General features: G+C 37.3%; 1 protein-coding gene across 4 annotated transcripts; it reads right to left on the reverse strand.

The window, feature by feature from the left end:
* Window positions 1–28568: 28568 nt before the first annotated feature.
* On the reverse strand, window positions 28569–174351 carry ADGRG6 (adhesion G protein-coupled receptor G6). Of its 4 annotated transcripts, none has more exons than XM_068550805.1 (25): window positions 173694–174351; window positions 165892–165992; window positions 106169–106513; window positions 96984–97607; window positions 88585–88653; window positions 80216–80301; window positions 76940–76992; window positions 75864–75926; window positions 72040–72182; window positions 69180–69291; window positions 67777–67841; window positions 66971–67181; window positions 65727–65898; window positions 64217–64357; window positions 61820–61939; window positions 60119–60164; window positions 58417–58523; window positions 53683–53810; window positions 52709–52977; window positions 51427–51523; window positions 49010–49293; window positions 37904–38005; window positions 37111–37263; window positions 33883–33928; window positions 31350–31501 (listed from the first exon to the last, which is right to left on the reverse strand). In XM_068550805.1, coding segments are annotated over exons 1-24 (3507 nt in total). In that variant the 5' UTR covers window positions 173696–174351; the 3' UTR covers window positions 31350–31501; window positions 33883–33914. The 4 variants fall into 4 exon arrangements, with proteins under 4 accessions (XP_068406908.1, XP_068406906.1, XP_068406905.1 ...); XM_068550804.1 differs by having other exon boundaries at window positions 106169–106510; window positions 173308–174351; XM_068550803.1 differs by having other exon boundaries at window positions 173308–174351.
* Window positions 174352–242610: the final 68259 nt, after the last annotated feature.

The raw sequence follows: 242610 nt of genomic DNA on the forward strand, positions 1-242610 counted from the left end.
GGAATATGGATTAGTTTGCCCCGTGAAGGATGGCTATAGCATAAAGTCAGTGGTAATGTTCTTGCAGAATACATTATTAAACTTGTTCTTCTGCCGTAGCTGATACATCATGGTTTTATAGTAAGGCAAGCATAAGTGACATAGTGAATTTTTTCAAGGAAGAAGCTTATAGAATGAAATTGATAAAACAACATGAGGGAAGATATTAGACAAGTTTATAAATCTTCTCTTTTATGAAATGTACTTTCAACACATCATATATCACCTAATTTTAATAATACTTTTGAGTTGTAGGACTCAAGGGTACCATTCCCAGCTTTTGGTTGGGAAAATTTAGGCAATACAGGCAGTTCCAAATTTACAATGGTTTGACTTACGATTTTTCAAATTTACAGTGGTACAAAAGTGATATGCATTCAATAGAAACTGTACTTCAAATTTTGGCTTTTGATCTTTTCCCGGGGTAGTGGTATGTGGTGTTATACTCTCTTGTGACGCTGAGCAGCTTTATGGAACTTGCAGCTCCTGGTCAGCCGCGTGATCCCCAGGGTAAATAACCAGTACACTTACAGTTATTCTGGACACGTACAACCATTCTGTTTTTCACTTTCAGTACAGTATTCAATAAATTACATAAGATACTCAACACTTCATTATTAAACAGGCTTTATGTCAGATGACTTTGCCCAACTGTGGGCTGATGTAAGTGTTCTGGGCATGTTTAAGGTAGGCTGGGCTAAGCTACGATGTTCGGTAGGGTAGGTGTATTAAATGCATTTTCCACTTAGGATATTTTCAACTTACAACTGATTTATTAGGATGTAACCCCATCATAAGTCAAGGAAGATCTGTATGATCAAGTTATTTAGCCAAAGTTTACATGGTTTGCGGCAGAAACACAGGTGTCCCAACCCCATGTGCTGTCAGTTACTGGTTAAACTTCGTATGTTCCCCTCCTGCCAGGAAAGACTATGCACTCTGATGTGGTTTCTAGAGCTTGGCTAACCTGAACTAAAATGTCATCATTGTTTTGAATTATCGCCATCATGAAAAAATAGGCAGATCCTAAAAGTAATGATGATATACCAAAAAGAACAAAATTTTTAAATTGTCTTTAAGAAGATAAGCATCCATGAATTAGGCTCAAGCAGCACCACTTCTGATCTTGACGTTGATTTTTCTTGTCAACTACAGGGTTCTTTGAATATTTACGAATTAAATGACTATGAAGGAGGAACTAGGGGTCCACCAATGGCTTCCTTACTAGGAAATAATAGTTTTTACACTTCGAGTTCCATGTCTATCTTATCAGCCTCTCATTGGAAGGAGGAAAAATATTTTTTTTTTCCTGTTCAGTCATTTAGATCAGAAATAGTCCTTTGGATTAACTTGTTTGACCACAATGCCGAATATAGGCCCTCAAAACAAAAAAAAGCTCTGATGAGAATTGCTTTGGATTTTGAATTGACAGAAGTTGACGTGTGCAGACTGCCCTGTGTGCTGGCCAATGTCTCGTTGCCCAGTGGAAAAACTGAAAGAGGACTTAACACCTAAACAAGAGAAGATTTTTTTTTTAATTCCTCATTTCTTGAATTTTGAAACTACAGAGGAATGTTAATTATTCCAGTCTTTCCCTCCCTCTAAGAAAAGAGAAAATATTTTAATCATCATAGAATATGATTCGTCACCTCTCTCAGATTCAGGTACCTTTTACTTATTTGCCTTTTGAAATTTAAATGAAATGATTCTGTAGTGATTGATTTGCAGCCTGACCCAGCTTCCTGGGCTGAAGTGGAACACAGTTTGTTGGGTTCCGCAGAGATGTGGGATTTGAAGTGATTTGAATTCAGGCGTTGGAGTTGGACAGACTTGGATTCAGTCCTCATCTCTACCATGCACTGGCTTTTGCACACTGGACCGTTACGTAACCATAAGTGTCTGAGGACAGTTTTCCTAATCCGTGAAATTTGTATTACAATAGGAGACAGCCCATATTTATTTTTCCTAAGTATTATCTGATACAATGCCTGAAAGTAGCTAGCCAAAAAAAAACAACAACAAAAAACCCCCACTCACTGTAAATGTTAGCTATTATTATTAGCATTACTCGTGCTGGAAGAATTGATACGGTTTCTAAGCCCGATCACTAAAGATGGAAGGGATCATCCAACTGTAAAAGGATCATAACATGTCTTAACTGATGTAGTTAGAGCTGGGATGGATGAGGTGCAAGTAAGGTCAAGATAACCACTGGAATGGATTTTGGAGTAAACTGGTCAAACCAGGAGTTAGAACTGGGAACTAGTCATGTTATTGGGAGCAAGAGGCAGAATATGACTCTGGTTAATGTAGCTCATGGAACTGATGGAGATACAGGCTCGGGAGCAAGCAGGGACGTAGATAGCCTAAGCAGAATGTTCCAAAATCACTGCCCAGAACCCTCCTGGAGACGCCATCAGACACAGCCCGGGCACCCCTGCCTTTGCCGACCCTTCAAAGTGCCTGGTGTTGCCACTGCACCAAGAAGGCATAAATTCTCACTTTGCCTCCTTCTTTTCATCACAATCTCCAAATTCAGAGCTCTGGAGAGGTGGGTCTGATGAGCAAAAGGGCCGAATAGAGCAAGCCTAACTTTCTACTTTCTTAATGGGAGTCAGTTCCACCCACCACGACTCAGAGGGCAGAAGATCCCCAAATAAAGAAGGACAAAGAGATGCTGACCAGCCAAAAATCTTTGTCCCCTGTTATGAGGACAGGATCAGTGTCAAGTGTATTATCAGAACCAAGGGTGTGAGACAGTCTGCAGTGGGATTCATGCTTAGGATGTAGTAGGGAAGGTCAGTAGTTAGAGCCACTGAGTTATCTGGCGCCTGGGGCCCATCACTGGTCATTTTTTTCTGGGAGGCATCTGGCCTACTCCCATGGCAGCCCCTCAGCTATCCCTGTTTGCTCTCAGAATGCTTATGGAAAAAGCTGTAGATTGACCTGTTTGGGAATTAAAGCAGTTTCCCTCATCTTGGTGGATTCAACAATTCTTTCCAGGCCTGAATGGGAGAAGACAGTATAGGGCTTTGATTTGGAAAAGGGGGACACCCATAATACAGGGTGGGTATCAATGCCCTGTCCTCCCAAGTCCAGCCTTAGCCCAGACTCCTGAGTTCTCATGTTTGGGGTCAGGGAAGGGGGAAGTCTTTGAATCTCTTCCTTAAAAGGGAATTAGTTGACTCAAATTTAGTCTAAATAGAGAACATAAAAATAATTCTACCAATTACTGATGCTTTAAAAAATAAGCACATGGTTTTATATAAAAGTAATAGAATTTTATTATTTATTTTATTTTATTTTTTTAACATCTTTATTGGAGTATAATTGCTTTACAATGGTGTGTTAGTTTCTGCTTTATAACAAAGTGAATCAGTTATACATATACATATGTCCCCATATCTCTTCCCTCTTGAATCTCCCTCCCTCCCACCCTCCCCATCCCACCCCTCTAGGTGGTCACAAAGCACCAAGTTGATCTCCCTGTGCTATGCGGCTGCTTCCCACTAGCTATCGATTTTACATTTGGTAGTGTATACATGTCCATGCCACTCTCTCACTTTGTCCCAGCTTACCCTTCCCCCTCCCCAGTAATATAATTTTATAAAAGGGAATATTTAAAAACTAAAGAAAGGAGAAAAGTTCATTATCCCAGCATTCTACAAAACCACTTTGGGCCTTTGGGACTGTTTTCTGTCACAGATCCTCTGCTGTTAAAAGCCATCTAATTGATCCCCAAAATCGTTCTTATAAAATAGAAGTAGAGGATCAGCTGCAGGTGTATGTGTGCATCTCTGGAGGTTGCGGGGAGGGGAGAGGGAACCAGCCCTGGGTGCTGGCAACAGGAACGTGAATCCCATCTCTGCCCTTTACAGCTAGTGACAACGCCGACCACACACATAGTTGATATGAGAATTAATGGAGAGGAATAAAGCAGCAGGTGGAACAGTGGAGAAAACACACGCACACAGAGAAAAGAAATCGTAAAAATCGCCACTTATTTCCTTTTTTCTCCTTGGACTAGGCAACTTACGCGGAACATCCAAACTCTAATTCTGTTTATTAGTGGCTGTTATCTAACCAGCATTTAAATACAGCACTTCTGTATGTCAGGCCCTGCTATAAGGGTTTTATAAATGAACTCATTTGCCCTGTTAACAACCTGTAGGATGGTATTATTCCAGAGATAAGACGACTGGGTGCAGACAGTGTCATCACTTACAGACCTCAGGTGGCACAGCTGGTAAATTGCAGGGCTGGGATCCAAGTACAGTGGCCTGGACCCAAATCCGTACTCTTCACCTTCACAGTACACTGCCATTGGCTGAGCTTGGCAATACTGAAAATGGAAAACAATCACCCTGTTCCAGCCCAGTGGTCTCTTTGGAGTGGCCAGAGTGTTTCTTTTTAGGAGCTAGTGTTGGCTATTGTTCTCCTGAAATCACCTGAAAAAAACAATTCTGAAAGTGGCGTCTTTCCTACGGATTTTTTCAAAGGCTGGCACCTTGGGGCTGCAGACCAGAAGGAAGACACATCTGTACAGAAATGTGGACCTGTCTTGGGATTATTCACTCTTTGAAGCCATATCTCAGACTTTGTTTAAAAATAGACAGGCACTAAAATAATCTAAATGTTTCCCAATTAGGAAGATGAGATAAAAGAGTAAAATTTCACCAGCCAAAACAAAACCCCAAGAGCACAAAACCACCACAAGTCCCTTTGAATAACATTTTTAAAATATCTCAAAACAAAGAGATAAGTGTTGAGTGGATGCAGGCTCAATGCAAGGAGTGCTTCTTATCAGGAGGCTGGGGGTGAGGGCTTCCAGAGGGTAGGATTCTCAGTTGGAAATTCCCTGTGGGAGAAACCTCACCCTGAGAAATAAGCCCCTTCAGGTGAATTGTGCAGTTTCCACTGCGGATGGAGAGAGGAGGGAGGTGCTGACCTTTTGGCCCATAGGGACAATATACACTTTTCCTCAAGTAGACACCCAGAAACTGCTCCCTCCCAAGCCTCATCCCTCAACAACAGATGACCTCATTTTTGAAAATAAGAAAATTGACTGCCCAAGGGGCTATGTCTAAATTTCCACTGGTAACAGACCTGAGGTCTCCAAAATATCCTAATAAGCTATTCCCTAAGTACTTGTACTTACCTGCCCTTTCTCTTCCCCCCATCCCTTCCTCCCTTCCTTCCTTCCTTCTTTCCTTCCTTCCTTCCTTCCTTCCTTCCTTCCTTCCTTCCTTCCTTCCTTCCTTCCTTCTTTCCTTCCTTCCTTTCTCTCTCTCTTTCCTTCTCTTCTCAACTCTGCCTTATTCCTTAAATACTTGCTCTCTCTTTCTCTGTCTTTTTCGCTGTCTCTCCCTCTCTAACATTTCCTCTCAACTCTTTTTGCCAGTTGGATTAGAGAATGTTAAAAAAGCTCTTTGCTTAAGAATTGTCAAAGAGTTATAAGTGCATTCTCATGTTACATGAGTAATAACAATAGATACTGTCCTGTTAAGCACCTAGTGTGTGCAAGGTACTTTCGACACACTGTTTCTGATCCTATTAAAAATATTCTAACAAGTACTTGTTGTTAATCCCATTTTACAGGCAAAGAGAGTGAGGCTCTCAGAAGTAAGCAGCTTGTTCACGGTCACACAGTGACCTTGTATTAGAGCTGGGATGGGAAGTGAGGTGCACATGAGGCAAAATTCACGTTCCTTTCTCAGGTAGCCTGTCCTGGAAACTCAGAAGACTGTCATGCTTGGTGTAGATTTGGTGTTTAAAATGGAGTGCTTGTAGATAGGACTATTTAATTTGAGATCAAATGGTTATATCCCAGAAACATTTGGCTTAACTGAATCTAAGGAGGTATTGCATGCTGCTTCTTTGTCAATCTGTGAGCCATGATGGGACATAATTTTTATGACGTGTGTGGTCCTGAAGCAATGGCTCCAAATGGCCAATGAATGAATGAGTGAAGTGTGGCTTGAAGGAAAGTGGAAATAGGAAGCAGTGTGGTCTCTCAGAAATGATGTCATATCCCTCCCCCACCGCCCCCTACAGTCTATAAAACATCTTCAGAACAGGAGTCCTATAGAATGGCAAGACTCAGAGAATCAGCGCTTAATAAGTCCAGGCATTTCTCACCCATACATCATGAAGCTCCCTTCAGACCAGAGTACTCTGAGTTATTCCCCCTACCAGGTAAACTCTGTGACATTCCTTCTCCCACACTCACTCCCACCCTCACACGTGGCTTTGTTAGGGAACATGTGGCACCGTGAAGTGTTTAGCGCTGCCAGGTGTGGAGTGTATGTCTCTCTACAGGAGTAGGAGACAGGCGTGGAGGGAGAAACCTCTTTATGTGCCTTTGAGTAACTCCTTCTGGAAGAGAGAAGTCAAATAGCTAGTGCATAAAAGGCTTTTAGCTTGTCATTGGTGCAATTTAATAAACAAATTGTCCCTAGCAAAGGAAATTGTGAACTTTGTGGTCCTTGATACCCTTCCAGAGTTTTAAAACTGAACAAGTTTGCACAAATTCATCTGTCCAGCACTGTGTCAGCATCAGTTCTTCACACATACTTCATTGTTTTATGCTCCAACTGGCAGTGCAATCTTTGTCTTTGCATGTTGATCTTACTCTGCTGATGCCTTTGGAGCTGAGGTTCTCTCTTTAGGGTGGTGTGAGGACGAGAGGAATGAAACCTGAGTTTAGCCACCCGACTAGATCTTCAATTACCCCTGAGTTGTCAAGCCTGGAGAGTTGAACAGCTGCATTCCCTTCCAGCAGCCAGATCATACTAGGGCTGCAGGTAACAGTTTGTGAGCATTAGCTGACACCATGCAACCTTGGGGATTTTCCCATCCAGGTACGTTCAGTGGCTCCCAGGCAGCCAGGAAGGTATCAGGTATCTCTCTGCCTCTCTCTTTCTCTCTCTCTCTCTCCCCTCTTCCCTTTCTTTTCTGGGACTGAGGAAAATATGAAGAAATTCAAGGATTCTATAATATAAATGGCTTGAGGAAATATACAGTTTACAGACAAACACTGTTAATACATTTTTATATAGCCTTCCAGCTCATTTCTACTATGTTCGGAAGGGGGAAGAAGGTATGAAAGTATTAAGCCCTTCTAAGAACGTATTGTGCTTCATCTTGCAAAAGTAAATATAATTTACCATAAAATACTGTTGAAGTGTGAGGACCGAATTATAATATTTCCCATGGGCCACCCTGAAACCTATATTCTTCATATTTTAGCATAATATTTCATAACAATTTTAGATTTATAAACAAGTTGAAAAGATACTATAAAGTATTTCTGTACATCCCTTAACCCAGATTCCCAAACATCACCATCTTCCCACATTTGCTTTATCATTCAATCTGTCTTACTTTCTCTTCTATAAATAATAGATCATAAATAGGTAATTTTTTGCTAAACCATTTGAGAGTTAAGTTGTAAGTTGCAGACATTGTACCCATTTATTGATGAATACTTCAGTGGATATTACCTAAGAATAAGAGCATTCTTTTCACAACCACAATTTGACTATCAAAACTAAGAAATTAACAGTGATACAGAAACATTTGTTTCTGTATCTAAATCTACAGACCTTTGGCAGAGACCTCTGTTTGGTTCATGGGTCAAAATTTTCCAATGTCTGTGTAATGGAATAAAGCACACTTTATTCTTGATACTTGAGACAGAGCGGTCAGAGAAGACCTCTCTGTGGAGAAATGTTTTAACTGAGACTTTAGGGGAAGCCAGTGTGTTCTGGGAAAAGAAGCAGTAAGCCTGAGAGCTCTAGGGCATGGCAAAGGCTTGGGCTGTTCCGGGAACTGTCAGGAGGCAAGTGTGGCCGGAGTGTGGTTGGCGAGTGGCAAATAAAGGTTGGAGGGTGGACACGGAAGGCCGTGCAGGGCTTGCGAGTCAGCGTGGGAAATTTAGTTGTTCTCTCAAGTGCAAGGGAGAGTCACCGAAGGGTTTTAAAAATGGAGTGATGTGACCTGACAGACAATTAAAGGTCATGCAGCCTGTGGAGAAGGATTAGAAGGTGACAAGAGTGAGGAACCCAGCCTGGAGGCATTTGCAAGAATCCTGTGAGAGACCACTGAAACATTTACTCGGTATTTACTTACTGCTATTATTTGTCCTATGAGGTCTCATCATTCCTAGGAAGTAGTTACTGTTATTATCCAAAATTACAATTTAGGAACCAAAGTAACTTGTCCAAAGTGATGAAGCAGGGATGGAAACCCAGGGAGATGAATTCTCAGGTCTGTGGCAGCCAGCCTCCCCTAGTCCTTTGCCCTTAAGTCGCCCTTCCCACCACTGTTTGTGGCTTTGTGTTTGAGTGGTTTCCAGAAGCCTTTGGCTCCATTCACCATGATTCAGCAGTAAGCCGTACCACCTTAGGATTTGGGCACTTACCACAGCCAAAAGCCTGTGTATTTGATGCCTAAATGCAGGGAAGCCAGTGTTCTCCATGGGCAAACTTTTCACCTCTGAGATTCTGTGCCAGAGGATGTTCGCAGCTGAGACCTGGCTGAGCGTGTGTCAAGCGTGAAGATAATGTCCTTATTCAAAAGAAATTGTGCTGCAGATATTGCGAATGCTTTAAATATCACTTTCTCTTTGTTCTTGACTGATTGCACCGGTTTGTCATAATCTTCAGGATTTAGGGTTGGTTTTTTTTTAACCAAGCAGCAAGCACACTTTGAGATTATTACTCTCTCACACTTGATTCTATGCATTTGGGGAATGATGGATATTTAGAGCTGGAAAGTCTTTGCAAGATCCCTCAGGGTGGTAGTTTTCAAACTGTGCTCTGGGGAAGCTGAAGATTCCAGAGGAGGAAGACAGAAGCTCAAGGGGAACAAATCTCTTTCAATTCAAGCATTTTGCTTTATTTTACTTACTGAACTCTTGGATAAGATAAAAAAAAAAAAAAAATACTCCATTGGTAAAAATGTTTGAACCTACTTGCCTCATCCAATGCCTTACTTTTTATAGAAAAGTAAATTAAGGCCCACTTTGAATGATTTGCTTAAGAACCCACAAAGAGTCAGTGGCAGGACAGGGACCAGAAGCTCTTCATCCCTGAATGTGTCACTTGAAGAATCATTGTAGTGACATGCTGGAGAAAATGTTGGGTCAACTGACCTGCATCTACTACTAGCTGTGTGTTTAGGCAAATCATTTTACCTTCCTTAAGTCTCCTTGTTTATAAAAGAGTTATAGTTGTCTTTTGTTTTTCTTCTTTTCACTATAACACTTTCTCTCAGAAATGTGACTTTCAAGGAGCTGAGAAAGGGTGAAGAAGGAGAAGAAATTTTAAAAAGACAAGCTGGAGCATTGTGCATCTTGCTTGTGCAACTTACTCCACTAGAATATTCTTCATCAGAGCAGAGTTTGTGTCTGTTTGTTTACCAGTGTAACCCGGAGTCTGAAGAAGAACCTTGCACACAGTAAGAGACCCATAAGCACTTGTTTAGTCTATAGATCTCCGAAGAATTGAACAGCTACCTTGTTCTAATGGTTTGCTCAACCATTACTAATGATGCAATGCCACCTGCTGGCAATGTGCATAATTACAGCTACATCCCTGGGAATGGAATCTAGAGGAACACTTTCCTTTTTTTTGCTTTTATATTGCTTTAACAGTGTTTAGAGAAAATATTGTGTGAACACTTTCTGTCTTTTATAATAAAATAAAAAATTATGACCTACTTAGACCAGAAAATCTCTTCATTTTCCCTGCAAAATGATAAACTATGTACCCTCACCTATACTGAGAAATCTACGCAAGCCTGGGAAAAGAAAGGCTGGATATAAACAGATGCACCTGAGAGAGAAGGAGTCAAACAATGGTGAGGGGCGCCGCCCTGGACATTCAGAGCCTTACCTAGAATGAAGGGATGAAGGTTCTACCGGTAAGACCCTTTCTTAGAGAATTTAATAATGGTGAGATTCCTGAACCCCTAGAAAAATCCAAAGTCTCATTGATTATTGGGCCTGGTTCTTTACAAATAAAATCTCCCTGAGCATGTATAAGTTCTTCCCACCACGTTTTAACACAAACCCTTGTGAGCACAATTTGTTTATTAGAAGCCAGGATAAGTTGCTGCCATGTGGGATTTCTCTGGGCCTCAAGTTTGTCCTATGAAATATGGATTGCTCTAGAGAAACTGTAAGGTAATTATAGCTCTGAAAGCCATTGAATATGATAAGCAATTCAGCTTTTCTGTTCTCCCCATCCCTTCCCTCTCTGGGATGTAGTACCTGTGAATATGAGAATTTACATGGCAAATGGGACTTTACAGATATAATTAAATTAAAAATCTTCAGATGGGGGGGATTATCCTGAATTATCCGGGTCATCCCAATGTAATCACAAGGATCCTCATAAGAGGGGGAAGGAGAGCCAAAGTCAGAGAAGGCAATGTGACAACGGAAGCAGAGACTGGAGTGATACAGCCACCAGCCAAATGTGGGCATCCTCTAGAAGCTGGAAGGGGCAAAGAATGGATTCTCTCTGGAATCTCCAGAAGGATCCAGCCATGCCGACACCTTGATTTTAGTCCCAGAAGACTCAGTTCAGACTTCTGACCTCCAGAACTTTAAGAAAACAAATTTGTTTTTTAAGAGAACAAATATGTTGTTTTAAGTCACCAAATTTGTGGTAATCTGTTACTACAGCAAGAGGGAACTGATACTGTACTTATCTTTTTTTTTTAAAATAAATTTATTTATTTATTTTTAGCTGTGTTGGGTCTTCGTTTCTGTGCGAGGGCTTTCTCTAGTTGCGGCGAGCGGGGGCCACTCTTCATCGCGGTGCGCGGGCCCCTCACTATCGCGGCCTCTCGTTGCGGAGCACAGGCTCCAGATGCGCAGGCTCAGTAGTTGTGGCTCACGGGCCCAGTTGCTCCACGGCATGTGGGATCTTCCCAGACCAGGGCTCGAACCCGTGTGCCCTGCATTGGCAGGCAGATTCTCAACCACTGCGCCACCAGGGAAGCCCTGTACTTATCTTTAAGAAACAAGAATTTTTAATATAATCATCATGCTGTCACACTTCACAAAATTAATCATTCCTTCATATCAAACACCATATTCAAATTTCCTTGATTTTGTAGCTCTAATCAAGGTGTATGTCATCACCTGTTTGATACCTACTTTCCCCAACAGACCAGGAGCTTATTAAGAAGAAGTGTTGATTGCATTCGGTAATGTATCTCCTACAATGCCCAGGTCCTAGCATATCATAGATGCTTAATAAGAGCAGGCTGAATTGAAATAGATCACATCAATAATAGCTTTGATGTGAAATTGCTGAAAATTCAACTTCACTATTGTAACTATATACACCAAGTCAGAAAGATATCACACTATAATGACGAAGTCACCATTTATTGATTGGCCACTCTGTGACAATTCTTTTTATGTACAGTTTTAAATTTAATTGTTATAACAGCTCTGAGAAATAGGTAGTATTATCTTATCATATAGTTGGTCACACTGAAATTTAGAGATCGGTAACTTGGTAAATATCATCCAACAGGTGATTAACAGAGACAAGATTCAAATCTTGGAAACATCTGCTGTTGAAACCACCATATATTCTTCATGAATAGCTGCTGCTTAGAGAGCTGAAGTGTGCAACAAATGTACGATGGGGTGGAGGGCAAAGCATGAGTGCTTAGGCAAGAACACCGCTTGCTCTAGTTCCCGTGGCAGAAGTGTAGGTGAGAGACTAACAGTCTAACAGAGAGAGTACCTGAAAGCCAGGCAAATTGGAATGTGATGATTAATATCATTTAGTTCCTGAGTTGAGACTGAGTAAGAATGTCATCCCGGCCCCGCCCACACAAAATATCAGCTGCGGTAAAAGCAAAATGAAACCATTCAAAGGCTATGGTGTGATATGGTTCCTGGATATCGCCTGGATTTTTCACTCCTTGACTTGCTCACTGTGGGAGGCTGAATTCTGCCTCCTAGAGATATCCAGAGATGTACCTGGAATCTGTGAATGTTATCTTGTACGGCAATATGGACTTTGCAGATGTGATTAAATGAAGGCTCTTGAGATGGGAAGATTATTCTTGGTTAATTTCACAGGACTTAAATGGAATCACACGTGTCCTTAAAAGAGGGAAGCAGAAGGAATTACACACACAGAGAAGAAGGTGCTGTGACTGAAGTAAAAAGAGATTTCACTTTAGAGGTAAAGGAAGGGCTCACAAGGCAAAATTACCTAGAGCCTCCTCAAGAGCAGAGCCTGGCTGACGCCTTGATATTAGCCCAGTGTAACTGATTTCAGACTTCTGGCTTCCAGAATCACAAGAGAATAAACTTGTATTGTTTTAAGCCACTGAGATTGTGGTAATTTGTTACAGCAGCCATAGAAAACTAATACAGTCACACAAAGGGATTACCTCCAAGTGCAGCTATACTTTAGCTTATGGAATAGGCATGCATCAGAAAGGACTCCTAAAAAAGTATATAGGTGTCTCAAATCAATTTTTCCACTGCTTTTCATTATGAAATTGCAGGTGTTATTTTTATAGCACCCCAAGGACAGCTGTCACAGTTGCTTCTCTAACAACCATCACACTGTTTTATTTTTAAAAATACATACATAAAGAGAAGCTCACAAATCATAAGTGCAACTTGATGAATTTTGAAAAAGTGAATGTTTCCATGTTATCACCATCCGTCAAGAAATAGAACATTCCCAGCACCACAGGAAGCCTTCCCGTAGTGCCTCTTCATAGTCACTTCATATCACTACCAGCTTTCTCCCGAAATTTACCTCTATCTGACTTTTTCCTGTTTTGAACCTTATAACAAATGAAATCAACAGCATATAATCTTTTCATTCTAGCTTCTTTTACTTGACATTGTGTTGTTGAGTTTTGTAGCTGGATTGTCTTCATTTTCCCAACTGAATACTATTTTGTTATGTGATTATAAAGCAGTTTATTTATCTATGGCACTGTTTATGGACAGTAACACTGGGGTTACTGCACGCAGTAACATTATGGACATCATCGTGCATATTTTTCTTTTTTTTTTCTTTTTTTTCTTTAAAAGAAACCTACGTATTTCTTTTTTTTTTTTTAAATTAATTAATTTATTTATTTATGGCTGCATTGGGTCTTCGTTTCTGTGCGAGGGCTTTCTCTTGTTGCGGCAAGTGGGGGCCACTCTTCATCGCGGTGCGCGGGCCTCTTACTATCATGGCCTCTCTTGTTGTGGAGCACAGGCTCCAGACGAGCAGGCTCAGTAATTGTGGCTCACGGGCCTAGTTGCTCCGCGGCATGTGGGATCTTCCCAGACCAGGGCTCGAACCCGTGTCCCCTGCATTGGCAGGCAGATTCTCAACCGCTGCGCCACCAGGGAAGCCCGTGCATATTTTTCAATACACACAACTTGTCGTTCCATTAGTCACATAGCTAACAATGGACTAGCTGGGCATAGAGCATGTGTCTGTTCAACCTTAGGAGTTATTACTACCAAACAGGTTTCCAGACTGTTCTATCAGTTTATATTTCCACCAAGAATGTATGAGTGCTACGTTCTTTTGTTATTGACGGTTTGTAAATGTTAGCCATTATGAGGTGTATATGATATCTTACTGTGAGTTTAATTTTAATTTTTTGAAGTTCCTGTTCAAGTCTTTTGGCCCCTTCTCTATTAGACTACCTAACCTTTTTTTTTTTTCTTTCCAAATGTAGGATTTAAAAAATATTTTAGATGTGAGTTTTTGCAGGATATATGTATTTCAATATTTTAATAGTGTGCATTGTCAGTCTCTTAAATGGTGTTTTTTGATAAACAGAGGTTCTCAATTCAAAACTGAAGGACAAAAATTCACAATATTTTTGTGTTGTCTCTTTAAGAAATATGTACCTACTCCAAGGTCACAGACATTGTCTCCTATGTTACTGGATAGAAGCTGTACTGTTTTACTTTTCACATTCAGATTTACCAGTCACCTAGATTTGATTTTTTTGTGTGGGCAGTAGGAGTCAAATCCTATTTTTTCCATATGGGTATTCAACTGACTCCACGTTACTTATTGAAAAAATTATCTATACTCTACTCCATAAGCTGTTAGTTTTGTCAGAAGTCAAGATACCATAATAAACCTGTGGGTTTATTTGTGGACTCTCTATTCTATTTGTGTATTTGTCAAATCTCCATGACCATATCACATTGTCTCAATTATTGTAGCTTTATAGTAAGTCTTGATACATGGCAATGTAATTTTCCACTATGAATCTTTAAGATTGCCTTAGTTATTATCGACCCTTCATTTTTCTATAAAAATTTGGGGGGACCTTCAAGATGGTGGAGGAGTGAGATGTGGAGATCACCTTCCTCCCCACAAATGCATTAGAAATACATCTACATGCAGAATAACTCCTACAGAACACTTACTGAACGCTGGCAGAAGACGTCAGACTTCCCAAAAGGCAAGAAACTTCTTTTGCCCTGGGTAGGGCAAAAGAAAAAGAAAAAACAGAGACAAAAGAATAGGGACGGGACCTGCACCAGTGGGAGGGAGCTGTGAAGGAGGAAAGGTTTCCACACACTAGGAAGCCCCTTCGCGGGCGGAGACTGCGGGGGGTGGAGGGGGGAAGCTTCGGGGTCATGGAGGAGAGCGCAGCCACAGGGGTGCGGAGGGCAAAGCGGAGAGATTCCCGCACAGAGGCTCGGCGCCGAGCAGCACTCACCAGACCAAGAGGCTTGTCTGCTCAGCCGCCGGGGCGGGCGGGGGCTGGGAGCTGAGGCTCGGGCTTCGGAGGTCGGATCCCAGGCAGAGGACTGGGGTTGGCTGCGTGAACACAGCCTGAAGGGGGCTAGTGCGCCACAGCTGGCCGGGAGGGAGTCCGGGAAAAAGTCTGGACCTGCCTCAGAAGCAAGAGGCCATTGTTTCCTGGTGTGCTAGGAGAGGGGATTCAGAGCGCCACCTAAACGAGCTCCAGAGACAGGCATGAGACGCTAAGGCTGGTGCTGCCGCCACCAAGAAGCCTGTGTGCGAGCACAGGTCACTATCCAAACCTCCCCTCCCGGGAGCCTGTGCAGCCGGCCACCGACAGGGTCCCGTGATCCAGGGACAACTTCCCCGGGAGAACGCACGGCGCACCTCAGGCTGGTGCAACGTCACGCCGGCCTCTGCCACTGCAGGCTCGCCCCGCATCCGTACCCCCCCCTCTCCCCGGCCTGAGTGAGCCAGAGCCCCCGAAGCAGCTGCTCCTTTAACCCTGTCCTCTCTGGGTGGGAACTGACGCCCTCAGGTGACCTACATGCAGAGGCAGGGCCAAATCCAAAACTGGGAGCTGTGTGAACAAAGAAGAGAAAGGGAAATCTCTCCCAGCAGCCTCAGGAGCAGCAGATTAAATCTCCACAATCAACTTGATGTACCCTGCATCTGTGGAATACCTGAATGGACAACGAATCATCGCAAAATTGAGGCGGTGGACTTTGGGAGCAACTGTAGACTTGGGTTTGCTGTATGCGATTGACTGCTTTCTGGTTTTATGTTTATCTTAGTTTAGGATTTAGACTTTATTATCATTGGTAGATTTGTTTATTGATTTGGTTGCTCTCTTCCTTTATATATATAGATATAGATATAGATATAGATATATTTTTCCTTTTTCTCTTTTCATGAGTATGTATGTGTATGCTTCTTTGTGTGATTTTGTCTGTATAGCTTTGCATTTACCATTTGTCCTAGGGTTCTGTCTGTCTGTTTTTTTTGTTTTTTGTTTTAGTATAGTTTTTAGCGCTTGTTATCACTGGTGGATTTGTTTTATGGTTTGGTTGCTCTCTCTTTCTTTCTTCTTTTTTTAATTACTTTTTAATTTTTTAATTTTTAATAATTTTTTTATTTTAATAACTTTATTTCTTTTTATTTTATTTTTTTCTTTCTTTTTTTCTCCCTTTTCTTCTGAGCTGTGTGGTTGACAGGGTCTTGGTGCTCTGGCTGGGTGTCAGGCCTGAACCTCTGAGGTGGGAGAGCCAAGTTCAGGACAGTGGTCCACCAGAGACCTTCTTGCTCCATGTAATATCAAATGGCAAAAGCTCTCTCAGAGATCTCCATCTCAACATTAAGACCCAGCTCCACTCAACAACCAGCTAGCTACAGTGCTGGACACCCTATGCCAAACAACTAGCAAGACAGGAACACAACCCCACCTATCATCAGAGAGGCTGTCTAAGATCATAATAAGGTCACAGACACCCCGAAACACACCACCAGATGTGGTTCTGCCCACCACAAAGACCAGAACACAGGCACTAGTCCCCTCCACCAGGAAGCCTACACAACCCACTGAACCAACCTTAGCTACTGGGGGCAGACACCAAAAACAGTGGGAACTATGAACTTGCAGCCTGCAAAAAGGAGACCCCAAACACAGTAAGTGAAGCAAAATAAGAAGACAGAGAAACACATAGCAGATGAAGGAGCAAGGTAAAAACCCACCAGACCAAACAAATGAAGAGGAAATAGGCAGTATACCTGAAAAAGAATTCAAAGTAATGATCGTAAAGATGATCCAAAATCTTGGAAATAGAATGGAGAAAATAAAAGAAACGTTTAACAAGGAACTAGAAGAACTAAAGAGCAAAAAAACAATGATGAACAACACAATAAGTGAAATTTAAAATTCTCTAGAAGGAATCAATAGCAGAATAACTGAGGCAGAAGAACGGATAAGTGACCTGGAAGATAAAATAGTGGAAATAACTACTGCAGGGCAGAATAAAGAAAAAAGAATGAAAAGAATTGAGGAGAGTCTCAGAGACCTCTGGGAAAACATTAAATGCACCAAAATTCGAATTATAGGGGTCCCAGAAGAAGAGAAAAAGAAAGAGGCTAAGAAAATATTTGAAGAGATTATAGTTGAAAACTTCCCTAATATGGGAAAGGAAATAGTTAATCAAGTCCTGGAAGCACAGAGAGTCCCATACAGGATAAATCCAAGGAGAAACACACCAAGACACATATTAATCAAACTATCAAAAATTAAATACAAAGAAAACATATTAAAACCAGCAAGGGAAAATCAACAAATAACATACAAGGGAATCCCTATAAGGTTAACAGTTGATCTTTCAGCAGAAACTCTGCAAGTCACAAGGGAGTGGCAAGACATACTTAAAGTGATGAAAGGGGAAAACCTACAACCAAGATTACTCTACCCAGCAAGAATCTCATTCAGATTTGACGGAGAAATTAAAAGCTTTACAGACAAGCAAAAGCTAGGAGAATTCAGCACCACCAAACCAGTTTTACAACAAATGCTAAAGGAACTTCTCTAGGCAGGAAACACAAGTGAAGGAAAAGACCTACAATAACAAACCCAAAACATTTAAGAAAATGGGAATAGGAACATACATATCGATAATTACCTTAAGTGTATATGGATTAAATGATCCAACCAAAAGACATAGACTGGATGAATGGATACAAAAATAAGACCCGTATATATGCTGTCTACAAGAGACCCACTTCAGACCTACAGACACATACAGACTGACACACATGTGGTCACCCTATTTTTGATAAAGGAGGCAAAAATATACAATGGAGAAAAGACAGTCTCTTCAATAAGTGGTGCTGGGAAAACTGGACAGCTACATGTAAAAGAATGAAATTAGAACACTCCCTAACACCATACACAGTAATAAACTCAAAATGGAATAAAGACCTAAATGTAAGGCCAGACACTACCAAACTCTTAGAGGAAAACATAGGCAGAACACTCTATGATATAAATCACAGCAAGATCCTTTTTGACCCACCTCCTAGAGAAATGGAAATAGAAACAAAAATAAAGTAATGGGACCTAATGGAACTTAGAAGCTTTTGCACAGCAAAGGAAACCATAAACAAGACGAAAAGACAACCTTCAGAATGGGAGAAAATATTTTCAAATTAAGCAACTAACAAAGGATTAATCTCCAAAGTTTACAAGCAGCTCAATATCAAAAAAGCAAACAACCCAATCCAAAAATGGGCAGAAGACCTAAATAGACATTTCTCCAAAGAAGGTATACAGATTGCCAACAAACACATGAAAGGATGCTCAACATCACTAATCATTAGAGAAATGCAAATCAAAACTGCAATGAGGTATCACCTCACACCAGTCAGAATGGCCATCATTAAAAAATCTATAAACAATAAATGCTGGAGAGGGTGGGGAGAAAAGGGAACCCTCTTGCACTGTTGGTAGAATGTAAATTGATACAGCCACTATGGAGAACAGTATGGAGGTGCCTTAAAAAACTAAAAATAGAACTACCATACTACCCAGGAATCCCACTACTGGGCATATACCCTGAGAAAACCATAATTCAAAAAGAGTCATGTACCACAATGTTCATTGCAGCTCTATTTACAATAGCCAGGACATGGAAGCAACCTAACTGTCCATAGACAGATGAATGGACAAAGAAGATGTGGCACATATATACAATGGAATATTACTCAGCCATAAAAAGAAACGAAATTGAGTTATTTGTAGCGAGGTGGATGGACCTAGAGACTGTCATGCAGAGTGAAGTAAGTCCGAAAGAGAAAAACAAATACCATATGCTAACATATATATATGGAATCTAAAAAAAAAAAAAAACGTTATGAAGAACCTAGGGGCAGGACAGGAATAAAGACGCAGACGTAGAGAATGGACTTGAGGACACGGGGAGGGGGACGGTTAAGCTGGGACGAAGTGAGAGAGTGGCATGGACATATATATACTACCAAATGTAAAATAGATAGATAGTGGGAAGCAGCCACATAGCACAGGGAGATCAGCTCAGTTCTTTGTGACCACCTATAGGGGTGGGATAGGGAGGGTTGGAGAGAGATGCAAGAGGGAGGAGATAAGGGGATATATGTATATGTCTAGCTGATTCACTTTGTTATGGAGCAGAAACTAACACACCATTGTAAAGCAGTTATAGTACAGTAAAGATGTTAAAAATAAAATAAAATAAAATAAAATACAAGGTTTGTACTAAAAAAAAAAAAAAATTAGTTTTAGCTTGCCAATTTATACACACAGAAAGAAAGCCCACTGGGATTTTTAATAGGATTGAATTGAATGTATAGATTAATTTGAAGAGAAGTGATATTTTTATATTATTAACTTTCAAAATCTATGAACATGGTATATATCTCCATTTTATTCAGGTCATCTTTCATTTTTGTCAAAAATGCTTTACATTTGTCAATGTAGAGACCTTGCACATTTTTCTCTATATTTATTATGTTTATGCAATTGCAAATGGTATTTTATATAATTTTATTTTCATATAACTTATTGATATAAATAAATAAATAAAATGAATGCCAAAAAAAGAAATAGATAGTAGAGTTTTGACATATAGAAATACAAAAGTACATCTGATTTTTTATTTGACATTTTATCCAGTAACCTATTAAATTTATTTACTAATTCTAATAATTTATTTATGACTCGTAGATTTTCTGGGTACAGAATCACATTATCTATCTACACACAAATAAACTTTTATTTTTTCCTTCTTAATCCTCATAATTTCCTTTTTTTTCTTGCCTTGTTGTTCTGCTAAGACCTACTGAATAGATGTGATATTGGCATGCATCCTTTCTTGTTCCAAAATGCAGGGGAAACTTCTAATATTTTAATATTAAATCTGATATTTACTGTAGTTTTATTTTGTAGATAACATTTCCTTGTAGTTTGCTAACAGGTGTTCATGATAAAGAGGACTTTTCTATATCTATTGAGATGATAATAGGGTTTTTCTACCTTATTCTTTTACATCACAGTGATTGTCTAAAATGAAACCCGTCTTGGTTATTACTCCTATTCAACATTGAACTGGTGGTTTTATCCAGTGAAGTAAAATAAAAAGAAATAAAAGTCATCCAGACTGGAAAGAAAGAATTAAAATTGTCTTTATTCCTGGACGACACAATTGTATATATAGAACATCCAATGGAATCTATAAAATAGCTACTAGAACTCAGATAAAATCAAATAAAGTCTATAAACTCTCCCCTGAAAAATGATGACACAAAAACATGTTAAAATAGCTTTGGGGAATTAGCAGACCCCTGAGAGCTCATGCATGGAACATGGTTTTAAAACAGTGTCCTGCACATGCACCCCAATGTTCATTGCAGCACTATTTACAATAGCCAGGTCATGGAAGCAACCTAAATGCTCATTGACAGATGAATGGATAAAGAAGTTGTGGTACATATATACAATGGAATATTACTCAGCCATAAAAAGGAACGAAATTGAGTCATTTGTTGAGACGTGGATGGATCTAGACACTATCATACAGAGTGAAGTAAGTCAGAAAGAGAAAAACAAATATTGTATATTAACGTATGTATGTGGAGCCTAGAAAAATGGTACAGATGAGCCGGTTTGCAGGGCAGAAGTTGAGACACAGATGTAGAGAACAGACATATGGACACCAAGGGGGGGAAACTGCGGTGGGGTGGGGATGGTGGTGTGCTGAACTGGGCGATTGGGATTGACATGTATACACTGATGGGTATAAAACTGATGACTAATAAGAACCTGCAGTATAAAAAGACAAACAAAATAACTAATACTAAACTTTCATTGGGTTATTTGTATGGAAATATGTTAATATAAATGTTTCAGACATTACATGAAATTTCTAAAAATCTTATATGTTCTGGTATAATGTTAGAAGTCATAATTCTAGTTATTACTTTAAAATGTATATCTCAGAAAAAAAAAAAAAAGAAACAGGCATGAGCAATTAAATTATGGGCACATAAATTTGGGAAAGCAGGGGAAAAAAGCTAATTTTTTAATAGCCTGGTTTCCTAGGAATGGTTTAATTAGGTTTATCGTCAGCATTTTCACTATAAAATGTTAATAAAGTATCAGATATTTGAAAGATTTTAATATGACACACAAAAAAAAAACATAAAAAAATAAAACAGTATCCTGGGGAGTGCTGTCCACCCACACATGGGCAAATGAAAGATCATCACAATTTCAGGGACTGTGTGCATGTCAGGAAGGAGGAGGTAAGGGCTTCAGTGGAAGATATGCTAGGAAATGAGGCTAGAGATGCAGGCAGGAGTGAGGTGAACCCACAGAGCACTGGTCTGACTTGATCAGGTTTATGTTTTAGGAAAAAAAAATCATTCCTGTGTTACAGGAGATAGACTGCCAGGTGGGTAGACAGAGGAAGAAAGTAGTTAGAAGGCTAATGTGGAAATCCAGGGCAAAAATAATAAAAACCACTATGGAAATTTCCTTATGGAGGCTTGAACCTCATATTGCCTGGTTTCATATTTTCATTGATCCTTTTTTTATAGGAAAAAAGAATGTTGATAACTTTTATGACCATTTCCCGTGTAAGATCTGCCAATGGTCAGTAGATGACTTTTCTGTTACTTTTTCGCCTAATGAAGGATGAAAAATAAATTGAAAGTTCTTCTACTCAAAGTTTCTTTTTGTTGTTACTGATGATGTTGTTGAGGGATTCTGCTGGCTTACTCTGCAGATCCCTCATCTATTTAGAAAAATTTGTTCCTTTGTTTAAGGACTAGACAAGTGCCTGGACACGGGTTTTTGCCCGACAAGGAATTATGGGAGTAAGAAAGACCAAGAAACCTGCGCACATTTCACCTGCCTTCACAGACCCAGGAAAAAGTATAATGGATAGGGAGGGGAGGGTCAGGACTCCTTTCAGTTGCTGTAGCACCTGCAGTGCAGCCACAGACACACCTGTCCTGCCCTCTGCCTTCAGTAGGAGCAGGTGTCACCAGCTTAGACCCCGGGGTCCAGCTGGACACGGGGTGTTTTCTGTCTTTGGGAGGCTGACTGAGAGCGTGCTAGTAATATCTAAGCAGAGCTTGCTCTTCGCATTTAATAGAAATTAAATGCATGGAATTTGACGTATTCTGTCTGTAGTTTCCCTCTCATTTGTGAAGAAGATTTGCGGGACAGTGTCGTCTGGCACAAAAAGAAAACCCAAGATTGTTTTATTTTATAAATCCATGATTTCCATGAATTCATTTCTCATGGGAAATGTCAACTTATTGATTTGACTTCTTTCCCATTAGATCATGCTATCATCCTTGAAAAGCTATTTCGTTGGTTTTAAGAATAGGGAACTAAATGTGGTAAGGACTTGCCGACATATTTGAAATCAGGAGAATAAGCAACTCTGAGTACATTTAACTTTGCTTTCTTTTAGCATATATTATAAAGATTGCAAAAGACCATATTGATATTTGCTCAAAGTAAGAAACAATTTAGTGGAGTACCTCTGCAAGAATTGTGGAGACAAATAGATGCACTGGGCATGAAAATGGAAAAGTAAATTATCTTCATATATTTGGAACAACTGTTATTAATCTACCTACACAGGGGAAGACCTTGCCTCTTTCCACAAAACATCAGTAAGTTAACTCTACATATAAAAGAGACAGGAAGGAAAATTAGACAATAATGTAGGAATAAAATGCACAAAATATGTTAAATTTGAGATCTACTGAGTGGGAAGGGGAACCTTAAATCAGGTCTCTTAAGACTCTTTAAATAATTTCAGTGCCTTAGAAATGAAGGACTGTTTCAAGGTCATTTTTCAACCTAATCCCCACAACTGTATGAGGTGTTATAAGATATAAATGAAGAAAATAAAATCCCCATAATTATATAAGTTATTATAAAGCATAGACGATGAAAAAATTAATAAACAACAAGAATACTTTGCCTCAGATTCCTCAGACTTGTGCCTCTGTGCCCAGACAGTTCTAAAGAGAATTTTGATGCTGAAAAAGCCCTGACTCCACATGCCCTTCAAGCCCAGGGCAGGTGTTTCTGGGGAAGGAGATGCAAAGTTAGGGGAGACAGAGCTTTCCACTCTCCTGGAGAATCTTTGGAATCTGAAGGTAAAACTGTTTCAGTGTTTGGTTTCTATTAATGAAATTTCCATGAACAAAACTACTTGATTTTGGACTTGCCAAGCCTCCACAATCTTACAATCCAATTCCTTGAAATAAAACTCTCTTTATATATACACATATCCTGTTGGTTTGGTTTCTCTGGAGAAGCCTGAATAATCAAGAATGTTAGATCTGTTATATAGTACATAACAATATATGTACACACACACAATGCAACCACTGAAATGAATGAGCTCTACTGCCCCCCACATCAAGTTAAAACTAGCCTGCTGACCAAGTGAACAGAACATCCTCTTAGGAGGATGCCAGCCATGCCCTGGTTGTCTCTAGGTTTGAGGTTCAGGGTTCAAGAGAGAAGACAATAATCTCAGCTAAATGCTTGAGTTGCTTTCTTCTTGGTGAAGGAAGCAAACAGAACTCCACTTTGCATTCTTGGACCATTTTCATTTGCCTGAACAACATGGAACAATTTTTAAGGGAAGAACTATTTCATGAAACCTCACGGTTCATTTTCATGAGTTTTAGGAAATAGCACTACCATCATTTAGGAAACAGATTCTGGGTCCCTGCCCACCCCAACGCGAGCCTTTTAGAGGTTTGTGCTAACAAAAATTTAGAAGGAAAGAGGGATTAGGGTCCAGTAGATTTGCCCTGCTATTTTGTTGTGACTGAAGAAAGCAAGACTTTGCACATCCTAATTCTACCCAGAAGCACTTGGAAGCCCTGAAAGCCCCTCACACTGGTGAGAGTAATGGACAGAAAAGGGGTGATTGAAAACAAGGAGAGGCCATGAAATACAGCTTCCTCCCCATGACTCTGGGCTCATCACAGCCCCCTTCACCCCACATACATGCTAAGTGAGATATGGGGAAAATTAACTTGAGGATTAGGGAGAGAATGTCTAAACTTCAAGTGCTCTTTTTGAGTAAACAGGGATCATGTAAAACAGCAGAACCAAAGTTAGGAAAAAGATCCTGTGAAGGAAAAAAAGTTAGAAGTGAACTGGGAATTATTTGGAAGAATGAAAGCCACAACTATGTTAGCAATCCCTTATAGCTTTTGCGGATAAGGAAAAAAAAAACAACCAACCCACACTTTGTAACTACAAACTGAGTTTTCTATAACTGTGGCAAAGACCTAGTAAAACATTGTCTAACCCTTGTTTGGAATCCTTGCTTGGAATCGTTCTTGAGAAAATGTCCTTTTTACAATTCTTTATTTAGAAAACATTCTGTGTATATAGTTTTCTACCAAAGTTTTTGAAGAAATAATTTTCTATTACCTTCAGATTAAAATGTTAACTGGAAGTGGGCTAATCAAATAGTGACAACTTCTACTTGCAGAAATAGATCTGTTACTTTAAAAACAAATATTAAGATACTACTCTGGTAGCTGTATTGACCTCTAAGCTGTTCAAGCATCCCTCTCACCTTGCTCCACATCTTTGTATTGCCATAGATGATTTCCCATTGTAATGGGAAATCTGTAAACTGGTGTTTAATACAAATTAGGAGACTCTCAGGGTCCTTGAAAAGGAATCACATGAAATATTATGTCTTTAAAATGCTTCTTGGATCTTTGGCAATGAGTTGTGCACTAGGAACTGCCCTCCATAACTTACGTGCACACAGCTGTCTCTAATTTGAACGCAAACCTGGCCGAGGCATCCAGAGCAAAGGTAAATAAGCTCCTCTGCACCGTGGGGCACGTCCATGTGCGTTTATTACATGACACCTACTGGTTTTGTCTTTCTCACTTACCCAGCAAGAGACCCTGAATTGCCCATCTGAGGCACATTCTTGGCAACTGTCGAATCTGTTTTGCTTGCTGTCTTCATATTTCCTGCTGATCTGTTTTCTTCTTTCCCTCTGTGGACCATGCACAGCGTTGTAACACAGCTGGGGAGGAGAAATGGGACTTTTGTACCTATGCTGGGAGGATCATTAATTCCACAGATTTGCCGAAAGAAAACCGGGATTTTAATTCTGATTTTCACAATGAGTAAGTACTGCCTTACTGCTGGGGCATTTTCTCTTTTGTATTTGAGAGTGAATCTTCCTATTAATTTTATCTGCAAAAGATTTAATTAGTGCCCTGAAAATACTAAAGTGTTTGTATAGAAAAGGCGTTTATTTTGGAAATAAAAAAGACATAAAGATGTTAAAAAAAAAAAAAAAAGACACAGAATGCATGCATTCCCTTGAAAAATTCAGATTGAACAAGATCAAATGATTTGCTTGACATTTAGTTTTTGGGCCTTTGGATTCTGTGTTTAAATAAAAATGACTAGAATTTTTCTATTTAAAGAAGTTAACGGGAACTACAAAATGCTAGTGCTGAAAACATTTTAGCTCGTAAGCAGCTTCTTTTATTTACCAGATAAATAAACTGAGGCCCACAGCAGAGAGGTGACGTACTAAAGTCACAGAGCACAGACCATTACCAGCGACCTTTCTTCTACATCCTGTGATTCCTTCAGAGTGAAGGAACTGTTGGCTTCAGCAAAATGGGGTCAATCTACCTTTGTAAGCCTTAAACAACAGTAATTCTATATGACTGCTTTCTCTAGTTCTTCTCATCCTTACTAGTTAACAGTATCACAGCTCACCATCCTTCCTGCAGGTTGTACCATGGCTTTCTCACTGGTGGAAACTGCTAGACAGATAGTAATAGAACCCAGGCTAGTAAGCTGGTTGGTATCTCAGTTTATTCTTTATATGCAATGAGTTAGCCAGAGCAAAAACATATTTATCAGAAGTTCATACAAAGCAAGTCTAGCAAATATTGGATTTTCGTTAACCAATTACCACTGTTCTCTCAGCAACCTAACAGCCATTCAAGGAAACTGATGAATTTATCAAATGGGGATGAAAAGAAATAATTTTCAAATGATCAGTTCAGCTTGGTTTCTAAGACATCTCTTGACTTTACGTAGTAAAAGTAGATAGAGAAAAATATCCCTTGGTCCCAGATTCTTCAAAGTCTGGTCACAGGGCTCCACAAGGACCCTTTGTGCTCGTACATTAAATTCCCTATTGAAGCCAGTTTGAGCCAGAAAACAGTTCCCAAGACAATTGCTCAAAAGCAGGTTTGTGTACTTATTCATCTCAGACTTCGGTTGAACCTAGTTCCTTTCCCAAAACTGTTAAAAAAAGATTTAGAGTGAACATCAAACTTGGTATCGTCTTGCTCTTATCTTACTTGCCTGCATCATATAAGGTGACATTTAGCAATGTGGGTAAAGTATCTTGAACTGTGTGATGCTAATATGTTTTTTCCTCTTTACTTTGTATTTCTAGTCCATATTCTTACAAACTCACACAAATCCGAGGTACTCTGAGATCTACTTTTCCAAAATATAAAATGCAAATGGACCAGGTAAACTCCATATAAATTCAACGAACATGAACAAAGCACTGGTTATGTAGCCAGCAGTATGCTATCACCTATGAAAATGATGAGAATAAACATAACCCAGTGCATCAGACTTTAATATTAATGTCATTCAGTAGAAGAGCCACACATATGAAAATTAAAAAAACCAAAAATACAGTATAATGTGTCACGTTTAAGTGCTCTAGACATTGCAGGCACTTACTATTTATTGCTGTTAACAGTATTATGGGAGACAATGTATTAACTCTAACTTGGCAGTAATGATTACATTTCAGATCTTTACAGATAAACTGATTTTTTTTTAGTTAAAATAGTTTCAAATGTGTCAGATCTGTCAGTTCAGGCCAGTGAACTCCTTGTAGGAAGGTTACAGGGTTGTCGTCACTTAATATCCTTGATTGATTGATTGAACTTTAGGACGATGAAGCAGGAAAATACTGTAGTGCTCTGGAGTTCTTTCCTTTGTTCCTAGAGTACTTAAACTCTTTATTTTGTTATTATTGTGTTATTTTCTCACACGGTGTGACTGTATATATCAATATTAAATTATATTTAATGTGAATATCAAATGTTCTATTCTCACTGATATCCTGAATTTATAAAAATCATATAAATTAATTCATGATGAAAATAAGCCAACCAGAAGATGTAACTTAAAAGATTAAAAAGATTGTGGGGTAAGTGTGCAATCATTTGTCATCCAATTATTCACAAATGTTTAAGATACATCAATAAGGTTTGAGACTTTAGAATATTAAATGTTTGGTTATGAACTTGAAATAAACTAGTTTTTCAAAACACACCAAATAAAAAATTTTAATAAAATGATTTGGAGAATGTACTTGCAAAAGCTACTCTAAGGGCAAACACCATTTACCAGCTTATTTGACTTAATTTAGCCAAGGATTTGCATTCCCCATAAGGTTGTTTCAAATTTTAATTTTACTCATATCCCCATCCTGATACTACCGCCCTTACAATACCCAACTTGTGAAATGAGCCTCTAATTATTTTAATTGATAAAAATCAGGAAACTCAACACTGCCTCACTATCAGCCCCTCTATACCTCCTTGCTCATCTAATAACCTGTTCTTCAAACTCAGGAGGAAGCTATGCCTCTTCTCTTTGCCAGGGCTAACCCTGTCCCTGTAATTCTCATCATCCTCACCCTTGCACCTTCACATTTATTCTTATTTTTTCTCTAGGGAAGCATAAAAAGAAAACGGGTAAGTATTCTTCCTCGAGATGAAGAGGGAGGGAGGGAAGGAAGAGAGAAAGAGGGAAGAAGTGAGAAAAGCAGGAAAGTTGGGGGGAGGTAGACAGAGAAAGGGAGGGAGGGGGACAGAAAGAGGGAGAGAGAGATTTAGTGCTTCTACCCAAGAAAAATAGAATGTTACCCGACTGGAAACACGGGCATTCTTCCAAAACACGGTATTTACAAAGCCCAATTCCTTCAGATTTCAAACTACTACAAATACAGGTCAGCCTGCAAACCAAATAAGTGTTTCCCACCTACTTCTCACTGCTGCTCCCTCGGCTTTAACCTGCTGTATGTAACTGCAAATGAAGCTTCAGCAAATGTTTGCCTGTTTCCCTAATACGGCTTGGCCAGGAGTTGTGAATGTTGGCTCAGAAGACCTGAGCGAGCAGTGACCAGCCAACAAGCCTCACAGCTTAGCACTGAGTAGGGCCGTGAGCCAGAGTGGGCCTTGGCTCTCTGCAGAAGAGAGCTATCCTAAATAATCACAGCAAAAGGAAGTAAGGAGGTTCTGTTCTACTCATGCAAGTCAAGTTGGCTAAATTCTGTCATTTTCTAAGCCTCCTATAAATGTGAAAAAAACATCCCATGACCTAACTTCTATGTAGTATTATTGATTTGTTTCCCTTTAAGGATGCTGAAGACTTCCCAAAAAGGAAACCTACATTACTTCTAATTTGCCACAGAGCTTGGCTTTGCATCAGTCATCTTAAGAAAATCTAAGAACTTCAAAATGCATTAATCCCCAGTGAACTGAATCTTTCTAAAATATTCATTTTTAGTGTTTTGGCAAAGTAGCCCCATGTCACTAGCTTAATTGCTGCCAGGTTATTTTCCAGTTGTCAAATAATCTTTTCCTATTTAAGAGTCAGAAATAAAAACATTCACTCAAAAAGGAATTGAATAATTTGGATCACAAACAACATAAGTATTTATTTGAAAAACATTTTCTATTTAAGTAAAATGGCAAATCAGGTATAGTAGCTTCTTACTACTAATTCTAATTTGCACTCACAGTCACTTTTTATTCATCAAATTCAGAGATACTGCTACAGAAAACTATTTCACAAAGTATTTAGAAAAAAATATATACAGTCTCTCTGATAGAAAGTTAATTACAATAACAAAGCCAGGCAATATAAATGTAAGATATAAAACAAGCTCACATTTATAAACACAAATAAATAAATATATACAAAAGAATCTATGCCAACATTGAACAAATAAAAGCTTTACAATGCAAGTCATCGTGACAACAATGGAAAATATCTCAGGATCTTAGACTGACTCTAACATAATGTTAAAAAAAAGGAAAAAGAAGAAAATAAAAAACAACCCAAAATACCCCAGAGAGTCTAAATTGATATTATTCTCAAAGTTAAGCTAAACTAAATTTTGGCTCCACAGCTAAATTCCTGTATTTCTGTTCTGAGGGGGGGCCAAATGAAGGTGAGCTCTACATGTGCAGAACTGAGGGTAGAATCTGACTCAGTTTTTTAAGTCCACTTGCAAATGTTTCTATTCAGCTGTTTATCCTTTTTTTTTTTTTTTTTCCTTACCTGATTACTGGAAATTTATAAAGTGGAGCTGATACTGTTGTCAAATTTGAAAAAAAAAAAAAGTTTTCCCAGATCTGCATGAATACGAGTAGAAATCAAAGCTATTTTTAAAGCTATCTCTTAATTACTTTTAACTCAATAAGCACTTTGAGTAGAAATCTCACAGTCGAAAGCTAATTAGATTCTACCATCTCTAAGGTTTGGGGGAAAGTATATGAAGATTCAGTGACTATTTAAGGTTAATTTTCATCTAGATGTAACCTCTGCCAAAATAAGCAGCCTGTTAATATATATGCCTAGAGAAAAGGACAAGGCTCTACTGTAGGGTCTTAGTGACCTTAGATTTACTATCCTTTCCTACTATCTACACCCCTCCCCTGTGAAGGCCAAGCTGGGCAATGCTCCTGTCTTCCAGATCAGTGTTCCAGGATGCTACAAAATGGAACAGTATGAAAACCCATTAGCACATTATGATCCATTTAAGTCTGGCCAAAATCTTCATGATCGAAGATCAGCAAAAGCTGAGAGGCCCCTTGTTTGCTGCATAGCCTAAAAGCTTTCCTATGTCTCAGACTGAGAGCTACCTGCTTCCTGCACAGAGAGAAAGGTCCCCAGGTGCTTAGTCTGGCTTCTGCCTTTAAGCAGTTTGGTTCTGCCAGAATGTCTCATCTTCTCATCACTTAGGCTGCCACCTCCCAGAACCTGAAATGTCTCAGATAACCCAGAGCAAATGTAAAGGTACAGCATGTACTGAGACCGATTTCTGAGAAACTGGGTATGAGTCCGTCATTTAAGAACAATTAAAATGTGGTCTCTTACACGTTCACTGGCAAGCATATTACTCAGGATAGTTTGACAGTTAGGTTAAGCTGCTTAATATTATGCATGGCTTATATGCAGAAACCTAATCCATAAATAACACCCCATCTGTCTTGCCAGACCTCCTCTGGCTCTTATAATCAGAGGACTTATGTACAAATAGTTTGCAGACTGGCAAGTGTAGACCCACACATTTATAAATTATTTTGATTATGATAAGTCACCCACCTAAGTCTCAGTTTATATTCTTTGGAACAAAACTCTGGAAAGAGGAAGTAAGAGGCTTTTCATTTGTGCAAATGGAAATGTCTTACAAAGTCTCTGGAGCAAAGACAAGACCATAGAGTCTCAATGGTTGTTTTTCCCGAAAGGGAGAGACTACTGTACACAGCATGCCTAGTGGAAATCCACATTCCTCCCATGAGCCCGCAGCTCAATGTACAGCAGAGCAGCAAAAGCAGAGGTGTAAGAGGGTCATTCTTCAGCTCCTGGGAGCTCCACTCTAATGCAACATCAACACTAAACTTGACTCAAATGTATAGGACTAAATTATAATTAATGACGACGTTTAAGCCTTGTGTCTTGAATAGGATAAGTGAAATAACATGGCCTCATATTAACTGGGTCAACATTTTGGGAATTCTTTCTTTCTTAAGCATGTTGTGGTCTTCAGGGTTAAACATCTGAGATAATAAGAAAATACTCCTTTCTAAACTTTGAGTCAGATATTAAATATTCTTTTGTATCTGTGGTTGAAATTTCATTAAAAAAGAGGAAATGCTAATGCATTCATAGAAACTAGCACTGAGATGGGACTTGTGGGCATCCAAGATAGTTATAAATATTAGTATGCTTTTGATTGCAGAGAAAGATGATGGAGCAAATGGCCATATCCAAATCTAATTATTATGTGGGGTGTGAATGAGCTCTAAACTAGGGCTTGGCCCAAGCTCGGTCTGTCCCTTGCCCTCTAATTTTAATATTCCACCCCACAGCCCAAGTTCTGATTGATCCATTCAATCATATATTTTAAAAATCCTATCCCCTGTGGCTACTGAGTCATGCTGCTCTTAGTACTGAAGTTTAGTGATGGTGGAAACTCCCCCATGGAAGAAATACACTGAAAAGACAGATTTTGAATTTCACAGAAGCCTTCCTCACAAAACACATTCTTCATATATATGCAGTTACCTAGGTAATACCACGTTTACATCTGCTAGTCAGAGTTTTCACAGCTTGCACATCTTCACGTTGCTGCAGACTGATGTCTCTTTCTTATGTTAAAGATATTAAAACTTTGTGCTGTGGCTGAAGGTGTCTGACATGATAATATTTTTATAGAAATTATCTGAATGAGCATTGCAATAACCCTTGACCTTATCAATGACCTGATGGACAGGGATGATTGATGGTTGTTCTCCATCAGCATGGGTCAGTTTTGATGAGGACTTGTCCATGGAAGCATTGTCTGCAAGAAATGATACAAGAAATTAGGCTGCAAGATGAGCTGGTGACACGCCTAAGGGCTACCGTTCTGGACGCTCTATTTTGCACATTAAAGAAGATCACAAAGGAAATGAAGCTCTGGTTCTTTCTTAGTTTAGGTAATAGGCGGCACTAAAATTTCATGTTTTTCATCTTCAAAGTGCATCCTTGCATATGAAAGAATGTTAACGTGCCTTCTAGTAATTTGTGTTGGGAGTTGTTTTAAGAAATATTCTTGTAAGTGGTATTTTTCAAAGAGCCAGTGAATAGAATAATCAGAAAATTGCTGCAAAAATATATGTGGCAAATCAATCAAACAAGGTAGTAACAGATTATATAACAAATGAATTAAAAGGTGCTGAAATATCTGTGGAAGAAATGATATGATGCCTATGATATGTTTTCAAAGTAATACAGGGAGGGGAAAATGGGTAGGTGGCTATGAGTTGATATGAACAAGGAGATTCATTATATTATCCTATTTTTCATATGTTTGACACTTTTCATAATACAATTTTTAATAAAATATAATTTAAAGAATTTTGGAAAAGACAAGTGAATAAAAAAACATAAAGGCTATTCTGAACACATTTTCTCATGGAAAAAACCTGTGAAATGATTGCAATATAGAAAAAAGGTATCCTTTATTAATTATTTTTAAATTATAAAAATCAAAATTATCTTTATCAGAAATATTTTAAGTATATATTTTCTTTAACTATGCTACAGTCTCAGAATGATGTTATTGCTGGCAGCACTAATATCAGAGCAATTGACAGCAATAAAGGACTGCTAAATATATTTCTGTTCTGAATTTCCCAATATCACATATTTAAACATTATTTTCCTAGACCCAAAGCTTTCTAAAAGTGGTACAGCTAGTGCCCTGAAGCTCAGCTAAGCACTATTATCTACAAATACATATGGCTGTCTTCATGTATCTTATAGGTATCTGCTTTACACATGTTGGAGAGAAATGCTGTCTTAAAATTAACTACAGAGATTTCACATCAATGAAAGAGCAAATGACCTTCTACAAAGTACTCAGTTCCCTACAGTTGTATCTTTTCTAGTCACTGTGGAAGAGGCAAAAACTCTATCATGAAAACCTGCTTCTAGGAATCATGGCTGAAAAATTGGAATGTTCACTCTAGGTGTTTTATATTTTGAGTAAGTTTGACCCAGTAAGTGACATAACATTAAAAATCCTCAATAATTGGTAAAAGCCATCATCATTTTATCTGTTGTCTTTGGAAACGGCTCAAATTGTTCAACTGTGGTCTTGGTGTTGGAGCAGACACTAAATAAAATGAAGGCTAAAATAGAAAATGGAGTGTCCATCCCACTAAAGGAAGCAAGAGAGAACAGACGGCCTTTGCGAAGAGTGGGCAGACCGAAGCATGGTGGAATGATTATGTCCCAGGACTGGTGAGAAAAAAGCTCCGGGAGTCATTTTATAAGGGCCCCTCCCCATTCGGCTCTCAGCAAGCTGACTGATTCTGTGCTTTCCTTTAGTTCATACGTTCACTAGCCATTGGTTTTCTGTTGGGAATTTTTCTACTGACTTAAATCTCAATAATGAACAATTTGTACTTGATGTTTTTAGAAAGCCACACATCCTCAAAGAAACTTCAAGGATACAGTCATTCTGCTTCACTGACAACTTCCAGGGTCACATACTTTTTAGAGATTTTGACCAGTTCCATTCCAAATACGTGACCCAGTTTTCTGGGTCTTCACAGTCTAAGAAGGTAAAATTCTGAGCAAGGTTTGTATTTCAATATATATGCTATTCCCAGTCCTCTGGGTAGCTATTATATTGTGGATAATATAGATTTTGATTATGGCCGCAAGTTTGAAAACCAGGGGCTAGGGAAATGAACTATTATTTGACCTATGCTTAAATTTCAAGCAGACAAAAGTCCTCAAAAAGCAGGCTTGGAATCGACAATTTCTCTTTTTGACTTCTGTGAATGTACGGTGACATATCCAGTAATGCATAAGAGCAGTGAAAAAGTAAAGAATTTCACTCTGTTCTATAACAAACCTCTCAAGAACTGCTTTTTTTTTTTTTTTTTCATTATTTTACCTGATAATGTGACCCACTAACTCCAGAGCATGGTACATTTCCTAGAAGGAGCGGCTTGCAGACACCCCCATGCAGAGAAGAGCCAGCACAGCACATGACCATTTGAAATTTCAGAAATTCCAGCTCAATGCAGGAATTTCCTTGTGCTAGCTGAGAAGTATTGTAAAGAACAAGCAATTTTGCTGGTGCGGCAAGAGTCTTAGTTTAATCCATGCAAATATTGTCTTATTACCTTGCAAAAAATTCATGCATTCAAAGAAGTAATAAAAGTTTACCTGAATGATCCACTTTTGTTGAAGGAATGCTCTTAGAAGACATTATCTACACCATAAACATATGAATCAATGCCAAGAAATAAACCATCTAGATATCCATGATGCTATGCAGTGACTTTTTGCATACCCTGAGTGACCCAAGTACATCAGCAGTTTCACTGAGAACTGGCTAGGTCGCAGAAGACCGTTTGTACGTCTGCTGATTGGAAACTAGAATTTATTATACCATGGAAGTAATGTCATACAGCTGACTACGTCCTTATACTTGTTGACAAAAACCCATTTAAGCACAAGGATTTTAAAAGAAACAGAAAAACATTAATGAATTCTTAAAAAAAAAAAAACCACAAGATTTTGAAAGAGTTAAGTTTTCCTTAGGTACCCCCATTTCTGAAATTCATTTTATCTTCTAGTCAGTTTTCCCCATGATGCTTACTATTTCCAAATATTTTAATACTTCCAAAATGTCCTCTGTTCCAAATTATGTACTTTGTTATCTTCTTTCGTCTTTTAAAAGTGGTTCTTTAAGCCAACTATTAGCTGTGTTAAGAGGAAAACAGTTCAATTGGTCTAATTCCTATTCATTCACAACTGACTTACAATGCATTAAGTATTTGCGTTTTAGAAGGGGAAAGAAAATGAGTATCTGATTTTAAGGCTGATTAAATAAAGTAAAAAATTCACTCATTGTAAGTACAGTTGAGCCTTGAACAATGGCAAGGGTTAGGGGCACTGACCCTCCTGCACAGTTGAAAATCTGAGTATAATTTACAGTTGACCCTCTGTGTCTGAGGTTCCTCTGTAGCTGCAGTTCTGTATCCACGTATTCAGCCAACTGCGGATCATGTACTACTATTTGTTGTTTTTACTACTGAAAAAAATCTGTGTTTAAGTGGACCTGTACAGTTCAAACCTGTGTTGTTCAAGAGTCAACTGTACAAGATGTTTTGTGCCAGGGAACTACCAATTAGGTAGAATTATCTATCTCAGGCTATATACCTGTTATTAACTTTCTTACACAGGTGTTTCGAGCAGGAGTGCACAGACCTCTTAATTTTAGGCAAAACTGTTTGTGTGCAGGACTCAAAGGCTGCACTCAAAGGCTGGAAGAGAGTCCATAGCTTTTATTCAATTCCCCAAAATGTCCCTGACTCCAAGAAACTTTAAAAACTGCTGTACTAAGCTGTTCCAAGTTTTCAGATCTTTCTTTAATTAACCTTGGAATTAAAAAACTCAGTAAACATTCATACTGTTTTCCCACAGTGCTATCTTGAATCCCAGGCAGTGGGGACCCTAGTGGTGCAAGCAAGGACATGTGGAAGGATTCAAATGTGCATACGGGTCATTTGAAATTCAAGTGTTTGCAATGTGAACATTTATAGACACATACACAAATCACTCCCTACTTGCAAAAAGCCAAATATGAATCTTTTTGGTGCCATTCGCCTTTGCCTACATTAATTAGCTAAACAAATACCAAATTTAAAAGTTATTTCCATTATCCTTTTAGAAGCATCTTTAATTAGGAAAGTGCTGGATGCTGAGTGTTGAGAGCTGATTGCTCGAGGTTTAATTAGTATTTAAAAGTAGCATTTCTGCTATTTTCAATTGAAATTATTAAAGGATTACACCTTTTCACACTGCTCACTGGCTATCAAGGACTGCAAAATAGTCTTCACAGGCATATGTCATTTTATTTCACTTCACTTTGTTGTCCTTCATAGAGATTACAGTTTTTATTTGTTTTTTTGCTTCCTTCTTTCATAAAGTATTTTTTTTAACATCTGTGTTGGAGTATAATTGCTTTACAATGGTGTGTTAGTTTCTGCTGTATAACAAAGTGAATCCGCTATATGTATACATATATCCCTATATCCCCTCCCTCTTGCGTCTCCCTCCTGCCCTCCCTATTCCACCCCTCTAGGTGGTCACAAAGCACCGAGCTGATCTCCCTGTGTATGCAGCTGCTTCCCACTAGCTAGCTATTTTACATTTGGTAGTGTATATATGTCAGTGCTACTCTCTCACTTCGTCCCAGCTTACCCTTCCCCCTCCCCGTGTCCTTAAGTCCATTCTCTACGTCTGCGTCTTTATTCCTGTCCTGCCCCTAGGTTCATCAGAATCTTTTTTTTCTTTTTTTAGATTCCATATATATGTGTTAGCATACGGTATCTGTTTTTCTCTTTCTGACTTAATCTCTCTGTATGACAGACTCTAAGTCCATCCACCTCACTACAAATAATTCAATTTCGTTTTTTTTTTTTTAATGGCTGAGTAATACTACATTGTATATATGTGCCACATCTTCTTTATATTTGTTATAAATTATAGTTTTTATAAATTGAAGTTTTGTGGCAACCCTGTGTGGTCAGATGACGGATAAGCATTTTTTTTAGCAATAAAGTACTTTTTAAAATTAAGGTGTGTACATTTTTTGACATAATTGTATTGTACACTTAATAGACTGTAGTATAGTGTAAACATAATTTTTATAGGCACTGGGAAACCAAAAACCTTGTGTGACTCTATTGCAATACTCGCTTTATTATAGTGGTCTGAAACCAAATTCACAGTATGTCCAAGGTCTGCCTGTATTTGCACACTGTCTTCAGGATTGTTCATACACATGCTCAGTGTCAGAAAGTGTGATCATTGTAAATATCATGAAGATTCAGTAGATGAACAAAGACCCGGTGTTTCTCACCATCCTGTATCACTTTCCAAGTATGATGCTCCCTATTTCATACTTAATCAGTGATTTGAAGAGCAATTGCCAATAACTCTTCCAACGGTTAAGGACTTAGGTATTTTTTTCTTTTTTGACTGAGGAATAATTGACATATATCATTATATTAGTTTTAGGTGTACAACATTATGATTTTATATTTGTATATATTTCAAAGGACTTAAGTCTTAACTGTAACATGTAAACTGGATGGTATTTCTTTCTGTTCCCATGCCAACTTGCCAAGTAACTTTCCTACTATGCTGAAATAATCTACAACTCAATTTCTGTATTTTTTAAATAAAAACACGTAACTTTTTAAAACAAGATACCATACCTTTTAAGGAAAATTAAGTTTTAAAGCAAATGAAGTTACAAAAATATTCAGAGTTAATGATATTCTGGCAATATAGATTCAATTTTGGTTGTAATATTTTTAAAAAACACAAAATATTCACAAAGATGTCCCAGAGAACATCTTTACCATGGCCAGAATGACTCACCGGTGTGGCTATTCCTTTTGAAGTAGGTGGTAGAGCTGTATTTAGACTTGGATGTAAGGTAGGTTGAGTTAGAGCCAATGGAGCTTGAGGACAAAGATTTTCCTAGATTATCAGAACTTTTCTTGATGATATTGGTAGCTGTCTTACTCCAGTCTGAAAGAAATGACATCTCTCCATGAGTCTTCTTTAGGGGGAATATACTCTGCCCTGAAGAATCATCACCACATTATTTAAGTAACTGATCCAGAGCATTAGACGTTCTGACACCGTGGCAGTGACTCACACAAGAGACTGACATGTCAACAATAACAACCCGAAGAAACAGAAAAGTTTCTTACTTTGACCCTATGTTTAAAATTATACTTTAATATCTTAAGGGGGAGAAGTAACCACTGGTGGTTAAAAAAAAAGTAATATTCTTCTTCAGGGATTTTTTTATATTGAGAAAGATCTCTTTGCTTAATAATGTAATTAAAGACTTCAAAAATATGGAAAGGTATGTTTGGTATAGTGGATATATGAGTTGTTAAATTAGACATGAAACCTTGGGCAACTCACTTAACCTGTCTGGAATTCATGCTCCTCCTTTGCAAAATAGGAAGGGCAGGCCTAGAGTCCTCAGATCTCTTGCAGTCCTAATAATCTAAGACTCCAACTAAGCACCTTTATATACTCTGCCTTTACAACTTGCTACCACTGGGACTGTGTTGCTCAGACCACAGAAAATCAAAATGACAAAGGTTTCTAACTACTCTCCGATGTAAGAAAAACGATCACCAACATGCTCCTTTACCTGAGTTGTCTGCTAATCGAAATCGACCACAGCAGAGATGCCGTCTCCACTGCTTCTGAACATTCTCCTTCATAGCACAGTGGAAGATAAATATAAATAAGCCTGGGAAGAAAGAAAATATAAACAATTAGGCCAAAGGACACATTTTTAAAGATAAATCTTACAAAACATATGGATTTATTTTAATTTAAACTTTTTTACATCCGAATCACTAAGAAACAGATCCTAAGGAATCTTTAGGTAGGCAGTAGATGTTTTAATCCTTTAGAACAGAACACGGAGGCTCAGATAAAACTAGAACAATTACATGGATCTAATTCTGTCTTTGTTTTGTTCGGTATTCGTTATGACTTAACCTAAAGACTAAGCTGAAATAGGCAATATTCAATGTAAGAGGCATTTATATTTCCCTTATATCTGTTTTAAAATTATGTGAAAACATTTCACAAAATTTAGAAAGAAAGAGAAAACTGAAAACATCCATGAGCTCATCATCTACTTCAACTTGTATATTCTCAGCTATTTTATGTAAGCATATTATTGTAAGTTTGGGCCACAGAAAAGCGGTATTTTTACAAGTCAAAAATGGGCCCAAATCAGCAAATTCATGTGGCTCCACCTGGCCTGCTTTAGTTTCTCAATACTTTAATGCAGAAATATTTCTGTATTGTCAAGTAGTCTTCATATTTAGTCACTCCCTGCATCTATCAAAAACTAATTGTATCATTTGTGCTTTGGGAGCCAACCCTTTTTAACTTTTCAAGGAATTTGCTTCTGCCTTTTTACTCTCCCTTTGCTGCCTCAGTTTCTCCCTCTATTCCTCCATACTTGGGTTATTCCCGTTACTTACAAGCATGTTCTAGTAACTCTCTTTTAAGTAATCAAACAAAAAATTTCTCCTTTGATGCCCAATCTTCTTCCAGCTTCCACTTCTTCATTCCCTTTCTCAATAAAACTTGAAATGGTTAACTTTCGCCATCTCTACCTTTTCTCATTTCTTTTCTTCTCAACCTGCTCCAAATAGGTTACTATCCGCATCTACAAGGCCACTACAACTGCTCTTGTGAAGGTCACAGGGACTCCCCTATTACTAACTCAGTTTTCATTCCTGTTTTACTAGATCTCTCAACAGTATTCAACACAATTGACCATTCTCTCATTTTTGAAATACATTCTTGGTACCACTTTCTCCTAGGCGTCTTTTTAATTTGCTTCCTGGTCTCTGTAGCAGATCCCTCGGCTTTACTTTTAAAGGTTGACACGTCCATGACTCAGCCCTGGATTTCCATCTTTTCTATGGCTACACTGTTCCAGTAGGTACTAATCATGCTGTATAAGTACCATACACTACTTTTTATATGTGCCCCCATTGCCTTCTCTCCCCACCACCAACACCAGGATTCCAACCCACACTGCTCGCAGGACATCTTCATTTGGCTGTATCTCCATTTTGTTGCATCTCACACCTCTGATATTCTAAATGGAAGTCTTCTTCATCATTACCCTCAAACAAACACATCAAACTCATTTCTGCCCAATAATTTGAAGGCTCTTCCTTCAAAGCTTTCCCTAACAGGTTCTTACCTGTCATTCAGGCTTCAGATCAATTGTTAACTCCTCAAAAAGGCCATCATCAACTGTTTATTTTTATTTTTTATGTTTTAGATCACACCCTTGCACACACCTATTTTCGCTATAGCACGGATCATTACCTGATATTCTTGTATTCCTAATTTATTCATTTATTTCTTTGCTTAACTGTCTCTTGCTAGTAAATAATAAGTTCCAAGAGCACAGGGATGTTTGTCTATCCAATGCTGTACTAGCCATTCCCAGAATGATGCCAGGAACTAAGCGGGAACTCCATAAATGTTTGTTGAATGAATGAATAGTAACCATGATTAATCGTTCATCTATTCTACATGAGTTAAATGAATACTTACATGTACATCTGAATGCCTTAAATGTATTTAGGGGTAGGGGTTTAAAAAATAGGAGTGAGCAGAACACAAATTAAGGAGTCACAGGAATACAATGAAAATATATTTAAGGCAAAAGTTTCTGAAAGGTACACAAATTAGTTGCCAAGGTATTGCCTTAATGACACACCATATTAAGCAGGATGTCTACATAAGGGAGGGTGCAAGGGCTTAAACTGAACCTGAAGAAACCTTTTGGTAGGGAGGTGAGGGAAGTTTCCAAGAGGATAATCCACTCAGTGACTACTAAGCACTGCTAAGCAGGAGGCACCTTGATTTAGAAGCTGCAAGTTCAGAGGGGAACAAGGTAGATGATCATTGTGTTCAAGGGGCAAAGGGTCTAGCATGGAACAGCATAAAAGTAAAAATGATTATAGTACCTTTAGGGGACATTAAGACTTATCTGTTCTTTTTGAGTATGGAGTATTCATCCAGAAAAATGTAAATTACACTGTAGCATATATAGCTGGAAAAGTGGGGGGAAAGTATTGAAAGTACTCTTTTTTTTATGTGTATAGCTAAATTTGCAAAATAGATCTAAGGTTATGTTTGTATGTTTTATTTTTCAATATCTTAGCTGAAAGTGGCCCAAAATTTTATTCCAGAATGAATTACATTATTACGAACTATTAGAAAAAGGAGCGTGCTGGATTTCTACCGGCTGGGCCCTGACTGCAGTGAAATGACCGTGGCTGATTCTCCTCCTCTGAGTTTGGCTTGTTCGGTCATCACTGAGTACCTGACACTTACTTAGAAGGTGCTCTATAAATTCCTAATGAAGTTACTGGTTGAAAATCATTACATATGTTGACTCACAGAGGAATGCCATTATGAAAATACTGACTAAATTTTGGTCACTGCTTTCGAATAGACAACTAGCCTATTAAAACATTCCTGAGAAATTCAAACACATTTTCCTCTGAGAAGTATAAATCAGGCATTCAATGACCTAAGTAATATTAGTAATCAGTAATAGTACCAGTTTATTTATTATTATTACTATATCATTTTATACATATTTATTAAGTAAAACACTTATTTTATTATTATATTACTTATTAATAATACTTTATTAGTAATAAAATAATTAGTGAAGAAAATATATCCTAGTGACCTAGTTATTTGTCTAAGATGATATCAGATAGGATAGGGGAGTTCTAATTTTAAAAGAAAGCTCTAATAAATATGAATCAAATTTCATTCATTCAGAACATACACACCCACACACACCCCTCCTGAAAGCCCCTGTGCTGTGGACAAGGAGGGAAGCTGGGTTGGGGAGGGAGAGCTGGAGACAAGAAATCGACTTGCAGCCTGGCCTGGAGCTCGGACATGACAAGTCTCAGAGTGGGAGAAAGACTTTGCTCCACACTCAAAACCCCTCAGAATCAGGACCTGCAGGTGGATCTACCTTCCCAGGGAGTACAGAATAGACACTGGGTTTGGACCTCATCTGCACACTCCGACTAAATCTGATTGCCTTTCAAAGCCTTCCTCACCGACAAACCCCCAAGTCCCTAACCTGCTTGCTAACACAGAAAATCCCTTTAATAAGCACACATGTTTTGTAACATGGGTAGTGTGAATAACCAAAGAATATAAAAAATGTGGATTGGTTTCCCTTTGAGAATCTTTCAAGTCTTTAAGAGGTGGTGGCAGTTTCAGAGTAAAGAGAGCAGGAGGCATGGAAGCTTGAGGTAAGGTCATCACAGGTCACAGATGAAGGAGCCTGTGGTTGGAGAAGGAAGCCTTTGCCTTGGGTTGACTCTATTTTTGTGAACTGGGGCAGAATTTGCAGAATTTGTTGTTGGAGGTATTTTTGTCCTACAGCTGAAAATATAGCTAACCACGTGTTTCTTAAGCAATTGTTTAACAAACTCATGTATCAGAGCTGTAAAAGATTATGAACTCCAATTAAGGACTTTGGTTCTCAGGCATTAATCCTGGCATTACTCACTCTTGGGTCCCACACTGAGCAAATGATTTTCTTTTAGTTGAGGCAGAAGTTGAAATTTTCTAGATGTTGTTTCCCTTAACACTCAGAAGTTTTTATAAATGTCATATATATCGGAGGAAAAACTTCCGAGCATATGTCTGGTGTTTTGAGGACACTGGAAGAGACCTAGTTCTTGGATTTGTTCCTTTGGCCTTGCTGGGATATTAAGATGTGAATTATTTTGAGGCTCTGATGTTGACCACTGTCACATGGGAGCAGGTGAAAGCTAAGAAAAACTGACTTAATAAAACAATCTTTTAGATTGTGCAGTGCTTCTCTGTATCATAATTACATAGCATTAGATGACACTGCCTACTTTTAAGCAACCTGTAAATATACAGGCATCCACTAAGTTTAAGAGACACGTATATAAATTAGATTTAAAATCTGATACATCGCCTCTAAAATTATTTGATCGAAGTCATTTACATGCTCTGTCTCCCACTATGAATTGTGATGCTATGGGACAAAAGCAGATAATTGTGGTTGAGAATCTGCCTACCAATGCAGGGGACACGGGTTCGAGCCGTGGTCTGGGAAGATCCCACATGCCGCGGAGCAACTGGGCCCGTGAGCCACAACTGCTGAGCCTGCGCGTCTGGAGCCTGTGCCCCGCAACAAGATAGGCGAGAGGTTCGCGCACCGCGATGAAGAGTGGCCCCCGCTCGCCGCAACTAGAGAAAGCCCTCGCACAGAAACGAAGACCCAACACAGCCACAAAAGAAAAAAAAAAAAAAAAAAAAAAGCAGATAATAGGCATGAGAAATTAGAATTCTCTGGAATAAATATATTTTAAAATTCCAAGGTATTATGCAGATTCTTTAGCCGTGAGATATGTTTCCATTTTAAATTAGAATAGGATTCTCATAATAGGTTATTTTACTATTTGTAGTAACTAGCCCTTTTCACATGAATTTAAATCAGTCTGGCAATAAATATTATCCCAAGATTATTTTAGGACAAAATATCCCGCTTAGAGTTCAGCTGTGGGAAATGTGGAAGGTATCCACATCTGGAAGAGCACACATGCAGTATGGAAAGAAATTCTGAACACTGCAAGGAGGAGGCGTAGAAAATGCAGCAGGAGAGCCAAGGGCACTTGGAGGCCAAAGTGAAAAAACAGAGGGCTAGTCCCTCTTCAGTCTTGAGGGTTTTTTTTTTTTTTCCATCTACTTAACAGATTTTGGTGCCAGAAGCAGCACTTAAAATCACAAAACTTTACAGAGTTTTACATTGGCATCCAAGGGAATCTGTTTGATTCTAATCCCCATCTCTGCTCTCTTTCAATGCTCATTTCAATCAAATGTTTCCCCTTTGAGAATCTTCATATAAACCCACGCACCTCACAGAGGCTCTTCATACCACCTGGAAAAATATGCTCATCTAGTTTTCTGGAAAGGGCTTTAAGCTGTGACCAGGGACCAGAATAATTGGTTTTTACTCCTCATAGTGCCTTACAGCTTTATTTAACTGACCAAGGAGTAGGGAACATTGCCCATAAAAGCTGGATGCTAAAATGACTGAAAAGATAGAAAGCAGAGGCAAAGTCACTGCTTCATCTTGACAGGCCTGTGCTAGTTTCATGATGGCCCTTTTGGGGTGAATTTTAGCCCAGAAAATGACCACTCTGATGAATCTAAGCCAGTTCCTTAGCAATAGTTTCTTCAGCTTGATAACTGCTTTGCTTCTTTATCTTACCCATACAAACCCAGATTTCATGCTAAAACAAGAAAAAAAAGTTAAACTTTCTTTACATGAACAGATCCTAACCAGTTCTCTACCTGCTCGTCCCTTGCCTTCCTTTTACCTCCATCTTTCACTAACCAGAGGTTTCTGCTCACTTTTAAAAATAACTTAGACCAATATATGAATTCAAGATACCTTAATTCTCAGCAAATCTTGCAATTTTCTCAATTAAAATAAATGACCTTTTCCATTGTGATGGAGGAAGGGCGTTACAGGCGTGTGGGAAAGAGGGGCTGTCTCTGAGTCCTGGTAGGAAGGAAAACATAAAGAATTCCACCTCGCCAAGCCCTCCTAGAGAAGCACACCAGGGGCCAAGGCTGGCTCAGAAAACAAGGAGAAGGGACACCCAAGAGGGTGCTCTAAACCTCTAAATGTGGAGTGAGAAACACTGAGAAATCTCACCAAGTAGCAGGTTTGAAAAAAAAAAAAAAAAAAAAAAGCTTCCTTGTAAAGTATTGGCTTTATATCCAGACTGTAGGGGCTTGTGTTTAATCTTGGCCTTTATAAGAGCTATTTAACTATTTATTTAGGAAAAAAAAGATATCCTTAGCATCAATATTTTGGCTAGGAACTTGGCTCCCAAATAGAATTCATTCTCTTTGGTTGAGTTTTGGCAAAAATATGTGCAGCAAATGTAAAATAAGTAGCCAAAAGGATGTTCTCAGATCTCTAGCCTCATTTTCAAAAGTTTTTAAAAAAACTGCCCAGGAACAGCTTCCCTTGGATTTGAAAATAAATGCCATACTGTAAAATTCAGGGAAACATGTATTGTCATCCCTTTACTGGTCTAAAAAATCACTTTCAAGAAGTCTGGTGAAGGAAAACAAAACAAAACAAACGCCTTAGGTGCTCATTTCCTAATGAGTTCTTTACCAGCTAAGGGCCATTGACACTTTCAGCAAGGCTCATCATCAGTACATTCTGACAAAGGACCTAAGTTGATTTTTCTTACCCTGGATAATAAAGATCCGGAAACACAATGAAGGGGAAGACTGCAGATATAGATAACTTCAAGACTGTGAGATGGAATCAATCAAGAATTAATCAAACCAGGTGCTTGGGCAAAAAAGGATACATGGTCTCGATAACTGATCTTTGACAAAAACGACCTAGATAACTTCTGAGCTTCCCGGCAAGCCTAAGTCCAAATCTTCCAGCAGCTCATCTGTTTTGTTGTCACACAGACGTAGCCAGCTGGCTGTTGGGCTGGGGAATCTCTAGAGTTTATGACTCTCTTTGGGAACCTCTTGAATCCTCCTTTCATTCGACAAGGTGCCCTTTAGAAAATTATTTCTCTGCGGCACAAAATGCTCTGCCAAAAGATGAGTAATTTATTTCCTTGCAGTGTGTAATGTCTCGGCCAACATGATGCCGTTTCAGATGCTAACGGGTTTAAAGGTGGTTCATCTCTTTACCTTGGCGCCGATTCACCGTGTGTGTTATACATGTGATTATGGCCCAGCTTAACCGTCAGGAGGCTCCTAACCCATAATTTTATTTAATTTTCTTAGTTTACCAATAGGATTAAAATAATAATGATAAATATATTTCTATAAATGGTTTTTGCTGAATAAGGGTAAGAGTAAATTTCCATTTATTCATTAAATGTACATTTACTAACAGTTTTTTTAAAAGGACATAGAGACTCACTTCCTAGAAACTTTGAAATAAAAAATTGAAAGGCCAGTAATTTGTTTTATTTTTTTTGCTCATGCTTTGTCACCTAATAATGTGCTTTTCTATTTTCATATATGCTATGTTATAAATCACTGATCTTAGGATTACACTGATCTTAGGAAAGTCATTAACTCTTCTAAGCCTGTTTCTTCATCTGTAAAATGGAGCAAATACCCTTTTTCTTGGGTACCTACTTTTCAGATTTGCTACAAGAATTATATGAGATCACAGATGTTATGTGAAAGGCTTTGTAAACCACAATGCACTATGCAAATATAAGTTATTTCTGCTGCTCTGGGTATCTTAATGTTACTGAACGAATTAATGGCATACATGACCTTTGAGTAGACTGATGATACCCTTCTGTGTTCGCCATTGCAGCTTCTATTTGCACAACCATATGCTGCATGGTATTATGCTGTCATATATACATACAGAAGATGGGCTGATTACCCCCAAAACAATCAATATTGTTTCACGTGCATGGAAAACTAAAGTTGAAGATTAAGCTCTCATTATGGGGCTAGACTTTAGATCCTGATGAACTTGTCAAGAGAGTTAAACCTCGCTATAATCACCAACTACAGCAAATTATTTGCACACGAAGTGCCCTCTACCTGAAATAGTTTTCCCTCACTCCTACTCCCGCCTTTCACCTAGTTAATTCCTATTGATCCTTCACATTTCAGCTTAGACATCATGTCTTCTGTCATGTGCACTCTCAACACCACCATGTACACTTTATACAGTGATGTATTTGATTAACCTTAGTCTCTCCTACTACAATATAAGCTCCATGAGACAAAGGGGTCAAGTCATGTTTTTTTGTTGGAATAAAGAATGTTAGAAAGAAGTCGACACAATGTAGTTCGCCTAAGTTCAACATGCATTCACTGAATTGTTTCTTTAAACTGTCTAAATTCTACATGCTTCTCTTAATAAAGCATATACTTTTAACAACGACCAAGTCTCTCATGGAAGGTTCTGAAAATGATGCAAATAAAAACCATTAAATGACTTTCCATAGTGTCCTCAGAAGCTTTTGTACAAGCCTGGCCAGTAAGGAGTTGTTAGACTCTTCTAACAACTGCTCTGTATCACAAGTGCTCTGTATCACTGTCTTTTAATTTAAATTTCCTTTTTAGGAGGTGTTTTTGATATCACTGGATGTGCAGAAATCTGCTCTGAATTTATATCATTTAAAATCAGCCTTAAAAGTCAGTGATTTATGAAGAACACTTACTCGATGATGGTTTACAACATTTTTCCCTCCTGAGAGAAGACCTATGCTGGGAAGAATAAAACATCCCAATTCTCATTAATGGAAACAGAGCTGAACAGACAACTGTAACTGTTGAAGGTTGCTGAAACTGCCAGGAAATTCTAAAAGCAAAAACAAGGTTGGGCTGGCAGATTAATGTGCCTTTCATATACAATCCTGAAATATAAAACCATGGAATTTTCTAATGTTAATGGACATTTTTGTCAATATTTGTCTAGGCACTTTTATGTTGTATATGATAGTAGAGATTAAAAAGAAGAAAACTCACTTTACAAAGCTGGATCCCAGTGCAGGTATTCATATGTTACCTCTTCAGTTTCCAACTTGTGGAGGTGCACTTGAGGCTTATTATTTTATTCACTAAAGATAATGAGCCCACATAGTTCCTCTGTTATGGGAGAATGAATCTGAATAAAATTTGCTCAACTAATTAATGCATATTTATGCCGGAGGAGTCTCAGATTGAATTTAGGCCATCCCCAAAGCCCCTCCCTTCTTCATCCACCAATCCAGTTATTGATTTAACAAATAATTATTGAGCACCTTCTAAGTGACAGGTTTCTCTACAGGAGCTCATGAGCTAGTGGGAAACCTAGGAGGAGAAGCAAAACAGATACGTATGATACAAAGCAGTAAACACTCTCCTGCAGGTAAATACAGACTTTTCTTAGAACACACCTGTTGGGAGCTCCTACCTAGGCATCTCACCTGGTGAGAAGCACAAACCTGATTTCCACACTTTCCATCCCAGCTCAGATTTGTTCAGCTTTAGTCAGCTCTTCCTTCCCCAGACACCTTCAAGTGTGTGACCAGTAGCTTCAGGTAAGCCAGTAATACTGCCCTGCTAAAAAAGGTTCCAAACTTTGTCACCTCATTCCTACTGGAGTGTGGGCTTCATGGTGCTTCCAACATTAAGGAGTTTCATCAACAACACAGGGTATATCCAATGTCTTATTGAATGTTATTGAATTTTCAAAAAAATACTTTATGTTCACTTAAGCTGAAAAGTTAAATTCATCCTAAAAGGGAACCCTCCTACACTGTTGGTGGGAATGTAAGTTGGTGCAGCCACTATGGAAAACAGTATGGAGGTTCCTCAGAAAACTGAAAATAGAATTACCATATGATCCAGCAATCCCACTCCTGGGCATATACCCAGACAAAACTATAATTCAAAAAGATATATGCACTCCTATGTTCATAGCAGCGCTATTCACAATAGCCAAAACACGGAAACAACCTAAATGTCCATCAACAGAGGAATGGATAAAGAAGATGTGGTACATATACACAATGGAATACTACTCAGCCATAAAAAAGAACGAAATAATGCCATTTGCAGTAACATGAATGCAACTAGAGATTATCATACTATGTGAAATAAGTCAGAAGGAGAAAGACAAAAACCATATGATATCACCTATACGTGGAATTTAAAACACGACACAAATGAACCTATCTACAAAACAGAAACTGACTTACAGACATAGGGATCAGACTTGTGGTTGCCAAAGGGGAGAGTGGGGAGGGAGAGGGATGGACTGGGAATTTGGGGTTGGTAGATGCAAACTATAACATTTAGAATGGATAAACAACAAGGTCCTACTGTATAGCACAGGGAACTATATCCAGTCTCTTGGGATAAATCATAATGGAAAAGAATATTAAAAAAAGAATGTCTGTATGTGGATAACTGAGTCACTTTGCTGTGCAGCAGAGATTGGCACAACATTGTAAATCAATTATACTTCAATCAAAAAAATTTTTTTTAAAGTTGAATTCATCCTACAGTACACTAGGGTAAGTGTCACGGAATCTGAAGCATGACAGTAAGCTCCTTGAAGGAAGCCTTGTATTTCTAAACAGAGCAAGCCATTTGATAGATTGTTGAATTGACTGCCATATCGTACGAAAAAATAAGCATTTCTGAACTAGATTGTTGGTATTTTTTTCTGAAATCCAAGGAACCAAGGAATCAAAGTGAATTGCTCTGTCCCTGCACAGAGTCTAAAGATTCTTCTGGCCAAGAGCACTACACCCACATGGTTCCATGGAGAGCACCAACACTCAGCAAAACTGTAAAGAAAGCAAACATTATCTGTGCCTCTCTTTACACTTCCCCTTGGGCACCTCCTTGCCCATATCCACTCATGCAACAAGATATATTTATTGAGCACCTACTATATTCCAGGCATAGTTCTAGGTGCTTGGTATACATATCACTGAAAACAAATAAACAAACTGACGTTCTACCTCTTCTCTCCATTCAAGGCCTTTTTCACGAGTACCCACCCTGTGCCTGGAACTGTGCTCAGCACTTGGGATAGTGACTTAGAAACTTAGCATGGCATCTGTCCAACAGTGAAGCTCTTTGCAAATATGGTAAAATTAGAAAGGGAAAATGGTGCGGTTACCATTTATCTTACCTTGTAAAGAATTGAAGATGGAGAAAAGGTACATGAAAGGGACATTCAAAGGTCCCCAGGCAAAGAAAGCAAACCCCCACGTCATGCCCAGTAGAAACGTCAGGCTGACCACACTGCGCAGGTTCCTTAGAACTTCTTCGCGTAGCGTCCGGCTGCTCCTCTTGCCATTCCTCCCGCAGATCTGCACCATCACCACAATGAACATGGCGACATTCAGGAAAAACATGAGTCCAAAATACCCGGCACAGGTCACATAAAATATGACAGGATCTTTAATCCAACAGCTTAAAGGAGAAGAGACAAGAAAGAATGAAATTTATCATCATGCCCTGTTTACCTAAAAGACTCCTCCTGGCTTAGTTTGGGCTTCTGCAGATTTCATAGCTGGGCTTTCCTCAAATGCCTTTAGAAAGTCACTTCGTTTTCTTGGGCCTCAGTTTCTTCCTCAATGTTTACATAGTTTTTTTGTTTTTTGTTTTGCTTTGTTTTGGATAGTCATCCTCTTAATACCTAGTTATTTAAGTCAACAGTTAAGAAAACAAGGTGGTCTCCTGAACTCTGACTTGGCATGAAGACACTCTGTTTGGCTCACCCCAAACCATGTGTACCCCCTTTCCCTTATGCGCCTGCACTCCTGAGGGTGGGAAACTTTCTCAATCTCCGTTGTATTTAAAGGAGAGCCATGTGGACATGGTTCTACAAAATGATAATGGAAGCAGAGTCTGCTAAGGGATTTTTGACACCTATTCTTGACAGACTCAACTGGCAAAGCCCTTATTCCTTCTTTCTGCTTCAAACGTGAATGCAAGCTCTGCAGCTGTAGTCATCATCTTATATCGAGGAAAGAAAGGCCAAGAGAGCTGCAGAATTGCTGGCCCTAACATTTTCAGCCACAAAATTAATGCCAGTTGTTGCCTTCTTCCAAACCTTATCATGTCTTATCATGTGAGAAGAGTAAATCCTACTTATCTAAGACACACATAATTGTGGATTCCATTACTGTGGACAAAATAATTCCTATTAATATAATTGGCTTAGTTGAGGCGAGACCTTATTGTAGAACTCTGATATTCTTATGCTGACACTTCTCATGCACAATTAAAAGGCTTACATCAATCATAACATCCTTATGAGATCAGGAAGGACACACTTGATATTCAGAATGATATAGATCGGAAAATATATGAAAGTAATTTTAAAGGGAACTAAGAATAAAATTAAAATACTGCAATTTGTAGATGCCCCAGTGCCTAACTAATACTATGGAAGTTCTTAGGTACCAAAAAAAATTAGAAGAATTATTTAAGACAATTAAATTAATCTTAAAATTCTAATGTAAATGGTCATCATTTTGGTTGTGTCTTTCACGGTGGAACACAACCTTCACAAAGGCAAAGCTGTCTTGAACATCTTTGAGTCTTATAACCTGATTCCTGGCATACAGTAAATGCTCAATTAATGAAAGTTGTCGATGGCACAACAGTTTAATAAGTCGTAATTTAAAGTCCTATAAGAGTTGACTCACATACTTTTTAAGTTCCCTTATTTAGAACGTATGTATTGACTTCTACTTTTAATATATCTTATTTTAAAGGTCCCCAAAATGACACTGCTTGTCCCTGGAGCTAATCTTTCTTTCCATATGGAAGTTCCCCTAGAATCTGAAATTCCTGACCTAGATGCTTTATTTCCCACTAGTTCTCGTGGGGGCTTTTGACTGCTACTTTGGAAATATAAATGGGAAGGCCAGGAGGAATGGAACAGGATTGGATACTGACTGGATATAAAATTTTTATCCATCCATGAAATGTGCACAGAAATGTGGCATCACAGTCAGGAGTAAGCTCTTTATTCATTCAGTAATTCAGTCAATCAACAAATAATAATATTGAGTACCATGTACTACATAAAATACAGGAGAACTAATTGCCAAAACTGAAGAGTTTAAAAATCTTAGCTTCAGTGATCTCACAGTCTGAAGGGAATTTTCCGAATTATTCAAGATCCATTCTCTCCACTTCCACACAACACTCATATTGGCACTGAATCCTTCACTGTCCTATGCTGCTACTTAACTCTCTCGAAGATGTGTGTGGTTTAAGGAGGTGGGAGAATCACAGAATCTCCTCAGATAGAATAGGTCTTCCGTGTCTAGAAGACAGTATCTTACACTTCTTCTGAATCCCCCCAGATGAGAAAGCACAACATTAATATGGAAAAGCAGCTCACACAGTTCAGAGCATTCGACTGAATTCATCTGTGGTGTAGCAGAGAGCTTGGCAAAGACATGCAAATACACTTCAACCTTCCAAAATAGAAGCTCACTCACTATTGGGATGGAAACTCACATTCAACTTCAGCAGACAGAGGATATACACTCATCACAAATAAATTCCCAACAAGCATTCATTACTTACAATTCATCACCTTGTTCTTTTCCATAACTCTCTCTTCCATAAACTTCATTTTGGTCTCTGCTTGCTAGAACAATGGACACAACTAAGGCAGGCAGACCTGTTATAACAAGACCATGATAGAAACAACTTTTCTGAAGCATCTGAAAACTGCTTTATAAGACTGATAATGGCAAGGGGGAAAAAAGAAAGAAAACACTCCATATCATAGAATCAAATTTCTTAGAACAGGCAACTTGGTTAAAAACAATAAAATCCCTTTTGTGGTGCGAAACATCCAATTTTAATTAGAAGCAATCTAAACCTACTCTTAAATGACAGATACTTAAATATTCTGTTTGCTTACTGGTACCCACTAGAGTACCAGGACCTGATTTATACTGTATGCTGCACCAGAAAATGTAGTTTCATTAATGACACCTGTCAGACTGCCTGAGTTCAGGTAAGAAGGTAACTACAGCTTCATTTTGCCCCTTTCTATAGAAGGAAAAGTCTTTAGAAAAAGTTGGGGGGAAAACAATGGGGACAGAAAGTCTTTATAGTCTTCTCTTTTCTCTCAAGAGAACCAATATGGTATTTCCATGTATGTTTCAGTGGGGAAACGCTACACCACCTGAATTCCCTGAAAGGTGCATTCATTGCCTCCTAAGGTGGTACTGAACACCTTGGAAACATCTCATTTCTACATTGCTATCTGAAAAAGAGATTTGTGAGAAAGCTCGAAAATGCCTGGCCCAATACAAAACCCAGATAAAGGAGCCCAGTTAGAAGACTGCAAACAGGCTAACACAGCCGTCCATGTGCGGCTGAGGAATCATGGTAAGAAGCTCAAAGCAAGAATTCTGTCAGTATTCTGGTTGCACACACAAAAATAACCTTCTTGCTCAGGTTTCCAAGACATGGGCACGTGTTTAGGGCGAGTAGAGTTAGTTCCGAGTCTGAGCTGGCCTTTCTATTTTGAAATATAATAGAAATACACCACTGTCTGCCAGCTGCTTCTTCAGATTTGGGTGGGCTGGCTCTGGACACAGGAAATAAGGTGGTGGTGACTCAGGAGAGCAAGGGTTTTTTCCCTTTACTCCTGACTTTAGTGAGGAATGTTGAACAGTTTTTAAAAACACCGTTCTGAGGAAGCCCCTTCCTTAGGTTATGTATATCAAATCCACATCATTTACAATTTTGAAGTTTCTTTTAGCAGTGCTATTCTTTCAAAATAGGATTTTCCTATGAGAACCTAGTGATTTCCACGATGGAAAAAAAAGAAAACAAAATTTAGGAGGCTTACCCCAGCCAATGATGCAGAATTTCAGTATGTATCGGCGAATGTAAGTGTTAAATACTTTAACCAGGGCAATGTACATATGAATTGCTTCTAGCCCCATCCAGGTAAAGGTAGCTAGAAGGAAGAAATGCAGCAGGGCTGCAATGGCCGTGCAAAGTCCATCCACATGAAACGAGGTGATCCAGCCGTCCAGGAGGAAGAGGAGATTCAGGAACAGCAGGGCTGTACTCAGGTTCATCAAGATTTTGGAGGGATAATCCCTTCGTAATTTTCTAAAAAAAGGACAAAAGAAAGATATATGAGAATAATATTGTAAATAAATCTTTTAAGCACAGGCAGTAAATTCGTATCTTATACAGCTCTGCAATAGCCTAGGCAGTACCATCTTTATGACATGGTTCCACTAGGAGGAGGGCTAAAGATATAGGAGTATTTGGCAAATTATAAAGACTTTTTTAAATACTAATTTTATTTCAAAACTGTTTCCAAAATTTCTAATTGGTTACAACAGATTGATTTTTTTAATCCAGGAAAAATTTTAGATTTATAAAAAATGATATTTTTGTTAAAAAACAATTTCCCTAAAATTTGTTGATGTTTCTTGATTTTTAATAAGGTCAGGATCCTTTTTTAAAAAAAATTTCCTGTTTCAAAACCAATCTTATAAGATTTGTGAAGCAAATGTTTTCATCTTTTAACATGTAGAAAGCATTTCATACAATTGTTATTTACTTAAAGGCTAATCATCTCTAACAGGCTTAAATACATTTTATCAATAGAAATATAGTAACTATAAATTAAGATTCTAAAGGTGGGAAATTCGTGATATAGCTTATAAGAAATCTGAACATTAAAACTGAACCACCGTACGTGATTCACAAAGTGTATATGTGTTTTTAAAAGCTGAGGCAATTCTGTTATTCACATTCTGGGACAGTTAGCTCTGGATTTGGCAGATAGAAAAAAAAAATACTTACTCAAAAGCAACATATGTCAGGAGGGTAGCTGCTGAAAAAATAGCAGATATTCCACACCCAATATTGGTAATGAAGGTGAGAACTTTAGTGTTTTTTCCATCCAACTGTGAGGCAGTTCCTTGAAGGTCCTACCAAAAACATGAGAAGCAGTTGTAAGAATCTCTCTTTTCATGAGAACGGTGTTTTGTTTTATTAGAAAGTTCACTGATAGCACTTAGAATCTCAGCTCAATCTTAGGGGCTAAAAACAACAGTGTGAATCAGGACATGCGTACCTCGTTTCACTGTGCTTCCCTTCACTGTACTTCGCAGATACTGCATCTTTTGCAAACTGAAGGTTTGTGGCAACTCTGAGTTGAGCCATTTTTCTAACAGCATTTGCTCACTTTGGGTCTCTGTGTCATACTTTGGTAATTTTCACAATGTTTCAAACTTTTTCATTATTATTATATTTGTTATGGTGACCTGTGATCAGTGATCTTTGATGTTACTGCTATGATTCACTGAAGCTCAGATGACGGTTAGCATTTTTTAGAGCAATAAAAATTTTTTAATTAAGGTATCTACGTTGTTTTTTTAGAGATAATGCTATTGCACATTAACAGACTATAGTATAGTATAAACATAACTTTTATATGCACTGGGAAGCCCCAAAATTCGTGTGACTCATTTTCTCTCAATATTTGCTTTATTGCAGTGGTCTGGAACTGAACCCACAATAAAATCTTTGAGGTATGCCTGTACTGGAATTTCCGTTTATTGCACTCTTGTGGATCACTCCATGAAACAAAAATGTAGCATTATTTGAGAGAGTTGCACATGTTTTTTTTATCATTACCCTGTTACCCAAGCTCTTTGCACACCAGTATAACTGGAAGAGCAAAACCACTGGGGGCCTAACAAACTGGAGAGGAGGTCATTATCTTGCATAATAAATGACCAGACCCTTCCTATCATTTGCAAGGCTGGGGACACAAGTGAAAATGGAGGCCACCGTGGCCCACGTGACCAAGCCTTTAGGTGGGCCCTGGGTTCTTTGATTGGTAGGGAGGGGCTCAGCCGAGACAGCCAGAGGCTGGTGCTGGTGTGCGGCTGCCCGGTCAGGGAATAGCGCTGAGGCTCTTACTGTGGTCATTTCAGAACTACGTATGTATCAGGTGGGGTGGTCTGTTTTGTTTTTTTTTTTTTTCATAAATAAGAAGCCACCAAGAGTTTGGGGGTCATAGTTTTTTGATACCTATAGACCTGAAAGGGTGCCACTTAAAAGTGTTAGGGGTTGTTGTGAGGGGGAAGAAGTAAACATTTTCTAGCATGTGAATACGAAGCCTTAATTTTAATTTCACTGTGCAGAGGGAGGCAGGCTTGCAAAGTCCAGGCCTGGTAGGAAAATCTTTCTTTTCTTCCTTAAATGTAGAATTGGGTTAGGGATAAATCTTGAATGAAGACCAACCACTCAAGCCTTGGTTGCAGGAGAAAGGCATCTCCATTATGCAGCTGTTTGAAAACAGAGCCTTCTTGGAGAAGGGACATATTCCAAAAGGAATATCTGGTTTAAACTTTTAAGGTCTTAAACTATGAAAAAAAGTTTGTGTTATAAGTTTTCATTCTATAATGTTAACTTTCTTTACTTTTCACCAAAATGTCAATAAAATCCGCTACTGACACAAAGACCTCCATATCTGTATGAGTGTATGTGTGTGAAATCATGAGATGGGGCTCAGTTCCAGGTTTGGCTGAGGAGCAGGTAACAGGTTCTCTGTAACACCAAGAAATGCACAAAGTGATCGAATTTATTTAGTGGGAGCAGAGACTCAGGTCAGAGAGGACCGTCCCTATCCTCCTCTCCCAGGAATCCCTCAAAACACTGGGAGGAAGTGGGACTCCCACGGCACACGGGATGGGGTTTGAGTCAGTGCCACTTGACTCACTGGTAGCTTTTACCCCGACCAAAATTTTGGTTACTCCAGGATTTGGTGAGGTCAGAGAAATATCTTGGGAACCTCCAAAGGACCTGTCATTACCTCTTGAAAAACCTATGGCTCCCATTTAGATGAGGCAGTATACTTGCAAGTCACAATTAAAGCCACAATTTAAAATGTAAATTGAAAAAAATAATGCTGCTCACGGTTATACATTTACACACAGTTCTCATGCTGTTTTATACTTTTAGAGAATGAAGAATATGAAAATATTTATTCCTCTGATTCAGCCAACATGAGAATGTACTAATGTTAAAAACAAGAAAATCAGTTTTACTACAAATAAATGTAGCAGAGGATATGAAATTTTTCATACATTTGTAGATTAGAAGATATAATTATGAATCTGGGGTATGTTTTTAAATTTCTCATATGGTGAATGTGTCATGGGGCAAGGTGGACTCTGGGAATATCTTACACAAGTGAATACAGAGTTTATACATCAAGAAGGACTCTTAACAAGGTTGTGGTGGTCTGGAAAAGCTGAAAGGATATGGGCATATCACCAGAAAAGATAAATTCTGGGAAGTTTTTCTTCCAGAAGTTTAGAATCTTATAAAAGCAGCCGAAGTGGAATATGGAAAAGTAGCACTGAAAAATGCACATATCCATATACATGTAAAACTAATTATTTAATCAAATGACAACAGAAAAAGTAATATATAATTACACATTCATAACAAAATTTAAACAATATTTGGAAAAACTAACCATTCAAAGTAACAGGAAGCCAGACTTTGGTTACTTATAGGTCATCTCTGAATAGTGACTGTTACTGTTATCTATTTATCTAATATTAGACTTAAGATACACACAATCATGCTCAAACACACATGCAGTTGAAATTCAATGAATTCAATGAATTACGCTAAAGCTTACATACCTGAAAGATTAATGATGCAAAAGAAGCGTTTTATGAAAGAATGATGCTGTCACTTTTCAGAAAAAAGAGAACATGGAAGAAAACTGAGGGTTTTATTTTTAATTACTTAGGGAAAACATGCTATAGTTTAATTGTTCATTTTCATGGTCTGGCAGTAAATGAAAGCATTTATATTTTGGGAAAGTTAAGTTATTTTTTATGACTGTCCTCTTTTTTTTCCCCCAGCTTTATTGATATATAATTGGTAAAGAAACAATTGCACATAATTAATGTATACAATTTGGTGAGTTTGAACTTATGTATACACTTGTGTTAACATCACCACAATCCAGGTTATAAACATATCCATCGCCTCCACAAGTTTCCTGTGTTCCTTTTTCATTTCTTTTGTTTCTGAGGTAAGAACACTTAACATGAAATCTACCCTCCTAACAAATTTTTAAGTCTACAATACTGTATTATTAACTATTTTATATAGCAGATCTCTGGAACTTACTCCCCTTGTATAACTGTAACTTTATATACTCATTAAACAACTCCCCATGTATCCCTCCCCCCATCCCCTGGTAACCATCGTTCTATTGTCTACTTCTATACCTCTGACTATTTTAGATGCCTCAAATAAGAGGAATCACGCAGTTTTTGTATGACTGTCCTCTTTTTAAATGACTTGGTCTTATCCCTCAGAGCTTTAAGGACTGGATTGTCAGGAAAATTACAACGCGCACGGTTGCTATATGACAATGGCCATTTACATAGGCCAGGCAGATCCATGAGCCAATCACTGCATCCCACAGTTCCTCGCTGCTTCCTTCCGGTCCCACAGGAAGTAGGCAATAAGATTTAAGGGACGGGATAAACATATCTTGATGTCTGTGATTTGAATTTGAAAAGCTTTACTGCCTTGGTACACATTACTCCCATCTCCAACTAAAAAACAAATTTGATTTGATCCCGTTTATGGAAACTATACAGAAACAATGGCTCTGTTATGATCTGGAGGGTGTACTTTGCACCAGAAAAGTGTCTGCAGAAACACAAGCATATCAGGTTATAAGGTAAAGGTGTAAGTCTGTGGATGAAGTCACACAAGTTGCTGGTTGTCAGGTGGCTCTTGAAAATTTGGTGGGCTGAAAAAAACATATCAATGCAATCTAATTTCTGCTTAAAACTGTTGGGCAGGCTGGCTAATGAGATAAAACTAGGGCCAAGGGAAAGAAGGCAGGAAGAAAGAAAGGAAAGAATGACATGAAGGCCTAGTAGTGAGTGAAACGTAACACCCATCATCTCCATTGCAGGCCTGAAGCCTCCGTGCTATCCTAGTCACTAGTCTAGCCTAACAGGCTGGGATCTCTAGAGAGGGATTGCAGTCATTTGGGGGTAACAATTGGATCACCAAGCACAGTACCTGGTACAAAGTAACATTCAAACATACAAGTGATAACATATTAAAGAAAGACAATTTTTGATGAAATTTTTCACAGCACCCTTCCACATTAGTAAAACCCAACATTTTCTTCCTCTTTAACTTTTCTGTCTCTCCCTCCCTCCCTCTCTCTCCATCTCCCTAACTCTGTTTCTCTCTTTATTCAAGGGTTTCATGGTGATTTTCTTGTTTCTGGGATTATTTATCATTACTGTTAAAGCCAAAGGAAAAAAACAGTAAGATTCTTCTCTATACTTATCTTGCACTTTTTAAATATATGATCTCTCTCAACAGATTCTTCATCAAGAATCAAGATTCAGGATACAGATGAAAATTATCAGGAAAAAAATTCCCCAAACACGTAATCTAAAAAGGTTGACTCACAAAAAGAAATATGCCTTCCAAAATTATGTCATTTCAAAATGTGTTTAGATGTTCCTCCCCTACCATCAGAATCCCAAAGTGGGTCAGGTGGTTACACAGGCAGACCGTCTCGTTGGCTTCTGAATCTTTGTGTGCGACACATCCTGAAGTGTTCCAAAATCCAGAGCCTTCTGTAGGAGGAAGTCAACAAACAGTGTGAAAATAACAGCAGGTCAGTTTCTTCTCTGTAATGGATGAGCTTTCCCTTGGGGAAATATGCCTCAGACTCTTCTGCTTTGCAGTTTATCTGTAAAATGGATACTATCTTGAAAGCTGCTAATACCCAGAATAATTTCGATTCCTGGGATCATAGAATGTTAGTGCTAGGTGGGCAGTCAGAGATTAGGTGTTGGTTTTCAACTGTGTTCTACTGAAGTGCTTCAGGGGTCTGCAAAAAATTCAATTTTTACATTTTAATATACTTTAATTTTTAACATGTATTTTACTTAAGTATATTTATAGACATATTTATTTAATAGATTATATGTAATATAAATATATATTTAACATAATTATAACATATATATGTTATAATTATATTTATATGTTATATAATTATAACATAATATAAATATATATTTAACATAATTAATATATGAATTGATATATAATTTATTGATTTAATATATTTTAAAGTCAACTTCCATAAAAAGAATATCCCTTTTCAAATATGTTATATACTAACAAAGTCTCTAGAAATCAGCACAATTTTTTACCCCTTTGGTCAATCTATATCTCTGTGAAGGCATGAGAACAAAGAAGGTCAGCTTCCTTGGAACATGCTATTATGTACAAAGCAGTCATGCACAGAGACAACTTACTATAAATGCCTTTAACACATCTTATCTGACTTTTACGGTATGCTGTGGAATATGAACAACTCATATATTTGAAGAGTATTTTAAGACTACAAGGTGATATCATTTTTAACTATGTAGCTAGTAAATCAGGATCTTCTCAAAACTGCAACTAGAAACCAAACAACAACAAAAACTTCCCAGCTAAGATAGAAGTATCAAAAAAAGAGGTTTGGGACACCTTCAGGCTACAGTTCTGAGGAGCAGCCTGCACTGGCGCTTGTTTGATTGGGCAACCATAATCCCACTGGGGAACCCCAAGGGAAGGTGACCCTTATAGGGCAGAGGTGGGCGGTTTCGTCACTTCCCTTCCCTTCACAGACATCTCCACACTTCACACCTAGTGATTACCCCTTAATTCTGCCTTTCTCCCTTGACTGTCAAATGTCATTCTGGAGGCAGTTCAATTCTTTCAAGTAACATGTATCCATTATAACCATTCCTATAGTTACAATCCTCTAACACCATCTCCCCCCATAATCTGTGGTCTGGAAGCTGGATTTTAAATTGCAGGCCTTGTGCACATCAAATACTCTCCCCAGAAGTGTCCTAGAAGAATGTGATCAAATGTATATTGACATTCATCTAAAAGTAGCAATAAAAATGTATGCTATAGTTTATAAATAACTGAAATCAGAGGTGGTTTGTTTAAAAAAAAAGTCGCCTGCCTATTTCTTCTTGCAATGAATAAAAAGTTACAGAAATTAGAATTCACTTCCCAAGCTACCTAAACTAAATTTTGCAGCTCAGTTGCCCTCACACTTACATTGTGACTCACTCTAATTTGGGATGGAATTAAAGAAAACGGGGGTGTCTAACAATGTTGAAAATTCAGTTGTTATTAAGACAGCCAATATTTTAAAACTTACCGTTTTTGTTCAGATCCCAGAAGGCACAGATGGGATGAGGCACTGCCTATATTAACATAAGAACAAACATGTGAAATTGTGTTTAAAATAAATAAAAAATCATACAATTTGAACATGGGAAAAGAGTAAAAATGCTAAGGTTTTCACAAAGAAATAGGTCATAATTAGTCACGGCAATATGACCAAAGAATGGCAGGCAGTTTAGGGGTTTGCTCTCACAGACTTCAAATGGAAATCAACTATAACTCCAGAGGAATCAGGTTACCATTTATCTGCAGGTTACTAATTATGTCTCATCAAAAAGTGCAATTCTCAGCATTTAGCAAGGCTCTTTACACTAAAATTTCACTTCATCTTCAAAACTCTCCTTTATGACTAGGTATATGCCCAAAAGAACTGAAAGCAGGGACTCAAACAGATATTTGTACAACCATGCTCACAGCAGCATTATTCACAATAGCCAAAAGGTGGAAACAGCCAAAGTACCCATCAATGAATGAATGGATAAACAAAATGTGTGCGTGTGTGTGTGAGTGTGTGTGTGTGTGTGTGTGTGTGTATATGTGTATGCAATGGAATATTATCCAGGCTTAAAAAGGAAGGAAATTCTGACATATGTTATAATATGGATGGAACTTGAAAATACCAAGTGAACTAAGCCAGTCACAAAAGGACAAATACTGTATGATTCCACTTATATGAGATACCAGAGTAGTCAAATTCATGGAGACAGTAGAATGGCAGTTTCCAGGGGTTGTGGGAGGGGCGATGGGAGTTGTTGTTTCATGGGGACATAGTTTCAGTTGGGGAAGATGAATAAGTTCTGGAGATGGATGTAGTGATGGTTGCAGAACAACGTGAATGTATTTAATTCCACAGAACTATACACTTAAAAATGGTTAAAATAGTAAATTTTATGTTATGTATATTTTACCACAATAAAAAATTTTTTATAGATGAAGGAGCTGAAACAAAGGAGGCCAAAGGGTAGAACAGGGAAGTCTCAGAGGTTTCGTGACAAAGCAGGGCTAATTCTTAGAGGACTTCAGTTCCAAGCCTTAGTCCTTATCAGCCAGCTCACTTCCCGCCTGCCTTCCTGCCTGCCTAATGGTCAAATCATGACTGGGACCCTCTATAAATCAGGGGAAAACTGTGGTTGGGCCATTTAAGACAATAAGAACCCCACACAATTTTATCAAATAAACAGATGACAGCAAGGGTAATGAAGCAAAAAAAAAGCACAACATTTGCCAAGATTTTAGGCAACTGCTAAGCTCTCAAAAAATGTCAACTCTCTCCTGTTTCTCCCATTTTCCTTCTGCTTTCCTAGTTTCAGTAATCTCTGACTTTAAAAAGACAACCAAAACCTTTAATGACACAACTGTGCAATGCATCTACATCTAAGTTAGCTGAAGTAATTATACATTGTTTCTCAAAAGGTGTGACTCTTTCCTTCACTCTTACTCTCCTTCAGATGACTGAATCCTAGACAAGACTAACTCCCCCCATCCCACCCCTGCCCTGCCACCACTGTTCACCACGACATTACGGCACTACCTGACCAGCTGGTCTTGCCTTTGTGGAAAATTGCCCCCTGCAAAAAAAGTACTAGTTACTTCTAATCATATATTTTAAAAAAGGCCCCACCATTCTATCAAACAGTCTGCCTCTGTTCCATGGCTAGTTGCAGCTTTTCCTTACCTGAGTCCTTGCATGTTTGATTTTAATTTGAACAGGATCCTTCAGATCCTGGATCGTAATGTTTCCAATACTGCATGCCATCACATAACTCACTAAGGTGCCTTTCTTGGTTCCTACATCCTTTTAAAGAAAAAAAAAATTGTGTATTAGTCAGAAGTACACACTTTTATTTTATTTTGGTGCTCCAAAATAAGCGATCTGTCAGCACTTTTTACACTTAAGATCTTCAGTTATAGAACATCCTGTTTATAAGATCAAATTGCTAGCTTTCCTGAAAGAGCTCTGCTATTTCCCTTATTATAATAAATACGTTGAGGGAACAGTATGAGCCAATGCTGTAAGGCGATGTTCATAAAACATCATTCTTCACTGTTGTGGCTGATGCCAGCCAGTTAAAATCTGAAACAATGCAAACCCACAAATAATACACACTCATAAAAAGCTATGAAATAATTAGATCATTTCCCTATCCTAAAAAATAAATGAAGTTGTTTTCCTTTAGAGAAGTACCAAGGAAATACGGTGTGAAAAATAAAAATCAATTCATCTTTCATGTCCATGACAACAGTCTGAGTGTTTACTAACGTAAACCTAAATGTAATTCTACTGGATTAAAGCCCCACCAGAAATTTTACCATCTCTGACTACACACTTATCGGCATCTGTAGCTTCCACTTCAAAGATAAGGATGTCAGGAAATCAAATTAGTGAATCTGTGCTGCAAAATGACTGGGACCAGTAGACTGTTTCTCCAGCAAGATCATCACCACTTTCTCCTTCCCTTTGTGTTTCCTGTTGAACCTCCTGAATTTCTCTATCACATCTTATAAATCAGCTGTTTTGGAATAACTACAGGATTCCTTAAATGCTACCTAGTTCTCAGCATCCAGAATATAGGTTTTTTATTACATTTGTGTGGTCTCTCTCAATAAAGTGGCTATGGCTTGGGGATACCCAGACTTTACTTTAAAAATACTCTTATGCTGTTTCCTGTGTGAGGGGAGTACCATAGAACCCTTACATTTTTTTCACTCTGCTATAAATTTACTTTAAAAAACAAACATATGTTTCCTAATAATGTCGCTGATTGGGAGATGCCAAAGGAGAAAGAAATGATCGCGTGAGAAGATGAGACTCAAAATGAAACTGTGACAGATTCTTACAAAGCTAAGACTTTGCCCAACTCCTCCGGCTGGGCTCCACCTCTCCTCTCAATGGCCCCCTCCCCCCCCATTCACATCATCTAACACCTACTACATTTTTTGTATTATTATTATTATTATTATTATTTTGGCTGCATTGTACAGCATGCAGGATCTTAGTTTTCCAACCAGGGAAACCTCTGCCCCTTGCAGTGGAAGCACAGAGTCTTAACCACTGGACAGCCAGGGAAGTCCTCTGGCATTATTTTTAAAGGCGACATTGTTACAAGCCTCAAATAACTTTAACAAATGCAGTTTTACGTGTTTGTATCTATTAAATCCTTCAGAGCAATTGCATGTAATTACGTTCTTAATCTACTCAAAATTTTTATATAGCTTGTTCTTAAAGCATTTGCTGCTAACATTTTAAAATTTTTGAGTTAATGACTGTAAATGATTCCATGGTCCTCCTTTTACTTCCCTGTAGCCTCCTTTGCCATTCCTCTAAACATGACGTATGGCACAAGTCTATTAAAAACATTTCTACTGGCTTTGAAACTTGCAGTTCTCTCTTACGTAAGTCACACTGCTTGATATACACAGGTATCTTCAGTTTAATAGGTAACTTTTATTGAAAGGGCTCTGTGAAACTGCTCAGAACGAGTTGTACTTTCAAAGGCAACCAGAGGTCACCAGTGTTTGCTGGCAGGGGACTTTCTAGTATCTGGAAATGATGCCAATAAAAATGATAATATGTGCTCAGCACAATGCCACCCTACTCAGGGGATGTGGGAAGGCCGAAGGCCATTTGAAATACTAATGGGAAAACTGATTAAAGCCAAGAATGCTGCTCATTATGTAAACAGTGCTTCCTGCTGAATTAAAAAAAAAAATCTTTCCTTTGGCACACAATTTCTTTAACTCTGAAGATCTAAATTGCTGGAGAGCATAAAATACTTAACAAAAGAAATAATAAATAATAATTTCTCCACAAATTCCATTTCTAATTGTATCATGCAAGTCTTAATCTGATTTATTTAAAAACCTTAAACGAACACATCCTATTAATAAGCATATAATTATCTAAAATAAAATATTTAAACAGTTATGTTAAAATTTTTCAGTTTTGAAAATACAGTAGATTAATTTTTCTATACCTCTTGATATATTTTCAAGAAATCTGAACTTTTATCTTTCCTTTTGAGCAATGAAACTCAATTTACAATTGAAAAATAATAATTTAATGAACTCTTACCTGGAAAAGTCCAGTTTTATTGAAGAAAGTAAACTGTGCCCTTTTAACTAATACAGAATCTTCTTCACTCAGGTTCTCAAGTAAGTTTGGAGGCAAAATTACAGAAGCCAATGGATCCATTTGTCCACTCCCAAAATCCATCTGTCATATACACAGAGTATGTCAAGTGAATACTCATATTTAAATTGCAGTAATAACTTTACTCCACAGGAGAGCAACTGCCAGCATCAACTTGGCCAGGACCAGGGCTCCCCTTTACCTCCACCAGAGTCACTGCCCTCAAGGCTGAATCCCTTACAGACAAAGGCCTGGATCTCATTCGCGTTTTGCAAATGGGGCAAAATGGGATATGCACCGACTTTAACTAAACACAAACTGAGAAATCTATAAATCAGTTGCCATTTTCAAGTATAAGAATTAGATTTACACTTAATAGATTTTGTGCTTTTCTCAAAACACACTACCAGAAAAATAACTACCAGAAAAAAAAAAAAAAAAAAGCGAGTTAATTTGTTTGATTGCTGAGAATGAGTATCTTTGCATAGAGGAAGCAGCTGAAGTTTTATGAACATTCTTGGGTACCATTTTTACTGAACCCAGAGATCAGGCCAAAGAGTGTTTTCCTGCAAATGGACTTGAAATGAGACGGAGGCTGACCACATTTTCACTCTTAAAATGTGAAATAGAATTACCCAAAAGAGCCTTTGGTCCAAAGTAGAAAAATAAGTTCTTCCTTATATCCAGATTTTTAAAAATATTCTATCTTGGTTTATCTCCACAGTTAAGAAGCATTAAATGCCACTTATGTGTTCTCCCACGTCAAGGGTGATGCTTCAATCATTTCATTTGCCCACGTGGCTAACACTGTCCAGCACACAGTAGGAACCTGAAAATTATTTGCTGAAGTGTCACTTGAACAGGTCAGAGAGGATCTCCATTAATCTGGCCATAGCTTTCTTGTTCAGCCTCATCATCATCTGCCATTCCTAGCCTTCTATACCATTGGTTCTCTAAGTACAATCCTCATACCAGCAGTACCAGCAATATCTGGGAACTTGTTAAAAGCGCACATTTTGGAGATCCACTCAAGATCTACTAAATTAGAATCTCTGGGAACGGGATCCAGCAATCTGTTTTGATAAGTCCTCCAGGTGATTATAATGTAGTTTGAGAACCACTGGCAAAGAGAATATACCATGCATCTTGCCACCTTTGGGTCCTTAATGTGACTTCTTTTCTGATTGAACAACTCCCCATACCCCACTCTCGATAGGGTGGCACTCACTCATAATTTAATGCTTAGTTCCACTGTCACCTCCTGTAGAGGGTAAACTGAAAGTATACCTCCTCTCTGCATCCACATGCCTTATGGTTACTGCTGCTGTTAACCTTAGCCAAACTTCGGACTAGCCTTCTACCCCTGGAACTAAGATCTCGTTGCAGTAGCAACTAGCAGATGATCAGAGATTTTAATTCTTCTAATTAATTAAAGAAACCACTGGCTTATTACCTGGAAATATGATTCATTATTGCTTGGAAGACCAATGCTAAAATTTGAAATTTCATTGGTCTCTGGGGACACAGATGATACTCCAAGAGCCAAATTCCGAGTTGTGATATTCACATGTGATGTGCTATGTAGGTCTATCTTGAAGGCCAATTCATCAATTGTTTTTAAAGCTCTAAAGAAATGACAAATAATACCACTGTTAAGTGACACATTTTAGGTACTTGCACACATGTGATTTCCTGCAGGACAAAATACAAACCAAATAAAATTGTCCTTAAACTTTTTCATCTTAACATGAATACCCACAACATTCCCCCAAACCACAATAACATCAGTTAAAACACTGAATCGTAGTGATAAATGCATCCTTAAGAGAAATACGTACTTTAAGGAAAAGCAACAATTAAGTCATCCTAAACAAATATTCTGTTTTTCATCTTTTTAGCCTTTCTTTCCTCATATGAAAAATACCCTTCCTACTTCATAACTGAGTGAGAATCAAAGGAAATATTATGATAAAAGTATTTTTTGAATTGCAAGGCCTTGTAAAAAAAGTTTGTAATTGTTATGTGCATAAGGTAAGTTAGGGAATACATTTTAACAAAGAGAAAATTTTCATCAAAGAAATTTGGTTGAAAGGAAGGAAACAGAAAAAATTAAATATCTTAACACTAACACGCTAACTGAAATAACTGGATACAAACTGAATTGTGCAAAAATAGGTATATTTCACCCTGCCCTAGGCATTTTCATTTCAGAAGTATAACAGTCACAGAGGTGTGGCAGTTCTGTGTCACAGTCTGTAGGATAGTGACCTACAGCAACCAAGTTATGCCTAAAGCATGTGAGCTGAATGTTTGCTAAATGTCCCCTTTGCAAGCAAAAAGAAGCGTCATAAATTTATATGTACATATAATAGCTTATCTTTTGAATTAACACCAGTTAACATTTTTCAGATGTCAAATGAAATACTAATTATGTCTTTCTGGGACTATTTATATTGTCTATCCAGATCAACAATCTCAATCAATTTGTAAACTATTTTCTCAGAAAACAAAAACAAAAACAAAAACAGAACTTTGAAGTTCATTCTGTGAATGATCTTGGGAAATATCAATGAATCTTCTAGAGATTTAAATTATGAAAGCTGGGCACCAAGTATTCAGATCTGTGAGAAATTATATAACAACATGTGTATCCAATAAATTTTACTCTCCAGAAGAAAACAAACAAACAAAACTTACTCAGAAGAAGACTCAAGCAAGTCTCTGTCTGGACTGGTCAAGATATTAGAAAATATATTCATTAAAGTTGAGCCAAGTGTTATATCAATGTTTTCTTCTTTATTTACAATCCTTTTGACCTGTTCTACGATGCTGGTGATATTGGCTGAGTTTAATGTCTGCCCATCACCAGTTAAATTTAAAATCTGATTGGCAACTTCATTTGCTTCACCTAAAAAATGGCAGAAGAACAACATACAGTTTTACCTGTGTATTATGAGCATTTCCAGGAATCCAAAACATAGTATGGTATTTCACTTCATAGTAAAGCAGCAAATCAGGTTTCCTGTGTGTACCCCTTACCACAATTTTAACAGGACAACAGTATTTCTTTATACTCAGAAACTAATTTCTCTCTTTAGTAAGACACAAATTGTGCTTTTAAGCAGCTTAGGTAAATAACTTGGAGGGACCAATATTCACAAATGGTTCTAAGAGAGATACCCCCAGAATCACTAAATAAGTATATATTTGCTGCTTAAAAAAAATATAGAACTATAAAACATTGATACAAATTTCAATTTATATATTCTCTTCTCCAAAATTTACTTACTATTTTTAATCTCCTACAGAATGAATAGAACAGAAAGTCAGAATGAGGCAAAACAGTATTTTCTATCTTAAGTGAGTGAAGCAATCATTTGCTTAGCTTTTAATATTACAGTGGTATCACAGAACAGAAGAACATGTCTGAAGAGAATGAAAATTGTGAAGCTCGAGGTCATCTCATTTTGCCTTTGAGAACTGAAGACAAATCTCTCACTTACTTGAGCAATTGGAGATATCAGGAGGCCCCCAGTAGGCTAGAGATGTGTTGGCAGGGTCATGATGACTATAAAACAAACAAACAAAAAAGGTATTTTAAATATTTGGCATAAATGACACTATAGCTGACAAAATTACTTAATAATAAGCTTTAGAATTTCCCTTAATATCTAGGTAAGTTTCATTTGAAGATAAGACTATAATACATTGACATAAAACTCATATTAAAAGTTCTTATTGGAAAAAGAAATCAGGTGCATGCATCAGGGAAACAAAATACTAGCAATAGCCTATTGTAACCTAGGCTACATCAGGTTACTAAGGTTAAAAAGCATAGCTGGTAACGTGGATCAAGTACTGCTTTAAGAACTTTCCAGATAAAATCTCATTTTGATTTCACTTAACTCTGTAAAGCAGATTATAATCCACATTTTATAGATGAAGAAATAGACTTAGCTAAATCAAGGAATTTTCCAAGGTCTCACAGCCAGGAAGAGGTAGAGCTACAATTCAAATCCATGTCCGCAAGGCTCTGAAGCCCCTTTCTTTCCTCTCCACCACATGTCAAACCAAGCAGTGGGGGCAAAGTATTTCTATGTGGGCAGTTTCAGTGTCTGAATTTCCCTGCAAGAAAACTCTAACTGAAGAGGGGTGGAGGGTGAGGAACTAGATTTGACTTGTTATTCGGTGAATCCTCTGCAGTCAACCTGTCTGAGGTTTCCGTTCAATACTTAGGAAAAATCCACACCCTAACAGTCTCCACTAGCAGACTGCCCTAACCTGGATCTTGTCTTTATTCTCTTTACTGTCTCTTTCCCCTTCCAACAATAACCACTCCAAAAAGTTAAAAAGACTCAGAATGTCAGATGTATGCTATGAGGCTGTGAGTTTGTTCATCCACACATAAGGTGCTTTGCTCTAGAACCACCCTCTGGTTTCCAAATTGCTCCGTCTTTCTTTGGAGAAGCCTAAATTAGCATGTTGCTTGGAGAGAAAAAAAAAGGCTTTTCTTGGTAACCTACCTGTCTCGTCTTTACCTCCCATGGATTTGACATACACAGAGATTCCCGCCCTTCTTTCCAATTAATATACACTGCAGGGGAACTACGGTGCAACACCTGTAACCCTGGGAAGGTAGGTTACATGGAATTTGCTGGCAAGAGTCAGGGACTTCCCCGGGGGCACAGTGGATAAGACTCTGCACTCCCAATGCACGAGGCCCAGTTTCGATCCCTGATCAGGGAACTAGATCCCACATGCACGCCGCAACTAAGAGTTCGCATGCCGCAACTAAGGAGCCTGCCTGCCGCAACTAAGGAGCCCATCTGCCGCAACTAAGACAAGGCACAACCAAATAAATAAATAAAGTAAATAAATATTTTTTTTTAAAAAAAGAAAGTATTACCATGTCCGTGAAGCATAGAAGCCCGGCTTCCCTGGACAGGGAGCATTGTATACAGAAGGTTGGATGGCCGGCCATTTATAGCCTTTGGGGTCCTCATCATCATGACATATACCTATGCGAAAATACGAGAAATATTAACCTCTTTTTTGAAATTAGAGGTGCAAGATGAGAACAAAACAACAATGTTGGTAATTAGGTATTTATTCCATGCAATACTAAAATACTAGGTTTTTATGTTCAGAATTTGTACAAGTTTAGAAGTTATGAAAAATAAACGTTAACTACTTTTCATATTTTAAATCACATGTTACGAAACTATCAAATAAAAAAACACACTTATGCAAGTATAAACATGAAACTTACAATATCATTCTAATGTAAATCATTAGTAGATAAAATTAGTAAAACAGAGGTTTATTAAAAAAAAAAAACACTACGTAAAATGAAAACTGTCCTGAAAAATTCAAAATGTAATTTAATCTTTTTCAAAGGTGAAAGCCTATAAAATAGTGCCTCAATAGTGTTGTCATTGAGTTGCCAGCATATTTTATGGAAACATTTTCTAGCTGCTCTGAAAGCATCTTTGACCTGGACGTTTGCTGGGGGAATGACAAGAAGACGCCCGTAGGCCACACATCCCACACATACGCCTTCATCTTCAAATCATCCCACCTGTTGTTTGAAAACTCTCCAAGTGAGTTTTATGACATAAATGATTCAGATTTTACACATAAAAAATATCAAAACAAAAGCACTATATCAACAGCAACAACAAAATCTCGTATTTCAGTACTGAAAAATAGTAAGTTACACTAAGACTACTGGGAACCAGTATTGTACTCACCAACTGAACATTCAAATAACTTTCCTATTTATATTCTGAGGTTTTTTTTCCAATTGGTGGAAATTTTTCTTCATAGACCCACTTGCAGAAGAACAATAAAGTATAGAATTTAAATGAAGTGGTATAAATTACTTGTCTAAGTATGCAGAGAGAGCTGTTCAGGGATTCCTCAGCCTCTGAGGACAGAGATAAGGTTGGTTCTCATGAGGCTCCTTTGTCACGTACAAACTACCATTCGTCAAGCTCCTTCTCCGTGGAGACCCTTCTGCGTGAAAGGGCAGCGTTTGTACTCTGCTCATCCCCAAGAAGCTCTGTTTATTAAATAAGCAAGCGTTTTCCCACAGAGGCTCAGAAACTGCTGTTGTTGACGACGATAATGATGATTTGCATTCTTTAACCTCAACGAGTTCCTTATACATCCATCCCTCAGTATCCTCCAGGGACTGGTTCCAGGAAACACACCCCCCAACACACACACACACACACACACACACGATAACAAAATCCGAGGAAGCTCATGTCCCTTGTGTAAAATGGTGTAATATTTGCAATAACCTATGCACATCCTCCTGTACACTTTAAATCGTCGCTAGATTACTTATAATAACAAATACTGTGTAAAAGCTATGTAAATAGTTTTAAATATAATGTATATTTCAAGTTTTGTTTTCTGGAACTTTCTGAATTTTTTCCCCCAAATATTTTCGATCCAAGGTTGGTTGAATCTACAGATGCAGAACCCGTGGAAATGGGGGGCTGACCGTAACTGTGTATGTTGACACATTAGAGATGGGTGGTTTCTCACAGAAGCAAAGATGCCTGCTTCTTTATTTACATTGTGATTCTGGCCTCAGTCATAATCATGCTCTTAGAGGCTGAGGAATAGCTGCTTCCCCCACTTCAACCTCCTGCATGTGTGTATAAGGAAATGTGTCAAAGTTTCCCTTTCTTTTGAGCTCTACTAATATACCTAATCAACTGTCATCATAACATTAGAATGATAACTTTACTTTTTGTTATCCATATTTTGATCATTTACTTTTCTAAAATATGCCCATCAAGCCTCATTCGTTTATTTATTCAGGTATTTAAGGGCTGGGGGATATGCTGGTTGCTGGGGGGAGGTAGGAAGTGAGGGTGTTAGAAAAATAAGATGTGTTCTCAAGCCAGAGGAAATTCCTGTTTAAAGAAAATGTATATATGAACACAAACAAGTCCAGTCAAATTCAAGGGTCTTCTAATGTGTACGGTGCTCTAGGTCTGTGGACAGCTTGAAGTGGAGTCTCCAAGACAGTGATATCTATTCGTACATGATGATGTGAGAAAAGGCTTCATAGGAGAGGTGACTTTGGACTGTCCTTAATACTATATAGGTGATCATCAGGTGGGCAGTGAGAGGAGAGGAGAGAAGTGTGGGCAAAGACAGAGAAAAGAGCACTGCATGTTTGGGGAGGTGCTGGAAGCACCACACCTGTGGCTGGAGTTTAGGATGTGAATGGTGTCCAGGTGAGAACTGAATCTAGGTCCAGGATAACTCCCAGATTTCTGGCCTATTCCAGCAAAGACAGTGGTATCATTAATGGAGACAGAGAACATAAGAGATGAGGATGTTTTATAAAACAAGAAATAGTCTTTTATAAGATTTACCTCATTAGAGATCCCAAATGCACACACACACACTCTCTTTATTCCTAAAGTTGAAGCCAATTCTGGTCAAGGTTATCTTGGCATTTTGCTCATGTTCTTAGTATTTTCATAATAGGTTCCTAAAATAGGGTATAAACTTTCATCTGCCACTTTCATTCCCCTGGATTCACAGGTATCAAGGTACTATCTTTTATGCTAACCTTGTCACCCATTTGTTAACAATGTCACCAATAGGATGAATTTATCATCAGAAAAAAATAGCTTTAAATAAGCAAACACACAAAGGAAGAATATTTTTGTTGTCGTTTCAATTAAACCTGGATAGTAGTCACATAAAACACATACTATAAAAAAATTAAAGGCACTCACCCAGTCGCTTCACATTCACTCTATGTAGCCTCAAGCCCTCATCCAGGGACTCATTATTTCTTAAGAGCTTCTGCTGAATGGTTCTTCCTTCTAAATCGGGATTGTTGGTAGCATTGTAAACTAGAAGGGCCCAAATCGCCAACCTAGGAAAACAATTCAGATAGAACTGTTGTTGGCTCTATTGACCAGTTGGTTGTTTTTTGGGTGGAAAAATAGAACATTTGGATATGGTAGTAAGAGGGTGACCATAAAGTGCTGAGACTGAAGAAATATGCCAAGGCACTCAAAGACTTCTGCCACTGCACTAATTAAAATGTTAAAATAATCTCAATATGAATAGATTTTATAAGATACTGCCTGTATTATCTATCATATCACCCCATTTCTTTTGAGAAATACTTCTTTTTTTTTTAAATTACTGAGATTTTTTTTTTTAAAGATTTATTGATTGATTGATTGATTGATTGATTGCTATGTTGGGTCTTCGTTTCTGTGCGAGGGCTTTCTCTAATTGCGGCGAGCGGGGACCACTCTTCATCGCGGTGCCCGGGCCTCTATCGCGGCCTCTCTTGTTGTGGAGCACAGGCTCCAGACGCGCAGGCTCAGTAATTGTGGCTCACGGGCCCAGCTGCTCCGTGGTGTGTGGGATCTTCCCAGACCAGGGCTCGAACCCATGTCCCCTGCATTAGCAGGCAGATTCTCAACCACTGCACCACCAGGGAAACCCCGAGAAATACTTTTAAGTAATGTTTTATAGCATACATGCAAGAAAGGCCATATTTGTGGTTAATTTCACATTGTTTCTTTAAAGCAAAAACTAAAGTTTTTCAAGAAAAATTAGAATTTCAACTAATCTGATTAAACTTTTAACTTTTGAAATTATTAAGTGTTGTTTACAAATACATTGCAATTTCTCCAGAATTGTGATAAATGATTTTCTAACTCCATGAAGCATTTACTAGTACTTTGTACACTGAAAAGTTACAAAATAAGTACTTGAAATTCACTCAGTGATTGGTCAGCATGTCACTGAAGAAGTTTATAGACTGCCTGACCCTGCATGTCTTTAAAAAGAAAATACCTCTATGGGAAGCAGAGACATATCCTAAAAGCCCCACCAAAACTTTGGTTCTACAATTTGAAGTAATATAGTTTTCTGTTCAATTATAATCACAGCTGTAGTCAAGAGCAGAAATCAAAAGATGCCAAAGTGAACTCAGTAGAACTGTTTTACTATGAAGTCCTCAGTGGAGAGGCAGTAGCATATTTTATTTATGAAATTCTGTGGGTATCAGTATAAATGAAATAGAGTATTAACATATTTGTGATGCTTAAAAAAAGAAAAGTGAAATATTTGCTATTCAAAGTTAGGTGAAATTTAAAAGTAGCCCTATTTTTTCCCTAACTATCTGTGCTAATCTCAAGGACAACATACTTCACAATTCTCATAATTCACTCTGAAAAGCTATTTATCTCTAAAATCATTTACTGCTTAATGTTCGTATATGAGTCATATTTCAGGGTGAGACAAACATAGATGTGAAATATAATGGTGAATTGTGATAGCTTAATAATTTGTTCAATGGCCTATTAAAAAAAAAGTATCCCTTGATTAAATTATTGTTGGAAACTAACCTTTGCCACTCCAGTAACTGAGAATTTATAGTTGGGAATATGACCTTTAACTTCCTTTGAATATTGAGAACACAGTACAATGTGGATGGTACTGACCCAAATTCAGCAATTCAAGAATGACGGTGCGTTTTCACAGGTCTTATCTGTGTTGCTTTCCTCTCTCATCCTGGAAACTGAAACTCTTTTATGGTTCTGTAAAGTCCAGTTCTATCTGTTGTTACTATCAATTGTTCTTTATTTGAATAAACCAGTCTCTGCAGCTTTGGTTTCCTGTCTGTCTAGGTAATAGAGTATGATAGCATTATCTAAAGCTAGGGTCTGTGTTAAGTGTTACAATCCGATTGAAAGAAAAGGTTGGGGAAAAAAGCGTGTGTGAAGACTAGTAGATCGTTGTTTGGACAAAAACTATGAGAGACTATAAAGGATCATCCACGAACATAAAAGAAACAGCGAGCAGAAAGAAAGAAAGGGAGGTAAAGCCAGTAAGAACAAATTTTAAAGCAATGCCGGAGTTCATACCAAAGAAAAACAAAATGTGTGGATTTTCCCATATACATTGTCTAAGTTCATTCTCCCTATAATTTTCTGTAAAATTACCCATTGGTTTGACAGACAGGAAACTGAGATTCCATGAATTTAAATGTTTTTTGAACAAGAGTTTCTAAGGTGCTGACATATATTCATGATGGCTGATTTTAGTATTGTCAGGTAGTAGAAGAATCACGTTAAGTGGGACTACAGCGTGGGAGCACAAAGTCAGAAATCCTGGCTTTTCATATTGGTTGGTTGATCTTGGGCAATTCACTGGGTCTTAGTTTTGTCACTGGTTGAAAGGGCAGGTTGTTACCTGCCTTATCTATGTCAGGGAGTAATTGGGAGAGGGAAGCAAATGAGCCAGTGAATGTGACAGTGCTTGGAGTCATAAAGTGCTGTGCAAATGTAAGGAGACACTGTGATGAAGGTTACAATGATGATGATGATGAGGATGGGGATGATGATTATGCTTCCAAGAAGCATTGGTTTAATATATTTATACTTCCGAGAAATATGTTATTTGGCTCTTCTTATAAAATTGCACTGTTAGAATCTCAGTCTGAGCCCTCTGCAGAGGGTATACCATTGGAGATACCCTGAACTAGGGCTGCCACAATTGCAAGACAAAGTGTCCAGCAAAGGGATCCAGATAATTGCTGGATCCATTATTCAAGGCTCAATATGATCTAGCAGTAAGGTTTGGAAAAAAGAAATTATTTGCCTAAATAGAGGAGAAAAGTCCTGTTACCATCAAGAATACAGTGTTAAAATACATTAAGTACATTATTTGTTCTTTAGATCACAAAGGAAAAGGAACAATTCCAGAAAATAAAAAACAACTTTCCCTAACCAGATGCCGAATAGAAAAAGAAAAAAAATAAGAAAACTCTCTAGTCAACTCTCATATGAAATTTTATTACTAGCTTCTCATAGTAAGAATGTATCACTTGAAAAGAGATATATTCCATCATTATAGTTGTAAATACATAATATTAATTCAGTCAATTGAAACTGAGTAAGAGATGTGAACTTTTGCTTTCCAACTAATTTTTTTATTCTGCGGAGATGCAATTACCTGAACACAACTACATTTATTTCATTTAGGAGTTTCCATTATTTTTTAAGAACAGTTGGCCTTTAAATGCCAACTGATTACATATGGTGAACATATCCATTAAATTACCTGCCTGCATAAGTCATGACCTTGATATAAATTTAAAAATGAAGACTTCAGAAAATTAGCTGATGGCTTTGAATGCTGAAAATATTTCAGCATCTATTACCCATATTATTAGATGCTATGGTACATAAGTACCTTACTTGAAATAACACTACAATTATTTTCTTTCTTTGAAGGTCTCTGAAATTCCAAATAAGAGGTAATTGGCTATCATAAACTGGAAATACTAAAACTAATAAATGTTCTACTTCTGAATTATTTTTTATCAGATGTACATTTCTACCCAGTCTGCTATATTACAGTTTTAACTGCAGAGAAAAAAGACTGTCCACTAGAGCTAAAGACATAATTTAAATGTGCTACTGGATTGAAATGTTTCTCTCCTACCTCACTGATTTCATTTCTCTACCAGACAGTCAAAACAGAGAGCGAGAGAAAAGATGTTCCATTTTCTGCAAGACTTTGTCAGCGTTACCTTTGATCATTCACAATGCTTCTCCTCATTTTAATCTTGTCCTCTCCCGCGCTCAGGTGAAAACTAAAAATACAAATAAGTACATTCATTATCAACTTCATCTGCTGCACGATCAACAACAAGATTTGAGGACGTGAGAGAAAGAGGCAGAAAGGACATTCTAAGTCCGTGTTTGCAAATGTGTGTTCTGAGGTCCTAGTTCTTTCATATGCCTGAGACAAAACAGCTCCATGGCCAAATAAAGCTTGACAGCTACGTGCCTTCTCTCTCTCTCTCTCTAAGATTCATGATGCATATCAGTACACGAAAGAACCTGAGATGCTTGGATATACAGAAATTTGCTTTAGTTTGTTTAATAATTTAGCTCCTGAACTAATTTGACTTTTTGATCCCTTTTGCTGTGTTATTACATCTCTTAGGTTCACAGAAAACATGCTTAGGGTTCATCAAATACACTTTAGAAACTAACTTAAGTATAAAACTGTAAAAACAAGGTGCAGAGGAAGACAGGTAAATGACATTATCTGCTAGAGATTCAGTGGAGTGTTTAAATATAAGATTAGTGAAAGATAATTTTGAAAAGCCAAGTTGCAATCAGACTGTAGATATCTTGTAGAAAAATGGTCTCCAAACTGGGGTGCATGCAACCCAGGGGGTGCTCTAGATGATCTACTGGGGTGTGAGAAGCAACTAACAGAACTTCCATTTATATTTAATTATCCTCTCAGTTTATGATACATTATAACATAATATATTGGTTAAGTAATATACACACATGCATATATACAATTTATTTAAAATCACAAATATATTTTGGAAGTACAAACTACATTTTTAAAAATGATTGGGATCTACAATCAAAATTTTTAAAACCATTGCTGCATCATTGAAGTTTTTGTGCAAAGAAATGATATAATATAGAGTTGTTTTAGAAAGATTATGAATATGGTGTGTATGTCTGTACTTACATGTATGTGTGTGCAGGAATAACCAGAGAGAGAGGGGGAGAGAGAGAGGGAGACAGAAGTATTAAATTAGACACTACTTTTTATTTCTCAATTTATTCTGTCATTTACCTGATATTAACCACATAAACAGTATAGTTCCAATTCTGGAAGGTTGAATTGAGCTGAAAATACAATAGAAAAGGATAAGTTTGAGTAATACTTTTAAATAATTTTTTAAAAGAATTTAAATCCAGTTTCTTCTCTCCCATAAAGTGTTAGTGAAATAAGACCCTGGGAAAATTCCGAAGAGCTAGAGCAGTGAAAGAGAAAGTACAGATAACAGTTACTAGACCACTGTATGCCAAGAACCTTACAAATGTTATTTCCTTCATTCTCACAACAACTAATGAGATAGGTATTATCTGCACTGTCCTCCCACCCATTACACGAAGAAATTGAGCTTCATAGAGATGAAATAGCTTGACCAAGTTGCAACTAAGAAGCAGCAGATCCCAGACTGGAACCCAAGTCTGGGCTGTGTACAAACGCTATACTTTCGTCTCTAGCCCATATTATAAAGGGCTTTCTCTGTAATGGGCCTTCAAATTAGCTGTAACACTGAAAACTTAGCTCCAACAGGGTACACAGGGAAGATGAGCACAATATGCACCTTCCATATTCTTCATTCAACAAACACTGAAATGCATTAACATATGTTTTTCTAGCAATTACCATCTCATAAGAATATTAGTAGTAAGAAAAATTATAAGTTAACAATATAAACCTTTAAAGAAACAAAAAAGTTCAACATTATGGGGAACTGTGTTATAATTGTTATGTGGTCATTTAAAAATTTTTATGGGTCTCAGCACCAGACTTTTTAATGAAGCACTGGATTCCTCTCAATATAAATAAAAACCTCCCATATGCATTGTCTAATACAATCACAAAACACCATTTCTTTACTGACACTAAATTCTCTTACTTATATATCTCCTCCAAAGAGTTTTTTAGGTCTCGTTTCATACACACATTTAGCCTTCCTTGTAAGCATTTTTAAAATGAATGTAAATTCTAGGAAATTCTGGCAAGAAGCATTAAATTATTTTTAAATTATAAATAGTAATAATATGAAACAGGGACACCACTTATATTTTCCTGTTATCAAATATCTGCTCTGGTATCTTACACCTTAACGGAAAAGTGTCCATTAAAGTTTAGCTTCAGATAAAAATGATGTTATGTTGAAAACCATGCATGAAATAAACATAAATGTAAAATTATACCTTGTCTAAAGCACAAACTTTCCAATGAATGCTAATTTACAGAATTAATAACATTAGAAGTGGTTCCTTTGAGAATGAAAATAAAGAATTTTATATTTTGACTAACACAACATTGTAAATCAACTATACTTCAATAAAATAAATTTAAAAAATAGAAGTTTACTTTTGAAAACATTCTGACTTTAAAAAAGCAGAGAGAAGAATGCTGGAAAGAAAACAAGATGCAAGATTATACTCATTCAGTAAAGCCCTTTCTTGCCTTTAAAAATAAGACTATGTCTTCCTACCATTCTTCAAATATCTATCTATATCAATATCTATCTACATATAAACATATATATGTATGTATAAAGTTTTATCACCACTACCTCTCCTTGTATGGTTTAACTTTCTTTTGCTACCAAGGACACATTTATCAGACAGCTACCATGTACGAAAACCTATTTTTGTTACTTCAGAATGTATACCCAAATGACAAATGACTTTTTTCACAAAAATTGTCTGAACTGTAGTAGTACATAAAAACAGTACACGGTCCCACAGTATGCTGTAGATAGGACATAAAATAATAGAAAAAATAGAAACTTATGGAAAGTTAAATTTTTGATATTGTTATAGAGAAGAGGAAAATTTTTTTAATCCTTAGGCTGTATTTGTAAGAAAAATAAGAAAATAAAATGCTTAGGGTTTTTTAAAATTGGAAATTACCAAAATTTTCACCAAAGAATACTGGTTAATTCAATTATAACCCAAATATCCATCAGCAGAAAACTTGTTAAATAAATGACTAGAGAGCCACATAATGGAATACTGTACCCTGTTTTTTTTAAAAAAGATAAGGACAGTCTCTGTGTACTGATATTGCAAATCTGGCAATGACAAAAATAAGTACAGTGTGGAATGGTGTGTGCAATATGCTACTTTTAATATAAAAGGAAAAAATAAGAATGTATAGTCATTTTCTTTTACATTCACAAGCAAGTTCTTGAAAAACCCAAGAAAAACTAACAGTGATTTCTGTGCAGACAGGTTGGCCTCCAGGCAGATGAGTGTCAAGGATGGTGAAAGATATTCATGATATGTCTTTTTTTTTTTTTTTTAATTAATTAATTAATTTATTTATGGCTGTGTTGGGTCTTCGTTTCTGTGTGAGGGCTTTCTCCAGTTGCGGCAAGTGGGGGCCACTCTTCATCGCGGTGCGCGGGCCTCTCACTATCGCGGCCTCTCTTCTTGCAGAGCACAGGCTCCAGACGCGCAGGCTCAGTAGTTGTGGCTCACGGGCCTAGTTGCTCCCTGGCATGTGGGATCTTCCCAGACCAGGGCTCGAACCCGTGCCCCCTGCATCAGCAGGCAGATTCTCAACCACTGCGCCACCAGGGAAGCCCCATGATATGTCTTTTTATACTTAGTGGTTTTTGAATCAAACACTCAATTAAATAAAAAAATAAGAAATGTAATTTTATAAACAGTGCTGAACAAATGAATTAATTCATTGCTTGTTCCAGCCAACACCTGAAGATAGGGCCCATCTCCCAGCCTCTGTGGGAGGGTAGGAGCCTAACTTCGATAGGTACCAGTTAGCAACCCCAGAAGGGTTTCTTATGGACCAACCACCCCTCCCACTTTTTTGTAATTTTTCACTTTCCTGACTCTGTTCAAGCCCCTGCCATTCCTCCTCCCTCCACCCTCACTGTTCCTTTAAAACCCGCAGTCACATCTGCACAAATCAGAATGGGGCTCAGCACGTTCTCCTACTGTCAGTGGTTACTGAATAAAATCTGCTTTCACTGCTTTAAAAAAACAAAACAAAAACAAAGTGCTGGAAATGTATGGCTATAACAGTAAATAAAGATACCTCTCAAAATACTTTTCCATTTGTGGGACACCTTTCTTATTTGACATAATAGTCTATTAGGCTCAGTTTCTTGTCCTTATTCAAATGTATCTCTCTTTCTATTCAAAAGTGCAATCTCTCACTTATATATCTATACATACATTTATAATGAATAGTATCTATGTGTCAGTATGATCTGTGGATTCAGTTAGACAGTAGAGTCTTTTCCAGATTTCCAGAGATTAAAGGTTTAACGCCAATAAAGAAATTTTACAATTCACTTACCCATTCGGCCACCTTGCTCTGTACTTTTACCTCGGGGTGACGAAGGATGTTTTGAATCTCTATGAAAATTCTATAAATAATTCCATCTGTCCATTGGAAATAAGATTTAGTCCATTAATTATATTTTACAGTCATATACTTACCAACTTACACTTACAAGGACATGATTTCATACAATTTAAAAGAAACGCCTTCTACATAGGTACAGAAAATTTACAAGATATTTTAATTTCATTCTCATTGACCTTTGCAACTTTTTAGAAATAGTTATCATTTAGTTTACTCTTATGAAGTCATTGCTTCTAAATTATCACCTGCATATGTTTCTTCGTATTTTTTAGCTCGATAGAATTCTATCTCCTGTATGTAAAATGGTGATTTTTCAGGTACAATTTGATTTCTTGTAACAAAAAATTATCCTTTTTTTCTATATTATGAAGAATGATAGTTTGGAATGTGAAAACTTGAGTAAGATGATGGGCAGAACTTAATTTGGAAAAGAACAGGCATTGCATATTTTTGGCCCACAGCCCCTTATCATCTCTGTCCTCTTGCCCCTCTCCACTAAAGCAATTACTTCTACTAAGTTATTGGGTTGTATTTCACCAGAGTTTTTATCAAAATTCTATAAATGTAGTCATTTGTATCAAGTAAAGGGGGAAAAAAGAAAGAATATTTGCAGATGGAATTTTAACTGGACTCACTTGCTTTTAAAAGAAAATCCTATGTCAGAAGAGGTTCAGCTTTTTTCGGCGGGGTGGCAGGGTGCAATCTTTAAAGTAGTCTGCCATATATATATTTTTTTTTTTTCTTTTTTTTTTAAATGAAAATCAAACTGACCAGCCAGGGTTTGCTAAATCTCTCTCTATGTGTGTTATAGAGTACCTTACTAAAAGTAGCTAATCAGAAAAGAACTTTTTAAATATGGTAGATTATATAGAGAAAAAAATATTGATTCTTCATTATTGTCAATCAATCATCTATCTTCATGCTTACAAACATGAGAAAAGTATGCATAGAAAATGTAAAAGTATATAATTAAAACAATGGGAAATAGATTTAATGAAGATTTGGGGGAGGTAGTAGATAAAAGTACAAAAGTATGCCTCTGGGAACTCCCAAATCTACCAAAATGCCAATTCCAGTCACACTCCTAAAGGAATGTTTTTCCACTACAGGGGTCAGAAACTCATGCTAAAATAAATCGCCACTCCCAGGTGTAATAATATAAATCTATGAAATTGGTACAAGTCCAAGGATATTTGGTTTAATTTATGCATACTATTATTCCAGCTTCTAAAACTCTTCAGGTATTTTAATGATCCTGACCTCATGTTCCTTTAAAAAACATTCTGAATGAAAAATAATTCCAGGAGTATATTTAAAATAAATGATAATAATTCAAAACAAAAAACAAAAAAAAAAAACCTGTTTACACTGTAACTCTCATCATATCAAATCATGGACATTCTGAATGAACGCGAGGAAATTCAAGTTGCAGAAGTCCAGGATTCTATATTGATGTCAGGATCCGAGGGATATTTTGGGCATGTTCCCCGGTGCCAATAAAGTAACTGACAAGCTACCACTAGATGGAGACCTAAAGCACGTGTTTATGTTAGGAGTTGTATTCCTTCCCTCTCAGGAGAATCCTGCAAAATACTAAAAATCAGTATTTTTAATCATTCACATTTCTGAAATTTTATGGAAGCATCCAAACGCTTAAGATGTTTTTGTTTAAATTTAAAATATTTCCACACTTTTTTCCCAATTCAGTTTTTATAAATAAGAAAGACATTACATATCAGAGTCAGCCTAAATCAGTTTATAAATATATGACTCTCCCTAGAGTCACATTGCTTATGCTAAATAAAATATGTGAATATACCAAAGAACCTACCCCTAAGTGTTAGAGATTATCCGGTGCTGTGGATCATTTTCCAGTAGTCTCTCTTCAGAAGCCTCAGAATGAGGTATTTATATATTTAGCAAAATTATTCAATAGTGTCTACTGGTTATACTTATTTAAACTTTTTGGATAATGTAGTCAACAAGTAATCCTAAGAAATGTCCAAGAATGAATTGTCAAAGCAAGATAAAATGTCCACTGGAGGGGACATTTTGGACTGCAGTGAAATAATTCTCTCAAGCATTGCCATTACAGAGAACGCACAACTAAGACACACTGATGCAGGCTTTTCCCTGTCCTCCTAGTAGTCAAGTTGCCTTCTCCTATAGATGTAACAACTCACATTGTGTCTCAGTAGAAAAGCTATTCACAAATCTTCATATGTTCCAGACACTTCAAAAGATGTATTGTCCTACTAATGACATCCAAGCCTGAAGAATTTGTGATAGACTTTTTTCCAATTAGATAACTCGTCCAGCCACACAAAACTTCAAAGTAGAAACCATTGCTTGCCATAACAGATGTGGTATCAAAACATGTTCCTGTCTGCAGATCTTTCTCCAATTATCTTTCCCTTTTTTAATCTTCTTAACACTCTCCTGAGAGTTTCTTGAAAGATATAGAAATGACAGACACTACTTTATTCTCCATTCAAGGGTATGAAATATAGGTTTGAAAAGGTAGGCTTTAAAACGTACATTTGAAAAGATAAATGTTAAAGTATAAACCAAATGTTATTTTAGATTCAAGATTATTTCTCTGAACTGGTGATGTGGCAATTATAGTATGACCTTGGCATTTATAATATGACTGGAGTCCTGTTCATCCTACACACATGATTTCTTTAAGATACTTGGCATATAAAGCTAGATTGACTGTTGGGTGCACACAAATATCCTGAGAGTGAATTTTTTTGAGTAGTCAAACGTATGTGAGAAACTAGAGGCAATGATACAATTTGCACTTGTAAGTTAGGTTTTTAGAACAATAATAAGGACTAACAAAGTTAGTTCCTTACTTGGATTGCTTGTGTTAACCTCACAAAAGTCTAATATTCAGCAGCAGTACAGTGATGTTTCAAGCATAGACCATATGATTTGGAATGGAAACAATGATTAGTCCAAGAGCTTTTCTTGGGAATGTAATGCAGAAGGCACAAAGGTTATTTGTAGGAATACCTAGATTATCTCTCATATACTGAAATATCTGTTTATGAAAAGTAGCTTAGAAGATAAGATTTTCTTAGTATATAATCTGAAGTATCAGATAAAAATCCTATTGAAAAATAACAGAAAGAACTTTACACAGGGGGATAGGAACATTTTACAAAAGCCAGGAAGATAAATTTGATTGATACACTGAAAAAATATGTCTGATTGCCAAACAATCTCAATCCCTCTCCCTTCTGACACCAGCATATCATGCTTGACGAACTCAGTAAATCTCTTTAATAGTCCAGAGTTTAAAGGACTAGATAAGGTAGATAACAGATTTGATAGCTGTATATCTTTCTTACAGTGAACAAAACAGGGTTCCCTAATATATCAGATCATAGGCCTGAGAATGCTTACTACATCAGTTTCCCAAGGAATAAGAAAAGTATATTTGAAATTGTTGACAGTATGTGAATAACCTTAGATAGTCAAGGACATGACACTAAATCCCATTTATTCACAAGGTAAACAAGAAATTCTCTTTTCAATTATTTCAAATTTGACTACACCAAAGAAAAAAAAATCTTAATTACAGTGTGTCTCTAACCCTTTGTTACCCTCTTTTTAAAAAGATAATGAAGGCTTTAGGTGCTGAGATGTGAGAAGGCAATAGGATATAGAGAGAATTCAACAGCATTGTTTTCATTACATTTACTTTCACTTTTCACTTCTATTTTATTTATTTTTTATTTTTTTATTTTTTTTCACTTCTATTTTAAAACAAGTAGTACTGGTTTCATTTTACAACAGTGATATTAATTTATTTATATGAATATAAATGTTTAAGTAAAAAAGTGAGTCAATTTAGGGGAAAAAACTATTAAATAAATAGTAGAGGTGGTTCAAGGATGTGGTAAAATTGTTCAGATGGTACATAAATTTGAGTACACAATTCTGAGACTATTTCTAATACATGATGACTTTCAAATATTTTTAAATATTTTTAAGTGCTAGGATTACATTTTTATCAAGAATGATCTGAATTAGATTTTTTTTTCTTTAAAGTGGCTAAGTCAAACCATTTTAACTGATTCTAACATTTGCTTGCTTTGTTGAAACTCCAGTGAAGGTTATGACGCAGAGAGAGATGGACTGAACAAGGCTCTCTTCAAGAATGTCAGAAATGACATGATTGAGTGAATACAGCTCCACTCCACCAAGTCAGGGACTCTGAAGCATCATGTAAACGTTCTTGGGCAGCAGAGGATGTGCCAGTCCTAGAGGGAGAATGCCACAGAGGCTCTTTGTATGTTCATACAAAGATTGAAATACTTAGTCAGAATTATAATATTCCCATCTACTGGCTGGGGTCCATATGAAATATGCACTGGAAATTTCAGCTGCTGTTGCTTTCTTGGGGATTGTTGGAATTTTTGCTCCATCATAAATCTCCTTGGTGTAACTACCAGAATAACCATGAACACTTCCCTGAATCGATGTCTTTATATCCCTAATGAAATTTATATCTATGTTTCATGTAAAATATTCCATACTTCCAATTTAAATGTCCTCAAATGTACAGGAAGTTGATGTAACCCCCAAAGCCAAAAGAAAAAATGAACTATGTGGGTTTCTTTTCTCTGGGTTTTGGTCCCTGGTGATATATTACAGATGTCTTGGCCTTGCAAGTTAAATGATTGGGGTTGAGAAAATTCCTTTGTTTCTTTCTTTTTTTTTTTAAATTTATTTAATTTATTTATTTTTGGCTGCTTTGGGTCTTCATTGCTGCGAGTGGGCTTTCTCCAGTTGCAGCGAGTGGGGGCTACTCTTTGCTGTGGTATGCGGGCTTCTCATTGTGGTGGCTTCTCTTGTTGCGGAGCACAAGCTCTAGGGACGTGGGCTTCAGTAATTGTGGCACTCAGGCTCAGTAGTTGTGGCTCGTGGGCTCTAGAGCACAGGCTCTGTAGCTGTGGCACACAGGCTTAGTTGCTCCACGACTTGTGGGATCTTCCCGGACCAGGGCTCGAACCCGTGTCCCCTGCATTGGCAGGCGGATTCTTAACCACTGCACCACCAGGGAAGTCCCCTCCTTTGTTTCTAATACCTCAAATTTGAGAATACTACTGTGTTTGAAGCAATGGTGTGGTCACCTGATTGGAATTTCTCTTTTTTAGAAGAAACTGAAATCACTCACTCTGAATTACGAAAAGGCTATGCACTGTAGTTAATATAGGCAGCGGATTAAATAATAACTCAATTCACCTGGCATTTCTCCAGTTCATTTCTTATCTTATGTAACTGCTATATTTGCAAGTTACAAATAATATAAACAAAAACATGTATATATAGAGGGAAAAAACAGGAGGTATTGGCAGTTACTTGAAGTTTTGTCAGTCGATAATTGATTTATGATTTAATTGATATACAATCACATTCTAACCATTATTCTTCAACAAATAAAAACAGAGAGCAAAGTATTACCATATAAAAATGATTTAGCTGTCACAAATGTTTGAACATAAAGTTGGCCTTAGTGAGAAATTAAATTACTAAAATTATTTAGTTTTTTGAGATTATAAAATGCTTTAAAAACTAGTTTCCTTAGAGAATAATCTGACAGAATGTGATGAATATTTTTCTTCTCAGATCTCTAGTATAATGCAAATTAATTCCTTTAAATTAATGCCTTTCTCTTAAAGCTTCCTTTGAAAGAAATTTTAGCTAAAAGTGCAGAAGTGTGGCACTAGAAACGTACTCATTCCATTGATCATTAGAATGGGGAACTCAAGGGAGTCAAGTGATATTTATTTTACTAGTCTTACAAATGTACAAATGTACCAATTGATTCTAACAATAGAAACTTTGTTGGAACATTAGATACTTCCACCCTTATAATACAATTTTTCATCAAGTCAGACATACTACAAATATAAAGGATAATGATTTCTTACCATTCCTTTGTTTATCGGTTCTATTAGTAACAGGCATGTTAGTGGTGACAGTGGGTGGTGTAGTACTAGGAGAGTTTACAGTAGCTGGTAATAAAGATGAGAAAGATGTAATTTTGCAAGGAGCACATGAAAGTTAATATGGATGAGCAATCTATGGTTAATGCATGAAAATATATAGAGGAGGAATGGAAACCATTTCTTGCCACTAAACACAAGTCCCAAGGTTATAATGCATAAAATGAAGCAACGCTTTCTATGGCACATTAAGAATCTATTCCCATGGCCTTTCATACCATATTGTATAAGAGTCTGGAACCGGCACAAAGGGAATGGAGAAAGAACATTTAGATTCTAGATCTAGGTTTGCCATCAAGAGGCTGATGACCACACAGCAAATGACTAAACCTTATCCAGAACTCAGTCTGCTAAGTTTGTAAAAAGAAAGGTTAGAGAAGGAGGCCTGTACAGCACCTGTCAGCTTGAAAATTATCTAAAGTCAGTCTTTCTGATATACTGAGACTAGCAAAATAAAATCTCAGGGGAAAATGCACTTCTCCTAGAGAAGGTAAATGTAAAGAAAAACAAAAGAGAATGAAATGTATAGATGAAATCAATCATCTAAAGATCCCAAAAACTTTACTACACACTGATGGATAAAATGGATTTCATAAGGGCAAGTCATACGGGAGGGACTTTTCAAAACAGTATGTCAAGGCTATGCTTCTGATATTACTAAAACTCTCAAAGATTAAGCCCTTACGTAATGGGTTATAACCCATTATGTAACTCTTATGTAACCCTTTCCAAGAAATTCTGGAGGAACAATGTAAGTAGTAAAATAACTATACACATAATTTTCCTTTAGTTTACCTTAGGAGTATATTTGTATAAGATGTACCTTTCTATGTACAATAACCATTTGTTACGTATTTCTCTTAATTAGAAAAAAATTACCTAAGTTTAAAACATTTCAGTGATTATCAAAAGACTTACCTTCTGAAGGCTCTTTAGAAAATATTGAATTCCTTATTCAAAATGTGTATTCTTAACTAAAATAATTTTCCATTCCAAAGTAACATATAACACTTAAGAATGGGGATTCTTTTTGAAAGTCTTTTATATTTTTAAATTATGAACAATCAGTTATATTTATTTAATGCAAAATACATCAATGAATATGAAAATGCTTTTTGGTCATTTAGGACATAGGGGGAAAAAAAGCTGGGCATCTAGTCCTTTGACCCAAGGAATCATTCCTACCTCAGATTAAAAGAAAAAAACAAAATAAAAATTTAAAAAAAATCTTCACACCTTGAATTAAGCAAAACTAAGGCTTTTTTCTATTTCATATAACTATTTTAAAACTACACTGAGTTCACAGAAAGAAGCTACTTAATGACTTTATTTTCTTAGGGTATTCATCAATAATAATATCAAGAAATAATGTCTCAGAAAGGAAACAAAGATAATAATGAATTACACCCCTTCTCCCTGCCTCCTCTACTCCCGCACTGGAGCTACAGAAGAGAGCTTAGGTTTCTATTCCTTCAATCTCACTTCTAACCCCCATCACTTTCATGTTATGATCCTCTTAATAAAAGATCCCGCTTTACAAAAAGCATGGTCATGATTCTTTTAATGTGGCACATAGAAATGCTACTTCAAAAAGAAGTATATAATAGAATAAATGGATGAAAATGGGTCATGGGTAATTAGAAGAAGCATGATAAAATTAAAGCAAAATATATTATTATTTTAAAATCTATGTGACTATGGATTATTTAGCATGCAACCATTCAGTACGTAATACATATACTGACCATAGTATAGTCATTATGCGTTATAATAATTAATGAAAGTACATTCATATTAGTTCAAACTATTTTTATCTTACATACAAACTATTCATACATTCAAACTATTTTCATCTTAATATTGAAGTTACATTGCACATCATAAATTGCCTCATGGCCTTGTCTCAACTAACTATTCAACTTAATTTTTCCCCTTGTTTTTTAAACATGAATACTTTTTCAAAATATTGTATGGCTATATTATACTGACAATATTCTTGAGACCAAATCGAGGGAAAAAATGAAGTCAACCTCTCCTAATAGCATATAATCATTCACATTTAAAAAACTCAGTGCTTTATGAAATGTGGTCATACAGTGTGTGAATGCATTCCTTCTCTACACTGCACACCCACACAACTAAAACACATCCAGAAATTCTTCTGGTTTGCTGGTTTCTGGCTTCTCAAGTGAAAAGATAAAATTCAAAACAATGACAACTACATTTTCCAAAATAGCAAGTAGGAAACAGAGACTCCAGAGGACGATGTTGACTCCCTACCTTGGCAAAGGGTCCCCAAATCTGCACAGTTGGCTAGTTCTGCTGCCGGGAGCGGGATCAGGTAGGAACCTCGATCAACAAAGAAAGAGTGTACAAATTTGACTTATGATTTAATTATAGTAACCCCCCCCAAAATATCATGAATCATCTGGTTGGTGTAATAGGAGCAACCCTGGAAGAGTCCACCAGTAATATTCCAACATCAAGAAAGTCTCTAAAGATCTTTATGTATCAATTTCCACAAATGTAAAATCAAGCTACTGAAATCTCCCTCAAAATCTTTAACTCAATCTACTGGCCCCATGCACACATGAAAGGAAAATAAGTGCTACTGCCCCTTAAAGTGTGAATAAAAAGTTCAGGGCCTTTTCGCATAATAAATTATAAGGCTTTGGTGGAAATTCATACAAATGAAATAATAAGAACATCAAAGATAAGTTTCAAAAGTGAACTTGGATGTTACTAACACTCATAAAATGCAAGTTTTTGGTTCATAGGCACTAGCACATGTTAGCTGCAATTCCAGAAATAAGTTTCCGTGACTGGAAACTTATTGGTCTCTGTGCCTTTTTATTTCAAGCTTTGCCTGACTCATCCTCAGCAGTAAACAAATTTTGAGCTGATTTTCTAGTAGGAGTAGTGGATTTTTCTCTGTTGCACTAAATCTCCCTCTGGCTATTAACAGACTTTTACCAACAGGTTGAGGCTGAGGAAGATAGGCTAAACTTATCGCAAAGCATATTGTACTATGAATAAAGACAGAAGAATAAATACAAATATATACACATGCACATACATACGCACATATATTTAATTTTTAAAGAACATTTCTATAATAGTGACTACGTTCTAATGTTTAAACATTTTCCAAACTTTCCTGTGGGAATGGTACATGAAGGCAGAGCAGGTACATGAGCCAACAAAAGATGTCTAATTAGGTTAATTGTGTGCATAATTAGAAAGCATCCCAGCAATTTAGCAGCATCTCAGGAGTCGTGGTTTCTTCATTCTTGATTGCCTCAGGCAGCTGGCCCAAGGAAGGAATCATGTTATCTCAGAAAGACTCAATCCTGCGGCCTCCAGCAGGCCTGCCATGTTAACTGGCAAGAAGATCTCATCACAGACCTTTACATGTTCATCCAATAAACATTCACTCACAGTTTAAAGTGTGTGAGACACAGAGGCTAGACGAATGCTTTAAAACAATGCCTCTGCTCTCAGAGAGGCATGAATGGGAGATGGCTTCACAGTTCTCTGAGTGATATAGATGCATAGTGGCCAAAAGGAAGATGTGACCAGCAGCTTGGTGAGAAGGGTGAATAGGAAATCCATTACAAAGATTAACCGGAAATATGAGTGGTCACTATACTGATCAGGGGAGAAGAGACTAGAGATGGTTATTACTAGCAGACAGAATTACTGAAACATATACCAAGAAGGCAGTGAAATGGGCTGGGAACCCAGATGGCATGGCATTACTGGAATAGGACATTTATAGCAAATTGGTAGGAATGATCAGATATATAGGTGATGGACAGCTTGTGGAGGGCTTTGTAGAATGCAGGCACTATGAGTCCCCAGACTTTGTGTCTTTCTTCCAATGGCATATCCCACACACATAGTAGGTGGGTCCTCTGAATAAATTATTGAATGCAATATGAACGACTGCGAACATTTTGAACTCTTTCTTGAAGTAAATGGGAAAAAAATGAAAGGGAGCTTGGTGAGAAAATTGACTTAAATTTAAAAACAATCATATTTGAGGCTCCATAACTAGCTAAAAGACAGGCGATACAAGAAGCATGAATAATACCAAAAATTCAGGCTTGATATCGTAAGTACAGTGAGGATAGACAGAAAGAGATGGATACAAGACATTTGAAGATGGAATATATAGGATTTATTTAGTGACTAACTGGAGAACAGAGAAAGAAAGGGAAGAATAGAAGAATTTTTCTGGTTTCCAACTTGAGAAATTGGTACACAATGATCTCATAAAAGGACATAGTAAATACTGGAAGGAAAGCAAACTTAGGTGGGGTGGGCTAAACAGTACATCCAGTAATAGGAACTGAGGTACCTGTGTGACATCTGGTACACGGTGTACATGTCTTTGTAAGAGGCCTAGCCAGGAAGTACTCCACAGAAGCTATAGATGTGTCTGGGATCACCTGAGCTAGAAGATTTGATGGAACCATAGATATTCCTATATTTAAGTTTCAGATTAAAAAAAAAAAAAAAGCTATAGATTTGAGAAGACAAAAATAGCTCTTGTAGAAGGTGATTTTACAGAATTCAAGTGAACAAAGTTTCATGGAGGGTGTGGCCATCATCAAGTATACAGAAAGGTCCAGAATGATAAAGACTGAGAAGACCCTTCACTTTGCACTGGAATTTTGACAACAGCTCTACAGAAATTCTCTTCAGCAGCGTGGGAATCATGCACTCTAGATTTCCAATGTTTGAGAAGTGAATGCAAAAATAGGAAGCTTGGCTACGAAAGGAAGCAGAGATGGGCGGGCGGGGTAGGGGGGGTGTGGTGGTGTGTGTTTCCGATTAAAAACTTAATCTGTGTACTATGGAGAAAGAGCACGTGAGGAGGCAGAAGTTGAAGCCAGCCTAGAATTTGATCTTGAATGTTTTCTGCCTATTATTCCTTCCCATCATGCCCCCTTCTTGCATGACCTTACTTCTCCTTTAGGTATTTATATTTTAGTAAGGAACTTCTGAAAACCAAAAAGCTTTTAAAACTCAGAATGACTGAGGAAATCTCAGCCACTATAACATGCAAGAGAGGAGACCCTTGGACTGAGTTTTTGTGCTTCTCAAATTCCACACAATGTTGGCAGACAAAGGCTCCTAAGGCCACTTCCGGCACTGATACAATATCTCTGGAAGACAAAGGGAGATAAGGGGACAGCATTGTGGGAAAGCAAGTTTTCAGGCTAACTACATTTCCACTGCAGATATCAAAGAGCTGAGAGGTGGAAATAAGGAGAGAAAATCAGGAGAGTTAGGATTTAGAGTAAGATATTTAACAATTTTCTTTAACATTTCATCAGTTTCGTTGTATGGTAAGCAAGTCTAAATTTCATCATGTGACATGCTTGTTACGGAAAATTGTAACATTTACTTCTCAGTATTAAACTATCAGTTGTTCCTTCTTGGGTACTTTTAGTTTAGCAAATTGACATTGCTTTATAAATACTTTATGAACACTATTTTATGATGATTCAGTATAGCAACAGAAATTAAATTTGAAGCATGTTTCAGTGAAAATGGTTTGAATTCAAGTGACAAATTTAATTAGAAAGGTCCGGAATACTGATAAATGAAAACTTACATTACAAATATACCAAATTACATAAACAAATACATAAAATATTAAAAATGTGCACAATCTTTTTATTTGTACCCAGTTCCATTTTCAGCATATCGGCATAGAAAAGTCATTCTCCCCATCAATTTTTCTAGGTGGACAGATTTACAAACCAGAAGATCGTTAAGGAAAAAGAGACAATTCTTTGTCTTGGCTATTAATATATTTATCATTAAGGAACTTTTTTCAGAATGTGACCTATGTATATTCACTGATATTTGTGGATACCAAATATTTAAGGGTATTTAAGGTTTAAAGGTATTCACTTAATATTAACTGCAAAATTTAAGGTTTAAAGGTATTCACTTAATATTAACTGCAAAATTTAAAGACAAATTTCCTTTAAAAAAAAGTAATCTCTAAGAAAGGGCAGTTGATGAAAAGCTGTAAAGCTGTTAATCTTTCTTCTCTATCTTTTGTTCTTCCAAAATCTTGCTACTGAAAGGAGTCAATATTTACCCAAGTTGTAGTGAAAAAAGACTGAGTAGCCAATAACCCATCTCACACCCAACTTAATGACAATCCAAATGACAGTTGACAGCGCTAAACTCTCATGTGAGCTGCACTAATAAGACAAATAATAATCCCTTTCAACTCCTTCTTTGCAGCTGTTACTAAATTGAATTCATTTTTTTTCATAAATATATTTAAAATAAAATTATTTTTGGGTGCCATTTATGCTCATAAAGTGTTTGGGCATCTTCAAAGAATAACATCCTTGGTAAAGATCAGTGATTTCATCTTTATTATTTAAAAAAAATTCAGTCATCTAAAAATGTTACACTCAGTAATTTGTTAGCAATGAAAGGAAGGAGCCAATAGTGAATCAGAGTTTTATGGCTGTGAGGGACAAAACTGCAATAATTGAAAATGAAAGGGTAGGGAATCCAGGAGTTGATGAAGCCTTGGTAATTAAGTATAAAATTTCAGAGAAGGAAACAACAGTCGGTCCAAATCCAGAAATTTCTAGACGAGAATTAACATCACACTTGGGTACTTGTGAACTGTGTCTTATCTCTACATCCATGGTGGTTAATAAATGGAAGTGATTAATAAATGCTTGTTAAATAAATGTAATTTGTTTGAACTTAGACTCTTCATTGAGTTACACGGTAGCACTCAGGAAAAAGCAGTCATCAGTAAAATAAATATAACTGGTATAGAAGGCACTATCCGTACTTTGTGAAAATTGATGGACATTAGCCAGTATCTAAACTTGAATCATAATGCAGGCAAATACTTGCACTTATGATTAAAGAGTCCATTAGGGAAACTGTCTATCCACGGAGGTTATAAAACTCAGTATTGTTTAATAAAATTGTCCTAAGAAAAAGAATGATGATATAAAATGAAAAGGAATTGCTGCTAACTAAAGCATTTCTTTCTGAAAAGGACTGACAAGATTAACCATGATTAAAAAAAAAACGTGCTGGAAATTTCCTAATTACGTATATTCCCTAACTATACTTAGAACAGCATAGGAAAACAAAAGTCCAATTATGAAATCATTAAAACATTTATTAATAAAATATTGATTTTATTAAGGTTAGGATACTTAATATTTGAAACAAACGACAGGATGCTTTAATGTTAAATGCAGTCAGTTCTGTTCTACCATCCTATTTTCATCTTAAAATTTACTTAGCAATAGACCTTTGGAAAATCTACTCATTTTCTGTCACAAGTTGACTCTGGAATGAAAGCTCATATTTAACAGACATTGTCAAGCCAATGGAATGCTAGGCATGAAATTCTATTTTCCCATTGGCTACTGTACTGATCATTAGTTTTGGGAAATTACCATTACCATAAACAGCAAGCCACAGTGTTCTGGAAAAAAGGAAAGGTTAAAATGTTAATAGAGCATACTTTTTTTCACTTATTCAAGTTTTGCTTAGCTAACAAGCTTAGATATAATCTCTGATACAGGTATTTCCTGTCAGTTAATAAGTGACTTGGGTTCTTCAACTCCCAAAGCTTATGATTAAGCAGCAGGAAACTCCCTCTCCCGTTATTAGTCCTGATACACAGTCCAGGATATCTGACTGTACGGAATGGGGGTGTTTAGCGTCATTGTGGAATGTCAAGAAGATGACTATAAAAGTTAAAGGAACTCAGACACTGACTCTGTAAGCTTGTGCTACTCCTTTGATTGAAGTCATTTTGAAAACTTACCAATGGCTGAGCTCCACGAGCACATATCTGATGCTTTCCAGTAATCGTAAGGCTTGGAAAGGAGCTTTAAAGACCGTGTTAAAGAAAATATGAGGACTCCCAAGTATAACCCCTGGGCATGGGGACAGGAGACAAGAATTTTAGCCCACCAACTGCCTCGGGCCACTTATGTTTTCTAAGCTTCAGTTTCCTGCCCTTTATAAAGTGAAAGGCGTGGCCTAAATTGGGATTCTCAAACATGAGTGCCTACCCAGGCCAAAGTCAATCTACCGGGGGCTGGCGTGGGGAGAGTAAGGAGGGTGCTAAGGGCCGAGGGGACCTGGAAAGCCCCTTCAAAGGGGGTGGTCACCACTTAGCTTAAGCTGCGTTGGTCAGGCAGAACCACTAGACTAGTGTTCATTTTTTGTTTATCAGCGAATCCAAACATTCATTTTTATGTGAAATCAAATTTTTTAATGTTGGAAATAAATCATTATTTAAAAGCATTGCGTGGAACAAATGTAAATAAATGAAAACAAATCAGTGCTGCCACCACCACCTATGTCTAAGGGCTAAATTAGCCCCAGTGGGACTGGTCTATTATCTCTGGCCCAGAAGATCTAGCAGGTCTTTTCCAGTATTGTCCAAAGTGTGTGCTTCAGAAAACTAGACCCTTTGATGTTTTTGGTCTAGTTTCAGGGGTTGGCAGATTTTCTCTTAAAGGGCCAGACAGTAAACGTTTTAGGATGGTGGGCCATGTCACCTCTCACAGTCAACTCTGCAGTTGTAACACAGAGGCAGCCACAGGCAATACAAAACCTCATGCGCATGCCTGTGTTCCAATAAAACTTTATTTACAAAAACATCCTAGTTTGCCAACCCCGGGTCTAGAGGATTTCTTAAAATAAGTTTAGGAATTCTTGTATACTACAGCCCTCACATTTTATTATATTAAGGTACCGAAGAAGCACTGCAGGGAAGAAACCTTATTTTGTTTAATACAAATACCATGCTAATACCTGGGAAAGCTAGTGTTTTGGCCAGCAGTGCTTTCTGGCCAGAAGAGACAGCTCTTGGACCTTTGTACTCCTCATCTGGGCAAGAAGTGACTCGCCTACTCTAGTACTACGTCTCATCTTCTAGTCCTGCTTATTCTGAAAGACAGTCTAAGAGAACACAGTTCTAAAACTGAACTTTCTGACTTCAGTTCCTGGCTTGGCCACTTATTAATTAAATGACCTTGGATAAGTTACTTAATCTCTTTCTGCAAAATGGGATTAATAACAAAACTTACATCATGGGATCTATGTTGTAGGAAATAAGTTACCACGCATAAAGCACTTAAAACAGTACCTAGAACATAATATATATTCAATTTAAGTATAATTTAAGTATTTTGCCATTATTAATATGACTAGCCAAATCCTTTTTTCTTTTTTTTCTTTTGGCTGTCATAGTCCTCAAATATTGACCCACAGGAATGCAAATATTAAATAGTCTGTATTATGAGTTTTTAATAATGGCCAAGGATATGATGAAAACAGGTCCCTAGACTAAAGATAATCACCCCGAACGTAGGAAGTACACCACTGTCCTCTCCTCGCTGTTCCCATGCCACACCAAACACACACACTTGATAGTCTCAGTTTCCTTGCTGAGTGAAAGACTTCTCAGGAGTCCCTGAAGGTTGTTCTCTGTAGCTAACCTCGGAATGAGAGGATGCTGGGAACACCACTAACTCTTACAAAGTTCCAGGGTCTCCTGGAACAGGGTTGTGGTTTACCCTCTTTCCAACAACCGACAAGGAAACACCTCTCAAACGACATCACGTAACTGCCTCCCACCATCTGCAGGAGCACCAGGGACCACACGGAGAGATGGGTGGCCCACAGAGGGGTAGGTGACAGGAGTCCCCCAGGCTGGAAGGGCAAACGCAGGTCAGGGAAACAGGGCAGGTGACCTCATCAGGTCTTCACAGTGGGTCCTACTTTGTTGAAAGTATTGGGAATGAAGCTCTGATAGAATTCCCTCCAAAGTCACATACAAATGACTTTTGAATATTAGGCCCCTTCTTTCCCTCCTTTATTGACAGTTCTCTCTGTGACTAAAAAAATATACATTATCAACACCTTAGATTTAGTCATATGACATTCAAAATTGATAATGAAATTTATACTTTTTATATTTGACTCAGTCCTACAGTAAAATAAGGACTTCCAGAATTGACTTATGTACACAGAGAATAACTGATAGAAGTTTATTTTCATATAATTTTTGTAACATAGAATTATTTCCCTAAATATTTTGCAGTTAGCTACTCAGAATAATATCACATTTAAAGTCTCCCAAATAGCAACCAAAGAGACAAGAGTATTTTTAACAAACAACAAATGCTCATTTTCAAATAAATGGAGAAAGAAGTTAAAGAAAATTGATAGTTCCTGATTATCAAGATTTTCCATAAAATGGACAATCTTTAATATTGGCTAAGTAAATACCATTCTTTTAGGTGGTGGTTGTTTAAGTAATGCTATGGAAATTTCATTCTAGGATGACAAAGGTCAGCTTTTCACTGTATCATCTTCATGATTAAAAACAGTAACTTATTAATTTCTTTTGTTTTAGTCCTGGGGTTAACATTTCTATCTGAGACACAATAATTGTACACAATTGTTTATATTAGGTATAAACCACGTGATATTTTATGATATAGGAAACACTTAAAAATGGTAGGACTAAAGCTTTGATTGAATATGTATGGCTGGTAATCACACACATATACGTGTGTCTATATAATTTCTGGTTGACAAACATATTGATAGAACAATGACAAAAAAAAAAAAGAGTGACTATGCCACAGACTTACCACAGCTGAGGTTGCTTTCAGCTTTCAGAGCTAGGGTCGGGATATTCCAAAAGTCATTTTGCCAGTCTACCACATTCCCTTTCACATTGCAGCTGAGGTTGAAGAGGATTTTGGAATTCATGGCAAAATTCCAAAGTCGAAAGTTATAAATGTCCCCCTTTAGAGAGGCAATTTCATTTTGATTGGAGCCCAGCAACAATTTCCCTTTCCCAGGAATAACTTTACTAATGGTAGAATCGCATGAAACTGCTTCGTAGTTTCTTCTGAAATTTACACCAACGTATCCCAAAGAATTATTCCAAACGACGCAGAGCTGCTCAAAGCTTTCTGTGAAAATGTCTTCCTTATCTTTTACAGGTAACGCACTGTTTAGTAAGCATTTTGAGCCAGAAATAGATAGAAAGTAGCCATTCTTGGTCTTTCCGAAACTGAGCAATTGTGTGAAGGATGCATCTGAGTAGGAGAAAGCTGTCCATTCGTTGTCTTCCTTGCCAATTTTGGTTGCTTCAAAGCAGAGTGTGAAAGCTCGGAGCTCTGGAATAGAGACACTTTTTGCAAGAGATACCTGGTAAGTATCTAGCATCTGGGGTAAAATGACCTTTTGATTCCTTAAGGACACGGCAACTAGGACAAAACACAGTAACAGATAAAGCCTGTTAACGTCAGACATGGACTAATGCGATGCAAAATGTCTGATACAGCCAACCCCTCCACACTCTCTACTAATTGGCTTTTACTCACCCTTCGTCCCACACTCTCCTCTTTCTCTGTCCACCACTCCCTTTCACCAACCCAGTACCTTATACCAATAACAATAAGAAACCCCACCCATTTTAACTCTAATCACGGTTGGCTCTCACACCTAAACCTTCCAGTTATAGCTGTCAAGGTGACAGGTTTTCTCTTTTTTTAAATCCCTGACCTGAGCAGGGGGGGGGGGGGGGGGGAGAATTAAAGAACCTACTGGTTTCAAGAAAGTTCTGTTTATACATTATGATTTTCAAAACTACGTTTCTTTTCAGACAATTTCTAAACATAATAGCCAGCAGTTCCATTTTTCATTAACTTTCACCCTTCCCAAACACTCCTGTGCTACCCTTTCCCTTCAGACACCCCATATCCTACTTCTCTTCCCCATCACCAGGCTATTTTAGGATCAAAGGCAAAGACAATTCCACTGAGGAGAGGGAGTCGGGTAAAAAAAGAAACAAAAATGGCCCTTTAAGCTATGTTTCTTTTACGTCTGGGCGTGTGAGCTAGTTTCTGAGGGACAGTAAGAGCAGTGGTTAAAGGGCAGACAGCGGAGCTCCCTGCCCAGCTCTCCCACACAGTGCCCTGTGGCCTTGGGCATGCACTCTACTTTAGCCCCCTTGTCTATAAAACAAAGGGAAAGGCACCTATTATACAGGTGGGCAGTAAGAACTGAGTAAGTTAATACCCTCAAGGCACTGGAGCACTTTCTGTGTCATAGTCGATATACAGCTATTACTGATGACTAACAGAGATGACTATAACTATGTACATGATAAATTCAAAATAAAAATGCTTTAGCCTAGTCCTTCCGTGACATACGTAAAATTATTAAGTAACACAATGGACTTAGCTCTGTGCTAACATTATAGATATTGTGAAACATGATGTACTGACTGGAGAGAGAAGTAGCTCTCCCCAAAAATACTCTCCAGTACTGGCTTCACATGAATACTACTTTGAATAGCTTCTAACACATACCAAGAACAGCTCTATAGTAATAACATCATTTTAATATAAATATTCTGATGACTAACAGAGATGACTATAACTATGTACATGATAAATTCAAAATAAAAATGCTTTAGCCTAGTCCTTCCGTGACATACGTAAAATTATTAAGTAACACAATGGACTTAGCTCTGTGCTAACATTATAGATATTGTGAAACATGATGTACTGACTGGAGAGAGAAGTAGCTCTCCCCAAAAATACTCTCCAGTACTGGCTTCACATGAATACTACTTTGAATAGCTTCTAACACATACCAAGAACAGCTCTATAGTAATAACATCATTTTAATATAAATATTCTGATGACTAACAGAGATGACTATAACTATGTACATGATAAATTCAAAATAAAAATGCTTTAGCCTAGTCCTTCCGTGACATACGTAAAATTATTAAGTAACACAATGGACTTAGCTCTGTGCTAACATTATAGATATTGTGAAACATGATGTACTGACTGGAGAGAGAAGTAGCTCTCCCCAAAAATACTCTCCAGTACTGGCTTCACATGAATACTAGTTTGAATAGCTTCTAACACATACCAAGAACAGCTCTATAGTAATAACATCATTTTAATATAAATATTCTGATGACTAACAGAGATGACTATAACTATGTACATGATAAATTCAAAATAAAAATGCTTTAGCCTAGTCCTTCCGTGACATACGTAAAATTATTAAGTAACACAATGGACTTAGCTCTGTGCTAACATTATAGATATTGTGAAACATGATGTACTGACTGGAGAGAGAAGTAGCTCTCCCCAAAAATACTCTCCAGTACTGGCTTCACATGAATACTAGTTTGAATAGCTTCTAACACATACCAAGAACAGCTCTATAGTAATAACATCATTTTAATATAAATATTCTGATGACTAACAGAGATGACTATAACTATGTACATGATAAATTCAAAATAAAAATGCTTTAGCCTAGTCCTTCCGTGACATACGTAAAATTATTAAGTAACACAATGGACTTAGCTCTGTGCTAACATTATAGATATTGTGAAACATGATGTACTGACTGGAGAGAGAAGTAGCTCTCCCCAAAAATACTCTCCAGTACTGGCTTCACATGAATACTACTTTGAATAGCTTCTAACACATACCAAGAACAGCTCTATAGTAATAACATCATTTTAACATAAATATTCTGATGACTAACAGAGATGACTATAACTATGTACATGATAAATTCAAAATAAAAATGCTTTAGCCTAGTCCTTCCGTGACATATGTAAAATTATTAAGAAACACAATGGACTTAGCTCTGTGCTAACATTATAGATATTGTGAAACATGATGTACTGACTGGAGAGAGAAGTAGCTCTCCCCAAAATTACTCTCCAGTACTGGCTTCACATGAATACTAGTTTGAATAGCTTCTAACACATACCAAGAACAGCTCTATAGTAATAACATCATTTTAATATAAATATTCTGATGACTAACAGAGATGACTATAACTATGTACATGATAAATTCAAAATAAAAATGCTTTAGCCTAGTCCTTCCGTGACATACGTAAAATTATTAAGTAACACAATGGACTTAGCTCTGTGCTAACATTATAGATATTGTGAAACATGATGTACTGACTGGAGAGAGAAGTAGCTCTCCCCAAAAATACTCTCCAGTACTGGCTTCACATGAATACTAGTTTGAATAGCTTCTAACACATACCAAGAATAGCTCTATAGTAATAACATCATTTTAACATAAATATTCTGATGACTAACAGAGATGACTATAACTATGTACATGATAAATTCAAAATAAAAATGCTTTAGCCTAGTCCTTCCGTGACATACGTAAAATTATTAAGTAACACAATGGACTTAGCTCTGTGCTAACATTATAGATATTGTGAAACATGATGTACTGACTGGAGAGAGAAGTAGCTCTCCCCAAAAATACTCTCCAGTACTGGCTTCACATGAATACTACTTTGAATAGCTTCTAACACATACCAAGAACAGCTCTATAGTAATAACATCATTTTAATATAAATATTCTGATGACTAACAGAGATGACTATAACTATGTACATGATAAATTCAAAATAAAAATGCTTTAGCCTAGTCCTTCCGTGACATATGTAAAATTATTAAGTAACACAATGGACTTAGCTCTGTGCTAACATTATAGATATTGTGAAACATGATGTACTGACTGGAGAGAGAAGTAGCTCTCCCCAAAAATACTCTCCAGTACTGGCTTCACATGAATACTACTTTGAATAGCTTCTAACACATACCAAGAACAGCTCTATAGTAATAACATCATTTTAATATAAATATTCTGATGACTAACAGAGATGACTATAACTATGTACATGATAAATTCAAAATAAAAATGCTTTAGCCTAGTCCTTCCGTGACATACGTAAAATTATTAAGTAACACAATGGACTTAGCTCTGTGCTAACATTATAGATATTGTGAAACATGATGTACTGACTGGAGAGAGAAGTAGCTCTCCCCAAAAATACTCTCCAGTACTGGCTTCACATGAATACTAGTTTGAATAGCTTCTAACACATACCAAGAATAGCTCTATAGTAATAACATCATTTTAATATAAATATTCTGATGACTAACAGAGATGACTATAACTATGTACATGATAAATTCAAAATAAAAATGCTTTAGCCTAGTCCTTCCGTGACATACGTAAAATTATTAAGTAACACAATGGACTTAGCTCTGTGCTAACATTATAGATATTGTGAAACATGATGTACTGACTGGAGAGAGAAGTAGCTCTCCCCAAAAATACTCTCCAGTACTGGCTTCACATGAATACTAGTTTGAATAGCTTCTAACACATACCAAGAACAGCTCTATAGTAATAACATCATTTTAATATAAATATTCTGATGACTAACAGAGATGACTATAACTATGTACATGATAAATTCAAAATAAAAATGCTTTAGCCTAGTCCTTCCGTGACATATGTAAAATTATTAAGTAACACAATGGACTTAGCTCTGTGCTAACATTATAGATATTGTGAAACATGATGTACTGACTGGAGAGAGAAGTAGCTCTCCCCAAAATTACTCTCCAGTACTGGCTTCACATGAATACTAGTTTGAATAGCTTCTAACACATACCAAGAACAGCTCTATAGTAATAACATCATTTTAATATAAATATTCTGATGACTAACAGAGATGACTATAACTATGTACATGATAAATTCAAAATAAAAATGCTTTAGCCTAGTCCTTCCGTGACATACGTAAAATTATTAAGTAACACAATGGACTTAGCTCTGTGCTAACATTATAGATATTGTGAAACATGATGTACTGACTGGAGAGAGAAGTAGCTCTCCCCAAAAATACTCTCCAGTACTGGCTTCACATGAATACTACTTTGAATAGCTTCTAACACATACCAAGAACAGCTCTATAGTAATAACATCATTTTAATATAAATATTCTGATGACTAACAGAGATGACTATAACTATGTACATGATAAATTCAAAATAAAAATGCTTTAGCCTAGTCCTTCCGTGACATACGTAAAATTATTAAGTAACACAATGGACTTAGCTCTGTGCTAACATTATAGATATTGTGAAACATGATGTACTGACTGGAGAGAGAAGTAGCTCTCCCCAAAAATACTCTCCAGTACTGGCTTCACATGAATACTACTTTGAATAGCTTCTAACACATACCAAGAACAGCTCTATAGTAATAACATCATTTTAATATAAATATTCTGATGACTAACAGAGATGACTATAACTATGTACATGATAAATTCAAAATAAAAATGCTTTAGCCTAGTCCTTCCGTGACATACGTAAAATTATTAAGTAACACAATGGACTTAGCTCTGTGCTAACATTATAGATATTGTGAAACATGATGTACTGACTGGAGAGAGAAGTAGCTCTCCCCAAAAATACTCTCCAGTACTGGCTTCACATGAATACTACTTTGAATAGCTTCTAACACATACCAAGAATAGCTCTATAGTAATAACATCATTTTAACATAAATATTCTGATGACTAACAGAGATGACTATAACTATGTACATGATAAATTCAAAATAAAAATGCTTTAGCCTAGTCCTTCCGTGACATACGTAAAATTATTAAGTAACACAATGGACTTAGCTCTGTGCTAACATTATAGATATTGTGAAACATGATGTACTGACTGGAGAGAGAAGTAGCTCTCCCCAAAAATACTCTCCAGTACTGGCTTCACATGAATACTACTTTGAATAGCTTCTAACACATACCAAGAACAGCTCTATAGTAATAACATCATTTTAATATAAATATTCTGATGACTAACAGAGATGACTATAACTATGTACATGATAAATTCAAAATAAAAATGCTTTAGCCTAGTCCTTCCGTGACATACGTAAAATTATTAAGTAACACAATGGACTTAGCTCTGTGCTAACATTATAGATATTGTGAAACATGATGTACTGACTGGAGAGAGAAGTAGCTCTCCCCAAAAATACTCTCCAGTACTGGCTTCACATGAATACTACTTTGAATAGCTTCTAACACATACCAAGAACAGCTCTATAGTAATAACATCATTTTAATATAAATATTCTGATGACTAACAGAGATGACTATAACTATGTACATGATAAATTCAAAATAAAAATGCTTTAGCCTAGTCCTTCCGTGACATACGTAAAATTATTAAGTAACACAATGGACTTAGCTCTGTGCTAACATTATAGATATTGTGAAACATGATGTACTGACTGGAGAGAGAAATAGCTCTCCCCAAAAATACTCTCCAGTACTGGCTTCACATGAATACTACTTTGAATAGCTTCTAACACATACCAAGAATAGCTCTATAGTAATAACATCATTTTAACATAAATATTCTGATGACTAACAGAGATGACTATAACTATGTACATGATAAATTCAAAATAAAAATGCTTTAGCCTAGTCCTTCCGTGACATACGTAAAATTATTAAGTAACACAACGGACTTAGCTCTGTGCTAACATTATAGATATTGTGAAACATGATGTACTGACTGGAGAGAGAAGTAGCTCTCCCCAAAAATACTCTCCAGTACTGGCTTCACATGAATACTAGTTTGAATAGCTTCTAACACATACCAAGAACAGCTCTATAGTAATAACATCATTTTAATATAAATATTCTGATGACTAACAGAGATGACTATAACTATGTACATGATAAATTCAAAATAAAAATGCTTTAGCCTAGTCCTTCCGTGACATACGTAAAATTATTAAGTAACACAATGGACTTAGCTCTGTGCTAACATTATAGATATTGTGAAACATGATGTACTGACTGGAGAGAGAAGTAGCTCTCCCCAAAAATACTCTCCAGTACTGGCTTCACATGAATACTACTTTGAATAGCTTCTAACACATACCAAGAACAGCTCTATAGTAATAACATCATTTTAATATAAATATTCTGATGACTAACAGAGATGACTATAACTATGTACATGATAAATTCAAAATAAAAATGCTTTAGCCTAGTCCTTCCGTGACATACGTAAAATTATTAAGTAACACAATGGACTTAGCTCTGTGCTAACATTATAGATATTGTGAAACATGATGTACTGACTGGAGAGAGAAGTAGCTCTCCCCAAAAATACTCTCCAGTACTGGCTTCACATGAATACTAGTTTGAATAGCTTCTAACACATACCAAGAATAGCTCTATAGTAATAACATCATTTTAATATAAATATTCTGATGACTAACAGAGATGACTATAACTATGTACATGATAAATTCAAAATAAAAATGCTTTAGCCTAGTCCTTCCGTGACATACGTAAAATTATTAAGTAACACAATGGACTTAGCTCTGTGCTAACATTATAGATATTGTGAAACATGATGTACTGACTGGAGAGAGAAGTAGCTCTCCCCAAAAATACTCTCCAGTACTGGCTTCACATGAATACTAGTTTGAATAGCTTCTAACACATACCAAGAACAGCTCTATAGTAATAACATCATTTTAACATAAATATTCTGATGACTAACAGAGATGACTATAACTATGTACATGATAAATTCAAAATAAAAATGCTTTAGCCTAGTCCTTCCGTGACATATGTAAAATTATTTAGTAACACAATGGACTTAGCTCTGTGCTAACATTATAGATATTGTGAAACATGATGTACTGACTGGAGAGAGAAGTAGCTCTCCCCAAAAATACTCTCCAGTACTGGCTTCACATGAATACTAGTTTGAATAGCTTCTAACACATACCAAGAATAGCTCTATAGTAATAACATCATTTTAATATAAATATTCTAGCCAAAAATTCAGGATGGAATCTAATAAAATGATGATTTTTTAGTCTACTCCTTATATATAAAGCAGTTTATAGGTCTACTTACCCAAAGGGATACTTAGACAATATGAACCCAGTATTCTACATGCACTGTTAAAATAAGAAGGCTGGAAGGAAATATGTCCATCAACGTTTTATTAGTGGTTATGGCTGGGTGGTAGATGTACAGGTAATTCTAATTTGCTTTTCTTTTTTAATTTTCAAATTTCCTACAGTATCTTATAACCTTAAAACATTATTTGAAAAATTAAAGCATGTGTGTTTCAATTAACCACACATATATCTAATGTCAGTCACAAACAGTAAATAAAGCTGAAACCAAAAACACAATTTGTAATAATAATGGTCAGAGTGGTGCCTTTCTCTTTTGTTTCTTTTTTTGATACATAACACCCACTTAAGCAGCTCAGAAGGAAAAAAAAATTATAACAAAATCTCACAGTCTCAAAGCTTGAGTTTTCCTTAAGCGAAGACTGGCTTGGAGAGAATGAGATTATTTAAATGTTCTGATATGCCAGAATCCAGGAAATATGTCTGATAAAAATATTTTTCTTTCCTTCAATTCGCCATTTTCAAGGGGCTTTCCTCAGGCTCTGCTGTTTATTAGCTTCAGTTATACATAGCTCTTTTTACATTTTAATTTATATGTTTATTTCCTGCATTTGTCCCCCTAGTTCCTGAAAAGGGCAACATCTTTAAAGCCTAAAATAAAAGGATTTCTAAATAAGAATGTTTTAAATGTTTGATGGAGAGATGTTAGAATTACAGATTCAATTATTAGCTGTGGGATATCTACAGGGTCTTTCAAGCAGCCTTTAAATGCTCTGTATATAAACAATATAAAAGAATTCAGCTCTACTGTAACCAGATTTTGGATCTGGTAACTATATCACTAATGAGAACGTTCAGAGAACACTAACAGATTCTTGCACTTAAATTCTAATCCTAATCATTCACATTCACATAAAAGAGCATAACTGTCTTCTGGCCCTCGTGTTTACTGTAGAGCATGCTAAATGAAACCAGAAGGTTGGCGCTGCCTTTGGTTTACATACCTCTGATGTAGCTGGCATTGAAACCTTTCTTCTGGATGCTAAAGTCACTTGAAAAGGACACATGCATCTCATTCGCACTTGAGTTAAATGATAGGCCTTTGGCAGTTGCTCCACAAAATTTAGTCTGGCTCTCTCCATTATCAAGGGATAATGAGTCATAAATGCAATTGGGAGCTTCTTCAATGTCGAAGTCATTAAACGTTATCTGAATGATATAGCCCGCGGGGGCTCGGAGGGTCCACATGCAAGCCTGGCTGTTGGGGTAGTCGTTAGGGTAGCACGGAGAAGTAAAGGTCCCAGAAGGGTTGGAGAGGACGACCCTGCAGTTGGCACATCCCCACGCTGCTGGCCAGACAAAAGAGAGACAGAGACAAGGGCTGGGATCAGAGGCGTGCAATTACCCAAGAGTACCACACAATGGGGACAATCAAACGGTAAACATTTTAAAATACCAAAACATAATCATCAACGTTAAAAGGAAGACGAAACCATCTCAAGAAGGAAAAGAAAAACCAAAAGAGCAACAGAAAGTAAAAGAAAAATACAAAATTTTAGAGCACTGATTTTTTAAACTGGGGGCTCATAAATGCTGAGAATCTGCTAAGAGTCAGGGGAACTCCCTCCAGTAAAGTGTTCGGGGGCCACTGCCCTTGGCATACAATTTCAGGGAGTACATGAGGCCTCAGGAGGCAACACTGGATTTCACACAGGTACACTGACTCAGATTAAGAATCTCTACTCTACAGGCTAACTGAGCTGGGGTGGAGGGGATCTTATAGAACCATAAATGTAGAACAATATTACAAACCATGGAAGAGAAACAGTTAGGAAATAAATGTTTAAAGAGAAAGCTAGCTACCAGTACAAAAAATTCAACAAGTTATCTTCTGGCAGATTGTATTTTTTTCTAAAATTCAAAGAAACAGCATCACCTTGTATGTGTGAAGCACTTATAGTTTTGGGGTTTTTTTAATTTATTTATTTTATTTATTTTATTTTTGGCTGCGTTGGGTCTTCATTGCTGCATGTGGGCTTTCTCTAGTTGCAGCGAGCGGGGGCTACTCTCCACTGTGGTGCGCGGGTTTCTCATTGCAGTGACTTCTCTTGTTGTGGAGCACAGGGTCCAGGCGCACAGGCTTCAGTAGTTGTGGCTCGCAGGCTCAGTAGTTGTGGCTCGAGCCTTCTAGAGCGCAGGCTCAGTAGTTGTGGCGCACGGGCTTAGTTTCTCTACTGCATGTGGGATCTTCCCGGACCAGGGCTTGAACCCATGTCCCCTGCATTGGCAGGCGGATTCTTAACCACTGCGCCACCAGGGAAGCCCAGTACTTATAGTTTTGAAAAATACTTTCACTTCTCCCGCTTGTTTATTTTAGTTGGTAATTATATACCTGTGCGATTATCTTATTTATTCATTCATTCAGTGAATATTTATTGAGTGCCTGCTACATGCCAGGCACTATTCTAAATAGTATATACCAATGAGCAGGAAAGACAAAGTCTCTGTCTGAATAACTCTTACACTTCAGTTTTGGACCCAAAGATAAACAAACAATAATGTAATGACAGATGATAATAAGAGGTAGGAAGAAAAGTAAAGCAATCAATTATTTCTCAAGTAGTATTTATCCAGGGCCTGGTCACCAGCTGGATCCAGAAACCAAGGTCTACTGTCTTTCTATTTAGTGATTCTTTTGAAATTAATATTCATGTTGCTTTTAAACATTTGTATAAATGTAGGCAGCAATGTCATTTATCCAACATTCTGGATAAATAAACTGTCATAAAACTGACACATACACTTTCTAACAGCAAAAGACTTCTACCATGTTAATGGAACTCACTCTCAACTTACTGTGTTCTTCCCTCTTTTACTGGGTTGAGTAGAATGAATATGCAATGACTTTTCTTGAAAACGGTAGTTAGTACAAGTACTACTTATTCTTCCATGATGCAGTGATACATTCAAGCATTTAGATGTGTTACGCTGCTCAGGTTAGGTTTTTCTTTTTTCCTTTCCCTGCTGCCACCTTGTGTTATGCAGGGGTTTGCTTTGCCAACTCTGCTCCCCAACCATTCTTTCTAACTTGCCCTCCCTCTGGCTCTTTCTCCCTAAGTCTCCAACATCTTTTACAGGGCTGAGGGTAGACAGAGAAAACAATCTATGGTCATCAAGTGTTAGCCAAATGCCTTCTCTTATCCATCCCTGGGGCACTGTGCTCCTCTCCTTGTAGCAGGATTCAGAGTAGCTGGGTCAATTCCATGTGTGAGGTTATTTTGTTTATCGTCTGATCCTCCCGCTATTCTCCAGGCTCAACAAGCAGAGGGTACGTCCTGTCATAGTCACCATCTTACCCCTCAGGACCTCGCAGCGCCCCCGCCACATGGGAGACCTTTGATAAAATTTGTTAAATTTATGAACAAATAAATGAGTCACTTAAATGAAGGAAAACACACCTAAATTAAAGAATGACTAAGTACAGTATATGAAACTAAGTCAACCAAAGTCTAAGTCCAAAAAAAAAGGCTGAGTGCATAAGGTCTGCAAAGATATCTCTTTGGATGGGGTTTCGGGGCTCTTTCTTCCAATGGTTTCACTCACAGCAAGAGACTGAGATGAGCGGGGCCTGCCTCTCTGACACGTTTAGCTTTCTGTTACTGTACCTTGGGCTCAGGAGAGAGAACTAATCCTAGTAGATTAACAGTAATGTACCCAGTGAAAGGCACTGGAGATTATAAAAGGAAAAAAGAAAGGAAAATAAGATACAGTCTCTGTGTCATCACAACACGCATGCACGCAGCATCATTTTTCCAAAATGAGATGCTATCCCCTACATCCAAGACCCAACGAACGTTCATTGTTGTCTTTATCATGATACATTATTTTTGCCAAATTCTTCCCTAGAGCTAATGAAAGGCATAAAAACAAGTCGATCTGACTGACCACACTGACCAGGTAGTCTTGAATAAATTAATTTCTCTGTACCTCAGCTTCACCACTTTATACTGGTGGTAATAAAAGTGCCCACCACCCATGGTTATAGGGAGGACTAGATAGATTAATACTGGAAGGTCCTGGAAACTGTACTGGCCACAGAGTTAGCACTATTTAAATGTTGGCTATTATTAATCATTACTATAACAAAATCTGTGCATCAATAATTTAAGACAGAAAAAGTAGCACCCCACCTTAACAGAATCGCTTTTTCCCTTAGGCACTCATTGTGATAGAAAAGAGAAAGAGAAGACACCCATAATAATCACTTAAAAAGCACTCAAAGCATTCTTCTATGTGATTCTCATCTGCAGTAGCTAAACCGCATTTAGAGATAATGCTACCAAATAGCGATTATCTTAATTGGATGAAATGTCAATTAAACTAGGCACAGTATCATCGTGTTCATTATATTTATAGATCACAGTAAAGGGCTTTCACATAGATTATCTCACTTGGCATCATAACAACCCTGGGAATTAGCACCTCCTCCCTCTTCAGATGACATGAATAAGACTATTAAAGATTATATAACTTGTCCAAAGTTACATATCTAATTGATAGCAGGACCAAGGTTCAAACCAGCTCCTTTGAATATAAGTCTAGTGTTTTTCTAGAGGAGGAAAAAAGTTGCCAAGATTAAACAAAAGACACAGCAAAGTGATGAGCCCAAGTCTTGTTTTAAGAGACAATGCTTTTTAATGGGCAATTTCATAGTTAAACATAGGAAATTAAGTGTAAACATATGTTTACACTCAAACTTAGTGTAATCACCCTAAAATTGATATATTTTAAGAAACTAATTTTGAAGTATTTTAGTAAAGAATGTTAGAGAGTCTGAAATGTAGTGCTTTGGATTTGTCCACTTGGAGCAATCAAATGTCACTGCTAATTGATTCCTACACAGTGAGCCAGTTCACGAAGAAATTAATTTGTTCTCTCTTAAAGGTGGGGCTACTTAAAAGGATGGCTACTGAAGTAGCCACTGAATGAGGGCTTGGTAAAACCAGAGTTAACATTTTCTAAAAGCGAGCCAACTCAAAACATCTGGCTCAAGTTGTTCTCAAAGGCAGATATAATAACATATTCACACTCATAATTTATAAAAGCAGTTTTCAGGTAATCTAAACAAACAAACCAAATTCCACCCTCGGTTCTTGCCTATGCTTGCAATGCTGAGTAATAATTTACTTCTGCATATTTTCACAAAACCTTATTCTTCAAAGAAACTCAAATCTGAAATGGAAAACCTCCCAGTTATGCCAAAGGCTATCTCCATTTATAAAGAACACTTAGATTTAGATTTAATGGAACCATTATCTCATTTTTTTTAAATCTGAGATTTGGATTCTTACTCCACCTTTGCTGTAAGTACTTCTCTATAAATCAAATACTATGTGCTTTAAAATCTAAGACAGGAGTATCAGATCCTAAGAGATAAACAGAAAGAGATTAATTTTAGCGGCTTTCAACACAGATCTGTAGACAAAATAACTGATTTTCCTATACTGTGTTAAGTGGTGAAGAAATGAATGCACTTAAATCTTTTTTTTTTTTTTTAATTTAAATGTGTGTAAAACTGCCACTAATAAATTTGTTGTAAAACCTGGCCGGTGAAAAAAATATCTCCCAAAAATTTCCTTTCAGTTGCCTATTCAGTTGGCATCTGTTCAAAGTCACTGTTTGAATTACCTATGTGAATCTATTAAATTCTAATCAATGAGTTGCTTAAAAAGGTTTAAAATATTTAGTAGCCTTGGTGGTTTCTGAAGATTAAGCCTCAGGGCGGCAACTGAGAGCTCCAGGATCAGCCTGATGCCTTAATCATTACCAAGCCAGGACAGCCACACACCACTTCTCCAGATCAAGTGAAATGCTGCCAGATATAACATCACTGAAATGTAAAATATAAATAATACTTTAGATGCTGGCATGAGTTAAATGACTGATAATACACAGAACTGAATGACTTCATCAAAGTAAGTATTTAAATTTAAGTGATTTCAGGCCTCTATGCATATTTTTTCAGGATGGCAAGGACTCGGAAAGCAATCTGGCTGTGACATCTGCGTTTCTGTTAATGTGACAGACTTGGCAAGCATCCCCGCGCTCCCTCACCACTCCTCTTCAAGCTCTGCACTCAAAGACTGCATTGCCGTCCAGGGGAAAGTCACTCTTTCACCAAGGTTACGTTGGCCATTCCATTCTCCTGCTAGAACTCTCAGCAGCCAAGGAAGGATATCTGTTTGCTCTCAAACTCCTCCTAAAACACTGGCTTCCCCAGGGTTAACCAGAAAATTGTCTGATTTCCCTCTGTGATGTTTCAACCTCAGAATGTTCTTTGGAAGCACCATGAATATGAATGTACCGCAATGACTTAGGTCTGAGTTCAAAAGTGTACCACTCTACTCGAATGAGTTCAGTTAAGTCTGGCCTTGCTAGAAAACTAACAAAAAGTTGAAATGAAGGTTTCTTGGTGAGGCACCATTAAGCTTGACAACTTTTTGAAGCTCCAAAGAGATCCATATGCACCACACCCTCAAACACATTTCTGTCTTCTGTAATATTGTTAATGCTTAAACTTTGAATCCTGTCTTTCCATAATCACCTTGGCATGAGAACATTCCATATGTAACTGCAAAAGGTAATACGTTTGGGAGCTCCAAACAAGTCAACTGTTGTAAATCCTTCTAGAGTCAGCTTATTATGTAGATATATATCCTTGCAAGATATATATCCCTTGCACGTGCATGCATTTGCACACACACCCACACACATTCTCATGGGAAACTATTCTCTCTTAAGTAATGGTTGAGTTTTTCTCCAGCTGTTAAAAACAAAACAACAACAATCTAAGGGCAATGCACAATCTGAAACAGTCTACAGCTGCCTGGCCTATCACTTAATCTACCTTCTGGTTAATACATTCAAGTCTCTTATCCCCTCCTTTCCTGCACTGTAAACCCCTAACTCTGTATTAACCTAGCCATGGACCTTCTTGCTCTCTAATGCATAGACTTCTGAGCACTGTTGAAAGAATTCTCAAAATCATGCAGATTATTTATACTAAAGAGGCTTCCAATTTGATCTCACTCATGCTCTGTAACATTTGATGCCTCTGAACACTCCCTGATTCTCAGTCTCTCCACTCGGTTCCTACCGTCTCCTTGTTCTCCTCCTGCCTTTCCCTCTGCCCTCTCTGAGCTTACCTCTGCTCTACTGGCCCTTACAATCCTTGCAGTTCAAAGTATGGGCCTCAGACCAGCAGCAGCAGCAGCAGCTGGGAGCTCGTTAGACAAGTGGAATCACCCAGGCCTTCTCAACAAAATCTGTATTTTAACAAGATTTTCTGGTGACTTGCAAGCACATTAAAACCTGAAAAGCACTCCTTTAAGTAACAACATACTGCAGAAGCTATTCACAGTCTCCATGCGTGCACGTGCTCCCAGGAAGATCTGCCTCTCCTACATCTCTGGCAGTTGTATTTGTCCCATGACCCCAGGGGAGGACCCCTGACCTGAAGGGAACCAAATCATGGGCTTGGCTACTCAGTCAGATGCCCTCTCTTTGAAGTTAGAGGCACGGATGATTTATTCAGAAAACGATGAACAACAGAATGACAAAGTTATATAAACTCAAAGGTAGCAGCTTCCTTGGCCACTTGCAAACAAAGACACTGATGGGCAGACGGAGAAAAGAGAAAGAGAAAAAATGTAAGAACAGAGAGATGAGAGAAAAGCAGAACTTTGAAGAGCAGAGACTTTAATTCTAGACATGCCATGTCACCAACGAAGGAGCTGTTCTTTGTGGCTTCTCCTTGGATTCTATGACAAGAACTCTTACACCTACTGTGCCACCTCTGTTGATCCTGCATTATGGATTTCTGATCCTTAAAACCAAGTCTGCCCCAAGCCACTCCTTTATAGGGCTCTCCTCTCTCTTCAGCTCTTCTCCCCCCACGTTCATTCTCTCTGGGTGATCTCATCTAAACATAGGTCTCCATTATGTCCAAATGCTGACGACATACATGTTCTAGTGCACACCACACCCGCACTCGAGAATGTCTACTCAACATCCCCACTTGGATATCTCATAGATCCCTCAATCCAAACATCTTTCCTCAAACCATTTATCCATGTTATAAGTGTTAGTTGTAAGAAAATCATCCAAGCTAGGACTCTGAATATCCCTTCTCTCTTCCTTCTTCCACACCCCTTAAAATAGTTTGTCAAGGGCCATGACCATATATGATTTTATTCATGGTTTTTCATTCATCCCCTTCTCTCATTCCCATGGCTACTTAGTTTAAGCTTCTTGTCTTTTCTCTCCTGGAAAAAAGCTCAGTAACTAGTCTTTTTGTCAATAGTCTTGTCACCTCCAATTCATCCTCCCCATCACTACAAGAAATATCTGTGAAAATGCAAATGCAAGTACAAAAATGTTTTCTCAGAGAAAACCATAATTCAAAAAGACACATGCACCCCAGTGTTCACTGCAGCACTATTTACGATAGCCAGGTCATGGAAGCAACCTAAATGCCCATTGACAGATGAATGGATAAAGATGTAATATATATATATATATATATATATATATATATATATATACAATGGAATATTACTCAGCCATAAAAAAGAATGAAATTGGGTCATTTGCAGAGATGTGGATGGAACTAGAGACTGTCATACAGAGTGAAGCAAGTCAGAAAGAGAAAAACAAATGTATATTAACACATATATGTGGGATCTAGAAAAATGATACAGGTGAACCGGTTTGCAAGGCAGAAATAGAGACACAAACGTAGAGAACAAACGTATGGACACCAAGGGGGGAAAGCGGGGTGGGGAGTGGCATGAATTGGGAAATTAGAATTGACATATATACACTCATATGTATAAAATAGATAACTAACTAAAAAATAAAATTAAAAAATATATTACACCCTGTAGCTAGCATTCTTTCACTCTTTCTAATTTAAACACAAATAAAAACAAAATGAGAAAGAAGAATTGAAAAAATAAAAAACTAAAAAAATAAAATGTTTTCTCTAACTTGAAATCTTCTCTGAAATCCAACAAGACAAGCTTCTTTGAATGACACATATAGCGCTCCATATTTGTCCTGTTCACCCTTTCTAACTCATCTCTCACCATCTCCCCATAACCATTCACTCAGTAAATACTTATTAAGCATCTATGTGCCTGGCACTGTGCTGGGCACTAGGAATGCAGTTGTGGGCAAGGTACAATCCCTGACATGATGGAACGTAGAGATTACTACAAATACAGATAAATAAGTAGATTGTGATAATACAATGTGAAAATTGCTCTAATGGAGCAGGTAGATGAGTGCAATAACCAATGTTTAGATTTCGTAGAAACAGAGCCATTCCTAACAGATGAGGAAGAAACTGAGACCTGAATATGCAGCAGAGAAGTGGGCCAGTGAAGAAGGGAAGCAGAGGAGAAAAAGAAAAGAGGGTTCTGTGCAGTAGGGTCAGCGGTTTGCAAAGGCTTGCGGGTGAGAGAGAGCAGGGATTGTTCCAGTAACTTAAGAGTTCAGTTTAGCTGAAGCAGAGTGTGCAAGGTGGGGAGAAACATGAGATAAAGATGGCAAGATAGGCAGAGATTAGATTCTACAGGATTTTGCCAGCCATGCTAAAAAAATTCTTTTTTAAATATAATAAAAGCAGTAGGGAAAATAAAAAGGTCTTGATTAGGGGAAAGTAAAATAATCAGATTTGTATACAGCAGATATTTTTTAAAACCTCACCCTTGTACACATAAACAACACAAAATTACCAGAACAAAGACTGCTGTAAGAATCACTGCAGCCTAACCCAAAGGGCTGACGGATGACAAGAAGAGAGACAAAAGACAGGAAACCATCCTGGCAGCTTGTTTGTGGAAAGAAAAAAGCAGTTACAGTGGTAAAGGAAGATTAATTCTACAAGGATTCAGTGAATCAAAGCCTAACTGTTGATGGGTAAGATAAAAAGGCAGCAAAGTGACCAAGGTAGCATTTATCGAAGATCTGTCTTACTTTGATGTAATATTACCCCTAAAAAAAAACTGAGGGAACTATAAAAAAATGTTCATTTTACTTGAGAATGTCACAGAAAGCCTTTCCATACGGACTATCTAGGCAGCATTGCAGGATAAAACTGGTTTATGTTAGCATTAATGAGAAAATTATTGCTAAATATTACCAACATAAGTAGAGAATGTCTTAGCCTAATAAAAGCTAATTATAGTTCTAATACCCATGAAGGCAATGATGTCATTACTGGCTAAATAGCACATGACTAACTTCTTAAGCACATGAATGCAGCTAATGAGATATCCATGTAAAGTACTAGGACTGTACTTGGTTCAAAGTGAGATGCTCAAATCATATTCACTTTTACTGTTGTGACTGTGGTTGTAATTTAATAGCAGAGCATGTTAGCCATATTTCAGTTTGTTCATTCATTCATTTATTCATTCATTCATTTATTCAATTTTCTGGGCCCCTACTTCCATTCATTTTCAGTTTTCTTTTAAATATCTTTACATATGTTTATCAGAGGGTGGTCAGAGGGAAGGTAGGATTAAAAGGTCCCTGTTATGTGGGTGCAGGTAAAGTCCCTGAAATTAATAGCTAGAACTAGTTTTGCTTTTACAAACTTGCCCTCCTAATAAGTTGGGAGAATATATTGGGAAGAAGATGGTAGTAGCTGAGTAAGTGTATATATCTTAGCTCAAATTTTCCAAATGAGCCTTTAATTTGAAGACATAAAAAAAACAAAAAACAAAAAACACTCAGGTTTGTACACATAATGGAAGCAGTTTAAATAGTCAAGGTTTGGAGCAAAGCAAATTATAGATGCAACTGGCATAATTTTGCCCTTTTACAGAATACTTTTTAATGTAAACATCTTAGTGATAAGAAAGAGCTGATGTAAAAATTACATAATATAGATTTTTAAAATTTCTTTTGTTAAAACTTTCCATTTTATACATAAATAGGTTGTTTAAATATGCTAACTGCCTTAAGTTAATCCATCACTGGAATTAATTACTTTTCAAAATATTTGTATAATGTTAACTTTGCACATAGATCTCAAGTAAAGTATATTAGAGAAGTGTGTGAGAGAGGGAGAGAAAGAAATAGATTATCTCAAGATATTTTCCGTAAACTCTAAAGTTGAACTTTAAAAAGATTTCTTCTAGTCCAACTCCTTTCTAGCTAAATCACAAGGTCTATCTGATAAAAAAAAAAAAATTGTTATTGTTGTGGGAAAAAGACACTGTAGCAAGAACAATAAAAAAAAACATTGTAGCAAGAACAATATGCTTATGAAGCTGAACTAGAAGCTTTCTCAAGATCCTTTCCAGATCTAAAATTATACCTTTCAAGGTATTTTTTTTAATGTGAATATAAGCAATATAAACACATATAAAAGTCATAAACCCGTCTTCTCTGGAGATGCAGAGAAATAAAAATAACAACTGTAATAGCAACTAGCATTTAGTGAGTGATTACTTTGTGCCAGATGAGAGGGGATTAAATTGCCTTTCTCTTGAAATAATCTATGGTTGTGTGAATATCTGGGATATATTGCAAGTGGATCACAGTGGGTTCTGCCCCTAGCTAGTGACTAGCCATTGAGGTCCTGGTTTCCACAGCTGAAAGAAATGTCTCTTATGGTTCTAAAACCCTAGTATGAGTGATGAACTTAGGGCCTCGCACACATCAGAGCTTCAACTGCTCCCCCCACTAGGAAGAAGCTTCCAGGAGAGTCATGAAGACATCTGATGCTCCCCAAGGAAAGGAGTATGCCGACGTACAGCTCAAGATATTATGAGGCAGGAGGGTCTTTTTGAGTATTCATGAGTCTCAGCTTGTTTGTGTTATTTGTCCACTTTGGAGCCGTAAATCAGCCAGTGCAGGTTGAATGCAAGTAGAGCTAATGCTCGGCAAACATCCTGGCTTCTGGGATATATTCCGACTGCTCAAGAAATTTCCACATCTTTCTAACAGTACTTATTGTGCTATTTTGAATATTGCTGGCTTAGAATTACAGAGCAAGCTGTGACAGATTGTGAAGATTTAGAGTGTGGTTACATCAGGGAAAAAAAAATCACCTCCTTTCTACTTAATATAGCTGCTTTTGTATGTTCTTGATGCCTACCAACTTACTTTACAAAAGAAAAAAATCATCTATTACTTTCATAAAATTAATACACCTATTGAGCAATGAGGTCGAACCTTGGTTTGCCACACCATTGCCAAAATGTTTATCTGATTTCAAATTGCACTGGGTCGGGGACCAGGCGATGTAGGTGTAACTCTGTACAGCCTCTGGCCGGTTATGTACATACAGGCAACTCAATCAACTTCTCCACAGTTAAACTGCTTCACCTCTGCCCTGAGAGAGCCTCCACATCAATCACAAGTCGGCAGCAAAAACACACTGGAAGAAGTTCATGAAGTTCACCAAGCTGCATAATTATAAGTTTCCAGGAGAGTATAAAAATCTACTTGCTTACTGTCTTCTTTCAGCCAGCTTTATTTTTAAACTCAGAAAAATGGGAGAGTGACTTGTTATAGGCGGGGGAATAAGGTCACACCTGCAGGCAAGCCAGAGAGGAAGCCAAACCACCAAAAGTGGGTGGGCTGGGTGGCCTACAGAGCAAACAGGGCAGCGTGTTTCCAGTTGGAGGTGCAACCTAAGAACAGACGTTGGTCAGTGTCTGAGAGGGCTGAACTGGGGCAAACCTCTCTGTCGCTGGAGAGTGTCAGAGTACTCAGGCTGCACATAACTGTTTCACTCCCTACTGAGGGAGCTGAGCCATCATTCGAAATGTCTGTAAATTGCTTCTATGCTCTCGATCATTTATTTAGCTTTGCAGTGTTGTTTGAGGGAAAGGGAAATATTATTTTAACACACAGATTCCTTTCACGATCCCATTTAGAACAGCAAGTAGGGAAGTTTTGTAGGGTGTTATCTAAGGAAGTTATTTTCCAATAATAATAGGTATAATATTATTCTTGTTCAGTACCAGGTATCATACATAGTTCAGTCACCGCCTCCCTTCATCAAAATAACACTGATGCTTAGGCAGACTGAGCCCCAGTGATTATTGAAATGACTTTAAGGAGGTCCATCTTAGAGAAAAACTGAAAGGGAAATTTCACACAATGGCAATTTGGGATTCCAATATAAATACAAAGCTTTAGAAACACACATATCATTTTCCCAGGGAAGGGTATATGGTGGGAAGGCTATATGCCATTTTGGCATCAAATCTCAATCCAAAAAAGGTGAGGAACTTTAGGTTTTTTGATTCTTTAATAATGAATTAAGTAGGAGATATCTGGATAACAGATCTTTTCTGAAAATTATTTGCTAAGATAATCTGAGTAAAATCTCTACTCAAGAAAAGCAAAATGATTTTCTTCTCCAATATAATTGGCTAACTTTCCATTTGGGGGATGAGTAAGACATCAGGCATTTTTCTGAAGGACCACCCAGCCAGCATGGTACTGTTCTAAGTAGAACTGCTAGCCTCACTATGCAAAATGAGCCAAAACAAAAGAAGTTTATTGAAATTTTAATAAAAGTTAATATTTGCTTGTAAAGCGATGTTAATAGTTTGCATATAGGTGATTTTGCCTGAAAGGAATATTTTCTTAAATTATCAAAAATATTTTTCTCCGACACACCATTTTTATGGATATTATTTTATGATGTTTTACAATTATTTTTCTACAAAACTATAAGTCATGATTCAAAAGTGAACAATGCAGATCAAGTTCCTCTGTCTCATAACAAACAACAGTCAATAAGAAATATATGAACCATGCTGAACTTAAAATGCAGGCCAAAGCTCTCGGCTAAAACATAAAAGAGAAATGTTCTAAATGACTGTATGAAAAACTTAATGTATAGCAACAAATGCAGGATCATATCTGGTCATTAGCAACTCAAACAACAAAGACCCTTTTCACAGAAGAATATGAGAAAAGCAAAACCTTAAAGGATAGCCTAGCTTGTCATTTCTGTTTACTATATTTAAACATTTGCTCACTGGAGAGCTGAAAATTAAACACCTATAGTTCACATAAGATCTTTTGGATGCAAATCGAAGTTTCCATTTGAACTGGCTTCGGAGTTGCTCCTATGCTAACATCTGTACAGCTGCTCTCAGTACGTAAACGCTCCATACACTTGACTAGAAATAGCACACTGCCTGGCTGGAACTTTTTGCACAGCGTTTCAATGAAAGACACCACTGTCCTCTAAAACACATTATTCAACAATTAGATTTGGGCTGCTGAAGCAAAAGACAAAGGCTCCACTATATCCTGTTTAGTTCTATCAATTTGCTTCATGATATCATTCTTAGGTACAGCCTTTCAATTCACAGTCTGATATTTTTACAGGGCTTCTAGTGATGTAGAAACTATGTAAAAAGATGTGCATCTACCTCCTAGGGTACAGTCTTTTCAGAAGTATAAAAAATAAGGACTTTAGGTAGAAAATTTCATGTTAGAGTAACTTTTCTATCAAAACCTTTAATAAAGGCAAATTTTAATGAAAAAGAGTATACCCAATTGTACCCCACTTGGTACAACATCCAAGTAATGTAAATGTGCTGATCCTTTTGCTGTCTTCAGCAGACTGAAAAAAAGAAATAAAAAAGAAAAGATAATGCCAATGCTCAGTTGATTTGATCCAGGATTTTAGGGGAAGGCTGGAGGGAACATTCTGCACTCAGAATGTTTGATATAAGCTGTGATTAAATCATCTCAAGATGAGTGGCATCTTGTTAGATACAATTGGAATAGCATTATGGCAGGTTAAACTATCACATTTTCCTCTTGACCTCCTTTGGTAACTGGGGTAAGGAATACAGAGAAGTAAAATAAAATAGATTTTGGACATAGCTTGGGTGGGAGCCCTTTGCTGTCTGCTTCCTCTTTGATTCTTTGGGTTATATCCAATAAAAATGTAAGTAGAGAGGAAAAAAAGAAAAACCAAATGGATATCTCTAAGATGACCGACCTATCTTCAGTTCATTCCGTCACACTGTCTAATGCCGGTACACAAAGTTACAAATTTCCTTCATCCCACATAGAGAAAGGCTTGGGTTTTTTGTTTCTTCAGGTTTTTTTTGTGGGTTGGGGGGGAGATCTGAAAATCTTGTGGTACACACTCTGAAATTCAAGACTATTTTTCTTGGCACTCTTCATCTAATTTCATTTGCTTGCTTTTTCTTTGTCAGATTTTTTTTTTATTGATTAAATACCACAAATTCATAAGATGAGCCAGGCTAAACCAAAAAGTAAAGAATAAAAAAGGACAAAGTTCTACATGCACACACATAATATGTGTGCCTTCTGGATGAGTATATGATATAGATGCAGACAATTTCCATGACGTCAGGCATCATGGTTACTTAATTCACTGCAAAATACCCAGTGCCCAGTGTTAGACATGGCAAACATTCACCACTCAAATACCCAGAAATTGAGAAAAGAACACACACACACGTGTGTACTTCAAAATATATATACAACATTAACATATATGCCTTTACATATATTTTAAATATATTTATTATATATGTAATACAAGATATATATTTTTAAATAATCAGGATTCTTATATGATAGAAAAACATCAACTTGTTTATTCTTTCCTGGTTATGATAAAGTTAAATTAGGATTTCATTCGAGGCTGAGATTATATTTGATTTCATAAAATATGTTTGCTTCACTCTAATCAATCTATACTTACTCAGCACATACTATGTTTAAGGCATAGGTTCTAAGTATTAAAGAGGAAAATGATTCACTTCGGGAAAAACATGAAGCCATAGCAGAGGGGTCACGAATTTCCCAAAGTAGGAGGGTCACTGTGTGTAAGACCAGTTATTGACATTATACATGTTTTCATCTTGAACCACCTGGATCTCTATTATCAATAACATTTAGCAGGGTATCACTGCTTGCAGAAATCTAGGTCACCCACCTCATGCCCCTCATTTTACAGATGTGGAAGCTAAGGCCCAGAGATACCAACTGACTTGCCAGAGAGAAAACTATAAATTAAAATCAAAATGAGAATTGTTTCTGTTTCCCAACTATGGTAAAGGCAAATATTCTCTAATATGTGGATGCCTGTGCTATATTTAAACCAGAAAATAAACGTTAGCATGCCTAAGATGTCTCAAGTCATGTACAATTATCTTTCCATATTTAAGTTAAATTCTCATAGCAACCTTGCAAAGTATAGTATATCACTGTTTTATTGAATGGAAAACTAAGGTTTCTGTATACCATCTTAATGCATCACTTTGCTTGTATAATCTAGTCTGTACATTTCTGAAAGTCAGGGGTCACATCTCATTTGGGTTAGTAGCCAACATTATATGCTAAATCTATTTCTAGTGGTGGCCATATGGGTGCCCACAGTATTAACAATGACAATTAATAATAATCTTCAAATTTTCTCCAGAATCAAAGGATGTTAAGGAATCTCAGAGTTTAGATAATCCACTCTACCATCTTTCTCACTGTAAGAAGGAGTAACATGAAAAGAACATGAACTTTGGAGTCAGGGACACTTGCCATTTGTATGTGATCTTGGGCAAGTCATTCAACCTCTTTAAACCTCTGTTTCTTCTTAGGAAAGAGAAGACATCACCTCCTTTTTGGGGTTACTGCATGAATTAGTGAAGCCCTATATAAAGTGCCTTACAAAACGGCTGACATAGCGTAGTCATTCGATTACTGGTGATGTAACGGCTGCTGCCCAACACTGACCAGGTCCCCTCTTCAGGACTGTACTCATTCTCTCAGCTGCTGAGGCTGTTTGCCACTGACAGCTCACAGGTGAGTCTCCCTCAGAAGACTGCCATCACCTGAAGAGACACTGCCCCCAAAGTCACGCTTGCTTCCCAGAGTAGCCCTGACCCAGTGACTGACCACAGTAGGGGCACAAGGGCCAGCCCCCTTGCCCCAATCTGAGAACTCTGAAGGGTATCCCAGCTCCAGAGCTGCCTGTAGTATCTGCTGAGGCCATTTCTGTGACTAGGTCGAAGCCCAACTTCTCTCTTTGCCCTAGGAGACCACTCCCTGATACACCTCCTACATCTAATACCCATTTCAGGGTCTGAGTTGCAGGAGGAAATCAACCTGCAACATCTGGTCACTTCATTGTCTCATGCTTGAATGGAACAGTAGGCACTGAAGATGCTCAGTAAAGAAATCTCCATGGAAACTGCAGTGATCCAGTAGAAAAAATACTAAAGTGAGAATTAAAAGATGTTACGTCTGGTTCCAGTCATTACCTAGGAATGCTGGGTCACTTTAATATCTCAGCTTTAATGGTTTAAAATGTGATGGCATTATAATTCTGACATAACATTTAGGTTCCCTCATTTTAGCTCTCTCTTTAGTCCCTGCTATTTCTACAAGGCCAAGAATAAAATTACCTGTATTGAAAAAACATCAATAGTTATATTTTCATCAAATCCCAATCAATTCACAGACCAAGATGACTCATTTAAAGATCATGATTTTTTTTCTTAACATACTTGGAATGCAGAAATTTCCAGATTAATCTAACCAAGTGACAACTGATTAAATAATTCATTGCAGAATACTAATCAAAGTATACTGTTGATCAACAAAACTTCCTATACTATTGATACCACTAAGATTTAAAGTAATTTTTAGGAAACTAGTTCTTCTTTTTCTGAAGTCTAAATATCTCAAAAGAAAACTTTATGTTCAATTATTGCTTTGCTCATGATCCATGAATTTTTTTGAAACAAAGAAAGGAAGTTATTTAGTCACTGAAGTACACTTTGCATTCACGCTGAAGTAGCAGATGCTTTCAAATGATGTTAGGAATGAACAGAGGAGAAAATTAGAAAATGATATTTTCCATTATCCTATTTTTACCAATCCAAAGATACACACTGTTCCTGCTGGAAAAATGACCTTTCTTAACTTATGTCTAAATTTGCCTCTTTCTTTTGATCTTTTAACATTTGATGCAGAGTCCAATTGTAAGGCGGCTCAGTTGATCAAAGGCGGATTTTCATATTCTTTTTGATGTATCTTCTAGAGGGCTTAACAAACACCATTTTAAAAACATACTGTACTAGAACATAAACCTATCACTCATGTTTGTTTTTTATTGAATTTCTGGTAAGCGAATGGTGTGATGATTCTCAAAACCTGAATTCCACCACTCTATTACCATGTAGCTAATGGGTTCAGAAAAATCCAACCACAAAAACATAATCACAGTAGTTCTCTGTAAAGAGGTACCTGAAACCTCATTGATTACGACACTTAAAATGTTCCCTGTGAAGGTCAAATTCAAAACATATTTATGAAAAATAAACCTTTATGTTTAGATTTTAAATCTGTTGGCCAGAAAAAACATGGTAGTTTGGTCCAAAATATAAAAAACTAACATAGGAATCCAGGAGTATATTTAGCTACCTTATTCAAATAAAAACTCTTGTCAGTATTTGGAAGCTATGATGAAGAGTTCCCTAGGAATTTAGAAATCAGATTGTTCTTTAAAGCATTACATTTTCACTCTTTTGCATTGATACCAACAGATATATTCATCTTAGAAAAAGAGAATCTTTCTGAGAAGAGGAAGACTTGACTATTATCAAAATGAATGTAGAGAAATAAAATAAATATGGTAAAAGGAAAATCTAAGAAGAGCTCAATGGGAATACCTATCTATGTACTGTACTAGGCCAGCAAGAAAATCCTAGAAAATGGCCCAGAGTCCCTGTGAAATGGATACACAAGGCTCATTTGGATTGATAGAGTTAAAAACTGGATTCATCACAATCTTTTAATTCATGCTCAGACCACTATCTGGTTTCTTATATAGGTGTACCATCTACTCTTCCAGCTCCTCTGACAGATAGTACTCATTATATATCAACTAATTGGCTCATTAAAATTTGGTTTCTCAAGTAAAGAGATACCCCATGACAGCAATGTGAGTAGGGGTAATTTTAAAAACATTTAACAACCCGTAACAATTAGGACTTGGGCCCCGACAACTTAGAGGAGATGCTGGCCAGCTGAATATAATCAGTTCTGACTCAGATTTCTGTACATCCTTTTACTTGTAAGTAAACTTTCAGTTACTTGTTTTAATATTTTTCTTGCCTCTCATACTGTTAGGTCCATGAGCACAGGGACTTATTTACCACTGTATCTCCAAAACCTAGTCTAATTTCTGGTGCTGGTCCTGAAAATGAATGAATGAATGAACAAAGGAGCAAACAGACAAGTATTAACTTGGATGAATCTACCATTAAGAGATGGATCTACATTCACAATGGGCTCAAAATCAAACTTCTGAGCCTCCAAGACTGAGGGTTAGACTAATTCACCAAGAAGACCTTCAGTGAGGTCACCTGGGAAACAGTTTTAGCATCCTTCCTGCAAGCAGCCTGCTATCTTGACCCAGCCCTCCAGACACCATGGGGATTTTCCCCACAGAACCTACAGTGAGATTACCAACATAGGAAACCTTTATATTCTTTGTCTCCTCAACACAAATCTAAGACATAACAACAACCAACAAATTTAATGGATTAAGATCTTAAGCCAATTTTGCTGCAAATTAAAGTCTGCCTAGTAGTTACAAGTTTGATTACTGAAACAGTCACTTTGATCATGTAATAATTAAACTTCCCTTTTCAGTTTGTTGTTTTAGCCCCAGACTATTAACCATGTTGCCATCAGGAAAAATGCATTTTTAGTTGATGAAATTATCTGATCATAAATTTATGTTTCAACACAAAATATACCATCTTAAAGGGTATATTCAGAACATGCTGGGAGGGGGGGTTCCAATATTTATATTTTATTTCCTTCCCTTTTGTGTGTCAGAAAAACTCAGTAAAAATTCATGTACTTAACTGACATGCAAACCAGAAAGACTATTTTGAATTCAAACACAGTTGATCATGATACGAAAAAGATATCTAACCAAAAAAGCAAGAGGTTTAATATAGTGTTTTATATTTACAAACCAAAATTTTGTTCAGTATTTTCATTGTGTGTACCATCTTTATAGATAACAGCCAACAAGTATAAGTAGAACAGCCTTCATCATGACTGCCAAGGATACCAAGATATTCTTTCAAGTTACATACATTTTCCCCTAGTGTAGTTCCTAATTGAAAACTAAAGAAAGATGAAAGGCAACTGCATTTTTATATCAAAAACTCTCAATGCATCAACAAATCTCTAGCACCTATTTCTCTCCTTTGCCACTCCGCAGGAAATTTTTCAGTCATGCAAAGCTTTTACTGCAAAATGAATATTTCTCAAGTTCCCTTTGACTTTTATAATCGACTGCATTTTATAATACGATTATTGAATGATTCATAATTCTGATCTTTATTGGGGCTGGTTTGACTCTCAATTCTCTTACTCTCCCATTCCTTCTTTCTGCCTTGTTCTAAACTCGGGTCCCTGGAATTATTTGAAGTGGGAGTAGAATCAGTTCATTTCCTAATATCCCCATCATCTAAAGAGATCTTCAAATATCCTTGTAGTCATCAGTCTATTTTATTGCAAAGACAACTTGATAACTATAATTCTAGACTCATACTGATTATCAACCACAATGTTAGATATGTTAAAAGTAGTGTGTGTGTGTCCTCTATGTCTCCTTTCCATTAAATCTTATCTACCAGTTATTGCCTAAAATAGAATGGAAGCAGAAGCTTTTTATTTATAGTTTTAAGGCACCCAGCTACTTTAACAAAAGTTTCTGGAGGAGGCAGTACCTCATAGTATCAATTGTCTAAAGAAAACATCTTTTAACTAGTTAATTGTAAAAGTTACTAGACTGTCTAGCTTTGGAAATTTCCTTCCAGTAAGTGAGAATCCTTTAAATATTCTTCCACACTATTTTCTTTAAAATGTGTCTATAACTAAATGCCAAGTCAATTTTACACGCATCCAAAGGATAAATCATATCATATCTTTAAGACTGGATATCTTGGGGGAATTCCCTAGTGGTCCAGTGGTTAGGACTCAGCGCTTTCACTGCCGTGGGCCCGGGTTCAATCCCTGGCTGCGGAACTAAGATCCCTCAAGCCGCAGGGCTCAGCAAAAAAAAAAAAAGAAGAAGGTTGGATATTTTGTATGTACTGTAGCCATGACCTAGGATAGCTCTGTGTGATGTGCTAAAACTCACATAAAACATTCAGATTGTATTATTAAAGCATTTCAAATACTCTTTTACTACAAAGTTATAGTATAAAGAAAAACATTTACAGTATACTGATCATCACATTGTTATGACAGTTTTTTCTCAAGTATGTATTTCTTTTACTTGAGCTCATGTAATATTTTTCTTATCACTGATACTTTGGAAACAAAACAATCAATGACACCATCTAGAAAAGGCTTTTTTTTCCCCTTTTCACAGTGTAATAAATCCAGAATAATAAATCACATATCAACATGTAAGCTAGATCTTTCTGACTTCCCTATGAATGCCCTTTCAAGTCTTCCAACCAAAAAAAAAAAAAAAAAAAAAAAATCCAGTAGGAAATGTAGCTATTGTTCAACAGAGATATCTTTCATACATTTCATTTAGTATTTAGATAAACTGTACAAACAGGAATTCGGTGTTGTAAATTTTAAGTATTACTAAAGCGTACCATATAAAAAACTATGGGGTATTATAAATTTTAATGTTTCAGTCCAGGAGAACGTAAATTAAGAACTTCCCCACTTTGAATTTTGTTTTCTTTTGCCAGATAATTCACACAAAAAGTCTTGACTTTTTGTACCTTATTAAAATAAATAAGTAAACTGCAAATTTTCATGTCTCTGGATCTGGTCAATCTAAAAGTTATGGATGATTAAATATTATGATGCTTGGGAGCTAAATGTATTTTTCCAAACCAAATTACTCTTGCTCTCTTCTTCAATGGTATTTAAAATATTAATACTAATTTTATATTATTCAAATTTTGAAATCCATAATGTAATACCTATACTTTATAGATTTTTAAATAAACTAAAATCTATACAATACTTATTTCTAAAAACTTTATCTTTTTATCTTTCATAGAACAATTTCACTAAATGAGATCATTAGGGAAAAATAATAATTTAAAATAAACAGTAAATAAAGATCTTATTCAAAGACATTGGTGCCCCTCCTCATTTTTATTAAAAGTGATAAATATAGTTTTCAGAATGTTATTAAAAATAGGATTTAATATTTATTTGCTTAAAGATGGTTCACTAGTTCTCGATATTGAATTTTTGAAACATACTGTGTTATTTTCTTACTTCCAAGTACTCTATTCAAACAACCATGTAAGTTCTAGTTAAAGGATACATGACTATGAAGAATACACAGACACTTATCCAGGTATCATTAAAATTACTAAATAAAAATATAGAAGGGCTTCCCTGGTGGTGCAGTGGTTAAGAATCCTCCTGCCAGTGCAGGGGACACAGGTTCGAGTCCTGGTCCGGGAAGATCCCACATGCCGCGGAGCAACTAAGCCCGTGCGCCACAACTATGGAGCCTGTGCTCTAGAGCCCGCAAGCCACAACTACTGAGCCCATGCACCACAACTACTGAAGCCCATGCGCCTAGAGCCCATGCTCCGCAACAAGAGAAGCCACCGCAATGAAGAGTAGCCTCCGCTTGCTGCAACTAGAGAAAAGCCCGCGTTCAGCAATGAAGACCCAAAGCAGCCAAAAGTAAAATAAATAAAATAAATAAATTTATAAAAAATATATATAGGAAAAGCAAGAGATTAATTTTATATAATTGTCAAAAACACATGTCTAATTTTTCAGAAAATACAGAGAATATACTTATAGACAAGTATGTATATTTTTAACCAGTTTAATATAAAGGATCCATTCACGTGTATCTGGGAGCCATGTTGGGGTACATATAGTATGTGAGTAAATCAGAAGGCAGAATTTCATCTGTAATTTCAGCAGAAATTTCACTTATCTAAATATATTTTTAAATAAATAAAATTGCATCTTTTCCAATATTTTTTCCTCTTCTAAATAGCTAAATATATATTTACTGTGGGGAGATGACAATTTATGCCAGATGAGCATGAATGAAACTGATTTCATTCATTTTTCTACTATGTTATCAGCTTTGTTAAGGAATTTCAATAATTTTTTAAAAATGCTTATAAGGTTAGTAAACTTAAAAAAATAAAAAACTCCGAAGAAAAATGGAAACTATACTACCACCAGGTCTGTGGCTTACTAATTTTGATCTTGCTAAAAAAACAACTGAAATGGTCAGTTAACTATGAAAACTTCTTTGTGCTTTATTTAGATGGTAAAGCTTTAATAAGAATGCTCAAAAATTGGGAGTTTTATAATAAATATTTTCAAGTTAATGATAGGGATCGTTACTCCTAAAATTATTTTTAAAAGAATACATTGTGTGCCGTGGACCAACAAAAATCGTTCAGTTTTTCCTTGATTATTCAGAACATTATAACTTCTCATTCTGAATAATGATCACTGTACTACAGCATAAATATGGATTGGGAAAGCATTGTAGAAATGGGTCTCCTCTGGAATTTGATTTTTGGAATAAACCCTGAGATAAACTTAGTTTCCTAATGTTTTTCCTTTCAACAATTTTCTCTTGCCTCTGGAGAATTTTCTTCCACTCAGTTATACTCTGTCTCTCTACCACTTGCTACATCTCTCCAAAACTCCTACTGCCTGCGTGCCTTCCACTTCAATTTATCCCCTCTTCGCACACAGGTCCTTACAGCATCAGGCTCATGACAAGTTGAGTCACCAAACGCCGGAACTATGGGCCTTTTAAGAGGTGAACTGCACCAAAGAAGTGTTTTCTAAATGGCAAACTTTCTAGGCATGAGATCTGACTCAGATTCCACTTTCACATTCATTTCAACTAGTCAAGTTCCAGTGATCAAGTTTTTTAAAAATTTGGTATTCATTGGTTAAATGCTCACAGAATTATAGAACTCTAATTGGAACAGAATTAGAGAGCATATAGTCCACTGTTTCATTTTATAATTTAGAAGAAGGAGGAAGAAGAGAGGGGAGAGGTGGAGGGAAAGAAAAGGAGGGCACAAAGTCTCCAAGGCCACAGAGTTACTCAGTGGCATAACTACAATTAGAATGTTGCTCTCCATTCACATGTCCAAGCAAGCAATAAACCAAGATCTTGATTTTTCCATTAAAAAAATGTGTTAAGTTCTTACACTGTGCTAGGCAGTCCAACGAAGCAGACACTATTAATAACCCTATTGACACAGGGAACTTTATTCCTTATCCTGTGATACACCATAATGGAAAAGAATATGAGAAAGAATGTATATATATGTATAACCAAATCAGTGTGTTGTACAGCAAAAATTAACACAACATTGTAAATCAACTATACTTCAATAAAATAAATTTTAAAAAATATCTGTCTCTGGAAAAGTCTACAACTCAAAGGGCCTAAGAGTTGAGAAAGAATGGAAATCACATTATCTCTTTATTTTATTCTTAAATAAAGAGTAAGGATACATTCTTTTGAATTTTTTCTTAGCGCATCCAAGGTTTTGTTTCACATGATGTACATGTGAGCGCTTATGACTATATGCTCTGTAATCTTATTTACCTAAAAGAGCACTTCTAAATTCTTACAAGTGACCTTACTATCATTATAACCTCCTACAGTGAGTTGAATGCACACTCTGGGAATTGAATAAATACAGGGTTATTCATGAACAGGGAGACCTGTACATAGTAGATAATCAATAAATATTTGGCAATATACAAATTGCCACAGATGGATATTTACTCTTGGGAATACGTCTACATTTCATATTGTCTTCCTTGCAAAATAACTTGAAGCAGATGTTGGTACATAAGCATAACTACACTTCTTAATCTAACTCCCACTATCTAATGTTTCTCTTTTCACAGATGTGTAGTTACTTACAGGAAAGACTGCCTGGTCCCATTGCACATATAAGCTACTGTTAATATGCAATATTTTTGATTAACAAGATGTTAACTTTATTAAACAAGATTGGCTTAGCACTACCTAACTCTGCATCTAACATGTGTCTGTAGGTCAGGAGACAGAATTTCCAATGCCAACCACACCTGCAAAAACACATGCATAAATAACAATGCAGGACAGAAGGGAAGGCTTACCCTATTATGTTGAAAAGTAATACACGAGAATAAAAGCATAAGAAAAAAATCACCTGGTTTCTAAAGTTTCCTGGTGTAAGACAATCCAGAAAGAATTATCTGGCATTAAATATAGAGGGCTGTAATGAAAAGATTAAGTAGGTAATTTCATAGTGGTTTTTATTTTGTACTTCTAGTAAAGCCCATAATAATCCTTAAAGTCAAAACATCCCAGGAGCATGCATAGTCTTGAAGAAGGCCTGCTTGTGATTGTCAAGTGTGACAGAGCACTGCACGAACCAAACTCTTGGCATCACAAAAGGATTATGTTCTTTAACAAAAGACAACATCAGTAACGACATGGAATGACAAATCTGGGTACTCAAGCAAAGCAGAAGTAAAAAAGAAACAGCCAAAGTTGGTCTCGGTACTCGTTCTTGGCACTGTACAGGGAAAGAAGGGATTCTAATTTTAGTGTGGTTTCTAGAAAGCTCTGAGATCAGCCCTAATATAACCATGCTTGATAGTTCTTAAATCAATTCTTAGTTTCAGTGCCTCATGACAATTTTACTCTCTGCGGGTCTCCAGCCTCTCTGAAAGCATTCACATTGTCGTTGCATCTCCAAAGCCAAAGGGCAGTTTACAGTATAGAAGGGATTCTCTACCTGCCTGGTCCTCGCATGAGCTTCAAGTGGTCTCTTAACCTCCAATAAGTGATTGTGAAAGCTTGTGCACAGCAAGCATCAGATTCTCAACAGGGTCCCTGACTCAAAAATGTGAAGAACACTATCAACAAATACAAATGTTTAAATTAATATCTGAGGTTTGTACAATAGCTAAGACACATTACAAATTAATAACTGTTCTGAATGTGAACAATTCAGAATACAGAGAGAAAATTCTTACCTTAATTTAGAGAGTTGGTACAATGTCAATTATATCCAGTGGGATGCGGATTGTGTTTGCGTCTGTGGAGGTGGTGGGGGAAATGACAAATTTCTGGAACAATTAGTCATGGAGAGAAAAGTCCATTTATATTTGGGTTGCTTCCAAGTTTGTGTGTGTGGGTGAGTGGGTGGGTAGGTGGGTGGATGGATGACAGGTATTACTATTTGAATTACAAAAATCATTAAACTTGTTCAATTACACATCAGATGAAATTAAGAATTATATTTAACTATTTAAAGATTATTTTTAGAATTATAATATATAAATCTAATGAAGTTAACTATAACTATTTATGAAATGGTAATTACCTTGAGAACTCTTTATATTAAAATGAAGAAAATTAAATTAGATTTTTAAAGTTTTAAGGCTAAGATGACTCTGATGATATATCAGTACAAAGTTTTTAGTCAGTATTTAAACACCAAGTATTTGTTTTAAATTTATAGACTATGATAAATACTCTTATTTAGAGCCTCCATTAAGAATTAAATTTTTGAACTACAAACAAAGAAAATTAGATTTTCTCAACATAGTTTAAGACACAACTTTAATATTATTAAAATTAGAGGTTTACCTCTTTAATTTCAATATAGTGTCAAAGATACAGGGCATAGGAAAATTCATCGTCAAAATACTTGTTAATTTGCAACATAAGAAGTATATTTAAATTCAGTGTCCGACATGTATATAAAATGATCAGATATTAACTATTCATTAATAATATTCATTTCACATGAGTCCACAGGGGCCTCTATGGAAATGCACTAGAAAGCCCTAGAATGCCACCTCCCCTCAGATAGGCAGCTACCTACCAGCACATAGGAGGGCAGAGTCAGGATGAGCAGACCCAGTTATGCCTTCCACAAATTACCAATCATTTAAGTCCTTCCAGGAATAAAGTCAGCTTGGAGGTCCCTTCACAGGGAGGAACTATCAGAAGAAATACATGTTTTTCCCTAACATGTACTGTTGCCATTTTTCTGGTTTGTTTCGGTTTCATGGCTTGAGTCCTACTGCAGCATTCACTAAAAGAGTTGTATAAGATTAGAACAGAACCACAGTCTATTTTATTTTAATTAAAACTTCCAAAAGACAAAGTGCAAAATCTTAAACTCTGATGTCATTGGAATACTTCCAATAGATGGAAATTTCCTTCACCCTAAGAGTTGCAGGCTTTTTTTGGTGACACACAGTCCCGAACTCACAAAAAATACAAGATCACATGAAATTCTTGAAGACACATAATATTATAATAAAATGCCACCATATTATCCTAAAGAATGCTAACGGCAAGAAAATTTGAAGATGAAACTGGATAGAATGGTCTCTGAAATTTACTTGAAAAGAAAAAAAAGTCCCTACAGAGGCACCCTATGGTGGAAGGGACACGGCGCTGAAGGATGCAGCCTGCCCAGCTGGTCCTGAACCCCAATGTGCTTTAGCTCCCTCACTCGCTCACCCTGACACTGAAGTCTGAGGGCAGACTCCACATCGATGTCTCCATATTCTAAGAAGTACAGCATGACGCAGGGATGGAGAATATCGGATTTGAAAACACACTGTCCTAGGGCGCTTTCTCGGCTAGTTCTTCTGTTCATCTGAGCTTGGACACTTATAAGATCTCTCACAAACTCAGTTTGCTCATCTGTATAATAACAATAATACCACCCCTCTAAAGAGGTTGTCATAAAAGATGGTAATATATACACAAATATATATATAATTATATATAATGTCCAGCACAGTACCTTAGAACATGCCTTGATATATATGTGGCCACTGCTACATTTATATTAATAGAATACACTAAGTAGTAGAATTAGTGTATTTGATTACCAGTAGCATATGAAACTATAGCTGCTACAATGTAATAGGTGAACCATTTGAACCAAAAACTGAAGTTTCAGTTAAGGCAGTTATTTTTTTTTTTTAATCATAACAGATAGCAAAACATAAAATAGCAAACCCTTAAGTACTCCCCGATTACAGTCTTGTCTGTATGTATAAGGAAACTAGTTGTGAGTAGGGATTTGCACTTTCTGAACTACTATTTAGACCAAAGTCAGTCTTATGAGAAAGCTATCGCATGCACATCATTTCAGAGCTAACTAACTGGGTGTTCTGCGCTAGTATGCCCCAATCATCTACTCTCCCCAAGAAAGGAAAGTAGGGGCAACCCTGTCCTCCAGTGGAGCTTAATCCAAACCCACAAATTTAGTCTGATGTGAAGTCTTTCTCCCAAGAGAAGTCTGAGCAGCAATGCGGGCACAGAGAGGCATTGCTAGCTATCACCCAGAAGGGAGGAAAAAGAGATCATGAAAAGTCGCTTTGAGCAACAAACACAACTTTGACTAATTTATAATTTGGCTGCTTTTGGTTCTTTCACATTTACAAAATTATACGGTCACCCCAGTTCCCAAGCTCTTGAAAGGTGGTTAGAATCCTCCAAGGAAACTTTGCCTTTACTTCCCACCTTTATGGTCTCTGAAATGATCACATTTTCTTGAAATTGTGTTCTTTCTCAGCCTCCAAGAAATACTATCTCTTGGGTTTTCTCCTTATTCATTAAGTATGCTTTCATTACTAACTTCTTTCATTAGTTTTCCTTCTCTTTCCAAATAATTTTCTGTTCCCTAAAGCTCAGTTCAAAGGTCTCTTTTCTTTTCACCTGATAGTCTCATCTTTGGAATTTCATAAAATTGCATTTTCAGTTCTGTCCTCCATGTAAATAACTCCCAAATCTGCGTCTCCATTCCTGACCTCTGTCCCATTTACCAGTTCTGCATTTGTGGCTGCCAGACGGACAAGAAGACCTGCTCTCACACTGATACCCTCCAAAAGCTTTTCTCCCCCATGAGTTTCCCATTTCAATGAAAGGCAACTCTGTCCTCCCAAGAGCTGAATTCTCACTACTTCTGCTCTGGACTTCAACTTTTCTCACCTAGACTTTTTATCCCTCCCTTCTCTTTTCTAAACCTTCCTTTCCACCACAACCAAATTAATAGTTATGAAAAAGTTCATATCATGTCCATCTCTATTTAAAAAATCAAAAACTTTCCAAAGAAATCAGGTGTCCACCAAAGGCCAAACCTATGAACCTGAAATCCAAGTTCCTCAATTCCCTGACACGGATTTCTGATTGTTTTCCCTCAATACTGTCCCCCAATCAGCTATATTAAAGGACAATGTTTGCCCTGTAGTCCCTTACACGTCTTTGGCTTACTCTGTGTAAGTTCTTTCCTCCAACAGAATAATACAATACAGGCAGACCTCTGTATTGTATTTTTGTGGGTTTGGTTCCAGACCACTGCAATAAAGTGACTACTGCAATAAAGTAAATCACACGAATTTTTTTGTTTCCCAGTGTATATAAGTTATGCTTACACTGTACTGTAGTCTGTTATGCATACAATAGCATTATGTCTAAAAAAAATGTACATACCTTATTTTAAAAATACTTTATTGCTTAAAAAATGCTAACCATCATCTGAGCCTTCAGCGAGTTGTAATCTTTTTGCAACAGTAACATTAAAGATCATTGATCACAGATCACCATATCCAATATAATAATGATGAAAAAGTTTGAAATTTTGTGAGAATTACCAAAATGTGACACAGAGACACTAAGTGAGCAAACGATATTGGAAAAATGGCGCCAATAAGACTTGCTCAATGCAAGGTTGCCACAAACTTTCAATTTGTAAAAAACATAGTATCTGTGAAGCACAATAAAGTGAAGTGCAATAAAACAAGGTGTGCCTATACTAAATGCAACAGATAAATTCTTTTCTAGATGTGTTTACATCCATTGCAAATCACCTTTATTCATTCTATTGAGATTTATTATAATCACTATGATGGGCTTTACTCAATATGACTTTCAAAAAAATCTCCTATTTTGGTTATTTTCCTCTAACATAGATTATTTTGAATTATGTTTGATTACTTTTTTTAAAGGACTGTCAAGCTAATCTTATTTCATAAGCCCAAGTCCCTCCCTGTGTATATTAAAGGATATTTATGAAAAACAGTAAACCTTTGAGTATGAAAGAGAATTAAGGTGTAACCAAAACAGTCACAGAATCACAGAGTCCTGGCAAGGGACCTTCAGGTTCATCTGATTCGAACTGTGACCCTCTGCTGGAACCCCCAATGGCACCCTTGCCAGACAATGTTCTGGCTGCTGCCTGATTCTCCAACGGGAGGAAGCTCATTACTTTGGAGGATAGGACATTCCATTGTCGGCAGCTCTTATTGTTAGAAAGTTCTTCCTTACTCTGGGCCAAGATATACTTCCTGGTAACTTTTCCTCATCACTCCCAGCTCTAGTGCTACAAACACTTGGGCTTCTGTTATTTCTGGAGAGTTAGGTAATAGGACTCCTACAGTCTGTTAATGTTTGCAAATCCAATGTATTATTTTATGGAGCCCAGGATGGCACAGTCTGGATCACCTAGGTGCTAACCAATGTACTATATGTCTACTATATCTGGTAATGTGGAGTAGTTTTACCTTTCTTTTCTTTCCTTTATCACTTTCTTCCTTCAACCAAACTTGCTGTTTTGACTCCCTGCTTCTTACATGAAATGGTATTCTTTCTAGTTTCCCCACTGGATTATTTCTTCCATCCTTTGTCTTTCCACTAATGGCCTTATTTCTAGCATTTCAAGTTGAGTGGTCATACTTTGGGGTTCACCTTGGAAACACCCTAAAACTACCACAGAACAGACTGCCATACCCATTCATCGGGAGTTACTGGAAAACCCACTTTCCTCCCCAAGTGAACAATCTGATATCATTAATCGGCAATAATTTATATCAGCTTTCCTTCAGTAAACACCATTAGTTTACCTATACACTGTTCCCTAGAAAAGATTAGCAAAAATCCATTTGAAATAAGGGGAATGATAGTGTAGACAGGACACAGGACTGGAGACAGAAGGCCTGAACCAAGCCCTCCCTGCCTCTAAGTCCCTAAGGTGATGATGGGCAAATCAATTAACTTCTCTGGAACTCAATTTCTTCATCCCTAAATAATGATAAACTACAATGCACCAGAGACATCTATCATCGTTTTAGCTGCTCTATAGTGAGACATGGGTATTTTTAATTCCATCCTCAAAAGATCTGAACATTAAGTACTGTTTCCAAGCTCCCAGGGCCTGAAGCTTAAAGGTGATGAAGGTGAGTTAACAATCCAGTTGGCCTGATTCCAACACCCATTCTTGAGTACACCACACACTAAAATGAGGAAGAAGAATTTGCTGATGATCAAGGTCTATCATATTTTATGATTCTAATGACATATGCAAACACTTAGGGAATAGTAAAATCACTTAGAAGGGATATAACCCTAAAAAACCAACATTGAATATGCTTGGTGACGAATTAAAACAAATGAGTCGTCACACAGTGCTCTTTTTCTGGCCATTCGGGCCTCTCATTCTATCTGAAGATGTTTCCTGGGTGGGTTTAATCACTGAGACATTGATTATTTGACAAATTCAAGCAAGAAAATAATATAATGTTGCCTCATTAATCAAGCCTTGTATCATATATTCTCTTTGCTGTGAAATGTGAGGCAAATGACAGGATCATACTTTTCCAGGGTTATCACCATTTGGATAATGTAAGACTGTTCAGACACCTCTGAGTCAGTGAGGTGAGTGCTAGGCTATTTTTATGCTCAGCAGACTTCCGAGTGTAGGTAGCTAGGATGGTAACTAGACAACACACTGGCACTGCTACATGCTTAACCTTCCAGGCACCTGGACAGAAGTCCTTCCCTGGAAGGTTTAAGAACCCCTATTGGCCTCTTCCTCTTGCCATAATCCTTCAGCCCATATTATAGTTTTCCCCTTGTTTCTCTGGAGTGGGAGGGAAAGGACCTCAAGGACATTCTTACTAATTCACATAAAATAATTTACAGGGGAGGAAGGTCTGGAAAAACCCCCAAAGATTAAAAAAACAAATGTATATAAAATAAACATTATCATTATCTCTCTTGCAAAAGCTCTAATTTCTTGACTTGGTAAATAATAATGTTTTATGGCCACACAACAGCCAAGCTTTACAGCAAGATTTATAAGGAAAGGAAATCATTTCCTCGAGAAACTGCCTTGGAATGAGGTGGCTCATTATCTAAGCCAGCAGAATGTCAACTCTGCTTAACCCAGACTTCCTTCACAAATGAGTCAAAAAACATCCTGGTTAAAAACATTCTAGTTTAGTGGAGAACAGAGAAAGGTCGTCAAGCCAATATTCACATAATTTACTTTTATTAAAAATAAAAAACTTTCCATCTCTATGGAATGTCATCTAATACTTACATATGTTTACATTTCTTTGTGAATAGAATTACAAGAGATTATCACTTATATTCCAGACCATGCTACCTACTCATCACTATGCTAGCAAGTTCAGTAACCAAATCTTTTTTGAGGAAGGATGGGAACCTATTATATATTATAGAGATATAGTCATGCTAAAGTAATCAACAAGGGGTAAGCTACCCATCCGTTGATATTAAATTCTGTTATATCTACTTTAAGAAGAATTGTGTGCCAGACCTGAATTTATATATGCTTTCTCTTTTTTCTGGAACTCCAATATATATATTCTAGATTTGACAGTATTTTATTCTAAAGTTTTATAGATCTTTATTTAATTTTCCCATTGTAAAACTCTCATTAACACGAAGTATCAATAGAGTCCTGAATTGTAAAAATGCAGTTAACTTTTTTGACACAACAATATTTCTTTACATCTCACTAAAAGATGGCCTAACACACAAGACCAAAAAATTAACATGAAAACATGCCAAACTCCACAAGCTGTGAAAGAAGTTGATTAGTTAATAGAGAGGGGGTGGGGAAAGCAGTGACATGTATTTTCCTACTTAGTCATAAGTACACTAAAAAAAAAAAAAGCAATTAAAAAATAGAGCAGAGGGCGATAGTTTTCACGAACTATTCTGTTTCATTAACCCTGCTAATAGTGATCAATATTGTCTCTTTAAATTTTTAAAAAATATTCCAATCTAGATCTGTAGGCTGTGAATACAGTGCACTTCAGAACAATTTTCATGAACAAAAGTAAAATGAGGTTAAGTTAGCGACATTTCTAAACAGTTTTCTTTTAGCATCCTTTTCAGAGGGTATGTCATTGTTGGATTCCCACTGCATTTTCGTCATTCACAGTGATGATTATAACGGCAAACACAGAACAGAAGAATCTCTTTTCATTTCTGACCCTGCAAGAGGAGATCACAGAAAGCCTCACACAAAGCCCATGGGCTGCAGGACATGTTTCACTGGGCCTAAAAGAACACAGTCCTTTTCACTGTGGCTTTCTTTGAACTGCACACTTTAGAGGAGCCATAAGACTTGAGGTGGGTGGGAGTGGGGGGGAGGGGCAGGAAGGGAGGCAGTGACAGAGGGAAGAAGAAGAAGAGGCAGTCTATCTTCTCAGAACTAGAGGCATCAATATGGCAAAGGTGAGAACCTAGTGGGAAACACTAAAAGTCCGGGACAATCGAAAAACAGTAGTTTGACAGCTTTTTTAAAAAAAATTCTTTTCCTGCTATATTCTATAGAATATCCATGTCACTCACAGGCATTTCTGACCTCAACTCCAAAGAAGACCCATCCTCCTGGGCCCCATCAGTGACTTCCAGGCAGAGGCAAGTTTTGCTTCTGTGATGCCATGGACAAAATTGTTGATCAAGCCCCGTTATATAAATGAAGCTCAAAACACCCTTTTTGAAAAAAATTCTCAAATGTTTTTACGTGGGCAAGAACTCCATGCTTTAAAAATACTGTTCTGCAGTTCCTCTGATGTGTAATAAATTGAAAACTGACTTTTCAAAATACAAAGGACACGTTTTTATACTCTAGTAATAAACACGGAAAGAGTAAGTTGTAAATTCCTCCTCCTCAAAACCCCAAATTAAAGACCATTAGGGAAAAAGGCATATAAACTACTTTCAACTTTCAGCCCACTGAATGCATTCAATACTACAAGGTTATATAGTAAATCAAATCTGTCTTCTCAAGCATGTTTTGTTTCTTTTCCTGAGGGGAAAAGCAAGGTATCAAACATCATCTGTTTCTTGATTCTGAACAGAGTATAGAAAACTCTGAGTCCAAAAAATGGACCTGGTGGCCTGGTATATGACACTGAGGGTTTGGGGAAGCCCTTTTCTTAATACGTTTTTCACGATTAATGAATTATATTACCATATATCCTCCCACATCCTTCCGGCTTGCATAAGACCCTTCTGGCTTGAGAACACCACCAAGAAAAAAATGTTTTCACCCCCTAATTCCTAACCTCTCCCTTACCCTGTTATTTTGCTTACAAAAAAAAAAAAAAAAAAAATTGCAGTGGCAAACAAAAAAATTTCTGTCAGGAGGACATGGGTTTTTTTTTTTTTTCTTGCCAGGGTCTGTTAAAGACTAAAATAAAGGAGCCAACAGTTGCTGGCGATGGGCTGCAGTGAAAAGTGAAGTTCAAGAGCAGCTCTCACATACCTAACCTTTACACAGCTGCTTTTCCCCTACAATCTCCTTCTCTACCCTCTTCTCCCTAGAAGTGGCAGACCGGTGGCAGATGCATGACTATCGCAAATTTATGGGAGGAGCAAGAAAAGCCTAAGGAGTAAACTGGGAATGCCTTAGCTACCTAAGTATTAAAACACCAATGTTTAAATGAGAAAGAAACCTTCAGTGGAAGAACACCTTTCCATCACTTCCGGGTCCTATCACTTACCCTCCGTGTGGACCACAACAGCAAGGACTCAGGGACGGCAGCCTCCTACAAATAACAATTATTCCCTGAAGTAAAGAGGAAACACTAGAAATTGTAGATTAAAGTCACTGTTAGAATTTTCTTTTAGTAAGAATCATGAGAAATCTCATGGATTAATAAAAATAGATGTTAAAGGTTGCAGCAGATGTCTGATGCCCCAAAGCTGGTTGCTTATGTAATCTTTTACTTCCCTTTCAGAAGTGAAAATATTAGAGGAAAAAAAAAGGAATATTACCTTGAAATGATTTTTTAGCACAAACATTCTCTTTATGCCACTTTTAGTTATTAACAGTTTATGAAGATAAACAAGCAAAGAACATTTAGAAAGGAAAAACAACTGCTAATGAGACGTGCACATTATTGTGCTAACCCCGGAAAAGTCTTCTAAATTCGTGGTTTCCCCCAAAGTTCATTTTTAAGATCCTTAGCTGAAACAAAATATTATTTTCCAAAATAATATTTACTTGGTGAATAACTATTCACTGTGTTTAACAATTACAGCTAAAACTTCATCGGTGCTTTCCAAGGGGTCAGGCTCTGCTAAATACGTTACATGGATTCTTTTATTAAATTACCACAACAACCCTTGGAAGTAGGAACTATCATGACTTCATTTCACAGAGAAGTAACTTTTCCCGAGGCCACATAACTGGTACATAAACAGTGGTACCGGTATTCCAACTCATTGTTTGCCTTCAGAGCCCACATACTGAGCCATTCCACTCTCCAATCTCAGGTAGCCAACGTGGTGGATGCAGACATCAATAAGAACAGTATTATAAATGCTGGATAGGGTCCTTAGATATCTCCAGAAAAAAAGTAAACTTAATTAACCAGAATTTCAACTGCAATGAATGAGTTAAAACAATGGTCCTCAAACTATAGCTTGCATGGGAATCACCTTGGAGGGTTTGTTTAAACGGACTGCTAGACCCCATACCCAGAGTTTTTGAGTCAGCAGGCAAGGATGGGGCCCAAGAATGTGCATTTCTACCAAGTTCCCAGATGATATTGATAGTGTTGGTCCCAGGACCAGATCACACTTTAAGAACCACTGGTATAAAACATCACTCTGGTGATATTTATAATTGAAACATAAGGGAAGAATTTTTTGAGTACTATTACTGAATAAAAAATCAGGCATAAAATACATACCCTGACTCCTGGTTATGGAGATGAAGTCAATTTTGTCAGAGAAGGATAGGCACGTGAGGGTGTGTGACTCTTTGTAGCCTTTGCTTGGTTGGTATCTGTGGGCCCTTTGGGGATCTACCTCTAACATTAATAGAAAGAACCAGGACTAGGAGCCAGAAAAGCTATGTTCTGGTTCTTACGCTACACAACTGGGTTTAAATATTCTTCAATTCAGTCTCCTCCCCTGGAACACAGGAATAATAATTCCCTTGTTTTTGTTTTTTTTTTTAAAATGCACCAAAGAATAATACACAGAATAAAGCAGCATTACTGAGACTCTAATTAAATTTGATTTAATCTCAAAATGTAGGACTTTTGTTTTCTTTAGAGAAGATTACCTTTTATACCAGTTTATGATTGTGGATCATAATAACGAGTCATGATTAGGGCATATTTTAATTCAAAAATGTCCTAAAGAGAGACAATGAAGGTGGGAAAATTGGAATAGAGTTCTACCCCTTATAAAAGTAACTGACTTCTAAACAATAAAATGAAGAGAGATTGGTTTACAATCCTCTTGAGGAGGAAGACAGAAACAGAAGAAAAGGTGATGGGTAACAAGTTACCACAAGCACAGGCACAAGAGTTCTGGTGTTACACAATTATCAAGAAAAGGTAATATGTATTTCCTAGACATATCTAACAGCTTATTTTTCAACTGACTTGAGTAACAGCGGTCAGCCTCAGAAGTTTATTCTATGTCTGCACTAATAAAATCTGTTTCTTACTAGCACTGATTTTCATACTGTGTTCAGAAACAACATTTCCTAATATAAAAGGTGGACCTCACTTGTTAAATTTGAATTAGGGGATTTTTCCAGTTTATACAGAAACTTGTTGTTATGATACTTCCAGTTCCTCCTAGTCCTCAAAGACTTATTAAAAAAGAAAACTAAATTCCTCTTTTTCTCTTCCTGTCATTATTTTAGTTGAAGCTGTGGTTCATTTGCTTCATCCTTTATTTTATGAGGCTTTAAAAATTAAAACAATTTTAGAAAAATAATCTCCCACTGGCGATTGCATTACATCTGAAAACAACTTAATTAATAAGTATAAATACCCAGGACAAAGTTTTAGAGCAAGATGGGATACTAGTCTTTCATAATCAGACCAAGATGAGAAATTGTAACTTTCACAATACCCGTGATTTGGTACTGAATCACTAAATAATGTATTAAGACTTTTCTGGATGCTATCAGTTTCTGAAACAATGATCTATGTCAATTAATCTAAAAAAGATTCTTAAAGTGAAAAGATTTTTAAATTAAAAACAAACCTATGCAAATACAAATCCCACAAGTATACAAAAAGGGCTCACCAACCCCTCAACACACACACACACTCTCCCTTAACCCTCACACAACCTGATCGTATAGCCCTTTCCACAGATGCTTCTGTGATCACTTCAGCCATGAAGTCTCTGTCTCCACCTAATAACTGAGTTTTGATAACAGATGATCTCAGTCTCATAGAATGAGTCTGTCTCTGCATCATTAATTTAAAAGAACAGCAAACAGTCAAGGGGTACATAGGAACAAAGCAACTCTGTTCCGGACAAGGAGTCAGCATTCAGTGTGACACTCATCTTGAACCACATTCAAGACCAAAAAAAAAAAAAAAGAAGCTGAGAGCCTGAAAAATGATGATAATATTGCATATTATAAATATGTAGGCCCAATGAGATCTGCCAATTATCTTTCCAAAAGTCTTGCTCATTTTTAACTCCTGTTTCCTTTTGTATGGGAGTTCTGAAAATTCACAAATCTTGAAGCAATGCAGGGAAAAAGGAACCACAACAACTGAGAAGTGCTTATGAATAATAACTTGTTAGGAGGGAATATAGAGGAACAAAAATTACAGTTCTGAGTCTGTCTTGAGGCACACTACTTTAAATCAGCCTGCCTCATTATTCCAGAAGCAACATGTTTAAAATCAAGTAGAATTCTTTTGAAGATTCACTTTGAAAACCTGAAGCCATTAGTCTGAACTTTCTTCCTCCTATTTTAATGCTTGCACACTACCGCCCCACTCATCTAGACTCACACATACTTTGCACACATGGCATATCTAACATTGAGTATTGCTGTTGCTTATTATTCTAAGCCCTGTGTCTATTTCTATGTTGTAATTGTAGTCATTTTGCCAACTTCATAAAATTATTTAGTGTTAATGGAATTTTAGGTGGTTCTTTGTTTTTTTTCTACTGTAGATAGTATTAAACGGGCATCTTCACGTGTGAAACCTTTGTTTCTATTAAATTATTCTCTTTGCTAAATCTCCCAGTAATTAATCAAAGATACAACATCATCTTCCTGGATGAATCCAGCATAGACTAGTTTTAAAACTCAAACATCTAAATTTAATTTTAGTATACTAAATCCTTTTGTAAAAATCTGTAAATACTCATTTAAATGAGAAGCATATTATATAAATTGAAAAACGTTGAAAGCACTGATTATCTCATGTTTCTAAATAATGCACACTGAGAATATTTTAATTTGATTTAAAAGAATTGGACACAGACCCAATGAATTTTGAAATATTTGGTCGTAAAAAGTCAAAAATACCAAGTCCAAAATGTACTAATTCCTATATTACAAAAAATAAGCTCCTAGTTGGTTGTTTGGATTTTAGAACTGTTTTTCCCATGGAAATAACATTATAAAATTCAGTTAAAATCCCAGGCCAACTCATAACATAGCTAAGACAAAATTAATAGCAGCCCAGAATCCCAAATCCACTTAATACCCTGGAGCCTGAGCCCAAGATTCTGCTAAGCTAATGAGCCTCCTGGGAAATGTACAGAATATAAAGATCATGGAAGCTCCAGTGCCTCTCCCCCCTCCTATGGAAAGGGGAGGAAAGCGGGTTACAGTAGGGAATGTGCTGGAAGCAGAAACCTACCACGGGGATAGCTCAGTCAAGAAAAGACAGGAAGAGACACACTTCATGATACTGGACTTTTAGACACGTTGTTTTGTTAAGGCAAGAGTTCTTATGTTATCAACTTCTTAGGAAGTTTTTCTTAAGTACTATGTAATTTGGGGTATACACCAACAGAGACAAAATGAATGTCATGCAGAATGAGACACCAGGGTCTGCAGCACTCTGAACAGTTCAAGTAAATCTGCTCCAGTATGATAACTAAAATGCACGTCTTGTGTCCTGGTCTACTTTTTCACGACATGGCTTCTATGCCTTTCACGTCAAACCTGTAGAGTGGATGGGTTACCTTAATCTCAAATGTCTCCCTTTAAATAATATGCTTTAATTCATTCACATTGCAGTACCCACACTCTCTTGGTTTTGTGCAGAACACAAGAAAAAAAAAAAAAAAAAGAAGAAGAAGAAGAAGACATAGCCCCTACATTTTAGGCACTCATAATCAATAAAAAAGAAAACACAAACAGTAATAATCATAAAACACAATTCGGCAACAAAACATAGAATAAGTACAAATTATTATAGAATTCCAAAGGAGAAATGAAAAAAAAGTGGGGATATAGAAAATATTTCCTGCTCCATTTCTACTTTTAAAGTGTTATCTAACAGGTGGTTACATTGATATATACATACATGAAAATTAAGGGAAAAAACCTACTCGTCTTACCAGCCTCATTTTAAATGCTCCCGGCATGAGGAAGCATTTAACACACATCTTGAGATGGGGAGGCACCTTATTATGTAGCAAAGAAGGAGAAAGGCTTTTTAGGTTGAGGAAATAGTGTAAAGAAGACTTAGAGGCAGGGAAATATATGAAATGTTAGAGAAAAATATGTTTTTCAATTTGTTTGTTTCTTAGATTATGAATAAGGAATCTTAGAAATGGCTTTAAAAATACTAGTTAAGGGCTTCCCTGGTGGCGCAGTGGTTGAGAATCTGCCTGCCAATGCAGGGGACACGGGTTCGAGCCCTGGTCTGGGAAGATCCCACATGCCGCGGAGCAACTGGGCCCGTGAACCACAATTACTGAGCCTGCGCGTCTGGAGCCTGTGCTCCGCAACAAGAGAGGCCGCGATGGTGAGAGGCCCGCGCACCGCGATGAAGAGTGGGCCCCACTTGCCGCAACTAGAGAAAGCCCTCGCACAGAAACGAAGACCCAACACAGCCATAAATAAATAAATAAATAAATAAAAGAACGTGAATTTCTTTAAAAAAAAAAAAACTAGTTAAGAATATATGGTGAAGGATCTCGAATGTCAATCCGTAAAGGCAGTACTTAATTCAGCAACCAAAAGCTCTTCAAGGTTCCTGAGCAAATTACACTCTAAGAAATGTTTATATGAAAGTAGTTTATTACTAGCTTGCAGATGAAAACAGGAGACAACGGCATCAGTTTTTCTATCATTACAAAAGTTGAGGCAAGAAACCATAAGGGTCTGCATTAGAATGAAGATCATTCAAAAAACCAAAGAGATACAACAGATGCTCCCAGATTTAGCAATAGATTAGGTCTCAGAGAAGGATTGCTAAGGGAGAGTCAAAGATACCTTTGACATCTTAATTCTGGAGGGAAGAAAAATTATAGTAGTGACACACTGAAACCAGGAAAAAGCAACTTTGAAGAATATCTTAGGCTGCAGCCCAGAAGTCCGAGAGAAACTCTCCTAATCAACCCGCACTTAACTGATGCCTCAGGTTAACCTACTCTCATGACCTTCTTTGTAAAATACACTGAATGACACTCACAGTGAGCTGAATATTCAAAGCTAATAGTCCTCTGAACAGCTGTTCCCAGTAGTTGAGCTGTGCTTATTAGATCATGTTTGTTCCCGACTATTTTTTGCCAGTTATACTTCATATTCTAGCTATGAAATTTACTATATTTTACATAACCCAATAAAGATACAAAAGTAAAAGGATATATGGGTCTATGAAAACTTAGTTGAATCATTAGGAAAGTTTTGAATAGAGGTAAATAAAAATAGCTGTTCAATTAGATATGGGCGAGATGATCTTTAATGATTAAATGGTAAAACTCTTAAAAATGAGGATTCTGTGTTCAGATCACTTCATAAGCAATTTCTCTTCACTCTAAAGGAAACAAAATTAAAAATCACTGTGCTGTATGTTAATTATATCTCAATAAAACTGGAAGAAAAAATCAATGATGACACTTTATGGGCATAATTTATTCAAAAGAGAAAACCCTCTCCAATTAACAAATCTATCCTCAAAGAAAAGGACTTTGCTGTATATCCAATGATTGGCAAAAAATGTAAGCTTACATTCAGTTCAAATAAAATAGTAGGGACTCCTGGCTCCAGCCATAATGAAGAAACAAATGTTGGACTCCCCCTCCCAGCAAAAGCAAACATATAAGTGGGCAAAATACACAACACACAGAAAAACTGTTTTTAGACACTGGATAACTGATAGAACAAAGCTTTGATCCGTAACAGAAAGAAACACAAGAAGTGTGAGCCCCATATTTCTGTCTGACAGCACTTTCCAAGCCACTGCACAGGTAACTGGAACCCTAATAGAGAGCGGTAGCTTCACATGATAGAAGAGCCATAAAATTTCCCCTACTCTATTATCACATAGGCTTGGTTTCAAGGTACCCTAGTATCTAAATAATATATGAAGTTTTTTTTTTTTTTTTTTTGTGGCGGTTGCTTTTTTATTTTATTTGTGTTTTTTTTTTTCCCACACACACACACTGTATTTTATTTTTACAAGAGATAAATAGACTGACACCAAGCATTGTACATGGATGACCACAACAAAAGCAACAATGATTGCAATTACCAAACATGAAACACACTCATACTATGTAATAATATTGACATTCAGTCCAGTAATCCTCCACTGTAACAGCTCCTTTACTTTGCAGTGAAAATTGATTTCTATATTCTTTGCCTCTGAGTCCTTGTGGGATTTTTTTTTTTTAATTCAGACAGAAAGTCACAAAAATTACACTCATCCTCATCAGTTCACTCAGTCCCATGTAATTTTTTTTTTCATCTTGATCTTTTGTTAGCACTTTTATGAGTTCATCAGTTTTTCATTAGAGTTCTGAAAATGCTTATTCATTCAGTTCAGCAGTACAGTCAGTTACCAGAAACCTGTACTTGTCAGTCTTTTCCATGAATTTCTTGAAGATGAAAGCCTTTTATAGGAACATATTTGCAAAAGCATCAGAGTACACCCAGAACTGTCTGTAAATGACAAAAGACTTAAAAATGACCACTGTTAAAGATTTGATGAAAGTTCATAATAATGCAGTTGACAAGAAAATTAGTTATTTTTGAGATACACATTTTAAAGTAATAACTAGGATTATTACTTATAACATTATACCAGAACATATAAGATTTTTAGAAATTTCATGTAATGTCTGAAACATTTATATTAACATATTTCCATACATATTTCCATACAAATACAAATATAAGATTTTTAGAAATTTCATATAATGTCTGAAACATTTATATTAACATATTTCCATACATATTTCCATACAAATACAAATATAAGATTTTTAGAAATTTCATATAATGTCTGAAACATTTATATTAACATATTTCCATACATATTTCCATACAAATACAAATATAAGATTTTTAGAAATTTCATGTAATGTCTGAAACATTTATATTAACATATTTCCATACAAATAACCGAATGAAAGTTTAGTATTAGTTGTTTTGTTTGTTTGTTTGTTTATACTGCAGGTTCTTATTAGGCATCAATTTTATACACATCAGTGTATACATGTCAATCCCAATCGCCCAGTTCAGCACACCACCATCCCCACCCCACCGCAGTTTTCCCCCCTTGGTGTCCATATGTCCATTCTCTACATCTGTGTCTCAACTTCTGCCCTGCAAACCGGCTCATCTGTACCATTTTTCTAGGTTCCACATACATGCATTAATATACGATATTTGTTTTTCTCTTTCTGACTTACTTCACTCTGTATGACAGTCTCTAGATCCATCCACTTCTCAACAAATGACTCAATTTCGTTCCTTTTTATGGCTGAGTAATATTCCATTGTATATATGTACCACAGCTTCTTTATCCATTCGTCTGTTGATGGGCATTTAGGTTGCTTCCATGACCTGGCTATTGTAAATAGTGCTACAATGAACATTCGGGTGCATGTGTCTTTTTGAATTACGGTTTTCTCTGGGTATATGCCCAGTAGTGGGATTGCTGGGTCATATGGTAATTCTATTTTTAGTTTTTTAAGGAACCTCCATATTGTTCTCCATAGTGGCTGTATCAATTTACATTCCCACCAACAGTGCAAGAGGGTTCCCTTTTCTCCACACCCTCTCCAGCATTTGTTGTTTGTAGATTTTCTGATGATGCCCATTCTAACAGGAGTGAGGTGATACCTCATTGTAGTTTTGATTTGCATTTCTCTAATAATTAGTGATGTTGAGCATCTTTTCATGTGCTTCGTGGCCATCTGTATGTCTTCTTTGGAGAAATGTCTATTTAGGTCTTCTGCCCATTTTTGGATTGGGGTGTTTGTTTCTTTAATATTGAGCTGAATGAGCTGTTTATATATTTTGGAGATTAATCCTTTGTCCGTTGATTCGTTTGCAAATATTTTCTCCCATTCTGAGGGTTGTCTTTTCGTCTTGTTTATGGTTTCCTTTGCTGTGCAAAAGCTTTGAAGTTTCATTAGGTCCCATTTGTTTATTTTTGTTTTTATTTCCATTACTCTAGGAGGTGGATCAAAAAAGATCTTGCTGTGATTTATGTCAAAGAGTGTTCTTCCTATGTTTTCCTCTAAGAGTTTTATAGTGTCCAGTCTTATATTTAGGTCTCTAATCCATTTTGAGTTTATTTTTGTGTATGGTGTTAGGGAGTATTCTAATTTCATTCTTTTACATGTAGCTGTCCAGTTTTCCCAGCACCACTTATTGAAGAGACTGTCTTTTCTCCATTGTATATCTTTGCCTCCTTTGTCATAGATTAGTTGACCATAGGTGTGTGGGTTAATCTCTGGGCTTTCTATCTTGTTCCATTGATCTATGTTTCTGTTTTTGTGCCAGTACCATATTGTCTTGATTACTGTAGCTTTGTAGTATAGTCTGAAGTCAGGGAGTCTGATTCCTCCAGCTCCATTTTTTTGCCTCAAGACTGCTTTGGCTATTCGGGGTCTTTTGTGTCTCCATACAAATTTTAAGGTGATTTGTTCTAGCTCCGTAAAAAATGTCATTGGTAATTTGATAGGGATTGCATTGAATCTGTAGATTGCTTTGGGTAGTATACTCATTTTCACAATGTTGATTCTTCCAATCCAAGAACATGGTATATCTCTCCATCTGTTGGTATCATCTTTAATTTCTTTCATCAGTGTCTTATAGTTTTCTGCATACAGGTCTTTTGTCTCCCTAGGTAGGTTTATTCCTAGGTATTTTATTCTTTTTGTTGCAATGGTAAATGGGAGTGTTTCCATAATTTCTCCGTCAGATTTTTCATCATCAGTGTATAGGAATGCAAGAGATTTCTGTGCATTAATTTTGTATCCTGCAACGTTACCATATTCATTAATTAGCTCTAGCAGTTTTCTGGTGGCAGTTTTAGGATTCTCTATGTATAGTATCATGTCATCCGCAAACAGTGACAGTTTTACTTCTTCTTTTCCAATTTGTATTCCTTTTATTTCTTTTTCTTCTCTGATTGCCGTGGCTAGGACTTCCAGAACTATGTTGAATAATAGTGGTGAGAGTGGACATCCTTGTCTCGTTCCTGATCTTAGAGGAAATGCTTTCAGTTTTTCACCATTGAGAATGATGTTTGCTGTGGGTTTGTCATATATGGCCTTTATTATATTGAGGTAGGTTCCCTCTATGCCCACTTTCTGGAGAGTTTTTATCATAAATGGGTGTTGAATTTTGTCAAAAGCTTTTTCTGCATCTATTGAGATGATCATATGGTTTTTATTCTTCAATTTGTTAATATGGTGTGTCACATTGATTGATTTGCGTATATTGAAGAATCCTGGCATCCCTGGGATAAATCCCACTTGATCATGGCGTATGATCCTTTTAATGTGTTGTTGGATTCTGTTTGCTAGTATTTTGTTGAGGATTTTTGCATCTATATTCATCAGTGATATTGGTCTGTAATTTTCTTTTTTTGTAGTGTCTTTGTCTGGTTTTGGTATCAGGGTGATGGTGGCCTCATAGAATGAGTTTGGGAGTGTTCCTTCCTCTGCAATTTTTTGGAAGAGTTTGAGAAGGATGGGTGTTAGCTCTTCTCTAAATGTTTGATAGAATTCACCTGTGAAGCCATCTGGTCCTGGACTTTTGTTTGTTGGAAGATTTTTAATCACAGTTTCAATTTCATTACTTGTGATTGGTCTGTTCATATTTTCTGTTTCTTCCTGGTTCAGTCTTGGAAGGTTATACCTTTCTAAAAATTTGTCCATTTCTTCCAGGTTGTCCATTTTATTGGCATAAAGTTGCTTGTAGTAGTCTCTTAGGATGCTTTGTATTTCTGCGGTGTCTGTTGTAATTTCTCCTTTTTCATTTCTGATTTTATTGATTTGAGTCCTCTCCCTCTTTTTCTTGATGAGTCTGGCTAATGGCTTATCAATTTTGTTTATCTTCTCAAAGAACCAACTTTTAGTTTTACTGATCTTTGCTATTGTTTTCTTTGTTTCTATTTCATTTATTTCTGCTCTGATCTTTATGATTTCTTTCCTTCTGCTAAGTTTGGGTTTTGTTTGTTCTTCTTTCTCTAGTTTCTTTAGGTGTAAGGTTAGATTGTTTACTTGAGATTTTTCTTATATGAAGATTTTTTTAAAGAAAATGAAGTGTTGTCCTATCCAACGGCTTGAGCCAATGGAATTGTAACTACTAGCACAGGCCCCACTGAGTAAAACCTCAGCTAAATCAGCTTAATTTTAAACTTGTCTGAAACTCAGAAATACGAGCAGACTTTAAGATGTAGAAGTTGAGCTTCACCTTTTTGTAATACTCACTGAAGTTTAAAATGATGCCACTTTTCCCCTTTGGATCTACTGAATTATACACAGTACTTCCTCAAAGTATCCATCCAATAAGGATAAATTCTCTCTTTCAGAAGATGTTTTTGTATAATCTGTGCATCATCTGGGATCTTAATATTAACAGTTGATGATTATTAGTCTCACTATTTTGCTTCCATCAATGGCCACATTCTCATTATACCACTCCTAGGCAAATAGTGACCTTTACCCAGGGACACAGCCATAGCAGGTGCATCTTTTGAAATGAGACTGTCTTGACTGATGCTTTCAACCCACTATTTACCCATGTAAACCTCTCAAGTTAGGAACCAGGGCGGAACAAATAACCTCTCAGAAACCACTCACCAGGTGCTGAGTCTAGTCTAGGTTGGAATTTTCAAGTGTTTGACTGAAATTCACTTTCTGATTCATGCTTTATATTTGCTGAGCAATCAAATTTACAAAAAGATTTGTGGAGTTTTTCACAAATACCATATGTTTGTGAAATGAGTATAAATCACTTTACAGTAAATGATAAACAGCTCTGTAAAGATAAAATAAAATGAACAGAAAGAAAAACACGCTTATAACACGACAACTAATGGAGTAAGTGTTCCTGAAGCACCCTTTTTTATCTTTCATTTTATGAAGCAAGCCAACGATATCAATAAGTTTCCCTTAAGGTCTTAGTGAAGAAGCAAAATCTAATATATATATGAAAAATATAACTAATAGAAAAAAATTATATCCTGATCATCGCATGCATTTTTATTAAATGGAGGAAAGAAGCTCTCAAGGAAAAGAGCTGCCAGGTAAAGGTACAGTATATAAGTTGAACTTTTGAATGTATGTAGAGGCTAAAGAGGCGTGACATGGAAGCTTACACTTGAGCTAGGTGAAGTTTATATCGTTCACAGAAATGTCTTCACACACACACACACACACACACACACACACACACACACGAGTATTCTTAAGTACTGAAAATATGTGAATAAGCCTAACTAATTCATAAATAGTAAAACTAAATACGCCTTTCCTGTTAGCCAAACAAAACAAAAGCCAGAAAATCAACAAAGAAGTTGTATTGTAGAAAGCTATTATTTAATTCTTGATAGAGCTAGTAAAATCGTGATAGTTCTGGAGGCATTAGAATTCTACTTATTGTGTCCTCTTAGAACTCTTTTGAGTATTTTTTCCAATTAGCTGAGATTTTATTTTTTGGAGGTATAATTGACACACATTAAAATGCATAGATTTTAAGTGTGCTGTTCAATCCGTTTTGATGGACATATACCCCTATGTAACTACATCCCAACCAAAATTTGGAACATTTCCATCAACCCAGCGTGTCTTGCAGTGTCTCCTTCCAGTCAGTTGCTCCCTGGAACTCAGTCATCCAGTGTAACCACTTCCAACCACCCTCTGCCTGATTTTGCCAGACACAGAATCTAAAAAATCAGGCACACAAGTTTCACTACATGTAATAACTTGTCTCCTCCTACCTACAGTCCATGAGGAATAAAGCTCCAGTACACACACTGAGGAGGTATTTCTGACTATAAAAGAACATCTTGGAAAAATTTTATTTCAGAGTCAGCATTTAGCTCATGTTACTGACGGATCAAGTCACTCAGAGTCAACTTAGCAGTGTTATTGATATCGAACCAGCCTTTTCATTCTCGTAATTAGTTTAAATGCATCAAAAAACACATTGACACCATAGTATGTACAGTTCAAGTTTAAATAAAATCCAACATAGGTTTATATTTTTTAAAATATGCTTTTCAAAGGCACATTTTCTCTTAAGCATACAGGATTCACTTGTATTTTTAACCTGAAATAGCCCACAATAGATGTTATTTATGACTAGGATTATTAAAATTTAAAATACTCAGAAGGTACTATGATCTTACTTTTTTTTTTTTTTTTATGATCTTACTTTTGAAGAAGATTAAAAGTTCTCCTTTAATAACAGGGAAAAACAAAATTATACAAGTTCAATTTGATGATTAGACTTCAAGTCTGATTTTTTTAGCTTCCAGATGAATAACAAAACCGGTTTAGTTTCTATATTCTTCCCTAAGGGCTAAAAGACTTCTAACCTATTTAACAAAGCCTAATGAACTGTTTTTCTAACCAAAACAATGGTAAGTTGTGACTTACAGCACTACATTTTTATATCTATGTATTTCTGCTTCGAACAAATGGGAGTCTTAAATGTAAATTAGCCAAAAATTCCCAACTCAAGGTGTTTTTAAATATAACTATAACAAAGATAAATGTTGTTGTAAAGCAAAGCCAGGCACACATAGCAGACGAAGAAAAACGACAGTCTTTCAGCTTCACTTGAACCAACCATTTTGAAATAAATATCCTAATAACTGTCATATAGAAAATTTTAAGATATGATGGGAATATCGAAAAGTACTCAAAAAGAAAGAAATAGGAATGGGAAACAGAACTAACTGGCAAATCAGGATGTAAATCTGATTTAAACAAGGAAAAAAAAAAAAAGAGGTAACATAAGCTTCTAGGAAGTCAGAGGCACCTAAAGGAACAATTTAAAGAATATGAAAAACATGCAAAGAGGTATATTCTTAAAGTTGAATATAAGTCATCTCATTTTGTGACACAATTTCAACCTAAAACAGACTTTCTATGAAGAAAGTGTTTTCTTGTCCTCTTAATAACAAAACGTTACTGCAGTGAACATGGTCCACCTACTTGAAAAGAATTTTTTTAAATAAATAGACCTTTGGGGAAGTTCAGACTAACTTAGATCATTAGAGAACCATAACATAACTGTTTACATACACACACAAATTGATAACCTGTCGAGGCATCTTCAAAACAGAATAATCTATTTTTAATGGTGAGGAAGTAATAAATCCAAATGTAGACTAGTCTTTCAAGACTTTAGGAAATGAAAGGAATGACAAATGAAAACTGAATAGAACAAAAGTGTGGAAGGGATGTGGGAAAAATTTGTTTGCTTTATAAAGAAAAGACTAAGACACGTTTGTGGGCTAAGCAGGGAAGGTTTAACCCAAGATAAGACGCTAAAGTTACAGGTGATGATGGGGATAACTATGGAAAAGATGGCCACAGGGGAAGAGGGGAACAGCTGAAAGAATTTTAAGAAAATAATAACTTTTACTATTTTAAACAAAAATGGATTTTTTTAAAGAGTGTACATTTTAATAGTGATGAGATCAGTTTGGCACTAAAACAATGTATTTCCATGAGAAGCTTAGCCCTTGGAGCAAGTGAAAATAAATACTCTAGTTATTTTTACTCATTTAGAGGCACAAATAATTATTTTATGAAACTTCCTCTCTCAAATAGCTGGTCTTCCACAAAGATGGAAGGGTTGAACCATTAATTTTTAAACCTCAGCATAGTACCTAGGCCAAGCACAAATTTTTTCTCTTAAATAACTGAACACCTATGACTAAATCCTCATTTTGCTTAGCAAAAATATATAAATTTTTCAATCTCTGTACTCATTCAATATTTAATTGAGACCCTACTGTCCGGCAGGCACTTGATAGGGCATTACAAAGCTAAGGAGCTGCGACATTACATAAATTAAGGACTGTGGACTGTATCCTGTGGGCAAGGAGAATCTTCAGGGGAACTTAAACAGGGCAGTGGCATGATTCCAACGGTGGTTTAACAGAAACGCTGGACACACCTGGTGGAGATGAGAGCCTCAGAGACAGTCGTTATAAAGATAAAGAAGGCATTTCTAACCTAGACTCAGCAACTCTTGGTCACAGCTAAATATGAGTTTGAGCAAGAAGGAGAAGGCAGCAAGTGTGCCTAAGATTCTATTAGTATCTCCAGCTTTTCGATGTATACATGAATGCTGTTCACCAAGGAGGAAAGTAAGACTGCCTTTTCTGAAGTAAAATGGTACCTCACAGAGAAAAAGCATAAACCACAGACTCAGTAAAGAAAAGACAGGTCTGACACTGAGTTACCTAACTATGATCCTAGGGAGTTCTTACCCTCTGTTCCCTTCGGTGTACATTTTTGGTTGCAGGTGTCTTACTGAGCTATAGTGGGTAATGACATGCCTATCTCCCCACTGAGCTAGAATTCCTCATTCAGCTCTGACAGCACAGTCCCTCCATTGACATCCTCCACAGTCAGGCCTCCTGCTTAAGTGTCTACGTTCATTCCTTAGTCTCTTCTGCAGAGACCCTTTATTCTAGGCACAGGAAGTATGGATCCTTCCACAAAATCAGTTTCAGTGAATTCCTAGGTTTGCCCTTTCCCTTTCTCTGCCTACCTCACCCTTCTCCATTTCCATGCTCACTTTCCATCTTTTTGCTTTTGGTCAAGATCAGAGATGAAACTCAGTGGGGACGAACCACTCCCACAACTGCAATCAGTTTGTTTGTTTGTTTGTTTAACATCTTTATTGGAGTATAATAGCTTTAGAATGGTGTGTTAGTTGCTGCTGTATAACACAGTGAATCTGCTATACATATACATATATCTCCATATCCCCTCCCTCTTGCGTCTCCCTCCCAGCCTCCCTATCCCACCCCTCTAGGTGGTCGCAAAGCACCAAGCTGATCTCCCTGTGCTATGCAGCTGCTTCCCACTAGCTATCTGTTTTACATTTGGTAGTGTATATATGTCCATGCCATTCTCTCACTTTGTCCCAGCTTACCCTCCCCCCTCCCCATGTCCTCAAGTCCATTCTCTACGCCTAAGTCTTTATTCCTGTCCTGCCGCTAGGTTCTTCAGAACCATTTTTTTTTTTTTTTTTTAGATTCCATATATATGTGTTAGCATACGGTATTTGTATTTCTCTTTCTGACTTACTTCACTCTGTATGAAGACTCTGGGTCCATCCATCTCACTACAAATTTCATTTCTTTTTATGGCTGAGTAATATTCCATTGTATATATGTGCCACATCTTCTTTATCCATTCATCTGTCAATGGACACAGGTTGCTTCCATGTCCTGGCTATTGTAAATAGAGCTGCAAGGAACATTGTGGTACATGACTCTTTTTGAATTATGGTTTTCTTAGGGTATATGCCCAGTAGTGGGATTGCTGGGTCATATGGTAGTTCTATTTTTAATTTTTTAAGGAAACTCCATACTGTTCTCCATAGTGGCTGTAACAATTTACATTCCCACCAACAGTGCAAGAGGGTTCCCTTTTCTCCACACCCTCTCCAGCATTTATTGTTTGTAGATTTTTTGGTGATGGCCATTCTGACCGGGGTGAGGTGATACCTCATTGTAGTTTTGATATGTATTTCTCTAATGATTAGTGATGTTGAGCATCCTTTCATGTGTTTGTTGGTAATCTGTATATCTTCTTTGGAGAAATGTCTATTTAGGTCTTCTGCCCATTTTTGGATTGGGTTTTTTGTTTTTTTGATATTGAGCTGCTTATATATTTTGAAGATTAATCCTTTGTCAGTTGCTTTGTTTGCAAATATTTTCTCCCATTCTGAGGGTTGTCTTTTCATATTGTTTATGGTTTCCTTTGTTGTGCAAAAGCTTTTAAGTTTCAGTAGGTCCCATTTGTTTATTTTTGTTTTTATTTCCATTACTCTAGGAGGTGGGTCAAAAAGGATCTTGCTGTGATTTATGTCATAGAGTGCTCTGCCTACGTTTTCCTCTAAGAGTTTGATAGTGTCTGGCCTTACATTCAGGTCTTTAATCCATCTTGAGTTTATTTTTGTGTATGGTGTTAGGGAGTGCTCTAATTTCATTCTTTTACATGTAGCTGTCCAGTTTTCCCAGCACCACTTATTGAAGAGGTTGTCTTTTCTCCATTGTATATTCTTGTCCCATTTATCAAAAATAAGGTGACCATACGTGCGTGGGTTTAGCTCTGGGCTTTCTATCCTGTTCCATTGATCTATATTTCTGTTTTTGTGCCAGTACCATACTGTCTTGATTACTGTAGCTTTGTAGTATAGTCTGAAGTCAGGGATTCCTCCAGCTCCGTTTTTCTTTCTCAAGATTGCTTTGGCTTGCAGTCAGTTTTTACAGCCAGCCATCCAATCTGATTACAGGGAAAGCTCTTCAAATGGTCAATGACAAAGCCATGTGATTTTGTAAGTATTTTTTCATCACCCCTGCTAGAAGATGCAGTTTTAACATTACCTTCTCTGTGCAAACTTTTCTGAGATCTCTTCTGTTATCCCTTGATATCACAGTCACAATTCTATTAGACCACATATCGCAGTGCTTCCTATTTGTCTCATGTCAGTCTCCTTATCAACACTAAAACTTCTTGATTTTAAGGATCATGGTTTAGCTCTGCATAGCCAGGACTTTGAAAAGAGTCTGATACATATCTGATACACACACATGTGCAACACTCAAATATTATGGTATTATTGTGACATAGCCCTCAGCTTTTAAATGCACTTAAAAGTAGCATGCTAACTATGTTCTCTGTAACTCCATTAAGTACTATAATGCTGTCACAAATGTTTAATTTACTTTAATAATATTGGGGGAGGGAAAAGGTTCTGATTAAGAATACCTAACAGTTAGATCTGCTAGACTCACTTTGCTAAGGCAAATCCAAGTCACAAAAGGGCAGCTTGGAAAGCAATTTGATTCATTCACTACACATTTACTGAAAACCTCTTCTGTGGCAGCACAATCACAGCGTCGTGTCTGTAAACCAACAGGACCTTAAATATGAGAAACAGTCACATAGTATAAAGTTACATGTCAATTACCTCTCAATTCTTTTTAAAAAGTAATTGTTGCAAATTCAGAGAGAACTTTCCTCTGAAACAGTTACTGAAAAAGTCAGACCTCCCTAATATGTGTGTGTGAGAGACAGGTAAGCAAGTCAGATGATGAGAAGTAATGAGAGGCCTAAACAAACACCAATGAAAGTATCAGGGCTTACTGAACTGGAAGGAAAGTCCTATGTCAAGTTAGCAAAGGCTCTGAGAGAACCACAGACCTTATTGTTTATTGATATATTTGTACTTCATCAGTATTGTTACAGAAATTTTGTGGTCCTGAACTTACTACAAGTAACAGATTTTCAGATTACCATTCTAAAGAGAGATGAGATTAGCAGTCCAAGTAAAAGCCTAATTTTCACCTCTGATGACCCAGCGAGGAGACATCCATTCAGAGAATTCAGGAAGAGGTGGGGACCATATTGCATGATGCCTTAGTGTATATACTTGGGAGTTCATTCTCTCTAAAAAACCCAATATGGAGGCAAAATATCTCTATAAGTCTAGCTTTCTAGCTTTCCTCACCCCCTGTAGCATCAGTACTGAAGACAATGAAATCACTATGACTAGAAAACCCTCATTTTCTGTCTTAAGATTCTCTTCATTAAAGCCAGTAACCCAGTAAAACTGTTACTTATACTCAATTGAGGCCAGTATTCGCTGTATATAATGCCATATTTCTGTGCATATATTTAAGGCAAAAAAAAAAAAAGGAAGGAAGAAACTGTGGATGTGTTTAAAAGCAGTGATTAATACTGTATTCCCATTAAGAGTATTTTCTTTTTTTCAGATCTGTATTTTACTTTAACAGTACTCTTTAAAGTTTCAACCAGGTAAAGAATCTTCTAAAAATACCATTTTGTTTAGGTATTTGTAAAAATCATAAGCATTAACTCATTCTTATAGCTTTGCATAGTCCAATAATAGTGATTAGTGTAATTTTATAATTAAAGAGATGAAAAAATTTTTGATTTTCAAGGGGGTTGACACAATCCATCAGCTGGCTCTACTGCCAACAGTTTCTCTCTTCCCTTTATCTAAACTAGCAGCACCAAGCTGGGAGCAGAATGTAATAGCAGAAGCATCTTTTTTGACTCATAATAGTTGATTTATCAGAGAAAATTCCGTAATTTTTTTAAAAAGTGTATAATTTTTAAACCACAAGTTTAAGATGAGGCTGGTTTAGGAATAACTGTAAACCAAGATATTTTTACATCAAATAATTCAAACTATTTTTCTGACAAAGGAGCTCTCATCTAAAAAGATTAATTGGCTATAAATAGTTTTAATGATTTTTGAAAAAAAAATCAAGATAATTAGTCTTAACCAGAGAAACACAGTAGTAACACAGTTCCCACTGGATTACGTTATTCCTCTCTGAGAGGTTTTTTTGGTAATGGTTAAATAGGTTCACCTGAACTGGTGATAGCCACCACCCACGTGCTGGCAAATGACCTCGTTTTTTTTTTTTTCAGGTGTTTAATCATCTTTGTTCAGTGAAGGGGAAAAGATGTTTATAATATTGTGACTTCGTGCTCATTGTCAGATTAATATATTTTGTCATCTAACCTCCTTACTTTCCTACCCTGCTGCCCCACCTTATAAATCATATTTACTCATTAAATCTGCAATAAGTTTTTTTTCCCTCTCTCTTTGGTTCTTTTCCATTTCGTTCTTTTCACATTTTTAATTTACTAAATACTATGACACTGAAATCTTAGGAAGAATGGTGCTAAAAAGCACATATTCTACTTGCTGAAAATAAAAGGAAAACTCCATAAAGAATTATTAATTTGAAAGTGGCAGAAAATTTTGTACCTGCCAAAGTCTAGAGTTCCCCAGGTTTATCTTGTCTAAGAAAGTTACCTTCCCAATCTCTAATTGAGTAGAGCTTACCTGCTAAAATTGAAAGGAAATACACACAGAAGAAACTTTTGAGGTAACTATTAAAAGAATGTGTACCTCAAAAAAACAGGCTCTCTCTGCAGCAATATGTATGGACCTAGAGATTATCATACTAAGTGAAGTAAATCAGACAAAGACAAATATCATATGATATCACTTATATGTGGGATCTGAAAAACAGTACTAATTAACTTACTTACAAAACAGAGACAGACTTGCAGACATGGAAAACAACCTCACAGTTACCAAAGGAGGGTGTGAGGGATCAAAAAAACACAAAAGTTCTATAACACACACACACTCTCTCTATGATTAAACTGTAGGTTGAGGAGGCCTTCACGGTTTTTAGTACAAATTCCTCTTCAGAATTAAGACTCCTTCTTCATACCTTCTTCATCGCCAGTGATGGCGATTTCGAAGGTCAGCTGGCTCTGTCTCTTGGCAACCAGTTACTGAGTCATTTGGTACTTGGAGCATCAGCCCAAAAATACTTAGACTAAGTCTGTTTTCACTTCCAAATGACCACTCTTCAAACATCTAAAGACCACTGTCGCATTCTTACTGATGTCACTATTCCAAAGTAAATGTGCCATTTAAATCAATTTTTTTAATTCAGCGAGATTTTTATCTTTCAAAAGAAACCAAATTGTTACACCAAAGCAACAATGTGATGGCTGACTCAAAGGGCATGAGTCCACAGCTGCAACCCAGCCCCACAAAGGCTTCACATAACAGTGGAGACAGAGATGCTCTGAAACATTCCTCAGATTGCTCGAGACTCATCACCAGGCTGATGTGCCTGGTCTAGATACTCTGTTTATGAACTCTCTCTAAAGGATGACAACCATGCCTGGAGACGAGCGTGGGCTGACCAGCAAAGGGGAAGACTGTTTGCTAACACCTCACTCTTCCTAATGCTTAATTCCTACATGGTGTCAGTTTCACTGGAGGCCCCATCACACTGCTTAGTCACTTGAGATAGTCACTGTGGTGACAAGATGAGTCACCCTCATTCCACATTTATGTAATTGACTTTATGACCCCAACGTAGGATTTCATATTTACCTACATCAAAATCAGATCATCTCAAAGGTATATGAAGGCAGGCAATTATCTACAGGGAAGACGCATCAAAGAAACTTCTGTATACAACTTTCTAACGTTTGCTTATTCAATCACATTGGCTCTTCTAATCTGAAGTGTAGAATGGGAAAACAGCCTTTTAGCTGAAAGCTTCAGACAGTAATTTGGAGCACTTTGACCCTAACTGGAAAAAAACCCCCACAAATATTTATTGTCATATATTATAGTTTTCTGTTAGTCACTTAAGCATTACTCTGGCTCTTTCTTCACTTAATAAGAATAGTTTGCACAAGTAGAGCCTTATTTTTGACCTTTCAAATATACTTATTTAGTAATTAATGACATATTAATGTTAAAATGGCTAGAAAAAAAAACCCGGCAGATTTATAAAGGGATTATTTTTCTATGCATTCGAAAGCCATTTGATTGCATATAAAAATATGTGTAAAAGATGTCTAACACTCCAATACAAATTGCAATGTAATTGATGATCATGAGTAAAATTAACACACAAACCAAAAAAAGCACAAGATTAGTCCAATCATCTGCCTTCCAGAACCGTGCTGTCCTCTGGGCTAGAAAGCACATAATTCAGGCCAGATTGTACTTTCAGAAACATTTCCCCTTTTAGCTGTTGATGTATCATAACTATCAGAATAACATTGAGCTTTGAAATAGTCTGCTGATGTCATCGATTTTCAGGAGAGAAGGGAGGCTCCTCCCTCAGTGCTCGTGACTAAGGCTATCTGTGTGGAAACAGGCTCCTGGTTGCTAAGGAATTCCTTGGCTCTTGGCTGTCTGTTTCCCACTCTATTTGAAGCCACAACCTTCTGTCTGCTTGAGATATCATCATTCATCTTCAGATCATAGTGTGTCACGCTACATAAAAAGAGGTTCTTACTTGAAACACCTTTTAGAGATTCATATCAAGTGAAGGAAGAGCTGGAGTAATGGTTACATGACTAACCATTATAACCATACTTATAAAAGTATAATATTCATACACGTCAACAGTCTCTCTGGCAGTTTTTTTAATGCAGCTTCTTTTTTTAATACCAAAGAATCTTATTAGGATTTTTTGTTTTCCCAGATTACTACAGTAATACATGTTCATTGTAACGAGGCAAATCATTCGGAGTTGTATGAAGCTCCATCGCCTTCCCCCTTCTCACTCCCACCCTGAGATAATCCACTTTACGCCCCTGTGATAACCCATTTTAAAACCTGATGTGTATCATTCCATGTTTTATTAATATGTTTATACAGTCTTACACAAAAGTATACATACATAATAATCCCAGTTTTGTGGTACAACTTATTACAAATCTAGGATAATCTTATATTGTTCTGTAATTTGCTTTTTAACTTAACTTTATTATCTTTCCAAGCCAATATACATAGTTTTGAATGGCTACACAGTATTTCATGGTATGAATATAAAATAATTTATACAACCATTCCCTTGTTGATGAACAATCAGAGTCTCTACCAATTGTTTGCTATAACAATGTTACAGTTAACATATGGGTACATATTTCTCTATATATTTACTATGGTTTTTATTTCTATAGGATAGATGCCTACATGTGGGAGTGATATGTCAAAGAAAATACACAGTCTTACTCTTTAAAAAAATGTTGCCCAATTACTCTCCCAAAAGACAGAGCCAACAGTGTTAGTGTGTCCTCTTCACCTAAACTTTAATAATACTGGATGCTATCAACCTTTCTAAATACTGTCAAGCTAGTGGGTAAAAAACAATCATATTTTGTAATTTGTACTTCTGTGGGACCGGTTTAAATATTCAAATGTTATTTTGCTGTAGTTCTTATTAAAAGTTATATTCATCACCTATCAAGAGACAAGGTATTCTGTTTCTATACTACTTTTTAAAATCCTAAAGGGCATAAACCTTGTATACTATTTGCTTTGTAAATGTCCACGAAACTACAAATGTTAACTTACCTAGAAGATTTAACATTGCAGTTCTATTTTATGAGTTAAATTGTGGATATTATCAGAATTAAACTACAGGATCCTAATTTTTAATCATCTGAACTAAGTGTCAAGCTTAACAATCAAGAGGTTTTGCCAACCCTCTAACCCAGCTACAGCAGTCAAATTAACAGAATATTAACAACCAAGAGAGTAACCAAAATCAATAGATTATCCCTAAAGGGTGAAATGAGAGTGACAAGGGGACTCCTTTGAATTGGGGGATAGGCAGACTTATCTTAGATGGTAATAATTAAGACCTGAGTATCAAAAAAGAACCAGGCACATGTGGATTAGGGAGAAGAGAGTACTAAGAAGGCATGGTTAAGGAATAGAAAGGACATGTGTCTAAAAAATAGTGACTGTAGCAGAGACTAGCAGGATAGTAGGATGCACTGTAATGCATGAGAGTGAAGCAGATTTGAGGATCGGAGGTAGGAATCAAGAATCTTGTTCAGGGCTTCCCTGGTGGCACAGTGGTTAAGAATCCGCCTGCCAACGCAGGGGACATGGGTTTAAGCCCTGGTCCGGGAAGATCCCACATGCCACGGAGCAACTAACCCCGTGTGCCACAACTATTGAGGCTGCGCTCTGGAGCCTGTGAGTCACAACTACTGAAGCCTGTGAGCCTAGAGCCCGTGCTCCGCAACAAAGAGAAGCCACCGCAATGAGAAGCCCGCGCACCGCAACGAAGAGTAGCCCACGCTTGTCACAACTAGAAAAATCCCGCATGCAGCAACGAAGACCCAACGCAGCCAAAAATAAATAAATTTTTTTTAAAAAAGTTAATATTAAAAAAAAAAAAGAACCCTGTTCACACATGTGAAGTTTGAGGACTATTATATATCCAAGTGTATGAGAATAAGCAACCCAAGAAATGACTCCGGGTCCAAGAAGGGGCCGGGTACAAAGATAAAGACTGAGGAGACACTGGCATCAAGATGCCACTGAAAGCCACTGGATTCGATGAGATCACCTAGGGGCCATCCAGAGAAGTGAAAAAAGTCAAAGATTGCCTATACAGAGACATAAATCACAGTTAAGCACCAGATGTTCTTCAAAAATATTACACCATGATTGAAAGATAGGACTCTGAAAATTAGATATAGCTAAAGTTTCAATATGCATTTTTTAACAAACCCTATACTGAGTTACTTATAAGGCACAGTTTTGATATTAAAATGCCAATAATAGCCCCTAATGTATTTCTGTGAGTTCAAATATTCATGTGGGAGGTGGTGGCATTTTAAGTGAGTCAAATTTAAGATATATAGACACAAAACATTCTGGCTTCACGAGAAAACACAGGTAACTATCTGTCACAAAGCCTTAGGTGATGTACACACCATGTGGGGTAATAAAATAAATTTTTAAAAAAGATTTCTTGTGTCAGACAGTAACTTAAAAACTTAAATTTTACATCCCAGGTGCTTCCCTTGCCCCATCCTAGTCTCAGCCCAGTTGACCCCATTTACTTAGTCTGAAAACATGTGTTTCATTTATTCAAATGATTAAAATAATGAAGGTGCATATACCAAATAAAATGTTGACATCTAAAATAAAAAGTCCCAATTTAAGGTTTGAAGAAGGCTTGAAAATTTACAAATGCTATGACCTAACAAAAATGAATTTTAATCTCATAATTTACCTTACATCATGTAATTGGCTCTTGGAGGGTCACTTTTGAAAGTTAAGAAATAGTTCAACACTGTACATGATAAAAATCTAATGTATATACAATTTTCAGATCTCTTTACAAGTGTGCTTCCTCTTTCTGGCAATGAAAGTAACAGAAAGATAGACTTTATAAGGAAATTGAAACAAATACACCAAAAAAACCACTCAAAGATCAATTTTGTTTTGAAGCTAGTAAACAAGTACCAGGGATTTCCCAAGTAAGTAGCTGAAACTACCCGATGGCTTGGAAAAAAGTATTTGTATATTAAACACTAGTTAAATATCTTGATCCATGAATTAGCAATTTTAGCAGGTAATCTATTTCCAGATTTGTTAAATGTATTATTTATAATAACATACAGGTATGTTATAAACATGGAATGTATAAAATCTTGAGTAAATCCCAAGTAATCAATACATGGGACTTCATGAGTAATGACTTCATTCTAAAGGAAAATATAATAAACTGAATAAAGACAACAGCAAAAAAAATAAAAAGTGTAAAACAAAATGGACTTAAGAAAAATGCAGTTTGCTCAAGTAACAAAACCAGATAACTTTTAAAGATCATTCACATTCCTCAAGTTCTTATTGGCTCATTCATATAATTAGCTGTTTATTGAAAATTTGGCTTTCAATAACAGCTAAAAAGGTCTTATTTCAGAGTTGAGAAAAAAACTGTACTCTTTTTAAAAATTAAATATTTTCATTCCAAAAGTACTGTAATTAAAATTAACTTTGTCACATTATTTTAAGTCAACTAAATAACCTTCATGATCTAAAAACTTAATTTCAAATTCCTGTCTGATACTTGGCAATAAATAAAAATAGCAAAGCCTATACTTTACTTTTCATAAAGAACTGAATGAAAACTTGAAAAGAGAGAGAATTAAGTACTGTATATTTATTCAACTGTAGAAGAAACAGCTAGCACATTTTTAATGTCAGATATGTAGCTATCTCATCATTCAATATGGGTGAGATAAATAAAACTAAAAGAAGTGTAGCTAAGATTAAAGAAATACACTCATTAGAAAATAAAACAATGATCAAAGTAATAGAATTCACACATAATTCAAGAGGAATGAGAGGCCATGGACAGAAAAAGCCTGTAAGGACAGAAAACGTCAACAAATACGAGGCACACTTATACTGAAGGCAATGTAATCATTATTAAATTCTGAGTTTGAAAGAAAAAGAGTCTTACTTACCTGAGGGAGGAATATACACAATATATAAAGCAAATAAGAACAAAAGAGAACTTGGCTTCCATTTCGAATGACAGCTCCACATTCGGCCTGAGTGAAACATCCTGTCATGGAAAAAAGCAACAGTCAGGACACTTAGATTCAGTAAAGCATTCGGTCAATAAAATCTGTAGGTTTCCAGCAGGTACTGGAAAATAGGAACCTTCAGATTCAGCCTTGCTTCCAAATAAAAAAAAGAAACTTTGAAGATGATAAACTAAGCATCCCCTTTAAGCTAATTAGGCAAAACAAAAAAATCCATGCATTTTATTTGCCACTTGGTGGCACCTTCCTTATCAACGAATATATAATAGACGATTTCTTCATGAAGATGGGGAAGTATTCAAATAATACAAGAAAAAAGTCACTTATAAAAAAAAAACCAATTTCGGCATCAACCTTTAGCATCACCAGTCACATGCCCATCTGAGTAGCAAGAGGATGTTTTTATCAACCTCTTCTATAATCTCCCAGAAATTTAGGCTCTAGGGAAATGTTTTCATTTTATAACATCTGCTGCTTCACAAATGGAAATATTTAAAAGAAAATTAAAGTGCCCAAACTTTCTTCCTTCCCCTAAAATTATGTACAGAAGCACTAACGTTCTAAAAGATTAATTTCTTTATATATAATAATAGCTAACAAAGTTTTTAAATGGCTAGTAAACACCAAGTATTATAAAACTAATAAATGACGTTAGATGGAGGGGTGCTGCTTTGAAAACTCTCAAATAATTCTCCGTACAATGGTCTCATTTTGTTTTTTTAAACATTTTTAAATTTTTATTTATTTATTTTTGGCTGTGTTGGGTCTTCGTTGCTGCACGCGGGCTTTCTCTAGTTGCAGTGAGGGGGGCTACTCTTTGTTGTGGTGCGTGGACTTCCCATTGCTGTGGCTTCTGTTGTTGCAGAGCACCAGCTCTAGGCACACAGGCTTCAGTAGTTGTGGCACGTGGGCTCAGTAGTTGTGCCTTGCAAGCTCAGTAGTTGCGGTGCACGGGCTTAGTTGCTCAGAGGCATGTGGGATCTTCCCGGACCAGGGATCGAACCCATGGCCCCTGCATTGGCAGGCAGATTCTTAACCACTGCACCACCAGGGAAGTCCAACAGTGTCATCTTTAAACTCAAAATTATACTTAATGATTTAGATGGGGACATACACATTATATTGGCTTCAGACAGTGGTGTGACACCTTTCATTGACTCAGCCCTATCAAAAAAGGCAAACCACCGAAGGGGGCAGCAGCTGTAAAAGTCAGTCACAAAAAGGGACCATAAATGAACTGCTGAGCAGAAGAGTCATGAGGCAGGAAGAAGAGGTGAGTAGCAGTAAGAAAACTCCAGATCTTAAAATCCCCAAAGAGAGTTACTTTGATTATAAGTGGTAATCGAGAGTCATTTTATTTCTAAAAAGAGGAGCAACTAATAAGATACTTTAGGGCCACAGTAATACCTTTTTTCCTGCAGGTTGCTTATCTGGAATAAAGTGTATAATACTAAATAGAAAACCAGAAAGTGGTAAGAGAAATACTTGTATAAGCAAAAATAGACATCAAACTGGTTCTTGCACTTGCCTTAAGCCTGCATTTTCAATCTGTCTTTTACTGTTAGAGACTACTTAAATAACAAAGAGAACAAGATCTAGAGGCAGACAGACCTGGGTTTGCTACTTATGAGCTATGCAACCCCTGGAAAATTGACTTCACCACCTTGTGCCTCCTAGTTTTCACCTGTAAAATAGGAACAACAATAGAATCTAGTCTATGGAGAAGCTGGATGATTAAATCAAATCATGTCATTTAAGAAATGTGCCTAACATTCAGCAAGTGCTCAATAAATGTTAGCTATTTTTATTTTTACTACCATCCCGAGCATTCTAATATAAGTGTGGTTATTCTGTCAACAGCAAAACCAAAAGAAAGGACTTAACGAGGAACAGACAATAGGATCAATGTTATAAGCCAAAACCAATCTATTGACTTTGTGGCTACTTCTGGGATCCACTTAGAACAGAGAAGAAATGGATTATTCATGTATGCCATTATTACAGAAATTTAAAATAGTATCTGATATTCAGGACATGTTTTTATATTCACCAAACTACAAGCTCCAGCATCATGCAGCTCCTAGGGGAAATTCTACATGAGAAAAAGGCTACATTCTAAAGAGCATTTTTGCACAACATTGTAAATCAACTATACTCCAATAAAAATTTTTTAAAAATAATAATAATAAAAATAGAGGGTTTTTGTATGGAAGGTATATTTTCAAATACATCCATCCAAAATATTTGAAATTAAAATCAGTGTTACTGCTTACAAGAAGCAAGATGTTATAGTGAGTCATTAATAATAACGTAATAATAATGGATGTGAACTCTGGAATAGCACGTAGTTACATCCTGGTGCTTCTATTTACCATGTGTTTTGGGGGCAGGGTCAAGTACTTAAACTCTGAGCCTATTTTCTCTTCTGTAAATAGAATACTATCCACCAAAAAGAACTAGATGTAACATTGTATGGAACTTAGTGAGCGCTTTAAAAAGGGTAGCCTGTAAACTTTTGTCACATGGCAAGTTCACTTTTTTGGAAGAATGGGTCCATTTCCCATTGATGCTGGATGAATGAGGTGTTTCCCATTCATGCTGGGGATGAATGAGTGTGCTTCTCAAACAAAAGAACAATTACATATTCAAAGACGTTATCATCTGGAAGGACCAAAGATGAAGTCTAACCTCCTCATTTCACCAAGGAGGAAACTGAGGCCCAGAGGAATAAAGGGGCAAACCAGTGAAGCCTGGCTGCCAGCCTTATAGATATTAATAGAAGGAAGTATCAGCCCAGGAGAACTCCTAGTTTCTTAATCTTTGTGGCGCATGACAATCCTCCGTTATCAATATGTGAATAGTGGCCTCCTCTTATGTTCCCGTGCTCTCTAAACAATACTCAGGGAATGATGTTCATTAGTTTAGCAACACTCAATACTATTTCATGTGCTCATGCAACTTTTTTTTGCTATAAAAGGTTCCGACACTTAGGAATTCCATATTCACTCCTGAAGCTATTTTATAAAAGCTGCCTGCAATCCTATCAGACAAGAGCTGCAAAGGACAACCACGGGCTTAATGCATTCCAGTTCTCAGGACTCCATCACTTTGTACAGAAAAGGAACCCAGGACAGGGCAAGAACTTGTAACCAACATAAACCATATGACACGCCACCCTTCATCCACTTTACTGTTTACTGAAGAACAGAAACAAATAAATTAAGAATAGAACAGAGGAAGGAAAGCACTGTATGTCTTCTCAGGGGACCAATTAGCAAAGACACATCCCTGGGATTTAAACAACTTTCTCACAAGAATGGAAAATCCTGAACAGGGTTACTAAGGTTATAAACAGGAACTACAAAAAACACAGTATAATTTTGTGTCACTCAAGTTGTGGCCTCAAAGGTCTATTGAAAAGAACAAGAATATTTTTTAAGTAAAAGAGAGTCATAGACTTCTATAACCTGAAAATAATCTAAAAGTTATGCAATAAAACCTATCATTTCACAGATAAAAAAACTATGATGTTAAACTACTTGCCCAAGATCACATAATCAGTGGTGTCAGAGCCAAAAAGACCCCCCCCCGTGTCACCTGCCTTCCAACTCAACTGTCCTTTTTGAGAACCAAGCTACCTCTATTGCAAACTCACTCTCCTTTTCAATGTATATAGGCTACAAGATACAATATACTTAAATCCTGTGTCAGAAAGCTTTAGAACTCAACCCTTTTATAGGAATTGTTTTAAATGTCGATATGACTCCTTGTAGATGTCATTTAATCCAAATGTATTTAAGTCTAAAAAACCTACTGTCTTCCATCTCTTTACTCCTACTGACTCCCCTAAAAGTCACAAAGAGAAATTAGTGAAGAAATTTTGAAATTGGTGGAGAAATTAACATGGTACTAATTCTCTTAATATCAGCAATAGTCAGAAATAACTTCATTCTCCATATACCAACTGTATTTCTATGGCAAATCTTTTCGGAAAGGGACATGAGTAGCACAGAGAATACCTTAATTCTTCCAGAGTAAAAAGAATGGTAATTTGGTTTATTCAAGCCTGCTTACAATTTTGTTTCGTTTTCTGGTTAAAGATCATGTTCCTGAGCCTAAACAATGAATAAAAAGAGAAGTGCTATTCTATTACTCAATGTAACTTCTTTTATTAAGTTGGGTTCACCCCCCCCCCACTTCAAAAAGGCAGAAAGATTTATTCTTCAAATCTGCACAAATCTTGACCCTTATTTGAGCTATAATGTACCTAACTGGCTTCACCATAAATGAAATTAAAAGGTAATCGTGAGAAATACACACACACACACACACACACACACACAAATACATGTCAAACTGGGAAAATCTGAAAAAGAGAGGTGTATTGTATCAATATCCTGGTTGTGATATTGTACTTTAGTTTTGCAAAATGTCACCATTGGGAGAAACTGGGTAAAGGGTACGTGGGCTGTCTCTGTATTATTTCTTAAAACTGCATGTGAATCAACAAATACCTCAATTAAAATTTCAATTAAAAAAGTAAACCCTGAAGCCCTGATGAATGTAAGTTACTTTCAGATGGTTCAGTAAAAAAATTGTGTGTGTGTGTATATGTGTGTACGTACAGACAGTGGAGGGGAGAAGAGAAGAAGAAAAATGATAAAACAAATGGGGTAAGTATTTACAATAAGTGTTTCTGTGTAAAGAGTATACAGCTGTTTTTGTGTTATTTCTGCAACTTCTCTGTAGGTTTAAAACTATTTCTAAATAAAGTTAAATACACACATACACATTTACACTGAAGGATATCAGTGTTCATCTGATGACACTTTCATCACTACTGAGTATTATTGCTTTAATCATTGCCAGTTTGATAGAAGAAATAATGTCTCATTTGGATTTCCTTTGTTCAGATTGTCATATTCAAGTCATTTGTATAGTTTTCCATTATAAATACTTTTCTTTCTAGTGATTTGTGATTTTTTAACCAATTCAATACTAAATATGTTAAGCATTGGTCATATCTGCTATAAATGTTTTCAATACAGCAATATTAAAGTTTTCCTTAAGGCATTCCAAATAATTTCATCCTGAGTAATGCTCACAAAGGAAAGTAAGATGACACTCAAGTAGCACACTCAAGTTTTATTGGCATTTTTAGTTACGATTGAAATGTCCTTTAAATGTTATCACCCCAGTCACTCAGTGTGCTTCTTAATGTCATCCAATGTAGGTAATGTAATAATGTCATCCCATTAGAAATGAAGTGGAAAGATGTAGTTTTTGCCCAAGCATGCCACACACACTGAACAAAGTCTTTTCCTATTTAGTCTAAAGTCTAAATAGTTTCAAGAAAGTTTTGATCATCCCATCAGACATGTAAACTCTTGTAAGACATGGGCAGTCAGAAAAATGGTCAGGTTTAAGGAAGTGGTTGTCAGTTTATTTTTAATATATAAACTGATTCTCTTTCAAATCGTTATTTCCAGAAATCAGAGTGACGTGTCTAGTTGGGCAGTAAAGCTACAAGCTTCTAATATTTCCCATAAGCCAAGAGACAATAGCCTCATTCACCATTCACACTGGAAAAGCACAATGTCATGTAATTTATATAAGCCATAAATGGAACAGTAGCTTCATGCAGCTTGAGACCAATTAATGCAAGTCTTGCTAAATCTATTAAATTTCTTAGGGTATGAAAAATATGCAGTCACTACAACTCCAAAGTATATTTATAAAGTCTGTAATTCCAGAACTTGAGTGTAACAATATATACTCTATCCACAGGAGTAGGCAGAAAATATACTTAAATAATTTGTGTATTTGAATCCATCAAAATTAAAATTTAAAAGATAGATAATATAGTTTATGTTTCCCTTTTTAACGCTTTTCAGCAAGATAGTAGGAATATTTACCTTGGAAAGGTTCGTATTACTTCCATATACTCTAACATACTAATATCTAAAAAGAATCAGATAATCTTAAACCATTCCATATGAATTATAAACAGCAAAATGGAAAAAAGAAACAGTTATAATCTGGCAAGAAATGGAAAAACTTTCTGTCAAAATAGCTCAATAAAGAAACTCAAATCAGGGTATTAAACTCCATAATTTTATGTGATTAAATATTCATGCATTTACTATATAATGACATAAGATTTTTTTAATCATATAGAATTCAAATGGACTATATAACTTAATTTCATAGTCAGAAAATTTTTACATCACTTGTTGATCAGTTTCACACCTTTTATTTTAAAAACTGGTATTCATATTTTCTTCATGTGTAACGTAGTTTTTTCCCCATAAGATTTAAATCACCTAGGAAAGCTGAAAGAAAGCTAGACAAATATCTGCTGTTAAAAACCTTACTATATTTTCAGAAAAAAACTGAAGTTTAAAACAAGCTCACATTCATTCAAAATGTGTTGCCTGTATATGAGAACAAGTCTTATATGAGACTGTTGGCTGTATCCCAAAATAAATTCTTTCAGGTTATACCTTGCTAATTCCACTGGGTAAATGAAACTTTAAAACTCACAGGTGTGGAATTACTTCACATGCAGTTTTATAAAAATAAGTGGTTCCTTTCTAATTATACTGCTCACTACCAGGAACAGAGCTGCCAAGTGCTAGGCTTCTGGGCACTAACACTTTTTCCTATTTTGAAAATGTGTGCTGGAGGGAGGGAGGCAGACGGTGCAAGGAATGGACAAAGGCCTGAGGGGCTTGTCTCTTCCCGGGTATTACATTGAAAGAGGAAATTTAAGTGGAAATAAATAAGGCTCCAGAAGTTGGGGGAGGGAGGGCGAATATCAATTTCTAGAAACTCTTGTATATTAGTGGAAGGGAGTAAAATGTCTGTCGGGGTGTCTGCCCAACATCAAACAAAACACCAGAGGGAAAATTATATATTACAAGAAAAGGTAACTTCTGAGTTGGCCACAAAAATAAGCTTGGTCCTTCAGAGAACAACCTTCCTTTTCCCATTCTGGAAGGCTAGGGGGTGCTCGGTGGCCCTTCCGCAGGGTCGCTCTGAGGCACCTCACCACTTGGATGACAATTCCAGAGGCAAAACCCATTAGGTTTCTCTAAGCGTTTCATCGCCCTATACTCCCCACTTCAACTTCTGTACAAGACCCTTCACAGATCCTATCACGTTCAATGGCATCTTCTTTAATTACTTTTTAATCTACAAAGTACACCGTGAACCTTTTCTGCGCGCTTTTTTTTTAAAAAAAAAAACCATTCAAATAACCCAAAGATCCAAGAATAACTTCTACAATCAAGGGTGGCAATGTGTAAAGTCAACATTTTCTCGGCATACTAGTACCTTCCAAGCTCCCAGGTGCTTGCTGATCCAGGAGAGCGGCTTCTTGGCAGGGCGAGGCCCCTGGACGGAGCAGCCGCGCCGGTGACTCCTTGTTTCATTTGAATCCAAAACCTTTTCCCCATTCTTGAAGCCCTGCCTTTTTTTATCATGCTTTACGCCGCCCAAACGTGAGGTTTACCTCTCGCTGGAAAAAAGCCAGCGGCACACACATGTCACAGCTCCGTCCGGCAGCAGCAGCTCGCCCCTCAGTGCCTCGAGGGGCCAAGTGAAGACAAACCGGTTTATTCCGTCAATGCGGTTGAAGTCCTTACAAAGCCCTTGGGGTGGGGCGGGGGGCGGCACAGGTAAAGGTGTGAAGGAATCCTGAGCTGAAAGGGGGGACTTACATGTCGGCATCACTGCGCTGAGGTCCCCAGGGGCCGCGCGGTCATGCTCCACCACCTTCTCCGGATCTGCTGCTCGGAGTTCCCCGGTGGCGCCGCCCTGGCGCCTGGGCCGAGCGCGGCGGCCGAAGCCTTCTTCACGCTCTTTCTGGAGAGGTCATCGGGGCTTCCCGACAGCCGCTCCTAGCCGGCGCTCGGGGTGGCGCAAGGTGGACGGCCGGCTCCGCGCAGTTCAAGTGCGGATCGCGCCGGGCGGGGCGGCAGGTTCCTCCTTACAGAGAAGTTGGAGGAAAGTTAGGGCGAGAACGTTGAAGCTTAGCGGCTGGGTCTGCCTTCGAGCTGGTGCTGGGTGCTCGGGGTACCCCGGGCGCTCCCAGGGGGGTGGGTGGGTGGGTGAAGGGGTCCGTTTCCGTAGGTCCTCGGCCCCGCTGGCGCGCGGCGGCACGTGCTCACCCCCTTTGTGGCTCTCGTTTTCCCCCCCTCCCCCCCGCGGGCTCGGGCTGTTCCCGGGGCCGGTCCACCCGGCCCGCGCTTCCGGCGCCGAGGCTCTGCCCGGGCAGCGGGCTCAGGTGCTGCTGCCCTGGCGGCGCGCGGCGTCTGGCCGGGCCCGGCGCGGCCCTGGGGCGGTCCCAGTCTCGGTGCTCGGCGGCGGGGACCGTCCCGTGGGCGCAGCCGCCCCACCCAGGATCCCGCCCCGGGACAGGAGGGAGAAGTGTCGCTGCGGGTTGGGAGAGGCGCTCCCCACGACGGGCAGCGAGGGGCAAGCTGCGGGGGCCGGAGGGAGTGGGAGACTGGCTCCGGGCCCGGCGCGGCTGCCAGCCGGGGGAGGGGGCGGGGCAGACCCGGAGGTCACGCGAAAGCCGGGCGCCCTGAATCCGGGAGACCCTCCTCGCGAGAAATAAGCAGCTTGGAACGCCCGCGGGGGGGTGGGCACCTCCTCCTTGCTCGCCGGGGTGCCGCGCCGCCAGCCCACCTGGGCCCGCGCGGGACCCCTCCGCCAGGTTCCCGGGCCACTGCCTTGCTTTTCTTTTACTTTTCAGTCGCTTTTTTTTTTTTTTTTTCTTCTCCTTCCTTTTCTTACATCTCTCTCCCCCCTCTCCCTTCTTTTGTTCTTTTTCTTTCTAATAATCAGAGTGAAGTGAGAACCGTCTGTCTTCACAGCACACTCAGCCCCCCCATACCATCACCACATCTCTTGGTCTCTGCTGGGGTAGCGGGGGTGAGAGTCCCTCAGCCCCCCTTCTCCAACCAAGGACGAAGACCAGCCTTAAGAGGGGGCTGAGCAGGCGGCAGTCGCCATATACCTATGCTTACCACCGCGCCCGCCGCAGAAATACAACCACTATCTTCTCCCACTGATTTGTTGACACGTGTAGTTCCATCCTTTTGCCTTAGAATTTTGTCTTCTGTTGAAATACATCTAAATACCCCAAGGAGTGGAAACACTTTAAAGCTTTGCCATTGCCCTTGGTTTGGGTTGTTCAAATCGCGTCTGGAAAGAAGCATTTGTGCTGTGGTATGAGGTGGAAACAGCCTGAGAAATCTGAAAGTGGGTGCAGAGGGATTCAGTGAAAGCCAAAACTTGGCAGGACTAGTGACAAACTGCTTGCTTCACAATTTGGCCTGGGACCCTCCTCCTTCAACCCTCTCCTGCTGCTTCACTGGGACTCCGGGATAGGACTAGGTAAGTCATGCTTCCTTTTAAAATCTGCACCACTTTAAAAAAAAAAAAAAAAAAAAAAGAAGGGATATTAATGTGGGGCTGAGTAGATATTCCCGTAACATTCAGCAGGATTGATTTGCAAACGCAAATCCAGTTACTCAGTAGGGAAAGTCCACTGCCTGGCCTCCAGTGCTCCTATAGCGTAGCTGCCTGGCAAAGGGATCTGGGCACACCTCCTTGGAAATGAGAAGAGAAAAACAAGGACTCAAACTCTCAAAGACATTCCCTTCCCCTTCGGAATTGCCAGTTAATCCATGAAAATGCTGGAGGCAAAACCGAATGCCAGTGCTGTATACACGTCCAGAGCCAGAGCAGCCCGGCTTGAACTGTGAACATGCACACACATGCATCCACGCACAGGCCACACACACAAGTGCCAAAAAATGTACATAGCATTGATTGGCTATTGATAGAGAACAGTTGGGGTGGAAAAAAAGAAGTAGAGCAGGACTTGAACACAGACAGCTACCTGCACAAAGGACGCTGGAACACTGCCACAAAATCCAGAGGCCTGAAAATCCAGGGTGTGTTCTTCTTGTGACTTTTATCAATATTTATTCTGATGACTAAACCATATGATTGATAGAGACATTGAACTGTAGCACTTAAGAGAAACTAAAGTTCTAGTGTCTAGTCCTCTCATACTACAGACAGGGAAATGAGACTCAGAGATGTGAGAGCTGTACAAACTAGCTGGAAGTGACTGGGAACTAGGACCCAGGTCTACAGATTCAAGTGACCAGAGGCTAGGACCCAGGTCTTGCAATTCAAATCAGTCTCTATTACACCAGACCGTCTCAAGGGAAATTAAGTTCCACTCATAGAATATTATTAAAGCAAAAAACATTTATTATTCCACAGTTCTCAGGTTCAGGAATCTGAGCACAGCTGAGTACGCTGTCTCTCATGAGACTGCAATGAAGGTGTTGGCTAAGGCTGTGGTCTTACCTGAAGGCTCAACTGGGGAAGGATCTGCTTCCCAGCTCACACATGTAGTTGTTCCACTCATAGAATTTTAAAGCTAAAAGAAACCAGGAAACACAAGGGCAAAGAAAGAAATATAAATAACTGAATTTATCAGAGTTCTCCAGAGAAACATAAACAACAGGATGTGTATATGTATATAGAGAGGTTTAAGAAATTGGCTAACATGACTATGAGGTGCCAGTCCAAAATCTACAGGGTAGGCCAGCAGGCTGGAGGCTCAGGAAAGAGTTTCAGTCACGCCCAAAGGCAGTCTGCTGGCAGAATCCCTTCTTGGAGGAGGTCAGTCTTTGTTCTATTCAGGCCTTCAACTGATGGGATGAGGCCCACCCACATTATGGAGAGTAATATGCTTTACTCAAAGTCCAGTGAATTCAATGTTAATCTCATCTGAAAAAAACCTTCACAGAGACATTCAGAATAATGTTTGACCAAATATCTGAACACTAAGGCCCAGCCAAGTGGACAGATAAAATTAGCCATCGTAGTAGCGGAAACAAATGTACATATATCTAAAAGATAGGAGTAGTATACTTAATGTGCTATTATATGTTAAATATTCATAAATTTATGTACTAATATTGCTATACAATTACATGAATCATAGCTAAAGTATTTCAAGAAGCCAGTGCTTGTGACTGGTCAGTACATTAGTAAAATCTGTGTATTTTGATACTTCTGTCCTTAAACTAAAGATTTGTTCATTTTCTTCAAAAGGGAAATGGAGTGTGTAGAGGCGAGTACATGGTCTTTTAATGCAACAACCTGGGTTTAAAACTTGGTCCTGTAGTTTACTGGCACTATAAACTCTGGCAGTTTACTATGTAAACTACGTAAGGCTAATCTGTAATAACACTTACAGTGTTTAAATCATGAGACCATCAGGCAGACTCAGTGAACTAATGGCACAGAGCACCCAGCATATTTCCTGGAATTTCATAATATTGGTGGCCTCTGCCTGCCCCACATATCATCCTAAAATGGAAAGTGCCAGGCCACATTCCTCTGCATACAGGAATCCTCTGACAGAATTCCAGACATAATGAATACTGAACATCTGTTTGAATCCTTAGCACTGAAGAACACTCAACTAAGAGAAACTTCCTCTTTCTGTTGATTGAATCAAACATTCATGCCATCAACTTCCATTCAGAACAAGGACATGCTATCTTCCACAAAAAGCCTTTCAAATCTCTGAAGACAGCTATCATCTCTCCCCTCAGCCTTCCCTTATTCACTTTTCACAGCCCTAGTTATTTTAACCATTCAATGCCTGACTTCTCACTACCTGTGTGATTCACCCTTCCCTACTGACACATGAGTCATTATCAGCCCTCTTGACAATGTACTCAAAGTGAATTCCATACCTCCCCCATAATGAGAGTGGGATCCTTACCTTTCCTGAACTAAAGATTACTCTTGTGTAAATAAAGTTAATATTGACCTTTTGAACAGCCATATAAGATATTTATAGTTGGAGTAGGAGTAGCTTTTATTATATTGATCTTCTACTGTGTGCCAAGGAGTGTATAAATTTAATTCTAACAAATCAAAGTTGTTCAAGGCATTACCTTAATCTGTAAATAATTCAACCCAATTTTTGTTTTAATCTCTCCTTCTGCCTTAATCAATCGGATTCCTCCCCTTTCACGAGGCTTGTTATTTTCTTCGGCCGGGGAGGTGGGGCAGGGTGTGGGGTGCAGCATAAAAGCAGTCCTTGACTTATCTGTGTCAGCAGGTACCAAGCTGTCTGCTTATCGGTTCACACAGGTTATCGGTGAGGGTCCTCCAGGTTCATGGCTCTTTCTTGACTCCCTGATGGGCCATAACTGTCCATCAAGGAGCCCTTCTCTCTCTGGGACCTTGACTCCTCTCTGGGTCTCTAACTGGGAGGCAGGGTGCAGGAAACCACTTAACCCCCTGCTCTCAGTACCGCCCCCCACCATCTCTTTTCCTTCCCTCCAACTTGAGAAGGGAGAGATAGTTTCTCTTTCTCTGCTGTGTCTCAACATTTTGTCTGTACCTCAACTCCCCTCCATTCTCTTGGTGCTTAAGGTTATGAAAAACATGGGAATTGCCGGACGGTCCAGTGGTTAGGACTCTGCACTTTCACTGCCGAGGGCACAGGTTCAATCCCTGATGAGGGAACTGGGATTGAACCTGCATTCAAAAAGTTATGAAAAACAAATGCAGACATCCTGAATGCCTTCTATTTTCTCCTCTGCCCCACCATTTCCAGAAGCTATGAGCATACACCCGCTAGAAGATTGAAAAGGGAGCAGGAGAAGGGGAAATAAGCAGAGGAAGAAAGGAAAACAAAAAGTTAATCTCACAAAAATATCATGCCTCCCCCAATTCAGTTTCTTCACAAATGATTATTATTCCTATTTAAAGACAAAATGTCTTTAAATAGGAATTAAAGTTCAAAATGGTTATGCAAGTGACCCAAGATCATGCAACGAACAAGGGGAGGGGGAGCCCATACCAAGATCTGAGTGACTGCTTCGCCCTCATGGCCTCTCCTGAGTGTTGGCCCAAGTGTTTTCACAGGAGCTGTCACCAAGTCAGAAAGCCCATCCTGCCTAATGCACTAATCTGAATCCATGGTCTGGTTGCTGAGTACATCTTATCCTGTTGAATTCAATCCAGTGTATCAGTTTGAAGAAATTGATTCCTTCATTAATCTTGTTAACAATCTTTTCCAAGTTTTTGCTGCATGCAAATTTAATAATTATGTTTCCAATATTTGGAAGATTTACATAGAGGTTCTGGTATACAGTCTGGTCAGAAGAAATGCATGGAAAAAGATATATAGGGAAATGCAAGCATATAGGTGTTTCTGCTATTGCATTACCCAGTTTTCAGAAGCACTCCAAAGCTCGCTTTCACTAGGTGGGTGGGTATTCATTAATGTTTCTGAGAATCCAGTTGTATATATATAATACATTGCTTTTGTAAACTTCACAGTTTCAAAAACTGGGAAACACTCCTGAATTATATAAGAAAATCAAATATGGGAAGAAATGCCATAATGAGAGCTATATTCATCCAGGTAATTATTAATTGCCCTTTTCATTCATTCATTCATTCATTTGGTAAAAATATTGATCACCTACTATATGGCAAGTATTGTTCTAGGCACTGTCATGACAGCCGTGAACAAAAATAAAGTTTCTGCGTTTGTCAAGCTCATATTCCACTTGTAGTGGGAGGGGAAGTAGATAGTAAAGTAATAAAAAAATAGAGAGAAAGAGATAAAGAATATAGATGGTGATAAGTTCCATGAAAAAATAAAGCAGGAAGAGATTAAAGAAGATAGGGATGTCAGGTGTTATTTTCTACAGAGTAGTCATGGAAAGCCTCTCTGGTAAAATGTCATTGTAGAAGAGACTTGACTGAAGTGGAGAATAGAGTCAGGCAGTTGTAGAAAGGAAGAGTCTCCCAAACAAGAAGAACAAGCAAGTGCAAATGCTCAGTGGCAGTATGGACTTGTCCTGCGTACAAGAGCAAGGAGAACCGAGAGGCTGAACTTGAGGGAAAAAAATGGAATGTGGTCTGAGAGACAGCAAAAGGCCAAATTTTATGCCTAGTGGGCAAGAAAACAAGCTTTGGATTTTATTGTAAGATAAGTGGTCATTGTAGTAATTTTGACTAGAAAAGAACACAGTCTGGGGCTTCCCTGGTGGTGCAGTGGTTAAGAATCCACCTGCCAATGCAGGGGACACGGGTTTGAGCCCTGATCCGGGAAGATCCCATGTGCCGCGGAGCAACTAAGCCCATGAGCCACAACTACTGAGCCCACGCGCCACAACTACTGAGCCCCCATACCTAGAGCCCGTGCTCCACAACAAAAGAAAGCCACCGCAATGAGAAGCCCGCGCACCGCAACAAGAGAAAGCCCACATGCAGCAACGAAGACCCAACACAGCCAAAAATAAATAAATTTTAAAAAATAAATTAAGAAAAAAGAAAGAAAAGAACACAGTCTGACGTATGCATAAAATAGACTCTAGGGAGTTCATAAGCATGAGCAGAAGACTATTTAGTAGGCTGCACGATCAAAAAAAAAAAGAGATAATGATGGTTTGAACTGTGGAGGTAGAGATGGAAGTGGTGAGAAGTAATTGGACTTGGGATAGTTTGAAGGAGTTTTGCTGATAAACCGGATACAGAGTATGAGATAAAGCAGAGACAAGGTATACTCTGGGTTTTTCACATATACAGCTGAGTAAATGGAGCTGCTAATAGCAGGGTTGGAGAAGAATGAGAGAAAAGCACGTTTGCGGGGGAAAAATCAAGAGTTCAATTTTGGACATGGTTAGTCTGAGGTGTCTATTAGACCTTCTAACACATGTAACTACCACACTGCCTGGAATATATTAGGTGCTCAATGAAGGTTAATTAATTTATTAAGCAAGCAAGCATTGCATTCTAAGGTTTTACCTGAGATCAATGGCAAGCTTCTTTAGCAATTGTTTGTAGAATAAAACTTCATAGAGGAGTTGGAAGTTTAGTTAAGTCTTGAAGAATGGGTTAGAGTGACAGCAAAAGAGGCAAAGAGTGAGAATTTGAAGCAGGAGAACTATTTTTAACAATGTAGGGAATCCCTGGTGATCCAGTGGTTAGGACTTGGTGCTTTCACCCCTGGGGGCCCAGGTTCAATCCCTGCTCAGGGAACTAAGATCTTGCAAGCCACCTAGCACAGCCAAAACAACAACAACAACAATGTAGGAAAAGGTGATAAATATCTGAGGGTAAGTGGGCAAACAGTCTGGCTGCATTTGTCAATTCTAGGAAAATAAAGGCTAATTGCTGGTAGACTGTGGAAGGCTTGAAAAGTCAGGCTAAAGAGTTTGTCTCATTTTTAACTGTCTTCTGTTTTTATGTATCTTGTTGGCAAGGGAGTCACATGATGAAAGCAGCGTTTGTGGAGAGCTAATCAGGATGGACTGCAGCAGAGAAGATTTATGCAAGAAGACAGCAGTAACACCAGATGAGAGAATGAATACTGTGCAAACAACGGAAATAGAAACGAAGTAATGGGTTCAAGAGCCTTATGAAGTAATGAAGACTTGATTCTTATCTAGTCCAAACCCACATAAAAGTTATCTAACCTCTTGATGCTTGACATCATGCAGACAAAGTATGGTTGGCTGCATTCTTGTTAATTTATACAATTACACATGATCCTTCGCTATTTGTACATGATACAGGTCTCTGAGTCATTAGGGCTGTTTATCAGGGTGGTGCTTCACCTTCTCTGCACACGGTAGGAGTACTCCATCCTTTCCCTTGGATGTTAGGCATGATAATGTGACTTGCTTTGGAAAATAGGATGTGAGTACATGACGTGTATCATTTTGGGACAGAAGTTTTTAAAATATAGAGTGCAATTTGTCACTGTCTCTTCCTTTGACACAGCAACTGGCATCAGCCTGGATTCCAGAATGAGGCTGATGTGGAATGGGTTCAGCCAACCACAGGGGAAATATAGTGTAAGTGACAAATAAGCTTTTGTTCCTATAAGCCACTAAGATTTGGGGTTATTTGTTACTAAGGTAAAATCTAGCTGATGCTGACTGATATAACAACTATTGTCTAACGAATCGATAAAACAATATACGGTCAAATGTCAAAGATATTTAAATAATGGAAAGGGACCTATTTTATGTGGGGAGTCTTACCTTTCCATTTCAAATGTATTAAACAGCAGATGTATCACTTGAAGTTTGATGATATTCGTAAGCCTGGCCAAAAAGAGATAAGCATAAACAGGAAGCAAAAGTTTTTATTATGCATTTGCTCAACTGTGTTGATTCTATATAAGTTTTCTGTGATCTGTATTTTAAAGATCAGAGTAGTTTTCCAAGGATTTTGCAGAAAATGGAAAGTGTGTGTGTGTGCGCATGTGTGTGTGTCTGTGTGTCTGTGTGTGTGCACGCACGTGAGAGAGGAGAAAATCAAATTCCCTATGGAAGAATGACAGACCTGGAGTAGAGGTAAACACTTTGTGAAACCAAAACTAATATCCTTTATTGGTGCAGAAATTTATATCCAAGATACTTTTCTACAATTGGAGAAAAAGTTGATTAATTTTAAAAGCTGATTAATTAAAAAGGATAAACACACTCAACACAAAGAACAGCCTGCTATTTCATTTAGACTTATGCAGCTGATGAATTTATAGAGCAGAACAAACAACCAGTTTTACATTTCAGATGTGTCGGAACTGACAGAGACTCTCCTTGACGAAACTCTAGACAGATTCCTGTGAACCTGACTAGGCCCCATCCTTGGGCATTCCTCAAAAGTCTAGTTTTAGTGAGAATCCCACTAAGTCAGTTTAGCCAGAATCCCCGCCCTCAGTATCTGATCTGATTCCTCATCCTCACACCCTGCCAGGTAGTATCTGATCATCCTGGCTTCTCTTTGGCAAGAATTTTGTCATGTTGGTTTAGGCAGAAATTTCCGTTTACCTCTGTTGTTCCCTCTCAGTAATTTTCCATCTCCCCTGCTACTTACTATAAATCCTCACTTTTCCTTGCTGTATTAGGAAATGAATCCAGTTCTATACTGAGGTCTCTTTTCCCTGTTGCAATAATTCCTAATTAAAATCTGCTTTTACCACTTTAACTACTATCCAGCTCTGGTTTTTCTTTGACAGAACACATTTCAATGATTTTCTTAAAAAGAAAATGCAATGGGAACCCATAGAAGTATTATCTAGATATAACTAAGCAGTCACTGCTTTAAAAAAATGTGAAAACCATTCCTGGAACAAGATGTTTTAATTTGGATTGGTTACCTATAGAAAGCACCTTCAGCTGAGACCTGATTGACAAAATGGAACCAGCTATACAAAAATTTGGGAGAAGGGCATTCACAGCAGAGGAGTGTAGCTACTACAAAAATCTAAGGCAGGAACACATTTAAATGTTTAAAAGTTGTGGCTGGGGACTTCCTTGGTGGTCCAGTGGCTAAGACTTTGCACTCCCAATGCAGGGGGCCCAGGTTTGATCCCTGGTCAGGGAACTAGATCCTACATGCTGCAACTAAGAGTCCGGATGCCACAACTAAAAAAGATCCCGCATGCTGCAACGAAGATCCCACGTGCTGCAACTAAGACTCTGCACAGCCAAATAAATAAATATTAAAAAATAAATAAATAAAGGTTGTGGCTGGAGCATAGTGGGTAAAGGGGAAAAATAGAAAATGAGTGCAGAGATGTAAGCAGGGGTCAGATTTTATAGTCTTATAAATCAGGTTACAGAGTTGGAATTTTCTTTTAAGTACTATGGTATGCTATTAAGGAGTTTAAATGGGGATCTGACAGTTGGAAGCCGGGTTGAGAATGGATTAAAAAGAATAATGGAGGCATGGTGACCACTTAGGTGAGTATTACAGAGGTCTGGGGTAGGCAGTAATGGTGGCTTGGATTAGGGTGTTGGTTGTAAAGATGGAGAGTGAAGTAGACAGATTCAGGACAAGTTTTGGAGGTTGAGGTGACATGAATTATAATGGTTTGGATGCAGGATGCTGAGGAATCAAGGAGGGCAACTGGGTTTTAGTCTTGAACAGCTGAACGGGTGGTGGCGGGTAAAGGCTGACACTGTGGAAGGGGTAGTTTTGGAGGAAAGGGGACGTGTTGAGTGTGAGATGACTACAGAGTCTAAGTAGAGATACTAAATAGACAATTGGTTTATGTATCTGGAGTTTAAGGAGTAGATGTGGGAATCATCAGCATACAAGTGACATTTAATGCTCTTAGAATGAGTCAGAGTGTTATCCAGGGTGACATATAGAGAAGAGAAGGGAGCTGAGACCATGCCCTGGGACAAGCCAACGCATAAAGAGGAAGAAGGGCCAGCAAAGAACACAAAGAAGGAGTGACAAGTGAGGTAGAACAAAAACAGGAAAATGCATTTTCATAGAAACCAAAAGAACATGTTTCAAGATGGAAGAAGAGCTCAGCTATGTTAACATCGCTGATAAAACTCTATGTTGCCACATCCATCTACGTTGGATGTGGCAACATAGAGCTCCCCGGTGACTCACAGGAGCAGTGTCCGTGGAGTGGTGAGACCAGAAACCATAATGAAAGAGCCTGAGGAACAATTGGCAATATTCAAATTTTTCAAGATACATAGCTTTGAAGCAGAGCAGAACAATGGAACACGGTATTCTTGAAAAGGAGTGTGCCACAGATGTTTCTCTCCAAGTGGAGATGCAACAGTATGTTTGTAGGTTGATATAAATGATTCAGGAAAGAAGAAGAAACTGATGACAATAGGAGTGGAGGGTAACTGCAGGGGTGGTGTCCTTGAGAAGCAAGAGGGAACTGGGAACGAAGCCGGAGTGCATATGGAGGACTTGGTCTCCAGTAGTTCCCGTCACACTATCCAAGAACGGTGTCTGCAAGATAGTGATTGCATTGATGGATCACTAACATCAAGCAAGAAAGTGAACTCATGGTAGGACTGAGAGGTGGTGAAAACCCTAGATAAGACTGAAGAATTGTTAGAATTCAGATGAAAGAGCAAGTGAGCTTTGTTCAGTTTTTAGGAAGGAAGAAGTTGACTTAGATTTTTAAATCCCTCTTTTCCTAAGCAGAATGATGACTAGTTTAAAATTTTAACTGCTTAAAGAAATAGGTATAACATCATACAAATTTATACAAATTATTTTTCAGTCAAAGATACCTATTCACATGTAAACTTTTGAACATATTTTGTCAACAAGTTTATGCATACTTAATTGGATCACTGATTATTCATTTGATATTTGCTGTGCCAACTGGTATGAAATATCACCAGAGTTTGGACTTTTTACTTTCTTTAACAGTGCTTTTAATCACACCTTCTCTCTACTGGTCTTGGAGAAGCTACTTTTATTGTTAGTAAGAATTGTCTGACAGAGTCAGAACAATTGGAAACAAAGAAAAGCACAATCCCAGGCCAAGAAATATAACTGAAAATAAGACATGCTGTTAGAACATAGATGAGAAAAAGGATTGAGGAATCAAATTTGTTTAAAATGAGGCACATGGAATTTAACTTTGGAATAGAGGTCTCAGAGAGTAAAAAATCAAGAGGTTAGAGGCCCTGCATCCAGAAGAATAAGCGATAAACTTGGGGTCCAGTAGAAAGCAGAGCACAGTGGGAAAACACACACACTTGGGAACCACAGAAGCAGGAATATAAACCCAATCTATAAACCCGGTCTCTACTGTTCACTCATTAGGTGGGCTTGGCAAGGACTGGCCTCTCTGAGCCCAACTCCATGTCTATGAGGGGAAATAAATGATGCCTATCTTCATTAACTGTTATTATGCTTAGAGGTAGTACTTGTAAAATGTCTGGCAGAACTGGAGCTTAAAGATGATAGGAGCTATTGTTATTAATAATAATTTCAAAGTAGAATCGCATTTTTCAATGGAAAAAAAAAAAAGATCCCCTCAGTGAAGAAGGCAAGATTTACTACCAGAAAAACTAGTTAATTCATACCGGTTTGTATTCTGTGACTCTGTTTAGTATCTGACCGTTCCCACCCTGGTTATCGTTTGTAGCCAGCAGTCCTTGAATTGTGGTGTAATAGATTTTGCTACCTCAAATGTCACTGTCTGGCTGAACTGCTATGGAGTAAAGTACACACATCGTGGACTGTGGAAGTGTGATGTGATCACTGAAGATTGCTTAGTGTTTTTTCATGTTTACAGTGCAAATGTACAAGCCAGGTAAACTGGGTGTTCAGCCCACCTGAACTGAAACCCTTGAAACACAACAATTTTGTGAGCAATACCATCATCAGGAACAACTTCTTCTGAGTTCTCTATAAACCAGCCCTGTTTTTGATTAACAAGAAAATTACAACAAACTCTGGTTCTCATAATTTCTCTAAAGTTCCATTTGTATACTTGCTGTCTGTATTACATACAATTTTTTGTAATTTCTTACTTATTTTATTGAAACATTCCAAAATGCCTTTTCAAATTACAGTTAAAATGGTGTATTGAGCTATATCAAAATTTTTATTGTAATATAAACATTACATAAATACACCATTTTAATTATTTTTGAGTGTACAGTTCACTGGCGTTAAGTTCATTCACATTGCCTGTCAACCATCACCACTATCCATCTCCAGAATTTTTCATCTTCCCAAACTGAAACTGTATATCCATTAACAGTAACTCCCCAGTCTTCCCACTCTCTAGCCTCTGGTAAACTCTATTCTACTTCTGTATCTGTGAATTTGACTATGCTAGGTACCTCATATATTTTTTCCTTTGTGGCTGCTTTATTCCTGCTGGAATCGCACACAAGTTTAAAAAGTGGCCAGTAAATCCAAGGCTTTTGAAGTGGAGTGAAAGTGGGTGGTCAGAAATTGGACTAGTTTGGCAGAGACCATCCTGATTTCCCATAAAGACTGATGACCCTGTGCTACCGTCGTTTCATCTCTGATGACAGGTCAGAGAATTATGAATGTAGATAATAATTTCCCTATTGCAGAACTTAATTTCTATCATAGAAATTTTGCAACATCTCTTTTGGAGAACCAAAAAGAAATTCAACCTGGAGGAAAATAGAACAAATTCAACGCACCTCTCACACCCCTTTTCCATATCTCTTAGCCAGCATTAAATATTTGAACAAAAACAAAAACAAAAAAAAAATGATTGGAATGCTACCTGGTAAATGAGAGAAGTGTACTTCTGCAGAGTTAACAGCTAGCAAAATCTTACTTCCAATAAAAACTTTTGCTTTGTAGACTATTTTAATATGCCACAGAATGAATAATTATGTTTAAAAAGTAGCAATAAAATTAAAGGAGACAAGAAGGAGGTGCCTGCCATGAAAGCCAGAATTGAAAACTTCGTTTGAAGCTGTAAAATATCATTAATCTTTGAGTGAAGCGAAAACAATCCTCCCTCTCTTCTCACATAGACAGCTGCTAATAGTTAGGTAGTTGCAGGAAAAAAAATATTTTGACATGGAAAATGTTAGTGCATTTAGGCATGGGCAACTATGTCTAGAATCCAAACTAATTCAACCAATAAAATATTTTTTAAAATGAATTTCATTAAAAATATATTTAATCAGTATATTCGACAGTATTACCCATAATGATTTTTTTTCTTAATTGTTTCTGAACCGTATTTATACATTTATAATCAGCTTCTCTTCTCCCTTTTAAAAAATAATGGCTGGTATCAAAGAAATCATCATTTATACCACACGTTGTTTTTGTTTGTTTAGTTTTAGTTTATCAGCATCCCCAAATAAGTATGTTAAATTTAATATAGCTACTGTTTAAATGCAAAATGCCACTTATAATCTATAAAGTTGTACTGTTAACTTATATATTCCTCTTTTTATATGTGGCCATTGATTTAAGTGGAAATCTTTGCCAAAATTTATAAGAGTCATGTCTGTGAGCCCATGATCATTTTTATGGTTTCCCCAAATGAACCTGAATCTCGGATCTTGCTTTCTCTGCACAGCTAGACTCAACAAACTTTTATAATCAAGGCAGAGGTCATTGCTTTGGGTAGGAACAGTCTCCACTGGAACTCAAGAGAACTATTAATCTATTCCTCTTGGACATTGTTTGGTCTTCAGCCTTTTTCATCACACTCACACGGGGAACTGTACAGTCATATCCTAAAATGGCTAGATTGACTATTCAAATATAGTTGAAATGGCCACTGCATTTTAAAGGAGACATTACCCTTTCAGTGAATCATTATAAAAGCAGGCAAGGTAATATACAATTATTTTCCGTAATCCTTTGTTTTTGACTCTCAGAGCTAGATTAATGAAGAAATCTGGAATTTCTTACATTTAATTATTAGCAAATCAACATTTGCTGAGTTTAAGGTATATAGAACTCAATGAGAATATTTGATATTTCATAGAAAGTGGAGTGATAATTCCAGACTAAAAGACCATTTTTTGGTTTTTTTGTTTGTTTGTTTTTTGTTTGTTTGTTTGTTTTTATTTTTATTGGGCTGTAGGGGATGGGTTGGGAAATATCTCTGCAAGTGATGCCCTACTAGGGAAATGTCCATTCTGCTTTTCCTGGGGCAGCTTTCGGAGCTTTTTCTTTTTCTTGGAGCTGCAGCTCTCGCTGGCAGCATCCTCGTCAGGTCCACTGCTGAGTGGCTCCTCCTTGGAAGAGAATTCCCTCTTTTTCTTAAGGACTCTCTTGTTTCCTGACTCTTCAGGGTCACTAACTGGTTCCTCTTTGGGGAAAGATTTCTTCCTCTTGGTAAGACTTCCACTGCCAACTGTAAAAGACCATTTTGTGTGTGTGTGCTATTATTTACAGCCAATTTTCAAATGTGTTAATCCGATTATGAACAGTGTAATAAAGTTTCCTTTTTAGATCTCACTGAAAGGGATGATAAACATAAAACATTGACTAATTATGCAGCCTGGCACAGAGTAGGTATTCAATAAATTGCGGTAATTATTATTGTTAACAAAAGTATTACATTCTACTTTTGTAGTATTCTTTTGTCATCAAAAGAGTTTCCCATTCCTGTTATTAAAATAAAGAATTGGATACCATGTTTTCATGAATTACCTATTCATTTTTTTTGTGCATCTAAAGTTCTTCCTAAAAAGGTAAGCTTCTTTTTTTCAAATCAAACTTAACCTTAAATTTCTGCCTCACGTTATAGGTAATTTACTAATATATTCATGCTATATTTCTTTCCTGTTTGGTCACGTTTCACCTTGTCTATATTGTGAAACTTATAATTACTTACATTATGTATTTTCCTTAATGTTTATGTGTCAAATAATGATATGTTAAAATTAGTATTTTGGCTTAAATTGATGAGCTATATATTACATAAATATGAGTTATGAGCTCTGTAATTATATGTAAATATATATGGTTTGAATTTAATCTAAGTTTGAAATACAAGAATATTTTTTCTTTTCTTGGTTTTTGGATGGAGTTATTGATTAGAATTCTAAAATTCACATTTTTTAATATAATCTCTATTAGTCCTACAATATTATAGCTATGGAAGCATAGTATAAATGAAAGAAATATTGCTTTTGGAGTGAAAATGAATATGAACCCTTACCAAAATTCCAGAGGAGCTCAGCTGAATGGCGTGGAGCATGGTCCATGGGGACGTTAGAGCAGGATTGTCTCGTGCATCCCATGAATACGCATCATAGCTGCTATGTGTCACAACTGCTATCTAAAAAGTTTGAACATTTAATTTTGGTAAAATTGGAATTATAGCAACACCTATTCCACACATAGTGCAGATCGTGTTAGATAATAGGTGGAGCAATGCCTGAAAACTTGCAAAATCTAGGCAAATGTTTGTTATTATTTGAATCTTTTCCATGTGATTTTAATTGCTTTCAGAATTCTGGTTTTTGGATGTCAGGAGCCAAATCCAAATAACTCCATGTTTGATGATGTTAGGAAGCACTTATGATATTGAACCATAATAAATAAAAAGGATCCTAAGTGGGTAAAATCCTGGCCACTATAAGAGAGAACACAAAGACAAGACCTCAGGCAGAGATGACAGAGGTCAGTCAGAGTTCTTCAAAGCAAGTAGAAACCTCTAAAGTCTAAACCAATGACCTATTGTTTGTTTGGGACAACTAGATCAGGGGAGACTGGATGATCTCTCAAGCACCCCTGAACCCCGCTGGCATCATGTTCTGGAAGAAGAGGCAAGACTGAATGAGAAAATGTAAAAACATAGCACCTTGGCAAGAAACAGTCCGTTGGTATGGCAGTGTGGTGGAGAAACTCCCAGTGCGTTAACAGTCCTACAACTGTCAATTTTCATCAAGCAAATTTAAGACAAGTCACATGCACACACACAAACTTTTTGTCATATGAATTTTTTTCTCTTGAGCTATGGAATCTTCCAGATGCCAGCTAAAAAACAAAATCAAACAAACAAAAACCACAGCAACTGAAAGCCAAAAAAACTAAGCAGAGACATGTTACCACACACCTCATGGAGACAGTTTTCATAATTTGAGTCCAGGCAAGTTCCAGACTACTAGACAAAAACACTGACACTGCTCAGAAGAGCAAAATAGATTCCATGGTTTCTTGAGTGCCTAATTTCCAACTAAAATTTATTAGTTTTGAAAAAAGTTATACAAAACAAAAACAAAAACCAGGGAACAGACCTGTTGATAGTAACTTAAAGTGGGCCCAGAGGTTCAATTTAACAGTTATAAACTTCAAAACAGTACTAAAAGTATATTCAAATAGTGAAAGGAAATTTGTTCAAATAATTTAAAAATATATATATTAATGAGTAAACATTTGGGGATACCGATAGAAAAATGGAAATTATTTTAAAAAACTAAAAATTCTAGATCTAAAAAGTACAATAGAGACTTCCCTGGTAGTCCAGTGAGTAAGACTCTGCGCTCCCAAAGCAGGGGCCTGGGTTAGATCCCTAGGTGGGGAACTAGATCCCACAGGCATGCCGCAACTAAAGATCCTGTGTGCCGCAACTACGACCCAGCGCAGCCAAAATAAATAAGTAAATAAATATTTTTTAAAAATTAAAAGTACAATAACCAAAGTAAAAAACTGTCAATAAGCTCAACTGTAGATTTTAGATGACACAAGAAAAAAATTAGTGTACTTGAAACAGGTCAATAAAAACTAACCTGTCTGGGACTTCCCTGGTGGTGCAGTGGTTAAGAATCCACCTGCCAATGCAGGGGACACGGGTTCGAGCCCTGGTCCGAGAAGATCTCACATGTCGCAGAGCAACTAAGCCTGTGTGCCACAACTACTGAGCCTGTGCTCTAGAGCCCGCGAGCTACAACTCCTGAGCCTGCATGCCACAACTCCTGAAACCTGCATGCCTAGAGCCCGTGCTCTGCAACAAGAGAAGACACTGAAATAAGAACCCTGCACACCGCAATGAAGAGTAGCCCCACTCACAGCAACTAGAGAAAGCCTGCACACAGCAACAAAGACCCAATGCAGCCAAAAGTAAATAAATTAAAAAAAATTAATTTATTAAAAAAAAATTTCTGCCTGCCAATGCAGGGGACATGGGTTCGAGCCCTGGTTTGGGAAGATCCCACATGCCGCGGAGCAACTAGGCCCGTGAGCCACAACTACTGAGCCTGCACGTCTGGAGTCCGTGCTCCGCAACAAGAGAGGCCGCGATAGTGAGAGGCCCGCGCACTGCGATGAAGAGTGGTCCCCTCTTGCCGCAACTGGAGAAAGCCCTCGCGCAGAAACGAAGACCCAACGCAGCCATAAATAAATAAATAAATAAATAAACTTTAAAAAGAATCACTGGAGTCAGATGACGGGAAGTCCATAAAAAAAAAAAAAAAAAAAAAATTAACCTGTCTGACAAGTAGAAAAAAAGGAAAAATTGAAGAAAATGAAAACATTTTTGTGACAATATCAAGTGTTGCAGCACACGTGTAATTAGCGTTCCAGAAGGAAAAGACTGAAGAAATGGGCAGAGAAAAACATTTAAAGAAATAATGGCTTAAATTTTTCTTAATTTGTTGGAAAACATAAACTTATAAATCCTAGAGGCTCTGTGAAACCTAAGTAGAATAAAAACAGAGAAAATCATACTCAGGCACTTCAGATTCAAACTAATGAAAGCCAAAGGTAAATAGAAAGTCTGAAAACAGCAAGAGAAAATGAAATATTACCTAGGGAGAGATAATAGTATAGTTAACGTTTGACCTTTCATCAGTAACAATGGAGGCTAGAAGTATTCAATTTTGTGAAAGAAAAATTATTATTCAAGATATCTGTACTCAGAGAAATTATCTTTTGAAACTAAAGCTAAATTAAAGACTTTTTAGATTAAAATAATTGAGTGAAGTTAATTCTAGCTACACTATTTAAAATGCAATTGAAAGCCCTTCAGACTGAAGGAAAATTGCACCAGAAGGTAATTCAGATATGCTGAAAGGAATAAAGAGCACTGGGAAAGATAAATATATGATATATGATATATGAGTTAACACAAATATATCTATTTTTTCTTTTTTTATAGGTTTTAAAAATATATATTTGCATATTTAAAGCCAAATTTATACTACTGTATTGTTGGAATTATAATGTATAGAGTTGAAAACAATGCAAAGATAGGAGGGATAAATAGAACTATAATGCCAAAAGTTTCCTATATTCAATTGGAAGTCATTTCAATATTAATTAGGTAGATTTTGATAAAAGTTGCATTTATGATCCCTGGAGTAATTACTAATAAATAAAGACACAAAAATGTCAATATAAGATTTATATTAATATACTGCAAATGTTTGCTTAACACAAAAGAAAACAAGGAAGGAGGGGTAGAGGAACAAAAGGAAATGAAACAAAAATAACAGCAAAATGGCAGACTTAAAATCCACAATATAAATAATTTTATTAAATGTGGATATACCAAACACACAAAATAAAAGGCAGAAAATGTAAAACTGGATTTAAAAAGCAGGATTCTACTCTATGCTGCTGAAAAGAGACACACAAATAGGTTGAAAGAAAAGGTTAGAAAACAATGTACACGCAAACAATAAGCATAAGAAAACTGGAGTTGCTATCTGAATATCAGACAAAATAAAATTCTAGCCCCAGAATATTACTACATAAAAGTGGAGTATTTCATGAAGTTAAAAGATTCTATCCAATAGGAGATGCAACAATTTTAAATGAACATGCACCTAATAACAGAGATCCCCCAAACTGGCATAAATGAAAGGAGAAATAGATACATTTAAAACTTTAGTAAATGATTTTGTAGGGGAGCAGAATTTGCCACCCCAAAATATGTCTCTTTGGCATATTAATTATTTTAAGCTGCCTATTTTCTAAGAAACAGCCGTCATGGGAGAAACTCTTAAAACCAAGTAGGAGTTGCCTTTTTGTAAAAAACATTTACATTTACAAGAGAAACTTCCATTTGTAAGGGTGTTTCCCTCAATTACCAGGAAGAAAAGGATGATTAATATTCTAGAAGCCCTTATCAATGGAGAAGACAATGACTTAAATCTGCACAACCTTACCCTTGTTTACTGTGCTTTTCCTGGCAACCCCCCATAACTGACTCTCCCCACCCTCAACAACCTCTTTTAGCTTTAGTTGAAGATGGTATTTAAGGTGAGAACTTCAGCTGTTTTAGCGAGTTACTCAGTTTTCTTTGGTCTCTCCCATGTATACATGTTATTAAACTTCTGTTTGATTTTCTCCTGTTAATCAGTCTCATGTCAATTTAATTCTTAAACAAGTCGGAACCAGAGGGATAGAGGAAAACTTCCTCCACCCCCAACAATTTCAGTACTCCTCTCTCAGTATCTAATAGAAAAAGAAGACAGAAAATCGGGAGGAATATGGAGGACTTCAACAATTATCAACTAACTAATTGACATGCATAAAAGACACCATACAGCAAAAACATGATACACAATTTTTTCAAGCATACTTGTAATATTTACCACAAAAAAGTTTTGTTAAACTTAAAGGATTGAAAGGAAGTGTGTTCTTTATGTTGGGGAGAGAAATATTCCTCCCCAACTTCCCCTCCTAGTTCTTTTGGCCAGTCAAATAATTAAAATGGCATAAGGCAGATTAACAGGAGAAAAATCAAGTTTATCAAGTACATATGGGAAATTCACAAAAGCCTGAAGAAACCCAAAGACAGTAAGTCAAGATAAGGTATATATGTCATTCTGGACTAAGGAGAAGGAAGTAGGGGTCTGGGACTTCACAGGGAAGTAAGGTAATTCACAGGAAGATGAAAAGAGTTAATGTTCATTAAATAAATGTTGGCTGAGCCATCTAGAGACAATGGGGCACAGAGAGGACTTTGATCAAAAGGGCCTTGCTAGGTTCCTCCCTGCCTACCATAAAAGTTCATAGTTTACTATAGTTATCTATGGTGATATCTTCTTCCTGGAGCAGGCCTTCTATCTTAAATTCTGTTAGGCAGTAAAGGGGAATTCCAAAACTTCTTCTTGAATCTTTTGGGCCTTGGTTGATTTCAGCTTGAAATAATCCACATGCCAGAGTGGCATATCTTGGGGTGGTCGGCCTTAAAGCCTATCATCTAACAAAAAAAAACATTGAATTCAAACAGAAACATAGCTGGAAATTCCCTTTAATATTTAGAGATTAAACAATTTGGCAATTAAACAAATACTTGGAAATTAAATTAACCCATTGGCCAAAGAAGAAATCAAAAGGGGAATTAGAAAATATTTTGAGATGAATGATAATGAATGTACAATATTGCAAAATTTGTGGAATGAAATCAAAGCAGTGCTTAAAGGGAAATTTATAGCACTCAATACTTACATTAGAAATGGAAGATCTAAAATCAATGATATAAGCTTTCAATCTAAGAAGCTAAAATTAAATCCTTTCTAAGTAGAATGAATGAAACAAAGAAAGAGCAGAAATCAATGAAATAGAATAGAGGAATAAGGAAAATAAGTGAAATAAGAAGAAATAGGAAATTTTTGAAAATTTTGATAAAATTGATGAAACTCTAGCTAGTCTGGTCAATAAAAAAAGAGGAAACACACAAATTATCAATGTCAGGAATGAAAGAGATGAGAGTGTTGCCGAATGCAAGTTCCTGTGCTTGACACACAGTGAGGCCAAACAAACAGAAACACTGGAGTCTAGAGCAGAGAAAGGCAAGGCCCAAACAAGGAGAATGGGTGGCTCATGCTCAAAAAACCCCAAACTCCCCAATAGTTCTCAGGGAAGAGTTTTTATAAGCAAAACTGGGGGTGAGGACTGCAGGGTGTGACTTTCTTCTGGTTGGTTGGTGGTGAGGTAACAGGGTGGTTCCAGGAATCTTATCCTCAGCCTGAAGTTACCATCCTCCACCTGGGTGGGGGCTTTAGTTCCTGTAGAAGAACTCAGAGATATGTACCAGATTGTTCTGTTTATCCCTTGAGGAGGAACCAGGACCCTGTCCCATGCTGCACTCTTGTTTCTTGACTGCTCATTCTTTGTTTTTACATTCCTTCCCTTCCCTGATTAGTAACTGTTTGAATCTGCCCTTTGGAACTCAGGGAAGGTCTAGGAGGCTGAAGCCTTTATCCTACAGACACGAAATGGGGGACATGGAAAGGCTTTCATACCCAGGAGGACCCGACATGGCCCTGCTCAGTTTCAAGAGGATTCTACAGATATCAAAAGATAATATTATGGAAAACCTTATACAAATAAATATAATACTTTGGTTAAATGAAAAAGTTCCTTGAAAAAAAGAAAACTGTCAAAATTTGACTCAAGAAGAAACAGAAAATCCGAATAGCCCTACATCAATTCAAATATTGAATTAATAATTAAAATGCTTTCTATAACGAAAAGTCTGAGCCTAGATGGCTTGATTGGTAAATCCCATCAAACATTAAAGAAAAAAGTAATATCAATTCTACACAAATTCTGTCAGAAAATAGAAGAAAAGGGAACATTCCCCAACTCATTTTATGAGCCCATTATTCCTCTGATGCAAAAATCAGAAAGGAAAAAAGAATTCAGGACAAGAAAACTACAGACAAATATCCCTCACCAGCTTAGTTGCAAAAATCCTTAATGGTATTAACAAATTAAATACAACATGACACAAAGAACATAAAAAGGGGAACACAATATTTGTGTCTGAGATAGAACATTTAAGTTGGGAAATTTTCCAAATAAGAGAAGGAAAGGAGAAGAGTGTCAGATAAAAGTGGATTCACATTCTGCTTCCACTTGCTTTATAACTCTGGAAGTTTACTTAATCTCTGCTTACCAACTATAAAATAAGAAGAAGAAAACTCATCTCATGGGGTTGTTGTGAGGGATAAGTGAGATAATGTATACACATTGCTTAAGCAGAACCCAGAGCATGGCATAAGTTCAATAAATTTTACCTGTAGATATGATGCTGAGAAAAGAGTGAGAAGCAGCACAGAATCAGAAAAGCACAGCCATGCTTGGGAAAGACTAAGAGTCTTCTTTTCTTGGATGACTAGATGGGAAGCAAGGGAATCAAGTATTCAGATAGGAAACAAAGAGTTCATATTTTGAAAATCATGTTAAATAGGATGTGGTTTTCATCCAAACTCATCAATGGATAGTTGAATCAGGTAGTGAAGTATTCAAAACTTTAAGAAGACTACTCTGGCAGTGTAGAAAATGGGTTGAATGTTTAATATATTTATGTGTTTATTGCAATAGTCTAGGCATGGAAATTGGCAGTAAGGCTTTTTCAGTGAAAATAAATGTTTTGAACACTGCCAAGATAGAATCAAGGGATCTTGGATTTTGATGTCAAAAGTGGAGATGAAACGGTCCTGAGGCTTGTGCCTGGATAAACAGAAGGATGGTAATTCCAGAATTAGAGAAAAAAGTGTAGACATTCTTTTCCAGAAAAAGATCGGTAAGCCACTTATGGGATTAAAGGGATGCAAATCTCCCTTTCTGCATCTAGTATGCTCTGCATCCACTGGAACTTTCTGGTCTTTAGGCAAGACATTTAACTTCTCTTAGCTTCAGATGACTTATCTCTACTTGAAACAGAAAAAGAGACAGAGACACAGAGAGAGAAAAACAGAGACAAGAGAGACACAGAGAGAAATTAACAAATGCCTGACATGATCACAGACTGCTCTATTTCAGTGAGGATAAAGACCTATGCAAACATGAATACTACTGTTTTATTCAAATAGTATGTAATCTAATCACATAGAGTATTTGTTTAAGGGAGGCTGTGTTCTAGTTTAGAGCATGCTTTTCTTACAGCCAAAGGCAGCCTCTATGTGTCCGCACTGTGGTCTGATGCTGTAGTTCAGGGGAGCATCACTCATTCCATAAAAGAAGAGAGTCTTTGTTCCCCTTCCTCATGCTGTCACTGAAGAATTAAATACTGTATAAAGTGACTTGCCTTGGGTTTATGCAAACCCGCTATGAATTAGAAGGACAATAGGGGAGACCTTCAAGATGGCAGAGGAGTAAGACGTGGAGATCATCTTCCTCCCCACAAATACATCAGAAATACACCTACATGTGGAACAGCTCCTACAGAACACCTACTGAATGCTGGCAGAAGACCTCAGACTTCCCAAAAGGCAAGAAACTCCCCACATACCTGGGTAGGGTAAAAGAAAAAAGAAATAACAGAGACAAAAGAATAGGGATGGGACCCGCACCTCTGGGAGGGAGCTGTGAAGAAGGAAAGGTTTCCAGACACTAGAAGCCCCTTCACGGGCGGAGACTGCGGGGGGCAGAGGGGGGAAGCTTCGGAGCCACGGAGGAGAGCGTAGCCACAGGGGTGTGGAGGGCAAAGCGGAGAGATTCCCGCACAGAGGATCGGTGCCGACCAGCATCACCAGCCCGAGAGGCTTGTCTGCTCACCCGCCGGGGCGGGCGGGGGCTGGGAGCTGAGGCTCGGGCTTCGGTCGGATCCCAGGGAGAGGACTGGGGTTGGCTGCGTGAGCACAGCCTGAAGGGGGCTAATGCACCACAGCTAGCCGGGAGGGAGTCCGGGGAAAAGTCTGCAGCTGCCGAAGAGACAAGAGACTTTTTCTTGCCTCTTTGTTTCCTGGTGCGCGAGGAGAGGAGATTAACAGCGCCGCCTAAACGAGCTCCAGAGACGGGCGCGAGCCGCAGCTATCAGCGTGAACCCCAGAGACGGGCGTGAGATGCTAAGGCTGCTGCTGCTGCCACCAAGAAGCCTGTGTGTGAGCACAGGTCACTCTCCACACCGCCCCTCCCGGGAGCCTGTGCAGCCCGCCACCACCAGGGTCCCGTGACCCAGGGACAACTTCCCCGAGAGAACGCACAGCACGCCTCAGGCTGGTGCAACGTCACAACGCCTCTGACGCTGCAGGCTCGCCCCGCCTCCTCCGTACCCCTCCCTCCTCCCGGCCTGAGTGAGCCAGAGCCCCCGAAGCAGCTGCTCCTTTAACCCGGTCCTGTGTGAGCGAAGAACAGACGCCCTCAGGTGACCGACACGCAGAGGCGGGGCCAAATCAGAAGCTGAACCCAGGAGCTGTGCGAACAAAGAAGAGAAAGGGAAATCTCTCCCAGCAGCCTCAGGAAGAGCAGATTATATCTCCACAATCAACTTGATGTACCCTGCATCTGTGGAATACCTGAATAGACAACGAATCATCCCAAAATTGAGGCAGTGGACTTTGGGAGCAATTGTAGATTTCGGGTTTGCTTTCTGCATCTAATTTGTTTCTGGTTTTATGTTTATCTTAGTTTATTATCATTGGTAGATTTGTTCATTGATTTGGTTGCTCTCTTCCTTTTTTTTAAATATAGATATATTTATATTTTTTCCTTTTTCTCTTTTTTGTGAGTGTGTATGTGAATGCTTCTTTGTGTGATTTTGTCTGTGTAGCTTTGCTTTTACCATTTGTCCTAGGGTTCTGTCTGACTTTTTTTTTTCTTTTTCTTAATTAGATTTTAATTTTTCTAAATTTTTAATAATTTTTTTATTTTATAGATTAATAACTTTATTTTTCTTTCTTTCTTTTTTTCTCCCTTTTCTGAGCCGTGTGACTGACAGGGTCTTGGTGCTCCAGCCGGGTGTCAGGCCTGTGCCTCTGAGGTAGGAGAGCTGAGTTCAGGACATTGGTCCATCAGAGACCTCCCAGCTCCATGTAATATCAAACTGCAAAAGCTCTCCCAGAGATCTCTATCTCAACGCTAAGATCCAGCTCCACTCAATGACCAGCAAGCTACAGTGCTGGACACCGTATGCCAAACAACTAGCAAACAGGAACACAACCCCACCAATCATCAGAGAGGCTGCCTAAAATCATAATAAGGTCACAGACACCCTACATCACATCACCACCAGAAAGACAAGATCCAGCCTCATCCACCAGAACACAGGCTACAGTCCCCTCCACCAGGACACCTACACAACCCACTGAACCAAACTTAGCCACTGGGGGCAGACACCAAAAACAACAGGAACTATGAACCTGCAGCCTGCAAAAAGGAGACCCCAAACACAGTAAGTGAAGCAAAATGAGAAGACAGAGAAACACACAGCAGATGAAGGAGCAAGGCAAAAACCCATCAGACCAAACAAATGAAGGGGAAATATGCAGTCTACCTGAAAAAGAATTCAGAGTAATGATAGTAAAGATAATCCAAAATCTTGGAAATAGAATGCAGAAAATACAAGAAACGTTTAACAAGGACCTAGAAGAACTAAAGAACAAACAAACAAAGGTGAACAACACAATAAATGACATAAAAATTCTCTAGAAGGAATCAATACCAGAATAACTGAGGCAGAAGAATGGATAAGTGACCTAGACGATAAAATAGTGGAAATAACTACTGCAGAGCAGAATAAAGAAAAATGAATGAAAAAAATTGAGGACAGTTTCTGAGACCTCTGGGACAACATTAAACACACCAACATTTGAATTATAGGGGTCTCAGAAGAAGAAGAGAAAAAGAAAGGGACTGAGAAAATATTTGAAGAGATTATAGTTGAAAACTTCCATAATATGGGAAAGGAAATAATCAATCAAGTCCAGGAAGCTGTGTTCCATACAGGATAAATCCAAGGAGAAACACGCCAAGACACATGTTAATCAAACTATCAAAAATAAATACAAGGAAAAAGTATGAAAAGCAACAAGGGAAAAACAACAAATAACATACAAGGGCATCCCCATAAGGTTAACAGCTGATATTTCAGCAGAAACTCTGCAAGCCAGAAGGGAGTGACAGGACATATTTAAAGTGATGAAACTGAAAAACCTACAACCAAGATTATGACAGAGAAATTAAAACCTTTACAAAAAAGCAAAAGTTAAAGATATTTCAGCACCTCCAAACAAGCTTTACAACCAATGCTAAAGGAACTTCTCAAGGCAGGAAACACAAGAGAAGGAAAAGACCTACAATAACAAACCCAAAACAATTAAAAAAATGGTAATAGGAACATACATATCGATAATTACCTTAAATGGAAATGAATTAAATGCTCCAACCAAAAGACATAGATTGGCTGAATGGATACAAATACAAGACCCATATATATGCTGTCTACAAGAGACCCACTTCAGACCTAGGGACACATACAGACTGAAAGTGAGGGGATGGAAAAAGATATTCCATGCAAACGGAAATCAAAAGAAAGCTGGAGTAGCAATTCTCATATCACACAAAATAGATTTTAAAATAAAGACTATTACAAGAGAGGAAGAAGGACACTACATAATAATCAAGGGATCAATCCAAGAAGAAGGTATAACAATTGTAAATATTTACACACCCAACATAGGAGCACCTCAATACATAAGACAAATACTAGCAGCCATAAAAGGGGAAATTGATGGTAACACAATCATAGTAGAGGACTTTAACACCCCACTTTCCCCAATGGACAGATCATCCAAAATGAAAACAAATACGGAAACACGAGCCTTAAATAATACATTAAACAAGATAGGCATAATTGATATTTATAGGACAGTCCATCCAAAAACAACACAATACACTTTCTTCTCAAGTGCTCATGGAACATTCTCCAGGATCAATCATATCTTGGGTCACAAATCAAGCCTTGGTAAATTTAAGAAAATTGAAATCATATAAAGTATCTTTTCCGACCACAACAGTATGAGACTACATATCAATTACAGGAAAAAATCTGTAAAATACAAACACATGCAGGCTAAACAATACACTACTCAATAACGAAGAGATCACTGAAGAAATCCAAGAGGAAACAAAAAATACCTAGAAACAAATCACAGAGAAAACACGACCACCCAAAACCTATGGGATGCGGCAAAAGCAGTTCTCAGAGGGAAGTTTATAGCAATGCAATCCTACCTCAATAAACAAGAAACATCTGAAATAAACCATCTAACTTTACATCTAAAGCAATTAGAGAAGGAAGAACAAAAAATCCCCAAAGTTATTAGAAGGAAAGAAATCATAAAGATCAGATCAGAAATAAATGAAAAAGAAATGAAGGAAGCAATAGCAAGGATCAATAAAATAAAAGCTGGTTCTTTGATAAGATAAACAAAATTGATAAACCATTAGCCAGATTCATCAAGAAAAAAAGGGAGAAGACTGAAATCAATAGAATTAGAAATGAAAAAAGAGAAGCAACAACAGACACTGCAGAAATACAAAGGATCATGAGAGATTACTACAAGCAACGATAGGCCAAGAAAATGGACACGTTGGAAGAAATGGACAAATGCTTAGAAAAGCACAACCTTCCGAGATTGAACCAGGAAGAGATAGAAAATATAAACAGACCAATCACAAGCACTGAAATTGAAACTGTGATTTTAAATCTTCCAACAAACAAAAGTCCAGGACCAGGTGGCTTCACAGGTGAATTCTCTCAAACATTTAGAGAATAGCTAACACCTATCCTTCCCAAACTCTTCCAAAATATAGCAGAGGGAGGAACATTCCCAAACTCATTCTACACAGCCACCGTCACCCTGATACCAAAACGAGACATAAGTGCCACAAAAAAAGAAAACTAAAGGCCAATATCACTGATGAACATAGATGCAAAAATCCTCAACCAAATACTAGCAAACAGAATCCAACAGCACACTAACAGGATCACACACCATGATCAAATGGGGTTTATCCCAGGAATGCAAGGATTCCTCAATATACTCAAATCAATCAATGTGATACAACATATTAACAAACTGAAAGATAAAAACCATATGATCATCTCAATAGATGCAGAAAAAGCTTTCGACAAAATTCAACACCCATTTGTGATAAAAACCCTCCAGAAAGTAGGCATAGAGGGAACTTACCTCAACATAATAAAGACCATATATGACAAACCCACAGCCAACATCATTCTCAATGGTTAAAAACTGAAACCATTTCCTCTAAGATCAGGAACAAGACAAGGTTGTCCACTCTCACCACTCTTCTTCAACATAGTTTTGGAAGTTTTAGCCACAGCAATCAGAGAAGAAAGAGAAATGAAAGGAATCCAAATCGGAAAAGAAGAAGGAAAGCTGTCACTGTTTGCAGATGACATGATACTATACATAGAGGATCCTAAAGATGCTTCCAGAAAACTACTAGAGCTAATCAATGAATTTGGTAAAGTAGAAGGATACAAAATTAATGCACAGAAATCTCTTGCATTCCTATACACTAGTGGTGAAAAATCTGAAAGAGAAATTAAGGAAACACTCCCATGTACCATTGCAACAAAAAGAATAAAATACCTAGGAATAAACGTACCTAAGGAGACAAAATACCTGTATGAAGAAAACTATAAGACACTGATGAAAGAAATTAAAGACGATACAAACAGATCGAGAGATATGCCATGTTCTTGGATTGGAAGAATCAACATTGTGAAAATGACTATACTACCCAATGCAATCTACAGATGCAATGCAATCCCTATCAAACTACCAATGGCACTTTTCACAAAACTAGAACAAAAAATTTCACAGTTTGTATGGAAACACAAAAGACCCCGAATAGCCAAAGCAATCTTGAGAAAGAAAAACGGAGCTGGAGGAATCAGGCTCCTTGACTTCAGACTATACTACAAGGCTACAGTAATCAAGACAGTATGATACTGGCACAAAAACAGAACTATAGATCAATGGAACAACATAGGAAGCCCAGAGATAAACCCACACACATATGGTCACCTTATTTTTGATAAAGGAGGCAAGAATATACAATGGAGAAAACAGCTTCTTCAATAAGTGGTGCTGGGAAAACTGGACAGCTACATGTAAAAGAATGAAATTAGAACACTCCCTAACACCATATACAAAAATAAACTCCAAATGGATTAACGACCTAAATGTAAGGCCAGACACTATCAAACTCTTAGAGGAAAACATAGGCAGAACATTCTATGGCATAAATCACAGCAAGATCCTTTTTGACCCACCTCCTAGAGAATGGAAATAAAAACAAAAATAAACAAATGGGACCTAATGAAACTTAAAAGCTTTTGCACAACAAAGGAAACCATAAACAAGACGAAAAGACAACCCTCAGAATGGAAGAAATATTTGCAAATGAAGCACCTAACAAAGGATTAATCTCCAAAATTTACAAGCAGCCCATGCATCTCAGTATCAAAAAACAAACAACCCAATCCAAAAATGGGCAGAACACCTAAACAGACATTTCTCCAAAGAAGATATACAGATTGCCAACAAACACATGAAAGGATGCTCAACATCACTAATCATTAGAGAAAGGCAAATCAAAACTACAATGAGGTATCACCTCACACCAGTCAGAATGGCCATCATCAAAAAATCTACAAACAATAAATGCTGGAGAGGGTGTGGAGAAAAGGGAACCCTCTTGCACTGTTGGTAGAATGTAAATTGATACAGCCACTATGGAGAACAATGGAGGTTCCTCAAAAAACTAAAAATAGAACTACCATACAACCCAGCCATCCCACTACTGGGCATATACCCTGAGAAAACCATAATTCAAAAAGAGTCATGTCCTGCAATGTTCACTGCAGCACTATTTACAATAGCCAGGACATGGAAGCAACCCAAGTGTCCATTGAGAGATGAATGGATAATGAAGATGTGGCACATACATACAATGGAATATTACTCAGCCATAAAAAGAAACGAAATTGAGTTATTTGTAGTGAGGTGGATGGACTTAGAGTCTGTCATACAGAGTGAAGTAAGTCAGAAAGAGAAAAACAAATACCGTATACTAACACATATATATGGAATCTAAAGAAAAAAATTGTTTCTGAAGAACGTAGGGGCAGGAGTGGAATAAAGACACAGGCGTAGATTATAGAGTTTAGGACACGGGGAGGGGGAAGCGTAAGCTGGGACGAAGTGAGAGAGTGGCATGGACATATATACACTATCAAATAAAAAATAGATAGGTAGTGGGAAGCAGCCACATAACACAGGGAGATCAACTCGGTGCTTTGTGACCACCTAGAGGGGTGGGATAGGGAGGGTGGGAGGGAGACGCAAGACGGAGGTGATATGGGGATATATGTATATGTATAGCTGATTCACTTTGTTTTAAAGCAGAAACTAACACACCATTGTAAAGCAATTATACACCAATAAAGATGTTAAAAAAAATAAAAGGACAATAAAAGTAGATCAGAGAAATTTATAAAATATATCTATACACAAAAAAGGAGATTAAACATTTGTAAAAACTACCACTGTGCAAGGTAGTATGTGGGATTATCACGACACTGGTGCTGAGTCCTCCTAGATTTGATAGGAGAGTGGTGTCATCTTGCTTCTGATCACACACATGGGGAGGACTTCAGGGAGAAAGTGACATTAAGTTGGCTCTTAGAAATGTGAATCTTCATGCCTAATCTCCCAATAATGCTCCTCTGCTTGTCTCTTCTTTCTTTTATAGCATCTCCCCCAGCCCCTCAGGGTCAGGCTTCCTCATGGTCTTTCTGTTCTCACTCTATCCCCCAATCAAAATCTGTTGCCAACTGAACAGTTGAGAAGGCTGTAAATAAGAGTCAGAACTAGGAGCATTATGCTACCTTTGTCCCAGGGTATTTGTAGTTTAACATGTAGGGGACAAAATTACTAAATATCAAATGGTAGAATTTAGGGAATTTCCAATATTAGCAAAGGTAATTTTCAGGAGAAGACCTTTGCCAACAGCCAGAAAATCAGCTCTGTCCATCGATCTTAAGTGGCCTGTGATCTGCAGCTACATTCCAATCACACGAATCAGAAAGATATCAGAATGGCAACTGGAATGTGACTTTGGGGGGTGGGGGATCTTCAGAAAGATCAAAGGAAAGCAGCACCTTATTATTGTACAACACACCAAAACCCAAATAATTTGTAAAAAGATGTAAAAAAAAAAAAAAAAACCAACCCAGAAAGGTCTTTCCTTGTATTGTACCTAGAGAAAACACTTGGTCAAAAAAAAAAAAAAAACCTTTATATACCTCCCAGATGTATAGAAATGCAAATCATGGACACTTGATATTTGAACTGTTGAGAAACCTGAATATTAAATTGGCTTCTGGGCAGCAGTTGTCATTTCCAAGTCATTATTAAATTCCTCCTTAAAATGTCCCATTGGTTGAGCAAGGGGAATATTTTGATAAGTGCCCAGAATTCCACTAGAAATTTGCATACTCTCTCTGTACTTGAGGCTAATAAAAATATGTCCTCTGAAACTTCCCTAAATATGGTTTCTCCAGGGTATCTTTGAGTTTCATTTTATTTTGTTTACAGGAAACTTTATTCTTTGGCCACCTAGACTTCATTTCAGCACTTGTTTCTTTGCAGGCATTTAAATGCCTATGCTTAATGGTCAATTAATCAATCAAAAGAATACCTAGTTTCCCTCGCTTGAGGTAGGGGTTTCTACCAGAAATGTTGGCTGAAACTTGGTTTTAAAATTTATTATGCATGAAAAACAAGGAACTGGTGGGTGGTCAGTACAATGAAGTGGTCACAATGGAAACCAGAGCAAACTGAAAAGCTCCTTGTGGAAAACACTGTGTGCATGTTTAAAAGTTAAAAACATATAAAGACCCTGTTGATCAGTGAACTTCTACAGCAAAAATAAAGTTAATTTGATGTCACCTCGGAGCAGAGATTTTAGTGGTTTAGCTTAAAATGTAAACAACCAAAGGTGGTAGAAGAAAGCATAAAATGTAATTGGGCTAAATTTGTAAATCAGTGAAATGAATAAATTACTGATGAAAGTAGAATAATGTACTTGCTTTTAAAAATAAGAATGATGATCTTGGTATAGATCATCATTCAAGTACAGTACTACCTGGATACAAAGACATGAAACCCATGACCCCCATTAACATTTTTATTTTGCTGTGATTGATTACTTGTGTTCACTGCTGAGTTAAAGGGTTAGAGTTCTGACTTCCTCTACTTCGTAAGCTCTTAACTAAAAGAAATGAAAGTATATACTGAAGATACTGCCTCTCATCAGAGATGCTGATGGCGTATTGGGAAGTTATACAAAGAGCTCATGGAGGTCCCCAGGTTTCTGAGCAGGGCATAAAAGACAAGTAACGACCAACTCCATGACCACTGTGATCTCTGTTCCATGAATATTCTGAACTTAAAGAGTTGGATACATATTCAAGCTTGATTTGATTTTAAAAAGAGACAGCCCAGAATACTGAGTTGTCTGACTCCTCAGATAGAGTTACGTCCCCACTTTCTTTCTTTCTGTGAAATTCAATTCTTAGTGCTTGAGTTCCCACGAATGTACTTAGCACTTTGACCAGCTTCTGAGAAAAGTTAAAAAGAAGTGAAAGATGAGATTCACATCTGTGCTTTTTCCTTTGATCTCCCTTCTGACCTAAAAGCCCTTCCTGTTGTCTGGCCCAACTTCCCCCATTATTTCCTGATGAGAAAGGGTATCATCAGGTGCTAACTTCTTCCTAAAGTCTTCTCTTCTTTAAACTGTGCTGACGTCCATCTTCCAATTCCACTATACATTTCCTGAAGGTTGGGGCTATCTTACTATACCCTGAAGTCGGAAGTCTCTAACACTGTGTCTTGTGCAAAGTAGGCACTCCCTGATATTGATTAAATTTTACTGCCTCATCAGGAAAACAAGCCCCAGACTCCTGAAGAAACAGTCACAATAACATTACAAAGTAAAGGATAAGTAGGTAACAAAGTGAGTGATGCAGACACAAGATGACGCAAGAGTTCTGAGGAAAGCATCACAGAGAAAAAGAAAGATAAACTGGGCATCGAAGGACAGTAGGAAGGGGACAAATGTAAAAAAAGGGGAAGGACACATATATTTATAGGCAGAGGTACCACCATTCAGAAGCTACCGCAGCAGAAATAAGTAAGAATCATGAGATCTACCTGTCTAGCATGGCAAATTCTAAGGAGAAAAGGAAACAATAATACCCAAATTTTATGGAACATTTTAAAACAGGGAGAAGGGATTTGCCCAGCGGTCCAGTGGTTAGTGCTCAGTGCTCTCACTGCCTGGCCTGGGTTCGATCCCTGGCTGGGTAACTAAGATACCACAAACCACGTGGCACAGCCTAAACAAACAAACAAACAAAACAGGGAGAAGAAATAATCCATCTTGTATGAGAGGTCTTTTGACTTTTTTTCAATGCCTTAGAACAAGGGTCGCCAACCCCCGGACTGTGGCCTGTTAGGAACCGGGCCACACAGCAGGAGGTGAGGCACGGGTGGGTGAGCAAAGCTTCATTTGTATTTATAGCTGCTCCCCATCTCTCGCATTACCACCTGAGCTCTGCCTCCTGTCAGCATTATGGTGAGTTGTATAATTATTTCATTATATATTACAATGTAAAAATAATAGAAATAAACTCCACAATAGATGTAATGCGCTTGAATCATCCTGAAACCATCCCCGCCAGCCGCTCCCCAACCCCCCGGGTCCATGGAAAAGTTATCTTCCATGAAACCGGTCCCTGGTGCCAAAAAGTTTGGGGACAAATGACTTTGAAAGTAAAATATTTAAAATCGATGAATATGTCTGGACACTCCTATCTTACCTTCCTTGGGCCTCTGCTAGAGCAGGCTGCCCACTTTATTGTATAGTCACAGCTCCACGCTGGTTGCACAACAGAACTGGGTAGTTCTCCCAGTAGAACGTGGCCCTTGCCCGCAGGGTCTATGACTTGTTTTTCCCTCAGTCTTTCATACCAGTGGATACAGTGCACAGAGGTTCCTGCCGATAATTTTTTTTCCTTAGATTATATAACCACCATTTAGTATTTTAGAAACATACTCCTGAGAGAGGTAAAGAGTATTTAATCCAGGATTTATTAACAAAAGAAATCGAAAGCTAGAATAAATACAATGATTGACTTAGGTGACCTAGAAAGTTAGAGACAAACTAAGACCAAAAGTCCGGGTCTCTCAAATTTATATCCAAGTGTCCTCCTCCTTCTGTCTCATGGCCACACTTCATCATCTAAGGGTCTACATGCATTGAACTTTACATTAAGTGCTATCAGTTCTCTGTTCTCGAGCAAGGAGCGCTGCAAGCCTGCCCATGGGGAAGTCATTTCAGTTGTACTCAACTGCAATGTAAACCCCTAAGGCAGGATCCATGCCTTCCTGTTCTCTTTTTTTGTGACCCCTAGTAACCTGCTGGGAACACAAGGGCAACCAATAGGAGATCTGTTCAGTGTGTGCATTATGGGCTTCACGCTGCCAACTAAAGGGTTGAGGAAGGACATGCCCATTAAATTCAACATACATGACTCAGAAACTTTTTAAAGGGGATTCCTCTGGCTTTTCAGAGCAAAAGAGTTGAGGGCAGACCTTTGATCTATTTTCCTCCCACATCAGCTGACTCTCTTCACATCTGGCACCACCTTCTCACTTCCCCAAATCTCTGTATATCACATGGAAATACTGGTGTCCGGGTCTCAGTTTCCACCCAAGAGAGGCATCTTTGGGTCCTGAACTTTGCAATAAATCCACTCAGGCTTGCCAAAATACTTAGAAAACAAAGATGTGGCTGGTTAAAAATGTCACCTAACACACTTTCCTGATTAAAAATCAAGTTATTCCCATACCTTGGCATTTAGGAGGGAGCCATGTTTTTTAGAAAAATATCCTTTTTAGAGATGTCTGACACATATTTAATCAACACATATAGCTAAGAGCTTTTATGTTTTGGTGGCCTGGCTGAAGAAGAAAAGGTAGAGAATACTGTGTAACTGACTGATTATTTTGAGAACGGGTAAATAAAGGAAAAGAATCAAACATGCGTCCTGATTTTCCTATAGAACTTCTGTCACTGTGCAACCACGTCATAGGTAAGGAGAGTCGCACTTTGTAGATATACAGCCAGGGTTGAGAATCACAATGCAGAAAACCTCCTTCTCAAAAATAACTAATGGGTTAGATCACAATTTCCTTACACAGTGCTTCAAATGGGTTAAGAAAGTTTAGGATACAGATTGCATCAGTCCTCTGCATTGCTGGAGCCCCTGAGCCTCTGTTTATTTACTGCAAGGTGTTGTCGATATATTAGCATTTTCTGTGTGTGCCCACAGAGAAGGGGAAGCACAAGAGTAAATAAGAGCAGAGCCTTGTTTTCGGAGAGCACTAGGAAATGCCCAGTCGTTACCAGGGCAGGGAGAGAAACACTAAAGGGGCACTTCTAAATTCTTTCCCTGTGGCGGTCATGGTCATAAAGACACACCACTCAGATCCTCTGCAAAGAACACAATTGACTGACAGATGCACCTGCTGCTGCCTCACTTCATGCACCTGCTGTTTCCCTCAAGGCCAATCTTCCCCTTCCAGGCCATCAGTGGCTGAGTGCCACAGCCATTCCCACCTAACTTGAGTCTCCTGGAATGTAATGTAATGTCAAGGACTCTCCATTGGCCTGGCTGAAATCTCAGAACTGTGTTGTAGTCTGAGAACTCCTCCCCAGTCCTGCCTCCTTTACCCTCTCCTTCACAGATGTAGGAACTGCGTTGCAGACGGAAGGATTCCTCGTCCTCTCCTATTCCCTTCTCTTTAAATTTCATGAGCATTTACCCCCAGAACTCTCTTACCCTCCTAATCCCATCTACTTCTTGAAGGTCTAAAATTAACACACTCCCATTAGCACATGGGTAAGAATGAGTGCATCAGATAGAGTAACTGTTTCCTTGGAAGACAGAAAAATCTGGCTTTGAGAAATAAGATAGGAAAACAAGTAAATTTCTGGAGAAACTAAAGGAAGTCATTTTTCAATTGGTTCAGTAAAGAATTCTTCAACTATGGATAGAGAGAACAGAGCTTCAGGAGATATCCAGCTGGGAAATTAAGGAGTGAGTTTAAAAACAAAGAATTAGAGTCACAAGCTCCAGAGAAGAGTCTTCTAGGTGAGTTCCTGGCAGGGATGTGGGCTTAAGGTGGGGGACATACATTCAGTCAATAATTAATTCAATAAATAAGTGTCTACTCTATACTAGATCTTTTAAAAATATTGCTGAAAAGGAAAAAAAATATCAATATTCCTTCACCGTGGAGGTTCAGTGTCATGGTGTATACTAAAGATGACCTGGCTGCTTTTCAGTCTGGTGTGCGAGAGTCCTAAATTTTACTTCTCTGACTTTGGGATCTTTATTCTCCACTGCACTGTTAGTGCAAAAGCTTGTTCTTCCTTATCTTACAGTATCTTTCTAACCCAGAGCCAACCTTGAACAATTTGTTTGCATATCTGCTTTTCCAACTAGCCTTTGAACTTCATGAGGTCTCTAGCCTCCACCATAGTACAAGGTCCAGAGCAGGAATGCAATAAACAAATGTGTACTGAATAAAAGGGAAGACAGGACATTGAAAGACATAGGTTTCAGGGGCAGAAGTCCTCACATAGGTTTCAGGGGCAGAAGTCCTCAACGTGTTTTCCTGGAACCATTTATTGAGTTAGAGAGCCTGAATAAAATGGAGGATCACACAGTCATGTATAGTAAACCCCTCTCCTGAAGAATAATTAATCAGATTAACAAAATAAAGGCTCTGAGAAGTCCTGTAATAAAGAAACATTTAAATTTGTTTAATCTGGGGCTTCCCTGGTGGTGCAGTGGTTAAGAATCCGCCTGCCAATGCAGGGGACATGGGTTTGATCCCTGGTCCGGGAAGATCCCACATGCCACTGAGCAACTAAGCCCATGCACCACAACTACTGAGCCTATGTGCCACAACTACTGAAGCCCATGCGCCTAGAGCCCGTGGTTCGCAACAAGAGAAGCCCATGCACCGCCCCCACTCATCACAACTAGAGAAAGCCCGTGAGCAGCAACGAAGACCCAAAGCAGCCAAAAATTAATTAATTAATTAATTAATAATAAAAATAAATAAATCAATTAATTAAATAAATTTGTTTAATCTGTAATTTTGCAAAGTTTACCACTATTACTGTTTAGCTAGAACTATGAGTTTAGTAAGCGGTGATGAAGGTGGTCTTTTTTTAGATATGACCATTTTCTGGTACAAAGTCGCCCTTACATTGATATCTTCAGCTTTTTCATGACAATCCTCTGACTGCTCTGTCACATTTCATTGATCAAAATTTTGTTCTAAATTCAAAATTTTCTTTGTTAGCTATTCTCCTTGACAGATGTACTTCATGGGAGAACAGGGCACTATTTGCAAGATTGAACATTCTTACACATCCTTCTCATACACTCTTATCCATGAAGAATGTCAAGATGGGGCTGGTCTTCTCAGTCAGTTGAACAGAAGAGAATATAGCTCTATCATTTAGAGTCATATGAAGAAATGTTTTTATCTAGCATTTTAGAGTATTTCTTTTTAAAAATTTCATTATACTTTTCAGTAGTCAAGAAGGGAGGTTGACCTGGGAACTTCACACTCACACAAAATAAACTTGAGTACAAAATTTTAACAACAAAATGGTATCTTTGAATGTACTCATCTTTCCTGTTTACAGCACAAAATTAGATTGAAGTGAGCCCATGCCTGTATACTTTATCAAGACTATGGGCAAGAACAATCACTATAAATTGACAAAGGAGAACAAAGACAATCACCTACTTTCAAAAACCGTGATGTATCTTTTCAATGATTTTTCTCATTTGATCCTTTTCTACATAAGGAATAAGGAAAGTAAGAGAGTGTTTCTTAGTGTTTATTAGTAAGAATTAGAAACAAGATAAACCTGGATTCTGTTATCAATTTCACTATTTATTAGTTGCCGCTTAAGTCCTCCAGTTAGTTATGTGAATATTTAGTTGTAAGAATAAAAATTCCTACCTCATATTTTTGCTAAAACTATAGAGATTTTGTCAAATATACATAGAGATAAAAATGTAAGTACAGATATGAACTATTTTGTTAATATATGGTAATAGTTATTTTATTTATTTTTATTCACTGTCCTATATTTTAAAAGAACAAATTTTTGTCCTCAATTTTTTCTATGGCAATTATCAGAGATAATTGTACATAAACTTTTAAGTATGGGCATATTTTGGTAGACTAATGTAATTTGTACTACAATATAGTATAGTATAGAGTAGAAGAGTATTCTGTTTAAAAACAATAAATATGGATTACTTTCCATTACAAACTAATGTTGAATTTTTTCAATTACCTGTAAAAGTGTCTAAAGATATCTGGTATCTTATAATCTGATTTTGGACAGCAAGAATTTTGCCTATCAACTATTTCCAAAAGTCTGCCCCAGACTGATGACAAAGCTTTTATTTCATTAACAATAAATAAATTTTCAATTTTGAAAATTTTATAATTTTAATTTGAAACACAGAGAAGAGCACAGAAAATAATATAATATACATTTACCCAACACTGGCATTAAACATTAGTATTTTGCCATTTTTGTTTCAGATCTGTAAACTAAAATTTCCCTCACCCCCATTCCTTTTCCCAGCATACTTGCCTGAGGTAACCATTATCTTAAAGTTGGGAGTTTTATGTCTGTTTGTTTTTATACATGTAGTGCTTTTGTAAGTCTTCACGAGCAGTATGTATTATTGTTTTTTATATTTCAAAACGTTGGATAAATGGTGGCTTGCCAAACGTACTCTTTTGCAACTTGATCTGTTTCTCAACTTTATATTTTTTAGTTTCTCTATGTTGATCTATATAGACGTTGTTTATTTAATTTAATGCAGTACAAATTATATTAAATGAAGAAACACCATTTATATGTAGCCATTTTCCTACTGCATTTTCCCACATTTTGGACATTACAAACTGTGCTTCAAATGAACATCCTACAACTTCCTCTTCTGCAAATGTGAGAGTCCATTTAAATGAGGAATTACTGTGCCATAGGGAATGGAATCTTCATTTTTACTTGATAGTTAAATTACTTTCCAGATTGCTTCTATCAGTTTTTAAGCTGTCAACCACATGGTTTAAAAATGGTTCCCTACAATCTTGCTAACTTTATATCCTCAGGTCTTTTTATTTTTTTTAAAAAGCCATATTTAGTGTAAAAGTGGATATGTCTCATTGTTTAATTGATAATTTCTTGATGAATGCTGAGGTTAAGTTTCTTTTATTTGTTTCTAGACCTTTCCAGTTTCTTCTGTCACTAGCCAGTTCATAACCTGTGGCAGAGAGCACTGCTAAAGAGTCATGCTCCCCTATGGTTTTGTGGACCTGTTGCTGATAAATGATATCATCCAGAAATATTTCTAGGCACCCCTGTCATCTCAGTTGGACCAGAGGACTTGCTCTTACCAGTGGAATAGGAGCAGAAATGATGTGTTACACTTGGATCGAGGTGGATAAGAAGTGAGTATGCCTTCTCTACTCTTTTTTCTCTTTTATCTGTTTGCAGAGGCCTCTGAAGCCCTGGGAGATGGAGAGCTTTCCAAGATGGAAGGAATCTGAATCCCTGAGGACCATGTGGAGGAAAGCTGGCCATTAACCAGGAATACTTTCTTCGAACTGTTATATGAATGGAAAATGAACTTTTGTGTTAATCCAATGAAATTTGGAGGTTTAATTTTAGAGATGCTAGCAGCATTGCCTTAAGTAATGCAAATCCTTTGTTTGTTGGGTTGTCTTTTTGTATTAATATTTAGTAGTTTTCTTATATTTGATGCATATATAAAGTTTCAAATACCTCCTCCCAATCTGTGGCCTGTTTTTCTCCACTCCTAATTACCTCTTGGTGTATAGAAGTGTCAAATTAAAAATAGCCATTTTTGTTAAATTTTTTCCTTTATGGATTGTGCTTTTTTTTTTTTTAAAGAAGTCTTTCCCCAGATATGGTAACAATTTTCCTATGTTCATGCAAAAATTTTATCTAAAAATTAAAAAAAATTTTTCTCAAAACTTTCCAGGCATTTTATTAGTATTTGATGTGCACTACAGATCTAATTTCACCTTTTTCTCCCATAGCTAATTATCCCAGAACCATTTATTAAATATCCATTGTTTCCCTACTGATCTTTAATGCCTACTCTAATGCCCTTTTGAGCTGTAATTCATCAAGTTCTCATTTATACTAGAATATAGGACTAGAAGAGTGAGCTGAGAAATTGACCTTTCTTTCCCTCTATGTACATAATATAAATACACATGCAGAAGGATTTTTTAAAAATCACTGTTTTATAAAAATGAGATTATATTAAATATATTTTATGTATCTTGTTTTTTCTGTTCAACATTACTTCTGGGAATATCTCCAAGTAAATTAGTAGAGCAGTAATTTTTTATTGGTTGAATAATACAAGGGCTCATGAATATGAATATATGTTCATAAAATGCTGAAAAAGTGTCCTATAATTTCCTCATCTACTTCTCTATTAATGGATGTTAACATTTTGCTTGTTTTCTTGCAGCTAAAACATGGCTGCAACAAATAGCTTTTTACATATGTCCCTACATGTTTGTACTTCTATTTCATTGGGTTAGATAGAGCCCCAGAAGAGGAATGGCCTATCAAAGGATGTGTTTATTTTTAATTTTAGTGTATCTTGCCAGATTGCCTTCCAAGTGGCTGTAACACATCATATTTCCACAGAAAATATATGAAAGTAATATTTCCCCGCATTCTGCCAACAATAGGTCTTATAGATCTTGTTAAATTTTACTAGTCTGGTGGGTACAAAGTGATATCTTTCTGGGTTTTTTGAGCTTTTTTTTTTTTTCCCAAATAACCATTTCTTTCAAGTGTTTCTTGCCCATTTAGATTAACTCTTCTGTGATTTTTTTTACTCTTAGGCTGTGCTATTGGATACTTTATTTGGTTGTCTGTCATTTTCTTGTAAATTTTTGTATCTTTGTATACCACATATATTAATTCTTTAGCATCTACATTACAAATATTTTCCCATTATATGGTTGTTATCTCCTGATTTTATTTGTAATATTTTTGCCATCTAAAAGCTTTTGATTTTGAGATTGTTAAACAATTTGGAATTTTCAATATTAAGAAGATTTTCTATACCCCTATGTTTTACACGGACTCCTCTGGATTGTCCTACAAAGCTATACTCATTTCACATTTTGCCTCTATGTCTCAATTGTTAACCTGGAAAAAGTACAGTAAGCACACAGTTTTTCTTGTGCTTCCATGGACTTTTTGGACAGTCCATGCAGCATTCAAAATTGAAGTAATTGCTTTAAATCTAGAGGTACCTCACTTGAAAACCTGTCTGAACGATTTTTGTTTTAAAGAATATTGAAGATAATTTTCAAATTATAGCGAACATACTGCTTAACAAGAAGTTTATCCTATGTTTCCCAACTTTTTGGAAACCTTGTAAAATATAACCTGATATTCTCTCTTTTATACGTCCATTTATTTCTATTTATTCCTTCCATTAAATGTATTACTTAACTTTAGATTCTTAATCTCGTTCTTGCATGTTATTTTTACAGTTTGATCAAATTCTTATTCATTTCACTTTTCACTACCTTGTTGTGGAATTTCTACTGTGTTTTTACATTTTATCAATGATCAGATTTCCTTTCTCTGTTCATGCAATGAGTCACAAACAGCACAAACATATGTCCAGTGAATTTCAGTTTCCCCTTCAAGATACTCTATTTTCCCCCTGCTTCTCTGCCATCTTAATATCAGAAGAATATTAGAAAACTTTCACTATCCCCTTCCATTTAATGTTCCTTCCTACCTCCATGAGAACTCTGGAATGTTTCACTTCTCCCACCCATTTCCCAGTCCACTCCTAATTCCTTGGGGAATTTTGCCGTACTTTTATCCTCTGGAACAGTGGTTTTTTTTTTTTTTTCAGATAGATATAATATGTAGCTTGAAGAGTGCACATAATTTGCCAAGTAAAACATTGTGACCTGATGTTTTTCAGGAACTCTTTTTTCTTTTTTACCTTTAAATACAAATTCAAATTTCTCAATTAATGTTAATGTTGCATTTTTCCAAGAAATTGTTCATTTTATCTGTGTTCAAATTTACCAAATATCAAGTTATTCATGTAATTTTCTTTGATTAAAAAAACTCTATTACATATAGTCCACCCCTACACATTTTTATACTGTTTATTCTTGATCACTCTTATCAGAGGTTTGTGGATTTTCGTAGACAGTTTTTGGTTTTGTTGATCCTAAATATGTTGTCTTCAATTATATTAAATTTACCCTCGTCAGTATTTGAAATATACTACCAGAGATCAAGCCGCAGTGCAAGACGTTTTGTTAATGACTCTGTGGTGTGTTGTGAAGGGCAGCCAGATATACTCTTTGCTGTTACAAATGGTCACACCGTCACTTCTATTCAAGTCTTGATGTTACTTTCACCTTTCCCTCCGTTTTATTTTTCTTTCTTTTCTTTTTTTTTTCCTTCTGAAACTCTTTCACTCTTCTATCAAAATGTATGCCAAGACTCTCTGGGACCGTTATCAAAATAAAACAGAAAGATATTTACTTGCCTATTTTTAAAATGGTTGACCCATAGTATCATTAAAAATATAAAACTGATTTGAAGATTGATACAAGACCGAAATATCCCTAACTAGCTATTTAACTAGGAATTATTTAACTAGATGAACCCATTTTCAATGCATATTGTCAACTTAAAAGAATACTACTGTTCAGAAACTGATGTGGTCAACCCCCCCACCCCATTCTGGAATAAGGTAAGGACTGGAGGCAAAGAACAGTTCTCAAGAGTTAATAGAGGGGGAGGTGCTCTCCTCCAAAGGCAGTCCCCCACCACCTCCCACGGGGTTACCCATGGGGAGAGATGGCCTTCTTGTACTTCTCCCTGCAGCATGGAGGGTGGTGTGTGGTTCCCCAGGTCCCTCATAACTCCCTGTATATCCACAGGAATGATCAATAATATTTAAATGGTCCTCTTAGGGTCCAAGGGGCTTCCATTAACAGTGGTTTACTTGATCTTACTCTATCAGATATGTTGAATGAAGCCAAGTAGATTGTATTTCCTCGTGTATTACCACTTGTGCTTTATAAATGAAACAAACAAACAAATAAACAAAAAACAGTGACTCAGAGATACAAGGCAACATTTTTTTAGCTTTGAGTGCAGAGCCAAGATGCAAAGTCAGATCTCCTGATTCCAGGTGCTGTACTCTTTCCACTACACTTTGCTGCCTTCCTAATAAGAGATACAAGAATTCTATGAGCTTTATCTATTTGTGTGGACCCTGGACTGTAGAAGAGAAGTAGGACAGATGACAGCCAGAGTCGCCTCCTGAGAAGTTCCTCTTCAACATTATCTGACGGTGACATAGAGAATGACAGGCATTCCAAAGCTACATTTTGGCATGGCCTCGCCTCCTACACTTCCCAGGGAATGAGTTTTTACAGTGAGCCCTAACCACATTCTGTCCTGTCTTTCCATCCTCCTTTTCTCAGTATTCCTTACCTTTATCCTCTAACCTTTCACTCATCAGTCATTTACACTAGAACTGCACTGACCTATACTAGAGGAGCCATTGGGCACATGTAGCTATTTACATTTAAATTAGTTAAAATTAAAAACTCAGTTGCTGGGACTTCCCTCGTGGCGCAGTGGTTAAGAATCCGCCTGCCAATATAGGATACACAAGTTTGATCCCTGGTCCGGGAAGATCCCACATGCCACGGAGCAACTAAGCCCGTGCGCCACAACTACTGAGTCTGCGCTCTAGAAACTGCAAGCCACAACTACTGAGCCTGAGTGCCACAACTACTGAAGCCTGTGCGCCCTAGAGCCCGTGTTGCACAACAAGAGAAGCCACCACAATGAGAAGCCTGTGCACCGCAATGAAGAGTAACCCCCCTCACTGCAACTAGAGAAAGCCCGTGTGCAGCAACGAAGACCCAACACAGCCAAAAATAAATAAATAAAATAAAATAAATTCATAAAAACTCAGTTGCTCAGTTTTTCTACCCCCATTTCAAGCGTTCAACAGCCACATGTGGCTACTGGGCTACGAGTCAGACAGCACACTATATATAGAACATTTCCATCATCACAGAAAGTTCCATTTATTGGACAGGACTGCACTAAAGTGTAAGTGACTAATGACAGCTTAAAATATTTTTCTTTTAGGGAGATCTATATTTAACTAAGTTCTTTTACTAAATGAATCCAACTCTGATTTTAGTCTGATATTAGTCTTTGCACAGCGGGGCAGAAGCAGGCTGGCACACAGCTCTGCTCACTCCCAGCCAGAGCTCCATCCAGTATATGTTGCTGTCTCTTCAAGTAAACATTCATATAAAGCAACATCAGACAACTTGAAATCCATATAACAAAGGCAATGCCTTCATCCAAAAGAGAATGGCTTTAAAAATTAATAGGCTGGAAATGGGGACAAATCCAAGTTTTGTGGGGCCCTAATCTTATACAATGTGTGGGACTCTCTCTAACGAGAAGAATGCATTAGATATTAAAACAAATATTTATTAAAATTATTATTTATGTTATTAGTTATTAAATTATTATTTTACAATCATAACTACAATTTCCAAAAACTGACACCACAACCAGAAAATACAGAAAAAAGAATTTTATTAATTAACTGCTGACACACATTATAATGTGTGTATAACACATTATATATATATAATTTATATAATGTTGGTATATATAACAACTGTTATAATATTACTCTTTTGTGAGAATGAAAATTCAGTGTTTCCACCATTATGAAAGACTAAAATTGTTAGTCAATAATTATAGTTATTGATATTTTAGAAAACTTTCAGCTTCAAAACTGAAATGATAATGTCATAAATTTTTAGGGTTCTTGTCAAATCTGGGGAAACTTTATTAGGTTTCCTTTTTCACATGCAAGCTGTGGGATTTCTGACATTTAAAGTTTTCTTGTCTAGTGACTTATTTTAAATGCTCACTAAATTGCCAACACTCATTAACAAGTTTGTTATTGATTTCGCTTAGTGGTTTATTAGGAGTTTGTGTTATTTTTGCTAATGTCAGGCTCTGGGTCAGACAAAATCATTGAAGGAAAGGCCGAGGTCTGATTTGACTCCAAATCTCCCGTGTGACAATAACACATGTACTCTTTATATGTGTAAATTTCTTAAAGGACTAGAATTTATGGCCACCATCTAGCTTCATTTGTAAACTCTGTAGATGATTCTTCAAGACACAAAAACATAAACCTCTCTAGACAGAGTCAGGGTGAGAATTGTTTGCAGTTCTCATTATTTTCCTAAAGAATGAGGCACCCTTCTACATTGTGGGGAAAACAAATAAATCTTCTGATTATATTAAAGCATGGGAACCACTCATAATAAAAAAAAAATTTTTTTTTTTAAATCTTCCTTTTAACTGAAGCCAATGAAAAGAGACAGAGGTCTGCATGCTAAAACTCAGGCCATCCCCACCTCTTCTGTTGGCCTTTTTCTAATAATTGGAATTTCCTTTGGAAATCATTTATTGTAGGTAGTTTCCCTCCTCCAGAATACTATTCTTAGAACACGCTTATTGGTTGTAATTTCTTGCCGGCTTGCAAGTTATTTATAATGTTTTCCACCATCAAGAATTCCTGTTGTGGTTTATTTTTAATGGACTTATTGCCTAATCCCACTGGGAAAATTTTATGATGGAATTTATAGCTACTCAATTACTTTTTTCACATGTTTTATATTTGTAAGCCTCCTGGGGGAATAGTATATAGAAGACACGTAGATTTGGCTTTGTTTCTGATTTTTTCCTCTGTTCCACTGCAGGAGTCTTTCAGCCTACACAGTGGCCACCCTCACCCCCTCCCTCTTTCAACTGTGCTGCAGCCTCATCCATCAGGAATTCGAATAAAAGTAAAACTGGAAAGTTCTCCTTTACCATCAACATTATTCTCAGTTCATTCCAATCTTATTCTGATTGCAGGTTTGAAGCACCTAAGCTGCGTGGGAGAAAGCAAACTGAACTGGGAAACTTTTAAGACTTGAGCAGATTAGAAATTTTTTAAAGAGTGGGTTTTCCTTGTCTTAAAAAAAAAAAACAATCAAAAACACTTTCATCCTTTTGAAAAAATTCTTGCAGATGTTCAAACTGAGTAATGTTGACGTAAAACAATTAGACTGCCATTTATTTCTCCAGCAAGAAAAAAAAAAAGAAAAGGGGTTTATTCTGGATCAGCATAGTGTTGCAATTCAGTGTATGCAACCCTGGCAAGCCACATGCAAGTCCTGCAGGACAAGGGAAGAAGAACTCTTTTATAGAGGGGAAAAGGAAGTTGGGAGGACTACCGTAAACAGAGTCCATGGCTTTTCATTGGCTGAATTATTGCCGGGAGGGAAGAGGAGTCATACTTCTTCCTGTTGGGCTCTGCGGTCTTCTCAGGGCCTGAGAGCTCCCCCTTCTGGTCTCCCAACTCTAATTGAAGTTTCTGTTTAATAATTTTTTACAATAATAATAAAAATATGCAACTGCTTTTCAAACTAAGAAAACTTGTGACAACATGGATAGACCTGGAGGGCATTATGCTAAGTAAAATGAGTGAGACAGAGAAAGACAAATATGTACCTCACTTATATATGGAATCTGAAAAAAAAAAACAAAACACCAAAACCAACCAAACAAAAACCCCAAACTCATAGACACAGTCGGCCCTCTATATCTTTGGGCTCCTCATCTGCAGGTTCAAACAACCACAGCTTGAAAATACTTGAAAAAAAAATTCCAGAATGCTCTAAAAAGCAAAACTTGAATTTGCTATGTTAGCAACTATTTACACAACATTTATTATTATTTTATTTATTTATTTATTTATGTTAACATCTTTATTGGATTATAATTGCTTTACAATGGTGTGCTAGTTTCTGCTGTATAATGAAGTGAGTCAGCTATAGGTATACGTATAACCCCATATCCCCTCCCTCTTGCATCTCCCTCTCACCCTCCCTATCACACCCCTCTAGGTGGTCACAAAGAACCTAGATGATCTCCCTGTGCTATGCGGCTGCTTCTCAATAGCTATCTATTTTGCATTTGGTAGTGTATATATATCAAAGCCACTCTCTCACTTCGTCCCCATTTACCCTTCCCCCTCCCCATGTCTTCAAGTCCATTCTCTATGTCTGCGTGTTTATACCTGTCCTGCCCCTAGGTTCTTCAGAACTTTTTTTTTTTTTTTTAGATTCCATATATATGTGTTAGCATATAGTATTTCTTTTTCTCTTTCTGACCTAATTCACTCTGTATGACAGACTCTAGGTCTATCCACCTCACTACAAATAACTCAATTTTGTTTATTTTTATGGCTGAGTAATATTCCATTGTATATATGTGCCACATCTTCATTATCCATTCATCTGTCGATGGACACTTAGGTTGCTTCCATGTCCTGGCTATTGTAAATAGAGCTGCAATGAACATTGTGGTACATGACTCTTGAATTATGGTTTTCTCAGGGTATATGCCCAGTAGTGGGATTCCTGGGTAGTATGGTAGTTCTATTTTTAGTTTTTTAAGGAACCTCCATACTCTTCTCCATAGTGCTGTATCAGTTTACATTCCCACCAATGGTGCAAGAGGGTTCCCTTTTCTCCACACCTCTCCAGCATTTGTTGTTTGTAGACTTTTTGGTGATGGCCACTCTGACCAGTGCGAGGTGATACCTCATTGTAGTTTTGATTTGCATTTCTCTAATGATTAGTGATGTTGAGCATCCTTTCATGTGTTTGTTGGTAATCTGTATATCGTCTTTGGAGAAATGTCAGTTTAGGTCTTCTGCCCATTTTTGGATTGGGTTGTTTGTTTTTTTGATATTGAGCTGCATGAGCTGCTTGTATATTTTGGAGATTAATCCTTTGTCATTTGCTTCGTTTGCAATTTTTCTCCCATTCTGAGGGTTGTCTTTTCATCTTGTTTATGGTTTCCTTTGCTGTGCAAAAGCTTTTAAGTTTCATTAGGTCCCATTTGTATATTTTTGTTTTTATTTCCATTTCTCTGGGAGGTGGGTCAAAAAGGATATTGCTGTGATGTATGTCATAGAGTGTTCTATGTTCTCCTCTAGGGGTTTTATAGTGTCTGGCCTTAAATTTAGGTCTTTAATCCATTTTGAGTTTATTTTTGTGTGTGATGTTAGGAAGTGATCTAATTTCATTCTTTTTCATGTAGCTGTCCAGTTTTCCCAGCACCACTTACTGAAGAAGCTGTGTTTTCTCCATTGTATATTCTTGCCTCCTTTATCAAAGATAAGGTGACCAGATGTGCATGGGTTTATCTCAGGGCTTTCTATCCTGTTCCATTGACCTATATGTTTGTTTTTGTGCTAGTACCATACTGTCTTGATTACTGTAGCTTTGTAGTATAGTCTGAAGTCAAGGAGCCTGATTCCTCCAACTCCGTCTTTCTTTCTCAAGATTGCTTTAGCTATTCAGGGTCTTTTGTGTTTCCATACAAATTGTGAAATTTTTTGTTCTAGTTCTGTGACAAATGCCAGTAGTAGTTAGATAGGGATTTCATTGACTCTGTAGATTGCATTGGGTAGTATAGTCATTTTCACAATGTTGATCCTTCCAATCCAAGAACATGGTATATCTCTCGATCTGTTTGTATCATCTTTAATTTCTTTCATCAGTGTCTTATAGTTTTCTGCATACAGGTCTTTTGTCTCCTTAGGTACGTTTATTCCTAGGTATTTTATTCTTTTTGTTGCAATGGTACGTGGGAGTGTTTCCTTAATTTCTCTTTCAGATTTTTCAACATTAGTGTATAGGAATGCAAGAGATTTCTGTGTGTTAATTTTGTATCCTGCTACTTTACCAAATTCATTGATTAGCTCTAGTAGTTTTCTGGTGGCATCTTTAGGATTCTCTACGTATAGTATCATGTCATCTGCAAACAGTGACAGCTTTACTACTTCTTTTCCGATTTGGATTCCTTTTATTTCTTTTTCTCCTCTTATTGCTGTGGCTAAAACTTCCAAAACCATGTTGAATAAAAGTGGTGAGAGTGGACAACCTTGTCTTGTTCCTGATCTTAGAGGAAATGGTTTCAGTTTTTCACCATTGAGAACGATGTTGGCTGTGGGTTTGTCATATATGGTCTTTATTATGTTGAGGTAAGTTCCCTCTATGCCTACTTTCTGGAGGGTTTTTATCATAAATGGGTGTTGAATTTTGTCAAAAGTTTTTTCTGCATGTATTGAGATCATATGGTTTTTATCTCTCAGTTTGTTAATATGGTGTATCACATTGATTGATTTGAGTATATTGAGGAACCCTTGCATTCCTGGGATAAATCCCACTTGATCATGGTGTATGATCCTTTTAATGTGCTGTTGGATTCTGTTTGCTAGTATTTTGTTGAGGATTTTTGCATCTATATTCATCAGTGATATTGGCCTGTAGTTTTCTTTCTTTTTGACATCTTTGTCTGGTTTTGGTATCAGGGTGATGGTGGCCTCACCTCTTAGAATGAGTTTGGGAGTGTTCCTCCCTCTGCTATATTTTGGAAGAGTTTGGGAAGGATAGGTGTTAGCTCTTCTCTAAATGTTTGATAGAATTCACCTGTGAAGCCATCTGGTCCTGAGCTTTTGTTTGTTGGAAGATTTTTAATCACAGTTTCAATTTCAGTGCTTGGGATTGGTCTGTTTATATTTTCTATCTCTTCCTGGTTCAGTCTTGGAAGGTTGTGCATTTCTAAGAATTTGTCTATTTCTTCCAGGTTGTCCATTTTATTGGCATGGAGTTGCTTGTAGTAATCTCTCATGATCCTTTGTATTTCTGCAGTGTCGGTTGTTAGTTCTCCTTTTTCATTTCTAATTCTATTGATTTGAGTCTTCTCCCTTTTTTTCTTGATTAGTCTGGCTAATGGTTTATCAATTTTGTTTATCCTCTCAAAGAACCAGATTTTATCTTATTGATCCTTGCTATTGCTTCCTTCATTTCTTTTTCATTGATTTCTGATCTGATCTTTATGATTTCTTTCCTTCTGATAACTTTGGGGTTTTTTTTTTTTTGTTCTTCCTTCTCTAACTGCTTTAGGTGTAAGGTTAGATGGTTTACTTCAGATGTTTCTTGTTTATTGAGGTAGGATTGTATTGCTATAAACTTCCCTCTGAGAACTGCTTTTGCTGCATCCCATAGGTTTTGGGTGGTCGTGTTTTCTCTGTGATTTGTTTCTAGGTATTTTTTGTGTCCTCTTGGATTTCTTCAGTGATCTCTTGGTTGTTGAGTAGTGTATTGTTTAGCCTGCATGTGTTTGTATTTTTTACAGATTTTTTTCCTCTAATTGATATCTAGTCTCATAGCATTGTGGTCGGAAAAGATAGTTGAAAGAATTTCAATATTCTTAAATTTACCAGGGCTTGATTTGTGACCCAAGATATGATCTATCCTGGAGAAGGTTCCATGAGCACTTGAGAAGAAAGTGTAATCTGTTGTTTTTGGATGGAATGTCCTATAAATATCAATTAAGTCCATCTTGTGTAATGTGTCATTTAAAGCCTTTGTTTCCTTATTTATTTTCATTTTGGATGATCTGTCCATTGGTGAAAGTGGGGTGTTAAAGTCCCCTACTGTTATTGTGTTCCTTTGATTTCCCCTTTTATGGCTGTTAGCATTTGCCTTATGTACTGATGTGCTCCTATGTTGGGTGCATAAATATTTACCATTGTTATATCTTCTTCTTGGATTTATCCCTGGATCATTATGTCATGTTCTGCTTTGTCTCTTGTAATAGTCTTTATTTTATAGTCTATTTTGTGTGATATGAGAATTGCTACTCCAGCTTTCTTTTGATTTCTATTTGCATGGAATATGTTTTTCCATCCCCTCACTTTCAGTCTGTATGTGTCCCTAGGTCTGAAGTGGGTCTCTTGTAGACAGCATATATATGGTTCTTGTTTTTGTATCCACTGAGCCAGTCTATGTCTTTTGCTTGGAGCGTTTAATCCATTTAAATTTAAGGTAATTATCAATATGTATGTTCCTATTACCATTTTCTTAATTGTTTTGGGTTTGTTATTGTAAGTCTTTTCCTTCTCTTGTGTTTCCCACCTAGAGAAGTTCCTTTAGCTTTTGTTGTAAAGCTGGTTTGGAGCTGCTGAATTCTCTTAGCTTTTGCTTGTCTGTAAAGGTTTTAATTTCTCCTTAGAATCTCAGTGAGATCCTTGCTAGGTAGAGTGATCTTGGTTGTAGGTTTTTCCCTTTCATCACTTTAAATATGTCCTGCCACTGCCTTCTGGCTTGCAGTTTCTGCTGAAAGATAGGATGTTAACCTTATGGGGTATCCCTTGTATGTCATTTGTTGCTGTTCCCTTGCTGCCTTTAATATTTTTTATTTGTATTTAATTGTTGATAGTTTGATTAATATGTGTCTTGGCATGTTTCCCTTCGGATTTAACCCACAGGGGACTCTCTGCACCTCATGGACTTGATTGACTATTTCTTTTCCCATATTAGGGATGTTTTCAACTATAATGTCTTCAAATATTTCCTCAGTCCCTTTCTTTTTCTCTTCTTCTTCTGGGACCCCTATAATTCAAATGTTGGTGTGTTTAATGTTGTCCCAGAGGTCTCAGAAACTGTCCTCAATTCTTTTCATTCTTTTTTCTTTATTCTGCTCTACAGTAGTTATTTCCACTATTTTATCTTCCGATTCAGTTATCTGTTATTCTACTTCAGTTATTTTGCTATTGAATCCTTCTAGAGAATTTTTAATTTCATTTATTGTGTTCTCATCATTGTTTTTTTTGCTCTTTATTTCTTCTAGGTCCTTGTTAAATGTTTCTTGTATTTTCTCCATTCTATTTCCATGATTTTGGATCATCTTTACTATCATTACTCTGAATTCTTTTTCAGATAGACTGCATATTTCCTCTTCATTTGTTTGGTCTGGTGAGTTTTTACCTTGCTCCTTCATCTGCTGTGTATTTCTCTGTCTTCTCATTTTGCTTAACTTACTGTGTTTGGGGTCTCCTTTCTGCAGGCTGCAGGTTTATAGTCCCCGTTGTTTTTGGTGTCTGCCCCTAGTGGTTAAGGTTGGTTCAGTGGGTTGTGTAGGCTTCCTGGTGGAGGGAACTGGTGCCTGTGTTCTGGTGGATGAGTCTGGATCTTGTCTTTCTGGTGGGAAGGACCGCATCTGGTGGTGTGTTTTGGGGTGTCTGTGAACTTATTATGATTTTAGGCAGCCTCTTTGTTAATGGGTGGGGTTGTTTTCCTGTCTTGCTAGTTGTTTGGCATGGGGTTTCCAGCACTGTAGCTTGCTGGTCGTTGAGTGGAGTTGGGTCTTAGCATTGAGACTGAGATCTCTGGAAGAGCTTTCACTGATTGATATTACATGAGGCTGTGAGGTCTCTGGTGGACCAATGTCCTGAACTTGGCTCTCCCACCTAGATGCTCAGGCCTGACATCCAGCTGGATCACCAAGACCCTGTCAGCCACACAGCTCAGAAGAAAAGGGAGAAAAGAAAAAAGGAAAGAAAGAAAGAAAAAAGAAATAAAATAAAGTTATTAAAAAATATTGTTAACATAAAAGATTAAAATGCAATTAAAAAATAAAAGAAACAAGAGAGCAAGCAAACCAATAAACAAATCCACCAATAATAATAAGTGATAAAATCTATACTAAAAAAAACGGACAGACAGAACCCAGGACAAGTGGTAAAGGCAAACCTATACAGACAAAATCACTGAAAGAAGCATACACACACACACTCACAAAAAGAGAAAAAGAAAAAAAATATATATATATATAAAAGGAAGAGAGAAACCAAATCAATAAACAAATCTACCAATGATAATAAGCTCTAAATACTAAACTAAGATAAACATAAAACTAGAAACAAATTAGATGCAGAAAGCAAACCCCAAGTCTACAGTTGCTCCCAAAGTCCACCACCTCAGTTTTGGTATGATTTGTTGTCTATCCAGGTATTCTACAGATGTAGGGTACACCAAGTTGATGTGGAGATATAATCTGCTGTTCCTGAGGCTGCTGGGAGAAATTTCCCTTTCTCTTCTTTGTTCACACAGCTCCTGGGGTTCAGCTTTGGGTTTGGCCCTTGCTCTGCATGTAGGTTGCCCTCTGGTGTCTGTTCTTCGCCCAGACAGGAGGGTGTTAAAGGAGCAGCTGATTCATGGGCTCTGGCTCACTCAGGCCGGGGGGTGGGAGGGGTACAGGTTATGGGGCCAGCCAGCAGTGACAGAGGCCAGCGTGATATTGCACCAGCTTGAGGCGTGCTGTGTGTTCTCCCGGGGAATTTGTCCCTGGATCACGCGACCCTGACAGTGGCGAGCTGCACGGACTCCTGGGAGGGGAGGTGTGGATAGTGACCTGTGCTTGCACACAGGCTTCTTGGTGGCTGTAACAGCAGCCTTAGTGTTTCATGCCTGTCTCTGGTGTCCGCACTGATAGCCTCAGCTCACGCCCATCTCTGGAGCTTGTTTAGGTGGTGTTCTGAATCCCCTCTCCTCGCACATCCCGAAACAATGGTCTCTTACCTCTTAGGCAGGTCCAGACTTTTTCCTGGGCTCCCTCCCAGCTAGCTGTGACGCACTAGCCCCCTTCAGGCTGTGTTCACGCAGCCAACCCCAGTCCTCTCCCTGGGATCTGACCTCCGAAGCCCGAGCCTCAGCTCCCAGCCCCTGCCCGCCCTGGCGGGTGAGCAGACAAGCCTCTCGGGCTGGTGAGTGCTGGTTGGCACTGATCCTCTGTGCGGGAATCTCTCCACTTTGCCCTCTGCACCCCTGTTGCTGCGCTCTCCTTCAGCTCCCCCTGCCCACCCCCCATCTCTACCAGTGAAGGGGCTTCCTAGTGTGTAGAAACTTTTCCTCCTTCACAGCTCCCTCTCAGAGGTGCAGGTCCCGTCCCTGTTCTTTTGTTTCTTTTTTTCCTTTTTTCTTTTGCTCTACCCAGGTACGTGGGAGGTTCTTGCCTTTTGGGAAGTCTGAGGTCTTCGGCCAGCATTCAGTAGGTGTTCTGTAGGAGTTGTTACACATGTAGATGTCTTTTTGATGTATTTGTGGGGAGGAAGCTGATCTCCATGTATTACTCCTCTGCCATCTTGAAGGTCCTTCTAGGTTCTTTTTTACCATCATCTTTACTAAATAAATGTGGCATTACAGTAATACAAAAGCTCTATTCTATTTCATGACTAAATTCTTGATCAATTCAAAGAAAATAATCAGTTAAGCTGGATGTTTGACTTTATGTTAACAAATAGCAAATTGAGTGAACATTTCCCAGCCTTGACAATGTTTCCCTGGGACTAATTTAATAAACTAGTTTATTAGCCTAACTCTCTCTTTTCACAGATGTTTGTTGCTAAAGGAGCGTGAAGAGTGAGCACTGGGGTTTTTTACTTTGTTCTGTTGTTGGGATTCAACTAAGTTTAAATATCCGAAATAAAAAATCTGTTGTAGTGAATATTTTTATAAGTCTCAGTTATAGAAGGCTTTCTAAGCATTTCACAAAACCTAAAAACAATGAAAGAGAAAGAGAAATCAAATTTGACTCATCTAAAATTTAAATTTTTTCTTACTATATACATATGAAAGCACAGATAAGGATGAAATACAAACTGGAAATATACTTGCAATATACATGAAAAATGAAGAATTGATATCCCTATGCAAAGAACATGTGCAAATTAATGTAATAAAACTAAACCTCCATAGAAAGATTGGCAATGAACATGAAAGACAACGGGTTCCCACAGAACTGAAAATAGTCAGCTTCACTAATAATAAAAGAAGTGCTAATTAAAAATGAAATGGGGATTTCCCTGGCTGTCCAGTGGTTGGGACTCCGGGCTTCCACTGCCTGGGGCCCGGGATTGATCCCTGGTCGGGGAGCTAACATCCCACAAGATGTGGGGTGCAGCCAAAAATAAAAAGGAAAAGAAAAGAAGTATACTTTGCTTCTCATGTTGCAAAGGTAAAAGTATGTATAATACCAAATGCTGCAATGTAGAGGACATTGGGAAAAGGGCTCTATTACATATCCTTGATGGGGCTGTGACTTGACATAACCTTTCTGGGAGCAGATAGAAAATATATTTAAGAATGTAAAATATGCAAATTCTTTGATCCAGCAATCCCACTCACATAAATATCTACCCCCAAAATAAACACCTAAATGCCAAAAGATATATCCACATTTATGTTTGTTGAATAATTGTCAATTATAACAGCAGAAAGGGAAGATATTAATTAAATTATGACAAACACATAAAATTGAGTACTAAGTTGCACTACAATTGATGACATATACTTTTATTGTGGTGATTTGAAAAAATATAATAGATATTGCTAAATAAAAAGAATCAGGATATAGAATTATGTGAGTGGTATTACATGATATAAAGATCTTACAAATATATAATCGTGTAGAAAGGGAGCATATTTATCAAAATGTCTACAGTGATTATCTCTGGGGCTTGAGGTGGTTTTTCACTTACTACTTTGTTCTTTCCTACAATGTTGGATTTTTTTTCCCACTGAGAATGAGTTATTTTTCCAAAATAAGAAGCTATACATCTCATATCCGTGAAAATCAACCTACGATGATTTGAATACTAGAGCTTGTTCACAAAGTCTGATTCCTCTTCCTCCTGAGCACACAGCTATACTGCATTTCTCATCCGCCTTTGCAGTTAGGTGTGGTCATGTGACAAATTCTTTCAATAGAATTTGAGTGGAAATGATGTGTACAACTTCTGGGGAAGAATTTTTAAGAAGAGGATGTATCACCTCCAAGTTCTTTTTCCCATTCCTCCAGCTGGATATTGATGATAAAAAGCCTCTGGGGGATGAGAGAGCCACAAGACAGAAGCAGCCTGGGCCCATCACTCACCACTTGCAATACTATGTTGAAAAAAAGTGGCTAGAGTGGGCATCCTTGTCTTGTTCCTGATCTTAGAAGAACAGATTTCAACTTTTTTACCGTTGATTGTGATGTTGGCTCTGGGCTTGTTATATATGGCCTTTATTATGTGGAGGTACATTGTCTCTATAACTTCTTTGTTGAGAGGTTTTTCATAAAAGGATATTGAATTTTGTCAAATGCTTTTTCTGCAACTATGGAGATGATCATATGATTTTTGTCCTTCATTTTGTTAACATTGTGTATCACATTGACTGATTTGTGAATATTGAACCATTCTTGCATCCCTGGAATAAATCCCACTTGATCAAGGTGTATGATATTTATAATTGAATTCAGTTTGTTGATATTTTGTTGAGAATTTTTGCATCCATGTTTATCAGTGATATTGGCCTGTATTTTTTTTTTTTCTTGAGGCTCCTTGTCTGCTTTTTGTAGTACGCTATTTTCTATTATATTAAAATTAATTTAAAAAATCAGAACGGTCAAGCGCTGTTTGCATCTCCAATAGGTATTTCCTCTCTTTTGTCACCACTTACCATACAATGCCCAGCATTTAGGAAGTTTTTAGTTATATGACAATACCAATAAAATGCTGGTCTCAGTTGAGGGTTGCTATTAAAGATGTGAGATATTTTTCAGGTGTGAGAGTATACAATTGCTTTAGTGAAAAAGTAAGTAAGTCCAAACTTTAGGAAGCACAACTTAAATGTTTATTGATTTTTCAGCTGCATTTTAGCATCATTTTACTTTTTCTACATTTTAGAAAACTCCCTGCAAGACATTCTGAAAATCTCCCATGTGATAATAGATGTCATTTTACACAACTTTCTGTACCTGAGGCAGAATGTGCATCTCTATTAATGAGAAATATTAGTTTTGAATTCCTGAAAATGCATCAAGGTTCATAACGTACGGAAAGCAGATGTATCACTTAACTTAGACCTTGCACAGTGGAAAGCTGGCAACATTATAGTTTTGGCATTCCATTTTGTCTAAGGTCCAGATATTATACTTTATTATACACTGTATGTTCTTGACTTCAACAAAACTAGCATGTCTGTCTTTCATTACCCAAAGAAGTGACTCCTGGGAAGTTATGATTAGATTACTATATGTATATTTTCAAAAGCAAATTGATCAGTGTTTTACAATTTTATAACGTTTGCATTGATGGTTTTAATTAAAAAAAATTTTTAAATACCCACACGTACACATTTAACAAGACTGCTTGTTACAAGAGCATGTGGAGGTTGTGCTGATAAGGGTTTTGTAAGTTTTAACCAGCAGCAGACAAATCATGCTGCTGTTGACATATAGGTATACTTGTTGCTTTTTTCATGGTGTGGTTTTACGTAAGGGAAGAAACAGGTCTTTCGGAATAAGAATTTCTTTTTTTTCTGATAGACTCCAAAGCAACAGATAAGAATGCACCAGTAAAATTGTATCAGGCATTTCCCTAGAACTTTACAGAACACAAATATCATTATCAATTTTAATTAACAAGATAATTCAAAAGGTGCTTATTTACACTTAACAAGTAGGAAAACGGAAACACTTTTTAAAGTCATTTTGGCATCAACACTTTATACCAGGATTAGAAACGGACCCCCAGAATTCCAACAAAGGAATCATCAGAGACCCTATCACTACTGGGAATGGGAAACACATCTCCTTTGGCACACGTCCTCTTTATTGGATTTTCATTTTTTTACAACAATTCCCTAGCATGATATTTTAGTAGCTGCTGGGTTCATTTGGAAGCTAGTAAAGTAACAATGTCGATTAAAAGGATTAAAATCACTCTTCCCTTGGCTCTCATTCCTGCATGAATGAGTTTCATATGTGAATGTAATCCAGACACGGAAATGGTGGAAGCCAGAAAAAATAAGAACCACTGAGAAAGAAAAGTACTGAGAAAAAGCCAAGTCTGAAGGAGAACTGTACTTCTGATTTTGCTACAAAAATATTTACTGGAACATTTGGAGAATTGTCAAGTATATATATATACCTTTGGGGTCCCAGTAGACATTGACTGATGTCAATGTCAGATTACCTAAGGTTTTCCTTTTAACTGTAGCAATAGACACTACTACTAGGCAAGGATTTTAACCTGTACTTGTGCATGGACATCTTTGGTGAAGTTCTCAGAATAATATTTTAAATGAATAATATAAATAATATACTAGATTTCTTTTGCTGCCATAACTACTTACCACAAACTTAGTGGCTTAAACAGCACAAATTTATTGTCCAACAGCTCTGAAGATCAGAAGTCTGACAGAAGTCTCACTGGGCTAAAATTAAGGTGCTGACAGGGTTGTGTTCCTTTTTGGAGTATCTAGGGGAGAATCTGTTTCGTTGCCTCTTCCAGTTCCTAGAGGCCATCCACATTCCTTGGCTCACGGCTCCCTTTCCTCATCTTCCCTTTCCTCGTCTTTGCATTTGCCTGCAAAGGCAAATCAAGTTCTTTTCATGTCCCCCTTTCTCACTACCACTGGGAAAGGTTCTCTTTTTTTAAAGAATGCATGTGAGTAGATGGAGACCACCTAGATAACCCAGGATCCCCTCCCCACCTCAAGGTCCTTAAGTTTAACCACATCTGCAAAGTCCTTTTTGCCCTGTAAGGTAACATATTCACAGGTTCTGGGGATTAGGGCTTGGGGATCTCTGGGGACCATTATTCTACATAATTAGGATTATGGATAAAATAATTATGTGGAAATCAGTAATAAAAATATATTAAAAAGCCAAACTTGTCCTATAATAATGTGTATTTAATAACAAGATCTAGAACAGGTCTACTAATATCCGTAAATTCAAAATAGTGGTGAGTGTAAATGATTTTTCAACGTATCAGTAGCAACTGCAATGACTGTGATGAGGTATGCAAATATCTGTAATTTTTACTGGTAACAGAGTCACTGGAATTGCTCATACCACTGTGGTTTGTTGTTTATATTTATAATTACAAAGAATGGTAAATTTCAGCTAGAGGTTAAAACAGTAAATACGTTTTTTTTCTCAATCAAGAGACCTTCTTCTCTCCCACTGATTTGGCATTTTATCATACATTGCCTTGAGATGTTATATATCTTTCATGTGTGTGTTTCTTACCACCCTGATGAGCTTGGATCTCTATAAATAAAGTAATACACATCTCTGTTCCTCAGTGGAGCTTTGAGAGCTTTTAAGAGTAGTAATGGGTGAATATGTATGAAGTGATTGACCAGTTAATCAATTAATGATCCACACTGTATTTACATACATATTTAGGTGAAAATGACAAAGTTCAAGAATGTGCTTGGTCTTTTTGATGGAAAGACCATCTTTTCGAGCTAGTCCTCAAAACAAGATCTATTATATGAAAAGATTCTTGCTCTGAAAGTTGGAGTTTCTTCTTTTTTCCTCTTTCACTAATCAGTTTTGTGATCCTGAGCAAGTAAATGCATCTCTCCTGGGTCTCAATTCCATCCTTAGTAAAAATGCAAGGATTGGATTAGATCACCTCTAGGGGACCTCTACCGTCTTTAAGAGTTTGTGAATCAAAGAGTTTATATCACCTTCATCAACATTATTAAAGCTTTTAACACTTCATTAGGACTGAATTCAAGTTTCTAGTATTATACAGCTTCCTCAAGTAGTTTAAGAATTGAAATGCCTAATGCCTGAGAGTTTCCTGAGAAGGTGAATTTTATTGAACACATGACTAATAAGATTCATTCCTTCTTGTCAAGAGACTCCTTTGGAGTGATATGCTAGTCCCAATTCTAGTCAAATTCTTTCATACCTAGATGAAAGAGGGATTCATTGGTGAGTTCCTTGGAAACCTTTTTATGAAAGCATTTTTGTGAACTTTTCAACAATTTTCTTATAAAAACTGTAGCATCCCAATGACTCACCTAAGCATTTGTTGATCAGTGATTCTCTGAGCAGAACTTTAGTGACATTTCATGTCAATTGTTGGGACTTAACAAGAGTTACACCCTTACTTTTGCCTTTTAAAGCTCTGAGTAGGGGACTTCCCTGGTGGTCCAGTGGGTAGGACTCCGCACTCCCAATGCAGGGGACCCGGGTTTGATTCAACTAAGAGTCTGCATGCCGCAACGAAGAAGTCCACATGTCACAACTAAAGATTCCACATGCTGCAACAAAGATTCCCGCGTGCTGCAGCTAAGACCCCATGCCGCCAAAATACACAAATAAAGAAGTAAATAAATAAACAAGATGTCTATTAAAAAAAAAAAAAAAAAAACTCTGCATAGAATATTCCATCCCTTTCCCATTTCTTTCCTCCACTTTATTCTCCTCCTAGCCCTGACTAGCCCTTTCTGCGTTACGTGGTGAACACTCCTCTCACTTTGATCTTTAGGTGTCTGAGGGATGTAAGGCATAGATAGTGTCTGGGTTAGGGCAGGGTGTTTGAAGAGCATGAAGAGAGCTAGAGCTTATACAATGTTGGGATCTACAAGTAGGTACACATTCAGCTTCAGAAAGGATAAACATACAAATATTTCAGTTGGAATTACCTATTCCATCTTTAAGAGATTGCTGTCTATCTCACTGGGACCATGTGACTATACTCATCCTGTTACACAGTTTCTCCTTAGGACGAATATGGCTATTTTGCTGTAACTGAAAAAAGTTATCATGTGCTTTCCTATAATTTTTTTTCCTCAGATGCTTCCCTGTTATCTTAATTACCCACCATATTTTCTCTGTTGGAATAAGGTACAACTCAATGTCACCAGCTCAATGAAATGTCTGCTCCAGCTCCCCGAGTTTGGAAAAAAGAATTAAGTTCAATAGCAATTCATGAATGTTTTCTTTCTGGCACTTTAAACTATGCTTCCAATTATGTTTATTTGTGTACATCTGCATCTCTAAGTAGATTCTGAGCTTCTGGATAGCAGAGACTTCTAAGGAAACTTTGTGCCTCAGGTTACACAGCTCAGGACTTTGTACTTTGCAACTTCTTAAGCAAAGCTTGTTGAACTGAAGTAGATTGAAAACCTACAGTATCTGTTCATCAGCGCAAAGATCATTCATTAGAAATGTTTGGATCATCTCTTGCACTCCATTTTGAGGAGAAATAACTACCCAGTAGGGTAGGAACAAAAATGCACCTCCAGTCTTAGCAGATGAGGAAATTATAATAGAAAATAAATTATTTATGATTTTCTTTGCTTTTTGTTCCACATAATTCTAAAAATAATTTTCAAAAGGATTACTGTCTTTCATGAAGCAATTTCATTCTTTTTCCAATATTGTCTTAAGACACTGTTTACAAACATCTCCTGACTTTCTGTTTTCAAAAGTCTGCCAAACAAGCAGCTTGGAAAAAATTTATTCCAAGTCACTATAGTAGAAGCTCTCAGATTAATTATATATACACATGTAATATATGTAATTATATATGTAATTTATATAATATAAATATAATTACATATTACATATACACAAACACAACACACATTTAACAGGATCTTCTATGTTATGCTACCTGTGACACTGAGAGTTTTCTCATAAATGGTACCAATAAATAAAGAATTAGAGAGCTTTTGTAATAGTGACTTGGAAGAAATATTTTCTATGCTGCTTGGTTGGCAGACATTTGGAAATACATAGAAAATCAGGGGATGTTTATAGACAGTATCTCAAGACAACATTAAAAAAAAGAATAAGTGTATATATATATATATATATATATATATATATATATATACACTCTCAGTAAGTATATATACTCATTTGTAAATAATTTAGCACACCCATGCGTTTCCCTTTAAATTCAGCATCAAAAAAAGTAGACATATTGCTTGTAGTCTTCACACATGTAGAAATAAAATCTCCTATTTTGAGAAACAGGGTCAGAAGATTATTCTCATATCATCCTATGTAGGAGTCACAACAAAAGAAGAGCAAACAAACCCACTGCAAAAAGAAAAAAAAGATACATTGGTTTTATTCAGGGTCATAGACCAATTTTAAGGGTCACATTTTCTTATTGTTCCATCAGTTAATAAGATGGTTATTAATTGAGATGGCTATTAATAAGATCTTAATAAGATGGCTATTAAAATCCCCAATTATAATTCTGAATTTTTCTATGTCTCCTTGAAATGATACTAGTTTTTGCTTCATGTATTTTGAAGCTCTGTTGGTAAGTACATAAACCTTTAGGATTGTTATGTCCTCTTGATTAACTGACCACTTTTTCATTATGAAGTGACTCTCTTTTTCCCTGGTAATATTCTTTGCCAGATTTTTGCTAACTGGCAATCTTTGCATTGGCAGCAGAAAATTCCCTGCCCAAAGGAACAACAATTATTTTGCCGTCTTGGTCCTTGGTTTCAACTTTGTTCAAAAGTATTTATTTACTGAATTCTTGGCATATTAATATAAGATATTCAGGGGATATTTATTCATTAAATAGGATGGATGTCAGGATTTAAGTTTTGAAAACACGGTATAATGTGTCTAGTTCAAATGAAGACTGATTCAAGGACCACTGACCTAACCTCAAAATTTGCCTACAGAAATCTATGGAGTAGTCAGAGACTTAAGGAATCTTAGATCTTTAAAAGACATTAGATATCTAACCCAGGCTGCTTATGTTATATGTGGGATGACTAATGCTCAGAGGAAGGTCAGGGAGGGTAAATTTTCTCTAGTCAATGGGCAGAAAAGATTACAGCAACGAGGGTACCGGAACCACGGTTTCCTGACTCAGAATAGAACACTCCTTGCATTATATCACCCTGTGCCCGTGGTTTTATAATCTTCACACCTTTTCTTCAGTTGCTTGTCTTCGGAGCAGTGGGTAGAATAAAGTAGTATATACTGAGAAAAAAAATTCAAATGAGTTCTGACTTTTCTCAAAATGTTCAGGTCTCAGTGGCAGCTTCTAAAATTTTAAACTTTTATTTGCCCATTCATCTGTAAAAATAATCTTGCAGTTACAATTTCCTCAGACACCACAATTATTTCCCATTTTCACTGTGGCCTGAGTACTTTTTTCCCCCTATTTTTAAGACAGAGGTTTTCTTGTCAAATAACTCCAATGGGCTTGAACATGTTAATTTCTGCTAGAGTATAGATAGACTGAGAACCTATAAGCTGCCAGCAGGGAACATGTATGTTGTTACAAAGATGTTATTAGTATATATTATAAGAATGTTCTGAGCATATCTAAGTCACTGTTATCCTTCATGTTTTCAACAGATAAAGAACCATGTATTTGAATTAGGAATCAAGACTTACTGGGTGGTATGGATGGATTCTACCAATATTCCAATATTCTGATATTGTGGAATGAGGGTTTCTTAGATAGCAAAGATTAACAAATGATTTCAGAACTTTTGGATGTAATTATCCTTATAAATTTATCTTACACTTCGATATTTGAGAACTGAGGTTTCTGAACACAATTAACATTTATTTTATGAGTTCAGTATAATGTCTTTGTTCTTCCACCCATTCATCTATTAATTTTGCCAGTTAGGATACTTAATATGTAACAGACATCATGTGAAATACTAGGGATTCACAGATGTATAAATAGCTCTTACCATACTTAGCATCTAATGATCTAATGAAGGGAATATATATATATATATATATATATATATATATATATATATATATATATTTTATATATATATTTAACTTACATGATATATAAGGTGGAGATGTAAATAGTAATTTTGCCAAGTTACGGTTGTTAGAGGGGTGTTATTAGTTTTATATAAAAAAGTATAGGGACTTCCTTGGTGGTGCAGTGGTTAAGAATCCACCTGCCAATTTACGGAACATGGGTTCGATCCCTGGTCCGGGAAGATCCCACATGCCACGGAGCAACTAAGCCCGTGTGCCACAACTACTGAGCATGTGCTCTAGGGTCTGCGTGCTGCAACTACTGAGCCCGCATGCTGCAACTACTGAAGCCCACGCATCCTAGAGCCCGTGCTGCGCAACGAGAAGCCACTGCAATGAGAAGCCTGCGCTGCGCACCACAACAAAGAGTAGACCCCGCTGGCTGCAACTAGAGAAAGCCCGCGAGCAGCAACGAAGACCAAACGCAGCCAAACAAACAAACAAAAAAAGTATAAAAGCACAGCACAATAGACAAATCTAAACATTCTTCTTCCTTCTCAAGGGACTTTGAATGGCTCCTGTATCACAACACAAATAGCACAGCTGAGGGGTCAAAAAGACAAAACCAACTTGATGGCTTACCAATATAAAGCAAGCAATCAATATGTTAGGAGCATATCTGAGGCGATCAAAGCCTTAAACTGTGAGAAATTTAGGTTGGAAGTCCAAGATCAAGGTGCCATCAGGGTGGGGTTCTGGTGAGTTCATTTTTTCTGGCTTGTAGGTGGCCGCCTTCTCATTGTGCCCTCGCGTGACCATGGAGAGAACACTGGCGTCTCTTATCTCCAATAACACCAGCCCTATGGACTTAGGGTCCCACCCTTATGACCTCATTTAACCTTAATTACCTCCCCAAAGGCCCTATATCCAAATATAGTCACATTGGGAGGTAGGGCTTCAACCTGTGAAGTTTCGGGGGGAGACTATTTAGTCCATAACATCTTCCCATGTATGCAATCTCACATTTATAATTCTCGGTCTTGATAAGCCATCTGCCATAGCAACACTAAATTTCTCAAATTCCCTGAATTTCTAACATTTTTTTCTCCATGTTTTTGATCATGTTTTATTTTTGCTAAGTTCTCCCTGCTTCTCTGTCTGGCAAACCTGCAGGTCAATCTCTTTTCCCAGGCCTTTCCTGACTTCCTGCAGGAAGAATGACTTGTGTCTCATACATAACCTCTCATACGGTACAGCACTATCACGTTAAACTTTAATTGACGGTAGACGCTCAATACATATTAATATTTTTCAACAAATGGATGATACTAACATTTTTACAAAATCTCCCAATATTGCTCACTATGAAGATAGTTCTCCAGGAAGTTATATTCATGGATTATTGTTATGCAATCATTTCTTTTCCCCCAAATTTTAAGGGATATCTAAAGTAAGGGATAGGTGTTCTTGTCTCATACTTTTAGGCAAAAATTTAAAGAAATAACTAATTATAAACATTATTGTTATTTTGAAGTCCTGTGACAGTTATGTAATTAGGAAAAATAGTTATGTTGTTTAAAATAAAGAGAAAAAAACAGGTGTGTCTGGGAAACCCAGGACTCCCTAGTGATGTGGGACTCTCTCCAGATGACATATTAATCCATTGCACCAGTCATTCAAATCTGCCTATTTTCTCTCTGGACACAAACTCCATTTGCTATCAGGCCAAGGCTCCAGCGTGTGTGACCATGCCCTGTATTCACTGCCTAGCATCCACAGTTAATTGGAACATATTGTCCGGATAACAAAAAAATCTAGCTGCTACACGTCCCACTAATAAAAGGAATTGTCCAGTGACCTTGATAACATCTCACTTTTCTCATAATAATTTAACTGATCCTTTACCTACATGGATGATAATATTATTGCCTGAAATAGGCAGCCTGAGCTTAGAAAATTTCAATATTAGCTGTGTAGCCTCAGGCAAATTTATTACCCTGTGGTTGTTTCCTCATCTGTAAACAGGGACCAATGGTAGGACCCACCTCTCAGGATCGCTGGCAAGATTAAATGACTACATGTAAAATACTCAGAATAGTGCCTGACATTTAGTAAACACTCAAATGTTAGTTATTATATTTACTATTATTAAAGTATCACTTAGTTGAAATTGGTCCTACTTAAGTATACTCCATTAAATGAGCTTTTACTCTCAGAATTCCACAGGGACATCAAAGATTACAACCAACCAGGCACGCACCCTTCCATATGAGGGATGCCTTAAAATTTTGTGATCTCTTTTGAAAATAGAACTTTTCTACTGGTGGAGGTTTATGTACTGTCCAAACTAGATGATCTGATCCAATTGCTTTGGAACATAAAATGAGTAAAGTTAAAAAAAAATGGGGATGGGTAAAGAAAGCTGTGCAGATAACCAAAAACACTCAACCCTGAGTCAGTTATTGTTCTTTTCAAGTTGAAGATAGTTGTAACAATGCTATTAGGATTTAAGTTTCTTTAGAAAGGACAGTATATAACCATTTCTTAACACAGTCACAGTGACGTCACATTTCTAGAAGTACAAGTTATATATAAATAAATTCTATGAATACTAGGATGTTAATTTTCAAGACCTGTAACTGGGGTCTTTTTCATGGATGTAATCTTGAAGCCTGCAAACTTCCTTGACCATAAGCTTGGGAACTGTTCTTGGCTTCTAGGTCCAGTTCAGCAGTGATTTGGTGAGATGCCTGTGACGATCACTGTAGACAGAACTTATCTTTTCTTCTTCCTCCTCTGTCTGTATTGACAAAACAATGTTATCAAATAGTTTTACTGGGATGCTCACAAGAACTTGGGAACATTGTACTTCAGCCTAAATGTCAGCAGAATTCAGCGGCTTTCCCCACTGCAATTAATGACTCCTTGCTCCTTCCAAGTGTTCAAGTTAAATTTGGGGAGTCAACCTTCACTCCTTCTATGCTCATACCTCAGATCTGGTTTATCAGAAATGCTGTGGCTCTACAGAAACCCATTACACTGTATAACCTCCACTTCTACTCCTGATCTAAGCCATCATAACATCGCACCTTGAATTGTTGCAATACTCTTTTTAACTCCTCTCCTAGCTTCCACCCTTGCCCACCTTATGGTCTTGTCTCAACACAGTAGCCAACATGATCCTTTTAAAAGTTGTATCAGGCTACTCTTTTGTTCAAAACCTTTGAGTAGCTCCCTATCTTGCTCAGAGGAAAAGCTAAGTGTTTTACAAAAAGCCTGTGTAATCCTGAGCTTCTCGCTCCTTCACCAGCCTTCCTCACTTATCCCCTCTTCCCTCCTCTGTCGACCTCCCTCTGCCATGAATACTCTTCCTCCCTTTCCCTTTTCACTCAACTGTCACCTCAGTGAGGCTTATCCCATCCTATTTAAACGTGCACAGGCCCACACACACCCAAGCATTTCCTATCCCATACTGCGGTTTTCTCCAGAGCATTTATCACTGTCTAATACAGAAGTTCCTGAAGTGTGATTCCCATCCCACGTGACGCTGATGCTGGGTGTCCAGGCACACTTCAGGCGAATCTTCCTCCCAGACTCTCAATCTTTCCGATGGGAGTAGGGCTAAACCACTCAGACTCAGGGGACCACCAGATTACAAGATGTGTTTTGTAAAGTGTTTCTTAAAACTCAGAAGGCTGGGCCCCACCCTTAGAATTTCTGATTGGGTAGGACTGGGGTAGGGTCTGAGATTTACATTTCTAACAATTACATGTTCAAAACCACTGGTTGAATAGAATATATGATATACTTTTTATTAAGTTTGTGTTTCCTCCCCATTAGAATAAAGCTCTATGAGGCAGGGAATTTTTTTTGTTTTCTGCTGTTCCCTCATGCAAAGGATGAGGATACCAGGCACATAGTAGCTGCTCAATAAATACATGTTGACTGACCAATTGAAAACTATTTACCCTAGTGTTACATCAGAAAATTTCTAACTTTCTCCTGTCAGATTTTATATGCGGAAGTACAAAGCTAAAAAATCTTTATAGTTCAATCCCTTCATGCAAGAAAGCCTTTTAAAGTAATGGGCCACAGGAACAACTGGGATTTCCTGATAGTCAGGAAACAAATGATTAACAATTTACATTATTATTGTAACATTAATAACAATAAACATTTATGGAATGCTACTACTTGCTGAGCACTTCATGTGTAGTACCTAACTTAGTGCTCATAACAAACTCTGAGGTGGCTAGTGGTGTCCCCTCCACTTGACAGGTAAGGGCTGCTACATCACAGCTCACTTCTCAGTGGACTCCATGGTTTCCACGGCATCTTCTCCCCTCCATGTGCTCTCCCAACTGGGAGCAACAGGTAGGGTGTGAAATGAGAGGTGACAGTTTTCTTCCTAGTGGCCAGACATGTTAGGATTTGAATTAAGATTTGCTGAACTGTATTTTACATTTACCTTTTATAACATGAAAGATCACCCTAGTCATTTTTCGATTTCAATAAACGTCTATAGAACTATATCAGAGTCCTGGAATTCCAGATGCAAATGTTGAACCCTGCAAATGTTTTAAGAATTCAGCTGTGAAAGATATGAAAATGTTTTTCAGGAGGCATGTTTTTGGGGGGCTTGTTTTTGCAATAATTTAGAACAGTTTATTCTGTCAATATTCATTCTATCGAACTCTATATAAATAACGTTACACTTATGCAAAGAAAAATAGAAAGACATAAGAGATTATGAGATAATGATTCATTTTCTTTCAAACAGACTGTCAGAACAGGGGTCAGCAAACTTTTCCTTAAAGGGCCAAGTAGTACATATTTTAGACGTGC

Source organism: Eschrichtius robustus, chromosome 9, assembly GCF_028021215.1.
Source record: "Eschrichtius robustus isolate mEscRob2 chromosome 9, mEscRob2.pri, whole genome shotgun sequence".
Classification (NCBI taxonomy): Eukaryota; Metazoa; Chordata; class Mammalia; order Artiodactyla; family Eschrichtiidae; genus Eschrichtius; species Eschrichtius robustus.

What these genes read in the sequence shown, in the direction of transcription:
- ADGRG6 (XM_068550807.1), bottom strand. Translation starts at nt 173,456, where the DNA reads ATGATAAAAAAAGGCAGGGCTTCAAGAATGGGGAAAAGGTTTTGGATT. An exon ending in ATAATGAATCATATTTCCAG is followed by an intron (nt 64,358 to 65,726) that starts GTAATAAGCCAG and finishes TGTATATGACAG; the next exon opens with ATGGATTTTGGGAGTGGACA. An exon ending in CTGACATATGTTGCTTTTGA is followed by an intron (nt 52,978 to 53,682) that starts GTAAGTATTTTT and finishes TCCTTTTTTTAG; the next exon opens with AAAATTACGAAGGGATTATC.